Consider the following 288,358-nt stretch of genomic DNA (forward strand, 5'->3'; position numbering starts at 1 on the left):
TATGATAAGGTGTCATTAGTCATGCCAGTGTATAATTTGGGAGAGTGGTGCTTTTTCTGATATAAGAATTTAATGTAGTGTTTTCATACTGAACTATCAGTTCAGTATCATTCAGCAGTCATGGTGCATACACTCAGCCCATTCATGCCAACATTGATGAAAAGGTCTGGGGGCTTGTTTGGTTGGGTTTTGGCTTCGAGAATACTGTTTGCTGACTTCTTTCAATGGGCATTGTGGTGTGGGAGGGAATGCAAAGATTAGTCCTTCTACTTAAATTTGATTAATCTTAATTTTGGCTGTTTTTTCTACTAGAAACGGAAGCAAAGCAGCTGGCATTGTTCCCCAGATATCCAAGAGAACGAGTAAATGGAGCTAAGTATGAACTGGATTTGTTAGAACAATTCTGGGGGAATATGGGCCAGAAGGTAATGATTGTTGTCTTGTTGCCTTCAGTCTAAAAGTTACGATTATTCATATATTACACAAAATGATTGTATCTCTCAAATGCAATCACTTTTTTCTTCTTTTTTTTTTTTTTTTTAATAATTTGCTGACAGCCACAGTATTATACTGGCCTTCAGAAAGCAGGCTGGGCATCTAGAAACAGGTACCTTGATAATTTGAATGACAACCTTGCCACTACTTCAAGCAAAGAAAGAATAAAATCTACACAAATGCGTTGGTGTTTATAGCCATTTCAGGTAATGCATCCTATAGGAAAGCTTGTCTGAGAAGCCACATCTCATTTTCTTGGGTAATCTTCTAGGCAGCAGGAGAGCTACAAAACGGGACAGATTGATGCGACCTTGTCCACTGTGGTTCTTTAACTAGTTTTCTAGCACTTCCCTATAATGCAATGAGTCTTCCGATGTTATGCTTAAATGCCCTGAAGGTCAGTCAGTCTTCTCACCCAAGAAAATACTGCTGGAGCCTACATAATTTTTATCAAAATGTTTATGTTTCATTTGGTCTCAATTCTTGCTACATAAAAAAAAAAAACCAAAACGATTGAGGAAATTATCATTAGTCCAAGTTCCATTTGTTTCTCTTGTTTGTTTTATTTAACTTCTTACTGTTTCAATGTCAAAATACTGTGTTTGTATATTGGTGTCATTACATCATTTTTCTTTGTATATAGCATATATTCTCACATTGACTTCCTATAACATTAACCACAAAATAATGATGTAATTATGGCTAAGTGTGAACTCTTAAACAATGTTTCAGTAGATAAATTTTATATTGACCAGTGTTAATTAACACTCCTGGGTTCCATTGCAATGCTGCCTGTGGTTTTGCAAATAGACTTGGTGAAGTAACTTCATTGCTCTGCATGTGTTTTATCTCTTGCAAAATGCAGGTAATGGTGTTTGTCTCTTTTGCTGATGCAAAGTGCTATATTGGAGCAAGATAATGTACATACATACATACATACACAATGGTATAGGCTTGCCATTCTCACAACTGAGGTATTCAAGGTGAAAGTAGAAATTTAAATGCAAAAATTAATGTGGAAAAATAAATAGTAAATTATTCAAACACACTTATGAAAAATATAAAATGCAAAACTTCTGTCTGGGATTTATTATCTTGGAATTTTACCTGGGACCCTGGAGATTTGCAAGAGGAATTCCTGCTTCTGAGAACTTCATTCTAGAAGTAATCCCAATTTCCTTGTCTTGAATTGTGTGATTCTATAGAGGCATGAATGCACGTACAGCTATCAAAATTTATAAAAGTAACTGTCGGGAGCAGGGGGTACCAGTCACACCAACACACATTTTTGTTTTGTTTTTATATTTCTTTAGACAATCCTGGTTTATTTGCCCAATCCTATGCATTTGTAGGGCTCATGTACCACTTCTCACTGTAGCAGAACTGCAGTATCATGGCAGTAACAATTCCCATTAATTGTAACGGAACAGCTGTATTAGCATTTTTGAAAATGTGTTCCCTTCTGTGGAAACCTAGCTTAGCCTTCTTCTCATTTTCATTTATTTAGTCAAGATAAAGAGGTTGCTGTAACTCTTCTTTTTTAAATCTACCAAACTTTTTTCTCTAAGTCAAGATATCTTCATTTTAAATTTATCGGTTTCTAGATTCCTGTTGATTTGATAGATAACCAAATCAATGGTGTGTTTTCAGAAGTACGTCCAGGGTATTTAATTTGACATTGTACTTTGCCTAGATTCTACCTCTCCTCCCAAGTTATGTCACTGTTTTGAGTAGATGATTTTAAAAGTGTCTTGAGCTTTCAAGTGCAGCAATTGTTTTTTCGGATGATGCAGCATACCTCCAAAGGCTGTGAAACTGCCATTTGAACAGGCATCAGATACGTGTGTACCCACAGGCACCAAAGAGCTTTAAGAAAACCTTGGTTGTTGTATGTCAGATAATATATCCGGGAGGAAAACAACATGAAGAGATTGCTTAAATGATCAAAACAGAAACGATGAATAATGACACGACACTGAGAATTTCTGAGCGTTGAACCAGTAACAAAGCACACTTCTCAGTTCCCCTCAAACAGAGCCTGTCAGGAAAACAAAGAAAGTCAAAACCAAGTAGCACAGACAGGCCTTCTTTCTTTCAGTTTTGATCCTTTGCCTGCTACTTTGAAGAGTGAGTTGCATAACAGATTGAATGAACTGTTAGCATTTCAATTATTGAAAAGGTCATCAGTGTGTGGGAGAGCTACAGTAAAAGCTAGAGAAGATTTTTGAAATCAAACAGGAGCAAACTAAAGACAAACCTATAAAGGATGGCTGAAGTGGAGGAACACATAACGGAAAAGTCTACATGGAGACCACTGCCCTCATCCCATTCACTTGCCTGTGGCATTGAAGAACTACATTGGATCTAACCATCTTTACAGTCTCAGCATTTGTATCTCTTTATTTAATAGATTATAACTTGTTTTTATTTAATCTATCTGTGTGCTCAGTCATTGATTCAATATCCGGTTACCTTTGTTAATTTTAGAAGCTGTGTGTTAAAGTTTTTTCCAAAAAGGAATGATGACCCACCATTTTGACTTGTGGGATAGCAAGTGCCACTTTTAATTAGAAATCATGAGTTAGTTCAGAAACCAGAGTATTCTATGCTTCTAACAAAAATACAGGCAATAAAAAAATTTTCTGTCACTAAATGGGTTGGAACTAGTACTGTCACAAGAATGTTTAATAGCTGTAGAAGTGAATTTCCATATTGCTGAGGAGTACATGGCGTTCTTCCTCTGTAACTAGGCTGTCTGCAAGAATAAGATCATGTTTTATGTTAAAAGCAGTGAAGCCTGATACCCTGAAACACTTCAAGTCTATAGAGGGAAGTTTACGTAGTGCTTGAAAGGGCTTGCTTAAGACTGCACAAGCAAAGAAGTATTAGAAACTCCCTTAAAGTATCAAATAGAAGTACTTGTGGTATTGCAGACAGTGTCAGAACAGTGGTAGCTGAGTGTGTATATCTGTGGGGCTCCAGGATTTTCTTTTCTTAGCAATCCCTGGAAACTAAGTTGGAAAATTTATTTGGTTTCCCCTTAAGACCCAAACACCATTTTACTGCAAGAGATGCAAAACCTTATCTATATTTCCCTAAAGCTTTGGTATCCCTGTGTTTTGGACAGTTCCAATACAGAGATTCAAGCTGCCAGTGTCAGGCTAAACCCATTCCTGGAGCTCCTCCAGAAGCCTGGGTGGTCAGCACCATTGCTTCAGGTCTGGCCCATCTAACTGCCACAGCTATTCTGTTTTCTTTCAGGGATTTGTTCCTGAAAAGGGCAATGGCTGGTGGAGAAATATTTCCCATAAGAATTAATGTAATAGCAGGGTGAATGCATAGAGGGACTTGAAAATGCACATTATTTAAATATAGAGGGAAAGGATATATGACACAGAGGATGGGAAAGCAGAAGCAGAGTCATTAGCTGGAGGAAATGCTGGCTTCTGAGCAGCTGGCTTTTCTGAGCAGATCACTGCCCTGAAAGTTCTCAGCTGCTTCACCTGTAGGGCTGAACACACAGTATAAATCTTTCAGTATGAGCATTCTTGGTGTCTCTAACTGCATGGATGCATTTCCGTACTTGTCATCATCTTCTTCAGATGAACCATGGGTAATCACGGGCGAAGGACAGAAAAACAGGGTAATGATGATGGTTAATAGAGCACAGCATTAAAGAGTTAGCAACGAACCCTAAAACAAGAGTGAGGGGGGCAACTGGTAGTAGGATGCTGTTGCAATGCAATTGCTTCTCTGTGCTTCTCTCTCCAAACGTAGATGTATTTAAAGCATTATTTTGCTGTTGTACTTGTATTACAGAAAACAATACCTTGCCCAGGGAAGAAAATCAGTTTTTCATCCTTTTAAGTCAGAGAACCAAACACAAGTAATTTCTATCGTCTTACCATTAAATCCTCCAGAATGATGCACTACCATACCTTCCCTAGGGTTTGGTTTTGGAGAATTGCCTGGGTCCTCCCTTTGCAGATATGGGGGTCATTGAAGGACCTTTGCAATGGGCCTGGACACACAGATCTTAAGTCTTTTAGGGAGTGATTTGACTCCTCCAGCTGTTAGGTCAGGGAGAGTATCTCATGTGGATGTTTCGTGGGATGTAACCACAGTAGTTTCATAAGAATTGATGGACATAGGTTTGAAGAGCAGATTCATGCAAGGATTGTAGGGAAACAAAGTTTTATGTGGTAAATGTAGAGGGAGGAAAGGCTGCAAATGTCACTGGAATGGAAGTATGAGGGGTGAGGCACTGAAATTTGGGGGACAATTTACAGAGATATAAAAAGAAAATATATTTGTTTGTTATATACTTCTAATATTTCAAAAATTTGTTTTGCCATTTAATTAAAAAAATTGCATAGAAGACCAGAGAGGTTTTGCTCTTTAGTTCTTACTTGTTTCTCATTAAATGGTGTGTTGGAAGCTACAAGAGTACAGAGGTATTTATCTCCCCACAACTTATATATGTCTTGATCCTTCTATCATAGACTATTGTAGCTAGGGTCTTATGAATTTCTTGTTCAAGGTGAAGCTGCCTTTCTTACAATGAAATTTAAAAATAGCCATGAACTCCTTCCATTTCCTCTCTGCTAAGCAATCTTACACAGCTCAGCGGGGTCAGTGTGGTCACATTTTCCAGGCTGCAAAAGGAAGCTTGTTGTGCATAGATTCTCTGTTGTCAAAAATAAAAACCTTGCTCCTACGTCTAGATTGCAGAGCAGGTGCTTTACGCAGCTCACCCTGTCCCCCCCAGCCTCCCAGCAGTGCATAGCAGGGGAGCGTACCACAGCTTCTTTCCAGCTGCTATGTTCTCCCCCAAGGAAATCAAGGCAAGGAAAGCAGTGCACACCTGGGATTCTTCCTGACATAGGGACAGCATGTGGCCAGCACATATTGCACATCCCATGGGACAGGCATAACAGGGAGTGAGTGCATCCTGCGCTGTAGTTGTGCCCTTGTGGCTTTGGAAGATTTTAGACTTCTGCTGGTGCACCTTTGCTGTTTAAAGATGAAAGTGCACCTAGTGTCTGCACGCCTTACCTTCCTTCAGGCTCAGTCCCCTGGCAGACTTGTGTTGTCGAAACTTGATCTTGCTAGGTTGAAGCAACTGTTCCAACAATTAAACCAGAAATGTCCTCTTATGACCTGTGATCTGTGCCCTGAGCCTGCACAGAGCTGTGCATATACAGCCCTTGCCCACCAGTGCCTTCCCTTCCTGGAAGCTGTACCATATCTGCTCAGTCAGTCACACAGCTCCTCTGCCTCTTTACACTTCACTCTAACATTACATAGAGACTAGGATAGTCTGTTGCATCTCATAGCCCACCAGAACAAGAAAATACATAAAGTATAGGACATGCCTCCCAACTTCTACCCATAAAAAATTATCTAAGACAGAAATATGCACAAGCATAGGAAGACTTGCCCATTTTACAAAGTACCAGAGCAGAATGATGCCTGGATGGGCTATCTGACCCCTGCTGCCACTGCACAGTTTCACAATAAACATTTGTGTTGGAAAAATATTCTCTCCACTAGCTTTGTTTTTGAGACTTACAAAAGGAACAGGAACATTTGGGTCTGCAGTTGCTCCTGATTGTCTCCACAAGCCCATAACTGAATTTTCACAGAAAAGCGTCCAGGTCTGGAAAAAGGTTATTTGTTTCTTAAAGTTTCTGTCAACACTTGAATTCCTGCTGCAGCATACACAACTAGTATATCTCATGGAAAGAGAAGTTAACTATTGTCTAGAACAGTTCAGAAATGGAATATGCTGCACCAAAGGGGATGCTGAGAGATGGAATGGCATTGTGTCATTGCACATATGTTGTACTTGTGCAAAAAGCAATAAAAAGTAGGCATACTCACCAAGGAACGTGCCTTGCAGACCTTCTGTGTAATGGAGAAAATTAGGAAAAACTACAAAGCAAGAAAATTAACGACTGATCAATTAACCTACACATTGTTATAAAAATGATTTACTTAAACCAGAGGCCGACTCAGTGCAGCAGTTACTGGTAATAACTATTTTATACTCAGCTTTCTGAAGAGCTGGGAGGGCTGGGAGGCTCAGAGATTCTTCTGGAGCTCTGAGCACCTGAAGAAATGCAGCGGTGAGGCTGGGAGCGGTGGGCTGTGCAGCGGCAGCAGAGCTAACCACTGTCAGCAGCTCAGGGCATGGTGCTTGCTGCTGGGCCACCTGGCCTCCAAAACACAGCACGTCCCAGCCCAGTTCTCCTTTCTGCCTGTGAGCTAACTCTGCTGGTGCACTTCAGGAAAAACATGGTCCTGAGGCACAATTTTGGTTTTCAAGTGTCCTTGGGAGGCAAAATTAGGGACTTTTGGTTTTTATTTTTGTTTCTAAGCGACGGTTTTATCTGCAAGGAATCTCAGTACTTCACAGGCTGTGAAGGCCTGAGAGCTAAAAAGCTTTTTCTAGCCCCATTATACATAAAATAAGCCAAAAAAAAACCCCAGAGGTTTGCTTAAGATTCACACAGGAAATTTAGGGAAGAAATCCAAATTTTCAGGACTGCAACATGGCTGTCCTCGCCCAGAGCCCTTTCTTTTCCTGAGAAGTTACATCTGGCTGCATATCTTAACAATCCACATTTTTAGTTACTCTAAGAACTAAAGCAATCCGTACAAAATGTAGATGCTGTAAGCTTGGGGAGGATTTCTGATCATTGGGACATTAGGGCTCTGCTCCCAGCTTAGCTGTGGACTGGCTTTGAACAGGGCTGGGAGTCTCTGTTTTCCACCTTTATGAATAATCAGAACTTCAGTGTCATTTTGCCGTTTAATAATGCTTTGAGTCCTACCGACAAAATGTTATAAAGGGATGGTACATTTGTCCAAAACTATTTTAAATCTTACAGTTTTAGCAGTACAACATATTTAGGAAGGCAAATTTTTACATTGTACTTACATTACTTAGAAACTTCTGACATGCAAGGCTTGGGACTCTGGAGAGAAGAAATTAAGACCACAGCTATGTATGCAAGCGAGGGTCAAAAACCACCATCTCTAGTTGTCCGCTGAGGGTCAGCTCCTTGTTTGTCCTGGCACATGGATGTTTGTAAATTTGATAATAAAATATGGTATACAGAGGCCTATAATTCTGGTTTGGACTATTTTTCACCTTTCCCCTTGGTCAAAATAATTTTCTTTGACTAACACAGCAGGCAATGACTCATACAGTGCAAATGAATAATACACTGTGCTGTCAGCCTTTTGGTATGTCTGCCAGAGATAAAAGTCAGCTTTTCTTCACCTTCAGCAAGTAAAGGAGCCTAAAAGGTTTTACATCTGCACAAACACACATACACCATCTCCAGAGTAAGAGAGAAAGAAATATAGAGCAGTTTGCTGCTTTCCCCCAACCACCTTAATTTAATTTTCCTTATTTTTCAGCTACTCCAGGAGAATTTTCTCTCTCTTCTTATTCACAGGACTCCAGGGTGCTCTCACATATATATCTGTGAATGATTTGGGTCAGTAAGATAAATTAAATTTAAATGTGGAAAACTAATCTTCTGGTAATACCTTTCAAATGTAGTAGTGACTTTGTTTAGCTGACACCTCCTGCATAGCATGAAGGGGTGAGGAAGGATTCTTCCTTTACCCAGGCCATCACCAGTTGCAATGGGAGCCAACACTCTCCTTCTTATTTTGAATTTCATGTAATTATCAAGATTTTAAGAAACATCTTTATTTCAACTGTCCCAGTTTATCCCAAACTTTAACAAATTTAGCTGTGCAATCATAGTCAAAATTTAATAATTTCCACCAAGCATTTTTATTTTGCCAACTTCCAGGGATAGAAATTTGCCATCACAGTTTTCCCAGCCAGATCTATTCCCTGGTGATGTGTTTCTTCTTTTTCAAAAGCAATGTGACATGAGTCCTGAAGACTATTGCTCAGGATGGAACCATTGATAAACATGATTATTTGTGTGGAAGAGGTGATCTGAGGAGACTGTAAGCCTGAAAACCCAAACTACCTCATCCATTCTAGTGCTGCACTCATAGCACAGAACTAAATTACAGGTGCAGACTCCATAATTTCTAAATGCAGTAATCCTAATGGGTTGATGCCCCTGACGTTTCTGTCTGTAAGCACTGCTGACATGGCCAGTCTGCAACAATCTGTAACAGCAGAGGATTTTTGGCCTGTCTTCAGTTCATAAACCTTTTGTTATACACCAGTTGTCACTAATGGTCAATTAATTTAGTCTGCTGTTAGTAACATGTGATTTGTTTCTCCTTCTGTTTCACTGGTAGCTAGAGTGCCTAGTATGGAAGGGTTGCTTTTGTCTCTGTCCCATAACTTTATAGCTGCCCATTTTACAAAAAAGTGGGGATATGTTAAGCTAACCATGGTGCCACCTTCGAGAAAGCTGTAGGTTGTCTCAGATTATTTTTTGTAAGACAAGATCCATCACAAGACACCCTTAAAAGAAATATTTAAGCATGAAAATTTGCTGCAACACTCTCTAGCCTGTAGCCAGAAGAAGCTTACACTTTCACAGTCCTAATTTAATTTTACCCTAACATGCTTATCCTTGTCTGGTTTTCTCAATAAATTCATAGCTCCTTCAAGTATGTAAATTTTTGTTCAGTGATGGACACAGGTTACCCTGGCCAATGAAAATTGTTTCTAAAAAGAATACAGAACAGCACTGCTATTGAGATCACAGCATCACAGAATGGTCAGGGTTGGCAGGGACCTCTGGAGATCTAGTCCAGCCTCTTGCTAAAGCAGGTTCACCTACAGTGGATTGCACAGAATCACATCCAGGAGGGTTTTGAATGTCTCCAGAGAAGGAGACTCCACAGCCTCTCTGGGCAGCCTGTTCCAGTGCTCTGTCACCCCCAAGGTAAAGAAGTTCTTCCTCATATTCAGATGGAACTGCCTGTATTACAGTTTGTGCCCAATGCCCCTTGTCCTGTTGCTGAGCACCACCAAAAAGAGTCTGGCACCATTCTCTTGACATTTGCCCTTAAGATATTTGTAGGCATTGATAAGATCCCCTCTCAGTCTTCTCCAGATGAAACAGACCCAGATCTCCCAGCTTTTTGACATAAGAGATGCTCCAGCCCTCTAATCATCTTAGTAGCCCTCCACTGGGCTCTCACCAGTAGTTCCCTGTCTCTCTTGAACTGGGAGCCCAGAACTGGACACAGCAGTCCAGATGCAGCCTCACCAGGGCAGAATAGAGGAGGAGGAGAAGCTCCCTTGACCTGTTGACCACACTTTTCCCAATGCACCCCAGGATACCATTGGCTGCCTTGGCCAGAAGGGCACATTTGCTGTCCCCCAGAACTCCCTGGTCCTCCACAGAGCTGCCTCCCAGTAGGTCAGCCCTAGCCTGTACTGGTGTGTCGGGTTGTTCCTCCCCAGGTGTAGGGCCTTACACTTGCCCTTGTGGAACTCCATGAGGTTCCACTCCACCCAACTCTCCAGCTTGTCCAGGTATCACTGATGCTAGCACAGCCTTCTGGTGTATCAGCCACTCCTCTCAGGTTTGTATTATCAGCATGATGAGATGAATATTTATTATTGGTGGAAGTGGTTTGGTCAAAACAGGACTCTGCCTGCATTTTTGCCCAGGTATTTTTTGGCAAGTACTTAAGCCTGAACCTGCTTTCAGGCATTTAGGAAATGCTACTGCAGTCTGGCTTTTGTGAGACCTGATTTTCCCATTCAATATTGCAAAATAAGGAGAGTTTCTCTTATGTTGCTTTTTCATTTCCCCTTTATCTGAAAACTCTGCATCAATTTATGTTTCCTTATGTCTCTCTATTGCACCCATAACTCCATCCTTTAGCTTTCCATATAATTGATAGTCTTCCTGTTGATGTCAGATGTGTACCTCTTTTTGTTGTTGTTGTTGGGTAATTTAGGCTCTGAGAAAGATCTGAGCCTGCTGTCATCTAATTGAGTTACCTCAGATGAGCTATTATGCTGAAAGCCATGCTGAAGAAGTGTTTAACTGACCTTAACTTCAGCACATAAAAGAGCCTTAAAGGTTTTCTATTTACACACACACACCCTCATCTACAGAGTAAGAGAGAAATGCAGAGTAGTTTAACTGCTGTTTCATAGTTAGCTAAGTGAACAAACAAAAGCTTGAGCCTATTGAAAGGATTTCTACAGAGGTTTCCAAAGTCACATACTTTAAATAAACATCAGACTTGATGACAATCCAGGAAACCTCTGTTATGTCCTAGTCAGTTGCTGGATGATATGTGTAATATATAAACTATATAACCCAAGGCCTCTGCTTTGCCCAAAGAACCGGTGGACTATGTTCAGGGAATTAGGCAGGAACACCCATTTGTAAGATGCCTGATGATGTATGGCAGAACATGACATCTCTTGAGGGAGGACAGGACTGCAATAATATGCTCATGTAGCTTTCAGTGCTCCCTTGGGAGAGCTAGGATCTACCAGATGTTCCAGAGTCATAAGGAATAAATCACACCAGACTTCCAGAACTGTCCAAAATTTAGAGCCCAAATTCTCTGTGCAGTCACAGAGTGGAGAGAGGTGGTGACTGACAGCTCCAAAGCAAGATGTCTGAATGTATGAATAATTCTTGATATGTGTTTCTCACTTCCTGGGTGTACAAATTTAGCCTCTGAGACTATTCCTGGCCCCAACTAAAAACTTTTGAGAGTTGTTGTCTGAATACTTAATGTGTTGCATAAAGCTAAACCCTGTGAATACTCATTTACACACTTTAAATGTAACTCGAAATCAGCAGAGACAATTCCACATCATAACAATTCCTCATCCACCACCTTACCTCTCCTGGAGGCTACAGAGATTAAAGCATTGCTACTTCATGCGATAGAAGTGAGCTCCATAGAAAAGCTTAAGCTGAAATACCCACATCTCTAAACAGAGGAACTGAATGGCATGCAGCAGATGCATCATAGGACCACATACTGCACAATACATGCAGAAAGGAACATGTTTTATTTGTCATGAGAGAGGCCATGTGTCAGTCATGTGCAACAGCAACAGCATTCATCAGCTAAGCAAACCACAGGCAGAAGGCATTCTGGTAGGCTTGTGGTCTAGCAAGAAGGGATGCAGAGCAGAGGGAAACTCTTCCAGCAACAGCAAATGCCTCTGCCCAGCATCCATTTGATGTGAAGATTGTGCTGGCACCATTCACGGGACATTATGGTGTGAGTGGGTTCACAATTAGATGGATAAAAAACTGGTTGGATGATGGGTCACACAAGGTAGGCTCCAACAGACTTGGTCTACTGGCATGCCTGTAATTATTAGAGTACTGTAGGGATCTATGCTGGGAGCCACCCTGTTATCTTTACCGGTGTTCCAGAGGTGATGATGTGTGTCTAGAGATGATGGAGTGTGCTTTTGTAAAGTTCGCAGATCACAGCAGATTGGAAGAGACTGGTGGATACACTTGAGGGCAGGGGCTGCCATCCACAGGGACCTAAACATACTGACAGGAATGTTATGAAATTCAGCAAGGACAAATGCAAAGCTCTGCACCTGTGAAAGAAGAACCCTGTGCAATCACATAGCCTGGGGACCAACTGTCTGGGGAACATCTCTGCAGAAAAGGACCTGGGGGTCCTGGGGGACAGAAAGCTGAGCATGAGCCAGAACTGTGCACTGACAGCAAAGAAGGACAAAAGTATCATGAGCTGTATTGACCAGAGCACAGGCAGTAAATCCAGAGAAGTGATTATCCATCCCTACTCAATACTCACTACATTTAGAGTACTGTGTCCTTTTATGCCGCTCCGCCCAATACAGGAAAGACTTTGATAAAGTAGTTCAGCAGAGGTTACCAGGACAGTTGGGACTTGAGCACTTACCCTGTGAGAAGAAGCTGAGGGACCAGGGCTGGCTCAGCCTGTGGAAAAGGGAGCTTCAGGAGCACCCAGTAGCAGCCCCTTAGCGCCTATGTGGAGCTTATAAAAGAGCCAGTGCCTGTGTCTTCACAGCGAAATGGAATCAGGAGAGGTTGAGACCGGATTTAAGGAAAAATCCAAAGAGGTTAAATTTTCCAAAGAGGTTAAATAGGCAGTAGAACAGGTTGCCCAGAAAGGTTGTAAGCAACCACATCTTGTCTTACAGCTGACCCTGCTTTCAGTTGGATGGGAAGCTCCTGAGGTCCCTTCCAACCTGACTTATCCCATCAGATTATGATGTAAGAGATGCTGGAGTATGCTGGAATATGAAGTGGCATTGAATAGCATGTACATAAGTATGTGAGCAAACAAATAAAAACTCACTGAATAACAAGGGTAAACCAAAATACTGAATAGCTTCTCATTCACTGAACACCACCAGCTCTCTGCTTTGAGGAAGGCCTGGGTCCTGTGCAAAGATACGGCATGCAGCTATCTAATTACAGGGCAATAATGAATATTACCAAAAGAACAAAAATTGGGTTTCACAGACAGTCTGAATTCCATTATTTCTTGACTTTGAGAAGCTTGACTCTTCATCCTTAATGTCCTTTTAACACAGTTTTCATGTAATAGCCTATAAACAATACAAGATGTTTTACACTGAAAATGTGTTTAGATGTTTGTTTTATCATTGTGCGAAAGGTTCCTCTCCTTGACAGATTGTTGTACCGATACAGCTTGCTTTCTTTGCACTTAATCATGCATGAAGCATAAACAGGGTGAAGGGTGTTTCATTTCAAAGTCTATGAATGGTAATCTTGCTGCCTGCTGCACTGGCCAAGTATATTAGGGTGTTATGCAGTCTGTTGGTTCAAGTGGCAGGCTTGTAAGTCCCAGGAGATAAATGCCTGTGTTTTTGTATCCTCATGTTGGTCTTTGCCAGCTGGACCTGTGTCAGACTGGTTTTGGACAGATCAACAGATCAATGCTTGTGTATTCATACTCACATCAATCATCTTTTCTATTATGAGCTAAGTCCCAAAATCCCTGTCTGCACAAAACTCTCATTGACATCATAAGAAACTTTCAGGGCTGCAGGATCTGATAAAACAGTAACTGTTAAAACAGGGAACATTTCAATAAAACTGTAAAATACAGCTTTATATTTAAACATAGAAGGTCTCCCAGCACACTAGCAAGAAATTCACCTGGCCTTTTTCTCTTCTGTATTTCTGCAAAGTCTCTGCTGCTGGTAATCTCTGCTCATCTTGGCCCAACCCGTGCATCGAACCAGCATAACATTCCTGTGGCTAAGAAGGCAGATGCACATCATGGTTGTGAATATTACATTTCATATAACTACCTCTTGATACAGTAAATAAGGGGAGTTTGTGAGTGTGTGTATAAATATATGTATAATTGAGAAGGAAGAAAAATTTGACTTATAAAAGAGGAAGTAAAATGGTGAAGATGAAAATGCAACATTTTTTCTAGTGTGCCCTGCAGGATAGGTATACATCTACTAAACTGCCACTGCCTCTTTACTGCCATTACTGATTCTTCATCTGCTATCACAGTACAACAGCAATGACAGGAGCAAGGTCTGCAGAATTGATTACTATAAATTATCTTCCTCCTAAGTGGCAGAGTGGCTCACCAAAACCTGTGTACAGCAGAAAATATTATTTGTGTCATGTCCATTCATCTATCCTCTTACTTCACCATACCAGGAAGATCTACCTATCACAATAAAATCTTCTTGTTTTTTAAAAGATTTTTAATAAGGAAAGCATTAGACTTTTGTCACAGTCTGCTGCCACTGGTATTGGACAGAAATGTTGACAGGGAGCCAGTCTGTACTTGGGGGGGGCCTAAGCAGCAGAATATGTCTCATGCAACTGATGTCAGATGTCACAGAAGCGGTGTCTCTGGAATTGCTGATGTTCTTGTTAAAATGGCACCCAAAAATAATATGAAGAAGGCTTTTTCTATTTGCTTGTTTGTTTTCAACTGCTAGGATTTTCAAAATCATAGTATCACAAGAATTGTGTTAGGTCCTTCTTATCCAGTACTTGCTTTCTGACAAGGCCAGAAGAAGGAAGAAAGTTGGAATTTAAAAACTGAGTTGCATTTTTCTAATCTAACTGCTAATGACAGAAGATTTCCCTCATCAGTAGAGAAGGATGATGAGGTAGTTGTTCAGTAGCATTAATAACCATCCTCTCTCACTTTAGACTACATTTTAAAATACAACGTGTACTTTTAACAGCTGGGATCAGGGGTTGGGGAAGTGTAAGTGTTGCAGTGATATGACCATACACTTTACTGATTTAAGACATATGCATGCATAGCAACTACCATCTTAACTGCTAGGAGGAAGTGAAACTGCCATTTCCAGCCCTAAAAATATGAGTCTTTGTAAGCTGAACAGACGGACTGCATTTGGGAGCTGGAGAATGTAACAGCCATATAATCTAGGGATCAAGAAAAGAACATGAATTAAAAATCCAGTATATGATAGGTAACATATGGACACTTAGCAGTCCTACTTATAATACAGGAATTAAATTATGATTTAGAAACACCGTTTTTAAGGCACATGCAATTTATTATAAAAACATTGTAGCTAAAGACCAAATTATATTTCAGGAATTAAACATTTTCCTGACTTGCTCAGGACACAAGACATTATTTATTGGGTTTGCTCAGAAGTATAGATATTTTATTGCTTATCCCTATTGAATAGCATGTCTAATTTAGTACCTAAAGAGCCTACGTGCATGCAAAATTGGTAACTGCAATTGGGTTCACAAGCTGCTCAGAATGCAAAGATACCCATTTTTTACGTTCAAATGCCAACTTGAACCCAAAAAGGTGCATTTTATGTATGGCAGGTGCACGCACTCAGATTTGACAGGTGCACCTAAGGTCTCGTGCTTTCAATAATTTGGCATCTCTTCTGCAGTTGATACAAAACAGATCAAAGGATCAAAGGTATCAGACATTGCAGGGCACTGAAATACCATCGTGCAGTTTCCAGTGCTGTAAATACTCTCTCGAGGTACACGTATATCCTGTAAAAGAAGTTGTTTGCCTCAACATGAGTTCAGTTGACACAACCACTTTGATTCACAGGTAGGACTTAAATACAAACCTGTTTCTTCTGAAAATTCTTTTACTGATTTTTAAATGTCTTTGGACTGTTAGGTATTTTAAAAGCTACAATATGCATAGCAAAATCTTCTGTAATGAGCAAGAAATTACATTTTTCATTGTTAGACCTAGAATTATCTTCAGAACTCCACTGTAAGAATATTTATTCTATTATTAGTGTTTCTAGCAGTTTGTTTGTATGTCATTGGGGATTCATGTAAAAGGAATAAAGGAAAAACACTTCTGACTACAGGTGGTCTTTTTGGTTTTCTTCAGCAATAGGAAATCTCAGGCAAATCCCAGGCAGTGCAGTACTCCCAGCACCACTCTGGAGTCTTTAGGGTAGGGCAGGTTGCAGCAGGATCCCACCCCATTAAATAGTCCCCTCCCACCAGGTTCAGTCACTCCAAACTTTAAAATTTCATGGAAAAACAAGATCATTTCTGAGCTGAGCAGATGGGTGAATGAGCCTGTGAATAATGCTTCATTGGTTCATTTTGCTTCATAAAGCTTTACAGTTCCTTAATTTTCAAAAAAACAGAGCTGAATGAAAGCAAGGCAGACACACCTTGGCACAGAACATCTCCAGCTCCTCTGGCTACATTGCATAGCAAGGGAAGGGTGTAAGAGATCCCTTATATTATATTCCCCACCAGACAAAGTCATAGTAACATTTGTATCATCCTAATGGGGTGACTTATTTTGGTGAACTCCTCCTAGGTAAATGGACCAAGAAATCCTCAATATCCTCATACTGCACCACATAGCCAGAATTGCATGCAAGACATTTTATTCCTTAGAGCTATTGCTTCATGTTCTCTGTGCACTGAGGTGAGTGGCAGTGTTACAGTGCATTAGTCCCATTTTCTAGCTCTCTTTTGTTCTCTTTTTCAAACGGAAACATGGATTGTTGGATCAAGCCAGATCATAGTTATATCACTTCAGAGCCTTGGTGTGGACATTAAGTTCTGCATATTCCATCAGGCATTACTCACACATACTGCCCAAGAATAAACGAGTCTTAAGTGTGCTGTTTTCTTTTCACTCCAGTACTGCTGGAAGGGGAAGGATTTTTATGACTGACAGAATAAAGGTCAGAAATTATGTGAAAATATGGCAGAATCTAAATGTGGGTCTCAGTTAAATCTGAGCCAGAACTACTAAATTCACTCAATTCACTTTTATTTTACATTGTGAGTTGAACCTGCAGATTGAAATTCTCTCATTACTTCAGGGTTGGGGTTTTCCTAAGTCTTTTAAAAACAAAGTGAAAAAAGCTACTGGGTTTGTTGAGGAATTTGCTGTGCAAAATCTTCTGTTGTGTGAGAGGTCAAGCCAGATGAATGCAATGGCTCTTTTTGGCTCCAAAATCAATAACTCTTTGGAATTACTGCACAGACTTGGTGTACTACTGCCAAATCTTCAAAAGAAAAAAATCTTTTTTCTGTGTCCTTATACTCACCCTGTCCACTTTGAAATTATACTGCTCATTGACAGAATTAATACAAGTGCAGTTTCCAATTTCATTGATGCAACATTTTTTCAGCGTAGAAAATACAATTCCCTGTAGTAACTGATTTGTTACAAGTAAATAAAGGATAATTATGTAGCCTGCTGTTCATTACATTACACAATCCATTTAAGCTCCTGCTCTACAGATGTTTAAGTCTATACAGATGCTTGGCAGCAGGCTAAGGGCATATTTACGGCATATCTGCAGCAAGCAGGAACCAAAGTCACTAAATCTGCAAAATGCGGTAAGAGATCATACAGATTTTCTAGCGGCTGTCCAGCATTGCATAGGTACTTTGTCACAGAGTTGTGCACAAGTTACTTAGTCCTGCTTATGAAGGCATTCATTAAGTGAGGGAAAGTAGCCCACAGATGCAGCTAGTCTTGCTTTCAGATTCAAAGTGTGTCCCCGCAGCTTGTTTGTGTGCCTCAGCGCTACGGTCCCCTGCAGTTCCAATTTGGACACTGGTCGTTTTGTTAAGCAGGTGTCAACGGTTTGAAGTGCAGATTTAGAAAAGAAAGCATCCCATGTAAAAGAACATTCATATTTTTCAATGTTTAGCTTTGCCTGTGTTAAAAGTAAGACTATGTAATATGAACTGTGAAAATATGGCAAGCAATGACAATGTCTCAACTGATAATATCTACAGGAAATAAAACCCTGCAGAAATCTCAGCCTGTTGTCAAAAACAGCCTAAACATTAATACACACAGCTCATACAGGTAAGAAACTGGAACCAGAGTGGGCTGAAGTGCTGAACCGGCTTTTGGCAGCACTAGCCAGCCTCTTGCAGGACAGAGGGGATGATTTTTTCGTTTCACTGCATTTCCTTAGTTCCATTCAGTGACTATTTAATTCAAATCTGAGAAACCAGATGGGAGTTGAAAAGCCACAGAGGCTGATATCCCTCCTCAAACCTCTAAAAAAGGGGGAGTGGAAAAGCAGAATATCTACTACCAATTTCTGAAAGTAACCAGAAAGAGCTATTGCTGTTCAATTCACTAGCAGATATTGTTCCCCTTCTTTAAAATGACAGCTAGGTTTAAGTGTAAAGCTATTTCCCCCCATTTAAAATTGCTACATTTCAGGTACCTTTTTCTTTTTTCTGTGAATGCTAATTGAGCTCCAGTTGCTGTCCATATGCAGCTTGGTCCAAACCATAAGTTAGAGAGTGCCTAGCACCTGGTAAATAAGTAATGAGGCAGTTTCACAGTTTATAATAGGGTAGAAATACTGAAGACAGAGAATAAGAAATGCTATTTATTGATTCAATGGTTGAATCAGGAGGGTTTGACTCATGATCCACAGGCTTTGTGCAGCCTGCCGAGACAGCTCCTTTGGCTCGCAGCCCATTCCTCATTGCTGTCTTTCCTAGTGATTTCTCAGGAGCAACCTGCAAGGCAGATTAAATGTTCTGTTGGCAGAAGCCTTGTCCAAGCTCCTTTCTTTCCTAGGGCTGCCGCCACCAGGAACATGCACATCCAGGTGTGTGGCAGCATAGGGACTGAAGGGACTCCCAGAGATCCTCTGTTGCCCATGCAGTCACATACTAATGGGCCAGCCTCCCTCTGGCACTAGAAGAAGATCTGAGGCCCACTGTGTAACTCACTTAAACAAATGTGAGTAGATTACAATGTGCAGTAGCAAAATTTCCTTTAGAAAAAAAAAAAAAAGCTTATGCAAAACAAAATAAAAATCAGCTATTTAAACTGTGCTTTTCAGCTTGCTGATTTAAAACAATGGTATTTAAATCTCTCTGCTTTAACCAATGCACTAGCAAATGATTACGTCAGTATTCAGAAGTTATCTGTAGCCTCACGTTTAGGTCAGCAAACCAGTTCCTTCTCAAGCAGAGAACAAATTAATTCCAAATCGTTGATTTCCTTTAGGGGATTTTGTGTGTGTGTGTGTGCGTGTGCACACACACGTGCACGGCAAGAAGTTCATTAGGAGGTCATGTTACTTTTAGCATATCTGAACGAAAATTTAGATTCTTGCAGCCCAAGTGCCAGCCATGAAGTGGAACGAGACATATTGATTAAAAGGAATCAAGAAAAAGAAAAAGGAATATTGCTTTTTCAGAGGTGCAAATTGCAAGCCAGGCCATAGCGAAAAGCTACCTGTCTGCACTGTTTATTTCATTATCTTCAGCTATGAAAGTTCTTCAAGGAAAACTTGCAGATTACTAGAGTTCTGCTAATACTTTGAACTTCTCAGTTTTTATTCATTTCAAGATGTTTCTTCTCCTTATTAAAAAGATGACCTATATTTCAAAAGCATAGCAATAGTATGACTATATCGACAGCACTTCTTATGAAATAGACAATGCAGCTTCCATGGGAAAGACAATCTTCTGGATTTTAATGGACCCAAAATGGCCTTTATTCTGTATAAGGCTAACAAGAAAATTTTCAAAAATCCTCATTGTTGGGGCAGATTTTTTTTTTTTAAAGAGTTTTATATATATGAACAAAAATTAAGTACCGATTATATGTAGTTTCTCATTATGTTTGCCTAAAAGCTTCTGTTACAATATATGATGAGGGCCACACCTGTAAGTTGGGTAGGCTGGCTTGAGAATCATAGCTTTATAACTTCATGTCTCCTTAGCCATACAAAAATAGGCTTTTGTGCTGAGGGAAGGGGAAGGGCCTCTACCAGTTCGGTAGAAACCACAGCCAGTTGCTGGTGAGGTGGAACAGTGATCTGCAACTGAAGAAATGGTTCTGTTCCTTAGTATGAAGCCAGTGCCAAGTGAGGAAAATTGCCAGAAAAATAACATTAAGCATTTAATGAATATTGATGAGTTGGGGCTGGGTTTTACTAAACTGTTTATCATCTTTAGCAAACTTTATAGATTTTCATTATATTGTAGAGAAGGTAGTTTAGTTGTTTGCCGTTTTGTCACTAAAATTATCATCGTGTTATATAAAAGGTAGATAACTTCCGCCAACTTTGATTTCTGAAAGTTCAGGAGCCTCTCTTCCTCTTTCAAAAGATGTGCAAATGCTTCCTTACATTCCTCAGATGGAGGGTTGTTGTGAGAAGGTTAGTGAGGAAGACTTCAGAACATGTGCCTTTCTGCTTCTGGCTTCCTGGAGTTTTTAAGCTTGCAGTACTCATTTTCCTGTTCTAAACCTTCCATCCTGGAGACAGACAGCACAAGCATTCCCCTTGTGATTTGGAGACCTGACCTGACCTGGGGTTGTCTATGGCCATGTGTCTTGTAGCCTTTATGCCTACTCGTGTCTTGCGTGGTTCTCTTTCATTTAGTTGAAAGGCAGCTGAACATTCCTTGCCTCAGTACTCCTTCTGTGTCAGGGAGTCCTTTTGGCATTCTCCTGGACCAAAGGATAGCTGGTTTCATACTAACTTTCACAACCCAGCGTTTGGAGTGGGGTCTGAACCACAGCTGGGAGGAAGGCAGAAATGCCGATAGCTACAGTGGTGCCTGCTCCAGGCTGGTAGGTACTGAGTGCTGTGTTCCCCTGCAGCTGTTGGGTGGTTTCTGCTATTGTCAACTTATAGGTGAATCACCAAAAGGTTGTGTATACTAACTGTTTGCATTGCTCCTTTTTTCTTTCTAAAAGTTTTGCTGACATAGCTGAGTTTTTACATTCCAGTGAAAAAAAGTCTTGGTTCCCCCCTGTTGAAAAGAGGTACAGAGTTCCTCTGTGAGATGGGGAATGGTTATTTAAGAAGGTTGCAAAGACATATTAAGTCAAGAAACTATAAAGACACGATCAGAAATTTCAGCCGAGGGTTTAAGAAGATGTGACTCAAATAATTTGACAGAAGCAGTGCTGTTGTGAACAAATCCACAAGCACAAGACACATGGAAAAAGGACTTGAGATCCTGTCAACATATGGGCAGAGGAAAAGTAAAGGGACCTAATTTATCTAAGAAATGTATATGTATTTAGGCACAATTTTCTACTTCTGATTTCAGACAGACATGGGTTCTGATAGTTCCTGCCTTGTGTTTTTGCTCTGCCATTTTTGGGGTTATTTCTATTGGTCACTAATACTACAAGAATTATACCATTCAGCTACCATTATTCTGACCCCATATTATCTGCAGCATCCTGATTTCTTTTTATGCCCAATTAAACACTTATTTAATAGACACTTTTTAATACATAGTTTCAACTGCTCATTACAAACACAAAGTTATTGAGTGAGTCATGGATTGCATCAGTGGATGACATTATTGTGAAACTTCAGAAACATAAAGTTAGTATATTTTTTAAAAAATGGGGGAAAAATCAATATTCAGTATTTCAGAACTTAAGTATAATACCTGAACTAAGTGAAGGAATTTGCAATCAGGCAGCTACTAAGGAATATAAAGACTTTCTCTACAGAAACGTTTGCCCAGTTGTTGGAAACCAAATAATAGAATGGCAGGTACAATTACTGTCTAAAGTTTAGAGCAATGAGGTCATCTTTTTGGGGCATGACATCACTGGAATTAAACACAGTGCAGTGAATGGCAGGGTTGGCAGGTCCTGTCTCGTTGTCACAGCAGAGACTGTTATGAGAGTGAGAGTAAGGAACCTGGTTCTTCATTTTCTCCTAACCTAAACTAGCTGATCCAAGAACAACTCCTCAGATGAAATTGTAAGTACACGCGGTATTTAGCAGTTTGTGGCCATGCCAAGGGAGACAGTGGGTAAAAGCAAAGGCAGAATGCCTGTGGCATGTTGCTCTAATGCCCAGCCCTGCTGCAGAACCCAGAGATGTTCCTACGGAGACTGAGGTCTGGAGGACATGGGATAAGTTGCTGCCTTGGAAAGCAAAGTGAGCAACCTGTCATCTGCGGTGAGACAGGCAGCACCAGGACTGCCCATGGATACCTGACACAATCCACCTGTGCAGCAAATGGAGTTAAAACTGGAGCAAACCTCCCACATGTCCTGTGTGGGCACTTGTGCCATCTCCCAGTACTTGCTGGGGAAGGAAGAAAGGGAAAAGATGGGAGACCACCATCATGAATCTCATCATCCATCTGTGTTTGCAGGCTTTTTTGATCTATTAGAGGATAAAGTTTATGGTGGCTATAAAACCCCACCCAGAGGTAAAAGGAAGGCACTTATGGTAGGCTGGAAGCTGTTCATGGAACTGTGGTGTATGTGCACCACACATACAAATGGTTACTCAAAATTTAAATTCTTTTCCAGCTGTGTCTGCTTTTTGTGGCAAGAATGTGCAATTTTTATAGATGACTATGCTATGACCTTGTTAGAAAAAGGGACATTATGTAAGTAGGATGTGTCATAAACAGTCATTATTTCCAGCACTTGCTAAAAAAATACCAATATTGACAAGGATATGAACAACTTCAAAAATTAAACTTAGATGATGAAGGTCTTGGAATGCAATAACTAACAGCTCTTCCAAAAGCCATATGATGGAATAATTCTCTGAAATGTGTTACCCAGTCATCTGGACATGCTGCTAAGCATAAAATACAGCACAATTACAGAGCTTTATCTCTCAAATCAAGATGATTCCTTTTATGATTTCCCCCCAGCTATATAACAACATAATTATTTTGCTTATATTAACATTTCTTGCTGAATATTGTTTTCTCACACTGCAACTATTTCAGGTCAAATGGTGAGATTTAATCTTGTCTTTAAAACAATTGGGGGAGGGGTAAAAACTACTTTTAAATCAGTTTGAAAGTTTGTTTTCACTTGCTTCTAAGGCATAAACAAAAAATTGTTTAGCAAAAAAACATGATCTAAAAGTTGAATTTAGCTGGGAGAGGAAGATACTTTAAATAAAAAAGGAAATATCATTCCAAATTCAGCACATACCTGAAAACTCAAACTAAAGAAAACAAATTTCCTGAATTTTCTTGAATTTTTGTTCCCTTTCATTCAGAAATACTACTTCTTTCTAAAAATATGAAGGAAAAATAGAATCAATGGGGAAGACAGCAAACCCTAGCTAAGAAGTAATGAAAAAAGATTTTCACAAATAGTTAATTCTATCAGTTTTCAAATTTCCACAATGTTTGCAGATGGGAACATGCAACAGCTTCCCTGGATATTTTGTTTTCTGTAGTTATGTTATTTTGTGAGCAAGCAACCATTTCCATTGATCATTAAAGTCTTTGTGAATGATGCATCTTGAGATCCAAGGGACTGATCTGCCTCACTGCACTGCCAACTACCCGCCTTGCAATAGGGAATTCCAGTATATTGCAGCAGCCCATTGTCCTATAGAATTAAAAGTTAATGAAAATGGCTTTAACACTACCATCTGTGCTAAAGCTACATCCATACTGGTATAGTAAACATGACAAGGGCATACCCACAAGCCCTGGGCCATGATGCTCTTTATTTGTCCATGTACTCCTCATGCATATTTTTGAAATATGCTAACTAGCACTTTCCGAGCCAATGCCAATCTAGGGTGAGAGGACAGCAAGGGCCAGCAACCATCCCAGTGGATGTCAATGGGGTCCAGCCAGTGTAGTGGAAAAGAATTTAAGTATTGAGGCACAAACTGTGCAGTGACACTGCCTGCAAGGCTAGAGAACAGGTACCAGATCATTTTCTTTACTAACCCTTTCTTCTAGGTTACCATGACTTAGGTGTTCAACAGCACATTAACCAGGATGTGCTAGGATCTTTCTGTCACAGAAAGGTATGTGAGCCAATAAGTTTTGAAGAACAAGTTTAAACTTATGCTGCTGACGGAGTTGTACTTTTTAACATGATTTGGCTAGTTGAGGTGCCTGAGGCTAAAGTGTAACGAGCATGTATACACTGGAGTTTGACAACACAGTAATTATTTGTAAAATACAGTTAGTGTTTTGGGATGTGGTTGATCAGAATGTCAGTGTTGTTTATTACAGGAAAATTATGGCAGTTTTCTAACTTCCTTTGCTTTTCATTTTCCCCACCTGTTCTAACATGCAGTCTATATGTTGTCTGCTGGGTTAGAAAGCAATCTGTGCTCGGGGTTCTTAACACAAAAGTGGGACAGGATAAAACTTACTTCAAGACATCATTGCGCCTCAGCTTCTTTTTTCAGGCCTCTGTGTACCCTCCCATTCAAGACTTTTTGGTCAGAATTTCCAAACTCTAGTACCCCTTTTTACCCTCCCTATTTTAAAAGCCCTCCTGTAATAGTGGCTATTACACGTCTCAGTGATACATGGCCCAAGTGACTGCTCCTAGAGCATCCCAGAGTGATGTTTTTCTCCCCCCACAGGGAACCCTTCAGCATTTTAAACACAAAACCCATCTATGTGGTCAACAGGAGCCCAGCTTTCTCTGCAAAGCCACCCAGAGGAAAACAAGCAGGCAAGGAGAAAGAAAGGTGTTCATCAGCCCCTTCCTCAGCGTGGTGTGGGACAGCACCCTGCCAGGTAGACACAAAGCTGCCATCAGCTGCCTGTCCATCCCTTCTCATTGCTGTTGCATTTGTGCCAAATGCTCGCACGTTGAAAAACATTTTTTTTTTGCGCTATAAAAACCAGAGGCTAACAGCTGCACATGTTTTCTCCAGTGTTGTAAACCTGTCATCGGCACGGTATTGTTTACATATGACTACAAGGCCCTCGTAGCCGAGCATCCCTACATGGTGCAGTGACAGCCAATGCTTCCCTGACAGCTGTGTCAACTGGAAGCAGCACAGCCATCTTATTTGTTTCAACAGAAGCCTCAGTAACCCCCACCCCAAAGACACGAAACAGATTCTTTCATTTTTTTTAATGAGCTCAATGTTAATAATAGATCAACTGCAGTGCAGATGCTGAAGTGGAAATAGCTGGCATTTCCCTAACAAGGCACATAATTCTCCTAGAAATAATAGATCTCAACTGAAATAGTTACAGCCAGCCAGGCAGAGCTTATAATGCATGACCAAGCATCCAAAATGAAATCAGAATCTGGGAAACATGCAAAGGTGCTAATTTTCTACATCAGTGGGATTTATCAAGTTCCTACTGACTAATATGAAAAGTTGTTTCGCTGTTCAAGTGATAGGGCTTTGTTTTGCTTGCACAGACATTTGATAGACAGTGATTTAGATATTACAGGAACTTCTAGACTGGCAGAATGCTTTCAAACCAGTAAATCAATTCTCCCTGCATTATAAATGGCATTTATTAAATAGGTGATTTTTTTTTATCCCTATCTTAGGGACAAGGTTCCTATCTATTGAGAGAAAAAGTTACCATTTTTTTCATATACATATACCCAAGGTTTTCTTGAAAAATCAGAGTTTAATTCATTGTTTCTTCCACCATCTTCCATTGCTTAAAAAATATTGATTAGCCTTCCCTGTTCAAAAGGGGTCATTTACCCAGAATTCTTCACATGGTATTTGAAGCTGCTTGGCAGGAAGGGAAAGATAAAAAAGAAATACATAAATCAGCATTTGCTTCAGAGTACATGCCATCACACAGAACTCTGTTCCCAGATCATTAAAACTGAGGTTAACTTGCTTACCTTCACCGTAGTGATTATTCCATAGTTATTCCTTAGTTGTAAAAGGCAGAAGTGCAGGCACATATTCTCCAACTTGGCCAGTATACATTTGCCTCAAATTTTTTTAAGAAAAATTTAATTTAAAAAAAAAAAAATAAGATTTTTTTTAAAAAAGTCTCCAATTCTTTCATGATGGAGCAGATGGAGCCTTGTCACATAGCAGAACAATTTCAGATTGGGAGTAACTATCCTCACTGGTTTCTGGACTGAGTAATCTCTCTTTGCTTTCCACAGGATTTTATTCTGCACGCTTTCAGGACCTTTAGGCATGTTGACAACCTCTAATTAAAGGCTGCAGCATTCCCAAGTAATTGTCAACAAGAGTTGGCATCAGCACTCAGCACAGAACAGAACAGTGTGATGGGCGCATACCTGAGCTTTGAAATGGCTTTATTCTGCTAATGCTTTGCTGACAGGATTATTTTGGGTTGGTTTCTGGAACAGATTTGCCCAGCAGGCACAGGTTCACTCCATTGCATAACATGGAAATTCTCCCAGAGCATGGGTCTTTGGAAGAGGTAAGGCCTGATCCTGCCCTGTGTTAAGCACCTTTGAATGAAATGCAAAGTATTCCACACCTCTCAGGTTTGCAGCACCTTACGTTGGTCTCATATTTCAATTCCCCAAGCATTACTAATCTTGCCCTTAAGCATTACAATTATTAGGGGTGGGATACTTAACCATGACCATAATAGTCCTGTTTTGCTGGTCTCTGCCAATTTGGGCTGTGAAAGCTACAACTTTTCAAAGTTCTTAGTCACTCATCAGGCAAATGCAGACAGAAATGCTGTAACCGTGCCAGAGACCTTCACTGTTAGGAATGACTGGCAGTGTGGTCTGTACCCACAGTCACTGCGTGACATCGCTGTTTAAAAAGGGTGACCAGACCCAGTTGCCCTACTCTAAGAACACACCTTGGAGGAGGTCAAAGACCTGCTGAGCCACCTCTCCCTTCGAAGGGACACTCTGCTAGTGAACATCCATAACCTGTGGCTGGGGCTCATTCTCCTGGTGGCCAGTGCTCATGGTCATCCTGATGGTGTACTCCTCATATCTAACCACAGCCAATTTTGAGTCTGCTTTGATTAAAAGTCCCTGGACTGGTGGGTTGTCACCAAGATGCTAACTACTCGTTAGTCTTTGTTCTACCCAAAGGGCATTGATCCTAGTTTATCTAAAATATTTTCTTTAAAAGTTTTGTCTTTGAACAAAGATTGAAAGCACCAGCTTGAACTAGCTCTTAATCGTATGTATTATAGATTATGCTAAATTAGATAGAATTTGAAAAATTACCTCTAAATGTCTCATAATTATTAATCACCATCCAGAGTCTGCCAGCCCCCACAGGATGATCAAAGAACATTTTTTGCCTTTGTGGTGCTTTGCTACACACTGGTAAAGGTTATGACATTCTCATTCAATACTTCTTACTTCCATAACATTAATGACAAAAACAGGCAGCAAAAATGTAACACTTTTAGAATAGATTAATTTCAGCCCCCTATTTGTATTCATTGGTTTTATTATCAACATCACATGTTATCTGGCATTTTAACAGACCATCAAATGGTTTGGCATTTTAAAAGGGAGGATGACTTCATGCAGTAAGGGCAATAACTAATAAAATAGTAAAATAACATTATGTTCCAGCAGATAAATATATATTAGCATTTCTTAGAACTAGACTTACTGACCAGTCAATGAAAAGGGAATTAATCTTAATTTATTGATGTATCATTTTTATCTAGGAATATGTACATTAGTCTTTATGTGATTAATATACATTAGTGCCAGAGCACCCTTTTCATGACCTCAATAATTAGCTGTTGCTTGACGTGAGGCCATAACGCTGTCTACTTAAAAGCAATTATAATCTATCATGTATTGGCCTATTCAGACTTTTAAATTTAGGGATCTTTCTCAAGAAAGGCTACAGATTTTTGGTTTGTTCATACTGTGGCTGTTCCACATGGGAAGCCTAAAAATTTTCATGAACATCTTTGTTGAAAGAAGAGCATGAAAGCCATAGTAACAACAACAATAGCTGTGAAAAAGACATTCTGTTTGATTGAAGTTGTGTATACCCTTGAAATAACATCAATAACTCTTCTCCAGAAAGAACATATGGATTGCAATATATGTGACCTATTTCAGTTATTAAGTTTAACAAGTAGGGAACAGTGGTTTAGGATGCCTTCTAAACTTGTTTTTTTTATTATTCCTCTTCTTCTCTATTTCCTTCCTCCTCCAAAATGTTTTTCTTCAGAATCTGAAGGCACCCTCCAACAACATGCTACATTGCATGTTTAGTGGTTCAGTTACTCTAAACTTCCAAAATTTGAACTACTGTTCCAAATTTTGAAATGTTATTAAAATTATTAAGAACTAGGCAAGAAGAAATGGATCAGTTTTTGCAAAAATTATTGCATGCGCTTTTCAGGCATCTGTGTTTGAAGCATAAGGATACACTAAGCTAATTACATGAATTACCTTAACCAAATTCTGTTTCATGGAACTTGCAAGGGGAAGTTGAGCAATGGAAAATGGAAGATAAAACTGAAGGTGTCCTAGCAGGAATTTGAATAAACAGATAAAGCAGGAGTAGCTGAGGCTGACTTCTGAACAGCCTTGGCTATTCTTAGATAGCAGAGCTGCAAAATACAGATATCTTTTTTTTAAGGTTTTACAGAGTTTAATCATCTCAGCAAACTGCAACCCTTTAAAGCCACACTGCTACCATGGCTAAGCCAGTGAGCAGAAACATGTTGAAATGCCACAATGATTTAGTTGCCCCTGGTCCAGTGTTAAAGTAAAAAGTCCAAAGTTAAAGTGGCTAGCACCAAGTTACAGTTGCAGTCATTAAAAGAAATCATCATAGTCGTGTACCTTTTCTAGTGAAGGAAGAAGAGTGAGTTGCGCAGGTATGAAATACTACCCTACTGTTACCACTAGGGTTCAAATTAGAGTTGCATCTGTTGAACTATTTCTTTTATAATAATACATCTTTTAAAGGCAGTCGCACAAAGCTCTGTATAGTCAGGCTTTTTGCCCTCTGTGTGAATTGTTTGAGTTAAGCCCTGACTTGCTCTGTTGCTTTGGCTTGAGTGAGTGTTGCTCTGAAAAAGGACTGCTTGTGGTCATATGCTTGCTCACCTTAAAAGCACTAGCAAATTCTGTAGGGTTTTTTTGTTCTCCAATTGTTCTAGCCTCTAATGAGTCAGGGAAAGCAGAGCTTTTAATTTATCTTTGTCAGTAGATGAAGCCTTGTTCCTGAAAACAGCATCTTCTGTGGCCTGCTGTTCTTGTTTTATCTTTCTGGTCTGAATTGCACCGTTGCTTTTGTTGTAATTTAACTGACTTAAGAATCTGGTTTCATGGGCACCACCAAAATGACTGTTCTCAGTTTCAGTTCTCAGGACTGTTCTCCAGTTCTCAGGAAATGCAGCTGGGCCATACAAAGGTGCTATATCCATATTGGTTACTCTAACAACAGAATATTTTCCCAAGCCAATGATGTTAAAGATGACCAAAAAATTGGATATAGTCAAATCCATGATAGGTACAATCTATTGGATTGTTTGAATATGAGGATTTCTTGTTCACAGAAATCTGCCACTAATTTAAGTGTAACTGACGGCTTAATTTACAGGGACAGTGCTGGCATTTAGGAAGATCAAGTGGATTATATGCATGGTACCTCTGCTAGCCTTCCTGGCAGCATACATATATGAAAAGCATGGCACAGTAGTGTAAGAAACACTGATCTTGAAATGGTTCTCCATCTTGGAAAGTCTTGTTACTGGAGCTGTCTATTGCCTATACTAACAGACGTGCAAAACCTTGTTATGCTTAGCTGTGGTTACAAGCTCTGTGCTGTTTTTCCTGGCATACTGAAAATCTACCCTCTGGAATGTCACTGCTTGCCTGCATACAGTCCCCTGCTAAGCTCTTGTGGCTCCCCTGGTGACCTGGTGGCTTAAAACACAGCAGGGGAAAACATGGAGCAAGCACAGAAGCTTTAGGTAAAATTAACCCAAAATATTAAGACACTGAAATCAGCACAAGACCTGCGATTGTCCAGCACTGCCTGGTGTCTGAAACCTGCACTCATGGAGCTGGGCATCTCAGAAAGCTGGGAGCTGAAAATGCACAGGTGCCTTATTAGGACAATAAATTGTGTCTTTGATAGTAAGGAAATGTTAACTATCCCTGAAAAGATATGTTATGCTATATACATTTTATGTTATGTTATATGCATATAACATATGTTTCATAAGTTATATGAAAAGTTATGCTGGAGCAGGTTTCATGAGAAGGCTTGCAGTAAACTTCAGTTCCAGTTCCTCACTCAGCTGATCTTTCTGTCCATCATATATGAATACCTATATAGAAAGGTCTCTTAAACCATAACGAAAAATGATCTGCTTAATATGTCATCACAAGCACAAGTAAAGTGACAAGGAATGTATTCAGAGCAGAAATTAGAAGGTTTGTAAAGAGCAGAGCCCTGAAATTCAGACCTAGCCTTCTATGATGGGCAGTGCAGATGAAAAACTTGAACAAGTTTTGTGGTGAGGCTCATGAAAATTATTTAAAGTAAATGCTGTCCATGATAACAAGGACATAAAGACACAATGAGCCAGAATGTTCCTTCCTTGAAAGTTTCCAAACTACATGTTAAAATATGTACTCTCACCTTAAAGTAGTTCTGGAGCAGAGACTAGATTAATTTCTGCAGTTTGGCGGACACCCTCATTTAGGACTGGTAATATCCTATATGCCCATAGGCATAACTAAAAAAGTTACAAATCAGTATTTTCAGAAGGTTAGGTGAGAAGAATGGAAGCTGAAAAGAATGTGTTAAAGTCCTTTCCTCTTTGTGTAAGGCTAAGCAACACTGCTTGTGATCATTTATTTAGGTTGTGTCGTTATGGGATCCAAGTTAAATGCAGAACTTTTGACAAGGCTGAGCACTCATATGCTCCCAAGGATGTCAGCCGTTTCTAATCTAGCTGCTACCATCTGGGCACTGTGAACAAACAAATGCACAAGCTGAGCCAGGTGGGTCTGACGCCACTTCCAACAACTAAACACCTCCACAGTGAAACACGGCGAAGTATACAATTTCTCTTTCATTAAGTTTGAATGGATGCATACAGCTATGGGCCATGTCCTGAAGTCTTATAATAGCAAAATCCTCTTCGGAGTTGTCCAGCAGTAATTTTTACTGTCAGCAGTTTTTGTGGATTTTTAGTCATTGAATGAGAACTTGCCCAAGGAAAGATCTGAATGTGGTCTTGGCTGATTAAATGAGAGGCCATTATTACTGCGAGCCATGAAGTGAACAGTTCTCATTGGGTTGGCTTCTTTAGAACTCCGCCTCTCCGCATAATTTTTATATATATAAAAATAAGTATTTATCAGTCTTGCTCTATAACAAGGAGCAAATACAAAGCAAGACTCCATGATGTTTAGAGCACTGCTTGTTTTCATATCAGGATCTTCCTGGGTCTGAAGGAAAGCTTTCATGCAACCATCTTTTCTCACCCTTGAAAACTGCACCTTGTACTCTGGTCAGGATCAGCGACATGTTGATATAAGGGATACCAGGGTGGCCAGAATGATGTGATCGTTTTGCTTTTGCGTAACCTCATCACTGCATTGGATGTCTTTCTGTCCTGCTTTGTCTACACTTGGTTGATGGCATATAAGATTACTCAAGACTATAGCTTGACATAATTCCTGTGAGTAACTTACAGTAAAGTTATTCTATAGGATTTGTGTATCCTGTAAAAAAAGAGCAACAACAAAACGTTTTCAATGTATCATTAATTCAGTTTATTATAACCATAAAATATATTGACTAGAAGTAGTATTAAGGCTATGTTTTTCAACCCATTTTTCTTGCTACTGCAATAAAGCTTCAGCAAGACTACTTTTTTTTCTCCTTCATGCTGCATACTTCCCACACTCTCATTCTTCTGCTAATATGAGGGGGAAGTTATGATGCTGAAAGCAAAACTTTCACCCTCTGATTTTTCATACTGAAAAGGCTGTATGATTTAGTTGCTGTCTTCATTAGTGTAACTGAAAAAGGATTCAAAACATGCAAGTTGCTAGCAAAGGGAAAAAGCAAGAACTATCCATAAATCAGTAAAGGCTTGAGGAATTTTAAATTATTTATTTTTAATTATTATAGTTAATAATAATTTAATGTAGTCTAGAATAAATGAGTCTATTATTGTTGATTTTTTGATGACTTCAGAATAGAGAACTCTCACCCTGGATTAACAAACTGACTGATAAACTGAATACATTGTTAAACATTAGCCTGGAAGTAAAAGATAAAAAAGCAAATGCTTTGTCCTCTGATCAAGCAAGTTGTCAGTCAAAGCTGCAGAAATATAGCTAAGGAGTTTAAGAACAGAAGGAACATAAGTTCAAGACCCAGGAGGGGAAAAGTAAGACCACACAATATGCCAATTAATGGAATTAAACCAAAAAGATTTAAAAGGGGTTTCCCTCCGGAGACAGCATGAATGAAAAGACAACAGTTAATTCAATAAGGAAAAAAACACAAATGAGCTGACTATGAAAGGTTCAGAATATTTACAGATGATGGTGTTGGAAGAATTAAGGAATACTAGCTTGCAATTACTGTGAATTTATTATGCCCCAGTAGCATGTTCTAATTTGGTCTCATCTATCCTCTGAACAAATATGCTCATCCTTAAACTCCAGAGCAAAAGAAATAATCCCTTTCTAGTTGCAGTCAGACGATGAAACCAATTATGATCAGCAAAAATTCAAAGACTATAGCAAACAAAGGCAACTTCACTGAAGTTTTCTGTCCATCATCTCTATCAGCATTTGCAGGATTCACAGCAATTTAAGGTTTGTTTTAGCAATGTTGTGTTTACAAAGTCCATTGGCAACACAGGTCCTCACGCCCACTTCCCCATACAAAGCAAGGCAGAGAAGGGTAAGGTGCAGAGAACAGCACAGAAATTCCCCTTTCACTTGCTGGACTCTGACTGGCATGGACGTGAAGGTATGCGTAGAGACAGGACTTGCTCCTTGTGCTGGCTTTTTGATAAGGAATCCAGGACCTCTCTCAGGAATGAGGTCTCACCATCCAGCAAGAGATGCCTTTCACAGCAGTTTCACAAACTCTGCAAGGAGCACAGCTGGTTTTAATAAATATCTGAGCCTCAAAAATCATACGTTGCCCTAAATATTTTAAACTACAAAAGGGGAGTTAATAAAAGGAAAGTAGGAGAAAGTTTTAGTGTTTCTGTGACTGAGATTCAAAGGGCTTCAAGTATTTCGACTTTACAGAACTGTACGTTCAGAAATCTGCATTAACCAGCATCCTCCCCAAGGAGAAAACTGATGCTGAGGTGTTCAGAAGGTCCCACAAATACACTGCCCCAGGGAGCAGCCACATCCCTCAGTGAGCCACAGAGGTCTGAACTGAAAGGGTGATGGTCCCCAGTGGCCCCGCCAGGACACAGAGGCATGCTGTCAGAGAGCCTTGCTCCCTCCCGTTCCTTTTGAAAGGGGAAAATTTACCCCTTTTTGCTTCTGGCTTCCCACCCTATCCCATGTCAGGCTGGTCCAAAGTAAATCAGAACTCTCAATTACTCATCAGCATGCTGCTAATTGCTCATCTGCATGTCCTTGACAGTGTTGCTTGCTTCCTATAGGAGGTGAAGCGTAGTGAGCTGGACTGTCAGCTCCAGTGAAGCCTCAGTGTCTGATTTTGAAAGGCAGAACTGGGGAGTTTGGCAGAGGCAGCTTTCTGCTTTCCACTGTCACAGCCTCATCCCAGCTACCAGCAAGGACAAGGGGACCAGCATCAGGGGGTTTCCAGCCCTGTCTTTTCTTTGTTTTGTGAGCTCCTGCTGTCATTTTGTTTCCAATTTTGCAATACCAATCTTCCCCCTTTCTTCCTGGAATGTAGTTTGGTTTGTATCCAATGTTTGAAGAAAAGGCAGGAATATGTAAACTTCCTGAGATAATTCAGTTCCTCTGAAGTTAATAAATGCAAATACACTAGCACAGCAAATCCAGACAAGTTTGTAAATGCAAGGAGTTGGAAATTCCATGTTGTTGGGGTCAGTTTGCTACCATGACATATCCAGGACCAGGGAGAACTTCCTCAGTGGTAACTAAGCTGTGCCCCTCTGTACAGGGACAAGCAAAGAGGAAATCACACGGTCTTGAGAAACCTTGTACTGGCACAGGCAGGTACTCCGCCCTCATATCAGGTATTTCTCTGTTCTAACAACTACTACCACTTCCCCAAAAAGAATTGCAAAGCCATTACTCTGCGTTATGAACTAATCATTTGCCAAATTAATCCCAATAAATCAAATCCCTACTGAGTCACATGCAGAGTGATGTGGGTGGATGGTAGAAGAAAGGAACAGGAAATAGTGGCACTCACAAATTTTAAAAAGAACAAATTGATATTTTTTAATTTGTTTAAACAAATGTTGCTCCCTGGATGGAACACTGTGTGTTGTGTTTTGCCTGGAACAAATGTTTGTGGCTGAGTCATAAAACAGAAGTTTGTGGCATCTTGTAGCACTACACACGCACACACATAAGCCAGTTTCTGTCCAATTGCTTTATATCAGATTAAATCCCTGCTGTCTCGGCTATTAGTGAGTGTCTTGGGAGGCATCAGGTTTGAAAAGGTCCTTCATCTAACACCGTCTTGTGTCAGCTTGTTATGATGATGTGTGGTATGCTTTTGTTATGCCCTCCATGGCACCCGTCAGTACTACAGGTAACAGCACAGGGAAACAAAACCAGAGCATCATGTCCAGAGGAAATATTGTAATGGCAACACTAAAAGCAGAAACAGTGTTTTGTTTTGTTTTGTTTTGTTTTGTTTTGTTTTGTTTTGTTTTGTTTTGTCAGAAGAAGATTCAAACAGGTGCTGAACCTTATCTTAGCTATGTGTCTTTACAGGCAATGCTAAATGAAAGAACTCAGTAATCACCAGTGTCATTCTTCGGAAACATGAATGGTATAAACACCATCAAGAATTTACCTTGTTTATTTTTCCCTTTTATATCACCTATGCAGAAAGTGAAGACACTGCTTTTACAATTTTTTTCCTAATCTATACTGTATAGGAAACGATCATTACATGGAGCAGTGCCAGCTTGTGGTTCTGCAAATTGCAAAATGTTGCAGAAGAGTGGTTCATCAGTTGTCTTGGTCAGTGTTGCAAAACTAATTTTCTTTTTATATTGAAGGAAGTGCTTGCTGCTGTGACACAACATAAGCTGTTTTGCCTGCACTGTATAATAATGAGTTTAGTCACTAGGGTATAATCTTAATAAGCCAAACAAGCAGAATAATAATTCAGAGATTGTGCTGACTGTGGTCTCCATATAGATTTTAAACTGGCTCTGGGACTGTTGTGTATGTAACAATCTATGCTGTAAAGGTATATAAGGTGAAGATTGTGTCTTGCTCTAAAATTTTCTCCTGAAAGCCACAATGTTCAGCCTGTGCTCAAGGCTGCCCTCTTCTGCAGTGGATTCTGCTTCCACCCTGCCCAGAATACCACGCGGCAAATGGATGTCATAAAATAAGAGCCTTGCAGTGGAGAAAGGTTCCTCAAAGAGTTCTGAGGTTACAATGTAGGCTGAATACAAAGTGTTTCTGACTGACAGATCCATTACCACTGAGGACTCTGGAGGCCAACAGAAATTCCCAAGTTAGGGCACTGAAAGGTATTTATTTTCTTCTATCTTTCTCTCTCACACTCGATGCATACACATCCTGTTTTTAAGCAGTACCAGCAAGACACCCCTCTACAGGTGTGTCCTTGGGAGTGGGGGTTAAACTATCCTTTCAAAACATCTTCTTCCTTCCTGGGAAGTTCTTTCCTTTTTTCCTTTTTTTTTTTTTTAACACTATAATGACATCATTTACTATTGATAGTAAGGATAACACAGGAAGCACCAGACAAGACAAACGTAGGAAAATCCCTGGTGCAAATGCATGTCTTAAGAAAGACGAAAAGGCATTGCATGAGTGATGAAAGCACATATCCTTTGCATTAAACCAATGTCTAGGACAGAAGTTTCACTCCATGAGAATTTTGAAAATGTGATTTTTTTCTGAATTCAGAGAACTTCAAAATACTTTACAAAAGAAAGGGTCTTTTTTGAAGTTATGTGTATGAGTCACATGAGACAAATTTTTTGCTCCCATTTTGCTTCTATCTATTACTATTTCTTCGTGGGGAATCACAAAGCCACCCACACCCTTGAACAAGCTAAGTAGCACACAAAATTCCTTCATACTACTTTACAGAACTCTCCTCTGATTCATGCAGCTGTGGTCTTCCTCCTGCTCACCAAAGGCAGTGATAAAAGTTCTCCAAAATGCAATGGGTGTTGCCTGAGCATCCTAGCAAATCAATTCTAGCATGAGGGGTGCCCAAGAAAATGTGTGCCTTGGCAGCATTTCTCTTCAATGGCAACAACAAGGAATCTGAGGTAGGAGGGCAGTTCTTGTACCCATCCTCAGGTGACATTAGTCAAATGGTTTATTCATTTTACTGAGGTCAGGAGGTGATGGTCTTCTGCATACTGGACTATTTTTTTGGTTGTTCTAGAAATGTCTAGAATGACTTCCCTAGCTGACTGTTAAAGCCTTCAGATCATTACCTGTAACAAACCTCAGTTCTTTTCTGATTTATGTTAGAATAAGTTATGTTAGAATAAGTTATGTTAGAGTAAGTCACAATTAAGTCTAAAATCTCTGGTACGGTAAAAAGCAAAGCAAGTTCAACATATGAAGCATTCTGCAAGCATTGTCCCAACTGCAAATTAGTTCTGATTCATGAAAGGCTTTCTGGAATATCAGCTGAATTACAAATCTTTGTAAGTAGGATAGTGATCAGCACCTGCTCAGAGGCATAGCAGTTGCCAATGGAGTCTTTCTGTTCAACAAATAACAATGCATACTCATAAACGCATGTTCTCCCCTCCCTGTTGTCAAAGGCAATGAGAAAATGCAAAGCAGTAAATTTTCATCAGTCACTTGCATTTTCATATCTGTTGCCAAATGCCTGTCAATCAGTTCTGGGGCAAGGGCAGGAAAGAGAAGCCATCTGGCAGATGGGGGAGCAGATGGTGGAGAGTGGGAGAAGAGCCGCCCACCCCACTAAACTGCAGGCAGCAGCCACAGCTGCAGCGTGATTGCTGCCTTCTGGAGGCAGGGTGTTTTGCTGTGCTTTTTAGGTTTTGGTTTTTTAACAGATATGGGCCCCATCACCTCTAACACAACCTGTTCTGCATTTTTTCATGCTGGGTTTCCTTTCATGCATGGTAACTACAGTCATTGCTTTCAGGTTTCATTACAGGTGGCCAGAAAGAAAGAAGACTTGCTTGGAGTCAAGACATTGAGAAAGATCTCCTCGTTGCCCCCCTTCCCATGGACTCGCTTATCTAGCCACAATAAAACTGTCTCTCCTCTGTCAGGTTTACCCCCTCAAAACCCTTTAGCAATTTTTTCTAGCTAAAGTGAACATGAACAAGAGATAGCTGACAAACCAAAAAAACCAAAGTAATGAATAAATTTAACACATTAAGCACTTAAAAATCTATATACCATGTTCATTTCTGTGTGCACTCGAAGAGAAGATCATAGCTCCCTTCCACATTTGGTCCCAGAAGATCTTTATGAAGCTTCTTTATCCCTTGTGGTCAGAAGTAGCAGTCTCATCCCCAGGCTTTTTGTTCTCTGAATGGCTGAGTTTGTCATATGATTCAGTCTTCCAGCGTCAAAAGCATTTGTTGTGAATTTTTCTACTCACTTTCAAGGCGCATTTGTGCGTAACAGCTTTAAAGTGTTTTCTCAGCACTTGTGGCTAATAGAACTTGATCACAGCAATCTGTAAAAATCAAATCAAACACAGAAGAGAGCATCAACACAGCAATGTTTTAAAATGCGCAGGTATACTCAGCAAGGTTTGGGGAGGGAATTACTTTGTGGATGGTGGGGGATGTGGAGTGGGGGGCATTCATCTGCTTTTCCAGTGTCTCTTCAACTCTAGTGTATCCTGTAGCCAGACTTCTAAACCATAGAACACATTCCAGAATGGACCTCAGAAGTTCTTCACCTCCAGCTCTTCATTTCAAAAACTAAACTACTACAGACAAATGTTCATCCATCCTGCTCTTAAGCTACTCCAAGAGATTCTGCAACCTACAATCTATTTCAGTCTTCATATTCCTTTAAACCTTTAATTAGAATGTATTTCCTAATGTCTAGATCTCTTAAATTAAATGACTGCAGTTATATTGCTGCAAGTTACACGTATTATGTCTTATCCTACTCACAGTGGACTCAGAAGACAATTATTACCTTTCTCTTTCGTTATGCATCCTCCCTCTGTTTTTTCTTCCGTAGACTAATCAACCCCAATTTTTTTCCAAATACAACATGTTTCTTGGTCTTCTGTTCTCCCATGAACTGTCTTTACTGTGTATCTGTCCTTCATATTTGTGATACTTAAACTGGATATAGTGCTCCAGCTGAAGCCTTGCCCCAAAAAAAACGTTATAATTTGTTTAGGAGCAATTGCATCTCAAATCTTAATCATTCTTTTCTAACGGGATTTATTTCCATCATTAGTAGACAGCTACTGAAACATTATAAAACCAGTTGAAATCCTTAGGAAACCAAATATTCTAAGTTTCATCTCATATCTTCCACGTGAGGTAGTCATAATGTGTTAAAAACATGATTATGTTCATCATTGTGCTTGTATTATTAACACTATAGCAGCTGAGAAAGAGCATTTTACTAAGTTTTCTTTAAAAGCTTGCCCATCAAGAGTACAGTCTGGTCTGTCTGAAATCTAATGTACATGAATTTAATTCTAAGTAAAGAAGAGATCCCAAGTTACTTCACTCCGTCCTGTACAGTATATATATTTGCAAGTTTCTAGCTGTAGATTTTATCTGGCTGTATGTTGATGCCACTCCAGTAATAGGTGCTTTGAGCAGTTCTTAAGAGGCTGTGCACCAAAACCAAGCATTTCTTGAAGTTAGGCCAATTCTGACAATGTTGTATGGTTACATACATACATAAATATATATATAAGAGAAACAACTCACAACACAGACATAAGTTACAGCAAAGGCAAAATGTCATATTTTGTTGTATTTGGAACAAATTATTTCAATATTTTACTTTTAAAACAACTCTGTTTTTCTGTTACAAATAATGCTTAAACTATATGCAGTGTTTCACTCGTAAAAATAAAATAACATTCCATAACATCTCTTTACTGGTGAAGTGGAATTATTTTTTCTTCAATGCAAACACAAAATGAAGTTTATTTCTGAGCCATTTCATGGCATGAGAAAGTCCTCCCCATAACTCTACTATAGACTTCTCATGCAATGACAGCACCTCACATCAGCCTACCTTCATAATTAAATTTGTAGGCAGTAATGTAGTGTGGTATATTTTTGTTTATCAGCTGCATTCTTATAAATATGATGTATGTATACAGTGATGGCAGGAGTAAATGCCAGTGTTCTAGTATGTGTCCATTACTTCTATCTGTTTTGTACATAATCCAAATTACTAGAGAATTGGTTTACAGATTGAAACAGCAAGGCAGTTAAGTTTTCTTTTGCTTTTTCTTTTCTGTTTCTTTTCACCTGGACCATTTTAGATCATCAATTGCAACGACACAGCTGAGCAGCACAGACAGAACCAAAGCAGACAGGCAGGACCTTCTTAATCTGATGGTCAAAGGCCCCAGAGCAACTTCTTGAACTACCATGTTCACTGCTCCAGTTTGCAGTCTGGCATTTCAGCTTAAACCTACCTACTTAACTGTTTATTTTGGCTAAGATGTGTTTTTGGGAGCAATGGAGGTGTTGGCAGCCATTCTTTTCTTCCAGTCTCGAGTATCCTTCATCAGAAAGGTGACACAGATGACTAGGGAGGTACACACTGCAGCAAAAATTGTCAAGGGTTATCTGTCAAAGCCCATTAGAAACATGCTTTAGTACCTTACCAAACTACATTTAAAATTATAACTGAACACGAACTTCTGTATCACCTTTTCTTCTGTAGGCTTCTGTTGTTTCTTACTTTTGCTTGTCAAAAAAAGAGCTCAGGAACACCCCGACATTTCATACAGTATTTATATTTTCCTGCCCTCAGCCCAAGGCTGGAATGACCAACAGCAAGAAACAACTGTTCTTGAATGTTTGAAGATCCATGTTGAACATACGGCTTTCAACTTGTTTTCTTTTTCAGATACTGGTTCTTCTCTATCTCTTTATTCTGTATAACAAAAAAAATGCATGTGCATGCACATGTAGAAGTAATTGTATAAAATTATACATAATTGAAATGTTAGTATTTCCTGAAAATCAGAAGCGTGAAATGACCATCTTATTCTGCTCTCCCTGTTTTTCTTTCCCAAATGTTAAATGTTTGTTGAAATAAGGATAAAAATAACTTGATTTTTCTGCATTATTGCTGCTCCATTAATACTGATGTTGATGCTTTTCTATATTTATCACTTTCTTATCACATTTTCCATTTAATAGTTCACATCATAAGACTTCATACAAAGGCACAAGGACAAATAAATATTGTTAATTTAGTGCTCGCCTAAGTGAGCTTTATGATAACATTTTTGAATGACCTTTTCTGCTAAACAAAGATCATTCTAGCACCACATCTTATTTATTACAGCCATAAATTCAGATACCAAAACCTCTTTTTTTTTGCATAAAATCTGTCATGATTACAAATATATCTATTTGAATACAAAAAACCCCCATCCCTCTGTTTTTTGTTATAGCACAGTACTGTACTAGAATACACACACTAGAGTACACCGTGCCACATGGTTGGTGCTGTAGTTGCAGGCTGGTTATGAATACCTCAGGGTCTACACTGGGACCTCTCCTGTTCAACATCTTTATCAATGACCTGAAGGAGGAGATGGAATGCACTCTCACCAAGTTTTCAGATGACACCAAACTGGGGGTGCAGCCAACGTGCTTGAGGACAGAGTTGCCTTTCAGAGCGACCCAGACAGGCTGGAGGAATGGGCCAATAAGGAACTCATGAAGGACGAATGCGAGGTCGTGTACCCTGGACAGACTAACCCCTGCAACAGCATGGACGAGGGGCACACCAGCTGGGGAGCAGATCTGCTGAGCAGGACCTGGAGGTGCAGGTGGGCAGTGGCTAAACAGAAGCCAGCAGTGTGCCCTGATGGCCAGGCAGGCTAGAGGCATCCTGGGCTGTGGTAAGCAGAGTATAACAAGGGTATCCCTGAAAGCCATTATTTCCTTGGCACTTATTAGACCTCATCAGGAACACTACAACTGATTTTGTGCCTCCCATGAAAAGAAGGTCATTGACAGGTGAAACGAGTTCAATTGAGAGACACTGGGATGGTCAGGGACCGGAGTACTTGCCCTCTGAGGAGAAGCTAAAGGATCAGGTCTTGTTCAGGATGGCTTTAGGGGAACCTAGCAGTGTTCCCCCACTACCTGTGGGGAGGCTATAAAATTTTTTAAAAGAGTGCTGGTGTATTGTGGGAGGATGAGAGACAATGGGCATAAATTAAAATCAGAGAAAATTTCTTAATGAGCACAGTCAGGCAACAGAATTGGTTGCCCAGGCAGGCTGTGCAGTGTCCATCTTTGGAGGTTTTCAAGACCCACTAAGCTAAAGCCCTGGGCAACTTGGTCTGATCTCACAGCTGACACTGCTTTGAGCAGAAGGCTCGACTAGAGGCCTCTCAGGGCATTTCCAGTCTCCAGGGTTAAATATTTCTGAGACATTCCCATACTGAGCCCTGCATCATCTTCCAAGCAAGGTAGAAGATATGTCTTGTCATGTTTTGAGTGTTTGAAACAGGTCACGTGACAGTGTGACATGACACAAATTTTCAGAATGTTGAATGTATATCAGCACTTTTAGAATTGGTAGCAAACAGGAATGCAACTCAGGCTATTAGATAAGCTGTTCTTTATCAATAAGATGTCCTGAATTCCTCTTGTTGGGTTGTTTTTCATTCATTCCCACTTTTACCTGTCCCCATCTCTGCTGTGCTGGCTCAATTGTTTATTCTGGCAAACAGTAAGCCACAGCAAAGAACACATCCAGCTGGAAAGCAGCCTGCATGAGAGGGGTGAAAGGAGCTTTAGCCAAATCTGATCAGATACATAGAACTACAGACTGGGTTATTCTCCAGGATAAAATGGTGAGAAACATTTACTCTATCTCTACATCTATTTCTAGATCTTGTGTACAATGCATGTAAAAATAGCTGGTACTTATAAAAGGTTTAAGGTAGGACAGGTTTAAGGTACTCAGACAATTTGTCATCAGTGGCAAGGATTGACATGCTGTGAGAGAACAAAAAGACTAGACCAAGAGAGTTAATGTAAAGTTGTCAGACTGAGAGCTGAAACTATCTCTCTCAAATATGACTCATGGCCCAAAGAATTTTAATTCCAAGAGGGTTAGGAGATAAAGCTGACTCACCCATCAAAAGGGTCTGCTTTGCAGGAGAATCTATGTGTTATCTTGAGATAAATATGGGAGTATGGTCTCAAATTCAATGTATCTACAAATAACATTAAAAATACAGTGAGCAGTGAAGTATAAAGTTTGCTGATGCTAAGAAGTTATACAGTGTAATAGGGAGAGAAGGTATTGGGGGAATGTCCACATTAGCATTTTAGTTTTTACTGGGAATGTGCTTTCGAAGCAAATTTTATGATTCTCAGTTACTGCACTCTGTTTTGCTTTGTCAAAAAGTCTTTGAGTACACAGTCTAGATTGCAGATGAGAAGAAATTAAGCTGGAAAACATACTCTGACTACTAAATACGTTTCAATGTGTGTGCCCAGGTTAGTCCCAGGTAACATCCCACAACAGCACATCTGAAATACATATGCTATGAATGCTGGATCCTCAGCATCAACTGGTTCGTGCTGAAACTGGGTCACTTTAAAATCTGGTTTTACTTACTTACTTGTGTACCACTTACTAACGTACACAACAACAAAATGGAGCTGAAATTCAGTTTAGATAAACATAGAGCAATGCACCTGGGGGAGGTGGGGAGCCACTCCAGCGTTATGTGGAAGACAACTAGCTCTCAGCCAGATCTTGGGAACCTGTTAGATCCATGAAAAAAAAACAGCTAAATGGTTCTTGTACCTCAAAATGGATAATCAAAGGCAAAGAATTACTGAGTAGCCTAGGAAAACAGATAAAAGGAACCCACAACATCCTGACATGGATGGTGTTGATTCATCACTGCCGTTTCCAGTACTCTGGTACTGCCAGCCAATAAACGGCACTTGTTGGAGCAGGCTCGAAACAAAAGAAAGTGATTCTTTACCCATCAGCAGTGCACTGGTGGGTGTCATGTGGGTACATATTCTTTTTTCTTCTCTTAGTATCTGCTTGTGCTCGCTGCTATGACCAGACTGCTAACCTAGTTGGACCCACAAGCTGAAACAGAAAAGGTAAAAAATCCAAGTGAAACCGAAGGGAAGTGTGGATCTAAGAAAACTCAAAATCACTCCATTTTAACCTTCGCTTGCAAAATCTTCTGTTCCACAATCAAAACCTCTTTCTGCTTTCTCAGCAAGGTCAGTAACAAAGTAAGATTGCAGTAAGAATCTCAATGTCTTATTTTGTATTTGTCATCTTAAACATAGCATGTTTTATTTAATGTTTTTTGTAACTTTGTAGTCTTGGTTGATTGCTGTGAGTCAGCAAAACAAAAGGTAAATTTAAGGCAGTAAACCTTTTAGAGCAATGTTTCCCAACCTGTATTCCAAGTACAAGAAAGTCTACTGCAAGTAGAAACTTAAATCACTGTAGAGGAATGTCCTCACCTTCACTGGAACACTTTTAAGGTACCTTGGTTTGAGAATTACTCTCTCTGAGGTTGGAAGGGAAACCTGTTTCTTTTCTGTTTGGGTCCTTGAGTGCCACTGTTGAGTAATAGCCAGCGCCAAGAATAGCTGTCAGTCTATCAGACTGAACTCAGAGCTAGAGGTGATCAGCAAACAAGAGAAATCTGTGTAACTTGAAGGGAGACAGAATGACATTTAAAGACAGTTTCCCCTGAGCAAAGCAAAGTCCCACCCTGAGCACTGCTCCGGACACGCTGGCAGGATTAGACTTGGCGGGGAGGTGTCAGACAGGTGAGGTAAAGATAAAAGAATTAGTATAATTGGAAGATACAGTTTGCAGAAGGCAAAGAATTGAGCTCTTTCATCACCATTCAGTTTGTGCTGGCTGTGAACACCAGTTTTCTACTTGTTTCTGTACTACATTGCTCTTTCTGCTGCTTCCTGCATTTTTGAATATATACTTCCTGGCCTTGGAATTAATATAGCATCTGAGGCATGGCAGGTCTTAAAAGTGGAGCACCTCAAACCATTGCAGTGGCATACCTAATTCTCTTGGTTCGAACCATCCTGACGAGAGACAATCAAACTTAATAGTTACCCCAGGGAGGAATTTGGCCCATTAAGCCTAGCAAGACCTTATGGTCCATCAAACACAGCTTTATAAACCCCAAAGATAAAAATCTACCTGTATTTTGTCTTCCCTTTTAAAGTCTCATAATATAGGTAGCTGTCATTTTCCAGCTGCCTATTCAGTTGATTTATACTACTTATATTGATGCCTTTAGAACTTTGTTCCTTTTGTGTGAGGAATCGGTTGAAATGCTTATTGTATACTCACTGCTTTAAAAAGTTCAGTGCCATAGATAAAGTACTTGCAAGGGCTTTGCAAAGAGTCTGGCATTTTGTTTGCTTGCAGCCGAGAGCCATGACTTGTGCTGCGTTTTCTCAGCAGCTTGAACAGCTTGTGATTCTGTGATCCTGTGATGCTTATTACACGGCCACCATCAGAGGGATTTGAAGGGGTCATGAGTGGAGAAGCTGGGCCTCTGGTAGCTTGTGAACCAGAGCCATGGCAGAGTCAACTCCACTGCAGTGACCACAAGTGTATTGACAAAGTGACAGGCATGATTCTAGACTGACAACTTTATAACTGGAAACATACGCTTACATGCATCTGTTGAAACATAAGATAAGTAGAGCTGAGAATATTCTCAGCCTTTATCAGGTTCTAAGCAATATTTTTGAAAAGTCCACTACTGCCTTTTTTCTGAAGTGATTATGAACTCTGTGGTCATGGTTGTTGCTATAGACAACCCTTTTATTTATATTTTTCTTAAATGCTTCTGGCATACCAAATCCAGAAAAACTGTCATGCCATGAAATGGAGGATTGCCTGCACACATCAAAATGGAATTATCGAAGCCCCAGTATAAGGAGTACTCCTATGGGCGTTTGTGGTATTCAGAGAAGTACTGAGATGGCAACTGCTATATATTGGCCCATTTCAACAGCAAGTGACTATCCAGCCGCCACTGTCGAGAATTAGCTGGAGCTTGTCGTTTGACTCAGTCCTGCAACAACAGACTTCAATGAGAACCTGCACTTGAGTGAAAGCTAAAGGCTGAACTATGTGAAGGTAATTTGTAACAGCAGGTGACCCAGGCTCTGACTGATGGTTTCCTTTCCTCTACATCTGCTCTGTAAATTCTAATGGTCAATAAATCAGTTAACTGCAAGAGATGATTTGAAACTATACCATGTCCCCACACCAAGGGCACTGAGGTAGCCTGCTTTCTCGGTGCTCAGAGAGCTAGGTACAAAACAAAAGTTGCAAGGGGCCCTAAGCTCACTGCCATGGAACAGCAAGGGCCAGTAGCTCCCACAAGATGGGTCAGCCATGGCCAGGGTCTGCCCATACATAGGGCATCTGGGGATGCCACCCCACTGCCCTGCACAGGCTGAGAGCAGGATGCTCTCAAGGCCTTGATAATAGTAGTGTTCTCATAATAGCATAATTTATCTGAGGAGCTATTTTGCTCCTGCTGACTCAGACCTGGCTATTGCAGTAGCACAAAGAGATCAGCTACACAAAAAGCTCTTCCTCTGCAATGGGGTATAAAAACACGGAGACTGTCTGAGCCAATGGCTTAACAATAAAGCTCTTGTTGCTCATTTTTATGCTGGAAGCTGGCACACAAGAAAAACATCTTACTATGTAAAAACAGTCTTTTCGTTAAGGTTGATAATGAGTCCAGACTGATATCTGGGTATATAGTTGTATGAATTTATGGCAAGAATGTGTGGTTCCATTATGAGAAATGGATATTGATGTCTGTAGTATATAGAGACAAATTGAGCTCTAATGATTTCCTAATAAAGTAATTTGTTCATAGATCACAAGGGGATACAAGCAAGAAATTTTTAATGGTAAGACCAAGGTAATTATTTTTCAGCATCTAATTACACCTATACAACTGATCTGGACTACATTTGCTGAACTAAATGATGATATAGAATGTCCCACTGAAGTTCACATCCATCATTAAAAGCCAGTTCCCGGCCTTTGACAACAGGGCAGAGCAGCTCCTGAGAGGTAATTTAATATAATTAGGAGGATATTATGTTTACTATCTGCACACAGGGCTTGCTTTAGATTAAATCTGACAACTGGAGAAGTAGAGGGACATTTTTCCCAGAATTAACCTTGCCATCTCAGATCAAACTTTGCCTGCAGTTTATTCTGTTCCCATCTCTAAATTGCAGCTAATGAGAAGGAAGAAGCCTGTCTCAGGAGTCAAAATAACAGTATACACTTGCTGTTGCTGGAGATACAAAGAGAATAATAGAAGGTTTCTAGAGACACACAGGGAAGGGCCAGCCTTACTTCACTGGGCACTGTACATAGGACGTCGGTGTGTTTAAACAAGTGAGTTGGTATTTTTAGTCCACACTGCATGTTCCAAGGAAAACTTATTTGTGCGGTGTTTTCAGTTTACAGGATATTGACCAACAGACTTGTTTCTGGAAGTTTGTTTATGCAAATGGATCCAACCTGTGTTTCATGGTAAGAAGAGCTTTTTAAGGCTTGTTGTTGGTTGCTTTTGCTGCCTTGGCAGTCCACATGCCTGTTTTTTGGTTTTTTTTCCTGAAGGGGTTCCTAAACCTTCCAAAGAGATGAGGACTTGAGGGTAAGTGCAGTTTGAGCGATACTTTTTGCTCTTCAGCCTGGGACACCAAACGGACAAATTCAGCTACTCTTTACTGCTACTCTTGAGGGAAAAGGGCAGTGAAGGAGCCAGCAGGCATGAAGCAGAGTGGGGCAGAAGAGAACTTTTGTTTGGAGTGGAACTTTTCAAGGCAAGATGAACATCAGGAGACAGGGAATTCAAGATAGTTTAATGACACCCAGAAAAGGGGTTTTCAGTAAAAATTCATGTAGTTTTTCACAGCATCTTGAACACATTAAAGTCTCTGGAAGGCAAGGCAGGAAGACTCCCACAGGCCAAGTAAGAACACTAACAAAGAAGACAAGAAGACTGACGTCTGGTGTTGGTTTATTTAAATTAAAAGACTTTTTATTTCAGTAAATCATCCACTTCTTGTGTTCCCTCCTTTCGCTTTCTAGGGAACTATGTCCAACTAGGCTCCCTGGCCCTCTTCTCTGAGCAGACCTCCTCAGTGCAGGAAAGAGACCTGGATTCCTGCCATGAAAGGGAGTACTCAAGCTGGTCCTTTAGGGATGAGGTCCTGCTAGTGAATATCCACATGCTGCTCTTCTTCTGAGGAACCACATTGCAGTTGCTGGCCAGGAGAAGAAAGGGGTGCTTTTCTTTCAACCATCCACTTCAGCGAGTGGGTGAATAGTCTGGGCTTGTTTTGGCACATGTGCTCTCCTACCTTCCACAGACTCTGCTGAAAGTTGATCCCCACTCACACCTGGATACAGGCACGAGCAGATCTTCCTCCTAACATTGCATGCAAGTAGGTCTTCCTCCTAGGGCCTCACACCCATCTCTGTGTCTTCTCCTCTTCTTACACCCACCAGTTCATCTCTTCATTCCAGGTGGCAGAATATATTCCCAGATAGCTCCCGTGCTGTTGCTGCTTCACGATGGAATTCAGCTCCAGCCCCATGTCAGGTTGGTTTCCCCCAATTATCCCTATGAAGATTATCTGAAGAGATGTGTTCAGCACCCATTACAAGTTTGATTTATGATTTACCTAGATTTTTAAAACACTTCTTTCCATTACTCAGTTCATCATAATAAGTATGGTCTATGAACAATGAGAGACAATAAGAGCTAGATATTAAAAAGAAAGGTTTTTCTACTCTCTCTATAACAGATGCTGCAGTGCTGTATAGGACATTGTCAACCTGTGACACATCTTATCCCTGTAATGCTATTAAGAACAGTATCAAAATACCTTATTTATTTTGCCAGTAGCAGTCACATAAATTAAAGATGCCCAGAAGCAGCTTACGTTCATATCTAACAGCTTTGAAAAATGATCTAATTTTGATTGCAAGGAGTGTAACAATCTCCTTTGTGATATAACTCTTTATTTGATCTTTTTTTCGCTTCATTCTCCAGCCTCAACTTTTGTCAGCTACAAAGAGTAGGAACCAGTTTCTATTTACCACCTAGATTCTTACTAGAAAAGCATACTATGGAAAACTGGTAGAACTGCTAGGAGGTGGGGTGGGTGGTTTGTGTGTGTGTCTGTATTTTCAGTGAAATCCCGGATCTGTTCACTTAAAGAGGATAAGGAATTAACTTCCCTTAATGTTACTCTTTCTTTCCCCTCATGTCAGTTAGACTGTCTGGTCATGTCTTTTTAAATTATTTCTTGCATGCTGTTTTTTCATGAGTAGCAGGAAGAAACTTGCCTGTGTCTCCAAATCCTCTGGTTAAACAGGTGTAAATCTATGACATCTTACTGATATGAAATCTGTATAAATATATGAGGCATCTCAAAATTAAAATAAACAAACAAACCAAGAATCTACAAAGAGTAATATATTTTAGTCGTCATTGAAATGTTGTGTCAGAGGCTGAAATATATCTCTTTGTGGGAAGATCTGGATGATTTAGTGGTACATCTGTTATCAGACTTCTTAAAATTCTGATTTATTTGCTACATAAAATAAGCATTTTCTATTTTAACTGTGAAAATGCTTTTACTGGCACTTTTTTTTTTTTTTTTTCCCTCAGTACACCACAAACTCCCAATGCAAATGATGTTCAGTTTTTCATCCATGACACATCCAAGCAATTGCTCTTGCCTTGCCCTTCTCACGGGACGGATGGTACCTGGGATGGCTCTTTTGTTTCATCAGATGGATTCAGTAGTAGACTGGAAGATGACTGTTCTACGTGATAGCAACGTCCAAAGGGCTGAAATTAGTCTGTATCTCATTAGAACTGGGTAGTCTGTGCTGTGGGTAACTTAAATACAAGTCTGCTAGCAAAACACATGCCTGTAGCCAGTCAATTAGTTCAACAGACAAAAGTTCTGGGCCAAATCTCCTTTCACTCCCCATCTTTCCACACCCTCACTCCTCCTCTCTGTTCTCAGGGGCAGTGTTGGGCCAGTGGCCATCGCTTTCCTACCACAGCTGCAGGCTGGTAGGGCTCACACCATCATGGGCACAAATCCACTCTTCTCCTTCTCCAGAGCCCTTTTCCCTGGCACTGACAAGCCTCAGGAGCAAGCATACATTGGTGGTTCCCAGATGAATCTTTAAAGCAGACAAACCAAAAGGCTCAGACACACTGCTAAGAGAACAACCGAGGTAAATCGATGTGCCTGATTTATAGCAGCTGGGGATCTGGCTCAGGAAGGCAAGCAGTCTGATGGCATTGTAGAGGTGAAAATGCAGGCAGAGTGAGGCCCACCAGGTTTGTTATATACAATTCTGGGATGCAGGCACTGCTCTCTGAGGAGGGAAGCATCATGGTCAGCCAGGTGCAAGTGCTATCTGGAATTCATCAACATCTGAGTGCTTACAGCCCCCTACTTTAGTGTTGTAAATCAAAGGGATGCACTCTAATGCTGAAGAACATTGCGCGTGTCAATTCATTAGTCAACGGAGTGGGAAAGATCAACGTATCAGTCATGAAGATATATGAAGTCTGCCTCTTAATGATGTTAGCTCATAGGCAGATTGTGATGGAACCTTTGTGGCCTGATGACTGTGTTTAATATGTGTAATCCATACCTCAATAAATCTATGACTGGCAAGAGAGCACAGCCGCTTTGTTCACTTTATGGTGTGGAAGGAAGCGCACTGAGCATTGTGGGCGGCATTAACATTTAACAATGTTAGGCCAGAATATAGAGAAGCTCTTTATTGGTTCCAAATTAAAAAATAATAATTACCAAATGACAACAGTCAGTGTGGGCTACAATGCTTTTCAGGGCAGGATAGAGACCCAGCGGATCCCTTTACTGTTGCAGTCACATTAGTGTCCATAGGAATCAGATGTTCCACAGATTGCATGCAGCATTAATCAGTCTAGAATTTGTCACTGCTCAAGGTGCAGCAGCATCAAGTGCAGGCAGAAACTGATTTTCATCAAAAACGTCATATTCACACATTTCTGAACAGAAGAATGAACCAACAAGCAAAGAAAAAGTAACAGATAATAAGGATTTAAAATGTTCTTCGTTCTTGAAATGTATACTAGAAAAAAAAATCCTCATCAAAAGGAAAAAAGCTTGCAGCAAATCTACTTATTTATAAATAGCTATTCTTCAAAATCTCAAAGAGCCTGGCAAGGGCCAGATCCTCAGCTGAAGTGAATGGACTCTTCCAAAGTACATGAAGCACCACAAATGCATACCAAAGAAGGACCCGGCCCTACTTAGTGCTCTGATTTCTTTCTGCTGTGGTTTGCCATTGTAATAATGTGGGAAGGTCTGATTTAGCTCTGCTTCATTCTGCTCCCACATGAAAAAGCGGCAAGTTCGTTCCAGTTTTTAGAAGGCATCAGTTTTCAGGCACGGCTCTCTGATAAGACAGCAGTAGCAGGTGGCAGCAGTGCTCCCACCCACGTAAGCTCTCTTCAGCAACTGGAGAGCCAAACTAATTACACCACAGCTAGGACAATGAGGCATGTACAGGAGTAAGACTGGATGCAGCAATGAATTGCAAGTGTTCTTTTAATCACTGTATGATAAAGAGTGAACCCTGATTCTGCTTCGCAAACAGACAGCAGTGAGATAACCAGAAGAGCTGCACCTCAGAATGAACGGTCCATTAAGATTTATAGAGGAGATCCTGCGCTTTACAGAAGAGGTTGCAAATTGCTTATAGTCTTGGCATTTTGTTCATATTTATAAAAAAGTTTCACATTCTTGTACATGTGAGGGTTTGTTGTTTTTTTTTTTCTTTGTTTTTTTTAACAGAGTTTAAAGCAATCAGGCAACTAGAAAGGCTAATTTGGTGTACCACCAAACACTGGCTTAATCCTGCCCCAGGACACACATTGATCCTGTAAGAGTTTTTTGGTTTTGTTTTTTTTTTTTGACTGAACCGCAGAAAATGTTGAAATATTTCCGTGAATATGAGGTAAGCAGTCACTGAACTTTGTAGCATATGAAAACTCCAGATAAAGGTATGGGGGCTTAGCTGACAGCACTGAAACAAGCTTATCAGCTTCTGAAGGTGTTAGCAGTGATTTTAAATACTGCCATTTGAGCGACATGGAACATAGAGCTGTACTTTAAAATCTGGATTAGAAATTCAGTAGCAAACATGCTTACAGAACAGGGCTTTTAAAATTTGTTTTGTGTGTCCTGTGTGACTTTCAATTGTTGTAATTTTTCATATATATGTTTATACATATCCATGACAAAGAAAAATGAAACTGAAAAGCTCTCAAATGTTTAATGTTATGTATAGAAACCTAAATCCCATCTGGAAAAAATACCTGCTATTTATCAATATTTTTTCCTGGTAGTTGCAGTTTATGAAGCTTATCCTACATTTCCTGTTCTAAACTGCAGGACAGATAGCATACATCCAGCATTTGACACATTTCACCTTACAAGTACTTACCTTTATTAAGGTGTCATTATACCTTTAAAAAACCCACATGTGTATCAGTGTGAGGAATTAAGTGTACAGCTAACTTTATGTCTGCTTTATGTCAAAGCAGCCTTGTTGATCACCCATTCAGAGGGAAGTGTTGTCAGAAAAAAGGATGGCCACCACTGATTTTATGTGTGCCCTTCAGGGTGGTTAGAAGACAACTGACCAGTGGCTGGAGGACTTCATTCAACTGATGTTCATTTAGAGCTGAAGAGAGAGGTTTCATCCTGGGAAAAGAATGAGGTATATGCAAAGGAGACTCTTACCTACCATTTTGAGGAGAGAAAGAAGGGCAGAAAGCTTCTTTCTCTGCAACAGAGAAGACGTTTGGTTTCTGTGAAGAAAAAGAGACACTCATTTGCTTAGACATATTTATGATTTTCTCAATCTCTATGTTGCCAGTATTCTTTGAAGCAGAAAAGATGTTTTAGATACTTCTCTACAAAATCCCTGCTGTTTCATATCATAAGTACACAACTGTTTTGAGTCAGAGTGAAAGACAACCTAGCCCACCATCCTGCTTTGATGGAGGGCAATATTAGATAATCAGGAAAAAAAATTTAGAGCATACAATGGTGCTTATTATGCTCATCTCCGGTGATCTGCAACTCAGAGGCTTCACCAACTAGTGTTTTCTGCTTTTTTTAACACATTTTACGGGACTGTTTCTCACCTCCTGACTTGATCCAGTGGTAGGCATGGCAGTCTGTGTTTGGCATCCAGACTACCCTACAGCAACAAGTTTCACAGTCTGACTTATTTAGTTTCTTCTGAACCTGATGTGGGTTTGTTGCATTTGATGCCTCTGTTATGCTTCCACACTCACCTTTTCCCAGGTACCCCACAGAGACATGTTTTTGGCAGGGATGGTGACTGAACTCACAATGTCTCAGAGATGCAGAAGGCTTGAGCACAGTGAAGCTGAATCAAGGGGTCTCATGGGGCACGGTATTCCCACAAAATACGGCTTGAGGTTGAAGACCAAGGAGCCTGCACAGAATAAAGGAGAGCCAAAACCACATGAAATCAGTGTCTGCACCAAACATTCAAGTAGTGAGTGCTGGAGAGGGAAGAGTTTGGCCAGGGCTGTGACAAATGGTGACAGTACTTTGGAAGACTTCCAAAGGAAATGCAAGTCCAGGAGTAATATACTTATTTAAGATGTACTCCCAGTTCAGGTTTTGGGCAAACCCCTTTTTGCTGCAGGTGCATGGTTAGTGATCAGAAAGTTAATGCAGCAAAGCACCTCTTATTATCTTTGGCTTTCCTATTCTAAATGGCTGTCATTCAGAGAATAGGAAGCTCAACACTGCGTGGAGAATTGTCCTCTCCACCTGTCAGTGATTAATTTCACACATTCAGCCACCAGGGACTCTGTAGGAGATTCTGCTTATTTTTCTTTCCTGTCTTAAAGCAGAATTTACTGTCTGTACTTTGTATTCAGTTCTAAATGAATTTTCGTAGTTTGGGGGAAAAAAGTCTCATTATTTTTCAACTGCTTTGGAATTAAAAATATTTGCATTTGTTGCATATGAACCAAACAATTTATGGACTTAATTTTTCAAATGTATTATTAATCATATTAATACAAATAATCCTGGAGCAAGGTAAGGACTCTTTTCCCCCCCCTAAATTAAAAATGATTAATAGATTTCTTTTCTTCTCTCCTCAGTGCTCCAAATGTGGAGCATAATGATTTGTTATCTTGTTATTTTGACTGATCAAGCAAAGACACATCTAAGGTTCAAATTGATGATGTTCCTCCTTTTCTTCACAGTAAAAGGTGCTCAGAACACTTCCTCTGACAAGATGTCCCAGGCACCGAGGAGAGCAGCTGTTGACCTTGGTACAACTCCAATCCTCAGTAAACCTCAGTTCCGAGAAACCAAGAGGCCCCTAAATCACGGTGTGCTGCAGGTAAACAAATCCTTCTGTTACTTCCAGCCCTTCCTGAAGCTCCTTTTGTCGAGCAGAGGCTTTAGCTTGATTTGTTTTCCGAGAGTCTGTGGCTCTAACAGGATTTGTAAAAGAGCAGGGTAATGGGGAATAAGGGAACGTGATAACAAGACAAAGGTGGCTGGGATCCAGAGGGAAAGGACAATGTTATTGGTGAGACAGGAGCTGAACAGGCAGAGCTATAGGCAACTCATATGCTGATTGAGAGCTGAGCAAGAGGAGGGGAGAAGAGGTATTCACATGGGGAAATTGGTGGGGAAACGGGCATCTAAACAGTGTATGAGGGAGAAGAAATGGAGATGATAAGGTGTAAGGGACCCAATATATTGGAGGTGGATTTATTGGTAAAGTGGCAGGGACTTGAATGAATGGGACACACACTTACACACCACAAAGGGCAGAAAGAGGCAGAGGGGTGTGAAAAAGGGGGAAAGTCTGTCTTTGAAGGAACAGGGAAGAGAAGCAAGGAACCATAAACATCCATGAATGGGTGGTAGGAGATGTGGAAATTCAGAGACGTTGACAATTTGTGCAGAGGCTGAGTTTGATCAGGAGAGGGATGATGCTCAGAGCTTTGGCAACATAAAAGCCAAATTCCCATGAACATTTAAGGATCAGTGCCCTCCCAGAAAAATCTCAACTCAATGTCTACCACAGACATTGCTCTAGAGACCAGAGTAATTGATATCTTAAACATCTATTTATAAACTGTGGAAAAAGCAGGGCTTTATCACAGAGGACTTCCATCGAGTATCTTGTACTGCTAGTCTCATGCTGCCAATAATAAAATGTCCTTGGAATTTTTAAATGTTATAGATGACAGTTTCTTAAATCAAAAAGTGCTGTGTCCAGCTCAGGGGACTTCTGTATTAAACTTCATCTTGAAATATAAAAAGGAATTGATTGGTAGAGCAAGTTTGGTGGTAACTTCAGAGCAAAATGATCTCTAACTTGTTAACATCTGTTATGGGCAAACAGAATAAAGCTCATGCTGGTAAGCTTTAAAAAAAAAGATGCAAGTTAAATCAAAACTCACAAAATGTTCAGAAAAAAACACCATTATTATCTGGAAATATTCAAGTACATTCTACCACTTACAGAAAAAGCACAGTCCTGTAAATAAGGAAGGAGAGTATGCCACTTAGAGGGAAGAAAAAAACCCAAGCCAATACAACATTATCAAATTTCTCTTTTCTATTTATGTAGTATTAGGGACATAAGGTAATATAGAAAAATGGTAAGGACAGACAAATGACAAAACTGTAGCAATGGAATGAAGAAGAAAAAATTCCTGTACACAATTCTTCATGATCTTTGTGACAATGGCATGATCTCATTACTAGAAGAATTTGGTACAAATTGAACAGTGTGAAAAAAGACCTAAAGTAATTACATTTCTCTACATTTGGGGAAACATCCAGGTTATGCAGTCACATATGAGCAGGAAATACTTACCCGTCTAACAGCAAACAAGGTTCAACAGCAGGTAGAAATAATTGGCAGAACTAAGTAACTTGTATCCAAGAGTGTGAAAAGACATGGCCAAGAAATTCTCTGAGCCTATAGAGCTGAACTGTCAATATTTTTCCATGTGGAAAGTTCTGGAAATTTTGGTCTAAGTTTTAGGAAATACTATGTAAAAAAAAATTACCCATTTAATTTTGCACTTTGTAACTACTCTTCAAATGGTTAACTGTACGATTGTAACTTCTCTTCAAATAGTTAACTGTATAACACAGTACTGTTCAGATTTTCATCAGTTCCCTACCCCCAGTAAGAGTGTCTGAAAAGAAATAGAGGGAAAAAACTATCAGGAACCAACTGAAGACATCTGTGAATGTGATAGAAGTGTCTATACTAATGAAATACCTGAACAAGAAACTTGACTTTACCCATGATACTGTAGCAGTTTTGATGACCTGATGGTTTGTTGAGGCCACCCAGGAAAGGGGACCTCCATTGGTTCCAGTGTCTGTTTCCACTGATGCCAGAGTTGGGAAATTCTGTATGAGCCAGAAAACAAATCACACACAGGTCAAGGGAGACCCAATACACCAATGCTTTCAAAAGTATTCAGGTAAAAAGGAAATTAAGTGAGGGAATAATGTGAAGGTCTTTGTGGATTCTGCAATTCAAAGCAAAGTTTTGTATAAGTATTAGAAACCCCATTCAGAAACATGTTTCCTTGCTTCTAAGGAACAAGGCTCTCAGCATGTTTATCTTCCTGATATTGGAATGTCTGGAGATCCTAGTACTTAAATTGCAGTACAAGTGTCATGGATAGAGTGGGGAAATGTTTGTTATTTGGCACTGTGCAACCTACACTAGAAAACTATCTCTCCCATCGGTTGTGGTTTCCACAACTAAAGAAGGATTTTGAAAAAGTGGGAGAAGGTTCTGAAGATGATTAATCCTCAGAAAGCCCTGGAAAGCATGACTCATAGTTTAGGGTTCTTAGCTGATTTATTTTAAGGAAAGACCAATGTGGGAATTTTTCTACTTGGAGGACAGAAGGCTCTGCTTTCTAGCAAAAAGCACAAGGTCCAGTGTACGAAAGCTGGAAGTAAAAATGTTCTCTATGTTATGGTGAATCAATTTACCAATATTTACTTATGGATTATGTATCAATAGTAATATTAAAAACTAAACCTTCATCTTCTTCTAAAGGATTTACTCTGAAATACAAGCATATTTCATGGGCCTTTGATGTACCAGAAGTCACATTAGGTACAAGTGGTGGTCCCTTTTGTGTCACAATTGGTGAAAGCAAGTTCTTAGGAATGGGGATGCTGTGACTGAAGAAGCAGAAGAGGAAGACATCACCCCTCCTTTCCGGTGAACGGATTTTATTTAGCCAAAGGAGTTCGTTGGAAGAATGGAAAAGGATGGGGTTTGCAGATTAAGGAAGAAACATGATTTGAAGAAGGCAGAAAAGAGTGGGAGGTAAGTATAGAGAGAAGTAACACTAACTTTTTGGGCTCATGTGGTTGATAGAAGTGTGAAGCGCTTTGACTGGATAAAGAAAAGAAAATCTTGATAAATCCAATGTTTGTTACTGAACCCTAAAAAAACAAATAGGAAAGGTGGCATTCTGACAGCTCTGGACAAGACACTCAGCAGAGGGCTGCAAGCTGAAAGCTGAGGGAAAGAGGTTTGACAGTTTCCACATTCACAGGCCAGGGGTAGTATTTAAATGGGTGTAAGTAAAGCTGACTGACCACCTGAAAGTAACAGGAGAAGGAGACAGTGTCCTGTGAGCTCAAGCAGAGCCAGCAGATCTGAACACTTGCCTGAAGCACTGGGAACAAGACTAGATGCGGTCCCCATAGAATAGGGACTTGGGGCATGAAGACGACGTGACTGCACCAGATAAGAAGTTCTAAGAAAGATGTCAGAGATAACGGCAAGAAGAAAGATGGAGACGCAGTTTGAAGAGGTTCTATTTTTAGGGCAAGTAATGCAAAACCTTGTGAGGCTGATGGGAAACTGCTAGATCACGGAGAGGAGTCGAGAACAAGTGAAAGTGAGGAAATATGACAAGGAGCAGGGAAAATCAGCTCTCTGAGGGAACGAGGGTTGTGGATGTATTTCTTCTAGGTGAAGATTAATGAGGATTTTGGGTTAGAGTTTGAAAGTACTACAACAAGTGACTAAGAAACAGCAGAGGTAGGAGTTTGAGAGGAAGATTTGTATCTCAGGCAGGCAAGCTGCTAGCACATTTTACAAATGACACCTGCTCTGAGCAAGAATGTTTGGGGGGGGTTGCATTTCAGCCCAATATATATATTTTTAATACATAATTTATTCCTATAAAGAAGACATACTATTCTGATTTAATTAGGCTAATTAGAGGTCTGTGTCAAATACAGGAGTGAAGCATGTGGAGGTGGGTAGAAGGCGTAGGCGTGGAAAGATAGGGGGAAAAGTCCTTGTAGGGAGCATCAGTTTTCACTCAGAAGAAAGTGATGTACACTGCTGAAAATCTGGATGCTACAGAAATCTTGCATTGCTGAGTGCTAAGGTGCTCAGTATTGAAGTTGGAGGTGGACCAAACCGTGGAAAAATAATGGGTTTGCCTGAATAAAAAACCTACGGGTATACATGAGAGAGGATGGATTTTCAGACAGGCAAAATTTTTGTGTTATTCCAAGGAAGGGCGGTTAAAAAGAAAAGGGATTCAGGGGTACTGGCCATGGGAGAGGGAGGATAGAATTAAATTAAGGAAGTGTAAAAACGCAGACCAAGAGACTGAAAGCCATGAGCAGATGATAAAGCAGAAATTATTGGATTATCCGTGGAGTCTGAAGGATCAGACCGGTGCTAGGGGAACAAGAAGACTAAAGCAGAGCTGGCAGGAAGGCAACAAAGCAGGGTTTCTTATTCTCAGTGGCTCCAAGCGGGGGATCTGTCCTTCATTTGAGAAGGGAAAGGGAGACAGTGGAACAAGCTGAGTGTCTCAAGTACATGGCAGAAGTGATTTAAGTCAAGTTTCTATCACCACTGAAAATAACAATTGAACTAAATCCAAGATACTGACCTCTGCAAAAGTATTTACTGCATCCTGATGAAGACTGATAATGTAGCCATAAATATAACAAGTAACTGGAAATTCATAGTTGAGAAATACCAAGAGCCCTTGGGGCTTTTCCTCCCCTCACAGTGGGTAACGTATTTCAGTGAAATGTGAGAACAAAAAGATGATAGCTCAGAAAGATTTATCTTCTTACTAGGGCTCTGTGTTGCATATTGAGCCTGGATTCACTTCAGCCATCATCTTTGTGATCTAGTGTTGCTTTACCAAGGAGTTTCAAATAGAAGGGAGCTTTACCAAGGAGGTTCAAATAGAAAATGATGCAGTCGACTTATCTGACTTTAAAAAGCAATTAAATAATTAACTTGCTCATAAAAAAATGTTAATTTGTTGCTGTCCTGGAGCAGGAAGGGACAGGAAAATCTTTATCATTTACATTACATAATTCCCAAACTTAGCAACATTTTGTCACATTTAATAAACAGGGAAGCTCAGTTACCAGGAAGTCCTGAGAGAGACTGAAAAAGGGAGGAGGTTTTGGGGCACAAGACACTTCATGCAAGGGAAATACTGTTTGTGCCCAATACGAACAGTATATTTAACAGTATATGAGTTGGAATACAAGATAACTGTGAAATGCTGCCAGTCCCTCCCTTTTGTTTTTTGGAAGACTTGAATAAAGAGCCACAGAAATGCGCCCCAGATCCTATTGCACCACAACGGGGTTTTTAACAGCTTCCCAAGGGCGTTTAAGCACTCAGATTTTCCTCAAGAAAATGGTCATCTGAAACAGATTCTTAGCATTTAAAAAAAAAATTATCTGCGCAAAAGTAGATTTTTTTAATTATATTCTTGTGCTGAAAGGTGTTAATGGCCGTAGTCAAGTGGGACTTTGATCTGCAGATAATCAACAGATTTGAAGCAGGCGGGTGTGCTAATCACACAGCCTGGCGCACCACACAGATGGGTCTGCTAATAACCCAGGCTGTAAGGGAGGATGAAATAAGTTTTGCATTTTGATAACTGTAAATATTAGAAGGCTGTGTCTAATAGTTTGCATGGCAAAGAAGCTAAATCATCTAAGCTGTTTATAAATGTGAAGGCTAAAAGATTTATTGTGCAGAAGGTGATGGGAAGGACAAAGGAAGCTGCAACACCTTCCAGAGAACCAGCATAGCCCTAAGGTATGGGCAAAAATAGGGACAGGCTTGGAAGTTAAATACATACTCTCTTCTCTGAACAACAGTGCCTGGAATGGGGGGGAGCAGCAGGCACTGATAAAGTGGGTGCACATGGGGCATAGAAGGTGGGAATGCAGTGGGGAAGAGAAGCTGGTACCCCACCTTTTTCATCCCCATTGGTGCTGCAGCACTCTGGAAACAATGACAAGTGATTGTCACAAACACATTATTGATCCCTCTGCGAATTTCTCAGCACATCCCGAATTGCCAGTATTGCTATTAAAGGCAGAGTTAAAGCTGCCTAATGCCAAAACAGCAAGTGTTTATTCACCTGTTAGGTATGTAGATTAGTTATTTTGTGAATCATATATTTTGCATAGGTTTCTCTTCTGAAGAAATCAACAAAAAAATTTATTAAGAAATTTTATTAAAAGAGTAACATCATCCTTGGCCCACAGATACACAGAGGTAAAATGCTAGTTTCATTAAAATTAATTGTAGAGTTCCTAGTGATTTCAGTGGAATCGGGGTTTCATGGATAATGTTGAAATATTTCAAACAAAATAATGCTTAATTGTTTTTTGTAATTTGTGTTGTTAAGCTTTGTAAGCAGATAAAGTGTACATGCAACATAAACTTGGTGCAAAATGCACCACTGGTGAATCAGCATTTCAGCTTAGACTTAAAAGTTGCAATATCTGGGATAAAAATAAGTATGTTGCAGTTAATATAAATACAAAGCTAATAGTACTCTCACAATTTTGCAACTACTTAAACGGAGCATTTGAAAGTTGTTGAAATAAATTTAAGGCAATGTGCAGAGATGGGATTAGGAAAGATATTCACACTTTGAGACTTCTTTGCCATTGGGGTTTTAATGGAAATTTTCTCTCTGTCAATTTAGGCTAATATCTTTTTCTTGTGTAAGACAGAAGGACATCCATGTTGCTGAGTGTGTGTGGAACAGTGCCATGAGGACGAGATAAGCTCTTCAAGACAAGTAAACAAACGGTTTTCTGAAGTATGCACACATGAGCATTATCATCCTTGGAAGTTGCATTAGGTTTTCAAATGTATGACTTTGTTAGCTGTATCAGTGCTTGGAAGTCTGAAAAAGTTGTTAGTGAGAATCTCTACATTAGGAAGGGGGAACAAAGAGATTGGCAAAATGTTTAGTATCAGTGTATTCCCTTTGATCAGAAAGACCAGTTAGTTCTGGGAAAAAAAACAAGCTTAGTTTGCTTTCTATATAGAACACATTAAAATATATAAAATTGATGTAATTAGTAAAAAAAATATTCTATACTGATCCACTATACAAATTTGTAATATATTTTAAATATGTAATTTTACTTGGTTGGTTTCTGTGTAAATCAGCTCTGCTTTTTATATGGAATCTTTATTCACAATGAAAGGATAAAGGAAGAGTGAACAATTCAGAAATAAAGACTTTATTACAGATTTCATCCTTCAATAGCTTTATCTCTAACGGCATCATTTGTTTTCTACTCATTTTCATTTCATGCCTAGCCAGAATAAGACAGCTTGGGCTCTGCCTTTATGATTTTACTGACAGCCCCAAGCCTGCAACACAGAGAGGCTGCTGGTACCTGGATAACAAGTATTTAGGTTGGGGCCAGAGGTGGCGGGTCTTTAGAGCACAGTATGAACCCAGACCCTTACTCAGCATCTGAAGTGTGGGGAAGGAGGTGGAGATGGAGGAAATGGGATCTAGTTTTATTTTTGGGAGGGAGTAATTCCTGAGGTTTTAATGATTGCCATTCAGCTCAATGTGGCTGATTCTTAATGAGATATATATGTACTCCCTAAGGTAAGGGAGTGGATGATGCTTTATGAGATGAGATAGAAATTATTTCTTTCCTGCCCTGGTTCAGATGCTCAAAATTATCCTGAATGACTTGTGTATGGATGGAGAGGAACCTTGGGGCTTTCTGTCTGAGCAGATGTAACTTGTGGAGACAGACCCGGAACGTGTCTTGAGTAGAAGCTGAGTGTGATCAGTTCTATATAGGCATAGAGAGCACCTTAGTGCTAAACTTAGCATTTATAATTGCTCTCCAGACTTTCTAAGGCCATTAAATGAGTTCATCCTTAGCACAGTACATGATATCTAACCACACAGACCTCTGAGCACAGACATTTGTGTACTTTTTGTATACTTAGAAAATCTGGAGGCAACTCTCCATCTGCCCTATCACAAAAAAATAAACAGGCAGGGAAAGTCTTCTGCCAGTTCTTAGATAGACACCCACCCATGCCAGGCCACTTTCAGCTCTCCTTGACTTTTGGACCAAAGGACAACTGCTGTGCTGCCCAGTGACAGCCTGTACTTCACCCTGCACATTTGCCAGCGTCTGGCAGTAGTTCCTGGGAAGAGGATGCCTCAGCCCTTTCCAAAGGCTGTCATAAAAGCTGAAAGGTACCTTCTAGTGTGCCACCAGGCACTGCTTGTGTTTACCTCACCCATGCCAGCACTCCTGGCTGCTGCTACCAGTCACAGACTGGCTGAAGAGGGAAAAAGCCTGCGCAGAAGTTGATCTTGCATCGTGACACACAAGTACGTTGTATAATCCTTGGTGCAAAAAACTTGTTAAAATATGCCCAAAGGATAGAAGAATAGCCAAGATAATTTATTCAGACCTGATGCAATGATCAAGGTCATTTCTTTTTTAAACCTCTGGCAAGATTTGAATTTGATTACATTAGAGCTAAACCGTCATTCTTGTTTACGGCTCTTCCAAAGCAAAACTCTGCTTTGAGCTCTCCACAGCACCTATAAACGGGTGCGACATGATCACTGCGCTGGACAGCTGTTCTCCTTCAGAGAAGGGTCAGAAATATGTGGATTAGCCTTTTCCCTAATGGTGTGATAACTGGGTAATTAATTCTTTTTTCCCTGCGTAATATTTTTTCCCCGTAGCCACGTGTTTCTCCGAGACAAACGAGAATACACAAAAGCAGTGAAAATTGTGTTTGCGAAAATACTTGCTCTTGCTGCTTCCCATGCAAACACATATTTCAGGCAGGCACCCTGCACTGCGGGTGCTTTGCAAACACCTTCACACCTGGAGCGAGTAGGGTTTTTTTTGGGGGGGGGCTCTGCCAGCGAGGTGCAGGCGCTGGAAAATCCCCCCGCAGCACGCAGCCCGTGCCAGCAGGCTGTGTAGGAGTATGCTGGTGACACCTAGTGTTCCCTGGGAAAACGCTGCAGAACCCGCGGGGTGGCCTTTGCGGAGCCGCTTGTGGCAGCTAGTGAGGTGGGGGGTGTCGGGGTGCAAGGCAGCAAGACGATGGCACCCTTGGCAGGGCGCAGTGGTCTCCCAGACCATCTTTTCAAGCAGCGAGAAGTGGGTTTGAGAGTTAATCATCACTCCTGATAGCAAATACGCAACGTTGCAGGGATGTTCGCAAGATACCGGTAATGGCAGGGTCTGCCCTTTACAACATCCACATTTTTCTATGCAGCATACACCTTTCTATCTAATAAACTGTCAGAATATTTCAACTTTGTACTATTTTTCATATGCTGGACTGCATTCTATCCACTGATATGTTATCCATGTACATAAACATATAAAAAATGCAGTGGGAGCAGGATGAGAGGTAGTGTACTCTAGTCTAGTTTGAACAAGGTAGAAAAGACAGTATCTCAGAGCAGGACTGCAACAAATTTGGGAATAAAATTCCAACACAGTAGGGAGCTCAAAGCTTCCCACATTCAAGGCAAAGGAGGAGAATATTTCAAGGACAATTGATATCACATAGCAACACGGTTATAAGTTGATTAATTTAATGTTCCTGCAAGTGAAACTGGCAGTCAAGCAGTTCTTGCAGCTTTTTTAATGTTGGTTTGTTTAGATTCCTGTTTCTAAAAATAAGGACAAAATGGGTTGTGAGCTCATAAACTATATAAAAACAAATGTATGCTTAGTGTTGTACAACACAGTTAAAGAAGTTAGCATATGAATAGCACCATCACAAGTAACTCAAGACATGATTAATACCAAAGTACTATAATGTAGCTTGTAGAAATAGAATATGAGCTTGAACTATATACAGAGGTGTGACATTTTTATCCCTTTTGATATTGACTGTATCATGGAATCATTGAATGGTTTGGGTTGGAAGGGACCTTTAAAGGTCATCTGGTTCAACCCCCCTGCAAAGAGCAGGGACATCTTCAGCTAAATCAGGTTGCTCAGAGACCCATCCAACCTGACCTTGAATATTTCCAGGGATAGGGCATCTACTACCTCTCTGGACAACCTGTTCCAGTGTTTCACCACCCTCATTGTAAAAAAATCTCTTCCTAATACCTAGCCTAAATCTACCCCCTTTCAGCTTAAAACCATTACCCCTTGCCCTATTGCAATAGGCCCTACTAAAAAGTCTGTCCCCATCCTTCTTGTATGCCCCCTTTAAATATGAAAAAGCCACAATAAGATGTCTCCAGAGCCTTTTCTTCTCGAGGCTGAACAATCCCAACTCTCCCAGCCTGTCTTCATGGCAGAGCGGTTCCATGCCTTTGATCTTTTTTGTGTCCCTCCTCTGGACCCACTCCAACAGGTCCATGTCTTTCCTGTGCTGCAGGCTCCAGAGCTGGATGCAACACTCCAGGTGGGGCCTCACCAAACCTAAGTAGAGGTGCAGAATCACCTCCCTCGGCCTGCTGGCAACACTTTTTTTTTTTTTTTTAATGCAGCCCAGGATACGATTATCTTTCTGGGCTGTGAGTGCACATTGCCGACTCAAATCCAAGATAAAAAGTAATAACAAAATTACATCAAGTGAAAAAGTTACTGTAAAAGTAATGAAATGGACAAGCTCACAGGCTGATTCATCATGAAGAATCCAGACCAAAGTTTAAGACTGTTGTGGCTCCTGCAGACTTGCACACATCCATACATGATTAGATTACTTCAAGGTTTCAAAGATGCAAAGCACTTCTGAATCAGAGGCAAGCTGTGGGTCTGGTGCCTTACATTAGATGAGCGTAATATGTTTAGTGCTTTGAAAGTCATCTGAAGTCACTAGAGACTTGAATTACCTTATGGAATAAATTCAGCATCTGTGTTGTTTGATAAAAGAGTGACACAGGTGTCTGAAACTTCTGAAGGTGGGGAGCATCACTGGAGGTCGTTTGAAGATTGTGGGACACAACAGGAAAGGACTAAAGTGATCCTGAAAGACATGCTGGGACCAGAGGAGAACTTCGTTGCAGAGGCATAATTTGCACTATTCTGTTCCTGAGGAAAAGTGATGATGCTATATCCGTGTAACATTTTAGTCTAGACTGCTGCTGAAAAAACATTCATCACGGGTAAAGGCAAGTTTAATGCAAGAGTGTACATGAAATTGGAAGAGGGCATGAGTAAAACATATTCCAGCAATACTATTCATTCAGATGGAGAGGAAAACAAACCACTTCAGGAATTCACATATAGTATGGAGACACAATTAAGCCAACATCGTCTGTTCTGAATGGGTGAGGGCACCTGATGTGGCTGAGTGTTACACACTGAACTTCAGCCAACAGCATAAGCAAAACCAAAATATATCAATAAATACAGGTCATAAAACCAAGTGATATTTTTTTTTTTAATCTTATTTTTTAACACCTGTGTATTCTGTGGATAATGTTAGGTACTCTCAGGTGAGTGAAAGCATTAGAATAAGTAGAAAGTCTCACACAGACTGTACTGTGCTTGTTAGTTGTAGTGGATTCTTGCTCATTACTCTTTTGTTTGGAATCAACTGGAGCAGGATGGGAAAAGATGCTGACAGCTCTGTAGTCATTACACTTCTGTAGGGTTCATTCATTTTGATTACTGCTGTTACTCTGATGATTTTCTTGATATCTGAAACAAAACTGCAGTTCTCTACAGTTCAGCTCACTTTAAGACACGATCAAATTGGCATAACTCTCCCAAGCTTTTGTTAAAGTGGTAGTGACAGCTATTGAGTTCTAACTAGCACTGGTTTTATGCTTCCCATAAATAATTACTTTCATCAGCCATTTTCTCAACCATATATCACTGGAGAAAGATGCAGCACATTCCAGGTCTCCACACGTATTAGCACTGATTTATTGTTTCATCTTCTTCATCTGACTATAAGAATAGTACAGGAAGAATTATCCATCCTGGCTTTGATTTCCTCTTATTTTCTGTCTAGTTTTAGAGTTTGACTTTAGTGACTTTGGGGATGGCTTTCACGTTGTCTTCATGTGAGTGACATTTTAGTAAGAGTCTGTTGGGTAGATTCCCTTGTGCAGCATAGCTTTTCACACTGCTAAGGCAGCAACAAGAAGCTCTAACAGGCCCACAAAGTGCTAGCATAGAATCCCTTAGGGTGGGAAACTGCACGCCTTGGCTCTACCACTGCGTGTCTGCCTGCCTCCACATGAGTAGGGGAGAGAATATACTTCAATGGCAAAAGAGGACACGCTGTAAATGTGGCAGAGAAGACTGATGCTCTTAAGGAACTCCACTGAGGGTGACGGAGTAGAATAATTTTCCAGTAAAGGGAATAATACAATTTTTAAGAGTTAGGTGGCTGAGAGAGCTTAAACTGCTTCGGACTTCACCTTGGAGACCTTCTTGTCCTTGAATTTATGTTGTGGAGCTACATGCTAAGTTGAGGCTGCTGTTCCAGGTAGCATACTGTCCCCATTTGCTGTGGAGTGGGACCAGTGCTCATCTGACGAGGTTCAGGAAGAAAATGAACCCAGTCAGTGTCATTCCTTCACATCACAGGGAGATCAAATGCATACTATGCCAGTGCAAGGAACAAGCAGGGATGTGGCTGGAGAGGGGATGGGAAGAGAGAGGAAGACAAGGCCAGAGCACCTCCAATGATGCTATGAAACTGCATTCTTGGAGAAGCTACTAACAAATCTCCTGACTATTTGAGGCAGAATGTAGAGCCAGTATGGCATAATGTGCCAATGTGCATAATGGCACTACCGTGCCTCTTTGCCATATAAAAAAAGTTGTCATCCAGAGCTAGGTGGAGTCTCCTGCTTTTGTGTGCAGACTGGAAAATAATCAAAGCAAACTATAGTGAATTAATCCTATTAAATGCACTTCTAAAGTCCCTAGTGATCCATTGTATGCAAGTTGTGTGAAAGCACAGACTCCACAGAGCTTTTTCTTGGTTTGTGCGTTTGTGGAATAGCTACTGTCTTTGTTTTTTGTCTGGAAAGATGAATGCAAATAGGATTCTTAAGAATTAAAAATATTCTAGGGATTTTTTTTGTGAAACAGGTAAGAAATTAATTTCTAACATATGCTTATCTTGACAGCGTCACTTTAATTTGCTCTTAATTGGTTGGTTGAACGGCTGTTTCCATGACAGCACAGCAAATATATAGTAGGGGCACTGATAAACAGTGATGAATAACAGATCATTAGACTTCAGGGAGAATTCTTCAGTAGTCTGTGGCTGCTTTTTACATTTGTCAGGTGGAGACCACACATTTCACAACCATCCGTGACACCAAGATAAAAGTTGTCTGACTTCCAAAGGCCCTGTGTGCTAAAAGGCAACAGTTACTACCTTTGAAGGTAGGTCAAATACTGACTTTATGTTAAAGTACCTCTCCTAACAGTTAACTTGCTAACTACAATGATGTTCAATACTGAATTTCTTACCTGTCCTTGTCATACTAGTCATAAGCCCCTACCAAGCAACCATGCTTTCAAGATAGAAGTGGCTTCTCCTGACCCACTGTCTCAGATTTTCCAGCCATGCTCTCCAGCAAAAGGAAACTATTATAGAAAGCAAATTTACCCTCTAGTTCACAGCTCTGGGGTTCATTGTGCAATCTGTGTGGAAAGGTGTCGGGATAACTCATTCTACTGAAAGCCATCAAAGAGGACGCTCTCAGGGGGAGATGAAAGTGGAGGTGATTGCTGTCGCATGAGAGGTACCCCTGTTGCCACAAATGGTGTTTAACCAAGATTCACTTTAGTTCAGCCGTAAAACATACACAGGTGTCAGAAGCAAACCTGTAATTGCCTTTGCTCAAAGTAAATCTGAATCATTTCTGTTTCAAAGGAGGCTTGATAGTCCTAGATGTGTCCTAGTGCAAAATTTAAAAACTTCTTTTTGCAAGGATTTAGATAAGCACTACAGAAAATGATCAAATCTCTTTCCTCTTGAAATCAATGACAGTTTTGTCAAGAACTTGAGAGGAATCAGAGTTTTTTTTCCTTGTTCTCTTGCTTTTTATCATAATTCCCTCTTCTAATTGAAACCATGTGCTGGTTTTGGCAGGGCTAGAGTTAACTTTCTTCATAGTAGCTAGTATGAGGTTATGTTTTGGATTTGTGCTAAAAGCAGTGCTGATAACACAGGGATGTTTTTGTTACTGCTGAGCGGTGGTTACACAGCGCCAGGGCCTGTGCTGCCTCTCACCCCACCCCAGCGAGCAGCCTGGGGGGGCACCAGGGGCTGGGAGGGGACACAGCCGGGACAGCTGACCCCAACTGGCCGGAGGGATGTCCCAGACCATATAGCACCATGCTCAGCGTGTAAAGCTGAGGGAAGAAGGAAGCAGGGGACATTTGGAGTGATGGCATTTGTCTTCCCAAGTAACCATTAGGCATGATAGAGCCCTGCTTTCCTGGGGATGGCTGACCTAGAGATGGGAAGTGGCAAATTATTTTCTTGTTTTGCTTTGCTTGTGCACACAGAGCTTTTGCTTTCCCTACTAAACTGTCTTTATCTGAACCCACAAGTTTTCTCATTTTACTCTTCCGCTTCTCTCCCCCATCCCGATGTGGGGGGAGGGAGGAAGTGTCTGTGTGGTGCTTAGTTGCCAGCTGGGATTAAACCATGACAAACCAGAAGAGGCAGTAATGAATAAAATATTGAAATAAGAATAATTACATGCTTGTTTAGACAATCTGTAATGCAGGTTGAAATAGGAAGGTCATCTGCATGCTCCCAAGTTTTGTGGAAAGTTTTTCTGAACTTTCCCAGATTCTAACCATAAATGACACATTTAAAATTGTTTAAAAGCCAGTTCTCACTGCCAAGACAAATTAGTACCCAATCTGAGGCAGCTGAAACTTTGCTATCACTATTCTTGTAACAAAATAACTGATCTTAAATGAGTTCTGTGAGACTCTTATCCATAAGATTTTAAGGGTATAATTTAACCAAAATTGTTTTGGTGACAGTCCTAGCGCAAGCAGCTTTCACAGCTTTGCACCTGTGACCAGTCCCCATTCTTTCTTCTCCTACCTATTCCCAAAGCACAAGGTCTGCTGGTTTCTACAACTGCATAGTTAACCAAAACAGAGATTTGAATATAGCATTTTGGGGGCTTTTTTCTTTTTAAATACACATCAGTTCTCAACTCATCAATCGCTAGCAAGTGAAAATCTCAGAAATTTCAGAAAATGTCATTATTTGAAAAACTTGTTTCTTTTAAAGTGAACTTAAGTCAGACTAAAGGTAGCAAGGCACCCAAACGCTATTCACTTTTTAGGGTTAGACTACTGTCCAACCCAGTAGCTTCAGAGTTCATTGTTAATTTTCCCCCCTCCTTAGAAAGAAAGTTTTTTGGCAGTAATGCTCAGTAGAAACCTCTTCTTTGCTTCATATGAATTTAGGCAACATACGACTCCCAGAGATCAAAGATTGCTTCTGTAGTGTTCTAAACAACTCAGCAGTTGTTATAGATCAATGAGGCTTTTCCTCTGCAGTTGAAATGTGAGTGGTAACTTTCATGCTCTGGCACTAGCACATCTTGAGTGGTACACTGTGCTGGCACCCAGGATAATACTGTGTAATAGAGATGTGTGGCATTTCTCAACTGTTCCCATTACACCAGGCAGAGTGAAGCACCAACACGGTGAGCCATCTGTGCTAATGCTGATGATGTTATTAAATCATTCATTACACTTCACAATTTCATATTAGACCATTTAAATTCTTATTTTGGCATAGTGCATAGATTTCCTCCTCTTGTAATATGAACTCAAAATGCAAATGTGTTTGCCCCATTTTCTAATAAATTCATGTCTGGGTTGAACATCCTTAGAAATGCTGTGGCTGATATAATTATGTCCTCAGATCTTGATAGTAGTAATAGAGCCCTGGTTCATGCCAGATAAATTGATCAGATTTTAGCACAAGAAAATTTGATGCATCCATTTCTGCCATCTTGTTCTGTCGACAAAACACAGTGCCATCCAGAGCTTACACCACTCTCCCTTGCTGCTTTTCTTTCCCGTCAAGGAGAAGTATTTTTCTGTCACATGTGATATTACTTAATAGTAAGAATATTGCCCTAAAATCATATTAGAGCAGTAAATTAACACTGCGGTTTCACTGGTCACCATCCTGGTAGGCTTATAACATGCTAGCTGACCTATTTATTCTAGGTGACAGCTAAGGATATTGGTAAATAGACATCACACTAGACACCATGCACACACAGAGTCTGCCGTAGAGAATTCACAGCTCTGGTGAGAGTGCAGCCCTAAAGAGTAGGCTGGACAAAGAAATGGTTGAATAGGGAAAGAAAATTGCAAACTCACAGCAAAATTATTTCACCAGAAATGTTCATTGACTACCTGCTTACATATCTGAGAATTGCCATGGAGACACTGGTGACCTCTATGTAACTAAGACTGTATCAAGATTTTAATTTAAAACAGAACAAAAAAACATTTTCCATGCAATTTAGTGATGATGTCCTGACATAGTACAGTAAATCACCACAGGATAATCAAAATTTTCTTCTTCATTTTTAAAGATTGAATAACCTTGCAAATGAGACAGAAAAGCATATATGTGTCTGTAACTTCCTTATGGAAGTATAAGATACACAACATGAGGGCATGGAAGTATAAGATATTCAACATGAGGGCATGATGTTTAGCTAGCTAATGAAGAAAAATATCTCACTTCACTATCACAGACAATTTGCTAGAAGAAATACTAACTGCAGGTGTTTTACATGATTGCACCTTTCATGAAAGGACAGTATACGACCTGCAAGTGCATAAGCTCTTACTTTGTTTTGCTTTTGTGTAGTCCTCTTCAGTCTTTTGAAGTGTCTGTAAATAGCAAACATAACCATGAAGTGGGAGGGAATGGAGAATCTTCACTGTGTAGGTTTCATACCTGCTTTCCAAAACATACACGTGCTAAAAGACAAGGGACTGTAAGATGCCCTAAGTCCCTGGCATGTTTGACAAATGTTTGACCACACTCCAGGCCCAAGGAAGCAACCGCCTTCCCCAGCAGAGTAGCTTTAAGTCACTTTTTGTGTATCTCTAGCAGTATGAGGGGGTTCCTGCAGGGTCCAAGGTCTGTCTGTGGCTCCAGCTAGTTTGTGAAGTATATATAATACCACATGTACAGTTCACAGGCACTGGACGCTTGTACTTAAAAAGGCTGCAGCAGCACTCAATGAAACTTTAACAGAATAATGTCTTCTTCCTCAAGGAGGTTACTCTTCAAAACTCAGATATACAGTGTCTTCTCCCTCTGCAGAGGCTCCTTGGCATCGCAGGGAGTAGTTGTGTGAATGAAACTTTTCAGAACTGGCTGAGAACATAATGCAACACAAAAGGTATGAAGGTCATGGTAAAGAATAACTGTAGTTATTACAGAAACTCAAGGTAGCCATAAAAAAAAAAAAAAAACAGAGGAAAAAAACATATTCTTCTTTATTAAGGTGAGGTTCCGATACCTTCCTGGTGGATAGTAGGCCACAGACCCTATAGAAGAAACTGTTCAGACGTTCTTATCTTCAGCCAGAAGAGATTTTTCCAAGCACTCTATCTTTGCACTTTTTGCTCTTATTTTATAGATTATGTCCCTACTTGTCAGAACCGTAGCCATCTCACAGAGAGTCTGGTTACAGGCTGCGCTTTGTTTTCCAGGGGAAAAGGGAGGAAAGAGAGAAGGGATGTCAGGAAGGCAGGAGGACAGGAGGAGCTTCAGTGAGATCTGACACAGTTCATTTGTGTGTGATTGTTCTCCAGGCCATGAGCTGAACAATGCTGGCCCATGGGGTTTGCCCTGACATCACCTCCTCAGTGAGAAGAGTGGCGTAGCTCTGGATGTCTCTGCTTGCTGAGACAGATTCAGCTCTTACATGGAAGTATTTTCTTGTCTTCCAGCTAGGAAATTCTCATGCAGCTTCTGGGGTCCTTTCTGCTTTTAAACACCTTCATTCCGAGAGGCTCGTGTTATGCGTGCTTGGAGATACAGAAAAGCTAGAAAGGTTTTTTTTCTTCACCTTGCGTAAATTAAAATGTCTGGGAGCATAAAATGCACAGAAGAGAAGACAACGGTGTTTGAAAAGCATTGCTCTTTTGACCTGTTTTCATCCCCATTTTACTAAGCACAGAAAATTCTTCATTTTCACTTTGTCCACTATCATTAACAACGCCTCATGATGTTAATTAATACTGCAAGAAGCTAAACCTCAGGCTGACTCTCTCACATGTGGGAATTAGTTGTGTGGGTTTGCGGAGAAACATCTGCCCATGAATAGATTTTAAAAATAATAATTAAATTAAACAAAAGAGAAGCTCTAAGCTGGATCTGTGGCTAAATGATTAATATCACTTCATGTTTAAGACTTTTTTCCCAGCCTATTTTGTTTAATGATTTTCAGCTATGAATATTACATGTCCTTCTGCAGTTAATTATTTATGTTGATGAAACATGGCACTCTCTGTACCCTTTTTGGATTCTAAATGGAAAGGAACACATTTTCTAGACAGTTCTTCCTGAGTAGTGACGGCTCACGGAGGCTTCTTTCATTGGAGACAAGATCATTCTCAAACCAGTTTCAAGAGGCTTGGAGTTCACTGGGAGAAACTGTTGTGAGAGTGGAGTCTTCACCTCTGGCCACCAGCTGCATATGCCAGGCTGCCAGCTCTGGGTGGGCTTCAAAGAGCCTGGCCTCAGATAGCTTTTCCTTCCTGATGGGAAAACTTTTCATATGAAAGATTAATTAATCAGTAGGGCTTATATTTCACAATTTTTGTGAATTATTTTTTGTGAATTAATAACTGTGCTTCAGGAACAGTTTGCATCTGCCCAGGATTTTAAACTGAGCTTGGAGTCTGACTAAGCAGAACTTTGACATTTTGAGCTTTCATTTTAAATTGGCATGAAAGCAGTCATCGAATATTGAAATCCTCCCGGAGCTGGAATTACCTTTTTCCACCCAGCTCTGATAATTACTGTTTATGGGTCTCTTTCCATCCAGATATCCCTCATTCTGTGAGCCGATCTAGGCAAGAGCTTTGGTTGAAAAAACCCTGCAGATATTATCTCTGCTATTGTGTCATTTTAGTCACAGAAACGGATGGCTTTCCTGTGCCGCAAGTCCCTGTGAATTAACAAATCCCTAACACCACTTCTTGATGATTCAGGTCTTCAGAATTTGACCTTCATTATAAATTGATGGCATGTGAATAGCCTGAATGGTAGAGAATCCAATGAAATATATGCCCCAGAGAAATTAAGCGTGTTTTAACCAGCATGACTGCAAGGAATTGTAGTAAACCAATCCTACTTAGAAACTCAGTGTATCTTGGCATTCAGGGAAGCAGAGCAAGGTGTTCCAAGCTTTACAAACTCTGGTTACTAACTACACATGTACTGCTATTAAGTTAAGGAGGATTCTCCTCTGGGGACAACAAAGCACTATTACAAGGAACAAGAGAAACGTGTTTTTTACTGAACTCAGCAGTGGGATATAAAAATAACGTTTGGTGGGACTTCTCTAAATTAGTATAGCTGGTGCATCAGCAGTGATTTATACTTCTTTAATTAATCCATTCTGGTGGTGAATTTGGAGGTACTCTTGAGCAGCCGCAAAACCTAGGAGCTGTAAAACTTGTGCAGCTGCTGCTGTTAGGCACAGACAGCTGGAAGCAGACCTGGAATGGCACCGGGCTCTCAAACAACCCTTGCCCTCCAGACATGGAAACACTGGAAATGGTTCAGCCACGGCAGGGCTCCATCCCAATGGCACCCTGAGGCTTCTCCACTCCTGCCCTGGCAGGGGCCCCACTGCTGTGTCTGGCTTTCTGTGTCCTCGCTTTCCTCATCCCACCAATCGCCCATCAAGAAAACAATGAGATTGGTCTGACATCCATTTCTGGGAAGTACTGGGTCTCAGCACTACGCCCATCACTGCAATGCAGCGAAGAGTCTTGGCTGCCTGGAGAGGGTGTTTTTGTGGCAACTGTTTTTTCAGGTGCTTGTTCCCCAAACCACTTGTTCAGCACCATGTGATGTTAGTACAACCTATTGGCAAGAGCATCTTGGATATCCATTTAGAATATGGGCTAGGCAGAGAGAAACAAGAGAGAAAAAGATTTTCCCATCTCAGAGCCTGGCCCTATACCTGTAGCCCCTTGCATGCATTCAGGCTCGGACTCCTTGGGAGTCAGCCAAAATTGTGCCTGTAAAACAAACTCCAAAACCTATGCTATTCTACATTATTCAGCTATTCATAAGGAAGTTTGATGGTGTTCTTGACAAGGTTGTGTGATTTTTTTATCCCATAGAAAAAAATTGTCATTATTAAATAATTATAAAGGAATTAACTACAACAACCCGTGATGGTGGATCCTGCTCCGATGAAATTTCCAAAAGCACCTCAGAGTGTTTTCGAATAGTACTTTATAACACTCCTACATTTTAACAAGACTGCTCAGGCTGTGTGAAAGTCTGTGCTAACACAAGCTGTGCCATTGCCAGTACACCAAGCTAGGCCATCCTCCGCTAACTCCAGCAGCAGCTAGTGCCATGTAAACATATTGTCAGTTGCTTTTGTACATTTCCCCAAAGTCCCTTTTGCCTTGAAATCTTCTTCTCAGGATCATCTAGTTGGTTGTTTTTGTTTTTTTAAAAAAAAAAAACATTTTCTGACTCCTAACAACATCTTAAATAAAATAACTTCCTGTAATTTTGATAGCAGCTACCATCCTTATTTCCATAGCTTTCATCATTCACCTCTAATTCTCTTTCTTTCTTGCTTGTCATTATTTGTCTTTGCCTTTATTCTTTCTGATCACTATTGTTATCCAATTTCCTTTCTTCTTTCATCTTTCCCTAACTCCCACTGCATTTGTGTCCTGTCATTTTATGATTTTGTTTTTACTCTCCATGTAGCTTTCTATCAAATATAGAACTTTGTAACTGGCTTTACCTTCATCTTCCTACCTTTTTTCCCTTTTTCTTAGTCATGCCCTGGGGATCAGAGAAAGGCCAGCGATGCAGGCAGTTACGGACTCTTCTCACACAAAATCCACAGAGCACAACCACTCAGGCTGCTTCCCTGATGAATGGCAGCACATCTTTTGGCTTCATTTTTTATTCATATTAGGCTGAAGGCTCTGGGGGATAGCAAATATCTCTTATCGTGTAGCGTGCAGTGCCTGGAACACAGGGGCTCTGATACTAATTGGGGTAGATGTTAATGGAGTAATAATAATAATATCAGGGGTTGGGGTCTGGCCTCACCATCAGGCTTTGACTGACTTGAGTGATGCAGGAAGAGGTCAGAGAGCATCTCTGCTATATGGGCTAATTGAGCATTTATTTATTCATTTACTTAGACTGATAATGAAAAAAAAATGAGAAGACATCCATGGCTAAGAGTTTTTGCCATATACTTAATTAGTAGCAAAATAATGATCAGGAGTCAATATTTCAACCACCACCTCAGTATAAACAGAACAAAGGAAAAACAAAATCTCTTCAGAGATTGCTCCATCCCAATAACCAGTCAGTCTAACAAGAGGTCCATTGTGTGGTTTGAACCTCTATAAGAAAGAAGGGGACAGAGGTGAACAAGCAGATGTTTCATCGGTTCCTCCCACGAAATTTCCATACCTGGGCTGTATCTGTCTTGTTCAATCAAATCTAGTATTTTAGACCACTTGGCTACATATGACATGCCCCATTCTGAGGATTGCTCCCATGCCAGCAATCATACAAAACAGAATATATCTTCTGAATATATGATGGAATTCCCCTTTCTGCTTTTTCTCTTTCCCAAGAGGAATGGCCTTCAAAGTTCAGAGATACACATTCAAACAGATAGAAAATGAATATTTAATATGCCTTATTTAGGATTTAAAGGAATGGAAAATGGGTCATCAGCTTTAACTCCATGCCTAAAAATTTCTGCAATACTGAGTTAGTTATCTGAAGTTCTCAGATATAGCTGTATTTCTTTTAGTTGTCAAACATGGCCATACCGAATGATTTCTTATGCAGTTCCAAGAGAAAGAGATCATGTCCTTCTCTTGAGAAAAACTTGTCCTGACAGAGGTGTCAGGGACTATCTACTTCACTCAGTTCAGGATTCAGCTCTTTGTCCCTGAAGCCGTTCACTCAGTGGAGACAGACAACTCCAACATGTTTCTCGAGAATTTTGAGCTCACAGATTATGAGACTGGCAACAGGACCTGTCCTAGAGTGCTCACATTTGGAATGAAAACACACTTGCCTTTACATGAATTGTTCTTTGGGCTTAAATAGGTAATATGAGCAAGGCTTAGACCTAGAAAGTATTGCCCAACAAAGGGTCCATGCTGCATTGCTCTCACAGACCAAGTTTGCTACATAAACACATGGAAGCAGAGGCTTCTGTGAACTTGCAGTCACCAGTTGTGCTTCTCTGTCGTTCTCATTCTTCCTTGTGCTGCAACTCTGTCCCTCAGTGCCACTGTCTCAAAGGAAAAGAGGAATGTTTGATTTCAGCCAGCTTGGGTTTCAGAGGTTCAGGTTGCTGAAATGTTCTGGAGAAATTTCTCTCTTCCTGCCAGCACTCTACCATGCAACCCTCACTGATGTATTTTCATGAGTTAATAGAAGGAAAAAAAAAAAAAAAAAAAAAGACTGTATAGATAACTATATGTGCATATGGTTGTATGGGTGTATAAATCCATCACACACAAGCAAGTACTCATGTAATGCCAGGGCTGAGCAGGCAAGCCCTTATGGTTTGATTCTGACCCAAGAGTTGTCTTGAAACATTCATAAGAGTTTCAGGGTGCCAGCTTTAAGCACCTGAATTAACTGACTTAGGCAGTTTCCCTCTGTGGTTATGGAAAATGAGAAGCCACCCCCTCGAAAAGCCATCCCAACCCCTAACAGCGCGGTTTGCAATATCCCTGCAGTGAGAACTATCCTTAAGTTACCTCCTCTATATCGAAAAGGATTTCTGGAGATCAGCTGTATGGGCTTGTGTTGGAGTAACACAGATTGATTTACCCCCAGCAGTGAGGGGGAGCAGCCAATGCAACACAACCAAGGACTAAGCACAAGTGCGCCATGGCCCGCAGTGTCTCTGCGTCGGAGCTGGTGAGCTCTTGTCTTGGAAGAGGGCAAGTCACAGGTGCAGCAAGGATGGGGAGGGTGTGAGGTGTGATGCTCACCTGTCATAGAATCATAGAATCATTTACGTTGGAAAAGACCTTTAAGATCATCAGGTCCAACCGTTAAACTAATACTGCCAAGTCCACCACTAAACCATGTCCCCAAGTGCCACATCTACAAGTCTTTTAAATGCCTCCAGGGACAGTGACTTAATCCCTTCTCTGGGCAGCCTGTTCCAATGTTTGACAAGCCTTTTGGTGAAGACACTTTTCCTAACATCCAATCTAAACCTCCCCTGGTGCAACATGAGGCCATTTCCTCTAGTCCTATCCCTTGTTATCTGGGAGAAGAGATCAACCTCACGTTGTCATTTGACCTGGAGAACACACTTCACTTTACAGTGCTCATTAGGCGGAAATACAGTTTCCTCTGCCAGCTTGGTAAATGTGCATTCACTCAGACCGCACGCTTGATAAAGTCATGTGTCCTGTAATAAATACCAATTAAAACTTCTTATGCAAACTTTTGTACTGTAAACATGTCCTACTGCATGGCACTTTTTGTGTACAGATGTACAGAAAGCATCTCTTTGCATTTGTGTTTGTGCAGTACTAAGTGCCAAAGTGTTCTCAGGCTGGAAGTAGGGTTCTTGGCCCTGCAATAATGAAAACAAAATTGACATTATTTGTTTTGTGGTAGTGCCTCTAGGCCTCAATCAAAAATGACACAAGACAACAGATGGATGCAAGTACACGGGGGAAACACAAGACAAAACATTTATTCATTTAGTAAGCATCAGCCACAGTGCACCAGCTGCTTAGGTATTAAATATTTTGTAGGCAGCACTGTATAGATATAAAAATCATGATAATTGTTGTTGTAACCTAGCATATATGAGAAAAAGAAAGGTTTTTTTGTACTGTTTTATCATGGGACTGGAAAATCTGGCCATTAAAAGCAAACACCTCTGTAAGTATAAGCATTCAGTCATTCTTCAGCTGTAAACATTACATTATCTTGGACTGAGCTGAAGTTGATAGCTGTGTTCTCATTTAAAAGCTGATAAATATCATATTAGAATTCTCTGACAGGTTTGTCTGAAGTATACAACTGGTTATACTGTGCAGTGTTAGCTAATTTTACATCTGTTCAGATATTTAAACCATTCTGAAAAGAAAACTCACCCCTTCCAAAAACGCCCCAAAGCATATTAAAGTGGCACTGGTATATGAAATACATAAAAAGGAAAAGTGGATGACAAATTTCATTGTAGACATTAGACCAATATCTTAAAGATATGAAAATATAAAGATCGTGACTGCAGATTTTATGATTTCAATAAATACATTTATTGAGTGTTTTTGAAGCTTGGCTCAAATGATAAACTACTAGATCCCAATCTTATCTCTCATCTACCTTTTGAATGGCTTCAGTTCTTTGCTGAATCTATGGAACTACTGGGAAATTTCCAATGAAACAATGGGTTTTTTTCAGTTGGAAAAATCAGAACTGCAGTTTTTCAGGGCAATGGCCTAAGATTGATTAAACTTTGGTCCGGATGATTTTCTCAGACTTTTGATCTTATTTCTGCTACAACTGAGGGGAAAGAATCAGGCTTGCCTGATTTCCATATTTCTTTTGGTGTCTAAGTTCCATGCTACCCATCATGCATGGGCAGCCCATCAGGCATGACTATCATGTATTATTTCCATGTCCAAAAGTTAAGCTGAAAGATGCTTCTCAAGAGCACATTCCTTTATATGGAAAGACATGGAGATTTAGTTTGGGCCAGATTCATTTAGATCTAAAGCAAACACATTTTCCCAGGTGCTTTTGCTGGTGCATTTACAATTACAAATGAATATTAAAAGCTCCATTTACCCGTTCTCAAATTTTATAACTTACTTTTTTCATCTAAGGTAGTCTTTGCTGTCTTTTATTGTTTGCTTTTAAGAGACCAAAAATATTCATGGAAATTATCCCCCCTTACTTTTCACAGACCACCTAAGGCAATTTTACAGGAAGCACACAAAACAAGTAAAATCATACGGAGAAAGGAGTTTATGTATATAGTACACTGTATGTTTAGCCAACATGCATAATGCTTATTCCTAGTTCCAGCTATATTTTTTTTTTCCTAAGAAGGGGAAGAATGACAGCAATACTGATCAATGAGCAATGAGTCTACTGAATTGGTTCCATGTGTGTTAAAAAGGCTGGAACAGATACCCAACTAATATAATTAACCATCAGCTCTAGAGAAGGCATCAAATAAGGTAGCAGTCTTCCTCTAACTTTTGCAAGCACTAGAGAAACATGACATGAGATTTGGAACTGCGTATGCTTTATTTCTCTCATCAATAAACAATAACTATCTTTCAGGTATTCATTATGCATTTTGACAGCTGACAAAATCTTTACAGTACAATTCCTAGGCATATGGATCGTGTGAGATTCAGACGTACCTTCTTTATGAAAAAATCAAATTGTACCCTTTGCTACACACTCTTTAATATTCCCATTAGCTCTTTTTCCTCCTGCAAGAGGATCTATGGCTAGGACAAATGGAATTAGGGAGAACCTTGGCTTGTTCTCAACGGAAGGAATGTTTGTGTAGTAAGTATGCAATTTATAAAGCATTTATAAGTATTTGAGAGTAAGCACATATTATAATACATCTTTTTTTTCCAGTAGACCTGTTTTAAACTTCTTGTCTTACAGCCAGCTTTAATATGTGTTTTAGAAAAGCTAAAAGTTGGAATATCTGAAACAACCCTCTTATAGCTTGTCTTATCTCCCCTTCTGGCTGAAATCTAAACTAAATTTTACCCAACACACTGGCAATGCCCTTCTTTGAATAACTGTCCATTTTAGTGCTGAACTTAGTTTGGAAAGACATTTCTATGGACAATTGTATTCCCTACTAGTGCAGACTAGAACTTACATAAATTAGCCTCTAATTTCATCCTGGGGTTTTGGTGAATGGAGTTAATTACTTGAATTTCAGCCTTAGGGTTTAGGATGTCACCACATGTCTTGCAGAGCTGCAGCCTTGTTGCATACCAAGAAGGGTGTACTGTTGATTGTAGTCCAATGTCTTCCCCTCACGGACTAAGAGCAGCCTTGGAATTTTGACCATTTTCTGGGATCTCGACGGCCTCAGATGTCATGCTCTTGGGAGCTCATTGAGATCGTTGGAGTCAGCTCTTAAGACTTTTCCTGCCCTTGGTGGGCACCTCCTTCAACGAGGAAACCGGTCGCTTCAGCAGTGCTGTGCAGGTTGGCTTACCACAAGGGGTCAGCAGCAACCAGTGAGAGCTGCTCCCTCCTTCTCCACCCCGGGAACCGCGAACGCTCACAGCCACTATGCCGTTCCCTATTAATTTCAGGAATTCAGTGAGGGAAAAACAGACTTGATTGTTTTTTCTTTATAACCGGACAGCTTTTAGCACTAAAATATATGAGTGGTTTCCTAACGTTACATGGAAGCTTGCCCTCGATCAAAGCTAGTTTGGGTTCAAAAGCTTGTGTTCATTTGGGTTTTTTATATTTCTTCATTACATTTGTTAAAACAAGTGCCTCAAGTGTGGCATAGATTTATGATGAGGGAGCAGAAATCTTGTTTCTTCCAAACTAGACTGCATAGATCTTCTTTTAAAATTAATAGTATTAAATTAAAAAGAGCGTTAAAATAAAATTAAATCATGTGTCCTCTTAAGGTCTGTGCTACTAAGGAAGTAGTTGAGAGCAGCTGCATATATATTTTCTCTCCAAATGCTTATGTAACTCATTTCGATTTTATTCATGATTGTCCCATGAAGACCATTCATCACACTTGCGCTGTTCTCTCTGTATCACATTCCTTTCATTCCAAAGGATACTGGGGAAAAGTGAAAAAAAGATCACTGGCTTGAAATTTGATTCTCTGTCATTTTTGTGACAAAGCAGTATGCCTAGGGAGCCGTCCAGACACAAATTACAGCAAATTAAAGACCTGCATACACCACAGTGGGAACTGGCATCTCATAAACTTTACCAAATGCTATCTGACCATTTTCCTTTAGGCAGGTAGCAGGTCAAGCTGGTGTCAGTTAATCTTAAACTGCAGCAGTACATTAGGTACTGTTCACGGAGCTCTTGAAATCCTTCTTATTTTTTCTTGTCATAGCCATTCATCCTGAACCGTTCAGGTGTAATGAGAAGGAAATAATGCTGAGAAATAGATTGGGAAATATTCAGATTTTAATTTATTGAGACTGTTGCAGCAAAAGGGTCAAAGTACTGTTAAAAAAGAAGTTGCGTGGTTGAAACTGTCAGGGAATTATGGGTTTGTAGATTGAGTCATTTGCTAGAAGTATTACTGTACTTTGGTTCATTTTACGATACAGGCAGCTTAAGTGGTAGAAAATGAAACTAAATGGTGTTTTTTGCCTCCAACAAATCAGCGTTTGGCCAACCCTGTTGACGCTTGAGAGAAAAGTTCCATTAGTATCACTGTACAATGACTTTACTGTGCCTTGTTCAGAACTGGTAAATAATGAGTGTATGTTCAGTGTGGTATGCAGAAAGAGTATGCACAGTAAAAAAGGCTGATTTTTCAGGTATATTGCAAAACCAAAGCAACATTACCCTTTCAACACAGCCAGTGACATTCCCAAGCCTCTCACTGCTAATCTATACAACAGAGTCTCTGAAACACTGTCTTTCTTTTGCAACATTCACAATTCATTATGACTATAAAATGCATACTCATCAAAAATTGTTAAAAGAACCTGATTTCAGTTGCAGAGTTAAAAACCAATAGATTTAGAGTTGCATTCTCTTCTATGTGTTGCATGTCATGAGAAATCCTGCTGAAAATATAGCTGAAAATGGTCCCAGTCTATGCTGGAGATGGCACCCAGAAGACAGAATGCAAGGTCCTGCCACATGCACTGCAAGAGACATATCAGCTGATGGCAGATAAAATTGTGATTATGGCATTGGGATGTTGGTGACACATGCTGCATTCAGCTGAAAACTGTAAGAAATCACTTCCTTTCGTGTTCCCTAGGGAACCTGGAGAGTCACTGCTATGGATGGTGGGAAAGGAAAAACAAAAATGAAGCCAAGAGGCTTCATCATTTGTGATGAAGGAGACCGGTGCTGCTCCTGCTCCTTGTCACCCGAAGACGGGTACAGGCAACAGACACCATGTCTTGGATTCAGGAGATGAACCACTCAAGGTACAACTTCTTTTAAGTTTCCTGGCATTTCCTGCATAGTGGCAACTGCCACATCAGCAGTACTGTAAACCTGGAGTGTTCATGTATTTCGCTGCTCTTCTGACATGCAGCCACAACCTGAAGAATAAAAATAAAATGTTTAAAACTATAATTTTTTTTTTACATGATATCCTGGCAAACTCAAACCCAGAATTTTTAATGAAAAAGAACTCATTTCCTCCACAATGCAGAGTGTCACATTTACTTTGTCATGAAGGTCTGATTAAAGTTATAGGGTTCAAACTGCTTTTTGAGGAACTGTTGTGTCTGGAGGCCTAAGGTGAGATTGGATCCTAGGTGTGCTATATGCTGTAAACAAACATTGCAAGTGATAGTTCATCCACTATGGAGTGAATAAGCAAGGTGGAGATAAACTATTACTATCCCCATGCAGAACTGGAAAGCTGATAAAGGTAATAACTAAATGACTTGCCTCAAGTCACATCAGAGCGAAACTGAACTTCAGTGTCCTGAACCTCATTTCTGCCTCTTAAACATCCTTTCCTTTATCTGCTTACTCCTGCAGTGATGATCCAAACTGTCACATGGAGCCTGACAGATGTACCTTACTGAGGACAGACATTGTGTCGGTGCCCTCAGGAGGAAAGGTGGAAAGGAGCCTCTGAAATGGACCTGCAATGCGCCAGCTGCTCAGAAAAGAGCTCAGGCTGAAAGCTTCATAGGAGCTGTGAGGTGAGGAAAAAAGGAAAAGTTTATACTCAATGGCAGGGGGAAGGAAACTCACTTGATAAATACAAACTCAAGACATATTTAGAAGCTGGGTACGCAAGCTGAACTTTCCCTAGGGCTAATTGCTGTAATGGCATGTTAAATAAATTCTTTCTAAACTTGGCTGTACCACAGGAACACTGTTTAAATAATGAAGTGCTCATGGACATATTCTCAAAAGTATTAGCAGAAACAGGCTTTTATTTAACTTGAATTGTAATGTATGGGGGTTTATTTCCATCCAGTTATTGTGACCATCACAAATCAGATCATTTTTTTCTCTTAATTTTGGGGCTGCCTCTTTGTTCTGCTGTCCTTGGTAACCATTAACAGAACAGACGCTTCTCTTCTTTGCTTTTTTGCATTGTTCCACAACAGACACAGGAACGTTCTTTGTCCTTTATTGAGCAGTTGGTAACTTCTGGGCCTTTCCTTTTCCATTATACATATGCTCAAGACAAGGCAAAGCTGCTGGGAAATGGAATGTATTTATGAAACAGTAGTCTCTGTGGCCAAGCCTCTTGAAGAAGAGTACTTCAGCTGATGAGTTAGGACAGCATGCGCCTTAATTAAACCTGAATGATGGCAGCCCATTCTGAGGAAAAGACAGAAGAAAAAACAGAGGAGTAAAGGACATTTCTAAAATCTAAAATTCTTAAATTTGAAAAGTTTCTCTCAGTCTGTGTATATAGAAATGGCTAGATACGGTCACAGATTTTCTGATATGCTTATTGTAACAGAGAAATTACTCTTTTAGGAATGCAAGGGCTCAAGTGGCTGATCGCATTGGAAAAATGTTTCAGAATGTCATCTAGGGTTTTGACAGTTTCTCCGCCCAGTGAGGCTGGAAACATACCAGTATGATCCTTTTTCTGTAGTATTTGGGGCATTTCTGCTTCTTGTCCATTAACTGGGATGAATGACCTCGTAGATGACTAACAGACCACTAAGAAAATTCTGAAATCTTTGTAAAGGTTTCCCTTTTCAAGGAAATTAAAGGAATTATTAACCTAACGAGAACCATGTCAGTTGCAAAACCAATCCAGTAAGAAGAGGTACTTCCCTTCCTGATTCATCCCTATTCCTTCTCACTTCTGTGGTCATTTGTGTTGGCATAAAGAAGTAGAATCGCCATTTCAAATATGTAGCACATGAGTGTTCTTTGCAAGAGGTATGAAGCAGAACCGCTCCTGAAATCAGCCTCATGACCAAACATGATGTAACTGAAGTAACCTGGCAGACTTATGTCTTCTAGTGTTCAGAGATGCCTTTTATTCAAGTAATTAAAAGGTAAAATTAGGAATGTATATGTCCACTATTTGAAAAGCTGCATTATATTTGGTGGCTTTTTTTCAGGAAGCATACACATTTTATTTTATTCTGTAGATAAAATATTTCCTTCAAGCATTTTCAGAAGAGAACAGAAATAAAAGTATATGATTCTTCCAAGCCTTAGAATAATGTGTTTACATATGAAGGAATCTATTTCATAGAAATCAATATCTTTTCATTTCATCTGGGGAAGAATAATATTAGACACTTGCTGGTTCTTGGCATTCTTAACACTCTGTTTGCAAAGGGAAACAAAGAATTTTACAGCTGCTTCTAAGACAGCATATTATTAGATCTCAATACTTAACTGAATTTCCTCACAAACATTGATTTGCTGTTGTTATTGTTGTGACTGCATCCAGGTGGCCATATAGTTTGAAAGAAATATGCAATTAAATTAATACCACAAAATTATACTTGGTATATTTGTGTCTGCCTAGGTCTCGGTCTCAAAAGCAAGTAATTTGATTTTTCTTCAGAAATGGAAAACTCAATTTCCTCTTATGAACTCCTTGACTGTTAACAACCCCCAAGTGATAGATAGGGGGGCTGCTTCTAACTGAGAGGCTTGCCAGGGGGGTGGGAAGGGCTCTTCCAGATCTTCAGCAGCTGTGAACATCATGGGAGACATCCCTTTTTAGATTCCCCTGCACATTCCAGGAAAGCGCCACAATCACCAGCCATTGTTTGGGCTGGGTTGGGGGTGAGAAGGGAATGTAAGGCAGAGGAGCTGGAGGAAGGCACTGTCCCACTCGGAATGTCCTCCTCAAAGTGCTTCCCACTGCAGCCCAGGAGTCCAGGCACTCCTCTCTGAGTTGGAGGTTCAGGTCCCTTGATGACATAAGCTCTATTAAGGACTTGAGTCTTTCTGTTCCCCTTCTCCCATGGGGACTGCAGCCAGTGCATACCCTGACCAGAAATTCTTTCCACACTGAAACTGTATAGAAAGTATTGATGAAAGCTTTCTCTCATGGACTGATTTTTCTGACTGAAAAATGACTTCCTCTAAACTTGCCCCGCCATCTCCGTTGTGTATTTGCTACAGACATGAATACATATACATTTTTGCTTCATTATTATTGGGGATTTTTTTCTGTCAACATTTATTCTGTGTCTGTTCTGAGAGCAGAATTACAAAGACCATATGATGTGAATAATGAAGTTACCTACCTAGAACACATTGCAAGAACTTGATTTTCAGAACATTGGATGTGCGGTTTCCCAGCATCAGCTGTATTTAGAAGTTTTGTTGTCCAGTTGAGCTTTTAGGCAAGTAGTCACTCCATACATTTCTACACATGTTGCAGCAAGGACATGAATTTTTATTTTCTCTAAATATCCCTGTGGATTTTAATTGTACAGTAGCAGGAATGTGATATTTTTTTTTACGAAAGATTTGTTCTTACACATTAATATTGATCACAGCCAGCAGAAGACTTGTCCAAGAAAAGAGCATTTAAACCAGGCCTTCGCCCTATGGTCTCTGACAACAGTCTACCTGCGTGTATGGTTACTGCATCTCGTCTTTCACCTGCTAGGGCAGGAGCTCTCTGCTAACACTGAAGGGTGGTGGCAGCAGATCAGCTTTTGCAGAATGACACTCTGTGCAAACTCATTTACTTCGTTCTTAATGTGGGGTTATGCCCCTGCTTATAGACCACGCTCTGCAGTGCCACAGCTGGACACTTGGCAGTCTGTGAGCAGGGATGGGTTTCACCAAACAGCTGTGTTGGTACTACCCTCAGTCATCCACCATGGCGGCAGCCGCAGTTTGTCACCTGGGCTGTTGACAAAAACAGGCTCCATGAACACGGGCAGATCGTCTGAGCTGAGGTATCGATGGCTGGGCAGGCAGATGGGCAGGGAGGTTGATCCCTAGTGCTCATGAGTCTGGGCACACAACGACCATGCTTGCAGCTAGTTGGAGCACATCATGTTTCCTGGCAGGGCTTCAACTTGCAGAGTTAACTTTACTCGAGAGAAAACTATGCCAGATTCTGGCCTTTGAAGATTTCGGTAAGCTCCTTTTTCAGGGAAAAAGGGTTGCCAACTGGGATTTTTCATGAGTTGACTGCTTTTCAAAGATCTCTGTAAAAGGGGCTTGGTTAAGGGCATTGCTGGGGGAAACCAATTATAATTTTCAAATATGTTAGGCTTAAATAAACATTTCATTAAAATAAGACCAGCTCTTTCAGCCATTGCCTGTCTTCTCCTGTTTGTAGAGTTGGGGAGTTCTGGGGAATTCCTGATGCTACACATTTTTCGACAATGTCAGCAAACTTTTCAAACTAACCTTCAGTACTTCCTTTCCTTTCTCTTCCCTCCCTCCCAACTCCTCAGATGCTTTATCTTACTTTTTAGTCTCCCAGTTTTCTCTTTTCCCCTATTTCTTGCAACCTCTAATTTTTTTCTAACCTTTCCCTCCTTGGCCAATACTCCATGGTCCCTTTTCCATGTGTTTTTTCCCCAGCCCAAGTGAACCTCACCACAAACCAGGTTATGTCCGCAATAGCCTCTGTGTAACACTGTGAAGGCGTACCCTGAAACATCAGCTTTCAGCTCCTGGGAGTCAGGACATGTATATGTATATGTGACATGCCTTTTCATCCCCTCCTCAAATTTGCATCACTCTTCTTTAAATGTCTGCCTGGTGACGTAACTGGGCTAGCAAGAAACAATGAAAAAAAGAAGACAATTTTGTCGCTTGTTGAGCAGCTCCAAACCACAGCTAGGCAGCCCAGGAAGACCTGTGGGGAGAGGTGAGGTGACAGAGTCAGGGCTGTGGGAGGGGGGCATCGCCTAAGTGACATGCAGCATAGAAAAAACTGTTTTCACTACGGTATCATAATGCTGTATTTATGGCATTATCAGCATTATAACCACAACAGACCATGCAACATTAGATGCTGAGTGTGAATCTTTGCAGTTATTAAAACCTATAAATATAATCAATGAAAGGAAAGGGAAAATATTGGACATATGATGTTTTTCTATCAAAAGCATCCAACTGCTATGAGTTTGTTCCAGGTTTAAAGTTTCCCACCCTCTGACATAATTAGATTTCAAACTGTCAAATTTTTCTTTTCCTTTTTTCCCCCCTTTTTCTCAAGGACTACCAATCCTTAGGTTTGCTTTCTTGGTAGGACATGATTAAGGATCATGATACTTCATCGAGATAAAGTTAAACAGTATTATCATGCCTATTTTGCAGAGGGACAAAGAAGGTATTGCGCAGTAGCTGGTGACACTGCTATTAGATGTGCATTAATGCAATAAATAAATTGTAACTATTGTTTACATATCTTCTACAACACAAAAAACACAGCTTAGCAAACATGGCCAGCAAATACACATGCTTACCAACTAGAAACATAGCTTTAGCCATTCCTATAAATTTTTTAGAGTTATGGCATTATTTGAAAAATAAAAAATAATAATTAAAACTACCCAGTAGAAAGCTCCAATTCTATTTAAAAGAATGTGACTTAATTATCTTATACAACTTGTTTCATATGTACATTTCTGCTCAGACTTGTCTTTTTCCTGCTCCATGCAAAAAATAAAACATGACTTGTCTTTGCTGTTTTGAAGTATGCAAAAAGTACAACAAAATCCTGTAAACATTGCTTGTGAACCTTAACTTCTAGGCTTTTCAAACTTCTAAATGTTTGATCTCAAAAACTACTTTACCATTAATCTCAGTGTTCTCTGTCCTTTTACTGTAATTAAAGTTTGGGAGACATTTTGCTTTATATCTGCAGGTATTCTGTAAAGAACTATCACTTTGGCTGCAAGCACGTTTCTCTTCGTTTTCAGAGACACACACACGTTTTGTAAAAAACTCAATTTTATGGTAATCTTTTAGCAGATATATGTTTAGCTATAATAAAGAAAAACAAAACACAATACTTTTCATTAATCTTCTCCACACCATGAGACTATGTAACTCCTGTTCCTCTGATGAGGATTAAATTCTTCCATCTGTTAAAATTCAAAATGTAATGTAGTTTAAGACCTCATAAAGAACAAGACATGGAGCATAACTCCTGTTTTTCAGTTTCAAAGGTAAATTGATCTATAATCAATGTGGGGGCTTTAGTCACATTCACGGCTTTACAATTGAATGAAAGCAATCATTTCAATTTTCTCTGCTTTCCAGACACCATTAAAATACAGATTCAGTGTTCTGTAAATGGAATAAAATTATTTATTATACCTATTAATATACATATGCATTATCTTGAATTGCACATATCGGTTATTACATAGTACGGATGAATCACTAAATACTTAATATATGGAATTACTTTTTCACCTATGGAAAATAATCCAATGCCTGACATTTACCAAACTACAGAAATTTGACACACTAAGCATGTCTGAAAGCATCTGTTCTGTCTGATCAAATAACTACATTAATGATGCAATCATGTAAAACATCTCATTCTAGTTAAAATTTTCATCATATCTTAACAGACATTTCATATGTCATGTCCATCATTTAGAGGGAATAATTTCCATACAAGCCCTGAATAAAAAAATAATTCTCCTGTATTAGTAGCAAAAGTCTTCATCTCATATCATACACTTCCTACTACTAGGAATTCACGTATGTGAGTAAAGAATAGCAACCTTACAGTATTTTTAAAACTCAAAATGCCTTCCCCAATGTAAGGAATTAATAGCCAGTGGGAACTGCTGTATTTTAAAATGCGAATAAAGACGTGGAGCTGTATCTGAGGAATTAAGACCTTGTAAGCCATGTGTTTCTGTGATTTTTATAACTTTCAGTTTTGACATAAAAGTTCAGAGAATATTATACCCATCTCTGAGGGCGTGTTTTGTTTAGTTCTTAAGTGTCTGCATCCATATTTCACTTACAGCACTTTTGAAAAATACTGCCTTCAGCAATCTGAGAGCTGAAGCCGCCTTGCAGCCACAGCAGAGGGGCAGCCCCAGCAGCAGCAATGGGAGTTTACTCTGACTACCCCACAACTACATTTCAGTCCTCATCAGTCAGTAGATACCCCTCTCCCCACCCCACAATGTTTTTGATATGTCTTGCAAAGTTGTAAACTACTATAAGTAAGACAAGGCTTTTAGATGGTGAGTACTGTCTTAAGAACTACAAAACTGCCTTTATCTATTAATGGCTCCACTGGTTGCCAAACTGAGCTAAATTCACACTAAATTCTGACTGCTGGCAGCAAAGTATCTCAGCCGATGCTCATATGACTCTAGGATTTTGTCCTTAAAAGAAAAGTTGATGTTGGCTAAGATTTTTGTCTTAGGCATGTGCGGTAGTGGCAGATGTTCTTGGCAATTGTTAAATGAGCTCCAGATGGTAGCTTAGAAGTTTGACCTTAAACATTTTCTAACCTTCAGCTGTAATTTTTAAATGAAAGGATGTGTAGATGCATGACTTGTTCAGTTTTTCTCCTGGATTTAGACTGAAGATAAAATGATGAGGTTCATCAAGAAGATGAATGATGATATTATCTTGTCTTGAATTCATCACAAGTGAAGTTTGACGGAATCATCTGTTCACCATTATCTATAAAAAGATTTTAAGGGGAAAGAAATAGCCCGGTAATTTTGTTCTTTTTAGTCCTCATAGAAACTAAAGAAAACCAATTTTCTGTTTGAATTTTTTATTCATTGTCTGATAAAATTTCATCTATTTATGCAGATTGTTTTCTAGTAGGCTGCTCAGAGTAAACCCTAACTTGATGTGTTTATCCTAACAGAGAACAAACCACTCATCTCTCAGGTTTAAAGAACTCTTTTAATTTACTTTCCTCTTGAAAGGTGTTGTACATATTTTTAGATCATTTACTGCTCTTAGTAATCAGCAGATAGCTTACCAGAGATTGTAAGAATCCATGGGAAGCTTTATAATTTAGAAAATAACATCTAAAACATTGAACTCTCCTGCCTACTAGAATTATTCTCTATGTGCAGAGTTAAAGGAGGATAACTCATTGTTCATTTCCTCATTAGAAAAGAAAACAACCCGTCATTGCAGTAAAACTTCCGTATGCCTCTTCCAGAATGGGTATGTATAGTAAGTGGGTGATATTGACTGCATGATAGGTATGTGCTGTAAAATCATTCTCTGATTTCAAATTAATTGGATTTGTCCATTGATTTCTTTCCACCCTAACACACCCACAATTCTACCATTTACACTGAAAATTATACTCTGAGGTCGCATTCCTTCCAGCAGAGAGCAAGTAAAAATCCATCTCAGAAGGGCAGCAGGCACAGGGCAGGAGCTGTGGGAGTCTTTTGGGGGCACAGTGCCAGGGCAGAGCAGTGGGGGCATACTGCAGCTGGGGACAGCACACCCTGCTTCCCTCCCATGGAAATGAAGGTGGTGGGAAAGGATGGGACTGTGCACATGTCTAGCTCCAACATGGGCTTGAAATCACAGGGAAGATGCATCCATGAGCAAGACTGCAGGGTACTACTGCATCTAGTAGTTTAGATGTAGCTGTAACAATAAAAACATCAGATACAGCCTGGACCTGTAGACCTGCCTGACTAACCTGATCTCCTTATCTCCTTCTATGACAAGGTGACCTGCTTAGTGGATGAGGGAAAGGCTGTGGATATTGTCTACTTAGACTTCAGTAAAACCTTTGACACCATTTCCCACAGCATTCTCCTAGTGAAAATGCCTGCTCATGGCTTGGATGGGTGTCCTCTTCACTGGGTAAAAAATGGCTGGACGGCCGAGCCAAAGAGTGGTGGTAAATGGAGTCACATCCAGCTGGCGGCTGGTCACAAGTGGTGCTCCCCAGGGCTCAGTGCTGGGGCCAGTGCTGTTTAGTACCTTTATTAATGATCTGAATGAGGGGGTCGAGTGCACCTCAGTAAGTTTGCAGATGACACCAAGTTGCTGGGGGTAGTGTTGATCTGCTGGAGGTTGGGAAGGCTCTGCAGAGGGATCTGGACAGGCTGTATTGATGCACTGAGGCCAATTGTTTGAGGTGCAACAAGCAGCAGTGCTGGGTCCTGCACTTGGGTCACAACAGCCCCACACAGCGTTACAGGCTTGAGGAAGAGTGGTTGGGAAGCTGCCTGGTGGGAAAGGACCTGGGGATGCTGGTTGACAGCCAGCTGAACCTGAGGCAGCAGTGTGCGCAGGCATTCAAAAAGGCCAACAGCATCCTGGCTTGTATCCAAAACAGTGCAGCCAGCAAGACTAGGGCAGTGACTGTCCCCCTGTGCTCAGCACTGCTGAGGCTGTACCTCGAATGCTGTGTTCAGTTTGGGCCCCTCACTGCAGGAAAGACAATTTGGTGCTGGAGCGTGTCCAGAGATGGGCAATGAAGCTCGTGAAGGGTCTAGAGAACAAGTCTTATAGAAGCAGCTGAGGGAACTGGGGCTGTTTAATCTGGAGAAAAGAAGTCTGAGGGGAGAGACCTTATTGCTCTCTACAGCTACCTGAAAGGAGGGTGTAGCCAGGTGGGTGTCAGACTGCTTCCAAGTAAGAAGTGACAGAACAAGAGCAAATGGCCTCACGTTGCACCGGGAGAGGTTTAGATTGGACATTAGGAAAAATGTCTTCACTGAGAGGCTTGTCAAGCACTGGGGCAGGCTGCCCGGGGAAGTGATTAAGTCACTGTCTTTGGAGGTATTTAAAAGATGTGCAGATATGGCACTTGGGGACATGATTTAGTGGTGGACTTGGCAGTGCTAGGTTAATGGTTGTATCTGATGATCTTAAAAGTCTTTTTCAACCAAAATGATTCTGTGATTCTATATCCTACTGCTTCTACCACATTTAGCACCAGAACCGCTGCACCCAAAATAATGATTTTTAGAAGGGAGAAAATGAAGCCTAAAGAAAGCCTGTAAGTAGAATCTGGGCCTTTAGTTGTAAAACACTTCTAGGTCCTTTTGAATGAAAACTTCTCTGGAAATATTGACTTGGAAATATTTAAAGACTGCCATTGATCATATCTTTGCTCTATAGATAATTCAAGAAAATAAGATCTAACAACATATCTTATTAAAGCTGATAAATGTAATCAGCAGCTTTCAGCCTGACTGAATATTGAATGCTCCTTTATACAGCGATAACTCAAAAGAGTAGGGAGCCATGGCCCAAGGTAAATGAAAATAAAATAGTGAGGCCAAAAAGGATTCCCTGAAGTTAATTGTAAAACAGTCGGGCTGCATTATTGATTTATGCAAATGCCTGTTCCCATATGCACATCAGGCAAGCTGAAGGATCTGTCATTGAGGGGGTGACCCTGGGAATAGTCAGAGGGCTTTGGGGAGAGCGCCATATGGCTGAAACAGGCACCTCGATGCCCGTTATCCATGCCCCATGGCTTCAGGGCATAAAGGTGGACCCTCAATGCCCAAACAACACCTGGATACATAATCTCTCCACCACAGACACACACATGGGGGCTGCAGCCAAATATTTCCAAAGTGCACAGATCAAAAAGCTGTAATTAAACCTTTTGTTGTTAGTCTTTACTACACTTCACACATTGCCTGCTTGTTGGTGGGGGACTTTGCCCCATACACGATGTAAGAGGCCCCTTACACAAATACATAACCAGCACCAATATGATTTACCTGTCTTTAACATGTGTCACTCATATTTTGGAGACTGCAGATAGAAGATTTTCTTGACTTTGATGAAATATTCGGAAAGTGATTGAAATTTTGTTCAAAAATACTAACTTGTACAATGAATCTAATCACAGTTTGCTATAGACATATTCATAATTGGGCTCACAGAAACAAAACCAACTGTTCTTTTCTGCCTTTTCTCCCCAGAGACATCATGCAGTGCAGCCCAAGGCCAGCTGACCGCTCCCGGTGAGGGCAGTATGAGTTGAGGGCAAGTCTGGCCTGTGCAGAAGGGAGGAAAAGCAGGTTCTCTCTTTTTCAAGTTGCTATCTAATGGAAGTGTTTATATCAATAGTCATGACAAATTCATTAAGTATAATTTGAAACCAGCCTGGATTCAAAATTGTCCAGAAGTCTGATAAAATCAATGTAACTATGGAGTGAGTAATTAGAATTCAATCAACAGGGAAAGTTGCTGATTCTTAAGACAGAGAAATCAATATATAGTTTGGCAGAAATCATAAATTGCAATGGCTACATTCAGAAGGCAACCTGTTTTATACTTTTAATATTACTAATTAGTTACAACTTTCACTTGCACACACCCTGTGGGCCTCTACTCAGTGCACATCGGCCCCTCTCTAGCCATACATAGATTTTTTTTCCCTTAATCACAGAAACTTGGCTCATGATAAGCAATTTTAATGTTCTGATCAGCTTAGGAAAAATGTCGATTTAAAACAAAGAAGCAGACAGAGATAGAGACAGATTTCTTCATGCAAACGAAAAAATCACTCAGGCAGATCACTTTAACACTTATGTTAATCATTAAGGTAGATACAAAAGTTAGTCTGAAGATGTCATCTCACAAAAATTGTTCTGTTGGTATTTCAGGGATCTGAGGCTCTGAATAAAGAATAAAGCTGCATAAGGTTCTGTCTGACATGGGCCTAGAGGTGTGGAGACGGCAGCTAAAATGGTTACTGCCTCACGGTAGGAACTTCGGTGCTTTAAGAGAACTTGAGTACAAAGTGTGTAACTTCTGAAGCTGTTAAAATGACCTTCTGAGATTTCAGGGAGAATGTGTTGAGATGTTTGTGTCAAAGCTTCACTGTGAAGCTTTGACACAAACTTTGACACAAGCCTTTATGTTTTATTTTTGTTTTTTTAAAAATAAAAATCTCACTTACAATACAAGCACAGAAAAACTACATGAAATTACATGCAAATCTATTTTACTACCTGGCTTGAGCCACTTCATTAAAGATTAGCATTAACAATTATAATAAAAGCATAGAAAAAAAAGTGAAATCATATATATATATATAGTGCTACCTGTGTTAAGCCATCTCATCAAAGATGAGCATTAACAAATTTAGGAGGCTTTCTGAGCAAAGCCCACCAATTTCAGTTGCTGAAGTTCAGCTCTGGAAAATGAGAGAAAAGCAAGCAAATTACTTTCTGGAAAAAAATAAGTAGGAAAGAGATGAGAGGAGAGAGTGGCATGCAGTATGTTGACCTAAAAAAATGCTAAAGTAATAGATTTTATTTCTGTGATCTGTAGGCCATCCTCAGTTCATCTGCACACAGTCTTGCTTATAAAACAAAAAATCCATTTCTCAATCCTGCAAGCTAAGCTTAGCAGCTACTCCATCTGTTGAGCTACAGCAGCAGGCAGAGGCCGTACTCTCTCGCTGGGTGTTATTTGTATCCAGGGTACAGTGTAAGGTTGTAATTGCAAGCGGTGACCTCCTTTTCAGCTGCCTGTATGGGGATTTGTACCAGGACCTCCAGACTGAGACAACATTCTGTAGCTGGGCACTGCCACCATTCTTCTGTTCCCTGGGGACAGGGAGAAAAAGATCAGTGGGTTGCAAGTAGGTCCTGCATTTCTGTCCTGGGCTGGTCAAGTCTTTCTTTTCTTTAGGCCAGAGTTTAAAGCCTCACTTCTTTGAAACTCATCAGTCTCCTATTCAGGTCAACTGCGTGACTAGAGGCTGGTCTGTGCAATCATGGAAGTTATTGCTGATCCCAGGATGCCCTGGTCTGGCATTAAAAGTAAACCATTTTAATAATCTAGTGTAAATCTCAGGTTTGTGCGTGTCTTCAGCTCCATCCTGCAGAGAAGCTCTTAAACTCTTTATGAGTCTCTGCCATTGAATATTATACTAGATAGGCTCAGCTTGCAAAAAGGAAAGTACATTGGCACCAGCCTTTTTTTTTTTTTTTTTATCACTGCTAAATATCAGACTGACAAGACTGATAATCTTCCCTGATTACTTCCTTCACGTTTTATTAGAACATGTTCCTGCATTCATTCAGATATTTAATTTCACTATTGATAGCTGCTTCCCAAAACATAAACAATTCTGCCTTGGTTTGAAAAAAGGTTTATATGATATCCGATAATTGCCTTAAGTGACGGCTAGTGCTCAATGCACTCTCCAAGGTTACTGGACTCAAGAGCATTTTCAACTGCTAATTGTTTTTCTTCATGCTTCTTTGTTTTTCCCTTGGTGTGATAATTAATTTCTTCATTCCTTCCTCAGGTTTTCATGTTCACACACTAATTTTCTTCCTTAAGCTCCTGAAATGTTTTTGTGTACCTTAACCTTTGGATAGAGCCACCATCCTCCTGAGCATGCACCCGTTTCTTACACGGGGCTCTGTTAAATGAGGTACCTCTAGAGCTGCCCCACCAGCCTCAGAAGAGTCCCTGCAGATTTACACAGGTATGGCTAAATGTGGCATTAGTTATTCACCAATATAATGCCTTTTCCCTCGCAGTTCCTCCAAGCACATAGCATTTGATTGCTATGTGTAGTGGGAAGCTCTAGGTTTTTTGCACCAGCTTCCTGGCTGGCCACTGTCTTGTCAGAGAGCCTGAAGACCTGTTCCTTCACTGCTGGAGCAAGAGTTTGACAACAGCTAAAGAGAATTTCTAAATAATCATAGCATCAGCAGGACTTACACTCCCTCTGAGACACAGTCCTGGAAGAAACAGATAAAGATCTAGATGTGCTCCAAGGGGAAGAAGCAAGGAATTGCAGTGGCTGTCAGGCTGTGTGGAAATAATGACTCAGCCTCTGTGAATATGGAGAAGGGCACTGGCCTGGGAGATGAGTGAGCCACAGCCACCATTACCTTCAGGATGCTCAACCCAAGGCTTTTGGCAGCATTAACATGACGGTTACTCATGATCATGCAGGAGAGCACAGACATGCCAAAACAAGATGCGTTACCTGTGCCCATTGCAAGCTGTTGGCCCGCAACAGAAGCTCCACCTCCCAGCACTGTAAACTGCTACTTCTGCCCTGGCATGTGCTCCCCATAGGTTTTGCAATAGCTGTGTGTAAACACCTGCAAATATTTACACTGATTTACAATAACACTATATGCAGTGGAAATCAGAAATGTGAAATTTGTTGACCTGCTCTGATCAGCAATTAATATCATCTCAAATTAAAAAGTGTGTTCTCCTGGAATATAGGATATTTCATTATCTTATTTAGAGGAAAAATTTGTGTTATGATGTGTCAGACTTTGTGGGCCTGTCAACTAGAAGAAAGCCATTGTCTAAATATTCAGCCTACCCCTACACCCAAAGCTACTATACATTAAGAGGGTGGAGAACTCATTTTATCTGTTTACTTCAAGATACTAAAGTGCATGCAGTTGATATTGCAGCTTTTCCTGTCAAATTGGTCCATCTTCTGGTCGTGGTGGTAATAGAGGTAATGGTGGCAGTTCTGGCTTTCTAACACTAGAATAGGGGGAAAATAGGGACCTTACTGAAGCAGAAAGTGTGATCATAACAATGCAGAAATGAAAAAAGATGCTCAGGGGCAAGTGTTATACCTAAAAGGTGTTGTAACTCATTTATTGAAAATGGCCAGGTTTCATGCTACCATCATATTCTTAAAGGATTCCATTCAGTCCTCTTTGATGGCTTAGAAGTCTGTTTTTCTATATAATGTAATCTTTACAGGCAGCTGCTAGAGAATGCAGCATAATGAAGGCAGGTGCTGAATACAAGATACATTTATGTTGTAAGGTGAATTTCATACATTTTATTTGAAGTTGATCCCTCAATTGCAAACCATGATCTGATGCAGCTAAATGAGAGGCCACATTTTGCTAGTAGGGTGGCAGAATAGAAATCATATCTATAGCCTGCAGCCCCAGAACAGTATTACAGCGCTATGCATGCACTTGTTGGGGACAAGGATACCTGAGCAAACTGCTAACTCATTCACTCTGACCTTGTATAGAGGATACCTTGCCCTTATTTAAAAAAAAACATGCCCTAAAAGCATATTTGCAGACACTTGGAAAGAAAAGACGATCTGAAAACAAACTGCCCTGTATCTCATCTGCTAAATACCATTTACCTCCTTTACTAAAACATCTCTCCTCTCTTCCTCCCTTCTCTGTCCCCATCCTCAACATGTAAATTGGCAGTTGGTTATAGTAAGACTGGTGATTCGGTGGGACACTGAATTTTTCCATCTTGTTAGTCCCTGCTGATGGTTTTGGGCCAGTCCTCCATAAAATCTGTTGTTTCACAGCTAGCAGCTAGCAGCTGGCTAGTTACTCCGCCTGGAAGAGAGGATGTGGCAGTAATTTTCTGCAGGTCCTGTGGTGTGAGACAAGCAATTGCAGATGAAAACTCTGGAGTGGCCCTGGCTGCAGACACAATAGGAGCCAAGTTTCATGCTGTGGAGCACTGGACTTCTTGGTTAATAAATCCAAACTGCAGCGAGAGAGTGTATTTGGTTCTGTGTGGTCTATGGACCTCTGACAGTCAACGGGATTTACTAATAATGGTTTCCCCGTGAGTACCTAACATATGGAATATTTTTACAGCAGACAATCCTGAAAATCCTGATTATTTCAGTTTATTTGCTTTTGAAAACATAGCTTGGCAATCAGTGTAATTACACTGACACAAGCAGCAACTGTGTACCTAACACCAGTTTGATGTCTGTGAAAGAGATTAAGGAAAGTAAACAAAAATTTCTGCTACTTTAATTCACTGCTGGAAGTTTTAATTGGTTTCATAAGATCAGCTCTTTTTAGATGACCCGCAAATTTGAAACAAAGGAACATATGGATATATTTATAAATCAAAAGAGTATACAAGATCATGTATGTGTGTAGACTTAAACATGTATTGCGTTTAACATATGTGATCAAAAAATAGTTTAAAACAGCTGTGGTTGGAAAATGTGGTCAATGACAACCCACAAATGTTAGGTTAAGGATGCTAAGTGTGTACAGGGCCCACATTTCTTGCAGTTTCTTCTCCTGTCTAACATTCAAATAGAGAAAACTTCAGTCTCTACTGGCCAAGAATTTTGCAGTTTGTAAACAACACAATAAATAGTTTTTCTGTGCTTTAGTTCTATAAATACTGTCACATAGTTGCCGTGAAGACTGTAAAGCTTTCCTTAACAATACATTTTGTACATAAGCATTTAGCTTTAAAGGGGTAATTACGAAGTAGAGCATTTATTTGTGAAGCAAACAAATGAATAACAAGCTGCTTTGTTAATTTTTTAGCTGTTTTCCCATAGTAATTAAGATAACCCCAAAAATCACAAAACAACAAAAACATTTAAGCTTTCCCATTTCCAAAATTTGATTAAATTCCCCAGCACACATTTTTAAAAAAAACACTTAAAAATAAATATAAACAATCATTCCATTTGTGAAGTCCAGATCAGGTGTGTACTAGCAAAGGCACTTGAGAATATCCCACAGTTCCACTGGTTGCTAGCAAGTGCTTAATTGTGCACATAGATGTTTTCCTGCATAAAGATGAACCTTAAAATTGTTTTAGATTCTCTTATGGGGTGGGGTGATAGATCATATTCCCCTCTCCAGATGTGAAATAACAGTCTCTGTCGATGAAAGCACTGCACAAGTACATTTGCGGAAGTTTATAATCTGTCCCAAGTTACTTATCAAGTATTCTTAAATTTCATTCCAAAGACAGAGAGATGGAAAATTATTATACCATCTGGAAAAGGTGAGTTTAGTAGTCGCAAATCTAAAGAAAGCCCTGGCCAGGAGAATGGGTGTTTTAAAGCATCCTTGTGAAAACCACTTTTGTTCAGCAGCTTACAATGAGACAAAGACAGAAAGAAGGTGTCTTACACTGAATTCATGAGTAAGATAAATGCTTTGCAGAATTCAAACACAGGGTAAAGTATGATTGCTTCCTATTAAGGAAACTATCTGCTTTGGGTCGTGGTTTCCTTAGTAGGAAGCAATGATTTACCATGTGACAGGTTACCACAAAGAAAGTAGTGAGCTATTTTGTATCCTTTGGGAAAAGAATAAGAAGAAAAGGGCATGAAACCAATGAGGGAAAGCCAGATTGGTTATGAGGAAAATTTTCCTAAAAATAAAGAAAAATGTTCCTGCAAAACCTAATTACTAGAGAGAAAGTAAGCCAAATGCTGAAGAGCATGGTTTAAATACAGTTGAGCTGAGCTGAGCCAAGGGAAATCAGCAGGAAACCTGTGAGATGTGTTAGGATTTTATGATCCTGGGGCTCCGTCGTGGTATTCATTTGCACTTTCTTCTACAGCATTTTGCAGCAGTGGAGCCTGAAGGCAGGAAAAATGGCTGTGGGTATGTGACGGGAGGGAAATCCCATCGGCTAGAGAACTTTCTGCATCACCCCTGTTTCCAGAATAGCTCCAAGCCTAGTTCCCGGCGTGATCTGAAACAGTTCTTCCATCTCCTCCTCTTTGAACAGCCCAACATTAGAGGCATGTTTAGTTTTCCCAGTCTACTCTTCCTTTTAGTGTGTAGTTATGCACTTTTGTGTTTGGAAAGCTTGATTATGTTGTTATGAAGATACAGACTTTAATTGCCCTTTAATTGCCCATGCATCCTGCTGACTCCCAAATCCATCTTGTTTCCCAACCTTAACAAGAGCTTTTAGTATGTGAGGATGTTCCCAGAATGAGGAGCACACATAACTCCAAACAATGATCTGGTTAGGAGGAGGGGTAAAAGAATGAGATCTGCAGCTTTATCCACCCTCCTACATATCACGCAAAACAGCACCACATGATGGTCAACACCATCAGATCTAGCTACATTAGCATACTAATTAGACTAAAAGTTTCTAGCTAGAAGAAGATGGTTCACCAAAGCAATCACCATTGTCTCAGAGTAGTATCTTCATCTAAAAACCCAGCTGTGAGAATATTTTTGGCTGAAAACAGGCAATCGTAGGCACCTCTTGGTTATGCCCCCTCAAAAGCTATCATTTTTTTCATATGTATCTCAACTTCCAGCTACAGGGAAGTGTGTGATGAGCAATGAAATTGCTTCCAAATCTTAGGCTAGCCAGCACGTATTCAGCATCCAGTATGGGATATTTGACCTAATTTTCCATAGACTGCCCCTGTAATAACACCTTGCAGAGGTGCAAAGGCATAGGACAGTACTGACACTTGGCCATATATTACATGATGATCAAACACTTGGGACTAATGCCTTCACTAGATTTAAAAAAAAACAAACAAAAAAAAACCCACAAAAAAGCCAAAACCCATAACAAACTGTAGTTCACATTCTGTCCCTTTCCTACTATATAGTGTCTGGTTGTCAGTCTGCCTTGTCTTTATTCTACTTTCCACCCTCATTTGCCTTAGAATTTCTCAGTAACTTTTTTTTCCTGGCACATATCAATACCATAATGTCATCATTTGCTCAATGTTTGAATCCAGGCTGTCAGAATGGGTTCAAAATATGTCCATTGGTCCTAATAAGCAATGCAAACATTCAACATGTAGTACACTGATGACACTGACTAAGAAAATTCTATACCATTTTATTTCATACAATCCTCCTTTATCTGTGCTTCAGGGCAGCTGCCAGACTGTCATGTCACTGTATTTCTGCTTTTTATTCCAGGTATTTTAGAATAGAAGAGGAACTAGAACACTGGAATCACATATTTAATGGTATGGTGTCTTGTTTCAACAGATTGTGAATCGCTTTGGAGGCACACTCAGCTTCATGTATCAGTTCATTTCTCTGTCAATTCATATAGACAGCTTGTCAACAGATGTTGAATCAGTGCAGAACTTTCTACCACCAAAGGGGCTGTGGGGAGTAAGAAAATTTTGTTTGTCTCACATTCAGGGGTTGTGTAGAGACCAAAACACAATATCCAGATTTTACTTCTCTGACATTTAGTACTCGTGTAAAAGGTAGTAAAATTGCTCAGAGAGGTGTCAGTGGGGTTTTTTTCAGTCTGCATTATATCTAAGGATGGAAAAAATCTGCTAATGTCCCTTCAGTCAAAATTGAAAGACATGCATGACGATATCCTTCAAGATATGAATGCCTTTAAAGCATTTAAATCAAAAAGTTAAGAAATTCACGATTAAATCTGTGTGAACACCGTGATACTGGTAACTGAAACACCAAAGAAACCATCTCTCAACTAGGCACTCTAGCACTAATAGGCTACCCTTTTCCAGGAGGTACCATAATCAAGCATTATTTGGCAGAACAAAGACAAGTGTTTCCCCTTCTCTAGAACCAGGTGACGTAGAAATTACAGTGTTATGTAACTTTTACAAACACTGTTCAAAAGACCTGGAAAAACAGACTTCTTCTGGAATTTTCTCATGAAAGTGATGAAGGCTTTCAGAGGACCTTCCTCCTTGCTTTACAAACTCCTTTTCAAAGAAAGCCGTCTGATGCTAGTTAAGGACCTCATTGATTCCTTTGTTGTCTGCTATTCTGTGGCAGGGTAGCAGTCTTCAAATCTCATTTTTGGACTGAGATGTGACTTTTTGGTGGAAGTGTGACATCCTGATTTTTAGATGGGCTATCCAGGCACAGGACAACTCACATAAAATGAGATCATGAGAAGCCTGTAGTCCAACCTCCAGCACACAACCAGGTCAGCCATTGGGTCAGGCCAGGTTTCTCAGGGTTTTATCCAGTCTTGTCTTGAAAGCCTCCAATTAGAGTCTGCAAAACTGGATATACTTTGATCTAAAATGCAAATGTATCATATAATAGTATGAGAACATACATGCACTTTGCTCTCCCAGTGCTAGGGTGGAGGGAGTAAGAGAAGGAGAGCTAATCTTAACCCTCCCATTTACACCTGTGACTGGAAGCCCTCACCAGCCTTTCAAATATAGAATGAATTCACTGCTTCAGAAAATCAATTTTCAGGATATCCTGAGGCATTTTCTAGTCCTGTGTAGCACTTGACAGAGTAGTAGCTGCCATTTGAAGCACATTTTAGAATCGGAGTAAGATAATGCACTAACCTTCAGAAAAAATGCTTGCAGCTACTGGGGTTTTTGGCCCGTCTCTTGAGACAGCAGCCCATTAGAATAAAATAGCTTCACAGTTAACTCATTGAAGTATATAAGTCGACTTAAAGTTGGGTTTGGTTTTGGAGATTTCTTAAAAACAAAACTTTGTAATAGCTGAAGAACTACACTTTGAATTGCCTAATATTTTTGAACGAGCACACAACTTGCTTAGAAAGGCTTTGATAATTACCCCAGCATGCCAGTTACTAAGTAAATGAATTTTATACTAAGTTGCTAGCAATTTTTTTAAAGAAACAAGCAAATGCCCGGTAGCAATGCTTAGTAGAGGCAAATTTTAGCCTCCAAACTGAGAAAAAGCACATGTTGTAGGTGGTATATTTCTAGCTAATTAGCTGAAAATTAAAAAAGCTCAAGGAAATAAAATGAAACTACTTTCTGAATGGTTTACGCCTTGGAGCAAAAGACACCTTCATAATGATAGAATGCATTTAATCACCAAAGGTTTGTCTAATTGGCTCTATATTGATATATAACACACAGCACTGAAACTGTGCCAGGGTGGCCCGTCCCAAAATTCACTGCAGTAAATGATAATGGCACTTGGAATGAAATTGCCTAAGCTAAAAAACCCTCTGTAGGTCTAATCCTTCCCCTTTGGAAGAGGATCAGGCCAAACAGGCACAGTTTTGTCACAGCTGCTACTTGAATCATGGGGGTTTCATTTTTCTTTAAACATAAGAATCCCAACTTCTGACTCCTTGAAATGTGTGCATCTGTGTAGGTGGCTGAGCTAGCTTTGCTGTAAACTTTGAAAAATGTCAGATGGAAACCTGGGCTGCATGGAAAATTCAGCGAGAGCAAGGGGGTTTCCTAACAGCTCACTGTAGTGGTACACACTTTCTGTCTCATAGGGGAACAGGCTGAGCACCAACAGGGGTTTTAGGGTGCTGATGCAGTGCACGCTGGCAGTTCACAAAGGAGCAGTTGCGAGTGCGGGTAGCTGTGACCTATTCTCCACACCAAACTTTCCTCCATGGCTGTCACTGCTAAGCTGAGATGAAAATCTACATAGAAAATGTGCTTAAAAGAGCCTGAATTGGTTTTACTGTAGGGTAAAGGTGTTTTTATCCCAGCGAATTGACCTGCAGTTTTTGGCAGGTTTCAGTTTCAATTCATGTCCTGTTATCTTTCTTCTCTAACTGCACTGACTACTCCTGTTACTGTGAGGAGGCATCACCACATGGCTGAAGTCTCACATGACTTCAGAAGATGACTCTGCTACATTAACCATTGAGCTGCTTATCTAGCAGAAGTCATAGGAAACATGCAGAAACCTGCCAGGAATAGGGTTTCTGATGCAGGCGCTGGCTCCATACCAGCCTCGCTGACACAGACAGACTGCCGCCACCTTTTCGTAACTCATTTCTTTTTTGCTACATGTCAGGCCTCAGAAGGTGCTGATTACATTTACGTAGTTGTTTAGCTTTCTAATCCAGTGTCTAATTTCACCTGCATGTTGAATTTTTAAACTCGCAAAGATTCTTAAATCCATAGCTGGAACCTGTGGTGGAACAAGTATTATATAAGCTAAATGCATGGTCCGTTGTTGGGGTTTTTTTTATTATTATTAAGTTGAAAAATAAGACTTGGCTTTATCCCAAAGCAATTAATTTATTCCTTTAACTGAAAAAAAAAATCAAGACATCTGATCTTTTCAGTGTTATATATAACTTTAATCAGTTGATGAGTACAGTCTGAGTAGATCAATCTGAAGAAATATGTTTGCAGCATGTACTTATTGAGTAAAATTAAATCTGCAACACTCAGAAGGTTAATCTGTGTATCCTTATTAGAAGCTTCAGTGACCTTCATTACAATCTTCTGATTGTATTACCTCAGGAAACTAAAATTCAGTAGGCATCTTGTTTTTCTCTAAAATCTCACTGGCCAACAGGGACCAACAGATCTGTAATTTAAATACGAGGCTGCATTTTTTTGTTAGGGCATATGGTAATCATAGTATCACATGCCTCCCAGGTTGCCTAGATTGGGAAACATGCTTAAGTCTGTAGAACAGCAAACAACTGGCATATTCTGCTGTTAAACCTATTTCGCTTCTTCCTTCATTCCCCCTATCCCTTTCTTTTTCTACTAGGGAGCCAGACAAGCTACAGGTGTGAGGGATAGTCTTTGCACACCAGAAATTCAGAAGTGGATCCATGATTGGCTTTAAAGGAAAAGGAGGGAAAAGTCTGCTCCCTGGGTCTGTACTAAGCTGCTAGCCTCTATAACGAACTGTGACTAGGGAGATCCTTACATGAAATAAAAGAGAGAAAATTCATAGCACCACGGTGAGGCTGTATGTCCTCACGCAACCCAAACTAAGCAGGAGTGAGATGGCTTAGCGCTTGGATTGGAAATCCAGAGGGAGCACCACTGCACACAGGTCTTGGCTGCCTATGGCTGCTGCAGCTATGGATCCTGGAGTGCTTTCCAATGAACACATGTTATCTCCAAGGTCTAAGCTCTGGTCAGGGTAATTACACTCTGCTTAGTTAAACCCCCTTGGAAATCAGAGCAGTGCACAGCTCTCTGCTCTGAAACAGTCTTGAGCTGGTTGGCGATGCTCAGCTTTATGCCAAAGGTGTTTGTGCTTCGCTGTTTGCAGAAGCGATCCCTGTGTGATGGCTTAAGAGTGAGTGAGATGATTTGAGACCCGTTAGGGTGAAAGATGTCGTAAAAATGTTAATAGAAAGGCCTTATGCCATAAGTGAGCAGTGGGGCAGCGACTCAGGGAGCATTTCATAAGTGTGTGCTGGGGTAATCCTAGGAACACGGCACGGCAGCCAGACATCCGAAGGGGAGAGAGCCGGGCAGAAACGACCTGAGCACAGCTCTGGGAAGTCAGAACTCCTTTGTGCTTACCCCACCTCTGCCAGAGCTAGGGCCGTTTCTCCAAGGACTTCCTTGAAGAAAGGTACACGAAGCGATGCGGCCGTTAAGGAGGGGTAATGTCACTTATCTACATGGCCTGTCTACTGTGACAATAAGCCGATAGTGATTGCAAGCACATATGAAGTGCTAATAAGCACCAATTAAACATTCTTCTCTGTCATCCCGTTTCCCGTAGACGACAATAAAGTTCCGACGCTGCCTGTTTTAGTAGCTAATTACAGCTCTGAGTTGCCTCTGCCTGGCAGCTTAGATACACATTTATTTGCGAGCAGAGGGAGAGCCTACCTCTGGGTATGTAACAGCAAACTAAACCTGTTAGCAAAGCGCTTAATCCCAGGGGCGCCGGAGGCAGGGACGGAGCGCGGCTCCGCGCGCAGCCACACGGGCTCCGCCGGCAGCGCCGCCCCAGCGCGGGTCGGCCTCACCTGCGCCGCGGGGCCGCGCCGCCCGGCTCGGGGGTCCCGCGCTGCCGGTCAGGGCCGAGCCCTCCCCAGCCCGCCCCGCTCCAAAGTTTTGCGGTGAAAGTTTGCGTGCCGGCGCCGCGGCGGAGGCGGCTCCCGGGAGCGGCGGGCAGGTGAGGGGCTGCCGCGGGGACCCCCACCGGGGCCAGCGGGCGGGGGGGCTGCCGTGGGGTCGCCTCCCCGGCTCCGCGAGGAGCGGCTGCCCCGGCTGGCGCCCCGCCGGCCCCGCCCAGCCCCCGGGCGCCGGGGGTTTCACCGGCGGCGGCCGGAGGCGGCAGCGGAGGCGGCGCGGCCGCCCCGGTACGTTGATGGCGGATCGCCCCGAGGAGGCGGGGGTGGCCCGGGCCGAGCCGCTGCTTCGCCCGGCCCGGCTCTGCGGCGCGTCCGTGGCAGGGGGGCTCCCAGCCCCGGGGGCGGGCGCCGAGGGTCGGCTCCGCTGGCAGAGGGGCTGCGGCTCCCGAGCGTCCCAGAAGTTGAGTTGAGGGGGACGCGGAGCCCCCGGCTGCGGCGCCGTGCGAGGCTGCGCTCCGCGCGCCGACCAAGTTTTTTGCTGACTCCTCACCACCCACGCACCCACCCCCCCCGCACATATTCCCCCACCGTCACACAACGGGAATCAGGAATTCCGGGCATGTCTCCAAAATAAAAAAAATGGCTTGTGTTGCCTGTGCATTTTCCAGCAGCGGAGTGAGCGACTGGGGCGGACGGCGCGCCTGCTGGGCATGCTGGTAGCACCCCGGTTCACGGCAGGCAATGCACGAGATCGCGTCATTTCACCAACTTAAACGAGGGAAGATCTCGCTTTGACACGGTCCTTTTCAAGAGGGGGAAGAAAGTCCACCTCCAGTCCTGCTAGAAGCTTGGGAGCCATCGAGTTGCTGTCTGGTGAGCCCTGTTTCTGTTTAACTGCCCCAAATCCAGGTGACTTCCTTCCATGAGGCTGCCCGCAGACCTCCGGCAGTGCTTCAGGCAGGTAAGAGAGCAGCGTGCCAGACCTGGCTGGCTGCTGGGTGCAGTAGGGTCCCCACTCCTGGCTGGGAGCCCTTATGAAAAATAATAACCTTTTTTTTTCCTTTTTGAAGCGAGATGTCCTGCAGCTGCAGAACGAGACCTGTGGTCTTGAAAATTCCGGTAAACTGGTGAAGTTCCAAACCCATCACTTTCAGTACTGGAGTGTTTCCTCTGTCCTCTAAGTAAGCAGAACTTTTCATGATGCTCATGTATTAACTTACTCGTGGGTAGGACAACTCTGTGTTTATCTGTTGTTAACACAAGCATTGCTTTTGTTTGTTTCTTTATAAAGAATAACTGTTATAACTGCAGCTTTAAATTAACCTACAAGTGGCTGAGGGTTGCTCTGTGGATTAAAGTACCGTGGTCTGAAGTTTGATAGAATTTATGGTTGAGGAGCTGAACCTGGTAAGTCATTGTATTTGTTGCATGTTCTCAGAAGCAATGCAGGTGCTATGGACTGCTTTTAGTCGTCAGCTAATACAATTCCTATAGAAAGATTTAATGGCACCAGAAACCAATATATGCTTCTTCACTAAAATGAGTCTTGTTTACATCCATTGCTTCATTAAAAGGAGTTTTTCCTTTGGATGTATATTGACAGGATAATGAGGAACTAGTGACTTCAATTGATTAAAATGGCCAATCAAATGCAAACCATATTTTCTTAACCACGTTATTAATTTTGTAGCATACATGTTGTATGCTATAAAGTGCATTAATGACAAAACATAATTGCTATAACAACATTGTGGTCTGCTGTGTAACAAGGCAGAGTGAAGTAGAAAAACGTTAAATATGTGCAACTTGGCAGGGTGGGAAGTTACTTTGGTGATGTTGATGTTTGGAATTTCCTGACTGCTCTTGAAATTTTAAATTTTTGAGCTCTGTTTTTTTAGAGGGGCTTTGTTGTTTCAGGATTTTCAGTGGATGAGTGGAGGATGCTCATTTTGTTTAAAAACCTCCCTCCTTTGACAAGAAATCCATACGTATTTCCTACAAAATATCTCGTTAGTTTTGTCTTACGGAACTCTAACAAAATTCTCATAACTTGATTTGCAGAGTTGGTAGTTAGTAATCTTCTGTTATTGCCAGTGATAAAAGTTGGGCAGGCCAGATGGTGTCTTCAGTTACACTTTGACACAACCTTTTCATACGCAGCTCTTCAGGTGAGGAAGTTGCTGAGGTGTCAGCAGGAGCGATGTACCGGTGGACATGGATGCTGGGTATCTCCCTTTATGGCACCAGGCACTGAAATACTGTTTGTCAGGGGGTGAGACAGAAACTCATTGATACACTGCCCTGTCTGTACTCAGCTCCTGTAGTGAGGCCTGCCAGATTGTTAACCATTCCCCCTTCCCCCAGTCCCCCAGTTGATTCCTGTGGACAAGAAGGTCTATGGTATGGGAATTTGGGTTTGTTTGTTTTGTGTTTTAAAATTACTTTATTTTTTTTTATTTGCTCAGCAGCACTGAGTTTGGTTATCTTGATTTGGTTACACACTTAATTCAGAGTTCTGTAATATAAAGATTTTGACTTCACCATCCATAATACTCAGCATGACTTACTGGAGAGAGAAAATGGCAAATACTGTATGTTTATTCCTAGCAAACACTGGAATAAGCCAGAACAAAGAGTAGCACTGCCTGATATGAGGAACTGTGCAAGCTTTGTTAAGAGCTGGAGCTGTGCCTTGTGCTAGTTGTTGTGAAGCCAGAAAGTTGAGATGTGGACAGTGGAAAGGTGATCCTGGAGGATCACCTGCGCGTGAAGTAGGACACAAGCTAATGAGAAGTGAAGGGAGGAGGGGGAGCATTGAAGATATCCTTGCCTCCTTCCGCTGACTGAGCTGAAAGTAGCCTGGACCGGTGTTCAGCAGGACATTCCTCGGTGTGAAGGCATCATAAAATATAGTGCTTCTTGGGGAAAGAAAGGAAGGAGGGAAGAAAAAAATACGTGTGGGGTTGAAGTAGCTTTCTATGTCCTTTTTCCCATTTTGCTTTCATTAATTCAGTTGTGTCTAAGGAGATGCTGAGTGGGTGGTAATTTGTGGTAACCCACAGTAATATGAATGCTTTAACCGTTGTAAAGAGCATCTGTTTTTTTCATCAGTATTCTGCTGGCTAATCACTCATGTTGATCATCTGGGTTTTTTTCAGGTGAAAGAAAAAAAGGTGGAGGGGAATTTAAAAGGTTTGTAAATAGTTTGAGGCAATCTAATGTTTTCCTTTTATGTTTTTGATTTTGGAACTAGGTGGTGGTGAAGGTAATAGTGGCAAGGAAATCTTAGGTTAGCCAAACATACGGCAAGCAGATGCCACTGTTCTTGTGTGGTCTGGAATAGGAAGAAGCCAGGAATGGTACCTGAGTGCTGGAGATGCCTCTCCTCAGCTACAGGTGTATCTGCCTGCCAGGAAAAGAAAGGTGGATGATGTACTGAGATGAGGAAAAGCAGGAGATGCACTCTTCCCCATTTTTGGGTGGCTGTGCTATTTCAGTTGCTTGTGTTGGCCTTGTACAGGAATGTGCCTCTTTGAACTGGACTCAAAACGCAATGGCAAAAATGCAAAGATTTTACAGTAGTGGAATGTGGATGCCTGAAAGTCTTAAATTTGACAATGGTGTTAAACAATTTGGCCTCAGAACTGGATGATTGTAAACTTTTCATGTTCCTAAATTTTTGCTGTAAAAAGGTTTGTGGTGTCATCTAAGGCATGTAGTATTTTTGTCTGCCAGCTTAACTGTTTCTCCATGATGGATAAGAACAATACGTAGTAATCTCTTTCCAGTACTCTAAAAGACTGGAAATCTTGGGATGCGTGGGTCACTATGACATTTTCTGTGAAGGCATGAGTTGAAAAGGATGGGACATTGGGGTCCATACTTCTAAAAAGGTAGAGTGGGAGGCTGGGCTAAAGTGGGAATGAAGTTCAACATGGGTGAGAAGGACATGGCAGTTTCTTGGACTACATTAGTTTCCCTCTGGCAAGCATCCTATCCAGCAAGATGGTCAAGCTGGCACCCAGTGGAGCCATGTTGCCCAGGATTGGGAGCAAAAGAAGATTTACAGCTTAACTAGGGATGCTGAACCTCTGTCTGGATACAGCTGATCTCTTTTGAAAATACTTAGGTTGAAAGTAATTGCTTGTTGGCTCTTTGTTCACAGCCACAAGAGAGCATTCATCTTGATTGAAGAATATTTGTAGGTATTTCCTCTTTGCCAGGATGCTAGAGAGTGTTATCCATGACCGTTGCTTTTTACTACTAAAAAAGCAAATTTGTCAGTGTTTTGGGACCATTTTTCAAGTTCTACTAGAAGACTCATAGGCACAGACTTTTTTTTAATGTCGCTATCATTTTTTCATATGTGGGTTACAAATCACTATGTTAAATAAATTAAACTACTTATTCAAGCTGAAAGGCCTTTAAAAATCTTATAAGGTAGCAGAATAGCTTCAGATTTTTGGATGGGTTTGATACATTTAGAGTCTAACCTGTGCTAAAATAGGTAGTTGTGATTAAAACTGCTATTACTGTTGTTTAAAACTAATCTTAAAACTTAGCCAAATTATAAACAAAGAATAAAGTTTCATATAAGTTAAATTTAAATAAACTAATTGCAAGCAGCATGAAAACTCTTGATATGAAGATGATTGTAGTGACCGTGATGGTGGAGTAAATTTAGTGTGTTTGGTAGTTTTTTTAAAAAAAATGTACCTTGAACTACTGTTTCTTTTCAGGAACTTCTGTCCACTCAAAACTGAAGCTACCGTAGCAGAAAACCATCTGTTTTCTTATTCACAGATTAAATTGCTTGAAATTGTTCCTGATTGTACTGTGCATCTGAAAGGTGATGATGCAGGACTTGTAGGTGTGCTGCATGCAACCATGATGGTGCTTGGGCAAGGTCACCTGTATATCCTATGACATTGAGCATCAGGGATGCATGCAATGGCTTCTATTGCTAAAGGAAAAACCATCAGCACTGTTCCTTGGGTAAATCTCTTGTGGGATGTAGTTTGATGAAACCAGAGTTTCCTTACTTCCTCTGGCAGTAAGGTCCCTTTCCTTCTTTTTGGAGCAGTTTTTAGCTGGATGAGCTTTCTGAATGTTACTGTGCAGGTGTGTAAGCCCTCATGGTGGTGGCAAGAGCTGGGCAGTCAGGGATGATGAGAGCAAGTGGCTGAAGACAGCAGCAGTGTCAGCCCACACGTGTTGGAAATGTTTGCGGAGCTGTGCTGTGAGATACTTTGCTGTCAGCATCGTCCATATGGCCTGAGAAGGCTTTTCTTGCCCACTCAGGGACACTGGTTTTTGGAAAGGAGGGCTGAAAATGTGAGAGCTTTGTGTAGTCTGAGGCGGAAACAAGTGACAAAACCACAAAAATGGGCTTATTTGGAAGCATGCCACTATTCATGTGCGTGTCTGCATTGCACGCTTTTTTTATTGAGAAAGTTATGAAACCCAAACAACTTTTCCAAAAGAAACTGATTCCTGCTTTCTAGTACTTGCAATGTAATTAATTTCTTTCAAAGATACTCATTCAGACCTTCACGTCTTATTTATTTGTCTTCCCCCACTCCCCAATCAAGATGCTGTCAATGTCCTGTTACGTGAACTACACAGCTTTGGTCTGGTGGAAAACAGAAGAGGTTTGCATTTGTTGGTCCTTTGACTAATGTTCTTGAAACACTGCTTATGCTGGGAAGCTTCTCTCTCATCAGCAGAGTGCTTTCTGAAGTGCATTTGCTGCAGGACTGAAGTTAGGTGCAAAGGCCTAAGTAAACATTTTAGCATAGATAAGGAAGACTGCAAGTCTGAGAATGCTGAGGGCACTGTAGGAAAAGGTGCAAGTGATAGCAGCTAGTGAGGAGCTGGCTGAAAGGAGGCTCCACGACCCACACCCTCACAAAAGGTATTTCACAGAGAATTCCCCGAGCGTTTTCTTTGGTCTTGCCCAGTCTTTGCTGCTTCCTTCCGGTCCTATGCATCGTCACAATAGCAGCAAATGGGTACAGGTACATGTATATAACACGTAGGAAATTCCATCTCTGCAGAATCAAGGCAGAAAGAACTAGATGGAATAAAGCACCTCCTCACCATCCTTCTGTGTTCCAGGTTCAAGCCAGACACTTCATGACCCATACAGACATGTACTTCAGACAGAACATTTACATTCTGTTAATGTCTAGCTATCTATCTTGTACAAAACAATTACATAGAAAATGATTAATATTTAAACTCAGGTTTACATTTTTTGCGGGCATGTTTGTGCTTCAGCGAAATGTATAGTTTTAATGGCACAGAACTGGAAAAAAACCTTCAAAGTTCTGAGCACAGTTTTTTTGTTCTTGAAACCTTTTGTGTCTTTCTAAGATAGTTACTTTGTTCATTCAACAGCTGGTTTTAATGGGAGTTTCTGCTAAGCTTTGTGTGTATATGTCTTGAGAAACTCAGCAATTACAGGTGTAACAGTGCCAAGTTATTTAAAATACAAGCTTATGGAACAGGCAGTACTTGTACCTGTCAGAATAACTGTTAGATACCTGCATTTTATTTTTCGGTTTATTTGGACACTCATGTATGTCAGCTCCTTTCTTTTAACAGATTTCATTTCCAAATATTTTTCAGTAGGCTGCCTTTAAAAGCTTGAGTTTTTCTTTGTATTTTTTGTGGCAGTTACCAAACACTTCTATCAGATATGCCCTTACAAAGGTGTCCATTTATTGTTTTGTAACTCCAGCCAGCAACTAAGTACCATGCAGCTGCTCACATGCTTATTCTCCCCTTCTCTTCCTCCCGTCCCTGGTGGAATGGGGAGGAGAATAGGAAAAAGGTAAAACCCTTGGGTTGAGATAAGAACAGTTTGACAATTGAAATAAATTGTTGTTGTTATTATTATTTTACTTATTTATTATTATTATATATATATATATATATGAAAAGGAGAGGGGAGAGAGAGGAATAAAACCCAAGGGTAAAAAACCAAGAGATGCTCAATACAGTTGCTCACCACCTGCTGACCAATGCTCAGCCAGTCCCCGAGCAGCAATTGGTGCCTCCTGTCCAACTGCCCCCAGTTTATATACTGAGCAGGATGTTCCCATGGTATGGAATATCCCTTTGGCTAGTTCTGGTCAGCTGTCCTGGCTCTGCTTCCTCCTGGCTTCTTGTGCATCTGCTCACTGGCAGAGCATGGAAACTTGAAAAGTGCTTGACTTAGGGTAAGCACTACTTCACAACAACTGAAACATCAGTGTGTTATCAACATTGTTCTCATATTAAATCAAAAACACAGCACTGTACCATCTACTAAGAAGAAAGCTACCTCTATCCAGGTGAAAACAAAACACCATTCTGTTGAATTTTAGCATTTTTTCTTTTGCTGTGCAGGCCAGTTCAACAGCTGCTCTTTAGCTTCTGAGTGAAGTGCTTTCTAAGTGAACATGTTCTGATTCAGGCTAAGGAGCTGGCTTTTTTATGATCTGCAGTGTTTTCTATGTTCTGTTTTTATAAACTGAATTTTGTGGCACTTTGTGGCAGGTGCAGGGTATCAGGTAAATTACTTCATTTTTTCTGGGCCCTCTGCTGTGCAAGGAAGTAATCTTTTTGATAAAGTTTTACATTTGATCTCATTTACATTGAACTTAGTGTCAAGAACTGGGTTCTTGACAAATCCTTCCTGTTTTGCAAAATAGCTGAGTAAAACCACGGTCCATTAATTCCCTTTGTGCTGCATTACTGATATTGTCTTAACTGACGTTCCCTAACCCTGCAAAATTCAACTTTCACTCATGTTTGAGGGTAAACATCAGAGTATGACTGCCCAAAGCATAGCCTGAACCAATGCTGAGGGACTGCAAGCAGAGATGTTGTGTTGTGGGGGTGACTGGAGGTAACCTTCCTCAGGCTCGCAGGGTTGCACGGTTCAGAAGGAGAGGCGCTGGGCTGCCCATCACAGGGGACTGGTAGCACCAGGGTGCAACCCAACCACCTTGGGGGACCTCCAGTTGCTGCTGTAGCTTCTCAGCTGTGATGGTTGGTGGGCAGTGGTGTACTGGTGTGACACTTGGGCATCTCCTTTGGGGTCCCACCTCCCTCAATTACAGCAAAGGGCAATATTTGGCAGCGTGGAGGTTGAATGGTCTCTGCAGCCACTTCAAGAAACACTTCTGCTTGGAATTTGTCCAGGGGCAGAAGGATTGTCGGGTTGTCAAGATTGTGGACAGAAATCTAAGTGCTGAAAGTAATAGCTTGTAAAAGCTCCAGCTTGTATATAGCATGCTGTTTACACAGTCTCTGGTGAAGGATAAAAATGTAACATGAGAACTAGCTCCATCTCTTGTTATTCCAGGTCGGTGTCTCAGGGGAAGATTCTACAGAAGATTCAGGCATGCTGAAAACTTCAGAAAAGTGAGCCATGCATCATTCTGAAAGCTGAAAAGTAGCCCCCTGGTAGGGTCATGAACCTAATACAAGTCTTTGTGTCTGTACTGATGTTTGGGGTAGCTGGTCTACTCCTCTTCATGTATCTGCAAGCTTGGATTGAAGAACAACACACAGGTACAGTAGGTTTTCTTCTTCCTCTTTTTTTTTTTTTTTTTTTTTTTTTAAATCGCATCCATTATTTAAAAGATGAGTAAAGTCTGTTGGATACATGTGGATAGTTGGGGGGGAGGCCCCTGCCTGGCAGTAGAAGGACATTGAAAACAGATATGTTTTAATTGCTACACTTCATAAGTGTATTAAGAAATTTGAGCAGCATGAAAAGATGTCCCCAGCTACCTAATTGTATTGTATCAGCTTCACTTTCAAAGGCAAGTATTGCAGAATCATATTGTGTATGTGTGAAGCCATGCAAGTCCAGTTTAGAAATAATTCTGTATGATGATTTTCTGTGGGTTTTGTACATTATATTTTGTGTGGCAAAGCAATTTTTGGAGAATTACTGCTAGGCCTTGTAGACAAAAGTGGTCTTTTGAGCAACGATGCCCATGTGGAATCATCCTGTTCCTTTGTTGTTGTTTGTTGTTGAGATAGAGTTAGATACTGGACTTAAAAGACTTCTTTTATGTAGCATCAGGGTCGTGTTGCTAAGTTTGGGTACATCTGTGTTAGCACTGGCTCAGGATTACACTTGAGCACTTGAGTTGAATTTTTAGTGGTCCCCTTTTACAGTATTTTAGTTTGCACCACAGATTGATCTACATTCCTTTATGGATGAAACTAAACCAGGCTATTTACCTCAACCTCTAATGGATGCTCAGTTCACAGGACCAGTCTAGAGCTAGTCTGAAGTGATGCCCCCACCCTCCCCGAATGTGTATAGGGTGGATGTCAGTAAGGTCCTTAACACCCACCCACTGTTTTGCTCTGCAGATCTACTTCTGTTGTGCCATGTTACTTGATGGCATATCAGTGATTTTAGTTGAATACATGTTTTGTCGTGGGCTTTTGGTTTTCTTTGCTTGTTTGTTTTCTAGGGTGTTCCCCCCCCCCCCCCCCCTTAACGATACAGAATCCTTAACGATACAGAATGTTCCCAACTTGTTAAGAAGTCCTGACTTTTATGGCCTCTTGTCTCTATTGCTCAGCTTCCATTTCCTCTGTAAAACTCTTTATAGTATGTTGATACCATTGTGAAGAAATAGATCTGTAAAACCACATTAGTCTTCTGGCTTTATTGATCTGTGTGTTTATTCCATATGAGCTGCTAGGGTCTGCTATGTTTTAGAGAGCCCTGGTGAGGGGGCGAATCTGGTGCACCATTCCTGCAGTTCTTTCACAATGGCCTCAAGGATTTTTTTCAAGTGTAATGTTCACAGCATTAATTTCAGCTTGTTGATGTTTCTGGGCTGGTCCAAGGTGTTTACAAGGTTGTATTAACAAAACTGTTAGAAGAGGTAGTCCAGACTCCCTTCAGAAAGGTTCTCTTGTAATCTGCTGTTGACACAAGGGTGCTGGCAGAAACCAAGAGGTTGGAGGAGTCTTCCTTAATCTCTACTGTTGTCAGGAATGTTAAGGGCAGATATCTTTGCTTTCAAGGTAGTTCAGGAATGTAGATGGTGACTGTAGATTATTGATTTATTTACTTGCTGACATTCTTCACATTCCTTGCATCTTCTCTTGTGCTGTAATTAACCTTTCTTTCCTTGCAGTGCTCCTTGTTGCTATCTCTCACCATGTTTTTTCCACTCCTTTCTTTCGTCTGTATCTATCTACCATTAAAAAGAAACAGGAAAAATATAATAAAAGGGGAATTAGAATGTACTGTATTATTTTGGGTAACCAGATGCTTTCTTTGGGGTTCTTTGATGTATTGCCATAATCTTCAGGAGAGAGGCTTCTCCTTGTACACATAAGTCATTTCCATGTGAAAAATTTCCATAATAAAATGGAAGCTATCAGAGAATAATAGAGTGGTTAGTGAGCTTAAAGTGTGACTGCTGTTTTGAGTGCCCTGAATTTTGGCATTCTCTATAGTCATTAGGTCATGCACATCAGAAAGAGCATGGTGAAAAATCATTGTTTGGTGTCTGCTCTAGCCTCTGCTTTTTCCAATTTAAAATGTAGAGCACCATTCTTTTTTATTTCAAACACCTGTATATCCTCTAAACCTTCTGCAGCTCAGTTCTCTAATGTTCCCCCCTTTATGCTGCTTAGGAGTTGATACGAATTAACCCATATTTGCATATTTGCAATACCCATAACTAAACTGATGTATATTTTGTACTTTTTTTTTTTTCCCCTCCCCTTGTCTGCTGTGTTTTTCATTTTGCCATGCGTTGTACACTGTGGCTTTTTTGGGGATGAGCTGTGTCTCGAGAATCCCAAATTGACAAGTATCTTTACAGGATTTTATGTGCTTCTTTAATCCTATCACTAGTCACACAGCTGTAAGACAGCTAGTTTTAATCTGCAAGTGGCAGAGCATGTGATTTGATGTTCTATTAAGAAATGGAAAGTGCGCCTTGTGCTTCTCAACTGCGGTCCTGTGAGCCTGCAGAGACAAGTGTTTGTTGTAGGCAGAACTATTTTTATCTTCCATGGTGCCCTACTCAAGACCTACATCATTGGCATTTGCATTTGGTTGCTGAAGGATGCAAAGCTGGATGTGTTTGAGTTGAGGAAAGTAATTTTGCACCAGTGAGGTGCTGCTGCTTACCACCCCATTCCTCTGAATAACTGACTTGGAGCCTTTATAAATCACAATCACTGGAAGAGATAGTGTATTTTACTTGATTGTTGTTTGTAATGTTCATGCTTATTTCTCAGGCTCTCCTAGTTGTGCTGTGAATGATTCCCAATCAGCTGTAGATTTTGTGGGGAATCAGAAATTTGTATGGTAATTTACAATTTCCTTGTTAGTGTTTGTCCTGCTATATTAAAGTCAGACCATTTTTCTTCACATGCACCATCCTCAGTGCCACCTTTTCTCTTTATAGCTGTTCATAATTTTTCACACTAGACCTAATGCCACTTTTCTTTCCTAGTTTGACCCCTCTCCATCTTTTTGGCTTTCTTCTTTCTGCTTGCTCTTCGCATCTCAGAAATCTCAACTGTGATTTGATTCCTTCGTTTGTCTTATTTTCCACTAGACCTGGTCTTATGTGAGCATTTTTTTTTCTGATTTACTTTTGCAAACTTTCCTCATCATTCAAATTTATCCAGCCCAGGAACACCTTCCCTAATCCTTCATCCTGTCTCACTACTTCAGATGCTCCCGCAGGCTCAGCAGCTGGATGCACCTCTCAGCGCAGCCATGTCTTCTGCTCCCTCCCATTGTGCTTGGACTCTACAGATTATTTCTAGCCACGTTCATCATCCCTATACCTTAGAAAAGAGAAAATTTTTCATTCAGAGATGCCTAAAAAACAGCTGCTGGCTACATGGTGGGCCTCTCGAATGGCTTTTCAGAGATATTAGCAGGCTGAGAGAACAGGCGAGTTTCTTTGTTTGGCTCTGCATGGAGTGTATAAAGACAGAATGATATATCCTTACTTAGATGTAGCAAAGCCCTTCTGTTGGGTGTCTTCAGTTCACCTCAGTAGAGCAGCAGGGAATGGACTTGTCAAGAATAGTCCAACATGAGTGTCAGCACATACAGACTTCATCTGGCTGAAAACTTCACTGATATCAACATTGATCATGTCATATATATGGAGCACTTGAAGTTCTTCATATATAAATATATGCACTTATATATAAACTCTTATACATAAATGAAGCTTGATGTGAATTGAACTAAATCCTACAGCTTTACTTGACAGTTCTCCATACAGTCTTGCATTCTTCAGTGAAAGCATTAAATATTATGGCACTGATCAATAAGTGCTTACTATTTATTACATGCTTAGTAATTTCTAGCACTGTTAATCTTATATAGGGGAAGCAAACTGCTGGGTCTTCCGAGCTGAGTTTTGTATGAGGATGTTGAGTTTTATACCATGAATCACCTGAATTGGGGGAGTGTGAGGTGCAAAGGACACTTGCATTTTAATCCTGCTGTGTTATAGATGTGAATTGGAGTTTTAAGTTGCAAATTCTAATTCTGTACTTGAAAACTTCTTTTTGGGGGACTGATGTGATTTAGTGTGACTGATCCCTACAAAATAGTCTGAAAATGTCTTTGTCCATAGATGTGTATGCTGGCTTTGTGTGGGGTTTTGTTGTGTGGTGGTGTTTTGGCTTTTTTTCTCTTAAAGTTTATGTAATTCTTTTCTGTGAAGTATGCCTAGGAAATTCATGATTATGAAGGGCTACTTTGGTGTTCCATGGGGTGCAGTATGGCCGATAATTAATGTGAGCAAGGCTGTACTGCTCTGTCCTCCCATAGATCTCTGGTTCCTGAGGGTGTGAAAGTCTGCCTCTTCTCTTTCCCAGCAGCCTTGTGTCTCACCTTAAGGATACTGGTTTGTTCTGCATGCTTTCTCCTTGCTTTGCAGGGTGCCAGTTTTGTAGTAGCCTGTGGGTGCCCAGGCATCCTTCAGCAGTCTGTGTCATTTCTTGCAGTTCCGTGCATCCACCTCCTGAGTAGCTCCATCACACAGGCCTCCTCAGGCCACAGCTCTTGGTTTTGTAAAGAAAGTTTGAAATTCCATGAACAACTGGCATGAGCTTTCTCAGTTTAGTCTGCTATTGCTGTGGCTGTCTAGACTGTACCCACACTACTCAGCATAAGCAGCAGGTGGGCTTTTTTCCCCACTTTGCCAGATCTGGTAATCCAAGGGCATCTTTGGGGGTCCTTTAGTAATCTGGTGAGATATTCTGAGTGCATGGAGCGAGTTTCTTCCTTATCTTGACACTTTAAGTAGCTAATGAATGTGTGCATACACATGGTAATATTTAGTCTTTGCTGTGTGGGTTGATTTTTTTTTTTTTCAGACCTTGCCTAAGTGGAGCGATACTGATGTGGCTTAAAGGACAGCTCATACATAATAGATTGCAAAGGCAACTGTTTACATGGAAGTCGTAGTTTTCCTAGGCAGTCTTCAGTAAATACATTAAACTAAAGTAGAAACCAGGTTTTTAAATACAGGAGAAAAGGACACTGCTCAATATCTGTTATTAATCATGAATAATTTAGTTGTTCTAGTAACCTTGGAATATTTCTGTTGTAAAAGCCTTGGGGTAGTTTATGGGAGTCTGGCTAACTCTGATGGGAGAACACGGCTGGTATGCAAGCAAATCTTCCTGGTTTACAATGCCCAACTACTAATAAAGCTGTTCTAATAAGTTTGGGTGTGTTTAGATTTTACCCTTCTGGTCAGAATATGCAGTCTTCGCTGCGTAAAGTGTTTTTCTTTCTTTTTTTTAAAAAAAAAAAAAGGAAAAAAAAGTCTGCCTCATTATTGGAGTGAAGCACAAAAGAAAGCCGATTCAATAGGGTCAGTAAATGCTGCTTGGTGACCAGTTACAGACTTGAGGTCCCCAAAATTCTACACAATTTTATTAAGTGAATTTCACCACATAACATAGAATGGGTCACCCCCCCATTCCCCACCCCTGTCCCCCACCCACCCCCTTTAAGTGAGTGCAAGCTGTAGGGAGAGAACAATTGTCTTTGCACAAAATATTCTATTAAGAAACAGGTAGAGATTGATACTTTGTCAAACCATAATGACCTAAAAACACAAGTAAAAGTTAAGGATAAGGAACGGTGGTTTTCAGAACTAGTGATTGTAGTCTCACCCTATCTTCAGCAGCTGCAAACCCCAGAAGCTGTAAGAAAAATAAGTTAAAATTTAATATTGCAGCATATAACATTTAAGGCTGTATTTATCTGTTTGTGAGGATGTTCCTCCTAGGTGTGGCTGTTTAGCAGCCCTCAACCTTGCATCTCGTTCATTTCACTTTTATTGCTCCTATAGCTTAATTGCATCTGATTTTACAAATCCTTCTTTCTCAAAAGAAATTCCTGTTGTGCTTTTTTCTGGAGGGTGTAGTGGAAGAGCATTTCTGAGTTGGTGGTATGTTTTAATCCTTTGGAGTTGCAAAACCCAGAAGCTGTAAGAAAAAGAAGTTAATATTTCATGTTGCAGCATATAACATTTAATGCCGTGTTTGTCTGTTTGTGAGGATGTTCTTCCTAGGTGTGGCTGTTCAGCAGCCCTCAGTCTTGCATCTCAACTCATTTTACTTTTATCGTTCCTATAGCTAAATTGCATCTAATTTTAGAAACCCTTCTTTCTTAAAAGAAATTCCTGCTATGCTCTTTTCTGACGGGAAACACTGTGGAAGAGTGTTTCTGAGTTGTTGCTGTGTCTTAATCCTTTGGTATTTAGCTTCCATCTTCCAGTGGTTTAAAAGAAACTAAATAGGATGAGGCTTTGGAAGCTTCTTTCAGCTATGTATTCAATAAAACGTTTGAGCAGAAGCTGATGACATTTTGTTTATTATTGTGTGTAAGCTTTTGACAACCCACCCAACCTTGTTCATACCTAGACCACATGTCTACTTCTAGAAAGGTGTAGCTCATATCTTAATTGTGCTGAGGGCACCTGAACATACACTTTCTTGCCTATTTTCAAACAGGATTTTCAAAAGAGGCTGCTCTAACTTTCTTTTATCTATAGGTGTGTAACTGAACTAACTTGGGAGTTTGTATTGTAACTACTGCTGGAGGGGTTTTGGCTTACTATTGGAACACTTACGAAGTGGGGTGTCCTCTTTGCTGGGAAGGTTGTGTGTCAGTCGTGCTGGCTTCAAAATGTGCTTTTGAATTGGATACAAAACAGGTGTAGGTGGTCTTCACACTGGTTTTGAGTTATTCAGATCCTTGGAGCAGAACATCTAGGTGATGTCTGTAAATTTTACATGGAGCCCATAGCAATCAGTCTTTCTGTTAAATAGCTATGCTTTTTTTTTTTTTTTTTTAACATGATATATTAGTTATTCACCTTTTGTTTAAAGATATGCTGTCATTGACTGAAGTGTTCAATTTTCAGTTATTGCCCACCATTGTTGTTGCTTTTAGTAACTTCCAATTCATAGCACCTCCTCAGTTCCAGAAAGTCCTTTCCTCACAAGCTGAATATGCAGGCAGCGAAGCTCTGCAGTCTTGTCTCTTCAGTGCACTGATTGTGTGATTCAGTACTATTTAAGACATATGTATAGCCTTACAAAACAAGAAGGCTGGAGACGTAATTTTTACCTGGCAGGTCATCATTTAAAAGTAATAGGAGAAAAACTTGGGAGATAAAGGTTTCTCTGTTCCTGACTTGTTCCATTTTCCTTAAGTGTGCTGCACATTGTCAGAATAGCAAGTGGTTGCTGCTGGAGTACATTTAAGGGTGCTTACCTCTGTGTCTGATGTTGAACAGCTTTGATGTGTCGCTTGATTACAAACAGTTCTGTTAGAGCGTGTGATGCGTAGTCTCTGCAAAATTCCAGGGGAAACCTTTGGTTTCTTACTAGAATTAAATTAGAAATTCTAGTGTTTGTTTTTAGTGTGTGTATATACCTATATATGTATATGCACGTATCTTTACTCTTAGAGTCCTCTCTATTTTCCTTTTTTGTGTAGTAGGGACTGCTGGTAGGAGAAATGTTTTAGACAGAAACCTATCTTCTCACTGCAGTTAACTATTTGGATACAGGGGGATTAATTTATATGGAAGAATTGCTTTGGTATTCAGTCTCAAGAGCCTTTCTGTCTTTGCCTCCATTTTACTCATTTGGTGTTACTGTTAATAGGTTACTGCTATAAATTAGGGATAATTCTTGAGTATTTTGCGACATCTGTGAAATAAACATTTACAGATCAGAAGGCTGACAAGTTACAAGTAATGAGAGCCATTTCAGCGTACAAAGGATTAATGTCCTATAGAGGATGTGTATGATTTAGCTGGAAGAAAGTGATGTATGTCTCAGGGAAAAAAGGTTCAAGGAAGAAGAAAATTTCCTTCAACTTTATTTTTTTAAACATGGAAAACTTGTTTAATTTTTGGTTCTTTTTTATTTTTAAAAGTTACCATTATTGCATGGCAACATGGAAATTGGCTGGGCTTTCAAGTTTGGGTCCCAACTGCCTCAGACAACTGTCTCACTTTTTGTGTGTATTTTTTGTTGTTGTTGCATTTATGATAATGGCATATTCAAAGAAAAAGAATGTTGCTACATTTTTACAGTATTTCTGTGGCAGGCATTTCATAACTGTCAGTTTGAAACTGAGAAGATTTATGTCACATCAGTGTATAGTGTTTTCTTTCCCAGCTCCTCCAACCTTGAGCCTTGTGGCTGTATCTTTGGGATTGAATGTTACCGTCTTCAGCTACAATGGAGGGTTAGTTGGGTACTATCAAATGCTACATTTAAACAAACAAAAAAACCCCAAACCCAAAAAAACAAAACCAAACCCCTCCGAAGTTTGTTCATTTCTATCCAAAGTCAGGGTTGGTGACCAAATCAGCTTAAAGGTTCTTCTTTTTTTAACACTAAATATTCCTTACTCAAGAAAATTGCAAAATATGCTGTATTTTAAGCATTGCCCTGTATATAGATGAAACTGTTCCCAGGCATGTATGAGCCTCACTAGATGTAAAATGATGGGGTATAAAATATCACACACATCCATTTGCTTTGAATTTTGATTGGTCCAATCTTGATTTGCCAAAGATGTGCAGCAGCATCCTGTACTGCCTGGAAAGCCATAGTTGGCAGCAAGTGACAACAGTATTTTGCAACCTAGAAAATATTAGCCCCTGCAGTAGTTCATTAGGAATTCCCACTCCTTCCAGTCCCACTCATATCCACCAAAAATGGTTGTTTCCTTACCACATTGAGAGCCTCCCCCGGGTAACAACATCCAAGGCTATAATTGACCTCTATTAAACCTGTGTGATACCTGCTAGCAAACACAATTTGTCCCTCACAGCTTTGTTGTTTCAAATGATTTAGTTTATATTGACCATGCAGCTTTCTATCACACAGTCCTGGCAGAAATTCACACGGCATAGCTCTAGCAAATTCAGGCTGAATAGGCAGTTTTTATCTCTTAATCCTTTGGCTTCCTAGGAGCTACACTTAGTACCCTCTACAAGGGACAATGACATGAGTTATCAAAATATCTGAGGAATGATAGAAATATTTTTTTTGTAGGTGACTAAGGCTGCTAAGCAAAGAAGATTCAGGACTTCACATCATGTATTTAATAAACATTTTCTTGTTTACAGTTCTGTAATACTCCAAAAAGGGGGACATGGTAAAAGCTAGCCCTTTCTAAACTAATAATACTTTGGGATTTTGGCTCAGGGAAGCTGTAGCACAGAAGCTTCTGGAATGGCAGGGGTGGGATACAGGGTAACTGGTGTTGAGTCAGTGGTTGTAAATTCAGTTCACATGGGCAAAACCTGCTGTGAGCCAAGCAGGCAACAGGGGGCAGAAAGCTCAAAGAAAGTCGTTGACTTGGGAAAATTGACTTTCTTGAGAAACAGAGATAGCAAGGCAATACTTGTCTCCTGGAAAAGAATTTCATTGCCCTAGAACATAATGAATGGATGGCCTAACAGCCACAAAATTTGACATGCACTTCAGGGGATGACTTCTGCATGTCATGGACACTGGGTAACACCTGGGAAAGATCAGCAGCCAAAGGTTAAGAATAATCAGAATCAATATTAAATTTCACTGTGAGCAAATGCCAGGTGAAAGAAGAGGTGTTAACTGATTTTATATTTAATATGATTGGAGTGGGGCAGGTAATTTCAATACCAATTATAATCTAGTGATAGACGAACTTGCCCAGCTGTACATACGTGTAAGGGCATAGATGGAGGGCGAAGCTGTTAAAGGTTTGTAATACTTTCTTCTACAGACACATTATAAGCTAGGCTTAATACAAGCATGCACTTAGAAACAGCTCAAGTGAACTTGAGGTTGTTTAAGAGTCATGCAGTTGTGCCCTAGGTATGTGCATAGTGCCTCTTAGTAAATTATTTACAAGAGAAAAGAGGGTTTGAGGGTTTTTGGTTTTGATTATGATCAACTAGGGAGATGTGGTGCGTGAGTTCTGTTAGCTGCAGCTGGAAGCACTCAGTTGTATTAAATAGAAATGGGAAAATACCAGTGCCTGATGCTTCACTATTCATCCACAAAATAGCTCTGTTAAGGAAAGAAAAAATGTCTAACAGGAAATAATAAATGTAGTAAACATTGTGTAGAAAGGCAGTTTCTTTCTGACTTTTGATCATACCTGATATTCTTGCTTAAACTTTTAAAAATTGCAGACAAACCCCGGGAAGAGAAAGAAAGACAGTTGTTCCTGAATTGTTTCCAAAGCCTCGTAATTTTTCTACTGTTCAGATGTGTATGCCATGAGAGGTTAATTTGACTTTGATAACCATCCTGTTTTCAGAGAATAGTATAGATAGGAGATAATGTTACATTTAAAAAGAAAAGTATGTTCTTGCTCTCGTGCAGCGTGCAGCTGTTGATAGCTCCCAAACACATGTCTTTGCAAGCCTTAATGTGAACAAGGGTCTTGCTTTCTTGGGTTAGGATGGGTGCCATGGATCTCCAGTGGAGACACCCATTTGCTGTGATGTGCAAATGGTGTTTTCTCAGCGTAGCTGTGAGTTGTGGCACGATTCCCACCATTCTTGTTTGCTCAGGAAGCTGTCTGCTGTAGCTACTTTTGGCAGCATTTCAGTGGGAATGAAAATAGTAGGGTGTGCGTGCTATACAAACTTTATGGAACGGTCAGCTACTCCACTGGAGGGGGCCCAACATCAAGTCCATGCTCATGAAGGACACAAACAGTAGAGTGCTAAAAAGCTGGTACTGATGGGGATTGGCAGGGGAAAGGCCACCAGCTTTGTCCTTTGTCTCTAGAGGGCTTTGAAGACAACAGTGGAGTAAGGAAAATGGTAGCTCTTTCATTAAAGGATGGCTACTAGTCATGGAAGCTTTTGGCTTCTTCCACCAAATATCCTTGAGCTATGTTACTTTTCAAATTCATTCTTTCTGACTTTGGCCTCACAACAGTGGAAGTTGAATGAGAGGCTTTAGTTAGAAAAAGCGTAATAAAGCTGGGTCAATAGAATTTCACTTTTTGCTCTGCTGATCTATGCAAAATTATTTCTTTATTCCTGGCAAAAACATTTAGTGGCCAAATAATGCAATGGAATCTGTGTTGCAATAATGTTATTGTATTCAAAACAACATACTACAGTATATTAAAGTATTACAGTACACTCTTCAAGTGGAGCATGGCGAGATACATGAAGAAAACACATGTAGATGCATTAATTTTATTTTCATTTCTCTTTGTTTCTGGCTCCTTCTCGCTATCATTAAAGATTCATTAATGCACGGTATGCTTTGTCCACTACTGGGAACTAATGGGCTGCAATCTGTTGACAAAGGTCATGACACTTGAATTGTGTATAAAATGCAGCCTGATACTTTAATCATGTTATGTACGTAACTCATTGAATGTCATTGCTTTAAGATGATTCTGTGATTGTAGTCAAGAATTATGGTACACTCTCCAGAAAGTTCTGCAACACTGTTCTTGATGTAGGGCCAAAGAATCAAGACTTTTCATGAACTTCAACTTGATTTATAAGCTGTTTAGAAACACTCAAGCCGAGCAGCTCCACAGAACAGTTATTAATAAAGGTGACAGAAGTTTGTTTTCCTTAGAAACTGAAATTTCCATACAAATATAAGATCCTTAAGTTGTCTAACCTTTTGTAACTCATAGAGTCCTCTAAGAGGTCATTGAATTTGTAAAATACTGAGACTGGGGAAGAAACAAATCTGTCATGTTCTGTGATGGGAGGGAAAGAAACAGGGCAGGCAGGTTGGTAGAGGGACTGGAATTTACTTGGATGTGTTTTTCTCTTTTGTACTCTTTTGCTGTAGGAATTGCTGAATTATTAATGCAATAATAAAGTCCATTTGATATGAATAGACTCCTAATCACTAAAGAATTTACTTGTTAGGAGCAAAATCATTAGAGTGAGAGCTGGGTGACTGGCCCCTGATTAAATGATACCCAATGAAGCAACAAAATGTATAAGATATTTTTACAAGAATACGTCATAATCTTTCTTGCTCTGTGTGATCTTATGTCAAGTTTGTTGTTGCATTCTTGGGACTGGTGGCAGAGAGAAGGAGATGATAAGCCATTTCTCAAAAAAAACCAGTTTTACCCCTGACTTTCAAATCATTGACTTGGAGGGCCAACACAAAGTATATGTGAAATATAAGAATAATATGGACATAATTATTGTACTACTTGGATTTTTTTTTATTTATTTGCTTTATCCTCTTACAGATGGCAAAATTAATTTCATTGTACTTCTTTCCTGTTAGATTTTTTCACTTCAGTGTGTCTGTTTTGAAGATGAACAGGCAGATGGGGCTGGGTTTATGTAGGCTGAGGTAGCTGCAGTGAGGTATAAATACTTCATGATTTATTTAACCTTTGAGCAGAAATTCCTTTCTGGTAGAATTAATCTGCAAATAGCTGAGGTGTGCTACCATTTAAGTTATGATTGATCATGCAATATAATGAAACTCTACTGGGATTGGATTTAGGACTGATATACATATAACCCCGATAAAACTGCCAGATGCTATGACTGACAGCTGGGTTCAAGGTACTCTAGGCAAGTAGAGTCATTGTTGCCTCTCCAGCTACCAATATACGCATATTGTGCAGTTGGCATTAATATGCTGTAAATAAAACATAGTTGAATGACAGTTGGGAGTCAGTTTAAGCAGACTAGTCTGCGATGGCCAATGCCACACTACAAATAATCTACTTTCAACAAAGTTAGATGTTAATCTTGGTACTTTAAATGGGCTAATCCACATAGACTAGCATCCACTTAAGACAGTCATATTAATTACTTAGGGGAGGTCATTGTTTTGCAAATATTTGCTATCCTTTCAGCATTCATTTCTGCCTGAAAGCCTGGTATTTCCTCTGGGTCAGAGGACTGCCAGAATATCTAACTGCAGAGCTGGTGTCACAGCACCTTTTTGGTTTCACCTCCTCTACAAGGGCCAAAGAGCCAAGAAAGGACCAGAAGGGCTAGTTCATTTGGTTGAATAACATTTTCTGAAGTTGATGCGCTCACTAACAAATGTGCTTTGTTACTGTTTACCACCTGACATAAGCCATAGAAAAAAGAGATTCAAAAAATGGCAGAGAAAAGCAAATGGTTTCTTGATCCATGATGACAGGGAAGGGGGGTAAGCCAGATACTACAGTTGTTACAAGAGATGTGCTAAATTTACTTACTACTACATGTTTATTGTACATGCTAATGTTTTTCATGATTATGTTTTACTTTGGTCAAGCTATTTCTTGGCAGTTCTTATCACTAATTTTTTTTTTTTTTTTGTCCTTTGACTATGCTGTTTCTCACATGTCAATCATTGGTTAAATTCTCTGTCATTAAATCATGTTCCAGTGGCACCATTAAAAGAAGGCTGTCATTACACAGTCATTCTGACAGGTTAAGAATTATAGAATTCATATTGCAGGTGCCATATGACAAACCAGGCCAAAACTGTGGGTTTGCCTTGAAAAAAATTATGGTATTTCAGGTTTTTCCAGAACTCCAGTTCCTGCTGCATGTTTTCCCGCCCTCCAAATACATGGAAGAAGCTAATGTGGCTGCAGTTTGTAAAGGCTCACACTGGGTGAATGTGTAGGAGTATCATGTTTTTTTTATAGTGAGAAGTAAAAACATCTTCCTCATGTAAGATCACCCAGTGCCAAAAATGTCTGTGCTTCAGAGACCGATGGTGGTTCTGCTGATCATACAAGTGGTCAGTAGAATTAACAAAGAACTATTTTGTGTGAGAACACTGAAGATGGACCAATTTAAATTACTTAAGCGTTTGTTCCTCCTTTCTTTCTAAATATTATTTTTCTTTGTTTCTTGTTGTTTTGCTCTGATATGATAGTGCACTTGTGTAACAAGTGTTTGTGGCGTAGAGGTAATGTTTCACGTAGTTACATTGCTGCAGGCAGGCACATTTTATTCTTAAATAAATAGCAATAAAACTGAGCAAATAAATATGTTTGCATTTCATGTAATGTCAAATACTTTATCATCAAAATGTTCACTTGAAACTGCACCTATCTAGGAACATTTTCCAGCTACTAATAAAAAAAATATTTGTTGTGGGGGAGGGAGGCCTAATCTGATGCCTCAATATCTAATGGAAAGTAACAGTAAGCATTTGTATGTGGAGGCATTGCCTTGTAATGGTGCTGTGAGCTGGGGAACGAGGAATGGTGGAAGAAGGGAGGGAAGGCAGAGCCTGAAAGGGAGGTAAAGGGTTTGGTGGCATTCAGCCCTTGGGGGGGGGAGGGGGGGGCAGAAGCCTGGGACTGACAGACTGTGTGGGTCCAGAAAAGCAAAAAGTTGTTGTTTTTTTTTTCCTGTGAGTTTTCTTTTCGAGCAGGACAGTTTAATCAGGTGGATCATAAATAGTCTTCTAAATGAAGACTGTTTGTAGGACATCATGACGTAAGCTTAGACTGCCATGAATACCAGTGAGAGGAGGCATTCAGACCACTGCAAACCTGAAAGCGGTAAGTTTCAAAGAGAAATGCTACTTAAGCCAAGCAGAGGGTAGCATGGTAGCAAGGCGATCACCCTCTGCAGCGTAACATGTATCAGGTCACCTCTATCTTCATGTATCTCAAGCAGAGGCTTATGAAGCCAATAATCTCTGGTAGAGAAGAATTAAAACTAAACCAGGTCAGGTCCAAAGGTCTCTCAAGCTTAGCATATTGCCTCTGTGACAGGGCCTAGAGTAGACTACCTAAAAATAAGGCAAGTTTATAAGAATAATTTGGAGAATTTTCTTTGCCCTTTATGATTTATAATTTAGAGGCTTCCTGGATTGGAGATATGTTCAGTAGCCCTGGATTATTCCTTCTCCCATCAATTTGTAGTGTTGTCTTGACTGATGTCTTTCCTCTGGAATTCAGGAGTGTACTGGAGACTCGTAGTAGCATTTTTCCTATCATGCTGTTTAGTCCTATGGAAGTATTCACCAGGGCATGGTATCATTGCATCACTAAAACAGATTTTCCACCTTCTGTTCCAGTAAGAATGTCATTTACTGATCATAAAATAAAAAAGTGACTGATGGGTGACTGGCTCAGCAGAACATCCTGGCTACTTTTTTACATTCTTGTTACTTTTCTGTGCTTTTCTCTAGCAAAAACCATAAGCTGGGAATGACTGTATCACTTCAGTTTCATACCTATCAAAGAATTGACAGTAACTTGGAGAACATTGTTTTCCAATGATTTTTTTAGAAAGGGGGAAGATAGCTATTTAACTGTGCTCATGACTATTCTAGGATTGACTTCCCACATGTGTATATAAACTGTCTTTCAAGGAGAGAAATTTTTATAAGAGCAGGTCAGAGATCTGATAAATGTTTGAGGGGAGGAGGGGGTTGGCTATAAAGCACTTTCTTTGTAAGAGGAAGATCAGTATTTTTAAAAAATGAGTAACAAGTACAACTGCACTTCTCTGCCGGTGTGGTCAATAACATGACTGAAGTAATGATTAGTGTTTCATTACATGGATATTTTTTCCATGCTTTTAACAAAACATGCATCTCTTAGTGCCCAAGATTGAGAGGGAGAGAAATAAGTGAGGATTTCTGTGGTTTTTCTATAAAGCATCAAGTGTGCTGAATGCCACATTTGCTTAATGTTGCTTGAACCATGATTAGAAATGGAGCTGACAGCAAGTGGGGCAAAACATTTACTGGGTATGGATAGAAAATAGAATAGTAAGATAGCCTGGAATTCTTATCACCATCTAGAATGAAATTTTAGTGTATCAATCAGCTGCAACACCTTTGGGGAACAGAATAATGATTAAACAGTGTGTGTGAAGCTGTTGCCATCGCCCTTTTGACTGCTTGGAGGAACTGACCTGCTGCCATTTCATCTCAGAAGAGCTGTCTGTCATTAGTGGGTATAGGTATTCCAGTTCACTTCTTCAGCTTAGAGAAACTGAGCATCTGACAGCAACTGAGGGTGTTCTGGCTAGGGAGCTGCTGTCTAAACTTTAGCAGACAAAAATTCAGTTTTCTTGTCTTAGCTGACAATTAATGAGGAGGGTGTCGGTAGTGTCAAATGGTCACTGTTGAATTAAATTTTTCAGATATGAGTGATGCATGAATGGAAAAAAGTAACTTTACTAATTTGAAGCAATCTATCTAACCACTAATAACAAATTTTTTGAGGACCCCCCCACACACACACGTCTAGGTGGGTGAAATAAAGGCTCTAAGAGATGTTTAACAATAAATAGATGCAAGTAGCTACATTAACTTTCTTAACTGTTTTCACTTAATTTACTGGGAAGAGTTTACACTTGAAAAGATTTTTGGAATAAAAATATTGTTAGAATTTTGTAAGGATATGTTTTTCTTTACATCCCAGAAGAATAATGATTAAGTAACTTAGGGTTAAGATTATCTGTAAATCTTTCAGAATGAATTTTTCCAGAAAATATAATTTTATCAAAGTATAAACTAAATATAATAAAACAATAGAAATAAAAACTAGAGGCTCTATTTTGTAATAAAAATAGAAATTATTTAATCACTGGGCTTCCTTTTTAAGGAACTGTTTGATTCAAAGCAATATATGATGTGTAGCTTAAATTCAATGTCCTGTTAAAAATGGGAAAAAATTATAATGTCAGACTTTCCTTCAGAAGAGTAATTGAGGTTTTAACTAGCTGTAACAAAGGGTCCTTAAACTCATGCTGATATATTGGAGATTCATTATAGATTACTGTATTTGAATTTAAGAGTGAGAAGACAAGTGATAATGTATCACTTAATTTATTTGACAAATGTATTTTGTTTAATTAGGTATGGTACTTCATAGACTATTAGCAAATATTTTGCAGTCTGTCCTCTAAAACGTGATTTCTCCTTGCAATCGATTAAGTTTTGATTTGAGATGAAGAGACCTCAGAATTTTGTGAGCAAAGTTTCCCTGTGCAGTTTATTGAAGCATGAATTGGAGAGCTGATAGAGAAATTGGTTATGTCCATCCTTCATTGAATGGGGGAGGAGTATTCTACTTAGTTACATTTTCTGAAAGAAACTGTACTGTCTTTTGTTTGAACTGTTACAGAAAGGTTGCATTCCTTTTTAATTCAGTTCCTGAAAGTAAGAAAAAGGCAACATTCAGTCACAGATTAAACAATCTCCAAAGAAGATGTGATCAACCATTGTAAAGCTTTCACAAAATAGTATTAACCCTCTCACTCTATTATTCCTTTCTTTTATGCATTTTTTGTTTGGAGAAACCTTGTGTGTATAACAAAATGTATCCTTCTTCAAGAGTAACTTTTCTTGGGGAAGAAGTCCTCAAGAAGTCTGTTTTAAGTAAATGTCCAGTTAAGAGATGCAAGAATATGTATTTCAGATTGCTGAATCTCTGCTGAAGAAGTTCAAACACTTGGTTCGGTTAACAAAAAATCAATCAAACAAACAAAAATCTAGCTATTGCCTAAGCCCATGACAACTGTTTTGAAAATGGCTTCTAACTTGGTAGTTTCTATCAAACAGCCTGTCCTAGTGAGTACTACACTGAAACAGTAAAGGCTCACTGTTGAATATAAGACAGCATTTGAGAAGATAAGAGATCACCATGCCTTCCATATGTGTAATGCAAATGGATAGGAGAAAGTGACATCCGCACTTGCTTTTCGTTGATACAGTGACAAGCGGTAGATGGGACTGCAGGTTTATGCATGCTTCATACTTTTTTGCCTGACAGTAGAAATGCCAGTATAAATTTGACTCCTTTCTTGCTTAAATTGCAAAATGTCAGTCAGTAGTTGCAGTGGTTTATGGAAAGGAGGGTAATGTCAGCTTACTTCAGTGTTAAGCTTTTCATGCTTTAAGGAAATAAGACCACTTCCATAGCTCATTTTTAGTCTGAAAAGTTTGAGGTGTTTTAAATGTGAGCAGTGATGCATTGTACACATTTCCCACAGAGTACTGAACATGACATGACTAACCCTAACCCTATCCTAGATATCAGAATGCTTTCTGCCCTTGATTATAGAATCCCAAATTGAGCATCTTTAGATGCCCTTAGGTGGTAATAGTCCTGCAGTGGATGATGCTGCTCTCCCACCCCTACTCAGGTACATGCTGTTCCTCTTACAGTTCCTAAGTTAAAAAAAAATAAAAATGGAGATGTGCTGTATTGTTTTAGCCAGGGGCATTATAGTAGAGTATGGTTGTGGAGTCATTTGACCCCCAATTTAGTTTCAGATCAAGATTTTCCATGCTCTATTAATGTGACGCATGAATAAGGGAGAATTTTTTTTATTGGTTTAAGGGGATTTATGGAAGGCTTTGTAAATTGAGTATGGAGATTCATAAAGAGAGTTTTAAAGACATTTCAAACTATGATTTGCATCTTAAACCTAGACAGGAGTCATGAAATATAGGAGAAAGAAGGAGTCAAGATGTGTAGTAGGGAGTTTGGAAAAGATATGTTAGGGTCAGTAGGGTGATATTCCTGACCGCTGCAGTTCACGGAGAGGGGCATACTCCCTTTTGCCCTCCAAGATAACCTCAGGTCTCAGTCTCACCTGCGGTGTAGTGTCAGTGAGGTTGGCCTTGTGCAGTGGTTTGGACTAAGGTCAGGCCAGGGAGTTGGTAGTACTTGTTGTTTGGAGCATGGGCAGACTGGGGGGAACAAGAACGTTTGTCTGGATGAAGCTGACAATTATTTGAGAGCAGGCAGGTACAGATGCAGGTGAGTTACTGGTTTGAAGTTTCAAAATAACGAGGGGAGGGGGGGTTCTTGTTTTTTGCTGTTTTTTTAAATTAATAAATATTTATTAAAATATGTTTAATTAAGTCCAGTTTAATTATTATTTTCTGAACATTTCCTACGGACCCACTGTCTTCCCAGGGGCTTAAGAGGTTGTCTAGGAAGAGGCTGGTTTCCTCTGCCTAAAATTCACTTTATGAATACCCCTTAGGGGTACTACAGTTTGTATTCTCTCTATATAAACATTTTAAACAGAATGTGCAAAGGAAATCTAGCCAAGAATAGAAAGGGGTTTCATGTTGCTAGGTTATATAAAACTGTAAAGGTTTGCCAGGTTCTTCCATGGTTATTCTGCTTAGTTAACCCTTTGTATGCTGTGCAGTTCAAGTTAACATTTTTAAGATCCTTTTGAAAGACCTGTTTAGATGCTGATCAGTGAAGCACAGATGCTCCTCTGTGAATACAGGAGGGAGAAAATAATACAAAACAGACCTGCAACATAAAACACTGTGAGCAGAAGGGTTATACACACCCTCTTTCAGCCATTCAGCCATTCAGGAAGCTTCTCTCTGTTTTATGGAAGTAGGTGGCTTTCACCTGACATTGATGTGAATACCTGGTAAACAGCAAATTCAGAGATTTATGACATCAAACTCTTTTGCCTCCCTGTCATGTGGGAGGAAGGGTGATCTCTTAATTGATGTCCTAGATAAGGTGGAAGAGAATGTGTTCTGTCTGAGCGTGCCCTAGATTTCTTAGGAAACCTTGAACAATATAGAAAACTTATGCCCCAATTCTCTGTCTACAAAGTGGGGTTGATACCAGGTACTACTTTGCAGGTTTTCACTGGTATTTGTATCCCATACTAACAGGGACATATCATCTTAGGTTCAGTAGAGGGTTTTTTTTCATGTTTGGTGTGCTTTGAGACCCTTCCTTACAAAGGCAAGAGAACAAAAAGATTAAGTTCTCTTTATTCCATTTCTTCTTAGTAACTCTGAAAACCTGGGTCATTATGAATTAAATCCTGAGAACTTTGCCATTCCTCAAGATTTATGCTCTGCTTTCATTGCTTACAAAGTTCTTATAACAGGTTCATTTATCTTACCAAAACGTATTATCAAGTCAGATAAAATGATTCCTTGGAAATGGTAATGGCCACTGTATATAGGCTTAGAAACTGTGGTTGCAGAGTGGACAGGTGGTACATAAAATCTGAACTGTATAAATACTTCCTTATTTATCCTAGTTTAAGAACTGTCAGTAACTGGTATGTCAGTATGAATATGTAGTTCACTGTATTTGGAAGCCAGTTCTGTTCAATGTCTCAGATTTTCTGGTTTTGTATGTCTTTTCATATTTGGCCCGATAAAGCAAAATAAAAAACCCCAAACTCAACAAATATATTGTGTAGTGCTTGGTTTAAAATACTAAAATTTTTTTAATAATTGAAATAATAAAGAAAACATATTACATTTAAAAACATAAGTCTAATAAACTAAAAATTCATTAAATATTGTGTCAGTATCTGTGAGGCGGTTGTGTATAACTTGAGTATTCACATAGTTAAAAGCCAAAACATGAGGAAAAGTATGATTTATAGTTCACTAACCATTTAAACCAGAAACACATACAAAGGTTACAGTCTTATTTCAGCATCCACTCCCTCCAAAAAAATGGTGATAGATGTTTCACTGCTGTTCATATTAAAGTTATTAATGTTGTTCACAGTGGTCTAACCAAGAGTTGTTTCCTAAGCCTGATGTATTATTCTTTACATATCATAGATCTGTATTGTATGTTTATTTTGGAGTGTGTGTGTTAATATTTATTTTGCATCATGTAGATTAAGTCCTAATACAGTCTGCATATTTCTGCATATAATAAGTTTTTACCATGTTCTGTTTCCCTTTTTGTTGCCTCTCATTATCAAAAGCAAAGTGAATGTATTTTTGATGGTTTTTTTTTAGAGCCTAATACAGAAAATTTTATGGATTTGTTCATGTTTTCTACATGCTTGAGCTGTAAACTGTTCACTTGAATGAAGGATTGTTCTAAAGTGGCAAAGAGCAGAGCAAAGACAGTGGCAAATGCACCTTGCAGTGGTAGAGATGGTAATTTGTGTTGTTTAATACCCTAACTGGACATGGCTACAGGTGCTTCTGACTATCAAGGATATACCTTCTCAAGACAAAGTTAAATTTTCTGTGCAATATCCAAACTACCAGCCATAATTCTTTGAGTATTCTTTTTATCTGGGCTTGACAGATTCACTGTTTCTTTTTTTTTCTTCCATTTCTCTTGCAATCCCTCAGGCAGAATGTTCTTTTCTTACAGTTTTAATTCCAACAGCTATATATAATAAGGTATATTAAAGTAGGAAAAGAAAAATATTCAGAACCAATAGGCATGAATGAATAGAGAACAGCACATTAGCTAAGCGCATTAACTTCCTTTGCGTTTCTTACCTACACCCAACAGCCTCCTCCTTTTATACATATTGCTAGGATGTTGGTTTGTACAAAAAACTTTAAAAGAAAATGTTTACAATATAAGCTACAGTGAAAAATGGAGTCCAGTTATACCAATAATCAGAGTGGGGGAAACTATGTTCTTACTAGTGGTCAGAAGTATGAAGTGTGGCTATTTGTATGTATCCTCTTGTGCTGTCCAAACTACTGTCATCACAAAGACCTCATTTGTTGCCAGAGCAGTTTTGTTTTAACAAAACTCAGATGTCCTTAAATTAAAAATAAATGGTGTTTGACCTCTGAGGCTGATTGCCTTTTATTTATTGCTGTGCGTGCTAGTTCTGTATCTGGTTAGCTTGGTGATGTAATGTTGAAGATCTTCAAGGACTTGGATTCTTGCTAGTTGAAACTATGGATTTTAATGCCTGCTAGCCACTGGCACTGTAGGTCCAGAGAAAGCTGTACCTAGAAACCATTACCAGGATAAATTTACTGATTAAGTTACAGAGCATGAAATAATACTAAGGATTTACATACACAGACCTTAATTGTAAGTATAGTGGGGTTTTTCTTTGAGTATCTTTCAACCTTTTCCCTAATACCAGCCATTTGATGCCTGGCTCGAGGTATCTGTGAGACATACAGCTGTTTTATGATTTTGAAGGTCTCTATTATCCCCACAAATGAGCAACAGTACAGAAGGACACTAGGAGTCTAGCAAATGGCTCCATGTCATGCAGACAAAGTGAAGATGTAATTCCTACCACCCCAGATTTTTTGCTTGTTTGGGGAGACCTCAATAGCTCAGCATTTTCTGCAGGTAATCCCCACACTTCTCATTTTGGAAAGAAATGTGGTGATGGACAGACAGGGTCACTAAATGAAACATCGTCAAACATCTTGCACATGTTGAGTTCCCAATGGGAAATAGCAGGAAAACTAAGTGTCCTAATTCAGAAAATGGGCAAACAGTAAGAGCATTTAGTTCTTGGTAAGAGAAGAATTCTGTTAGCTGTTTTAAGCATAAGACAGTAAAGATCTCTGGGCTGGGTTGTTTTGTTTTTTTTTTTCCTCTTACAGTTGGTAGCAGGATTTTTTTAATATGTATACACTGTTACTTTATGCACTATTTCTTGTCCCTTTAATCTGTATATGCAGTAGGATCTTGGGGTACTGGGAAGAGAGTATATTTTTGTAAGTAGGTGAGATATGGATAACTTTTTTCCTTTTGCAGCTTTTTTTTGACCTTCCAGATCCTCATAGGTTTAGCACAAAACTTTTGTGGTTTGTTTTCTGTGCTCTGGTGCATCCATAACTTAAAGCTGTTCAAGGATTTACTTTATTTTTGTTATTTTTATATACAAGTGTGTATAGTTCATTATCTTGTCATGCTTTATGAAGGGAAGTGTTTATTTCTTATCAAGAGCTAGATAGCTTCAGCCATGCTTTTAATTTTTCTTTGAAAATAGAACTTATGCAGCATTGCAAGTGATGTAAGAGTTAGAGGTTGGCAGACAGAAGTCTGCTTTGTTCCTTTTGGCTAGCAATTGCAGGATTTGTTCTCCCACACCCTTGCTTTATGTATGGAGAGGAGGAACTGAATGTAGGAAGACACTTTGAATATAAAAAGATTAAACTTCTGGTAGTTTAGTGGGTGGTTGGCTGACACAAAAACACAGAGTACACTTTGCTCATAGGTACTATGAAAATAATGAAGTGTAAAAACAAAGAGCAAAGAATGAGGATGGAGCTATCCACAGATGCTTTGTTATATTATACTGCATTCTTCATGGGTTACTCAGCTTCTCTGCAACTTCATAGGAGCGTGAGTGTGAGTGTATATAGAACAAAGCAATTAAAATGCTATTCTTACTCTTTTTGTATCTCCAAACATAGTTTATGCATTGAGTGCTTTGGCATCCTAAAAATACATAATTTGGGTAAAATATCTTATTAGTGATTCAAGCTTTCTGTGACATTTGAGATCTAAATAGTCTCAAAAATCACCCCCATGTTTACAAGGAACCTAAGAGACAAAAACCAGCGAAGTTCATGTTTTCTTGTACTTGGAACATAAAGTTGTTATATTGCTAAATTCCTCACTGGATGTTGAAATCTCAGAATACAAATGGGGTTTTAAGTCTCCCCTTTTCTTTCCTTTAGAAGATGGTGGCACATCTCTTTCCTTTTCTGGGTATCAGCTAAGCCAGTGGCTTTCTTGATGTTCAGTTAGTTGTTTTTGTTGTTTTGTCATTGCTGTTCTACTACTTATTTATTGGCATGGCTTTGATAGTCTATAGGGGACTACGTGTATTGGAAAGCTTGCTTCTAATTTATTTATACCATTTTTATAGTTGTCTTTCTGCAGTACTTCATTTTTCAGAGGGATTTTTTTCCTCTAGATCTTTGGGGTTTTTCTGTAGCAGCAGTAAAACCTCTTGGCTTGGAAGAATCTTCAGGACACTGTAGAAGTTTGATGATAACATCTATCTACAACTGGCATATTTGATTTTCAGCAGAGTTTCAAACATTACCTTCAGGCAGGTATTAACAACATAGACACTGATTCTTGAAGTATGCTTAAAAAGGTACTTTTAATCATACTTGAGTCCTGTTTTGATGTTTTTCACTTAATAGATGTACTGATGGTTGGATGTTATTAGAGCCCAGTACTTCCTGCAAAAATTGAAACCCTTTGCTCTTTCTGCGTTGTCATTTCTCTTAATGAATTATAGAATTGCTATACAGAGGAATACCGAAAAAAATGTGCTGTGAATCTGAATGGAGAGAAGGAAAGTAGTGGGAGAAAACCAGCACTGCAGATACAACTAATTTAGTTAGTCATCAGTGCTACTTCAATAAACATTTTGAAGATGTATAGTCCATACCATAGTATGTTTTGCAATTAGGAATAATTGAATCTAAAGCATGTTGCAAAGCATGTCCTAAAACTTGTATGCTTGTAGAGTACTTCAGAGGTTAAAATCTTTTTGCATTTATTTTACTATGCAGGCAAGATTTGTTACAGTCCTCTGCCTCTTAATAACAAGTATTTGTGGCTTAAATTATAATCGTCATTTCAGGCTGCAGTTATTCTGGTATGAACAGTACTACATGGCCATCAGAGCTCAAATGCAGTATCTCGCAGCCAGATCTCAGGACCCAGTGGAACAGGGATTGTTTGGATGGAAAGTACAGAGGGATGCTGTCAGGTGGAACCAGAGTGGAATTCAAGTGGAATGAGTTTTCCAGATGAGGAGACATATTTCATGAGAGATGAAGATAACAAAGGTTGAGAAGGACAAACTGTATTTGAGAGAACGAATTTTCACTTAAGGTAGAAGAAAAGAACCACTTCTCAAATTTGGAGCATGCCAAGACGTCTGCACGTTGGTGTAAGATGGGCATAGACTCTGGAAAATGCACTTGTGGTATTAGCTGAAATCTTACTTTTATAGCAGGAACTTCCTGAGATGTTGAGCTGCACGCACAGAGCTAGAGCTAGCAAGACAGGAGACACTGAGGGTCTTTTGTGTATCTGAGGAAACAGTGAAGGGAACAGACCCGAAGTCTACTATAAGAGAAAGAAGAAACTTCTAGACAAAGCCTATACACAAAGAAAGGGCTTCACTGAGTGCATTGTTACAGGAAGAGCATTTTGTTTGCTTGGTTAAATGAGTATAAAGAGCAGTGAAGTCTGAAGGATGTCTTGGTGATGTCTGTAAAACAAAAACTGTTCTAAGCCCTTAGAAAAGGTCAAATGAGCATTTTTAGTTGAAAATGGCAAAAATTTGAATATAAATTGTAAGATGAGAAGTGTGTCATGAAAATAAGGCATCGTTACTCGTGTGGAGAGCCTCAGTGCAGTAGGTGTTACCACAAAATTGAATACTTGCAGGTAGGACTTGGGCACTAAACCTGCATGGCTAGCATGGTAGTATAAGGAGGTTCATACCGCATAGCTGAGTCTGTAAAAATTCAAGTCAAGTCTGGTTGTTCAATATACCAGCAGTAGAGGGGTTCCTCATTAATTACGCTCTAGTGAGTCATCTCATTAGGTGAAATAGTAGGTGTCGTGTTTGGGTTCTTGAAGAACTAGCTGCTCATTAGAAGATAAAGTTATTTTAGTTAGCTTACAATCACTCTCACAGATGCTTGTGATTGAGGGATACTTTTTTGAGGAGCCACTGGCCATAAATTGGGCAGTCTGGAGGTCTGTACAAGTTACTGGAATGTTCACAGGCTGCAGAGGATTCCATGAGACACTGCTGACAGCAGCACCTCACTGGTGCGGTCCCCATGTCGGGGACTACGGGATGAGAGGAAGTTACCTTCTGGCTAGGGAGGGAACTATCCACTGCTCGCCATCTATTGTATTTGTGGGTGCTGAGGCTGCAGCAAATGTGTCCTTTACTGAATTTGCCCTGAATGTTTTAGTTAGGGTTACTTACAACAGGATGCTACCATGTAAAATACTGCCACAGTTCCAAATACTGTCATATAAATAATAGAAGGGACAGAAAACGATTGATTGTGGGGTTTTTTCCAAGCACTTAAAGCAAAGCAGCTATTAAACAGAACAGGATCCAGGTCTGTGGTGTACTCCGATCCCTTGCCCCTGTGCCAGTTCTGCCTCCTGACAAGGTGATGCTTCTTGGGAATCACTGCACCTACTCTTCAAAGTGCTCATATCATCTCTATCTCTGTCATCCTAATGTCTTATTTCTGAGACAGCTACCAACAGTTATAGGAGAATATGGTAACAGGAAACCTAAATTTAGTGAATGAGATAAAAATCTGCATGTAAAGTCTTAGGGTTCCTTTCTCCAAACCAGTAAATCCTTTCCAATAAAAACCATGTTTATCTCTTCCCACCCATTAAGCACAGTGCTACTGACATGTGGGAAAGCAGCCGCTAAGCATTGTGAAACTTTACAAAGTTTTAGCCTGGGTTCAGGCTAGTTGTCCCACTGTAGTGGCAAGAAATGCAAATTGTTCTTTAGCTTTTTAAAACTCAGCTGACCTATCCAACACAATCTTATGGGAAAAATGGATGAGACAATTCAGGAAAGGACGGACAGGCCAAAAAAGAGGAGTAAGCTGTCAAGTAGTTTTCTCTTAAGACAAAGTGGGAGAGGAGGCCCAGGAAAAGAGTGTGAAATTAAACAGTATATTTGTTATCTATACTGTAAGGGTTTTCCTGTGCTGTACAGACGAATGCAATACTTGTTCCTGTTACATGCTACCAGACCAGATGTGGGATAATATCTTAGATCTCATATTTCTTAGTAGTAGCTTCCTTTTTTCTTTTTCCTGCATAATGTCAGACAATGTTAGTACATTACTCCATCATTAGTTTTTTTGCCCTGGAACCTTAATATTGCTTTTGCCATGCTGTAATGTAATCTTTATTTGTGCTCTTGACTGAGGCATCAGGACATGTGGAGAGGTATCACATGATGACTGTAGCAGCTTGGTTACCAGACTACTAGGCACAGGAAGATTTTAACTTTTTATATTTTTAAAACTTTCAGGGTTTTTTTTTCCTTCTGGGGAAATGTAGTTACTAAAATGTATTTGTTGCCGGCTACAAAACTAGAACTAGATTATACATACATAAATATCCTTTTTACCTCTTATAAGTGGGATGTTTTGGTATACTTTTCCTGTATTAAAACTGACTGTGATAAGTTAGAAATCAAGGCTTTTCTCTAACTGTATCTCATATCAAGAAAGGATGTTTTGTTGTGGTGTTTTTTTCTCCCTCACACACTTGGAATCTGAATTACAAGGGAAACATAACATGGGTAGCAATGTGGAGTTAGTACTGCTACAAAGCGTTATTAAAGCAGAACTACTAAACCAGAAAGCATAGTCTTGTAAACTAAAAGCAGTGCCACATCTGTTCTAAGTGGTTTTCTCTCTGAAGAAATGCTTGATCTTCTAAATAAAACTGAACTTCTTCTTTGAATTAGTTTTTTAAAAATACTGTAGTCTCAGAACAATTTATATGTAAGATTTTACATGGAATAGATCTTCAGGTACAGGTCCTCATCAATATGACTTTTAGTACAGTGTCAGCAAAGATGTATATAAAAGCATTTGATCAATAAAGCATTTTGAGGTTGGCATGTTTCACTTCTAAAATCAAATCTAACTTATTTTTAAAAATCTAACTAGTGATACCTTTCTATAATTGTATATAAAATAGTTTTTATATGGGACAAGTCACTTGCAGGATTTGTATACATTTGTGTTACTTCAGGCTGCAAGAATTATTTAAATACATATGAAGAGTGCAAAACAACCACTAGGTTGTTTGCAACTAGATACTTGGCAACTACTCTGTGCTCTAAATCGCATCCACAAATAGCAACTTCACTGTGTTGGAGACACCCTTGGGCTAGCCTTAAGCTAGGTAATTTGTGTGTAAGTGGCAGTCCTGCTGCAGCATGAAGTAATTCAGGGCTCATGACTTACCCTGCTTCCCTAGTTATGTGGTAGGCATGATTCAACTTCAGTGTGGTTTTTCAGTCTTTTGAAATTGCTGCTCTATCTCTGTGTGTATCAAGCAGAAAGATTTTTTGAGCTGCCAGAACTTTTTCCCCTGTTGAAGACAACCAACGTGTTGTAAGTTACCAAGCCTGTATTGCATTCTCTTCATCTTTTCCTAAAAAACTTAACAGGTTTAGTCTCTTTCCCTAAACTGACATGGCTTCTGTCCTTTGGGCAGCTTCTGCAGTGTGGGGGAGATCAGATCCTCACTATTTGTGTCAGGCAACCAGTCCTAGCTTTGTGCAAGCATATTGCATGTTTTCACTCAACATTTTTGAATGTCAGTATCCAAAGTAAAAAGTATTACTTCTTTCTGGTTGTCATGCTATTTGCAGTTGAGAATTTCACCATGGAATGATGGGGATACCTCTCTAACACTAGGCACTAAACATAGCCTTAAGAGACAATGAATGAGGTGCTGTGCACAAGACACCAGCCTAATGCTTGTGATTCTTACTCTGCATGTCTGTATACTAGCCGAGGTTTCTAAAGCTCTCTTCCTCTTAAACTAGAAAGCTTATGCTGTCATGTCCAGGACATTCTCTTCCTAGCAGAACCATAATGAATAAAACTTGTTCTGCAAGAGCAGCTGCAGTCATTTGGACCTCTCCAAACATGCGTGAGAGAAGGATGCTATTATAACAAGTTCTCAGATAACTTTTGTCCTCATATTTTCTGCTCTTAAAGGCATGAAATAATTTGTCCGTGATCAAACAACCAGAATTCTTATGATGACATCACCAGCACTAACTTAGTTCCCAGCGTTGCCTGTTTGGCTTCATCTCAGCCTTCTCAAAGGGAAGTTTGACTTGACAAAGGGAAGATTGGAATCTTAGACCAGAATTGGTATCGGAAACATGCCTGCAGGCTTTTACGTTCCTTTTGGACAACAACATTTTCTTGTCTTTTTTAACATGAAGAATAAATAGAAATGAATATTGATTGCAAAAAAACTCTTTTTAAACTAGCAAGTAGACACTTCAAAACCCAAATTGCATAAACCCAACTTAAAAAAAAAAAATAAATCTACTTAGGTATGTAAGAATCCAGCGCTTAGTATTCTGAAAACACTGAATGCAAACTTCTCTGTGCATATAATATTAGGGCAGAAATGAAAGTTAATTGGAAATAATTTCTTTAAATAAGGAAACTGAAAGATCTCTTACTCTTCCATACTACAGACATTTTTGTACTGGTTTTTAGCAAGACATGAATGCTCTATGGTAATGTCTTCCAGAAGTATTTTGCATTCGTTTTTCCCATGAAGAAGAGAACTGTTGTCAGTTGTTATTTGGAAGACACCAAAACATCAGGTAGCAGGAGTTAAAAAGACTCCAGTGTCACTGCTAGTCTCTGAAGGTAATTTTTGGTTTCTTAATTCTGTAAAGGGTGAAGGGTACTTCTGATGTCTGTCTCCTGTGATATCCAGTATCCAAGCCAGGAATCTGTATTAAAAACTCCGTAGCACTGCTTTCTGTTGCTTTGTCAAAGCACTAGGTTCATTTTCAGGGCAGAACTTCAGAAAAAGGCTTACTTTTCCCAGAAACAGAATAGTTGCCACTCTGTGCTGACATTCAGAATTTTTGCATTTCAGCAGAACAGATGAATTGGGATGTTATGAGTGCTCACTGTGTTGAGTGGGTACCAATGCTTAGGCGTACAACCCAAATTTCCAGATGAGCATATGTAGCAGATATTGATACTCCCAAAGCTGATTCTTTCTGTCATCGGTGATGGAAAGGCACCCTACAGAGATGGAATTTATTCTCATCCATTTCAACTACTATGGGTATCAATACTCCAAAGTTCTTGGAAAGTCATTCAGGTAGGTCCTTTTATTTTTTTAGCCAGTGCTCTGAGTAGGAGTGATGCATTTCAGCTATGTGCAGCAGCCTCATGGTGTGAGTTAATTTGCCTTTAATTCTGCATAAACAAGCAGGGGCAGAGTGGAAGGGAAACTGTGTGGACTGTCTTGCTTCAGTTCACTAACATGATTTAAGCTGTAACATAGACAAGGCCTTTGCAAATTTTTAAATGAGAGAGCAAGTTGTATTAAAGACCTTGAGAGAGTCAAAGAACTTCATCCTACTATCCTGGAGTAAAATTATTCATGGCCTTGTCTGTGCTCAGATTTTGCTTCGTGTTTTCCAGTTCAGCTGAAGGACTGCTACTTAGTAGGTAAAAAAAAGTCATTTAAGTCTTGTGCTCCTTAACCTCTTGTTACACAGAACTTTGTAACATGTAACTTAAACTCATGTCAAGCATTAGTAACTCTTCCTAGATGTGGCAGATACATGAGTAGGATATCTGCAGGAATGAGTAGCTACGCTAACATGGTGCCACTCAGTGGGTGAATGTGGAGTGGTGGATATGGCTGGTGGGATTTCATCAAGTTGTTTTACTTGATGAAATGTGTGAAATGAGTATGTTGTGTTACGATGTAGTAAAGGTATAGAATGAATATGAATTTATATGCAGAGGCGTAAGTCTTCACATACGCTTATACTAATTGATACTGGAAAAGTCAAGTAAAGAGTTAAGAGGGAAACAACAAATCAGCAGATGATTCATGAAATTATGTGTCTTGATAAACTTGTCCTTGCCTGAACAGACATAGCCAATAGGAATTAGTGCTGTAGTTAAGATAAGAAAGTATACTGGTTGGAACTGCTTTTTGGGTTGAACAAAGGCCTTGACACTGTGCATGCTTCAAGGAACAAGGTTAAAAGTTCAACGTAGAGGAAGACTTTGAGCCTTCATCTTTAAAACTCTCAATGAAGACCACCAGGAGACAGTGCGCAGGCCCAAGAAGGAGTGGCTGTGTTCCAAGAAATGTTCCACCCCTATAATTATGTATGTCCTTCCCATGAATATGTATGTTTATGCTATATAAACTCCTAGTAAAGTGCACAGTGGGTGTGCATGTTAGGCAGAGCAATCCCCCATGCACCCAGCACTGAATAAGCAAATACCTGCCTAATAGTCACTTCGGCTATTGAGTCATTTATTCGGATCTTTCCTGGCATCACAATAAACTTATAAGCAGTATGCTCATTTACCTAGGCCTATATGGTATTTTTCTTTAAATTATATGTAGTAAATATGTTTCTGTTCATTTCACTGGGTATTAGATAATCCTCTCATTGCTGAATTATTGCTATTAAAGACATTGTGATGTCTTTAAAGCTCTTCCCAACAGCTATAAGGCTGAACATTTAACCTCGGTTTTAATTCTTATTGTGCATCTCAGTTATCCAAAAGGTCCATGTTCCAAATGGATCTGTACTATGGAAACCGTAGACTATGCTGGGATGTTTTTATTTTTCTTGTTAATGCATATCCTGTTATGAGAGTCCTGAATTATATTATTTTTTTTAAGCAGCTTTTGCAAGGTAGTTTTCTTGTCTCAAATCCTCCTTGTGGCACTTTTTTAAAAAGAGAAACATTAAGCTTAAATGAACATCTCCAGGTAGCCTAGCAACAGGATATGATTAATAATACCTTTCACCTAACTGTATGCAGATAAATGTCTGAAAGTGAAAGCAAATTCAGAATTGGTTGGCCAGAGCCTGACAGTGCAGTGAGACAGAAAAGGTAATATGATAGTATCTTGCGACCTTTGTTAAAAAAAGGAGAGAAAAAAAAAGATATATTTAATGGGTTGGATCTGCCTTACGGAGTAAAATACAGAGCATAATGGATTTTTTTAATAACAATTAAACGGTGTACGAAGAGAAAGTATAAATGCCCTTGCTTCTCATTATTGGTTATCATCACTAATTTATCAGCCATGCTTTTTCATATGTGAGAGATCAGAAACAATCAGTAGTAATTACTGGGCCATCACAGCTAAAATAAAATGTAGTATAAATGAAATGTAGTATAATTTAATATACAGTTAATGCCTTGATAGTACATACCAGTGTTTTTTAGGCCTGAAATGGACTTTTGTACCGAGTGCTGTACTTAAAAAATACACAAAACATTGGATATAGCATTAAGTTTGTAATTAAAGTTTTCTAGCGGAGAAAAGAAGGGGAAGTTGCTATGGAAATTCTGTCTTAAATGACACTGCATTTTTTTGCTTTTCCTTAAAACTTTGTGTATATATATAGTTATATGTAAAAATAAAAGGAATCTGAATTTTAGTTAAATATATTTTTTAATTTTATGTATTTATAATGGATTGGAGGTAATCACTTTTCAAGTACTCAAAAGGTGTTAGAATATGAGTTGGCCATACAAGCTTAATTCTTTCCCATTTTGTATTCATTCCGTATGAAGAAGAGACACTGTGGGAGTAAGGTGAACACAGGATTCATTGTATGCTCATTTTGTAATAGTGGAAAATTGCTGTTTGTATAGGAATAAAATGGAGTAATGTCTTTGTGTGCTGATGTATTTGTGTACTGAATGCTGAAGATCTAGTTGTCTTCAGACAATCCAAGGGACTGGCATAAAATCATAAACATTTGCCTTTAGAAAAGAAATAACCTATTACAATGCAGAAGCACGGATTTCTGTCCTGTGCTTCAAAACCCACGGAACCTGCTTTTTTCTATTTTCAAATTACTTAATTATACCGATGATGCACTGTCTTCTGTGTGAAATCAGTAGAGATGGTTTTTTTCCAGTTCATCAGATGGTATATATTTGTATTTGCTGCTCAATGACAAAGTGAAACTTTAAGTGTATTATAGAAGTTGGAGGAGAAATGCTGTGAAAGGTTGGCTGTTGATTGTGCTCCTTGTAACTGTCTTGATGCATTTTCGTGGGCTAACATCCATCAGCAGTCGTTTCAGTCTTCACTTGTTTTTCCTTTGCACAGTTTAATTTTTAGTGTCTGGTGGGATTCCAGGTTTTGTTGTTGAAACGGAGAGGGAAGATTTCCTGCATTTAATAGGAAATTTCCTTTTTTTGTTGTTGATATTTGGTAGCCTACTGTCAAAGTGTGGTTGTTCTTCTGAGTTAGCGAGTAGGTCTATTTAAGTCCTGACTCTTTCAAAGGAAAGTTGCTGGTTTTTTCTGTAACAGCTACCACCCCCAGTTATTGTGTAAAGATGTTGGTGTAAGTGTGTTATGGTGTTTTAGGGGTGTAGCGGGGGATCTCTGTCTCATACTTCAGAGGGATGCCCGTCATTAGCTGAAATGCCTTTCTGCAGCACGCTGGGCCCCAGTATTTGGCTTCTGTTAGAGCTGAGAATTTTCTCTGTTGCAAAACTCTTTCTGTGAGATTTGCCCACCCCAAACCAGCTGTGGCTTTCTCTTGTCCTCCTTTCTTGGTTAACTGATATTCCCTCTTTCACCTTTTAGTTGTCACCTGAATCCATTTGGCACTTGGCTGAGACCAGCAGGGGTACCCTTACCCCCTGCTACATCTCCTCTTACCCCCTTGTGAACATGTCACTTAGTGGCTGTGCAGCTCCACAGCCATGATGGATGGGCACCAGCGGGTGTGACAGGACCCTCATGGAAGAATAGGTCTGTTTGCCTTTGGTTTGTCACCGTCAGGGTTGCAGCTGGTAAATACCAATTTACATCACAGGAGTAAATGATGGGGCAAAACGCTATTAAATGCTGCCTAGTGTTATTCCTTGTGCCTTCCTGAATATGGAACTGGAAACCACTAATCCTTTTATCAGTTGCCTACAGCTACCTGTTGCATGGCAGGCATTAATTTTGTTGCCTGTTATTCAGTGTATTGTACAAAAGGATGTGGGCTGACCTCATGGTGATGACATAGGCATAAAGGCATGTCTTTATTTTTTCTTTCTTTGTTTAAACAAATAACCAAACCCATCATTTTGGAGGGATTTCTCTGACATGTCTCTTCAGTATTAGTAGAAAGAAGAATTCCTTGTTAGGAAGCAAATACTGTCCTTACTTTTGAGGTCTGAGATGACTCTTTTTGAAATGACCGTAAGTTTTGCCACTAATTTACCTGAGAGAAGATGGTGCCCTTACTTCTCTAGTTCTGTTGAATGAAATCTCTTTAGATCTCTCCTTGTAACCTATCCTAACTAACTGGTTGTGCAAACAACTTTTGATGCTTTTACTTTTTTAAAACAGCATTCAGCAGTGACTGTTCACAGAACTAGTTTGACTTGTATCTCAGGTAATTACTTGTTTTCTGAAAATTACAGCATCTAGTCAGTGCAAGATACTTATTCAGCTGTTTCCCAGCTTTACTGACCTTCCAGTTTGTCAGCTGTGTTTGCTTGGTCTTCTGCCCTTAAATGCATTTGTAGGTTTGTGGTTGAAAACCACCAAACAAGAGAAGAATTAAAGTGAAATCCCCTTCTCTTTCTGGACGGCAGTTTCAGGGTAGTGTTTATTTTGCTGATGAATCCCATTTTCAGCTCAAAGAACAGAGATTTTCGTAGAGTTTTTTTTTTAACTTAAATGAGATCAGAAGTGATTGTTTTCAGACAAACTTCATTTTCCAACCAGTCAATTTTAAGATGGAGTGTAAGTAACAAAACAGCTGTGTGCTACAATTTTGTAAATGCGTAAGATTTTGTTGTATAATGCAGCTCTGAAATATAGTACATCTAAACAAGAAAAACAGTTCTGAAATTAAAAATTGCTAAAGTTTAAAAAGAAAAAAAAGATATATAGCTTCACACTGACTAAAGCCAGCTATGAAAACATTTCTGTGCAGTTCTCCTCCACAACCCATTCTATTTAAAGAGGTAGATGCAGTAATTGTCAATGAAATAATGTAATTAATTTCTATGGCCCCTGAGTAATTACTAATGAAAGAGTAATTACATGTTTATTACACATTACCTAGTCTAAGTTTTCAGAAGTCATGTGTAGCCAGGAATGTCTCTGTCTTTTTTGTAACTCAGCTGAGACACCTCATAGGAACCTCATTTTCAAAGTGTTATCTATGTTACCTGAATTTTGAGGCAAAGTGGTAATCGTGTGAAGCTGCATCTTTTCTGCCTTTTAGTGTGAACCATAGTTGTGGGTCTTTTTCCATACAGAACTGAAAAGGGTCAGGAGACATGTTTGGCTGCAAAACAGCCAGGAATTGTAAGTGGGATTTTTTGTTTTCTCAGTGTGTGTGCATGTGTGTGTGTTTTGCCTCTCTCTGCCCTCAACCTCAGCTGCCAAAACACATTAGCATGTGTGTCTCTGACTAGCGCTGAAGTGCTCTGTACTTCCATCAGTGAAACAGGTGTCCCTGTGTTTCGATTGGCAGCTGCTGTGCTGCAAAATGCCCTCAAGATCCTTGCGCTGTTGAGAAGGTATTGCACCAGCCAGGAGATCAGTTTCCTAAATTGCTTGTTACTAGTTGGCATGACCCCACGCTCCACGTGTCTCAAGTAGCAGGAGACAGAACTAGAGGTGCTCATGATTCGAGGATCCACTGGATCTATTTGGTGGCATAATACTTAAGATGCAATCATTAATATTTTCTTTCTTGTGGAGGTCAATGACATTCACAAAAGTCTGAGCAAATCTGTTTTGTTCATTGAATCCTGTCCAACCTATCCACAGCGTTCCTCGATGGCCTTGCAGAGTTTTCCATTTCATAGACGTCTGAAATGTTAAAAGTTTTTTCTTTTTCATTTTAGTAAGCAGAAGTGGTTAATTTATTTAATAAAAGAAAAAGAAAAGGAAAGAAACAAAAAAAGAAAGTAAATACAGTGGTTCAAATTGCTTCTGCACCCTAGTCAGGCTGAACACTGCTGCTCTTCTTTTATCACTGCTTGTTCATCAGCATTTGCTTTAATATTCCTTCATTTCAACGGTTTCTGCACTGTATTCCATTCTATTTGGGTGTATTTTCTTCTAGACCAGTCCCTGTCATGATTATTTTTAATATAATGATTCTTTTATTGTTTTGATATCGTCACATCTCTTCTGACTTCATCTCTTCAGTCTTTCTCCTTTTCCCTCCCCGACTGTGTTCACACATTTCTTTAGCTGAACTTCCAATCATTTGCTCTTGTTGCTGAAAACACAGCTTTTGGTCAGAGATTCTCTAACTGGCCTATAGCAACATCATCCTTCCACTGCCAAGAGAAGAACCCATTTTTTCATGTGAAACCAAATTGGCAGATGTTGTTACCCTTTCAGCTTATAACAACTGATTGATATTATTTGGGTTTCCTTGGCCATTAGAGAAGCAGCATGGTATTATTGTAGTGTAGCAGTGGTGGGTTGATGTTGTCTTGGACTGCTGGGCTGGGTTTGTGGTTTTTAGCAAGTTGGGGTTTTTTTGGAGGTGGCTTAGTATTTTGCTGGGAAGACTTTATTTTGGCTCAAGGAAAATATACTTAAGGAAAGATGTTAAGAGGTGTACTCAGTGAGTCTCAGTGTCTAATGGGACTTGCAAAGTGACACATAAAAAATGCAGTTCTTAACTGTCAGCTCCATTTGGTTGAGTAAAAGTTCTGTGGAAAAAGTTGATATGCCTATTTAAAACAGAGACCCCCAATTCCTTTACTTTTGATCTTGTTTTGATGACTGAAGAACCTCAACTTGGCCTGCAGTGTACAGGGTAACATCTCAAACCAGTTCTGCCATTTGCAGGTGCAGAGGGGGCTGTGTGTATACCAAGCTAGTAGCAAGGGGAGAGTCTAACAGGGAGGTCATACAACAGGTCCTCCCAGGGAATGGCAAAAACAAAGCTCAAGAACCCGACAACAAACAACAAAGAGAACAAGGAATATGAATGAACATTTGTCAAGAGGTGCAGCGGAAAAAGGCACGAGAAGAACTGGGTTGTGCAGAGCCAGGCGTAGACCTCGGAGCTCCTCAGTGGCACCAACATCGATGCTTTTTATTCTTTCTTCCTCCATCTTCAGGAGGTAGGCCCTCAGAGCTAATGAATGAGGCTTGTGATTTAATGTAGTTGATTTTTTCCTTCTGTGAATCTTGTACTTAGCTTGTGACACTTGAGTAGACCTTGAAGTCAAGAGAGACTTCTTGTGTGGTTAGAGTTGGAGGAGTGCTGAAGTGCTCTGCCTGGTTGATTTGTGCTCCTTGCTGTAGAAATGAATTTTAGCGCATACGGTTTATTAAGGGCAGAGGAGGCAGATTTAGGAACAAAATTTGCTATACCTGGGGTTCTGTTTCTGTGATTCTTTCAACAAACCTTATCCCCATTGTGCAGATGCTTCTTTTCACATTGCAGGGTCCATTTTGGAGAGTGTTTTGTGACTGTAACTGCAAGAGTTAGTGAAATTAGAACCATAAAAAGCAGGCAAATGATAAATGCATTGAGAGGTGGAGTAAAGAAGATTATTCTCCTCGTTTTAATAATGGAACCATAAGCAATAAGACAAATAGGCTTAGAAAGGATAAATCTAGCCAGATTGCTTTTTTACCTTTCTGATAAGATTACAAAATAAGCAGATGAAAAGCAAGTGATATAATACATGCATTTTAGTAAACCCTTTGATACCATCTCACCAAAGCACATATGAATAACTAATGCGTGTTGGCTTGGATAGAAACATGGTCATACAGACTGTAGATGAGTTGAAGGACTGTAAATAAAGAGCAGTTATGAATGGTAATAGATTGAGACAGGGTGAATTGTACTAATGAGACTCTGCATGAGTCAGGATTTAAGCTCAAGTTTTTATTCTTTGACATCTTCATTACAGCATCCTTTCAGCATGCTGTTGATTTCCACCCCTTGTCAAAAGTGCCGGTGAGGCAGGTAAGTAAAATATTGGCACCAGCTGGGATTAGCCCTGGACAGAAGACAAAATCAAGTATTTATTAGAAATGCTCAGACCTTAGAAGTAAGGAAGCTAAAGAACACCTTTTTTTGTTTGAGTATTTTTTAATTTTTATTTCAAGAGGAAGGACTGAGCTTCCTAGCAGTGCTGTGGTAGCCAGAGAAAGGTTTAGCGGACAGTGGGTTAAACAATTGGGTGACTGAGCTGTAGCAGCAGTGTTCAGCTAGGTTCCAGGAATCCTTAAATTAAGGGAGTTTCATTTTCTGTCAAGGATGTATCGCAAGTTACTGAACAGCTTCCTAAAGAAAGTTACTTAAAGCTTTGCTGCTTGAGACATCCCATTCTGCACTGGAAAAAAGCAATAAGATGTGCTGAGTGAAGGAAAATGGTATGAGTAACTTCTCTATATGTAGTCTTTGTCTACAGTTCTAATCCCCAGATAGCCAGCTAATAGTGTCCTATATAGTGAGTGCTACCCACACTCCAGCTCTCACCCCAACACGGTCCTGTCCTCCATACAGACTCTGATGCCACTGGGTGTGACGCTCAGTAGCGCAGCCAGATATCTGGTGCTCTTCCCTGGCTGTTTGCACCTTCTTTCTTGAAGACATGGAATGAAACTGAAAATGTCAGCGTCTAGTTAGCATTTCATACACGCTCTCTGCAGCGCAGCAGAAGTGTTCAGCTGTGTTATGAAGAATGACCAGGAAATAGCTTAGGCTGAATAACCAGTTTTGGAGCGCTGTTGCTCAAAGATGTTAACAGCAATAATACAGCAGAATGTCTACAAAATGATCCCATACTAATACCATCAAAGAAGACAGGAATGGATTATGCCTGCTCTGAATTCTTTTGTCAGGTTATTTTCAGTGAAAAGTGCTTTCCTTGTTCAAATCAGCACTGCTGGAAAAACAGGGTTTTTTTTGACAGATTGCCACTGAGTTTTGAAATAGTGATTTCAATTTTTCTGGAACTTGTATTTTTTTTCTGGAACTTTGTATCTTCAAAATATTATTAGGCGATAGCTAATAATTCCCTTATAAATCACATAATACATAACAAAGTGAGCACATAACGGTGTGTTACAAGTGGCTTAGATAAAAGCCTGTGTGAATATGTCAGTGAAACAATAATCAACACAGTACTGGGTTTTTTTCACATAAGTCTGTCACACCTGGACTGTAATGAAAGGTTATCACTTACACCTAAATAAATGTGTACAACTGCAATTGACATGTCATGAAATAGTTTAAAATTTAAATGAGCAATAAAAGTTTCTTTAAAATTGTCATGCGGGATACTATGGAAATATTTTTTCTATTATTATTTATTTCTCCTCAGTTTCTGTGCCCAGAAACCAGCTTGTCTCAAGTTTCCTCTGTGGATGAAATTGTGTATTTCAGCTAGTTCTGAAATTACTGGTTTACTGAAGTTGACAATAAAATGTCTTGTCTATGCATTGGGAATTAAACAAGGATATCAAAGGACAAAACAATAACAGTATTTTATCCTGAATTTTAAGAAGAAAAAAGGGCAAACCAGTTGATGCAGAAAGCTGAACTTGTAAATGCAGGCTTTCAATTCCCTGAGCATCGTGAGGAAATTCTGAATTTATTAGTACTAAATTCATCAAACTAATTTTGCTATCAATTTCTTATGGCAGTTGTGATATGTCTATCAAGCTGAATAGCAAATATGAACCCTGTATGCAGGCAGCAAGCAATTAATAGCACTTCTATATTAAAAGTTTGGGAAATCTGGTTGATAACTTTCCTCTAGTGATGAAATGTTGCAGGTTCTTTCTGCCACATCTTGTAATTAAGTCTGTATGAGATGTAATTAAGCCACATTATATGTGTCTCACGCCGCTGCTGCTTGTCTTCTTAAATCTAAATCGAAGGTAAAAGAAAAACAAAACTGTTTTCCTCCACATCTTTTAGGTTGAGTTGGAGCAGATTTAACACAAATGATTATGAAATTAATCAGATGTGAAAATATAACTTTAGTTGTGTGTATAGCTTGAATTTAGAAAAAGGAAGAAAATACAATTAGAATAGTACAATATGTGAATCGCATATAGATTATGCATCACTGTAATGCCAAAAGGAAACAAAATAATTACTTTGAAAGACTGGCAGACAGTGACAACTGTTTTGTATTCGAAGTATATCTGGTAGTGCCATAGACTTCTACAATCTCAGTTGTGAAACATATTATTTGTTTTGTGATACTTTATGTTGGCACGCTTAGAAGCAGTTGTTCGATGACTTTGTAATGCAAATGACTTGGTGCCTAATCCAATAAATCAGCATGAACATTTTGCTTTACTTTTTCATGGATATTAAGCCAGTTATCACCCACTGTCATACTAACAGCAGAGTGTAACTGATGAGGTCCTGTTGTATGTCTAACCCTTGCATCCTTTTGGGTTCAGGAGGAAATGGCTACCATCTCTTACAAATTTGGTACTGCAGTGTGTTGTCTATGATGCTGTTCAGCAAATAAAGTCCTGTATTTATAGTTTCTGAAGAAACTGAAGTATATATTAACACATAGGCTAGTTCTTTAAGGCTATCTCTTTATCTCTTTAAGGCTAGAGAGGCTTATGACTTGAGATGCTATTTGAGATCAGCTGGAGTGGTGGCATACCACAGCTAGTGGTCAATGTAGACTACCTCTTTTCTTGAAACAGCTTTGGAAAAAGTCCTCCCAATCCAGTGTTAAGTAGAAGGAACTGGCTGTGGTCGTTTTGGTCTTGGCTGTTAATTGAGATGTGAGAACATCCAAAAGAAGAACAATCCTGTTTCTTGAACTAAAACTGAAAGAAAATGGAGTAATTTTTTATGTTCATGCAGAGCCAAGCCCACAGTAGGACCACAGCCCTGATGAGCGTAGTGGCCCTGGTATGTGCACCTTTCACCTGATCTGCTTTTGGTCAGCTGGAAGGTGTCTGGTTCCCTGGACATGCTTGAAGTTATCTCCTTCCTTGCTTACCATGCTGTAGAGCACTGGCCCGAAACAGCATCTCCTACTCAGTCCCGCAAACTGTGCTCTCCAAGCTAAATCTAGATGTCTTGTGACTGGGATCGTGTGGTGAGATTCAACCCATTTGCCTGTCCTCCCCATCTTCCCTTATATCAAACCAAGTTTGGAAATACAGGTTTATGTGGTGACCACTAGGCTTTCCTAAAGCAAAAAAAGAGTTTATTCAGAAAAGAGAAAACGTGTTATAAATGAGCTACATGTATGCTTAGTCAAGAACAGGCCACCTGTCTTCTACACTGTGAGAATTAATTAATATATATTAAATAATGCATATTCTTGTTGGAGACTACTCTGGGTATGGTATAGAACCTGCCTTTTCTGGTATTAGTATCCCCAGCCTTCACTGATCACTTCTTCCTGCAGTAACTCATCTCCTAACCACTTAGGCAGTAATACAATCACTAACAAGCCCATGTGGATAAGTATAACACTTCTTATAAAATTAATGCAGTAATCTTCAAATGTTCGGTGATTCCATGGCATCTGTCACATACTGCCCCTAGCCACACTGTATTGTAAGTGCTTAAAAATAATATCAGAAAGTGTGTTTTATCAGGAAGCCATTAGAAATACAGATTTACCGTAATTCATTCTAAGCTATGAAATGAGGATATAGGATAATTAATGCAGTAAAATGGGAATAATCAGGTAAGATTAGACCCTTGATACATAGAAGCATGAAGCTAAAAAATCAAGTATGACACCAAAAGATTATTTGAGGGTAATACTAAATACTGGTTTATACATTCATATATAGTGAATATCTGCTTTAGCAACGGGAAATGAGTTAAAATTATACAGATGAATTAATACTTTAGATTATAATTGAGCTTTCACTACAGTCAGTTTAGTTATCTATTTTGTGTATTTTCTTTGTAATACTCATTAGTTCAGGAAATTAGAGAATAGAAGGAAGCAGTTAAGATGCTATATTTTTCTTCCACTCCCCTAAATAACTTTATACCTTTTCATGTCAGTGTTTTTTCCTATTGAATCCTGTAACAGCACCAATCCTCAGCTTGATAACTGTACCTCTGTCTGCAATTTTGCCATTCTTACCTTGCATGGCTTGAGCCCGCATGTTTTCTCGCATCCCTGCCTCACAGCTTAGCAGTTTTCTCAGGTAGGTGAACCCAGGGAGCACAGCTGTGCCGTACTGCCCTAGGGCCTGGGATCACAGGCAGATGGACCCCAAGGAGGAGGGCTACGTACTTACTGTAGAAAAACATTTTTTCAGGCCTTGATTCTCCTGTTGCTAAAATACAGGTAAGCGTGGAGCCCTAGAGCAAGTCAGGGATCTTTCTGACAGAATATTCTCCTTCGGAAAGAAATGCTGGTCCAGTGCAACAGTGAAACAGTGTGTGGGAAATAAAGTTTCAGATTAATTTTCTATTTAAATTAATTTCTTTGGAGAACTGTGTTGACATTATTGTTTTGACATCCTCTGAATAAAAGGATCCTTTCTTAGTTATTCTAAATTTGTCAGAGTCAGCAGCCTAAGAAAAAGGACAAAATGTTTTCAAATTGAAAATTTCAGCTAGTCAAAAGTGCTTTTTTTTGGTTATAAAATCATTGTAATCTTCTTCCTGATAAGGAACAGAAAAGTTTTTTGAAAAATTCCAAATATTTTCTCAGCATAGAAAACGTGTTTCTTAGCTCTCCAGGTAACTGATAATTAGGAACATTCTTGATAATACATACTTTTTTTAAAAAATGAAGGCATTGAATCTGGGGTTTTGTCTAGCAGATGAGAAAGAAATTAGAGATGAAATCTTCTGCTACCTTAAAGAGGAAGGAGGGAGATAAGGCACATATGCGCAAACTCCAGAGCTAGGAGGCTCAGGAGAGGGGTCTTTCTTTTTATGATGATGGAGAGATGAAAGGTTAGTCGTGGCTGTTCTCATTTTCATATTACAGCTTCATCCCGGAGCATTTCTGTCCAGCATCCTGTCTTTTTTATGAGTTTGTGTATCTGTTCTCTGTTTTAAAATACACCCATTTTACTACTCTTAGAAGATCCAGCTGCAATCTAGGCAAGTGTAGAAACTGGTATTTACAGCCATTCTCATGCTTTCCTAATCTATGTACATTGAAAGCTACCTATCAAGGATTCTGCCTCTTATAGTGTGTTTATGCTAATGCAATATACTTATTTAAAATAAATCTAAGGGAATTTTGATAATGATATAAGAAAAATTTCATGGAAAGGTATAAATTAGAAAGTTTCTTAGAATAGCTTCTGTGCTCTCTGCACCTTTTTTAATCTTGGTTACTTGGAAAAGACACTTATTCCTGATATTAAGACATCAATTTTATCGTATTCTTTCTACTTTTGGCCAAAAAATTATGCCCCAAGGAGGGATATCCTCAAGATAGCATCAGAGAACAACGATTAGACTGCTTGGACCCATGCATTAGGGTAACCTTTCCTCTGAGGAGGTTTCCCATCCTGCTGTGTCACACAAGCCCTGGGGTTGGATCCCAGCTCATTTTTCTCTGCCTTTCTGCCGGGTAAAGAGGTTAGATGTAATTGTTTTGGGTTGGTGCTAACAAAGGGAAGGGTACAAAAAGAGGGCAAAGTCTGCACTGGAGTGCTGAGGGAGGAGGCCCATGGCTCTTCTTTGTGGCTGGTGCGGTTAGTTCAGGGGGACACAGGCTGACCTGACAGGTGGGCAGACCTTCACACTCCTCCGCCCACACATCCCTTCCTCTGGTCTTGGCAACTCATATGCAGTCTTGCTTAGCTGAGCAGCCACTCGGCCAGAAGAGACACTGTGTCTGGGTAGCTGAAAACCTGGGAGGCTCTGGGTAGGTCATGCAGCCTCTCCCGGCTCAGCTGCAGTGTGCCAAGGGCAGATGCCACCCTGTGTCCCACGGCTTTTCCCTTAGAGAAAAAAAAAACAACAAGAAACTGTCCAAGCCAAGCCTGGAGTTGACCCCATCCACTTACGTCCACTTACACAAATTCAAAGTTCGGAAATTTGCTGAGACCATTGTTCAGAAGCATTAGCAAAACTTTAAAAATTGCTGAGCACATCTGGGGTGTTTTAACTTAGTATTTCCATTCTTATCAGAAGGAAGGAAGGCTTTATATCGCTTTATTGTTAACAGCTGTACTCTGAGATTATAACATACAGGTCTCTGCCTCTAATAGCTGAAACAGCAGTTTGTAAGTGTACTTTAAGGTAACAGAGATGGATTTCTTTTGTTAAAAACATGGCTCTGGAACACCAGTTCTTCTATTAGATGGCCCCTTGTCAATGGCTTATTCCCTTGGCATCACATTGGAGAAGAAACATCCTAAAATTCGTATGCTGGGTGAAGAATATCTCTAGTAGATGAGTAAAAATGACAGCATTTTCCCCTGCTCATCAAATTGACCTCTTTCTTCTGTATCCAAATATAACTCCTTTTGCTTTTTTGAGTTAAATTATGCACAATTACAGCAAAACACTATTCTGAGTTTTGTCATGCATAGTAATTTCATGATTAGTACTTAGGATGTCTTCACACTTGGGTATTTACAAGTTGATTAAATGCCTTGGTTACCTACTTGGATAGCAGTTGTTACAAAGTTGCAGCATTTTGAAGGGAGAGGCTTTCTTGTTTCTTTCTAAAAATCTCACAGTGCTGCAGAAAAGGTACGAATGTGGGAACCTTGGCTGCAGTGATGAACCAAGTGCAGGCAGCAGCTTTTCTTCTCAGTTTTGCTCCCCGGTGCAGCATTTCCCTGCTTGGGACCTGAGCTCCTCTGCTCCGCAGCGGCTGGGCTGTAGTTGTGTTGGGCAGTGCCACTGCTCAGAGGTATCTATAGCTTATGGTAGTAGTATAGGATTGAAAGGGAAGAGCAGGCATGATGCAGCGAAGAGGCAAGTGTCGGTGCTTCCTCTCCTTGTGCTGGAGCTCAGGGATGGCAGCAGTTCCTTTCCTACGCCCGTGGGCAGGGCTGTGTCAGGGCTGCTGGCACTAGCATTTAGAAGATCAGTCTGCCAGCAGTTAAAATGTACTCTCTTCTGTGAAAGTGCTGGTTCAGTTATCTGTCCCTAAGAAATCCAGAAGTGAAAGTCTGCTTTAAGAAATTTCACCTTCTGCTTTCCTTAGCAGGGGTTGCAGTTTAGGCTTGAGAATGCCTCAGTGGTGCCGCACATTCGTTTTCTTAGGAAGCTAGAAAGTACCTCTCTCCTTCCCAGAGAAAGATGTAGTCATTGCTGTTTAAAAGGAGAAAATACATTAAAATAACAGTCTCATAGTTGAGGGAGTTTTATCTAGCTGCCCTGGTTTTTATGTTTGGTGGCATTTTGGGGCTGATCTGAGATTATATGGGCTTCCACCTTCTTTCCAAAACCAAATAGTGTTGCAAAACTGTTTGTTGTGTTGTTTGTGGGTTTTGTTTTGTTTGTTTGTTTTTTAATTTCTTAGCCATTCAGTAGGATAAATGTCCCTTCCACTGTCTATATACAGCCCGGCATCAATATTGTATACATTATAACGTTTATGTATATTTACCGTGGCTGAAGACTGATGTTCTCGAAGTGTTACTACTCCCCCTGCTGGTGTATTGTAGTCATGGCACGTAGATATTCACCCGGCCTTCCAGTGGTAAACTGCTTACTATTTGAATTCATGAGGATGACTTTATGGAGAGACACAGCAAATTTTAAGAGTATAGGGTCTTGTCACCTTTCTTACATCGTCTGACTATTAAATGAATAGAATGACTTTCACTTCTCTTCTTGATTTACACAGGATTGGACCTCGGACGTGTAGACTTACCAGCATATTTTTATTTGTGGTGGGAGCTATTTAAACAATGGCATGATAACTATTTTAGCTGCTTTGTTTTTCAGAACGATTAATTCCCCCAAATGAAAAATCAAAAAGGCTTGGAGACATTTGGGTAAAGATTTACTGATATTGCTGTATTATGGGATAATAATGATAATTAATTATCTGAACCTTAAAATCTGGAATTGTTTAACATGTTAATCGTGGGGGGTTTCAGGCCCCATGTGACCGATGAGATCAAGTGTTACTATAACCCCACTTTCAGGTAAAATCAATTCCTCATCATGCAAATAGAAAAGTGTGTACAGCTCTTTTGCCTCATTGTACGAATCGTGAAAATATTAATTTACAGACAAGAGATGATAAAGAAGCTAGACCAGCTTTTTAGGGAAATTGGGACCTTTACAAGAAACTTGCTGGGTTTTTTCTTCTTTTTTTTCATACCTTGAGAAAAGGTAACAGAAACAACACAAAGCTACGTTTCAGGAATTCCATCAGCTGCAGCTCAAAATAATAGTCTCCTCCTGCATCTGGTGTTGCACTGGAACAGCTTTCACATGATTTTATATAAGTAGGACATAATTTTGTTACTTGCTTGCTGAATGGTAATGGGCTGCATGGGGCCAAACACAAAATCTGCTGGGTGCAGTTACCTGGTCTCCAGCAGGTAACCAAAAGCAGATAGCAAGGGAAGAACGCAGGGATAAAGCAAACATTGGTGGTCCCTCCTTTCCCCAGGGCTCTCCCAGTTCCACTTAGGTAATACTCTAACGAGATTTCAGAATAACTTTTTTAAAAACGAATTTTTTTTAATCCTTGTTCTTTGGAGCATGGCCCAGCATGGAGGAAAGTTGGTGTTGTTTCTGGGAATGGCACTGAAATATAGCAGGACTTTAGGAAAGGTGCAGGCAACTGCCCACGGAGTGCTGGTGCCCTGGGCAGTGGTAAAACTTATACAGTGAGATGAGACTTATGGGCGCTACAGAGTCTAGTCTTGTCAAGCCACATCAGAGCTTGTGACGTGCGCCCCTCTGGCTTCTGAACACTGAGCCGGAGATGTAAAATCTAAATCTCAGCTTTTAATTTTCATTGTAGTAAACCAAACCATTTCATACAGGGTGCTTTGTCTTCTTTTGTGTAGGCTGTCCAAGGTGTTCTCACCATGCAGGGGCTGTGGAGGTGCCTGACAGGGACTTTTTCTGGTTAAAGCAGGTGAACAAGTCGGGGGAGACTGTCACCCCCATCCTGTCATCTGTCACCTCAGGACTATGTCTGACAGGATACACTGCTCTTATTCTGCTTTCTGCTACAAGCAGTGGATTTTCCTTTCTCAGGACCTGACTTGAAGCTCATCTGTGGGGGAGTCTTTTCCTTATGCCTATTTAAGAGCATTCCTGTTTAAGGAATAACATTATCAAGTTAAGATAGTTAAAATATAAATTGAGACTTTTTTTATTGTTTTTCTGCCTGGCTTTCTATGGCAGATTGGGAAAAATATTTAAGAGATCTGTGTCTGCAAAGGTTTCTGTTTGAATGGGTTACCTTGCCTCTTTTTTAAAAAAAAAAAAAACAACAAAACCAAACACTTTAATTAAACCCCCTGAGGCTAAATGTGGCTAGTTGAAGGCACTATGGGATTGTAATCCAGAAACACAGAACTAATTTCCTTGTTTTACTTTTAAATTAGTTTTTTTTCCTGTTAACTAAAATTGAAATGTTTCAATTATGAATAATGCCAGGAAGAACTAGCACACTTGAGTGGGTTTAATGAATTGTGTGTGTTCTTGCTGCTTTGTGAACGTGTACGTGGCGGTGGAGTTTCTGAGACCTGTCACTTAATATATACTGACGTGCATGTTTTATTTATGATGTATTAATTTTAACTATCCTAGCTTTTTTGTTTTATGAGCAAGGTTTCTGTAAAGCCCTAAGATCATTTTAGTATGTTCAGAAGAAATTTCCATAGACACAACTGTAGAGCTTTGTGTCTCATGAAAGTGTAAGAGTAGCATGTTTCTTGTCTACATTTATTAGCCTTAAGAAGGCACTGGATTTTTCTGTCATGATTGAGAAAATGCTGAAGTGTGGTTTATTCCTTCCTCTGGGTAGACAGTCTGCATTTATGGTCCTTGATGTTGTATGTCGATTCTAACCAATATTGGATAGCCAATGTTGAATAGGAACAGAGAGACAGCAATGTAAGTACTCTGCTGCTCTGCTAGAAGTTGAGAACAGGTACCAACAATAAAACTGTACCTTTTTTGACAGTAATTTGAAAGGTCAAATTGTAATTTAGAGCATCTTAGTATTGGTGTTTGTCGTTTTTAAGGAAGCAAAATTTCCCTAGGAGATTTGAACTTACTTCAGTGCATTTTTATGTTGTCTGCATTTGAACAATTTGTTTCTTTTGCCGTGTCTTTTTTTTTGTTTTACGAGCTGTTCTTCTGTAAGAAATTGCTTACTAAAAAGCTATGTTTTAAGCCTTCAATTTAATGTTCCAGAGGAATATATGAGTACTTTTGACTAAAAGCTCAGTTTTACAGAAACCTGCGAGCACGTAGGTGAATTGGTTTTCTAGTGAACATCATTGATTGCAATAGTGCGAAGATGGTGAGTGTAGCAAAGAAAATTAATGTGGTAAGGTTATTATAACATTAGAAAAATTATAAAATATAATTCATGCTAATTAAATGCGGAGACAAAAAAATATGTTTTCACTGAAGTGAAATCCTCTTAAAAAAACCCAAAGCACCATAGCAGACAACAATATTACTTAAATTAGTCATTGTTGGTCTTTTAAAATATGACCCAGAGCTGTTTTACAAACTGACGGCAATTGTCAGTGTGAGATTCTCCACATTAAAAGCCAAAGAAAACATCTGAAAAAAATGGGAGAACTCCTATTTACAGAAGAGCAATTAATAGTTTTGAAGTGGCATCTGTGTGTGTGAGGAGGGTATGTGTGTATAAATACATGTATATACACACATAGTTTTCTTCTGTATTAAGAACAGTTTGTGAATCTTCAGCTTTCACCTTAATGAGTAGCAGTTGGTATCTTTTCTGTGTTTTCTCTAATTTCACAAATTTAAAATGTTTGAGGGACAAAAAAAAAAAAGGGGATTTTTTTTCTTTTGGAGGTGTTTTTGTTTTCTAAGAGCTCATTTGTAAGCAAAATTTTCTTAAGTACATGTTTTCTTCTGCTTACATCTTCGGAGAAAGTAACTGTGCAGATGAAGCTATGTGCGTGCCCTTCAGCCGTGTTTGCTCCAGCGAGTAGGTGGGCTGTCCTGGGGAAGGAATGACTGATTTCAGATGGGCTTCCGTGTGGGGTGAGGGATTTGTAGCAAGAGGCAAGAGTTGTAGGGCTGGCCCAGAGTTAATTCTCTCTTCTACTTTTGCAGCATCACCACTCAGTGGCAGGCAGCTCTTAGAAGCAGCAGAATGTATCAGTTCGTTGCATGTTGTGTAATTTAAACAACCCACCACGAAGCTGACTATGCACTTCTCTTGAGCTATAGGAATATTCATGTTGACTTTGATGCTACCTATGCAGGAAAAGACCGAAGAATTTGGAGTCATGTTTCAAATAATAAGGCGGATTTTATGGTAACACAGTGATTTATTTTTTTCTGTTTGGTTTTTGGTTTGGTTTTTTTTGTTTGTTTGTTTTCGGTTTTTTTTAGGTAGAGTTTGGTTGGCTGTTTTGCTTTGTTTTCTGTAAACAAAACCAAATTAACTAGCAAAACAAAAAAAAGATGTTTGAGATACTGAGAACCAAAACTGCGTAAGGGTTGGAAGTGGCTGTGAAAGTTATTTGGAATTGGACTTTGTCACTAGGGGGCACTTAGTCACACAAAATTTTCTGTGTGTGGGTTGGGCTTTTTTTTGTGTAAAAGCTTCTTTCTTTAAAATATCTTCTAAAAATAACTGTTGAGACATCTTTTTTATTATTGATTCAGGAGTATGCATGTATAGCTAAATGTCTGCAAACAGAGTGTCAGGGCAGAGATCTACAGTGAAGTATTTCCTCTGGGATAGGGGAAGCTATCTGTGCACAGGATTTAGTGCAAAAACTACTCAGGCTAAAAATATACCAAAAGGCTGCTCAATTAGTATTGACTTAATTAATAAAACCTGAACTGGAATGATTTACCATATTTAGCAGCGGGGGTATGTGTGTGTGTGTACAATCACAAATACAGATATGTTTCTTGAGTATCAAAATCTCTCTGCTATACTTTTGCAAATGCAAAAACTATTGTTAAAACCAAACAAAAACAGAGCCGTGATTTACACATATCGATTCCGAAGCACCTAAAATACCAAGTGGAGTGCACTTTTAATCAACGAATTTAAAATTCTTGACATTTCGTTGCAAACCATCTAGATTCATTATGCTCTGAGGGTGGTTTGTTTTGCCAGACCCCGCTGTACCCCAGTGCTCTTCTGATGCTTACGGTTCACTTGCAGCCTGGCCACACACGGTATTGGCAGCTCCCGATCCGCCTGTAAATCTGTCTTTGTGTTGAGAAATAATGCATTTTTCCTACTGGCTGCATGGCTGTGAGAATTTGCCACAGGGGGTCTTCTCTCCATACCCCTCTGATGGATACACAGCGTCAGTGGGCTGGAGAGGGAGCCAAGGGGTGCCCCAGGTAGGTGGAGTTTGCTGTAATTTTTCTGGTTGTTACTGCCAATCACAGAGAGTAAAGAAGTCACTCGGGGACCACGTCTGCCAGGCCAGCTTAACGCCAAGGCATGCAGAACGCAAGTATTAGTTTACACATACTTCCAGCAAACACGGCGTGTAGTTGTAGCGTGCCTGTTTGTCAGCGTTGTCCTCAGCTGCTGACCAAAGCCAGCCATGGAAGTCCTTGGTTCAGTGCTGCCTGGGTTTTTTTTAGCTGTCTGGGCAGTCTGACAAGTTAGTTACCAAATTATTCAGCTGTAGCGAGAGGATGGAGCCAGGGGTGAATATTCCAGGTGTGAACCTGAATGAGTCTGGGAATGGGAAGGGATGGTAACAGCCAGACCACTCATGACAGAGCTTGGGAAGAAGAACCAGCAATGACAAGGACCTAACATGCTGGAAGTATATGGGGTTTTGTTTTGTAAAGTGGTTGCCTCAGATCAAGTCTTTGTTGGAAGCATACTGAAGCTTGGACGTATAAACAGGTTCAAGTAGCTACATACCTAAGTGGGCATTTATATTTCCCTGTATCTCCTGCCTCACATGGAGGGAATGCTACTGTGGTGCATTTTGGAAGACCTGCAGGTGGGATAATAAAATCGTAACAACTTGCCGTGATTTCCTGTATCTTTTAGTTTTAGAACCATTGGTCACAATTAATGGATATGTATACCCAGATACAGCATTGCCTTTGCATTCATGGACTTGAGGCCACATCTGGCTCTCTGAGTGTCCTCTTCATGGCGTCTGTCCCTCCACAAATGGACATGGCAGTATTTTCTATTCTGTAGGTCAGAAGGAAGCAGCATTGAAGTCCAGAGGTTAGTGCATATGTGTAACCTCTAACAAAACCCAAGAGAATAGGTTTCCTGTCAATTCTCTATAGCTAAGGAATTTCAAACAGTTCTCTTGGGCAAAACTGAGAATTTAAAGTGCAAGTCAGACATGATAGCTGTGGATTATAGTAGCATTGCTTATGCTGAATGGCAGGTCAAAAATATCGAGACAAACTTTTTCTGGGTCCCCATTCATGATGCTGGCTATATTCTGTGGCTTATAGGAACTTTGTCCTTTGTGGTGCAGTCTTATCTGTGCAGGCAGCAAGGTCTGCCCTTCTGTAGTATGTGCCAGGTGCTCAGATGGCCTTTGTAAGTGTTTCCCTGCACAGATCATATTGCAGGACAAAGATTTACGAGCTGAAATTCTTTTTTTCTCTGTCAGTCACGGTGAACTTCACTGCAATGCGGCTCCCACCACATTTCCTGGGAAGATAAGGTGGACATCTGAGTTCAAAGTCTAACTGAATGTTGTGAAGGGAGATTTAAAATTAGGCTTTATGAAAACAGGATAGAATTAAGTAAGAAATAAGTATCTGCACATTTCACAATGACATTCCCTCATGTAGCTTGCAACCTAGAAGGGAATAACACTTCTTACTCTTGTAATCAAAAAGAAATAGATTAGAAATCAATTATAATCAGGGTGGGTTTGACCAGCTTAACTATAAGACTGAGAAATTAAAAACTGGAAAGTGAAGTTTTCTCTGTGTGCTTGCTGCTTAGGCATTTTAAGTGAAGCAGGTAGAGGGCAGTAGGTGCTAATATTCAGGATATCTTCTCCGTTGTACAGGTGCTGGGCAAATCGCTTGGCTGGTCTTCAGCCGGGATTGTAGGTAACCTGGTTTTACATCGAAATAGACTGGGAGCTCTCACACAGTCTGTTAACACAAGTCAGCAGTTGGAGCTGTAACATCTTCGACTGCTAAAAGTGGGCCTTTTGGTGGGACTTAAGAATGAGCAATGAAAATAGTGCAGGTGTTGATTTGGGGGGTTCTCTGTGCAGGTGAACCTTAAAGCTGACAGGTGATTTTTGGCTAGCATAACTGAGCTATTTAGTGTTTTGTGCAGATTTTGTTTTTCGCTTCTAAAATAAATGAAGTGATAAGCATTATTTGCCATGAAAATGAATCTCTGGAAAAAGAATTTCATTTCTTCCTCTAGAAGGAGAAAAAACATAGGAGGACTACTATATGAACAAGGCTTAATTAAAATGTAATTGTATTTAATCAATGCAGTATAATTAGAAATAGTGCTTAAGAGTTCAGTTTAATGGCTTTTGGGCTATTTGTATTCTTTAAATTAATATCTGCTTTGTGAACAAAAACCCAACACAGTGCAGTTCTCAAAAAGGCTCGTTTGTTTTTCTCTAGTGATTTTTGTGCAGTTCCAAGGGAGCAAAACCAAATCCAGCAAATTGACAGGTGGTAAAAAATTCCTGTAATACCTCCTAAACACTTGGCATTTCCAGCCTGTGGCATGGAAGAATAGTCTGGTGTTAGCATGTGGCTTAGGTTACTGTGGGTCAGTCGCTTGCTTTCGGTACACTTTCTAGGTAACTTTGGAAGTCACTGAGGCCGCTCTGTTTATTTATTTTTCTTTGCACACAGAGCCTAATACTTTCAATATTCAGTAAGTCTGTTCTTCCTTTTCCTTGGAAATTTATCTAAGTACTGGTCCATCTCCTGCGGTTGGAGGTCTGTATATCAGCTCAACAGGAAAGGTATGACACCCTGGTAGGTAGGGCATCCCCCCCAGAGCAGAAGGACATCACTGTGCCCCTTCGGGAAAGGAGGGAGACATGCTCTCCCATATTTAAGGTCTCCCACATGTGCTCTAACAACAAAACTGTAGGATCAAAAAGAGCATTGCTCTGAGACCACACTCTAGCACGGTCCCTGAAAGCACAACCAGTAGAGGGGAAACATTTAATTTGTGAATATTTTCAGGGGAAACCTGAAGAAGCTTAGGTATAAATGAGCTGCTTCACTGCTCAGCATTGCCAGGGTTTAGGGGTCCTTGGCATGACCAGAGGACCGCTTTTATATGTTCGTAGGATTTGAGGGGTGAAAAACAGCACAGTAAATACTTTGTGTGCCTGGGGGTCAAGAACTGAGACTGATTTCACCCCGCTGTTCAGAGCAGCGCAGGATAAAGAACACAGCTTTGCCATGTCAGTACGCTGTGGTGGATGCACTTATTGAGGGTGTCCAGGCTCTGAAGCATTGTAAACTGGGCCTGTTTTTTAGCATGTTGCGCTGTTGCGCGTGACAGCGGCAATACTGGATGAGGCCAGAGCTCTGTCTTGCTCAGTATCCTAGCAGCAAAGTGAAACCTCTTCATGTGACTTTCCCAAACTCCAGCAGTTTGTGTTTCAGGGACTTCCTGCGCCAGAGGTGGTTTCTGTTTGCTTAGCAACCCCCAAAGGACTTCCCACCTCTCAGCTTGTTTGGTTGTCCCCTGAATCCATGTAAAGTTTTAGCAGCCATTAACATCCCCTTGCTAAGAGTTCCCGAGTTTCCTCTCCCAGCTGTGTAGAGAGCTGCTTCCTCATGTTTGTTTTGAGCCTGCCATCTGCCTGCTTCATCTGATGCCCCCAGCCTTGTGTTAGAAGAGGCAGCAGTCGGTTCTGATTCACCACTTCCACGTCACTTAAGATCTTACAGATCTCTATCATACCTCCTTTGAATCATTGCTTTGCTTTGCCAGGTTTTGTAGCTGTTGCTCCTTGTAAGCCAGTCTGTACTTCCAGTCCACCACCTTACCCTCTTTTGTTCTTCTCCAGTTCTGTACGTGAGTGGAAGGATCAGAATCGCTTATAGTATTTGACATGCAGGCGTGTGTATATACAGAAACAATGGTTTCTTTTCATTTTTCCTTCAGTCTTCAGTTTGCTTTCTTTAACTTGTGAGCAACGGAGATGACGTTTACACAGAAGTTTTACCACCCCAAGATCTCAGTCCTGAGCAGCAATGTGCTCAGAACTCATTTCAGAGTCCAGCACTTACAAGTTCTGATTGAAAGTTTTCCCCTAAATGTTCCCTAGCATCACTTTGCATAAATTGCACTTCATATGTCATTTTATTACCAACTTACTCTTGTAAAAGGTTCTTTAGCTTCCATAATTTCTGACCCAAATAATATCATCAACAAACATTGTCATCTCGCGGTTTGGTCCCTTTTTTGGGTGATTGTAAGAACATGTTGAAGAGCATGGGTGTCCTCAACATGAGGCAGTGCGACTCCACTGGTGACTTTCTTCCGCAGCGAGAATTAACTGTTCTCTGTCATATTCCTGTGCTCTGTTTCCCATCTTTTAAACATTTGCTTTTCTAAATCTGTGCAAAGATGTTCCCTCCAGTTCTGTGCCTGTTAAGTTTCCGTAAGAAATCTTGTGAGAGAGACCTTAGCAAATACCTTTTTGAAAGCCAAATAGATAATGTATCTGAGTATAAAGAAATACGGAGTCCCATACAATGCAATCCCCGAAAGAAAATAGCAGGCAATCAAGAGACGTTACTGTTGCTGATCTGAACTATTCAGTCACTTGCGACAAATCGTAGTGTTCTGGTGCTGACGGTTCAGTAGCAGCTGGGCAGATGGGGGCTCTGAGGATATGGATTTACAGCAGGTTTATGCTGATCCATCTGTGAGCTTCCCCAGAAGAGGGCTTCTTGCCCCCACTTGTTCCCAGCCACACTTCTCCATCTGCACAGCTAATGTGGCTGATCTGAGCGGATATGGTTGAAAATCAGCCTATTAAGCAAGATGATAATTTTTAGCTGAATCAGGACTGTGATGCGACTTGGCCCCGCAATGCAGCTGCACTAGTGCTAGCTCAGGGGAGGAGGAAGAGCACGTCACTACAGCTGCAGCAAGAACCAGGCTCTCCGTTTCTGCCAGGCATTGAGCAGCTTAAGCCAATCATGAAACCAGACCCTAAGAAAAGTTGTCTGTCTGTAGCTTGTCTAAAGTGGTATTTTTAGCTAAGATTATTTGGGTGTTGAGTATGAGTAGGTGGTTGCGTAATGGCGTTTGTTTTCCAGCAAAGAAGTAAGAGTCCATGTTGCATTAATGTAATTGTTCTATTCTCTTCTCACAAATGAGAACTAATAATTGAGGGATTTCTTTATGACTTGCTTTCTTTGTGCCTGTGTGGCTTTCTCCTGTGATCAGTAAGCCTTGCTTCCATTATTCCAGTGGGTTTGTTAACTATGTTTAGCAAGTTTGGTGCTATACGGTGGCAATCAGCAGTGTTTCCATTTTTTGCTGTGATCCTGGGAGCTAGTTATCTGTAATCCAAAGAGCAAAAAGTATTGTTGAAAGTAAGGGTTTTACTGATATGTTTGTATGAACAGAAGCAATCTGAAAGTGTGAACTGTTTGCAGTTCAGCTATTCCAGAGTCTCTGGCTGTACATTTAATTATCCACCCATTTAAAAATGCTGACCACTCCCTTCACTCCCTGTAAGCAACATTAAGATGTAAAATTAATTTTTCTGAAGATTTGTATCTCATATACTTGCAATAATTGGGCCTAGCCTTTATATTGTAAACAAACCAAAGTACACAAATCACTTTAATTATGGTAATAGGTCAATATATTAGTGATGCCCAAAAGTTGTGTCAGGGGGTGGATGCTCAATTATCACATTTTCTGTTTTAGATTCCCTCAGAAGGCAGGAAATTCAGTCCTGTCAAATTGGGTTTTTTACTCTTCACTAATTATTTCAGTAATAGCAGTTGGTGTGGCTTTAGTCCAGAATACTTCCTAATCTGAAGAGAATTTTTCCACAGTTCCTTTGTGTTTCTTTTCACATTCTTTAATTAGATTTCATAAAAAGAACTGCGTCCATTATAAATAAATACTAAAATTAAGCTAAATAGAAATATGCCTTTTCCCCTTAATCTGTGGAAATATGTGAAGACCTTGTCCCTGCCATTAGCAAGAAGCCAATAACAAGTTTTGTTGATAATCAGATGCAGTATGGACTGTGTTCTCCTGTCAGAAGAAAAGACAAATGTCTCATCTGGAGAGCTCAATTCAGTAGAAATTAGTAATTTACATAGGAATAAAAGTACCATATTATGACTATGTCGCTTAGTATTTGCTGAAGCTACCTTGGTCAGTAATTTACATGCCGATTCATGTCAGGGACGCAGGATTATTTTTTAATGCCTTCACTGGGGAAGAATAAACAAGGTGGGTTTTTTCAGTCGGAAAAAAATATTTGAATCAGTTGATGCTAAGAACTGTATTGGAATTCCTTTTTCACCTTTGCAGAAGACACATTAATCTTACTCTCTCTTTGGGGTATTGTCGTTGCAACCAGTACACACCCATGGTTTGCAAACCAGGACTGGGTAGACTTGTCTCTTAAATCAGTCTGCCAGTCATGAAAACGGCTGCAATTTTAGCTGTAAATTCTGTGTCCCCTTGCTGTACCTGGCATGGCACATCCTACAGGAAAATTACTTAGCTTGTTTTCTGAAAGCTGCTATGCAAATAGTAGTTGTGTGCTGTACGGTCACGTTGTTCTCATAGGTCTCCATAAAACTGCACCTGCACATTTTATGGATGCAAATTGTACCTAGGTACCAGCTTTTGGTACATACATATGGTCCTTTGCAAGCAGCAACAGTATATTTTGTGGGCAGAAAATGCTTGTGTGTACAAAACCTGCAGGTGTGGTTTTAAAGTCTGTTTGACAGTTTGCCCTTTGTGCATGAAAAAGGTGTGCTCTGCCTGAGGATGTCTACTCAGACTCTGCCCAAGTGATCAAATTGATACAGTGCATCATTTATGCTTTTGGTGTTGGGGTACTTTGCAGTTGCTGGGTACTGGGTACCACCTTACTGCTGTTATATTCAGTCTCTGTTTAATTAAAAGGGAACATTTCACCATGTTTTCAGTGACATATGTGAGTTCAGTTGTCATAATGATTTCTCCAGCTGAACTTGCTTCACCGCCCCTGCCGCTTTCCACTTTCGAGCACTGCCAATATCCAAGTTGGCGTAGCAAGGATGGCACACAGAGGGAGGCACAATGGGCATTTCTAAAGTAAGCAAAAGGCTCCTGCCAAAGCAGATTCTAGTGCTGTTTGTTAGGCTTGGAGCATCAGGGTTTCTCACCTGCAGGAAAGGAGGCAGTTGCAATTAGCCACAGTATGTGCAATATACACTCAGTTGCTACTTGGCTAGCCAGAGTTAGTGGTGGGGCAGATTGCAAGCTTGAGCTGCAGGTTTGGCTTTAAAGACATTAAGCATACAAAATTATTTTATTTTATTTTATTTTATTTTGCAAAAGCATAAATGTGCTTTCATATAGTGGTGGTGAATCCTTTACAGACTGGCCTTCACAATTGGGTTTGGGTTTTTGGGGAGGTGGTCTCATAAGACCTTGATCAAACAACTACTAGCAGCTCTCTCTTACATGAATTTTCTTTTACTTCTACCCATAAATTATTGTATCTTTTTTTTCCTTGTCAATATTGCAGATACGGTTTGAATTTTCTGATGTTCAAATGACTAAAATGTTTTTAAATGTCTGTTTTCTTGTTGAGGATTGCTTGTGCATCGTTACAGCCCTTGCTTGTGAGGAGCTCCTTGAAATACCACCCATTTAGTACTGTTTTGAAAAAAAATAAACAGCACCCAAAACCGAACAACAAAAAACCCAAGCAGTACTAAAGTTGTGTAAGCAGAAAGTTTGGTATAGATGTTTTAATAGGAGTATAAGCTATCTTTACCTGAGAACCTTATTTCTTTATAACAATAAAAATTGAGTGTCCATAATCTTTCCTTAGAATGGAGAAACAGTGGGAAGAAGAGGTTTTACAGTGCTCTAAACATGAAAAATTGTCTCAAATAACAATAGGCAAATAAGTAGCCTTTGGTAATGTAACCTCCTTTGGTAACATTTCCATAAGGTAGTCATCAATGACAAACGTAAAAGCTGTGTGTTCTCTAATAATTGACATTGACATATGAAAAATTGACTCCTAAGATTAAATACTCCTGTCAAACTATCCAAATCTATTTGAGAACTGAGTCTGTAGCAGTGGTTTGAGCTTCCCACCCTCCCTTCTCTCTCCCCGATTTCTTCTGAGTAGCACAAACCTGAACCCTTGTGCATCTTGGATTCATATTACATTCTCAGCCATGGATGACCTTTTACAAATGACTTCTAATAACTACAGCTGGATTCAAGCACAAGAGTTGGGCGCAAAAGGTCGTACTCTAGTTATACAAAAGTAGATAAATTTGTACTCCCTGCAGCAACTGATTGCTGTAGGTGTTTGGTTTGTATTTTGACCGATCTTAATTCAGAGCCATGCACTAAGAAATGTTATGTTCTGGCTTTGTTTCTCTTTACCTTTCTCCTCCTAGTTTTCTTTCCCTATAAAATTATCCTGTTCAGAGAATTTTTTTAGTTTTCCAGGTGGTAAGGTCCTATTTCAAATCCCTCCTATTTCACTTTTTCCTTTTCCCCTCTGTTCTTTACTTGTGGATTAATTCCAGACTCTCCTGCATGTAACCTTCCTTGTAAACAGGAGTAGTGTCTTTCTGTAAGTGTCACATTCTCATTGGGGAATATTTTACTTCCAAATGGAATAATTTCAGGGAAGTTATTTGAGGCCAGTGTGCTAAGACCATGCCTTAAAGTGGCACATTTAGACCTTAAACAAAGAAACATGGCAGATTCAAATAAGTATAGTTTATTTATGTTGGCATAACTCAGGATGAGTAGTAAATTGAAAGAATATTTGCTCTCATCACCACTGGTCACTTCCTGGCCTTATGTTGTATAGACAATTCATCTTCTTTTTATTTTTGAAATACAGAAACTGTAGACTAAGGCTTCCCATGGAGACTTTGCTGTGGGATTCTCCTTTGTAATTAATGCCAAGAAGCTAGATTTTTCCACCCCTGTTAGGGCTTGCTGCATGCTCCTCTTGCACACACCACTGCTTCTGAGTCACACCAGAGAAGCTTTGTAGCTCAGCTGTTTGTGGTGCGGTTGTCCTAGCAGGTAAGTCAAAATAAGTGGACGTAACCCTGTAGGAGCTTGTGTGCTGCTTCCCATCGCTACTGGCACCTTCAACTGTCATTTCCAGGGTATTCTAATTAAGATTATATGGAGATAGTGTGTTTCAGAGATGGGTATCAACTCCTCTTCACTACAACTGAAAAACCAACAGCTGACCTTCTTTAGGATATGCCAGGTTGGATGGTCATGACTCCATGTGAATTTGCCTCAACATGGTTAATCTGACTGCCAATTTCAACTGCAGTCACATTCCTTGTCTGGGTGAGGGCGACCATATGTTCTTAATATGGACAGAAACCAAGCAGGAACCAAACCCAAAGCCAAACTACTGCAGTGTTCCAGCCCTACTGTGAGTGCAATGCAAAGCTCCAGCTACCTAAGACCATAACAGGGTATATTACAGAGAGAGCCGTATGTCCACAGCTTTATTTCTAGGGGGGGTCTGTGTATGTAGATTCAAGCTCTAGTTGCTCTCCATGGTCTTTTCCATTATGACAGCTCTTACTGTGCTGTTCTTAGAGTAAACACCAGATAGTTTTCCTTCAGCAGAAAAAAACAGGGTCAGCCATCTCTCATTTAACACACGCTAAGGACCTTGTATAGGAAACTGCAATGGACCAGCTGATGGGTGAAAACAGCTTCTTTCGTGTCAAAGCCCAGAAACCTATTTTGTGGAAGAAAACTGCATAAGCAATTGAGCTCAACACAGGAGTGTAGTGAAAAAGGCATTTTAACAGATTATGTGACCTGTCCTCTAGATGATCATAATGTAAGGCACCGTAAAGCACCATACCTAACTAGTAGCATGCAAGTGGAGGCTGGTGGTCCATGTGATTTCAAATGAAAAAGCAATGGCCCTTGCAGTGTGAGATACGAGACAGTTTCTACCTTAAGATTTGGATCACATTGTAATAGAGTTTGAGGAAATGCATCTGCTAAGCCAAAATTAACTGACCTTTGCATGTCCAGTTGCAGATGAGTAGGAATCCACAATTTGTTCCATGCAGTTCCTTAAGAGAACAGGAATCTGAAAAAGCCGTGAAGTAGTTGGGTAAAAGGAAAAAGCATTTCAAAGCGGTTGCATAGTGAGCAGTAAGACAAAATGGAAACAAACTATTTTTGTTGTTAGATACAGGATGAATGCCAAATAAGCATTGAAAATATACACGATGTTCAGCTGGAAACGATTCAAACCGTGATATCAATATTGTGTTGATATTAAAACCAAATATGCTGTCTGGCGTGTTTCCATTATCTCAAATCTTCCATCCTTAAATGAAAAAGGTGACAAATTTTTGCTTTCCCTTTTCCAGATATATAAAGCAAAACTTTCTAGAAGAAAACTGGCAAACAAGCCTGCGTACTAATGCTGTTAGTGGGCATCCTGGCAATTCTGTCTCATTTAAAAATATTTATCAATGCTGATGAAGCAGAGGGCATGTGAAACTTCACATTTTTAATTAACTTATATTCTAACATCTTTCCATAAGTACAGTTACACAATGTTAGTCAATGGAGGATTTGGTCCAGGAATGAATTTGAGTTACACCCCTACCTCCTTTTTGCACACAAATAAATGAATGAGGGCCCTCGTTCCTATTAAGACTAATGTTTCTTTGTCAGTCCAATTTTTTTTTTCCTTTGGGGTTTCTACTTGTTATGACTTTGTTAGGTGAAAACTGAATGGTGTATGTTAATCAGCACAAGACATTTGGCTACTTGAGCTTTCGTAAATGTTTAGTTTCCCAGGATCCTTTGAACCTCACAGGGAACAGTTCTGCATCCTTATTAGAGACTGACAATTAAAGCTCTGTTTTCATATCAAAAGTAATCACGAAAAATTAGCTAGGGAGACCTTGGAATTCTGTGAGAGTTTCACTGTTTTGAGATGGCCAACTTTCCTTCATTTGCTTCAATCAGTATCAACTTGGGTTTCTTTTTATGTTTCCTACTGCCAGGGCAACTTATGAGCTGGCGTTGTGACAACTTAAAAGGATTATGCAATACCATGAAGATGTGATTAATACATTTTAGGCCACTGTAATCATATTCAGTTGCATAATTATGGCAGAGGTGCAAAAGTAAGCTAAACTAGGTTTTGAAGGCAATGCTATAAAAAACAAAGCAGTTTCAGTTTTCTAAGTTCCTTGTGAGAGGGAGGAAATACTATGCACATCGGCGGGAGCTGTGTTGCTTACAGATGTCGGAGATTCTGTGGATAACTTATAGGAAATGGATGGTTCTGTCCTAAATATTTTAATCTTTTTGTGCCAAGTTATAGGCTTTCACAGAAGTTAATCTGTTAGTGTCACACCACCTCTGTTACAGGTCTGAAAAACAAATCTGAGTGTTTCTTCCTCAGGCTCTGGTGGCATGGGAAACTGCTGCCCAAGTCTGTCACGAACGAGTGCTTTGGTTTCCTTTCAGTTCTTAGAATCTGCTCTGGTAGATTAGGAAACCAGTAATGGAAGTGGGGTGGATCATAACTGAATAGGTTGCATACGTGTTTGTTTAGGTCTGTAAAAATAAAGTAAAATCCCAAGCTGTTAGTGTTTCTGTCACAAACTGAAAAAATGAAATTAAACTGATATTAGAATATCACATTCCCTCTTCAAAAACTGATTTTTTAGTAGTGCTATTCCCACTTGCAGTCACATGAATATGGCTGTTGTGGACTATGCATATGGCTGTTTCAGAGCAAGGCTGAGGGTCCCCTTTGCCCCCTGGTATTCTCCCCACTTTTCTTGGTCTGCTGGGAAACCCTCAGACCTTTGGGAACGGGGAGACAGACCCATAATTTCTGTCTGTCCCCTGCCTTGCTTCTATGCCACAAATACTAGCAGGATTATCAGAAGACTTAAGGAAACAAACTTTTTATTCCAAACCCTTTATTTTATTGATGTTGATGATGGTTGCTTAGAATTATAAATTGGTATTTGATTTTGGGGAGAAAAAAAGAAATTCTTTGTTGCTAGGACTTGTAGCAGTCACGTCACAGAAATTGGCAGATCTGTGTATTTAAGGGATTTTACACTCTTAATTAAATGCAGTAGTAGTGTTTTGCCTTTTGAAATGCGACTTTTTTTTTTTCTTCTCCTACATACTTAGGGAACAAACATGCTGTCAAAATCCTTTAATGTATCCAACTATTTGAACATAAGAAACAACATCAAGCTGTTATTTGTTCTGTTGGAGTGTACTCCTATTTCCAATCTGAATCTTTTGTACCTAGTGATCTTAATTATATTTGAGCTGGAAGTAGTTTAACATTAAAAGGAATTACAGCAGATTAATCTGTAAACCTGCACAAATATCGCATTCCTTTGTATGGAGGTAAGCAGGGCACAGTGTGCATAATTGCGTATTGTTCTCTGTGTAGGTTGTGTGCGTAAGGCTGAGCAGTTCTTCGTGACAGCATCAATTATGGCACTGTCTCGTGTCTTGCAGTGGTCAGTTTTACATTAGGAAACATATGTTATTGCTTTCAGTAAGGTAATCTTATAATAAGAACAAGAAAGCAAAAAAAAAAAAAATTGAAAAACCCAACTTGCCCTGGAAACAGGAATTAGTTTACTAATTAGTGTATGAAAATACAGAGAAATCTTTTAAAGAATGTTTGCTGTAATATTTTTTTTCTAAAGTGATATAGCTTCAGGTCAATGTAAGAAGACCATTTATCTCAACCATCCAACCATCCATGACACTTATTTGTAACTGGAAAGACAAAAGAAAATCACTAAAAATTAATTAGAAGAGGTCTGTGTCTCCAGTCCTGATGCAAAACCATCACTGGAATCCAGTTGCACCAGTTTAGCGTCTCTCAGGGTGGCAGGAGAGCAGAGCCTCAGCAAATAAGTATGGTAGTTTGTACTAGTAAATACATCTCTTGACTCAAAGTATTGTTGAAGCGTAGTTGTCTGTGATTAAGGCCTTTTGGTTTGCTTGTGTTTCCAAGGCTGGTCATATGGCACTATTGAGCCCATTTAGGAGTATTTTGCCAGATGACAGGTAGAAAAAAGAAGTTTTAGGAGAAGAGCAAGCCATTCACATGCAGTCTGAGCTGCAGAAGATGTGTCTCTTGAACTACACTGGCTACCTGCTGGGCAGCTTCCATATAGATTTCCAGATGGAAGTTGGCTTGATGTTCATGCATCCGTTCATCTTGCATAAGCTGCTACCTCATTGCAACGGGTCTGGAAAAACTGTCGTAAATTTTGAATTTAGCATGTGTAGGTCTATCAGTAATGAAGCTTCTGGCAAGTCTCAAGAATTACCTGCATTTTGTGAGACTAATGCAGGTGTTGCCTGTGGGACTGGCTGACATGTTCTGACAGTTCTGGTTTTATCAGTGTCCCGTTGCCTCATGCCCTGTGAATTTGGAGCACTCTCTCTAGTGGAGCTTCTTGAATCACTGTAGTGAATGCTAGTGGTCACCGCAAGTGATCACAAGGCACCTAAACAGAAACATCCGTCTCAGAATTGAGGATGCCATAAATTAAATACAGATCAGTGACTAGTCATTGTAAGACAATTCTGGGGATTTAAAATAAAAGAAAATAAAAAAAGGGACAAAATTCTGGCTAATTTCAATGACAAAGCCTCCTACTGCCCTACTGTTAGCCATCGTCTGGAAACTGAACCCCCTTTTGGCACTGTAGGTGGTGTTCATGCTTTTTCATGGTTTTTTGTACCTTTTCTCCTAAAATAAAAGTACAGTACACACCAGGACTTTGCAGGGTTCCCCATATAATGGTGCCAATATATTTCCACCCTAATTTGCAGCACCTCTCTTATTACAGACTTTGGTTTCTTCTGAGCACAACTGCTGACTATGCCAAATTCAGATAGTTATTCTGTGAGGAGGACAAGGATCATCTAGCAAATAAATGGAGAACACAGTATTCAATTTGCTGGTGACCTTGAATTTGATCTCACTTCTACCCTTAACAGCCTAGTCAATCTCTGTCCTGTTTAACCCATGTCATCGTGCCTGGTATTTCATAGTCACTTCTGCAACTGCCTTTTCCTTGATACTGTATTATTTAAACCACTAAAAGAACGAACTAAAGAGTGAACAAGGAAAGAACTACTGTAAATTCTTCCTCACCTTTTCCTTAGCAGTGTCAGGAATGGCCACAAAGGTCTTTCCCAGTCTTTCTGTTCATTTTTTGTATTTGTCTGGGTAGAAACTGCAAGTTTGATTGATAATGCAATTTGCATCTTGAGGCATCACTGGAAATACAATGGCATGAAAGGCTACTCTGGCAGAGCGCACTTTTCCCCCGGGGCTGACTTTAGAAACTCATTGATGTCACTTCCTTCCTCAGTCAGCAAGTGAATTTTCACTAATTCTCAAGACCAGCTGTCCATGCTGTCAACAGAAAGTTATTAAAATTCCTTTAAAGTGAATCAAAATAGCCTAAAAACAAATGTACTGGGAAACAGGAAAGCATCAGTATTCAAAGTCCACAAACCTTTGAGCAAAATAGTGTTGATCTAACCAGAGATTTCAAACACTCTGCTTTCCTAGCAACTTGTATACCATTACAGAATGCTAACAACACATACTCCTTTAATCTTCCATTACCAGCAATCTATTTGGTTAAAATATTAGTTACAAGAATAATTTCTTTTTCTCCCAAAGATGAACTCAGTGAACAAGAATACATTTTGAGACATTTGCCCTAAAAGATAGTTGGGAGGTTAGCCAAAAAACCATAATTTTTGTATGTAGCAAATAAAAACACAACACAAGCATGCAGGAAATAATTATCATAAGAGACAGTCTCATAATATAGCCTAAAGCGATTATCTTTATCTGAATTACCTATAATGCTTTCATTGAGAAGAAGAGCATTCTCGGGGACAAGTAGGGAAGATCATTTTCCTTTAAACAGAATCTTTAGTCTTTATTTTAACACTTAAAATATTTTAACGTCATTTTAAAAATTCTATCTTGTGCCACACATACAGGTACAAAAAATTCTATTGAAATGGAATATCATTTCCAGTGCTGGAGGTGGCAGCCACTCACGCTAGGCAAGCTCCCATGACAGTTAATAGCGACACTGACAGGTTGTAAGTAGTGTCCCGTCATTATTACTTAAAAAAACCTCTGGGTACGTGTAGCCTAACTCAATAGGTGAGTGTGAAATTCCCGACTTTCCCCAGTACATGTGGATAGTCTCCAGTAGCAAAGGGAAGGTAATCAATACCAGCTGCCCTTTTGACAACTAGTGCATGAGGTCAGTGAATGAGGCAAAATTACTGTCCCTTTTGATCTAAAAGGAAAGATTAGGTTTGAGGTGTCACTGCTGCTAGGGTCCCAGACAGCTATAGAAAAGCAATGTTCTGTCTAGGCTTTGATCATGTCTTCAGGAGCAGGCTGAAGGACACTGCAGAAGGCCAGAATAAGGAAGCAAGACCATAATTCAACTCGCCACTTTGTGGATATTACCAGGATAGAATTTCTCCCTTGAGCCAGCTGGTGCCTATCCTCAGTCTTGACACAGACACGTAATTTTATTTTAGGGTAGAGGCAGAAGCTGCTTTTCTCCTCCAATTGCCAAATCCTGAGATGGATGTTACCAGCCTCTCAGGCACGTATTCATGCAGCACTACGTCTCACAACGTAAGATGCTTCATAGTACGTATTTGAAATTTGTTGTCTTCACTTTGAATGTTGTAATTTCTTGTGGGGTTCTGGGTTAAGAAGATTGGCTACCTATCTCAATCTTATTTTTTAACACATGTTTATTGAGAGGGGCTTGTCCCTTTTTTACTTTAGGTGGATTTCCATTTTGAAGTTTCAAGTAATTTGTACTTGTTAAATTCTGTTTCTTAACTATAAAATTTGATTTTTTTGTTTGCTGAATTCAGTGGGGTTTGTTCTGTGTGTACACGATAGTATTCTTTAAAATATGTACAAACTAATTTTCTTTCTTTTTCAGTGTCTGGAGAAACATTGCAACAACAGGTATTTAATCAGGTATTTTGACACTTTCATACTTCTTGTTACTTAATTTTTCATGTAGAAGAATTGTAACAATTAAAGGGGAGAACTCCACAGGACAGGCTAATGTTAACTATATAGGTGTGGCTAAAGATCACGTATCAGACAACTGCCTGTCTCTGCAGATGTGTGGAATTCACAAGAGTAGCCATCATTTTGATTTAAACCTAAGATTTGCCATTTAAGCAGTTTAATTCATCTACTTCTCAATGTGTTGATGGTGAGAATAAAGCCTAGAGGTAATTTGTTCATTGGTATCAAATTTTATAGCACAGAATTGTACTTTTAAAAAAGTAATATTTCTCCTGTTTGCTAGTATTCCTTTTAAAAAACAGAAGGCTATTGATATGAAATACATGCACAGCACATGTTAAGCACATTATCTTTTAGTGTTGTTTAGGTTTTCATTTCTACTATGAATTTTCATGGAGGCTTCACTAAACTGTGACATTGCTTGTGGAAGCATTTTCTGTTTGTATTACTGTATCAGTTAGGAGTGATTCAGAAAAAAAACCCAACCCTTTCTATATTGAAAGTTAGCATTTCAGCATCAAGCATATAGGAACTATAATGAAAAAAAATTTTCCCTAACCAGAAAGAGAGGAGGAAACCTAGAATTTGATTTCCTAAATTACATGCTCTTCCAGATTGAAAGGACTTGCCCGACTTGTACAGAAGCATCGTGATGCTTCTCATTCTTGGCTTCTTGTCATCTTACTGAATGCTGTTATCCAGATGGTATATAAATAGGTATCTGGATTGTTTGTGAGATTTATTTTGATAAGTCACTTAAAAAGCAGTCATTAAAATATTTGTATTCCAGCAATTACACACCCCTAAGCAGTCTTCCTTCCAAGCTATAAATTGAGGCATTGACGTCATTACATCACTGTTATCTATGAATTCATCATCTAGGTGGAGGACTAACTCACCAAGTGACTGACCACCTAAGGCAGCCTGGTTTGGGTCTAACAGCATTTCCCCTGCCGTGGCAGAGCACAGCACAGATGTCACTGTGTCACTTTCAGTGGCCTGAGCTGGCACTGCTCCTGATTGAGTAAGTCCATAAAGCAGAGGACCAGCTTAAGGGAAGCCTGGTCCTCTGACACCAAATAATATCGAGGGTTGTTACAACCTTCCCATTATCCTGAGAAATTGATGGGTGTATACATTCAGCCCAGAATATGGCATTACATAAGCATAGGGAAATCTTCGCTTTTTCTAAATAAGTGTAGAAATGTTTTGAAACTTAATGGTAATTCTGTGCTTTGGCTGAGAGTTTGTATCCTAAACCAAGTCTAATTAAGTTTTATAAACCAAACTGCATTTTAAAATTAGCCTGAGATGTCTTGCAAAGCCACTTTTGGCAGCCTTTGCTGGCCAGAAGGGGGGGCGGTTGTATTTTTAAAACACAACTTGAGGCTATATTGACAGGGCTGTGAATGGATGACTGGAGATCTAATTCTGCACATTTTCTGTGTGACAAAATCAGCTCTGTGGATGACATCGCCCTTTTCTGAGGAAGAGTGTGTTGTGCTAAAAAGGACATTTGTCGCAGTTGCAAAAGGTGGATCAGGTGCCATAGTTTGTGTTTGCAGTCCTGGTCTTTTCCTGCATGCCACTGCCTTGCCCTCCTCGAATTGCTCACCTGTTCTGTCTCTCTGCAGTTAACTTCAGAACAGCTGATTTTGCAGGAAAATTGCATTGTTTTGATATGTGGAGGGTGTTTCTAAATAAAACTGTAAAAAGTTGATTTGGGGACAAATGGTAGTTGTTCACTTTTAAATGGATACTAGTGAAGCTGGTGATGTCTCATTCCATACGAACCTCCTGTGGACTTCCAAGAAATGGGAGAATGTTTCAAATTAGAAATTGGTTTCATTTTAAAGTCTATAATTTAGGGCACAATTGCAGAGGCACTGCATATTTGATCTGTAGTAATGCTACTACCATAAAAAGATTTGAACAGGGTTTGATCCTCATGGAATATCTCCCATAGAAGGATTCTGTTTATCTTCAATACTGAACTTGAAATTTTATATGCGGGATAGGATACTTATCTGGCTTAAGATCCTGTAGTCCTTTAAGTCAGTGCAACAACACTGTGTTACACTGACTGCCAGAAATTTAAGTGAGAGAGAAGTGGCTCTGCAGAAGATAAATGATGTTACAACTTGACAGGCAGGAAATGTCTTGTTGAGAGGTGAGTGAAACAGAGAGGGGATGGGGAAATGCTGGAGCTGCCATCCTAGCGATCACCTGCTAGGTAAACCCCTCACTATCTGTGGGTATCTGGGACCTCTAACATCTTGATGACCACTGTTGTTTCTGTGCAGTTCCTAGCACTTTCTAAAACCTAAGCAAAGTTTGGTCACGTATGATATAGATAAAACACTAAGGTAGTATCTGCTTCCAGAAACCTTTGTCTACAGTTATCATCTTCACTGGTTCCTGTTCCCTTTGATCGTAAGGCATTTGCTTGTTTTCCTTGAGCACCTTTTTTGTCATTCATGTATATAGGTATGCATGTTCACTTAACAGCAGTGGTCATCTACAACTCTGCCTGAGCAGGGACATCCAGAAATGGTATGCACTCTGCTTTTCAATACCTGTTTTAACTACCTTTGCAACTTCAGGGTAAATCCTGGCACGGATGTACAGCCTGATTAGCTGTAGCATGTTAACTACTGCTAAGGGAAATGCAAGGCAACCAGAACAAACCCTGTGCTTCTAACTGTATAACTGTCTTGGCTAAAAAACACGTTACAGACTTGCCAATCAAAATGTGTCTGAAGGCAATCCTTTATGTTTCATCCTTACTCACACTCATCACACTCAGATTTGTCTGTGTTGTGGTCTTAATGTATACTCCTACATTTAGTTTTGCTCAGAAGCTCTGAAGGACTAACAAGAATACACTTCCATGCATTTAGAAGCTGAAGTTGTTTGCACAGACTTTCAGGTTAAAATTACAGCTGTTTTTGAGCTCAGACTTGAGCCTGTCCCTTCTGCAGTGAAGCTGCAGGTTGCATCAGGAAGCTGGTGAGAGTGTTCCACGATATCTGTCCCACTGTTCTGTCCCTGAGGAGCTCTTCCCTCAAGGCAGACTCTCTTGCAGTCTCTTCGTCTTTTGACATCTCTGTCAGGGAGTATTTCCCTTTCTGCACATGGGGTTGGGGAAGCAGTGACACACAAAGGACAGTGATGAAGCAATGTACTTGCTAGAGCTAGGCTTGGGCCGGGGGTAACTACAGCTCTGATGTACTGTCAGTATGTATGCGCCTTCTGCCGGAGTAACAAGGCGAAAGAAAACTCAAACCTTTATTAAATGACAGTGTAAGTTTTTTGCACAGACCATGTTGAGGAATGACTTACCACCTGAAGGATGCTTCAGATACACCCATGGTGTAATAAACCTATGATAATATCAGCAAAACCTTCATGGTTCAGTTTTCCTTGTGCACTGCTATAGTTTACTTCAGTACTCTCCTCTGTCCCCTGCTTTCTCTCACATGACCTAGCTAGGAAAAGTTCAGTCCATGTATGCCAGCTTCCAAGTGCTGCAACGTCATGTTATCTAATGGCATGTCCCTTGCTCCTGTTTTCCCAGTCTGGGGCCATATTCCTCAATGTTACTTACTTTGTTCCCCCAAAATTAGGAGTTTGAAAGTCTTCAAGAGACACAGGCATACAAGGCATATAGCCCACTAAACAAACTTTCACTTTCATGTGCTTCATAGAATCGCATAATGGCTGAGGTTGGAAGGCACCTCTGGAGATCATCTAGTCTAACCCTCTTACTCAAAGCAGGGCCAGCTAGAAGCAGGTTGCCTAGGATTGCATCCAGCTGGATTTTGAATACCTTCAAGAATGGAGACTCCCAACCTCTGGGCAACCTGTGCCAGTGCTCAATACTCACACCATAGAAAAGCATTTTCTTGTATTTAGATGGAATTCCTTGTGTTTCAGGTAGTGCTCACTGCCTCTTGTCCTGTCACTGAACACCACTGTGAGAGGAGTCTGGCTCCATTTACTTCACTCCCCCCCCTCCCCCCCTCAGGTATTTATATACATTGATAAGATCCCCCTGAGTCTTCTCTTCTCCAGGTTGAACAGCCCCAGCTTTTTCAACCACCGTTTGTATGTCAGAGACTCCTGTCAAATATCTTTGTGGCCCTTCACTGGACACACTCCAGTATGTCTATATCCATGTCCATTTATACACTGGACTTATTCCAGTATGTTCATGTCTCCTGTACTGGGAAATCCAAGACTAGACACAGCACTCCAGGTGTGTCTCACCAGAGCTGAGCAAAAGGGAAGGATCACCTCTCCTGATCTGCTGGAAATGCTTTGCCTAATGCAGCCCAGGAAGCTGTTGGTCTTTTTTGCCATGAGGACACATGCTGGCTCACAGCCAGCTTGTTCTCCAGGACCTGCAAGTCCTTTCCTACAAAGCCTCTTTCCAGCTGTCCAGCCCCAAGCCTATACTGATGCCTAGGGCTGTTCTTCCCCAGGTGCAGCACTTTGCATTCCCCTTTGTCAAATGTCATGAAGTTCCAGTTTACCCATTTCTCAAATCTGTTGAGGTCCCTCTGAATGGCAACATATCCTTCTGGTGTGTCAGCCACTCCTCCCAGTTTTGTGTTGTCTGCAGACTTGGTAAGGGTAAACTGTTTCATCATCCAGGTCAGTAATGAAGATGTGAAACAGTTTTGGACCCACTGTCGACCCTGTGGCACTAGTGATTGGCCTCCAGCTGGACTTTTTGCACAACCATTTGAGCCTAAGCAGCTCAGCCAGTTTTCAGTCCAACTCACTGAACACTTATCTAGTCTGTACTTTGTGAGGACATTATGGGAGACAGTGCCAAAACCCTTACTAAATTTGAGATAAACAACAAGAAGTACTCTCCCCTCACCCACCAAGCCAGTCATCTCATGGTACAGGCTATCAGACTGGTCAGGCATGATTTCCCCTTCATAAATCTATGCAGCACGAAGTCCAGCTGGAGGCCAGTCACCACCAGTGGAGTACCCCAGGCGTCACAGCTGAATAAAATACTGTTTAACTTCTTCATTACATACCAGGATGATGGGACTGAGAGTTCCCTCAGCAAGTTGTCAGAGGATTCAAAACTCAGGGGAGTAGCTGAGACATCAGATGGGTGTGCTGCCATTCAGAAAGACCTCAACAGGGTGGAGAAATGGACAAACAGGAACCTCATGAAGTTCAGCAAAGTGAAATCTACCTGGGGAAGCATAATCCCCTGCTCCATCATGCTCCCAGGAACTGAGGTGAAGCTGACCAGCCTGTAGTTTCCTTGATACTCCTACTAGCCCTCTTTGAAGACAGGAGTGTTATTTGCTTTTTCTAGTCCTCAGGAACATTCCCCCATCACCACAACCTTTCAAAAATAATCAAGAATAGGCTCACAGTGACACCCTCTAGCTCCCTCAGCACTTTTGGGCGCATCCCATCAGGTCTATGGACTTGTTTATCTCCAGTTTATTTAAAATTCCCTAACTTGATACTCCTTCACCAGGGAAAACCTTCCTTGCTCCAGAATTTCCCGTAAGTCTCAGGGGCATGGGATTGTTGAAGGCCAGTCTTACTAGTAAAGACCAAGGCAATGAAGGTATCAACTATCTCAGCCTTTCCATGTCATCTATCACCAAGTCCCTAGACCGTTCAGCAGTGGGTCCACGTTTTCCCTAGTCGTCTTTTTGCTGTGGGTAGACCTGTGGAAGCCTGGTTTTGTTGCCCTTCACATCCCTCCCAGGTGAGTTTTGGCTTTCCTAACCCTGCATGATCAGGGTTATTCTATATTCACCTGTCCCAGCTTCTATCTCTGTTAAGCTTTCTTTTTATGTTTAATTTTTTTCAGAAGCTACTTGTTTGCACATGCAGACCCCTGCTACCTTTGCTTGATTTCCTTCTCATGGGGATAAACCATTCTTGAGTTTGGAGGAGGTGATCCTCTGACTTCACCCAAATGTCCTGGCCCTCTCTCCTCTCCAAGGCCATATGCCATGAGTTTCCTCTAAGCAGGTCTCTGAACACCCTAAAGTCTGCTCTCCTGATGCCCAGGGCTGTGATCCTGCTTTCTGCCTTGTTCCCTCTTTTCAGGATCTTGAACTCTGCCTTCTCATGGCAAATACCACCACCCTGACATTCAAATCTCCAGCCAGTCCTTCCATGTTTGTAAGTGTGAGGTCCTGCAGCCAACCTCTCATTGTTAGCTCTTTGATCACATCCATTAGGAATTTTCCAGTAGTGCACTCCCCAAACCTGGATTGCTTGTGCTTTGCTGCTCCTCCAGCAGATACTCGGGTGGTTAAATTCCCCTCTGAAGACCGGTCTGCAAACGTGAGGCTTCTTCCCATTGTTTGCAGAAGACTTCATCTTCTACTTCTTCCTGATTAGGGGCTCTGTCACAGACACCCACCACAGTGTTGTTGGTCAGCCCTCTAGTCGTGACCCACATGCTCTCCACTTGTCTGTCTTGTCTTTCCAGAGGCAGAGCTCCATGTGTCCCCACTGCCCTCTGACTGAAAGGGTGACTCACTGCCTTGCTGTCCCAGCCTGCCCTTCCTGATGAGCCTGTACCCACTCACGACAGCTCTCTAATCCCATCAGCTGTCCCACCACATCTCTCTGACCCCAGTGAGACTGCATACAGGCCTCTCATTCCTCCTGTTTTCTCCCTGTCCAGTGTGCAATAGCATATGCACAGGCACTGTGGGGAGGCACCCAGCCATGCTGGTTTTCCAGAGAAGATGTGAGAGCTTCCCCATCATGCTGCCCTGTAGGTACTCACCCGTTTCCATGCATATGCTTGAGGTGGGCACCTCTGAGCCCTGTCTGGTTGATGAGATCCCTCCTGCTCCTCCTGCACATTTTGTTTACCAGTAAGTAGAAGTTGCATTTTTAAACGATTAATTTTTCATTCATTATGCAATATCTGATCAAATAGGAAAATCAGACAGGAAGACTTTTTCAGATTTGTTCTGCTCATAACATTTTCTTCCTTCCAGGTTGATCAGGGCTGCTCCTGAGAACATATTCTATCCCCTTCAAGTTCAGATAACCTAACAGTCCTTCACTAATTAAATAATACATAGTACTAAAGGTGGTGAATCTCAGAAAAACACAGGAGAGAAAGTATTATTCAAATAAGAACAGCAGACACTTTTATTTGACAACCTTTTCAGTAACCTTTTCGAGGAAACCATTTCTCAGACTGTATAGACAGAAACATACATGCAATGTCTGAAGATAAAAATGTCTTCAACTTTATGAAGAATGATTCTTCTTGTGAAAAAAACCCAAGTATTAGAGTATGCAACAGACTTAAGAAGACTGGATGTTCAACAGAAATACTAAAAGAAATGGTGTAAGGTTTGAGCAATGAAAGGCAGTACAGGCTGGGAAGTTGGGTTGCAGTCCTGATTCTCAGATTTCTGAGTGTCCCTTCTCCCTCTGTAAAATGGCAAGAGTTTTCTACCAGTGTTAATCAGAAATTAGGAATCACAATATTCACATGGGGTAGGCAATTATTATCTTTCCTTGTTTTGCAGACATGCAAAAATGAAGTGTGAAGGTCAAGAGACCTGCTCAAAGTTACACAAAACCAAACACTGTGGTTCTGGCCAGTGCACCTACCCTTAACCACGACACGTTCTTTCTCATTATTCCTCTGCTTCACGGAGGGGTGGCGTTTGAACTAGATAGTGTTTGGATGGCACACTGATCGTCTGTGACACCGCTTGCAGATTAGTGCATGCCAAGTGGATAGTTACACAGAAAAGCTGCTACAGAATAAACTAGGGTATTTTCTTTTACCTATGGTAAACATGATTTACCCCCTTGAGTGAAAATAGGGTACGCTACATTTCAGTCAGTGTGAGGAGGGAGTGTGCAGTGAATAATCCCTTTTGTAAATTCACAACCTGTTTTGTCCCACGGTAATTTATGAATGCAATCGATTCTCAAGTATTAATATTTTTTTGTAAAATTGAACACAGGAATTTGTTTAAAAGTGTATGAATGTAAGCAAACACAGATTTGAGATATTTGCCAATCTAGAGTGCATTATACATTTTATTTTTTATTTACTAATAAAGTTATCTAATTTGAATTAAATGCTAATTGTGATGGAGGGAAAAATGCTTTGAGACCGCTAGAGATCTTACTGTCTCTTCCAAAGCAATTTAGGGGAAACTGAATTCTTCATGCCTGAATATATATTAATATTCTTCAGTTGAACCTAGCTTCATTTGAAACTTTTCTTACTATTTCTGAAAGAGCAAGATGTCTTGTTTATGCTGGAAGATAAGTGTGTTTACCTGCAGACAGGATAGAAATGCTGTTTACCAGCAAAAAATCCCTGTGGATCTTACCACGGCCACTAATGTGAGAAATACTGCCATGTATGCAGAAGCACAGCGTTACATTGCAGACCTCTCTTCTCAGAGGGGACGGTGGGTCTTGTGGGGAAAGAGTACAGTTGTTTATCATCTTCAGTTTTACATTTCACTAGGTGTAAATGCCCTGGGTGCCCCAGGGAGACCTGTCCAGTTATGCTGCCAGGCCATCTCCCTTGGAGCCGAGGACAATTCCAGCCAGCTTTGACGCAGCTGTAAGATAAGAGTCCAGCAATGTGAAGGGTGGTGGCTGGTCAGAGGGGAAATTCTGTGCTTGCTGTGGAAAAGGCAGTTGTTGGTATCCCAGCTCCGTATCCATTTCAGGAGAGGGCAGAGGGCTGGCTGGCAAGCACAAATACAGGTGGTGAGCCACTGCATTGCGCACTGCTGCCAGTTGGGTACAGGCAGGAACTGGAAGTACTGGCCAGGGAGTGGTGGGATGGGGAAACATGACTGAAACTCCTCCAAAACTAGGCTACTACTTAGGTCGCCACTTGTAAGAGCATCTTGTCAAGCAGCTTGTTTGTAGCTTGACATTTACAGCTGAAGCAATTCCTTTAAAGTAATTGAGGGAAGGATTTGGTACTCAACTCAAAACCTTTTGGGCTTAGAATCACATTGTTTCCCTGTTCCCAAAACATGTGCATTTTGCCTCATTTTTATTCCAAATATCTTAATGGGCACCCAAGCTCCACATTTGGCTACTAAGAACAAACATCTTTAAGCAGCTGCATCTTCATTGTAGTTGAGGGTGAACAGGTTTAGAAGGAAACCGAAGTGCCTAAATTCCGCTCAAGTCCAGATCTGCGACAGCCTCTGCATGTTCATCACCTCACAGAGGAGGAGCTGAGCCTCTTAGGCTTGTTCTTCTGCAGGTACAGGGTGCCCTAGTGTTGGCAGGACTGATCTAGTCCAGGGACTTCTTGTCTCAGTGTGGTGGAAACCCAGAAACAGCCACCTTTCTGGGAAAGCTCACACCTGCCAGGTTGGACTGCATGAGGTACAGGTATGCCCGGCAGTCATCTTAAAACGGTGTTGGGATATCTGTGAAAACTTAAGTCAGTGATTCTCTTAAGTAGGGAAGTCTAGGTTCATTTTCTTCCTCCACCTACTCAAGCCTACAACTTCTGCTACCTGTGAGACCTGTGTCATATCTCTCCTGTATATAAAAGTGAAAGAGAGAGACTGAGGCTCATCCATTGTCTGGTGGGGACAGCAGTCCCTGGAAAAGAGGGGCCAGAGTTTCAGTCCCAGCATGCAGCATTACTTAACCTCCGGGTTTAATGCCCAGGAGTTAGATCACCCTCCCAGGAAATACGTCTCCTCATGCAGGTGGGGCGGTGGGGACTGGGGCTCCCCTGTGCAGGGTGAGTGTTGATCAGCAGGTGCCAAGACATGGTCCCTAATACCTTAGGATAAAGAGATATTGGCATCTAGCCTCAGGTATCAGCCCTTGTCTTTAGAGAGGAAAATAGATGTTGTTTAAAATAGGAAATGTGCTCAAAAATGCCTGCCTGGCTTGCGTTGTGAACATGCGAGAGGCATTATTTATTTTCTTTTTCATAAAATGACTGTGTATATGAAATATCATGCACTTGGAAGTAACGATTTTGAGAACTGCATTTGTCAACAGAGGGAATGGTTTAGGTTATTTGACTTGCTTCTGTGCTTTAAGTTATAAGAAAGTAGGGATGTTAACTTTATTTAATGAACTCAAGTAAGAGACCAATATGTAATATGCAGAGATTACCTGAAAGTGTCATCTTCAGATTTAAGCTCCCTGTATACACATAATAAACCTGCTAGTCAGTGAAACCTGAGAGTTTTTTTCTAACTTTACTCTTCATAACACAAGTATTGTGTGCTTAGTTTGAGTCCATTTTGAATTTCAGGTTAAGCTGCTTTTTCATATGGCTCTGTTCAGTACAGAAATAAGATTGAGTGCTGATGAAGATCTCTGACCATTGACTGCAGTGGCTGACTTAGGTTTTATTAACAGATTACACAGAGAGGAGGAGGGCTGGGCTCAAAATTAAATGCTGTTTAAACATACTGGTTTACCTATACCCAAAATGAGTGCAACTGCATAGGAAGGAGGTTGGGCTAAATATGGCCCAGCGTTAAGTGGTCCGTGATCTGAAAGTTGCCTTTTATTAGCAGCGCAGCTTAGCTGCACATCTAGAGCCAAGCACCCTGTGCAGACTAGGTGCAGGCTCTGTCCAAACACAGGCTGTCTGGGCTGCAATGGCTCTGTGCTTATTCACAAGTCTGTGAGCTATACTGCAAAGAGCCAGCCCCATGAAGCTATTGTCAGGAAGCTGGAGAAGCAGTATCAGCATTGCACTATCCAGAAGCCAATTTGTCATTACCATCGATAGACATTGATGATGATTTCTTTATTAGTAGGAAGGGGTGGGGTGCTTGTTTTTATTTCCAATACTTCATTGTAGTAGTCTTGGTGGATCTTTAATCTGTCGTACAAACTTACATGTTGCTAAGCTTCTGCTAATAATAGCACTTTATTGGTATTTTTTCTATTAAGCACGCCCTGATCGTTCTTATCCTTCCCATTCTGAGCGTGTTTTGGAGAAACCCAATGTTTTGACTGTGAAGGCGGAAACAGGAGGGAGTTAATTCCGGATTTGAACAAGAATTGGCAAGTAAAATTAGAGATTAATTTCCTTCATCCAGGTTGCTGACCATATGAATCAGCTTGTGGAAGTGGCTTGTGCAGCCTGTCTTGCCTCATTAGCATGGGTGACTTCGTGCTTTCTGTAGATGAAGGCAGGGGGCAGGGAGAGGAGAGAAGCCTTGTGCAAAGCCAGGAGTCGTGTATCTGTGAGGGTCTTGGACAAAGACAAATGGGTTCCTCCTGTCCCCTTATTAAATGGGGACAGGACTCCTGCTATAACCCTGATAATGTTACTGTTTATCTTACCGCATTGGGCCTCCTTGCCACTTTCCTGGGTTGTTCTCCTCCAAAACCAGCTCTGGATTGGTGCTGTCCTTTCAAATTTTTCCACACCAGCTCATTCACTGACATTTGGCCACACCACATAAAAAGAAAAAAGTCTCTTTCCCTCTGTCCTTCTCTTCTTTACTTGCTTTGTCTGTACCCTTGCCATAACTTCAAGCCATCCTGCAAACTTTCTACTAACAGATTGAAGGGGAGTGGTCACTGATTCACAAAGTTGTGTTTTGAAAAGCAGTATTTAATGGTAACTGTTAATTAAAATTTAGCTGCAGTGGGGTTTTTCCTTACTATGATCAGTTATTCTGATTTGTGTCTGGCTCAGTGTTCGAAAGGACTTCCCTTGAACCTGATTGTATTTCAGCTACAAAGTTTACCTCTTAGTCTCTGCAGGAAGCTCTGAGCATCTCATATTCTAATTTCTTTTTTCTTTTTTCCCCTCCAACTAATTTAGTAATCTTAGAGATGCTTGGTACAAGTATATGTGTTTCAGGGTTATGTAGCTCACAGGAAAATGTAGTTTCTGTTATAGTAAGGTTTTGCCTGTCAGGATTGATGGCTCCACATACAAAATATTCCTAGATCTTAATCCAGAGAAAAGACAAGCTTGCTGCTGTTTTTTGGGTTTTTAAGAACTCTGAGGACAGAAAGAACTATGAAAGTTCAAAGCACAGTTGTTTCATTCTTCCTCTTCCATAATGGAATTGTGTTTGAGCCACAAGGTATCTCTGACAGAATTACCTCTGCTAAACTTGCAGTTTTCACAAGGAATACATATGTCAACTCTGGGTTGTGAGGAATGTAGCAGTGGTGATTTTCCCTGAATAAATTAAATAAGCAAAAAATAAATGACTCCACTGGGAGGCGAGAGGTTAGTGGTGCCTATCTCTGGAAGTAGCTGTTTTAAGCACAAAAGATAAATCAAGAGGTTTGTCTCCACTGCACAGAAGGTGAAGCACCTCATCAGCAGATATTTCCTGTCACTCGTGGCCAGCCTGGATAGTTTCTCCATTGGGAGCTCCCGCAGGGATTTGTTTAGCTGGCTGACATTACGCTACACAGCTGCTATGATACGAGAAAGTTGGGAGCATATTTACATGTCGGCTCAGGTAACATACTAGTGGAGGAGTCTGGCTGTTCTGAATTACGCTTTGCAAACAGTCCTCTGGCACAAAAAAGTTAAGGATAATCCCTGCTCTTGGCAGACTTAAGAAAACTTGTACATACATGTGTAAGTATAGTTTTACATGTTTTTACAGCTAAAGTGAGGTAGTAATAGCTCCAGGCTTCACTGGCTTGCTGAATCATAGAAATGTTTAAGTTGAAAAAGACCTTTAAGATCATCAAATCCAGCCTAATACTCCCAATTCCACCACTAAACCATGTCCCCAAGTGCCACTTCTACATGTCTTTTAAATACCTCCAGGGATGGTGACTCAACTACTTCCCTGGGCAGCCTGTTCCGATGCTCGACAACACTTTGGTGAAGAAATTTTTCCTAATACCCAATCTAAACCTGCCCTGGGGTAACTTGAGGCCTTTTTCTTTTGTCCTGTTGCTTCTTACTTGGGAGAAGAGACCAACACCCATCTGTCTGCATCCTCCTTTCAAGTAGCTGTAAAGAGTGAGAAGGTCTCCCCTCAGCCTCCTCTGCTCCAGATCAAACAACCCCAGTTCCCTCAGCCGCTCCTCATATAACTTGTGTTCTGGATCCTTCACCAGCTTTGTTGTCCTTCTCTGGAGACACTCAGCACCTCAATGTCCCTCTTGAAGTGAGGTGCCCCAAACTGAATACAGTATTTGAGGTGCAGCCTCACCAGTGCCGAGTACAGGCGGACAATGACTTCCCTATTCCTGCTGGCCACACTGTCTCTAATACAAGCCAGGATGCTGATGGCCACCTTGGCCCCCTGGGCACACTGCTGGCTCATGTCCAGCTGGCTGTTAACCAGCACCCCCAGGTCCTTTCCCACCAGGCAGCTTTCCAGCCACTCTTCCCCAGGCCTGTAGAGTTCATGGGGGTGCTGTGACCCATGTGCAGGACCCAGCACTGCTGCTTGTTGCACCTCATGCAGTTGGCCTCAGCCCATCAATCCAGCCTGTCCAGATCCCTCTGCAGAGCCTTCCTGCCCTCCGGCAGATCAACACTTCCATCCAAAAGTGATGAAGATAGCAGTAGTCATGCAAACTTTTCCTCGTATTTCAGCTGCCTCATATTTCAATTCTGCGCCATGTGCCACAGTTGTGGATCTCTACTGAAGAAATCCTTCTGTTTCAATTATGTGAAAAACTTGATGTTTTTAGCAAATGAGGTTTAGGCTGAAACTATATATAACCTTTTCCAAGACTCATACATACCTACAATCCAAGTAAGAGGATCTTTGTTTTATAGCCCTCCAGTATTCAAGCTACCTTCATCTAAATACCTAAATTAAGAAACTGATCTCCTGAGCTCCCTGATCAATGTAGAATCAGAAACTGAATCGGAAAATGAACCTTATGTTAGAAGACCCTTTATCTGTCTGCTTTTTACAGACAGGTCCTAGGTAAACAGGTAAGGTCTTGACATTTTATGATTATAATACAATCCTCACATAAGAAGCAATGCACAGTAAAATAAAGTGTCTAGTGCTCTCAGTTCATGCTGAACTTTGGCACTGCCAAACATGTCTAGTACCAAAGGACTGGGATGTAAGCAAAGTCACAGTATACTCCAAGCATATATTTCAAACTCCTGTCATTTCATCATTAGGCGCCTTTGCTGCTTCTCATGGGCAAGTTTCTGTAAGTACTGCAGAACCCCAGCCTGGCTTGATCAAAAACCACAAATGCTCTGTCCTTCTAAATAATTGTTTTTCATAAGTTTCATCAGCAAAAAATATTTCAACCCGTTCTTGTCTTAAGCAATTACATTTTTATCATCTTTGAATAGCCGTGTGTTTGCAGAGCACTCATATTAGCTATTTAGAATAATAGTGCTGAGAGGGTCCCCAGGGCCCTGAAACCTTCAGCAGTCAAGTGCCAGCCACAGTAAAAAGCAGAGCACTGTAGGCTCCCAGGTGATTCATTCAGTTGCTGCTAAGAAGCATCCTAGAGGACTATTTCAGGAAGCATGTTTTAGGACAGAAGACATGTTAGCTAGATGTTGAGAACCAAACCACACATTACTGATACTTACAATGTAGTTATTTGGCAGCCCAGCAAAGCATAATAAGACAGAGTATTTCTTTCCTTCACTATTATTTGTCCTACATTTCCTGTTGGCCTTATTTAATTTTATTATAATTGTTAGTAAAAATTAAGATCCTGCACTAAAGCATTTAGAAAACACAACACTGCAGGCCTGTAAATCTTTGTAAATCAGCCTGGAATTTCATTCTTTCCAATACATCATTATCTCTTCGCATGGCAAGTTGCTCTAATTGCAAACTATCTAGATGAGATCCCACCCATGCATAGTAAAACCACCACAAAGCATAACTGGATGAGTCTTAACCGTTCTTGGCAGTAGTCAATCTCTCCTACCCCAGTGGCTTGTGGAGGTATTAAAGGAAAGGAGAGATTCAGTGTGTTTAAAAGAAGGTATTGGCTACTTATTTTTACAGTGAGGAGGAATCCTTTTGTGGATGGGGAGGAGAAGGGAATCTCCAGTAATAAAAATGTCAAAACAAATCCACGAACCTCTTAATGACTCAGAAATGCCCTTTGTTTCAGCAGCTTCACTGAGTTGTCTGCCAGTAGCCAAACACCACACTAACAGTTACATTCCTTTTTCCCTTGTATTTAAACTAATTTTTAAATCTGTCTTCCGTTTCTGCCTAGCTGAAGGGAGACAGAGGGAATATGCCTACTCTTCTAAATTGGGCTCATGGCCATTTTTTTACTACCTTTCAAATGTTTTAATACGAATGGAGAGCAAAGCACTCTGCATAATTCTTGGCAAGAGTGCAACACTTGACTCTCTTTAGAAAACCATGAGTAGCCATCGCTGCACTTGGGACACTTGGATCAAGGAGTTTGATAAGGACTTTTTGCATGGGAGGATCTGGATCCAGAGTTAGTGATTGATGTGCGTGCTGCCTGTTGTTGGTGTATGTTCAGACATTTTCCAAAATAATCGGGCTCAGCAGATTGTGGGGTGGACTGTTAGGAACATAGCTATAAAAGACAAGGTTTTTTAAAAAATGTTTATTACTTTTTCAGGTTTCTTGTTTTCCTGTTCCCGCTGTGAAAAAAATCAACATAACATGGAGATGTTCAGATCTTTAAAGTGTTATAAAATGGGCATTGAAAAGTCACTGGCAACAAGAGGAAGCCAAAGGCGGCACCTCACTTTGTGTAAACCTAGTATCATAAAACATGAAAATCCTTTCAGAGTGTGTGGCTTTCAGGTGTGTCACATACACAAGAGTGGTAGCAGCTAAATATGCCAGATTGTCAGGTGATTTTCCTTAAGAAATATAGCAGCACTATCTATTCAACAATTTCTGTTAATTTCCCATGAAAACTTCCTAGTTAAACATTTCTTATAAAAAGTAAAACTTGATTCATCCCTTCATTCATCTCACCTTTACTACCTACTAACCCAGTTACTCAGGCAAACGTATAGGAAGATTTGATGTCTTTTTTTTTTTTTTTTTTTTTTTTTGAGTTGGAAAACTTCCATGGCAATGTAACAGCCATTTACACCTTTCAAAATTATCACTATCCATTCTTATCCTTACATGGTGGAAGTTACCGCCAGCATTGACTGCAAGCACACTGTCCCTTGTGGAGCTTATAGTAACATTTACTAGCCAATACTGTTGTATTCACAATGGGATATGTGTCTCAATGAGAAGGGGAAGAGGAGAGGGGAAGCAGCTAATAGTATTGTACATACCTAGGTCTTCTTTTTGTTGTCAGAACTTCCTGTGTAATTTTTTTTCCCCTAGGTCTTTTTTTTTTTTTCCTTCTTCTTCTTCTTCTGTATGGGACTTTTTTTTCCTGATACATTCTTTCTTCTTTTGACTCATCTCACTTGGAGAGAGCCCCTTTCAAGTGAGTCCCACTGTGCATATGCTGTTCCTTCAGGGTGTTACCTGAAATTTCTCTGAATAGTTCTGCCCATCCTTCTCAGAAATCTTTAATTCCATGAAAAATCCTTCAGTAGCAGTTCCTACAGCTGAATTAACAGTTTCTGAGACTGAAAGGCAATCCTTTTCTGGAATCTCCTTGGGTTGGTCCTAGATCCCAGGCAGACTGTTTGAAATGGAATAAAATCAAGGCCACACACCTTTCAGTCTGTCCTTTTCCCTCCTGGCCTGGTGGAACCAAGGCATCATCCACTAGTTCAGGATTGCAGGCTGAATCCAGAAGGCTGAACTTTCCTCTGAAGTGTAGGTCTCATTTTAGTGGCTTTAGTTTGAAATACAGGTGGTTTAAGTGTCTTTGCACTGAAATACCTCCTGAAATAGACGGCTAAATTCAGATTACATACCATAGGAAGTCATGAGATACTGCTGTGCTCTCGAATCTTCTCTGCATTGGGGAACACCAGTGCAGTCACATACCACTGAAAACTGTCTTCTAAATACAAAATTCTCCAGAGCTGCACCAATGAGTTTACAATCTTTGGTTACTTTAGCATTGTAGTATAACTTTATCCCTACTTCTGTTGAGCCTGGTATTCTGTGTATCCCATATTTTTCATTTTCACCTTTTTCAGTTCCAGGTGTTCCTTTTAAGATCAAAGCATTTAATTTTTATTTATAAGTCTGCAGTTCTGCAGTAGCACTTGTAAGTTGCCATTCACTGTGATGCTGAAATTCCCATTAGGCTGATAGTCATCCCCTGTTTTACTATTAGTACTGCTTTCTGTTATTACACACTAGCTATGCTCCTGAATTCTTCCCGTCCTAGAGCAGAAGCGATAAATCTCTAGGGACTTTTGGTTTGTTTGTTTTAAAGAATGAAATATTAGATAACAGAATTAAAGAAACAAATTATATTAGAAAAAAAGGACCACGTCAAATTGAAAGAGTTCAAGTATCCTTTTGCATCTTTAAAAACACCAACATGCCCTCTCTCACAGATGTACAAGTCCTTCATGGCTCTGTTCTTTTATTTGCTTTCACCAATACAAAAATAATTTTACTCAGTCCAGTGAAAACAAAGACCTGGTTGTCAGCAGTTTGCAGCAATACAGACAGAATAGCCTGATCCCCCAGCTTTGTTTTTGTCATTGGAAATTATTACACTGCAAGATAGGCTAACTTTTCTTGGAACTGCTTGTTTTTCTGTAGGCTTTATTTCAAATGGGAATTCAAATTGTGTTCCATGCGTTACCATTACTTACATTATTCCTCTGAATTTTAACAGCCTTGAGTCAGCCTATGAACTTTCCCATCCCCCCAAATCCACACTTATGGTCTGCCAGTCCACAAATCAACTTTCCAGTAAATGTTTAATCAGTTTATGGCAGAAGAGTCTTTTTGTGTAGGTTTCCAAAAAAGTTAGATTTAACGAAAGCAGTCAGACAGTCTGTGCATGTGTGTCCATCTAACCATTTGGCTAGCTGATATTTGCAACAGGATGTTTAAATACCTGTTGACCAGCATCCCCCCCTCTCCAGAAGTGTCGTGAAAATAGGCAGTTGTGTAGATGTCCCAATGCAGCAGGCTTGCCTACTGACAGAAAAAAAAATCTACAAGCCTTAGTAGACACACAAGGATCCACTTGGGAATGAGAGAGCAGAAATACCCAGACTGCAAGAAACCCTTCAGTCAGCTTGCATGGTACAAGACCCTGAAGAATTTGACAGCAAAACACAAATCTGCGCTTTGCTGTTTCTGCAGCCTGTGGATTGCACAGTAGCCGGGGACATTGAAAGAGATGTTTGGGAGGAAAGTCTCATCTTTTCACATTCTTTGCAGGGTCACTAGTTGATGTTTAGTGAGTTGATGTCATTAATGTTGATGTTTAAATAAGTCAGGTGGAAGAGGCTCTAGAGGCACCTGTTTTGCTGTATCAGCTGTGAAGACAGCTGGCTCAGGTGCAGGCCTGTGTTGCAAACACCTGTATGTACATGCGATCCAACACGTCCCACTTCCATGGTCTGTCTATAGAGGGGCAGGAATAGGACCTTTTTGGAGGGAGGCTTTCATCCGTCACTGTACCCCACTCAGACCTACTGATGTCAGTGGGAGCCCTAGGTTTGTCCCTTGCCACCACTGGGGGACAAGGCCTGCTCAAAGTCACAGCACTGGAAGCAGATCCAGGAGTGGTTGGCATGACTGCTGGCACGCTCCAGAGGGCTGTTAGTGGCCGTGCAACTCAGCCGGTGCTGTGGCGGGGGGAAATGTCTTTGGTAGAGAGAAGCACCTGCCCACCCCTACCAGGACTGTCAACCTCCTTGTGTGAACCTCTGCTGATTTCTTGAAAGCTAAGATGTAAGCTATTTATTTTTGTAAGAAGACTTACTGTGCGCTAACAGGTAAGCTTCAGAAGCATGTATTTCAGTAATTAGCCCAGCTTGTTGCTGAATCAGATGTATGCATCAAGTGGTTCAAAAAAGACTGTACTACTAACTGTGGCTTGGTCAAGAGCGTGCACTGCCATCCTTGCTGCTATTGCAGTGTGAATGGGCTGGGGTGGGCTGTGGCTGCGTTTTAAGCTCTTCTCCTCTCCATGTTTGCAGGATTTCACACTCCCACCTCTAGGGATGCCAAGGAGAGCAGCATGGAGAAGGAGCACTCCTCCTGGCCTCAGTAAGCACAAGATGGCCATCCCAGGTGGCACACACTGGCGGGTCAAGGCTAACCCTTTTGGTGTGGTGGCTGCCTCCTTAGTGAGCCAACTGTCTGGCCAGCAGAAGATAAGCGAGCCACCTCTCAGCCAGTTCAGAGGGGTGTATTTACCTCCTCCACCACACCCTTTAAACAAGACGTTAGTCAAAGGTGGCAAGTGGAAGGATGTGGACAGCACCCAGGAAAAGCGCAGGTCCTTCCTGCATGACTTCTGCAAGAAACACAACAGCAGAAAGAAGTTGCAATCCCACCTTGTGCACCTGGTGTCAAGAATTTATGTTGAGGACAGACACAAGGTCCTGTACTGTGAAGTGCCAAAAGCGGGTTGCTCCAATTGGAAAAGGGTCCTTATGGTGCTCAATGGACTCGCTGCTTCAGCACACAACATTTCCCATGATGATGTGCACTATGGAAAGCATCTAAGGAAACTGGACAGTTATGATCTAAAAGAGATATACACACGCTTGAACACATACACCAAGACTATATTTGTACGTGATCCTATGGAAAGACTGGTGTCTGCCTTCAGGGATAAGTTTGAACATCCAAACAGCTATTATCACCCAGTATTTGGAAAGGCAATAATTAAGAAGTATAGACATAACGCAAATGAAGAGGCATTGAAAACAGGATCAGGAGTCAAGTTCAAGGAGTTTATCCAGTATCTATTAGATTCCCATCGCCCAGTAGGAATGGATATTCATTGGGAGCAAGTCAGTAAGCTCTGCTATCCCTGCCTCATCAACTATGATTTTATAGGAAAGTTTGAAACCCTGGAAGAAGATGCCAACTACTTTTTGCAGCTGGTAGGTGCTCCAGACAAGCTGAAGTTTCCTAAATTCAAAGACAGACACTCCTCTGATGAGAGAACAAGTGCAGAAGTAGTGAGGCAATACCTAAAGGAATTGTCTGAGGAGGAGAGACAGCTGACCTACGATTTCTATTACTTAGATTACTTAATGTTCAATTATACATCACCAGCCGTATAGCAGAGAATAGCTTCAGGCTTCTATTAGATATTAATCATTTTGGGATTCAAAACAACTACTTTGATATTAGCCCTGAAAGGAAACAAAGTTACTGCTAAGTGGAGTTGTCTTGACTTAGTGGGGATTTTATAAGCTTGAGTGATATCACTTGACATTAAATTATAGGAAAATGCACAAAAAAAAGACCTGTAAACAGCATAAATTGCACTAAAATGCCTGAAAAAGCTGCTTTTACCATTATGGGTTATACTGTGGAAGTGGTAGCGCAGCCAGCTGTTGCATTAGCTTACCTAATGTTCTTTTAATGGTTTAAGAAAAAAGCATTCAGAGTAGCATGATTCTTTTCTGGTGTGTCTGCTTTAGAAATTGGTTTTGAACTATTTTTGAATGTATTTTTTACTTTCTGTCACTTATTAATAAAGAAGCATCGGCTAATTTTCTAAAATGTTTGCAGTGTTCTCTGTTGCAAGGCTTGGTTATTTGATTACCATTAGACTGTAGCTGGGTTTAGACGTGATTGGTTTTTATTGAAGGATGATCTTAAACATGAATGCATAAAACTACAAATAACATAGCAGGTAAACTGTTGAGCAGAATAAATTTGGGTAGCCTGTGATCTGAAGTCCCAATCTACCACCCCATTTTGATTGATGCACTAGAGTCAACAAACAACCCTCCTTTCAGAGAACTGCCACATACATTAAAAGGAGCATTTTAATTTACACTGGAGTCAACCACATGATGCATGCTGTGGTCCCAAAATTCAAGATAGTCTTGATCTTTGGTGATAGGGCAAAGCCTTAGGGTGGTAGCAGTGGGACATTTTAAGGTCTGTACTAAGAAGCAACACCATTGCAACCGCTCTTGTTCTGCCAGTGTCTGATCATCAGCCCAGCTCCCAGCAGTTTGTTATACAGGTGTGTTTGTTATACATTGCCTCCCAAACCCATGGACTGGTTTTGTCCCCAGAGCTTCCTGAAGTCACCTGTGTTTTGCTGTCCTTCCTGCCTTGTTAGAAGCCACCAAACCCCAGGGGTGGGGTGAATGTGCAGTGTTATGTGGTGGGATGAGTACTGACAATTTGTCCTAGAGGTAGTTGTCCCATAGTCCTGGTTATAAAAGGAAAAGGTACCTTCTCTCCTCCTCTTCCTTCTCCTCCCTCAAATCTTGTCTGACTAATCCACGCGGTCATTCCTGCAACCTGCAGTTGCACGTGGTATTGTAGGATAAGGTGGCCAGGATGTCCGAGGAGAAGGAGGAGAAATTTTTGCAAAATGGATTGGGAGAAATCCCAATGCCCTTCCAAGATAAAGATGACGGCTGTTCTTTGCTTCCCAGAGTGGGTTGGGGCATCTAGCTCCAGTGTCTTGATATAGCAAGTTGCAGAATAAAGAAACAGCCTGGTGGGAAACTGATGCAAGTAAAATGTGCTTTTCCTCTGTTCCCAACCACTGCTCATGGCTATGCTATTGCTGTCCTTTCCCTCATCTCGGACAAAGGTACAGCTTCAGTCCTTCTACAGAAGTAATTGTGGGTCCCTGCTGGAAGGAGAGACCACTTCCTATGTGCCCTTGCTGCTTGTTTCTCCCTGAGTTTTCTCCTCAGAAGAGGAAAAAAGATGCCCCCATGGTGCCAGTGTGTAACTGAGCAGACTCTGCACATCTCTCCTCGTGGCAGAATGAGCCGCTCCCAGGCAGAAAGGTAAAAGCACACTGAGCAGCCCAAGTGGGAGGGGGTGCTGTATGTGACTAGCAGTACCTGTAGCTGAAGCCAGCGTGTTCCCTGGGGCCGTCAAGCAAAGAGGAGGAGAAGGAAAGACCCCACAAGCCATCATCACCATGAGGTGTGGAGGGGTGCAGGGATGCCTTGGATAGATAAATGCACACACCGTTAACCTGTGTGAGCTGTTGCTGTGCCTAGACGGACCCATAGATGTTAACACCAGAAGTGTTCAGGGCAGGATATCCAACCACTGAACTGCCCCGATGCATGTCTTTCCTCCCATGAAAAATGTGTCCCTAAATCTGCCCTTTAGACTCAAGATGGTGTCTGACTCACACCTTCCCTGGCAGAAATTCCTCCTGATTTCCCTGTGGGATCCATCCCAGAGTAGAGAGCACTGGAGCTGCACTGCTCTTCCCGGGGCACCATGGGGAGCGCAGAGAGGTAGTTCCTTGCAGCCACCGTCACGCTGGACACCAGCATGCTACTGCTCCAGTGTTGTGCACCATGCTAGGTAACGGCTGTTACCCAGTTCCTATGTGTCTCTACCCATCATTTTTTTTTATTAATTTGGCCATGCATTTTCATGACTGTTGCTCACAAGTGGGATTATGCATTAGGACATTAAAGAGCAGATCCTGCCAGAGTTTTGATTCTGTGTCGTCAAACCTCCTAACTCGTGAAAACTGCCTTAGATTTCACTTGGATTTGATGCTGGTGTAAAAAGCATCTTTTCCATGGGTGCAGTGGAGCTGTCTAGATCCTCTGAGGCTCTTGTAAGTATTGATTCCCACCTCAAATCCTGAATGAGTCTCTCTTGCCTTGTAGGGAGGCCACTGAAGATGTTGAATAAAAAATAAATGGATGGTAACCTTTGGATGTCTATATATTTGCTTATTCTTGTCTGTTGTGGATATGTACTAATTATTATGTGTCAATTGTTAATTGAGAGAAATGAAAATGGCTCATGTACCAGTATTTTCTAAAAAACATATGAGGAAAAAAAGGTTAACATGCTAATAAAGAATGGAGGCCAGTTTGTATATGTTTTGTATGAATTCTTTAATTCAGGGAAATAAATAGTAATAAATGACAAAGTCTCTGAAAAACTTAAGTTTCACCTTGAGCTTGCTTTAGTGACAAACTTTCAGCCTATCTGATCAGGAAACAACAGAGATTCAGGGGTTGTGGGGTTGTAATTGTATTGAAAAAGCTGTACAGGCTCATAAGATTTAATCTACTAATGGGTCTTAGATAAAGCTATTGTTTGAGTCAAGGGGTGTGTGTGAGAGATGTTATTACAAATGTTGGCTTCTGCAAATGAGAGAGAAAATGACATTGATTTGCATGCATCCATGGACATAGACATCAGGTCCCTGGATTGTCATCTTGAAAAACTGGTATGGTTTGCATTTGTGATTTAAAAGGGGAGGACCCTACTTAAGGCCTTTAAAGCATGTATGTGCACAGAAGTGTAATTGTTTTAGCCGCACTGTTGTTCTATGGCTCTAGTGAAAGTAATTTAACTTCTTTGTATGCTCAACCTCAAATTTCATAGCCCCTAACTGCACTTAAAAATTCATTTTTTGAAAATCTAACCCAGACTTTTGTAAAGAAGAGCCTCTCCACAGTCATCTTCAGTGACTTAAGGGATTCAGATGATCTCAGTAGCAGAATCTAGATTGTATTTTGCCTCATTAACCACATTTTGAAAATCACCAGCCTGCTTTGCCAGGAATTAAGTTACATGATTTAAAATTAACATAAGAGTTTAGCATAATTGAAGTGGGACTGTGATATCTGACTTATGGGATTATAAGAGATAAAGGCATAATTTGCAGCATAAAAGATAACCTCTATTTTTAAAAGTAAATTTTAAAAGGTCAAAGTGTGAGTTTGGTCTGTAACTTGGCTTATATTTTGTTAGATTGGTAGGCGAAAACAAAAACTGAAGGTCATCCGCTGTAAACTAGTATAAAATCCCACCTCCACAACTGTGCACAGATGTTTGTTTGTTTGTTTTACTCAGAAAATTGTATTGAACATATGCAGAAGAGGAATGAAGATACACTCTGCAACATTCGGTGTAATTAGAATTATACCAGAGATCAGCTGCGGCATGCAGAGCCTCTTGTAAGGGGCTTCATTACAGTAAATGTGTTTTAGTTACGTGTGTTTCTTCATTTTAAGATCTCTGAGTACTTCTCTAATGCAGGTCGGTTGTCAGGGCAAGTCAAATGTGCTGTAAAGGCATTACAATGAGGCCGTGGGAGGGCTGGAGCGGGAGGAGAGTGCTCCCTTGGCTCGTTTGTCCCTTCCAAACACCAGACAGTCATGTTTCCCTCCTGAAACAAAACCTTGATTTTTGGACACTAACGTTCCATACTTCCCTTTCCTCTAAAATCAATCTGTATTAAATTATACTTTTTTATTTAATAGTAAAGTTAAAAGAAATTAAATGCAAATAAATTAAAATAAAAAGTAAATTAAACTTCATAAGTGTGCATTCTCAAATTCTGACACATTTGCCAATGTCAGGCAGCTTTGTTTTTCCAGGTAGGATTGGCTTGCAAAACTCAGACATCAGTTATGCCCGTCCCTTCTAAATCTGCTGCTAAACTGTTGCTTGCTGGAAGTCAGAGGTGTGCAGCCACAGTGCAGTCAAACATGGCACATCCTCCTGAAATGTCCTCTGGTGTAACTCCCCCAAAAGGCCAAATTTATTGGAGCTGCTCCTGCCTCGGGCTGTTCTGTCTTGGTGATGTGTCATTGGAGATCACCACTTTAATTTTAAACGTAGTTTAAATTTAAATGGAAATTACAGTATAACACTTTGCAGAAGTCTGAGAGGAAAATATTTTACTAGAGCTTTGTATTGTATATGTAGGTTATATGTAAAAGTCTTTGTTGTGTGTGCCTTCAGGCTAACAATACATCAGGTGAGTCTTTTTAACTGTAATGTTAATGCCAGTTTATTAGCTGTATAACCTGCTGTGATGCTTTCAAAACTAAATTACTTTGGCCTTGGAACCTAATGTCCAAAATCAGACTATAAATGATAACACTTTATAAAAAATATAGATGTGCCTGTCCTATATCAACTAATTCACCTACAGTTCAGAGGTCAGGGCAAGAACACAAAGTATGGGGTGTGTAACTGACTCGGCAAAAGGAATCTGTCCATAACCCCAGATGCCTGGGATGGATTTGCTTTCTGAAATGTGTGTATGTGGGTGGGTGGAGGAAACAGTCATATTATTTAGTTTAACGAGATTGTTTTAGATGAAATTTGGTGTTCATAAAAATAGCTGTTTTGGGGGAGAACTGATGAGTTCTTGGTGCTGTAGCTAATTGTGGTGAGTCCTACAGGTTTCTAGTTTGTTAGATGTAGCTCTCTTGTGGCTGGCGTAACAGACTTGGACTTTGGAGACCTGGATCTTCTTCCAAGTTCTGTAACTTCATGGACATGTTGAACAAACATGAACTGCTCTCTGTCTCAGTTTCCCCACTAGTAAAATGGTCCTGTACGTTGAAGGTAATTGTACCATTTTCCTCAAATCATTTAACTATGTGGATAAATAGCTGTGGTTAGAAATTAGATATTAGTATGGAATTTAACTCATAAGATGGCCATGGCCTTTCTTTATGTTTTATCTCCAGTGGGTTGGAGGAAGCCAGGGACTTCCCAGCTTTGTTCCAGCCAAGAAGAGCATCATTCAGCTCTGTTCTGGGCAGTTGGCAGCCTTAAGAATGCAAGCTCTGTTTCAAAACACTGTCCATCTGTCAAGCCTGCCCAGGCACTGCCTCAGCATAAAACCAGTGCCAGTTGTCTGAGCGGGGAAAAGTGCCCCTCCGGTTCCTTTTGTACAGGGAAGAGCAGACAGAGACAGGGTGAGAATCTTGCTGTCTCACTTTATTCTGAACCCAAAATATAGAGAAGCTATTTTATTTTGGTGCAGTAGCTCTAAATAAAGTGATGCTCAACTAGAGAGTTCTGCAGAAACGGTAGTTCTCATCCATGTGTGCAAACTCTTGCCTTCTCCCAGCCACCAGGACTGCATCACCCAGCACCCAGGGCCATGTCCCCCTAGTCCTTCCTGAGGTCCTGCCAACTCTTGTGACAGTCCACAGTTTACCTGGCTGCTACAGACTCTCAGGATTTACCTGCTACTAACATAGCCTCTTTTTCTGTGGCTCTGTGGAGGCTACTAACAACGTGGAGACTGTATTGATACAAAACTATGATGCTTTCTTCTATTTGTCTTCAGAAAGTGATGTGATTAAGAACCCTGAGAGAGGAGAAAAAATCCTTACGAAAGGAAAGGGAAAAAGGCCACCGCCCTAACTTTTTTTTTTTTTTAGTATATGTAATTGTTGCTTCCATTCTTCTGTCTTCTTGCATACATTTCCCACCCTCTTAACTATGTCAGCACAAGTGGGTGAGACCAATCGCTGGTTCGATCTCAGCTGTCAAGCATAAGCCAGCTCCAGTCCAACACATCTGTGTTATCACGGCACTGAGGCTGCACTAATAAGCCTGCCTCAGAGTATGGTACTGTCAGCCACCATCTGTGCACACGTATCTGTCTTGTCCTCATCATGTAGAAATTCCTCCTCTCTCAGAGTTTTTTTCTCAAATTCCTTCCAGAAACTGCAGTTTCCACAGAACTTCCCAATACTGCTCATTTCCCAAGACCTGCAAATTTAAAGTATCCCATATAACTTGCATTCAAGAAACAGCATTCCGAGACAAAAGGTGTAGGAGCAGAGCAGGTTTATCTGGGTATTTCAGCACACAGAGATGTAAATCAACACTCAGTGGATTGTAAATATATGTTAGGAGGATATTAAATGTTAAAGGTTTAATTTTTCCAAACTAGTTACTTGGGTGTAAAAACTGGATGCAGGCAGACTAGCACCTGCCTATTGAATTAGCTCATTCTTGATAAAAGCAGGCACATACAGAGACAGGTTCTTACATTTTAGGAATGATAATGAGTTACAGTTCATCTGAGCAACAATGTGTGTTCAGAGAGCTAAGTTCAACTACAATAGCAGTTCCCTCCCTACAAACTTGCACAAATGCATGTATGAATGCATGCATATGTTTTATAAATGCACATGCACACACAATATATATGTATGCGAGTCTCATATTCAGCCAGATGTTTCTCAACAATGGTAGTGGGAGCTAATTAGCTTAAGTCCTGCATTTGACTTTAAAGATGTTAAATGTGTGTTAAGATATATACTTTCTAAAGAAACAGAGTTCCCATTGCTTGGTACACACAGACAGAATTTAGATTAAATCCATTTTCATCTCTGGCTATAGCAGAGAATGAGTATGGTAGTATTGTGTATGCAAAGGTATCATATGCTGTATAGGCGTGTAAACATTTTATTAGCATGTTGAGAGCCATGATGTTATTCCAAATGAACCTAAGCTACTTTCAGGGACTGCAAGTTTACCTCTTGCACAGGTTTTGTTTTGGCTTCTTTAGCTTGTGTGGGACAGGCTGCTGCCAGGTCTGTGGGTCTGCAGTTCGGGCAGCTGCAGCTGCTTCTGATGATGAACAAGCTACAGGTTTTGGGGGGAGGTTCCCTGGTGGGAAACTTTGTGGGCAAGAGTTTGCAGCATCTTTCTGCTTTGAAGGAAGTTATGGTGTTACCATCTATAATGCACTCCAAGCTATAGACACCAGCTGTCACCTTTGCTGTGACTTCCGCTATTCCCTTAAAAAGAAAAAAAAAAAAAAAAAAAAAAAAAAAAAGAGAAGAAAAAAAAAAAGGAAAAAAAACCAAAAAAGTGCACAAAACAGAAAAAGGACAGCGGGAAAAAAACTCTAATGAGAAGGGGAAATGTTAATTGTGGCTGGAGGTGACAGTGCACAATAAGAAATTGCTGCTTTGCTGTTGTATCTCTGATGAAAGTACCCTAAGACTGCAGCACAGCAAAAGCTCAGCTCCAAGGGAGGATGATGTTTCTCAAAATCCTTGTGATCCCTGCAGGTCCTGCTGAATAGCAGGGAAAATACAAACACAGAACTGAAGTCAGATGAAATTGTTCTGTGTCTCAGCCATGCTGCCAACAAATTCCCCTCTCCCATTTCTCCCTGAATCTTTTCAGCTGTCTCCCGCCGAGTGGCTGCAGTGGGTCCAGGACGCTGTGCTGCCTCTGCGCACAGAAACTCCCCTAATGGAAGTGCTGTTACCAGGCAGAATCTGGCTCACAAATTATTTTCTGCCTTGCTTTATTTAAAAGTGATGCTGAGACTGAAATTTCCAGCTTAAGCCGATACACATTAGGCTACTCAATCTGCAGGCTGGCAGCTGGAGATAGGCAAAACTTTTCAGGTGGGCTGAGCGACTGCTGCTGCCGCCACGTGTCAACAGGAGCTGCAAGGGCACCTCTGAAAAGCAGGTTGGCCCTAAGGGAGACTCCTCACTGCGGCTGAAGAACCTGATTCTTAGGAAATGGTGCCTAATGGCTTTTCAGTATAAAAAGATATCCCTAACCATACTGCAACTGGAAGCAGCAGAAACTACCTTGCCAAACCCATACCTTTCTGAGCAAGCCATGGAGAAGGAAAGGGAGTATTTAGGGACATTTCAAGAGATACTCGTTAGCATTTTCAGTTTTGCTTTCCACCCCCTACCCCTCCTGCAAGCACCAAGGCATTTCCTTAATATATTGCAATTTACCAAAATAAAACAAGCTCTCCCACTGACATCTTTACAGCTGAAATCTGCTCTCTGTGCTGTTTTAGTTGCAGAATCAGGCACAGGCTGAATGAGAGAAGCTGGGAACTCGTTATGTAAAATCTACAGCAAGTGAGCTTTTCTAGTGCCATTATGCCCTGACCCCTTATTTTGGCGCAGTAACAAAACCACTGAGACTGGAGAGATGCAGGGTTTCCCAGGCTTTTTTTTTTTTTTTTTTTTTCTTTTTCTTTTTGGCCTCATCACAAAATCCAAGTGAATCAATGGTGTGCCCAATCTTCTGAAATGGTCTAGGACTTTCAGTATATTCTACACACAAAGAAATGATGGGGAAAGATGTGTATTTTGTTTATTCATTGTTTAATCAGGACAGATTCCTGTCTAAAAATTCCTTGCTCTGGATCATGATAGAAATCTCTGACACATTTTTCTAACTGTTTGATATCTGGGCTACACTGTGATCCCTATTGCTTTGCATTCACTTTGTTTTCTATATGTAGCTTCAATTCTCCATTTTTCCAATAAATTACACTTGCCTGTAACTCAGGTGACCATTTTCTGTCCAAGACTCAAACTTTGTTCTACTTCAACATCCTCACTTGAGTAAAAAATAAAAGTATAAATAAGTAAATAAATAAAATTAAAATAAGGTAAAATAAAGAAAGGGAAGGGAAGGGAAGGGAAAAAAAGAAAAAAGAAAAGAGAAAAGAAAAGAAAAGAAAAAAGAAAAGAGAAGAAAAAAGAAAAGAGAAAAAAGAAAAGAAAAGAAGAGAAGAAAAAAGAAAAAAGAAAAGAGAAAAAAAAAAAAAGAAAAGAAAAGAAAAGAGCTTTCTTGGCTACAGGCTACTAGGACTTCATATGCATTTTATACCTTTTCATCATTTTGGAAACTTGGAAATATCTGCAGTTTCTTAGGTACACTGTCAGCTTTTTGAGGCAATGCAGTTGGGGTCGGGGTGACCTTTAGGGATTAATTACAAGTTTCTGACATTGGACATAAAAAAATTGCATTGTGAAACTGCATGGTAGTGCCCTTCTGTGCTTTTCGTGCCAAGTAGGTTCAGTTCAGAAGTCAAAAATCATTTTTTAAGAGCCCATTCTGCAAATTCCACCCTGCAACCCTGAGGACCAGGCTGAGACCAAGCTGGGTGGTTTCCTGCCCCCTCTCGCACCCCAAGGACTGGCCATGCCACAGCGGGAGCCTCGCTGATAACGGTGCCGCTGAGGCGTGTAGCTGAAAAGAATCCCTTTCACTGGCGTGTTGGTTCTGCCGCGCTGCTGGTAAGAAAAATGTGCTCGTGTCAGTCAAGTATACAGGGTGAAACTGAAAATCAGATGAGTATTGTAGATGTTTGGCTTATACAAAAAAGGACATGTGAAACCATAAACCTCTCAGAAGTTTCCCTTTCTCTGCATGCATTCTTACAAAGGTAGATCTATTTTTAACAGGGATCAGATTTTTTGGCTTGTATCCTTGACGAGGTATGATTAGCCATGTCTGCCTCCATTTTAAAAACTAATTTAATACAATACCTGTTTTCAAAAAAGTAGTTCTTTCCACAAAACTCACAAAATCCAATGTGAACAGCAACTTATAGCAGGGCTACCTACAGTCTATCTGAAGTGTGGATGCAGGAGAAGATAAGACTGATGAGTCTAAAGAGGTAAGACATGGAGAATCATAACAAATTAGTTCATAGAATCATTTAGGTTGAGAAAGACCTTTAAGATCATAAAATGCAACCATTAACCTAGCCAAGTCCACCACTAAACCATGTCCCCAAGTGCCATATCTGCACATCTTTTAAATACCTCCAAAGACAGTGACTCAACCACTTCCCCGGGCAGCCTGCTCCAGTGCTTGACAAGCCTCTCAGTGAAGACATTTTTCCTAATGTCCAATCTAAACCTCACCTGGTGCAATGTGAGGCCATTTGCTCTTGTCCTGTCACTTCTTACTTGGAAGCAGTCTGACACCCACCTGGCTACACCCTCTTTTCAGGTAGCTGTAGAAAGCAATAAGGTCTCCCCCAGGCCTCCTCTTCTCCAGATCAGATAACCCCAATTCCCTCAGCTGCTTCTTATAAGACTTGTGCTCCAGACCTTCAACCAGCTTCATCGTTCTCTGGACACATTCCAGCACCTCAATGATTTTCTTGTAGTGAGAGGCCCAAAACTGAACACAATATTTGAGATGCAGCCTCACCAGTGCCGACTACAGGGGGACTTCTCCTTGAACCTCATACAATTGGCCTTGGCCCATTGATCCAGCCTGTCCAGATCCCTTTTCAGAGCCTTCCTGTCCTCAAGCAGATCAACACTCCCACCCAACTTTGTGTCATCTGCAAACCTACTGAGGGTGCACTGAATCCCCTTGTCCAGATCATTAATAAAGATATCAAATAGAACTGGCCCCAGTACTGTGCCCTGGGGAACACCACTTGTGACCAGCTACCAACTGGATGTAACTCCACTCACCACCATGCCTTGGGCCTGCCCATCCAGCCATTTTTTTACCCAGTGAAGAGCACACCTATCCAAGCCATTAAGCAAGCAGTTTCTCCAGGAGAATGCTGTGGGAAATGGTTGTTCTGTATTAATAAGTCTACAAAGAAGTAAAAAAAATTATTTATTATCCCCGAAGTCTTCTGCAATAAAAGTCTTTCAGTACTGTTTTTAATTATTCACAGCTCACAGCTTTTTTTCCCTACCTTTGGCTTTGCAAAAGAGCAGCTTGCCAATCTATAACTGCCCATAGAAGGCAGTCATGGAAGTTAGATCAGAAAATGTTGTTTAGAAAGAAACATGAGGTGTAAAGGTAGCATAAAGCCAGAGAGCTCTTGGGCCCTGTGCTTGATTTCATTCAGTCTTTGTAGACTGCATCTGCCACTCACCCTCCATACCTGTGGGGTGCCAATACCTGCGAATACTGGAGTAGAGCTATGGGCCTTGAAAGACTATTTTCTATGGCTGGCTGTGCTTCCAGAACATGCTTACTGGAGCTCAGCAGCTGAAGACAAAACTTCGTTGACTGATCAGTTATCCTGTGTTCACCAACCAACCGTCCATCCATCCATGCAGTGGCTATAAGCTGGTATCAGTAAAGATGAAGTTGACAGCAAAAAGTGTTTGTTTCTTTGCATCAATCTCGATTATCTTTGTTGACAATTAAGCCAACACAAGAATCTCCAAAGCAGTACAGCCTCTGTCGTAACAGAGACTGAAAAACTCTAATTGCCATTTCTGAGTTTAAAACATTCCTCCTAGTCCAGTAAAAATATGGCACCTGTATCACAAATTACTAGGCTTCATCTAATTCTTTTTCAAGCTGTAAACATGAAAAACTGTCAGAAATGAAACTAATGTTCTACAAAGGATTTCGAGAAAAACATGCTGTCAGATTTTCTTTAGAAACTTATGGACAAAAAAGCTTGAACTTGTAAATATTCACAGTTAGACCCTGCTTTTCAGTTAGTTCAATGAAAGATGAACCTTTGCATAGAAAAAAAGGTTCTTTTATAGCCTGAGGTTTTAGAAGGTATTAATGTTGGGAGGGAAGAAAACCCCTGTAAAATATATAGTGTTAAGAAGACAGTTGCTATTGTAATCTACAAAGACAACCGGGATGTTCTGAAGCAAAATTGTCTTTCTCAGAACATGCTACATAAGCCCATTCATGGCATACGTTTCCACTAGGTGCATAAATCCTATGAATATGAAGATATTTGTGTATTATGTATATCATCTTCATATTATGTACAGCGGATGGCTTGGACAAAGAACGAATTCCTAGCATTGGGCCACATGTCAAATATACTATACCACTGAGGCTCAGCCTTGCCAAAAAGAAAAAAAGGAAAAGTAAAAAAAAGAAAACCAACAGAGGACAGATTTAATTTTTAAAACTACCCACTGGCTGATGGAGGTAGCTGTACAGAGCAATGCATTTGAGTGTTTGTGGAGGCTTTACTACAATACTGAGTGACTTTGTTTAAAGCATTGTGACCATACATTGGCCATGGAGTGGTAAACGTATTCAGACCTCGTTGATAGATCTCTGAAAGTACTTAATGGACTAGTCATGGCAGCAATTGGTAGGGATCTGAAGGAATCACTATGAGGCTTCATGTGCTTCTGGGTTTTCCTCAGTGAGTAAATCTGGAAGTAAATGTAGAATCACTGCCAGTGTAGTTTGAACATGACTTAAATTAGTAGGCTGAGAAAGGGATGGCCTTCTCTAGCATGAGCCCTGTCAGACAGAACATCTGCAAAGTTTCATGTCTCAGAGCAATCCAAGACATGTACAGAACGAGGGCTATATCCCGAGAAAGTCTGAGAGTTATTGTGAAGAATCAAGAAAGAATGTTTCCTCAACGTGATGCTGCAGAGGATGGCTAATTCTGTTCCTGGGTGTGCTACAGGAAATGTTTTTACTTCAGAATATGCCTGCTGAGAGTCCGATATTAAAAATGCATTTTAAAAAGCATGTTGAAAAAGTGGTGAAGGCACAAACGAGCTGAAAAAAAGAGTAATTTCTTCAGAGCGAGGGACTGTGAAAGCTCAGTCTGCTTAGCTTATCAAAAGGATGATGAAGAGATGGCTTGCTCACGTTATGTAAGTATCCTCATGGGGAGACAGTAGAAGTACAAGAAGCTTTCTAATCTGGGAGAGAACAGCATAATAAAAACCAATATATGGCAGATGAATTGATACAAACTCAGTTTAGAGACAAAGACCATTTTTGGTGATGAAAACTATTAGTCTTGGGAATAAGCTACCAAGGGAATGGGTGGATTTTCTAGCCCATGAGTTTTCAAATCAAGGAAGGGTGATTTTTGTAAAATATATTGAACCAAAAGTTATTGAACTCATGAGATGTGTCATGAGGTAAAGTGTAATGGTCTATGATATATAAAGTTAACTAGAAAACTTTATGTTGCCATAAACTCCATGATTCTTTGACTGAGCTTCATTTCTGCAGCATACTGAAGCAGTGGTGAGGGAAGAGGCTGGGCATTCGGAGCGGAGGAGCTCAGAAACAGCAGCAGGACTGTAAGGGAGAGCAACTCAGGTCAGGAAAGCACAGCTTTCAGAAATCAGCAGCTGGATGTTGAGGAGCATACAACAGTGGTATATACAAAGTGGAGTACTACATTTTTTGTGGCTAATAAAATCTGTGAGCGCTTAACCAAATTTCAGTGTCTCACCTAGCAAAGTTAGGCAGATCTTTTTCGCCCACTGGCTAAGACTACACAACCCCCAGCACAAAGACCACCAGCATGCTGGGCTGTTAGTCCCTCCCAGCACATGCAAAGCCTCCTGCACCTTGCCCTGTGCTGCTGAATATTGTTGCCCGCCTCCACAAGAGAGCTACTATTCTCCCCCATTGCCAGTTGACCTGGGATTCTTCCCCCAACTTTCCTGTACTCAACATGAGTGCCAGGGCTGCTTTCCTGCTCCCCCCCTCCAGTTCATCTAAATCCTGGCTGTCTCTGCCACTGATGCAGCTTTGCAACCAGAATTGTGGCAGTTTGTGGCAGGAGGGGAGAAAAAGGACTTTCTTTTTCTGTGTTCCCAGCACAGGGCCAGTCCATGCCATGCTGAAATTAAACGGCCTCTAATGATGAAAAGCCTCCAGGTGGTTCCTATACTACCTAGATCTTAATTTTGCTTTTCCAACTGTAATTGCTGCCTATTGAGGTGGGGAGAGAGAGCAAAGAAAAACCAGTCAATCCAAATTGTCTCTTGAGGGAGGTAATAGAGCAGGGCTAAGGAAGCTCAGTAGTCATCTAAGTGCACAACTTCTTGTAAAATGTCTCTGAAAAGCCTGAATGAATCCCCCAAAATGAATGGCCATTTTTTCCCTTTCAGTTCTCCTTCTCTAGCATGGAACTCAATGTGAAACTTGTGGACAGCCAGATTCCACAATAAATAGAGAAGGAGAGTAAAACTAAACCCGCTGGAGCTTGGCCAGCAGCAATGTCAAATCTCTTGACTGATTTCCCAGGGAATTCTTGCTCTAAATGTCAGGAGAACATAGCCCTGCAGTCAAACCTGGACCAGACTGATACCAAGGCGTGACAAAATGAATGACCTAAGTAACAAGATTACACCACAGGAAAATTAAAACTTCAGAAATGTGCAAAGATCACATTTCAGTAAGCGGTGTTTTATGTAAGATCCTTTTAGTAGACACAGCTTAACCCGAACTTATAAAACATAAATTGATGAGGGGAGGGGGATTTATTAATGGCAACAGAATGAAACTTTGAATCAGTCAGAAAAGAAAGTCTGAGAGTTTCTGCAAGCCTCAATGGTTTCTGAAAGGCTTACAGCCTGCTCTCAAACACTCTTTGGAGCCAAGGAAGGTCAAAGGAATTCAGTCTCCTAGGAGTCTGCACCACTATGAAAACAGCAGCTAAGTCCCTCCATCACTCAGACACTTCTGAAAATACTCCTGGAGCCCCTCCTGCCAGCGGCAGCGAGCGTCCCTTTGGCTGTGGTTACCTGCAGCCACTCAGGTTCGTGAGGCTGGCAGGAGCCTAAACAGCTTTGGGGGTTCTGATCCTCCACCAACTGTAGCTGAAACTGTCTGGTGGGTTCAAAATCTGTTGGAAAGGGCAGGAAGACCCAGAGAAAGAGAGGGGGAGAGGGGGAGTACGTGCATGTAAGCCTCATTGCTTTTGGAAACTGAAACCCTGAAGTGGTGCTGAGAGAGGAGCCGAGCGAGCTGAGGAGCTTAACAACAGCAACGTAAGGGAGAACAGTCCAGCTCCGCTGGGTACAAAAGCAAGAGAACTAAGGCACTGAGAAAACACACAGTGCTTCTAAATCATGTCCTTTTTTTTGGATTTTGGTCTTTCTTTTCTTTGCTTCAGTGTTGTCTGACACACCCCACAGTCTGACAGAGTTGCCCGGGATGGATATCCATGAGACACGCCATAGGAGTGTAGTACGTAGGTACTTCTCCCACACTGCTATTCAGTGAGGTGACAGAATCTAGTGCTGGGAGTTTTTCTGCCTCTCTTTCTCATATTGTTTCAGCTGGAATTAGCTGTTTGCACATTCCTCTCCAACTTTGGCAGCGTGCCCTCCCCTCCATAACAGACCAACCTGAAAACCCAGATCCAGGGCGCTTCAACTGTCTGGGAAGTCCATGTTCAGAACAGGGATGTGTCTTACATGTTGCAGCATCTTCTCACCATGGCTTACATTCCCATGGAGATCTTTAATTCATGATGCCCTAAAAATGTAGAAACTCAGATTTAATGTTCAGTGAAGGAGAAGCAGAGGCACAGAAGGATTCCACTGCACATTTTCCCCTCCTCAGACACAGATTGGGCTTTAACAGCATTTTTAAATTTTTCATATATATGCTTTTAAAGTTATTTCCTTAACTGTGTTGAGCATAGCAGCAGGAGGAATATTTTGTCCTTGGCAGAAGCCCAAAATGAGTTAAGCCAGGTTTTATAAAGATGAAAATATATAAGCAAAAAAAGAGAGAAAAAAAAAGAACCTATGTGGTCCCAACTCTCAACACTGACATATCTGTCGCTGGACAAACTGAGGCAGTTCTCTGTTTTTCAGTGCCATCTCAAGGGATGTCTTCCTTGTCTTCTGTGCTTCCAAAAGAACATTGTCTGTTTGCTTGATCAGAGCTGGCACAGTGCAGTTTCCTCCAGGTTTGTGCCTGAAGCATTGCCTTTCTCTGTTTATGTGGCCACAACCTTTGTCTAATCCTCCAGAATATCTATCACAATAAGAATGGTAGCGGTGACAGAAGCCATTAATGTTTTGGCTTCCCCGTGTGGCACTGACCTGCTCTGCAGATCAAAAAGAGCAGATGTAAGCTACCTGCAAGAAAAGGAAAAGCAATTACTGGTTTTGTTCAGCGAATTTTGTTTGTGAACAAGCAAGTGGGCCTTAGGAGCAGAGCCTGCAAGGTGACAAAGAACACAAGTGTGTTGTCAGGGCAAAGCTATGAAAGCAAACTCAGCCCTGATTTGAAAGAGCCAGCTCCAAAACTGGAAAGAAATTTGAGGTTTGTATGAGTGCCTTTTGTAGCTTTTGGAACACCAGAGGAAAGGATTTGTATGACAGAAGTAGCCGTGGTATAGAAGGCTGAAATAATCAGATAATGACTTCGCCAAATGCAGGTGGGAAAAGATGTGGCACATTCAAGCCACATCAAGGGAAGCCACAGGTGTTTGAAGCAGAGCACTAAAAAGGAGCTTTTTTTACAGTAATTCCTGGCAGAGGGGAAAAGGGAACAGGGACAAAAAGTATGTAGAGGAATGTTCTAACTGAAATCCTTTCACTGTGAACAACTCCTCCTGCAGCCCCAACAGAAAATGTTGGTCTGTGAGTATACAAAGTATACTATCGGCTTATGTGTCAATAAGACAGTACTTGAAGTTTCTGGAATCACTGTAGCAGGTTGTGAAGGGCATAGATTGAAAAACCAAATGGGCCAAATGAAAGAGCGGAGCTGTGTAACGATGGCTGCACCCCCTCTACACTAAGCTCAAAACGTAAGCAAATGAAGCGAAGCCTGAAAATGAGAAAGACAAACATCCAGCCAGCTGTTTTTCTTTTGCTAGCAAATTGTGAAAGTCTCTTGGTATCCTTTACAACATGGCTATAGGGGAAGAGCAGGCAAACATGAGAGAAACACCTACATTTGTACCTTATGATCACCTGCATTTACCATAAACTGTGATGGATAGTATTTAACACGTGGTCATTACTTTTTTTATTATTGTGTGTAAAAATGTGTCGAGGTCATCCAGAACAAATAGTGTTATACATTATACTTGCTTTTCACTGGTGTAAATTATTACCTACAAACCTCTAGCAGAAGCTAAAAGAGGACTTTCTGTCCAGGGTTTCCATGCCCAAAGCAGTCCTTCACATTTTTCACTGTTTCCTAATGGTCAGAAGGATTAGCTGGTACAGTGTGTCCCATACAGGCTGGCTGATCATCATGCCAAACTTTGATTCTTTCTTTGTTGCTACATGGATGCACAGCAGTAGATGCAGTTTCTCTTGCATGCTGTTTTAACCTCGTTTGACACTTGGACACATCCCTTAAAATGTTTTCTACCTAACTTATGCGCAGGTTCTTGTATTGGATGCGAAGGTCTAAGTCAGTGGAGAAAAAGGATTCTCCAGACACTCTGTCCCATTTTCACCCATCTTCTCCAAGAGGCAGTTTCTACACATTCCCTAATGAAGTAATTGTGCCTGGAAACATAGGCAACTTTGGTTTTTTCTTATTACATGAAGGGCTGTTTTTTCCATCGGATTGTTTTCGTGCTGTAGAGTCATCTGGTTCTTTCCAAGGTGAGGACCACCTAAGTTTCCTTAACAGCGTCACAATCTAATTTCAACCGTTCTTTTCAGTGGCCTCCATTGGCTTCCCACACTAGGCAAAACTTTGCTGAATTTAGCACTTCCAAGAAATAAAACCTCTTTGCCTCTTTCATAACCAGTAGCATCCTAGTAAGGGACTAGTAGGAATTTTTGGTGGATAAAGCTCTCCGGCTGTGGAGTCGCTCAGACTTTTTTTCCTTCCACAGTGCTTGGCAGAGAAGAAACGGAGAAACCGTTGGGTCCTCCCCATCGCTGCTGCTGCAGCGCAGTGGGCTCGCTTCGACCCTGGCTTCTTCTTTTAATAAGCAGCCGCGAACCCCCTGAATTAATCTGCATATTCACATGATCGCAAATGACCCGCGGCCGGGGCTCCGGCGGCAGTTCCCCGAGTCCCCTGCGGCCGGCCGGAGCAGCAGGTAGGGGACGGCGGGCGGGCGGGCGCTGGCCAGCCGCCGGGCCGGGAGCCGCGCCACCCCCCCGCCCGCGCCCCCGGCCCACCCCGGGCTGCGCCGCTCACCCGCGCCCGCCGGGCAGGCATGAGCGACGGAGCGGCCGCTCCGCGCCGCGGGTGAGTGCGCGGCGCTCCGCGGGGCGCGCAGGGAGGGGGCGGAGGGCAGGGAGGCGGCGTGGCGGGCAGGCGGGAGGGGGCAGCCCACCCGAACCGAGGGTGACTTTACGGGAAAGCCGCGGGGAGAGCGGAGGGGGGTGCGCGGCTGCGGCAGGGGCGCCCCTTTCCGCGCCCGCGGGGAACCCCCGGCTGTCCGGCCCGGCGAGGAGTCGCGCAGCCGGGTCGCTCGGCGGGGGGCTCGGGGGTGCTGCCTTTCCCCCACGCTTTGCACCGAGGGATGGCTCCAAGGGCACCGGGCTCCCCCTCCCCGGAGGCGCTACCGCAGCCTTTCGGTCGTCCTTGCGTTCGAACACGCGAGGTGCAAAGCCGGGGGGGGAGGTGGGGTGCAGCGGGCTGCAAACCCCTCTCCTCGTCCGCACCCTAAAACGTCGTTTTATTCGCCACTTGCGGTCCTGCGACGAGAGACGTGCGTGCAGAAAGCCCAGCTCCCGCACAGCCCCCGGGCTGCGGCACCGCACTCCCAACCTCCGCTCCCCACCCCCTGCAGATCCACCCGTGTCAGTCCCTCATTCAACAGCGCCGTGGAAAATGAGGCGAAGCGGTGACAAGCAAGCCCTGCCGCCGTGCACTGGGCTCGCAATGACAGCCTGTCGCCCTGCTCCCCCCACGCTGGCAAGCGGGTGCCCGACGTCCATTTGAGCTCCAGCCCGCTGTGCCGGCGCAGGTCGGAGCTACGTGAGCTTGCTGCGGAGATGCCGCTGTAAATAGCCGCCGCACGCACGAAACTTGTGTGTGACAGTAGTGTCGTGTGGAGTGGCTGGCTGCAAGCCCTCATCCAGGCCGTTTGCTCTGCTCCTTGAAATGATAGTAGTTAGAAAAGGAAGGATTTTAAAAATACCGTTTGATTTTTGCACTGGAAGCCTTTGTTACTGTTTACTTTGTCACGGCTTTGAAGCCATAACCATGCCTGCAGCCCTGATGGCAACACGACCTGTAAAAACCCACCTTACATCCTAGCAGACACAGTCCACTCTATAATGTGTAGTCCAGACCAGCGAATTCCAAGCATGACCACAGTTCAGATTTATGTTGACCATAACATGAAAGTGTCTTTCTATTTTTCTGTTGTGTTTTGTATTTATCTGAAGCAACCACAATCAACAACCCCTCCAAAAATTGTTTTGCAACTTTGATGGCCAATCTTAGTTGCTGGGAAGTCCCAGTTTTGGTTGCAGACCTGGCACAGACATCACTGTCTCATCTCAAGCCTTTAAATTAAATGCATGCTGAAAAAATAATGGATGTTGGAGGTGGTGTTGATTTCTAAGTTGCAGATAGCCTTTGGATTTAAATGAAAACCTGTACTCAGGGCTCAAACACAGTATTGAGCTTGTGTTAGAGGATTTTACAGTGGAGAAGGTGGTGTGCAGTTTGAAAGAAAAATTTGGCCATGACAGCTAGGTATTTTGCTGGATGTTGAAATCATAGAAAAATAGGCTGCTTCAGAGAAACATGTCTGCATTAAAAATAGACGTGTAGATCATTAACTATCAAAGTATGGCTGACTATATGTATAGTTCTAATATTTTGATTTTTTTCCACGTAGTGTGCTGTTTTAGACCAACAGAAACTTTATGTTGATAAGCAAGCTTCTCTGTTTGAGTTATGCTTTTGGCTTGCATGCAGCATTTTTGCATTTTCAGGGCTGTAAATAATATTGACTGAACTGATGGGATGTGCTCTCAGCTGGAGAAGCAGTACGAGATCTGCCTTTCATAAGTGGTAGCAGCCTCCTTCTAGACAAGCCCAGCAGCAGTTCAGTAGAAGGTGTGATCTCCTGGATCCTCATCTCCCTCTTGTACTTACATTCACTCTTAATGTGTTCTTTCAAGATGTTCCACAGCTAGAGGGAAGCTAAGTGCACGATTTTGATACCAAATACAAACACCCTTTTCTGCTCACTTCTACAGGATGAAGGAATGTAATTAATTTGGAGATCTCACTGTTCTCTGCATACAGAAAGAGGTGGTCAGGGACACTCAGACATAGGAGTGACCATAGGTCTCTCCCATGCTCCAGAAACCTACATTCCCCCCATAGTGCCCTTGGTGGTTGGAAATTTTGCAGAAGTGTGGAATATAACACCAGGGCTTGCATTTTGCTTAGCAAGCAAAAAATCAGGGAAATCCAGGTTGCATCCCAACTGAGATGGGGGTGAAAGGGTGGATGAGTGCTGCTTCCCTTACCTGTGCACACAGGTTTCTTTTCCATGGGCTCCAGGATATGCTTCATTCCTGTATGAAATGTCACCTGGGACATGCCCTGTGAAAACGAGCTTTTCTCAGGCCACTAAAATGAATTATTAGTGAGGAAATAGTAAGGGCCAGAGGTAAGCCTTTAGGTTTCAGTGAGAATCTGGGCATAGGGTTCAAAGGTAAGGATGACCGAATACCTGTGAGCTTCAGTGTTGGGCGAGGCAATGATTTTGGAGCCATTTTGAACAAAAAGTCTCATCTAGATAGTCATTAACTGACTGTTAATATCAGATCTTACAAAAACATCTTTCTGTTTGTCTCGAGTCCGACCCAAAATCAGAAGATTTTGGAGATGAGTTTATTCTCTTTTGAGTTCTGGCTTCGGTTCTTCTCCAGCAGAGCAAGTCCCACTCATGCCTCTCGGATCACTTCACAAACACTTTTTAACAGCCATTTGCAGGAGATAATGTAATTCTTGCTCTCATTTGAGAGTCTAGAGAACTGACATAGAGTTCAAATGACCTATCCAAAATACACAGTAAATTAGCATAAGAAATGAGACAAGGAAACAAATTATTTGCTCTAGTCACAGGATTAAATTGCCTTTCCCTAACTCACTGCAACTGTTAAGAAATTCATGGACCATTCCTCTTGCAATAACTTGAAAAGGGCGGACATGCCTTTTATGCTTCTTTCTGATGTAAGTGACATTAAATATGCATTGTAGCTCAGTTACCTTAGATAACTGAGCATAAATTCATCCGTCTTCCACTTGAAATTCTGTTCCCAAATGTAGCAGCTGAATATTCTTTCTTTTGTTTTCTACTTTTTGGAGGGGTTGGAGGTTTTTTGCTTTTGTTTTTAGAGAAGAATCTTGTTAGCATTCCTTAGAAACTCATTAAAATGCTTCCCTTTTGGCTTATTCTCCTAATTTATTAATATCACAAATAACTTTTCTTTGGTGACCCACTTTCATAGGTATCTGAACATCTAGCAAAATTGTAACTCATCAGGAAGGCAGTGTAGACTAATAAATACACTCTCCAGACAGAGAAGAAAATCAAGACATTTCTTTCTGTGCCACACAGTTCTACACACCACACATACAGAAATATTGCTCTATTCCACAGCTTACTCGGCACCCTTAGCCCAAAAGAAAGTGCTTTATTGATTGAGTGATGGATTTAAAGTTCGGAATTTAGGATTGCATCTATTCTTCTGGCTGAATTCAATTTTTACTCTACATCCACAGTGAAGAAACTGCTCTTTGCATAAATATAAGTTGAAATATGGGTTTGTGTGAGCGTTCAAACAAACAGACCTTCTCTTACACCTCCCGGGACAACCTCCTAACACTACACTGTTATCAAAACCATTAGGGCTTGACTAAGATACTGCTTTTTATTGAATTATCAAATTTGTTTTGTTGAAAAGTACAGATTTGCTTAGAAAAAGAGGATACCCACAGATTTAATGAATGGTCAACAGGCCACTGTATGTTGAAGGGATGTACAGACTCTAAGTCAGGCAGATGTCAGCTGGTATAGAAGAATACGCTTATTTTCATACTCACTTCAGAAGATACAGAGTTGCTTTCTGTGACCTGAAGCTATACAGACAGACTTATCGCAAGGGGTCGTTAATTACCCCCTGTCCTACAGGCACTCAAAACACTGGTTATGTTTTAAGGACAGTCTGCTCTGAAAGTGCAGTCTGTGGTCGTCCCAGCCTGAGGATACTCAGCATTGCCGCCTTCTCTCTGTCTGGATAGTCTGCTGGATAGCAACCCCCAACAGGAGAGCGTAAGGCTTACTTGGTGACTTCTTATGAAGCTTTGTTTTTCTTTCCAGTAAGTGTGGACGTCTGTGTAAGTGTGAGAGCATCATGGTAGCGTTCAAAGGAGTCTGGACTCAGCCCTTCTGGAAAGCTGTTTCAGCAGAATTTTTGGCCATGCTCATTTTTGTACTCCTCAGCCTGGGCTCCACAATCAACTGGGGTGGAGCAGAGAAGCCCCTGCCTGTAGACATGGTGCTTATCTCCCTCTGCTTTGGACTCAGCATTGCAACCATGGTGCAGTGCTTTGGACACATCAGTGGAGGCCACATTAACCCTGCTGTGACCGTGGCAATGGTCTGCACAAGGAAGATCAGCCTCGCCAAGTCTGTCTTCTACATTCTTGCGCAGTGCCTGGGAGCCATCGTGGGCGCAGGCATCCTTTACCTCGTCACACCACCGAGCGTCGTAGGAGGCCTGGGAGTCACTGCGGTAATCGCTTCTCCTCCAGCTCTTCAACTAGACTTAGAGCCTAAGAACATACAATCAGTGTCACGCAGCATAAAGAGAGCTCAAGTAGAGATTTCAGGAGCTTGCTGGTTTATTTACAACATCTAGACAAGGCTTAAAGCTCTCTTTAGGATAGGTTTATGCAGTGTAATATCTAAAGCTGTTCTTTTTATAGAAGTTCTCTTTCCTAGAACTTCCCCAAATCTGATGACAGCAGGTAATGTTAATTTACATACAAAATTTAAATAATATATGCGTGAAATGCCATTTTTATATGGGCTGGGGAGGGGGAAATTAATTCTATGCCATTATGGTGGGGCCTGAGAAAACATCAACTTAAAATGACATACTTTTGAAATAGATTGTGGCTTAGATTTCAGCTTTGTTCTAAACTAATAAGGAACGCCATCAGTTAGCCCTGTTGCAGGACTTATTATAAATGCACTTGAGCCGCACACTGCTTAATTTTTAATTGAAATTTAAATTAATTAAGTCAGGGCTAATTAATGAATTTATAATTGAATAGTAAATTACAGTGCTCCCAAGAAAAAAAATGGTGAAGGGGAAGTGCAGCATTTGCAAATCCCTGTGTAAAAATAAACTATACTTCTGCAGTCTAACTTTGAAGTTCTTGTTGGATGTTACTGTTAAGCCTTCTGTTCTCAGTCCAGCAGTAATTTTCCATGGCTCTCAAAATAATAAAAAAAATTTAAAATTAAAAAAAAAAAAGGAGGAGAAAAGTGTGGGAGGGGAATCTGTACCTCTAAAAGTTCATTGTTGCTTTTCACTCTGTACCATTTAGAAATAACTGTCATTGAAATACAATTAATGTTTGTGGTGGCTTTCTGATTTACGAAATCACCTTTTCTTCATTTCCGGTGTTTCTTTCCCTTCTTCCAGGTACACGGAGATCTTTCCGCTGGCCATGGACTCCTGGTGGAGTTGATAATTACATTCCAGCTGGTTTTTACTATTTTTGCCAGCTGTGATTCAAAACGAAGTGATGTCACTGGTTCAGTAGCTTTAGCAATTGGATTTTCTGTTGCAATTGGGCATTTATTTGCTGTAAGTTAATGGCTTCTCCTTAAAAAATAGACCCCCTTTCCCTTTATGACTACTTCAGAAGTAAATGGAAACTTCTGTGGCCTTTATAGCTGCTATAGCTGTATAGCTGCTATATTCTGCACGGATCCACACCAAAAACCTTTGGAGTAGCAGGAGGGTCCCCTTGGGTAGGGTGTTGCATGAGAACTTTTCTGCCTGTTTACATGATGACTTTGTTAATTTTGTGGTAAGACTCAGGAGAGTGACAATACCTGCTGTCAAGATGAGAAGCCACACAAAACCAGGGTGTCCCATAGTACAAGGACTAACAGAAATTGATTAACTACCTTCAAGACTTTAATAACAGGTAACATTTTGTCTCTGCCTTAGATCAATTACACTGGTGCCAGTATGAACCCTGCTCGATCATTTGGACCTGCTGTCATCATGGGGAGATGGGAAAACCAATGGGTAACTCTGCCTTCATGAGTCCTTCACCATAGCGACAAACAGCTATCAGGATTTTTCATGCATCATTTGCTTTTAGTTATTTATCCCAGTATGTCCCGTAGAGACCATCACTGAGGAAGGCAGGCGCTGACCTGCCACAGGCTTAGGTATAGTTACACTCCTCGCCTAGGACTGTGGTGCAGTACGCAGCACATTGGAATAGCGTCTTGCTATTCGGGGGCTGTTTTGTGGAGGTAGTAGCTGGGGTAGAAAGAAAACCATACAAAAAGTTCAAAACCAAAAAAAAAAAAAAAAAAAAAAAGCAATCCAGTGAGACTGAAAGAATTGAACTGCTAGAAAGAAAAATCCTCCGAGGCAGATTGCAACCCCCCCGGTCATGCTGGTGAGAAGTTATGGAAGTAATTCTGTCAGCTTCACGTTTCACCTGGTTCTGCAGCAAACTGGGGCAGACATAGAAAATGAGAGCAGGGACCCTCTGTGATCTGGTTCCCCGGGGAGGTTTCCTGCCTCGGTGAATGCCCGGAGTGAGAGATGAAGGGGTTGCAGTCTGGTCTTTGTAGACCAGACCAGATGTTACCTGCTTCAATTTGAAAGCGTCAGCTTAACTAGGAGTATTTGCACAGGAAACAATTTGATAAACAGGTTGTGAATGATGCAGTGATTTTCTATAGCATCCCATTATTAAACTTATTAAAAAGCAATTCACATTTTATAAGGGAGAGATGGATTGCAGCGCAGCCTCACCTAATTATAGACAGGGAAAGCACTTCTAGGGACACTTTCAATGCTAACTGTAAGAGCTGCATATTACAGTGCATTTAAGGATTTTCTTGATTTTTAAAGTATGAAGCCCACATTGCTCCCACTGCAGCTAATAACAGAAATAGCATTGTCTTCAGGCCCTAAGGCTCCAATTCTGCAAACATGATACCATGTGTAACTTTGTTCCCAAGTGTTACCCTACTGAGGCAGATTTACCCAGTTGTCAGTGAATGGCTGTTCATACGAAAAACTGCTGTAGTTTTTCACAAGATTAATTATCCATACTCTGAAGGAGCCTAGAACTTATAACTGAAGCTGTAAACAATAAACAGATGTACCATGGAGAAACTTGTAGGAGAAGCTTAACTACTGTCCCAGTTGCTTGGAAAGATGGCCTTTTCTTTTCCTCCAGAGCAGTGACATTGGCATGCCATTGACAGAAGCCCGTGGGCTTCTGCACCTACTAATGTTACTGATCTGCTGCACGTCTTGCTGAAATAAATAGGTACCCTACAAAGTTGTGTGTGTCGGTTGTATGTACTTACTCAAATTAGATAATCAGGTAGGTGACTGCCTGTTAGATTCTGTGGGATCAGAACCCAAATTTGGATGATTTTGGAAATGTGAGTCTGAAATACTGCAGTAGTATTTGTCTATACACTAGGAAAGATTCTGTTTACTGAAAAGTTCAGTGTCACCCTGGGTGAAAATGCAGAAAGAAAATCAGTTTTCTACATTGGTGTTGATTTCGTGCACCATCTAGCAAACAGTCTATGTATGTTGTCTAAGGTTGGCAACAAGAGATGAAAATTTAGAGGAGGCCTCTTGGAAAGAGATAGATCAGTAAAACTTGACAAAACTATTTCCTTTGAAGATGTGTGCCTGCTTCTTAATCATCTTACCCCTGCTAGTTTAAAACGAAAGCTATGCCAGAGCAACTATATATTGTATTTGCCTACAGAGCTCTATTTGACAAGTCATACATGACTCTACCAGGATCTTTTATGTCTCAAGAAATGCTATAGCTATGGTTGATCCAAATAAGGATGATGAAGAACCTCTACTTTTGTCTTATAGACCAAGTTTTTTAAAAAAATAAGTTAAATCTTCAAATCTTCCATAAAGTGGGGGCAAAAGCTGCTTTCTAGTATCAGGAGGAGGTCGGGCAGCCAGAGAGGATGCCTGCATGTCTGTCGATGGAAGGTGTCCATAGCTTCGCTGCTGCTCTGCCAGTCTGCCCCAGAACATTGTAGACTGAAAACTTTTTCAGGCATCAGGGAAGTAGTAACTGTACCTCACTGACATGTCAACATAGATCCCTCTTCAACGCTGCTCCACGGGGTCCTGGTGATTCCCTAAATACTGGCATGAGAGGAGATTTTAGGGAGAAGACACACCTATGGATGCAAGGTGGTTTAGGTGACTGGATTCAGGGTGACTATTTTTGAAGGGGATGAAATATATGTAAGAGAGACTGAGAGGCAGCAGAAAGAAAAAAAAAGCAACCTAGGACTGATGCCATTAACTACCTAAGAGGCTGCCTTTTGACCTATTTCATATGTGATTTTTAGAGCAGTCACTTAACTGCTGAGCTCCAGGTCACCTTCTGTGAAACCTACGGCAGTTACACTTCTCTGCCTCCTAAACTGGTATGATGGCATATTTCATCCCCATTCATGAAAGCCATGTGGCCTTGCATTTCTGGAGAGTTGGTTCTAACAATTGGGCCAGGGCATTTTGCAGAAACTTTTCTGGGTAAGTCTGTAGTGGTATTCTTTTCTCTGAGACCCTGGCTTGTTTATTTGCGCCAGAGCTTAACACCTGTCTTTTTTTCACCTCTTTTTGCAGGTATATTGGGTGGGACCAATAATAGGAGCAGTCCTTGCTGGTGCTCTTTATGAGTATGTCTATTGCCCAGACGTTGAACTCAAACGCCGTTTTAAAGATGTCTTCAGTAAGGCTACGCAGCCGTCCAAAGGGAAGTACATTGAGGTGGACGATAACAGGAGCCACGTGGAGACAGATGACCTGATCCTGAAATCTGGCATAGTTCATGTGATTGATATCGACAGGGGTGAGGACAAGAAGGGAAGAGATCCATCCAGCGAGGTGTTGTCTTCTGTATGACTAGCAAGAAGCACTGAAAGCAGAGAGCAGCCTGCTAGCACATCCACAGATATCCTTCCACCTATTAAAGAAACAGATCTCCTCTAGACTGAGCATCTACCATTTCTTAAAAGGTATGGTGTGGGAAGCTGCATGGTAGTGGTGTCACCAAACCATACACCTGCTCAGTTGAAAGATTAGGACTTTGCTATAATTAGGATTCCCTGTCTATTATTCCAAATTAAGCGCTGGTCCTAGTATTTTCCTTTCCTTCTTTCTGGTGCAACCCCGAAGTCCAAAAGAGACGAAAGCGTTCTCCTTCAATAAATCAGTCAATAATGAGATAGAGATGTTTAACATTCAGATTGACAGTTAAGACATATCGGGAAATGCCTATAGACATGAAGACCTACTTATCAGATTGTTCTTCTGACACTTAATTGGCTGTTGTCAGCTCCAGTTAGAACATCTTATCCATTTAGTGTCCTCTGCGAGGTTCAGGAAGAGCACCAACAGTATTTAAGAGTTTTATCCACAGTCAAGCAAAGGAGTATGATTTTTAATCGTGTACATCACTATTGCCTTTCAAACTACCTCTGAAAACCTGATACTTTAGTAGGTTAAAAAAAGTAAGAACTCTACCAACCCATCAAATTTCACTTATGTGATTTGCAGTATAAATATACTACCTTCATCCCTTCCCAAGAGTAAACACCCTAAATTGAATGTTGAAGTCTACTGTAATAATGCTGCAAAGCATTTGACCGTACTTCATAGTCCCTTTTGTCATTGTCTATCTGGTGAAACATTCTCCTGGGGTTTGACTATTGACCATTTAGTGTTAGCAGACTCTCAAGTTGTGCAAAGGATATAAAGGCTCTCCTGTTACTCAATAACTCAAGAGATATCAGAAGACAAGAAGGCATATCTGTTTTCAGTGCACTTGTTCAAATACACATCTCTGTGCTAATTTATGTAAACTAAATCTTAAATTACTTACCTACTTTCTTACAAGATGGTTGGAGATATGGGGTTTTTAATTTATTAGTAATGTAGAAGGTTTTTAACATTTAGCTGTATTGAAACACTGGTTGGGAAATATTTTTTTATAATGGATGATAAAAAAATGACTGCTTCTGGCTTTTTGCTGTAACTGATGCCTATTTGAATGGGATCCATGATTGTTCCAGTGTTCATATAGTCTTAATTACACCTCTGGCAAAGGTTTCTTTATCTGTTGTTAGGAAAACATGCAAGCACTTGCAGGGTATTTAGGGAGAAGGGGACATGAGATATGTGCAGTAATGAGTCTTTCCCTCATAGAAGTATTTTGACAGACATAATCACCCTAGAAGAACATTTCTGAAAAGCTGTTACTGACTTACTGCTTTTGTTTCTGATCAGTGGCTTTGAGTTTTACAATATGCAGCTGCAGAGCAGTCAGGAGCATGGTATTATTACTGTAATTATGTAGTTTTTATTTTGAAATTGAAAAGCTACTCCTGCCTATTTAGCAATAAGTGGGGAAAAAAAGCATTACTCCTGACTGTGGACTGTAATAGCCTTGTCTGTTCTTTGACACTCTACATGCAATCTTTATTACAGGGAATTAGATGTTTCTAATGAGATAATAAACCACTGCTACCCTCAAATCTGTGCACTGTGATCCAAGGGCTATTCTACTATCCCGACTTGCAGCACTGTATAGTCCCAGCAAGCCCTGCCATACTCATTTTCCAAGTTTCACTTTTCCTCTCTTAAAGCCTGTTAGTGTGGCACAAGTTCCCTGTATTGAGCGTGAGATTCATGACTCCCTCATGCATTTGCAGCTGGGCCGTGATCTCTCCCTTATTCCACCCAGGCACAGAATGTAGCACACGCAGGTGCAGGACAGGGCTTCCTTGGGTGACCCAACGACAGCCCCACTCTGATGCGTGAGCCCTCCTGCCAGACACGCTCCCCATCACATACCTGTTGCAGCATCACAGCAGGGGCTGCCTGTTAGGTCTGATAGAATGGCTGATGTTTGTCCTTAGCTGTGCCTCCGTGCAGTGACGGCATCAAGGTTCAAGGGTGTCAGCATGGGTAGGGACCTGCAAGGGACAAGGTAAAATTGCCCATAAGAGCTCCTTCCTGCAGCAAGGACTAAATCTGCTGGGGAAGGGCAACACAGGTGTGGTGTTTAGACCCCTGACTATCTCTGCTCAGATGGGTAAATACCTTGCTAAATAGGTTCAATGAGAAGGATCAAAACTTGTGGGGGTATTTTTGGCCTAGGCATTTGTTCTGGCTTTTTTATTTCTTGTTCTTTCTTTTCGTTTTTTTTCTTTTTTTTTTTTTCTTCAGATTCTGCATTTGTTAAAGGGACACTTTCATTAAACCTTTTGCATGGCTTAAACAGATAAAGTAAAGAGTAATACATATAGCAGTGGTGGATTTTTAAGCAAAGGTTTGCATTTTTATATTTAAAGACAGTCCTTAGAAGCTCTTAATTTGTGAATTTTGCATGGTACTGTGTTATTTAAATAAGAAGCTGTGATTTGTTTTATGCTTAAGGGTCCTTTACACAAATGGCTTGATGTGTATTTTCCTCACTCAGCCTGATTCTGCTGCTGAGGTGAGCATAGCGTGAGCACAGCACCACTCACCTCACTTAGGAGGATCTTTTTCCTTGAAACACTCTGTATTAATGAAGTGTGGCAAACCTCAGAACCAGTCCCAGGAGAACTTGTTGCTCAGAGAGTATCGGAGATAAGATACTGAGGCATCTGAAACAATTAGGGAAAAGAAGGGAAGGTAAAATAGAGATCACTAGACATTAAAGGATGTTTCCATGACACTGGCCATTGGTCAGAAAAAGCAAGGTCTACTTCTGCTCCCACAGAACAAGACTCGTGGGGGAGTTTGTTATTGACTGCAATGGAAACGATCCCGAGCTTTTTTGGGGCCTGATGGCTTCTCTCATGGACTTCAACTGTGTTTTTTCAAAAATCAAGAGCCTTTCAGCAAGACACTTAATTCTGGAAGGAGACATGTTCAACTTGAAATTTATTGACCCACTCTAAAGTAAACCTTTAGGAGTAGCCATCGTCACACCCTGCCCCACCACGAGAGATCACCATTCATGTAAGGGAATGTTTTTCTTCAGTATTGCTTAGGATCTGATTTAGCTTTGACATGTAGCGGTATGTGCTTCTCTAAGTTGTTTTGCAGTGGTATCATCGCTGTACAATAGCCACGTTTGGTTAAATAATAGACTTTGTCATGGATTGGAAATATTTGTGCTTTAATATGATTTTAAAATATGTATTTTAATACTGTTTGAGTGGCATTTATGTCCTAAAGATCTTCAGATCTAAACAGTACCTCATAACATAACTTGGTGTCCTCGTAAAGTGTTTTTTGGTTGGGGTGGGAAATGGTAAATGTCCTTTGTTTATGACAGTGGATGGAGATCACAGGAAGTCTGCCAGGCATGTCGTCATTCCAGGGTCCTAAAAAAACACAGATGAGTCTTGCACTCCTCCATGAAGGCACAATTGTTTCCAGTTCTGTATCTGTACCTTAACAAACATATTCAAAGTAGTTAATTACTGGATTTCAGTAAAGAAAGGATGGAAGCTAAGGGTGGTTACACTGAGGCACACAAATACCTTTCAAGTTGCAGGAATGCTGAGGAGTTTGTCACCCAGATTCTGACTATTCTCAGGAGGGAAAAAAAAAAAGAAAAAAGAAAAAAGAAACCCTCCAGCATTTGAGTTGTCGTCAGAACCCTTCTCCTGTTGAATTATTTGGGAGCTGTATCTTTCATTCGTTCCGTGGAAGCAGGAGTGAGAGCCATCTTATTCAGTGTGTAGGCTTATCAGGTGTATATGCATATGAGCTTTTCAAAAATATGTTTTATTTCTGATTGTTACTAATTGCCACAGTATCTGCTTGGAAAGCTAGATGGCCTTCAAATTTCTACCTTTCTAGTGCTTGGTAGCAGAGCAGTTTCTGCTGTGCTCTACAATATTTTATCTGCAGTCTGTGTTACACATTTACACTATCCAATACTTTAATCTAAATACAATATCTGAGAATTTACATTGTGAACCTTTTTTTCCAAGGTGAGAGATGAAAACACCATGCACAAGTTTTTTGTATCTCAAATCAACCTGTGTATGTGAGTTTCTCAAGGACTTACTAAATAGACAAGATGCATATATAGACTGAACTACTTGTTACCCACTTACATGATCTAAATCACACTGTTGCAGTCTGTAATTTAGGACAAATGAGGTAAAGCAAACTACGTACACGGATTTTTCCACAAGACTGCTTATTGTTGAAATGTTAGTCACCATGATAACAGAAATAATGTTATAGGACTTAAAATTTGCATATGTAGCTTTTGGAATAATCTACTGAAAAATACACAATTATCTGGTTCCCACTTGTATTCTACTGTATCTCACACTACTGTTGCAAATAAATTATCTGTTGAAAAAAATGCATCATGTCGTTGCTGAATATGTTTAATGATCCTAAAGTTTAGGACTGAAATGCAGGGAAAAAATGCAATCCCAGCTAGCCTGTCTAAGAGGAGTCTGGAAAAGTTTGCAACTGAGAATGAATGATTTACTGTGGTAAAATACTCATCAACAGAGGTGATTGTGAAAGACATAATATTTTTATCAACACAAGTTAAAGCACTTAGAGCAAAAATTACGCTGGTATTTGTATATCACCCGATCTGCCAGATGGTTTTAAAACTTATAGGACTAGTGGAGAGCTACGGTTTTGGAAAGTGATAGAAATGGTACTGGCAGTTCATCCCCCTTTCACTGAAGCAAGGCTTGTGAGATCAAGCTCCCATGAGGAGCATCAGCAAAGGAAATGGGGTCCTGTTAGCAATTACATTTCTGGTTGTCTCGCTCCTTGCTTGGAATGCAAAGTTTAGCTCCTAAGACATGTATGACATTCATGAAGGTAAATTAGGATCCTGAAAATGATTAATGTGAAAACCCATCACCTGGGATAGCATCTAATCAGCAGGAAGGGCTGAGAGCAGACTTGTACCTGAAACTCACCCCTCACAGTGGTTCGGCTTTTGCCTTCGGCTTCTTCATATCCAAGCTCCAGAGACACCTCTTTCAAGAGGCTGGGGTGGGGGGTGGGGGGGCTGTCTGTGTGCGTGGCATATAATTTACAACACAGATGATCTGTACCTTACTGAAACAGGTTCCCAAGGGAATTTAGGCAGAACTAATAAAGTTATGTGGGGGGCACAATCACATAAGGCAGGAGCCACTTTGACATTTTGAGACGCTCACAAACAGGAATCTAGGTGCCTGGAGATTTATAAAGGCAAACAAGTAGTGATGTCGCTGTCTGCAGGGTTAAGATGAAGAAGGGTTCTGGGAAGAACAGGAAAGCAACAGTGCAGGCAAGGGAGATCTTTGTAATGTACCTCTTACGCAGTGGTTTCTGGACTGTGGTATCACTTGTGGCATTAAAATGTGGTCCCTGTTGTATGAAGACATGCATGTAGGCTTGTGGATCACATCTCAGCCATGGAATGGGAGACACTGAGCCGTATTGAGTGAGTGATGCCTTACTCTAAGCTTCAGTGGCAACACTGGCTTCAGCAGTGACGACTACAAACAGCAACTGTGGCCCAGTCATCTGCTTAAAAAGAGAACTTCAGAGTGTAGATATTCCCAATATCGGCTTCCTTTTAAATTCTCCTTTAGCTTTAGACTCCTTTATCTGTTGGAGATTGTGGGGTACTGCAAACATTATAAGCTGCTTTATTTATATCAGACTGATAACTGTTATCTTGGCTATTAATTTCTTTTGACCTTTGCTGCCTCATTAGAAAAGTAGTCCTTATAAGCACAATGACTGTGGCATAATCTAGCTAAAAAAAACTATCACGAGTTTCTTTCAAAAGGTGAAAGGAGCTTATATATTTTTTCTCTCACCTTGCCTTGTGTGGTGCAGAAAAGCAGAGGCTTTCTGCAGGTGTGCTTGGCAAACAGAGTTCCCAACCATTTCTCTCCGCTCACACACAGCAATGACCTTCCTATGATTTTTCACCCCCACTTTCCTTTTGATATGAATCTTCATTAAAAGCCCTGGAATTAAAAATATGTCTAAAATTTCATACTAATAGACTTGATGTGATGATGCACACACCGTATCTGAAAGACGCACAGAGACGCACAACTTTGCACAGCCATTGGATTTATTTCTTTCCAGCAGTGGACAAGATCAGTGGGTAAAACCACAGGAGATCAACTGCCATTTGAGACTGCTGCATGTCCCACTGGGATCCTAATGACTTGGTCATTTATTACCACTTATTTCTAAGCAATATGGCTTTCAGCTTGAAAAGGGGTCACGGCTATCTCCTACTGCCGTGGAGGGTTCTGCTGCTCTTCCTCCCAAGGTTCATTTGCCATAAGGCTTTTTTCTCCACACTCAAACCATTTGAAAATTTATTACCTTACACATTTTGGAACCTTCTAGCATGAGAAATATTTTACCATTATCCCACTCTACCTTAGGGTTTATTTTACCTTACCATTTATTCTGCGGGGATTGTTGCTTTACTTTGGAACAGCAAATCTCAGGGCATTGAAGATTCATTCATTTTTTCTCAAAATATTCCTTTGATCATTCCAGTGATATATCCAATATTCTGTTCCATCGCTTATTTCCATTTGCATGGTATGTCAGTGCCTAGCTGCCTAGTGGTCCTACCTTCAGACAGAAATGCTTGAGATAGGAATGCATAGGGTTTTTATTATTATTTTGTTGGGATTTTTTTTTCTTTATTCCCTTTCTTTCCAGCTGAATGAGCTCATCAGAGTGGGATGAGATGGTTTAGTCTCAAGCCTCCTTCTCTGAGCTTCTTCAAGCTGCTATTGCCACTTTGGACTTGGGGCCACTTTCTCTAGGCGGCAGCAGAGTTACCCCATAGTGGGGACATCTCATCTGCCTTGACTTGCCAGAGCTGTACAGTACACAGGCTAAACCCTGCCTTAGCTCCACAGAAGAGATATAGTTGGTTTGCACCAGCTGAACCCAGTCTTAGACAATTGCAGTAGAGTAAACAGTGTCCTAGCAAAGAAGTAATCAATTTTGAAAAGATGGAATCCGAGCTTGTGGCAAGTCCCTGGGCTCTGATTTGCAAGAAAAACATCAATAGGAAAACTGGAACAATGGTTGATTGGCCCTGTAAGTTCTGAACATATGCACATGAATATCCAGTAAGAAAAAGACTAATGCTTCATGATTAAAGATGACAGAGCAGGGACAAAATGAACTCTGGAGATCAGGAAGATGTACATAGATGTTGGACTCTGCTGCTGCTTGCCCACAGGTATTGCTCCAGAGAAACAGCTGCACAGCATCTTCTCAGAGCTGAGTCAGACCAGCTGTACAGGGTAGGATGCACACAAACACTAATGTTTCAGACACAAGGCTTTTTTGTTTTTCTCCCTCCTTCCACAGCTGCCCAGCATACTTCAGATTTACTGGAGGCAAACATTGCTAGGGCATAAATGCAGAAGCTTTTCTAGCCTCAAGACTAACATGTGAGAATAAAGCTTTGTGTCCTCCAACCTTTTTGTTTTGAAAAGCCCAGCAGATACCTTGGAGGGAGCTTTAACAAAGGAGGTCAAAAAGTCCATCTGGATGCTTTTGCATCCTAGTCATTCCTAGAGCTATCCTTAAAGAAGTTATCCATAGGTTAATTTATCACTGTGTAAATAAAATATCCCCTACTTCTTTTACCACTAGCCTTTCTGAGTTAAAATAAATATCCTTTGGTTGAGCACAGCTGAAGAGCATCTAAGGTTTATATATAGAAGCTATTGCTATTGTCTCTGAGTGGTGAGGAAAAGGTCAAAGCAAAATGTGGGGTTTTTTTCCCAGTTAGAAAAATTGCTTTGTGCGTTTGTTTGGGGTGGGGGGTGGGGTGGGATGGTGGTGGTGGTGGTCTTTTTGACTCTTACAGTGCTCTGTTTCTTTCAGGTTGTCCACACTTTATTTTATCTGTTCTACAGGTTGAATCCTCAAATGTTTTAGGGAATTAAGGAGAACAATTAATTTCCTCATGTTTTACAACCTTTTTTTTTTCCCCTTATCAAAGAATGCCACTTGAGGATGCTTTGAGTTTTCCCCATTTGATGTCTTTGCTCTGCAGGATCTGATGGTGCCCTCCACCACATGGCCTCCTTTTGTCTATATTTCCTGCGCAAACAGCTGTCCCTTCAATGAATTTGGGACCTTACAGGCACTGCTGAGGTTTCTACAATGAACCTCCAAGCATCTGAATTTCTGATTCTGATCTTCATTTTCATTTCAGATGGTATTTTTCATAATAACACACACACAGTTTCCATGAACTTTATTTCCTGATGGACCTAGATTCTTCTTCTGAGTCCATCCCTTTTTCATCCATTTCTTCAACATTTTGCTAATTATTTAGGATTTGTCATTAAGACCTCCATATTTGAGATAATTGTCTAAATAATTTTGTGTTTCTTATATTTCCTTCCATTTGTTTCTCATTTGCAGTGTCTGAGGGGCCAGCAGGTTTTGTGCCAATAACATATAAACATTGTGTAAAGAGAGAAAACTCACACTCTGGCAGTTATATATGACATAGACAGAGTCTCAGGTGCTGGAAGGTGCCTGAAAAGTTGCATCCCTGTAAATGCAAACTTTAATCAACAGTGCAACATCTCAGAGGTTTCAGGGTTAACTGGGAAATGTATAATCCTGACAACACAAGGTGAAAACCCAGATACTGATTTCCAGTTTTGCAGTCAGAGGGTGAGAAAACCACATATCCCTAAGCCCTGGAAATAGCTCCCAAGTGACTTGTCATGTACAAAATATTGCCTTGCACGATTTTGGGCAGAACCAGTCAGAGGATACATCTACCTAATTCTTCAAAATTTCCTTTGCCATCACCAAGACCAGTGGAAATACATATGTAGGGTCATGCATGGCCAGAGATGATGAGGAGGCATGCTGAGGGCAAGCAGAGAAGGTGATGATCACTTGAAAAACCAAGAAATGACCTGTGTTGCTCTGAGCTACTCCTGAGACATCTCCTGTAGTGCCATGCAAACAGAGTTCTTACCTCCACCTCCAAAAAAGGATGTGGTAGAAGGACCTAAATAATAAAAGTTTTCCAGTTTCCAGAAGGAAATCCTATGGCTAAAGCAGCTTTCAAATACTGAGTTTTAAAGTTCTAGGAAAATGTTTAAACTATTTTTGCCATTACATTTATATATGCCTATATATAATTTTAATATTTACATTCATATATATGTATATAGATAATATAGATAGCATATATTTATAGATGCTTTTTATATATATATATATACACACACACATATGTGTGTACATGTAAATAATATATACACATGTATTACAAATAGTTAAGTGTTCTTGAAGTGCTCTGGTAACCCCACAGATTTAATAGTAAACTTTAAAAGGAAAGAGAACACAGGCACCCTGACTCACATTCTTTTCTGAACATCAGTATTTTCTCTCTTACAAGTGTTAACATTTCTTCAGCTATCATGAAGTGTTTATTCTGAAGACAAATCTGAAAAGGGGAAGCCTTGCCTGCTTTCATGATTGTTACATAGACAGCATTTTCCTTGTGGTTTGATTTAACATGAAGCTATGAAAGCTCTCTGTAAGTGTCAAATCATTACACTTGCATTGAGTAAACATAATACAACTTGCTTTTGCTGAAACATGATGGGTTTCTCTCACCTGCTTGTACCTTCTTGAAGGTACAAAGGCAAACTAGGTCAGGAAGTCCTGAAGATCTGATGATCAGCCAGTTTATCCCCAACCATGGCTGTAGGTCTTCTCAGATCCTTCCCTTCAGAACATCAACTGAACTAATAACAGACATTTACAGACATTTCTGGTTGGGGGGGGGGGGGAGTTCGCGGGGGTTTTTTTTGGAGGGGGCGCGCGTGTGTGTGTATCCTTCTGTCTGCTTGGACCACCTCTGGTGGTGATAATCCATTGATATGAATAGTACAGGGATATTTTAAATTCCATTTTTTACAGACCAAACTTTACAAGTAAGGTTGATGCTTAAGAGACATCTGTATAACCCAGGCATAGTGATTTCTGTAGGTCAGCTATATTTTTTCTACAGACCTACACAGGAACCTAAAGGAAGGGTAGTGCCAAAAGTATAATCTTGATCATATACATTTACATTGTGGCTGTGCCTCTCCTGTTGTAGCAAGGCTGTAAATACCTGCTCAGACACAGGTGTGACTTTTTGGTTGATGAGACGGAACTCCCTTTCCTTGCTCACTCCTGCCACCTCTCCTAACTGGAAAGGCTGCAGCAGGTGGTCTGATATTTTTGAGCTGCCCCAGACCGACAAATCTGAGTCTGGGTTTGAAAGAGGTCATTAATGAGTACTTGAGGACATATAGTTGCTATTAAATATCGGGGAAGTTAGGTTTGTCTTGGTTTGGTTTGTGCTGTCTATTTGGTGAAAACAAGACAAGACCACATTTATAATAACATTGGGAAAGCTTTATGATAACTGGTGTGTCAAATCCAAATATTACTAGTTGTACAGTAGGACTCAGAATCACAATATTCTCTTTATAAAGTCAGATGAGATTTAAATTAAAAACTTCTTGTTTGTCTAGATTTTTAAACGTCATGTGATCATTTGTTACAACTATGAGAACTGGAAACGTCATGATTTGAGACTCTAGGGATTAAAGAATAATATTGGGCTGGTAATGAAACAATTTACGAGTAGCAATGATGTTATACACTTGCATTAGCTCTTTCTAATGATGCTGTGCTTCTGTAACAAATGAAGCACGCGAAGTATCTTCACTGGGAATGACTCGGGGATTAAATGCTGTTAGGGGATTAGGGTGGTTACATATCTCACAGGAAGCAGAGGAGCTTGAAAAACCTCTGGACCTGGATGGGGCTAGATCTCTTGATATCAGAAGTGTAATAGGAGGTGGCTTCAGGTGGCTTGGAAGCCGTCTCAAACAACAGTTAACATAAATTGCCAGAAATGCTGCAGTTGTGTGGTGGTGGCATGTTCTGTGCAGTGTGACCCTGCTAACATAAATTCAAAGAGACTATGGGAAAAATGTTTGTGTTAAGAATGAAATTTGTTAAAAATAGATGGTGAAATAAAGAGCATGAAAGTCGGCACTTCGAAAGACATTTCACAGCAAGCAATATCTTACATTAAGTGTTTCACATTAGGAATTGCACTGTATTTTAGTACTTCAATTCATCATCCCGAGTAGTCCCTCAGAATATTACTTACGTGACCGTCAGAGCTTCTTGTCAAAATCCAGTTGCAAACCAATCTCATAAGGGAAGCAGGAGTTTATGTTGCTAATTAGTACAGCTAACTCAAAGATGAGCTCACAGTCCCAGGGGCAGCAATAAGTTGTTCTAATCTCTGTTAAGAAATGAGATCTCCTTTTTCTGCTGCTCCTACTCAGTCAAACTAATGTATGGAAACAAAGTTGTAATGCTGTTCTGCAAGGATATGTCAGTATCCTGTCCAGTGACAGCAAAAATAAATTACTCAAATGACAAGATTATGTAATTTAGGTCCTTGTTACCAGAACTGCGGTTAGCCCGATCGAAGTGTGCTCCATAAAGCAGCTAAGCTCTCTGGAAGAAGCAAGCCTCTTGAATCTAAATGTCAGGGCTCTGGACCCAAAGTTCTGCAAGTCCTGTCCTCTATCATCAACACAGGCAAAGACTGTGGGATCTTGAGAAGAAATGGTCAACATGCGTGCCTCTAGTGACTGACCTCTTCACAAGCATAGGCACAGTCTATGCTCACCTGCACAGGTCTCAGGCAAGTAGATTTAAGCCATTTCTCTTTGTCTGTGCTGCTGTTGAGTGCACTTGCCGTGCCAAGGAATGTAGCAGTTCCAATGTTCATAGGAGTGGCAATTGACACTAAGGGACTTCAGCAGACAGTTGAACATGTTTGTAGAGGTCTAATAGGAGTAGATTTGGATATCTTCATAGAATCATACGGGTTGGACTGGGACATTAAAGATCATCTAGTTCAACCCCCTCTGTCATGGGCAGGGACACCTTCCCCTAGACGAGGTTGCTCAAAGTCCCATCCAGCCTGGCCCTGAACACTTCCAGGGATGGGGCATCCACAGATTCTCTGGGCAACATGTTCCAGTGTCTCACCACTCTCACAGTAAAGAATTTCTTCCTAACATCTAATCTAAATCTACCCTTTTTCACTGTGAGGCCATTACCCCTTGTCCTATCACTACGTGCCATTGTAAAGAGCCCCTCTCCAGCTTTCTCGCAGGCCCCCTTTAGGCGCTGGAAGGCTGCTGTAAGGTCCCCCCGGAGCCTTCTCTTCTCCAGCCTGAACAGCCCCAACTCTCTCAGCTTTTCTTCATAGGAGAGGTGCCCTAGCCCTCTGATCATCTTCATGGCCCTTCTCTGGACTCGCTCCAACGAGTCCATGTCCTTCTTATGTCGGGGTCCCCAGAGTTGAACACAGTACTATCCTGTTCCTTCACTTTGCTCTGGGTCACCTATCTCCTGCAGCACCTGGAAAAGCAAGTGAGTACTCCTCAGTGGAAAATGATCTTGGTTAAGCAGTCTATGACAATCACTTATACCAGCCTGACAGACTTTGCACTTATATGTTTGAAGACCATTCACGTGATCAGATCCACGGGCTTTGCTCTGATGGTAGCAAAGGGACAACATGCCAGTGATGTCCAATAACTCTTAGATTCTTCTTCAAGAGAATGTCTGACCATTCCCACAGTCAGCTGGTTAGAAAAGCAACACATAGTGTGTGCTAGTAGCATGTGATGCCTGCAAGCAGCAAGTGTTATCTAAGTATTTTCAGGGGACCCTTGGTATAGAACACTAGGCCATAATACTTGAAAGTAGATAGTTTCATCTTCTTGGCAGCAACCAGGCTGACAACAATATACAGGAGCTGTGGCATTTCTAGCAATCAGAGATGTGGTAATAGCTTTGTCAACTTATTTAGGAAGGCTGTGAGTTTTGCTACTTGACATAAATGTTTATCTTTTTATTACATGCAATTCTGTACCAGCATGTCAGATTACCATTATTAGGAGTCAAGCATAGTACGATAACCTGGAGGTCAGGGCTTCACTGTGCTAGGAAGTGTGGAGGTATAACAAAGGATGATCTCTGTCCCAGAAGCCCGGCACTCAAACTAGTGGGCTATTGGTTGGAAAGGTGATAAAACAAACAGCCCTGGGGAGCAGAGGAACATGAAACAGTGCAGAGGTAGCCAGGAAAACAAGGGTGACATCAAACCGAGTGTGAGCTGCAGGAGATTCTCTTCAAGTTCCTGAAATGCCTCCCTAATACAAGAAATCTTCCAATAGATTGAACTTTTACTGTAAGTTCAATGTGTACATTATGGACACACATGAGAATTTGGTATGTTTCCAGACTTTTTAAAAAAGGAAAGGGAATGACACCGAATATGTTTTGGCTTTCGGCTGCAAAAAAAAGTTATGCTTTATCATTATGCTGAGTACAATTTGAATACAAAGGTAATTAATCCTTAATCTCTTCCCTATGTACTTACCAAAGTCATTAAGTAGGGGAAAAAATGCTGAGTACATCCAAGGTACCCCTCTGTCAGGGACAGATTGTTTCCCGCAGTTCATGTATTAATACTTTTCCACCCTACCTGCAAAAGGACTTTACTGTTTTACTCTGAAACTTGGGAACAGATTTGTGGTAGCCTCTGCTTATTTCAGTTTTCCTATACTCTGTTTCTATTAAGCTACATAGTTTCTCTCTATCCATTAATTTTATGGCCTTCAAATATTGTGGGGTTTTGTTAATATGATTTTAACCAAAGAATACCTGCTGCTCTTGATTTACATGTTGATCCCTTCAGCTCATTAACAATTTTTCTTATTTTTGTCTGCACTCCTGGTAGTGCTGGTGTCAGTTTTATCTTTTTATCTTTATCTTTTTATCAATATAAGGCCTGGGACTCACTGCAAAGATGCTTCTGACATGGCTCCTGTGATCTCCTGAGAGATCTACTTCTCTTCACCCCAAGGTAAGATGTCTTTGCAGGTACTTGCTCTCTTCTGCACACATACTACAGTACACTCTCCAAAACAGTGTTGTGCACTCCCTGGAAGTAACACACAGAGCAAAAGAAATTACAGATTCATTAAAAACTGTGGCCAGCAATACTAACTTCTAAGTGCAACAGTTCTGCAAGCTTTGAAACTTTCACTTAAAAGCGATCCAAATAAAGACTGCAAAGGGTAAGAGGCAGGGTGAGGAGGGAGAAACCAGCAGACAAACAAAGATTTGGGAATCTTAATAGAAAGCCTCCTGCACTTTCTTCAGTACACCGACACTTCGGTCTCAGAGGGGAAGCAACTGGCACTTCTCATTCCTGGGAGAGATTTGCTGGGCTGTGTTGAAGCTGCGGCTGCAGTGTGCCCTCTTACGGCAACACCAGTTGCTTTCTCTGTGTCGCACAATGGTGTTGCAGGGGAGGCGGGAGTTGCTTCGATTTTATATTGGGTTTTTGTTCTTCACTTTTTCTTTTCCTTGAAAAAGGTACGCGGGAAGAAAGTATTAACCCTGTATGCTGTGGCAAGTTTAGAAACCAGGCTTGAAGCTTCATGTTCAGAGCATCAAGCAGTGCCCCATCTGCCAAAGATGAAATAGCGAACAAAAGTAAAAAGGAGGCTAAATGTCATCAGGTTTAGCATTTGCTGATGACACCTATGGCTTTCATGCCAAGGCATATGTAAAGTGAAAGAGGATTGTTGGTTAAAGACACTGCATTTAACAGATAACATCAAGTTAGCTGGCAATGTTTCTGTGCCGGCTCCATTGGAAACCAGGCTCTGCACACGTTCCTCTGTATTGTTACAGCATTTAGGGTAAGAGAAGGACTAAAGTATTGACATTATTTTGTAAATATTCTAACATTAGACCTGTTTTGAAGATTGTGTTCCCATGACTTTCTCTCCCTCTGCTTCTGGTACCTTGTTCTCCTCTGATGTTTTGCCCCTGTTACTTCTCAAACCTCCCCCTCCACCACCTTGGAGCCCTCTGTTCCAGTGCGGTCAGCTCCCCTGTGTTCCTGCTCACTGAAGATGCTCCCATTCTCCTGGTGTTTTCCAACCCACAAAATCGTAGCTGTAGTACTCTGAGACTCATACAGCTCATCGTTTCACATCTTACATATCAGAGCAGCCACATCAGTCTCGCTTATTTGATATTACTCTTCTGCTCATTGAATGTTTAAAAGCACACAGAAATCCCTGAGAGCTCAAGGCAAGAGTTATGACTGTGGCATTAATGTCTTTTACTGCAGTGACTTGGGACTGTCAAAAAAAGTCATGGAGCAAACGCTACCTTTTCCCAGTTTCCTGGTCAGCCTTGGAGATCCAGTATGTTTCAACCACTTCAAGTTTCCAGTTCCAAAGCTGACATAACCTCATGTGTGTGAGGAAAAGAAGTGTATTCCCCTACCAGGCTCCTGGCTTCTCCATCAGAATAGAACCTGGCACCACATGGCAGTACGCATGAGTCCTCCCCAGTGACACTGCATGCTCCGAGCACTGGCTATTCCTGGGATGACCTGTTGTCCTGGGGTGCAGGTTCATGATGGTGCCCAGGAGCCACACACACAAACCCTGGTATTTTTGACTGCAATGTACTTGGTTTTTTACTTTTCCTCCGGCTCATTGCCTTTTATATTTACTTCAACATGCCCATTCACCTTAACATAACCCCCCCCCCCCAAAAAAAACAAAAAAACCAGATAAGAAAACAGTCTAAATGCTTTATCTGTCAATCAGGCAGCTTTTGCCACAGCTCATTCTGCTGCAGTTAATATTCCTAAAATCTGTCCTTCATTATAATAGTGTAATAATCAGGCAGTTCCGATATGTCTGGTTATTGACACTAAGATCGATGACATTTACTACAAAAAAGGTAAACCAGTCTTTAGAAACTAGAAACCAACCTGCAGGCTCACTTTGGATTTCAACTGAAGCAAAACCCACTGGAATGATGCTAAAAGTATATCATAAAGCTATCCAAATTGTAGCAATTTTCTAGGCCCTGCTCACCTGAAAGGTGAGGAGTGTAAGGTGATGCTGTCTAGAGTTACACCACTTCTGCTCAGCCCTTGGGAACACAGTTCAGTGACCTTTGAATGTTCCTTTTGTACTTTCTGTTTGATGCTTTGACAGGAATTTTGTAATTAAGTCAGCTTCCATCACCAAGTTGCAGTTTCCTATGTTAGAAGAAATGCTTTTCCTGGTAGACAGGTAGCGAGGATATCAGACTGCAGCCCTTATTGTCCCGCACAGAAGCAGTTGAGAGTTTCAGTTTAACATCATTCCTCCTGGTGTGCGGTTGTTTGTTCTTCAAGCCTCACATTTACTTTACAGTAAGGTTTGCGCTGTGGAGAAGACTGCTGGTGGGGAAGTTCTGGGAGGAACAGAAAGGTTTCTGTACCTTTGAGATATTTGTTCACATAACCTCACCTTGATATGCAGCAAACAAATGCATTTATCAACACTGACCAGGAAAGGATCTTGTAGGCTACAGGGTCCAGTACTTACTGTCTCCAGCAACCATAAAACATAATGCTTTCTACCCAACACAGCCACCTTTCTTAACATTATGATAAGCAGTTTTTCTATAGCTGCTCTAACTGGAAGGTTCCTCCAAAGCTTGCAGGTCTCAAAGCTAGAAAACTTCTCTTGATTTCTAGCCTGAATTTATTCATGGCTGGCTTGCACCTACCTGTCATTTACCAACAGGCCTTGGTTTACAATACCTCTTCTTCATTCTGTTTCATCATACCTTCCCCATCCTTCTCAAAGAAACTACTTCTTCATCCTTGAGTTGCCTTCCCCTGCACCCTACCCATACACATGCTGCCTGTAGGGCTGTCCTTCATGTACAAAGCACAGCCCTTTGCCCCTCTGCTTCCCTGGGATCGGACCGATGTGACAGCCACTCGTGACCCCAGTGATGAAAGGAAGGGGCTGTGTTTCAGCCAGGAAGCTCATTACTCCCCTCTCACCTCTCACCTCTGCTGCCGATGCCTCCCGGTGAGCATTTACTAGTTTCCCTGACTGCGTTTGCCTGCCTTCATTCTTCCCTTCTTGTTTTAACACACATAGAAAATGAAGGTGTGAACATTTACTTGAGTCATTACCTTAAGGCTTCTGGTTTTCTTCCTTAGCTTCCCCTCCAGCAGTCCCCAAAATAAAAGAATGAATTCTAAAAGGATAAAAATAATATAGACCTGTGCAAGGAACAGGAAAAATTCTCACCCAAATGAGTGCCAATGGCTGCCAATTCTAGTCTCTTGATTTTTGCTTTCAAGGCTGGGAAACTCTCCATATATCTGCAGGGATATAAATGAGCTGATACTGGATAACACTCAAATGAATATGTTCTATGAGAGTTGAAGTACATTTTGCAGAATATGCATACATAGTCTACTAAAGTACTTCACCCAAAATTGAAACTGAGCACCTATCTCTTCTTAACAAAATCATGGAGAAAACCACCCTTTGTAATTCTCAACTTAAGCAGAAGAAAATGGAGAAAATCAAGGGCCAAATGGCGTTGAAAATGTACCAAGGTGGAGAGTACACAGTGAGGATGCTTGGACACTGCAGTTGAGCTGGAACACTGCATTGGCTCCAGTTCCTCAACCATTCACACCACTGACAGGTTCCCAGGGAGCTCCTTGTTTGTGTCAATATTCACAGAGCATCTTTTTCTCTAGAAAACATCAGTTACCAGAGTCGTGGCCTAGAGGGATGATGTCTCCCGTAGTCAAACCTGTGTGGTGGTACAGTGCCTCGTGAACTTGACCAAATTTTGCAAGTTAACTATTATCTAATTTTTTTTTTTTTTTCTAGAAGCAGTCTATGTGCTTTCACAACCAATGAAGGCTGGAGTGTGCCTCTCTGTGTGTGTTCTACTTGTGCACGCTCATTTCAAGCAATGATTTGCTCTCCCCCAAAGACAATTTGCTGTGAAAATTGTATTTTAATGGATCTGTGTTCCTGATCATGATGCTGACTATGATAATTTATCTGAGGTTACCTACGAATTTCCTTTCTCCTAGTAATGAAGTCTATAGATTTGAGTACACCTAGAAAGCAAAATGTCATCTGCAGTGACATGTCAATAAAAAATGAAAATCCAAAAGTTTATTTCAGTAGAGGAAAGTATTATCTCAATTTCGGAGAGGACAGGAGGAAGGAATTATACTGTCTTTAAGAAGTATTTTAAACTGTATTTGAAATTTTCTAGATTTCTAAAGTGGCTCAACATGAAGAAGATTTCTCAGATATGAGGAAAATACCCTGCTATAATGGACAGATAAATCTGATCATGCCCACAATACAAAGCTGTGGAATGTATAATAACTGATTTTATTAAAGTAGCAGGGGTTCAGGCAAGAGTGAATCATTACGTTTAAGTCCTGGAACTATCACTTTAGCAAGTACTCTGATTTCCACCACCAACTAGGAGTGATATCATAATATAAGAACCATCACAGCAGCTGTTTGTAAGATACTTACAGCACCCTGCTTGCACTAGTCCAGCAGTTAAAAGCAAGAATAGACCAAAATTTTAAGAAAGTATAGGACAGATTGTCTGTAAATAAGGGAGTGTGGAGGCTTCACGGCATCCCATTAGCATTGTTCGGTATAACTGTCTCCCTCGATGAGGGAGAGATGAGGCCCCACGCAGCCCCTCACCTCTCCTCCATCCCTGTCCTGGCTGCCCTGCAGGAGGGGCACAGCAGCAAGTTTTAAACGAGCTAACTCAGGTGAGGAGGACGGTCTAACAGCACTGTTGTGAATCTATTCCGCTGCAAACAGCTGATCCCAATGCCCAAAGTTATTTAAAGCTTGCTCATGTATCTTTACACAATGCTTTCAAGCGCAGTATAGATACACTCTTTGCTTTGGGTATGTGAAGAGGTAGATAAGTGATGACTGGCAGTGTACCCTGCAGCTAGCTGGCTGTCAGGGAGGGTGCATCATTCCATGCATTTGCCCTCCTTTCAGTGCAGTCCTGGGCAAAAAAAGTCATCCTCGCCCTGCTTTCAGATGTGACCTGCTGCCTGCCTGTCACCAAGCTCATCTTTCTCAGTAGCTTAAAGAAGCGAATGTCCACAGCTGGTGGGTGCTGCAGGTTTGCTCTCTGGAGGCACACACTTTGGAGCAGGCACTGCATCTGCATAACCTTTTGCAGAGCACAGATGCAGTAGAGTTAGTAGCATAGGTGCTCTCCAGTGGTAGAAGGGGACCAGAAAAGTATCTTCCAGTTGCAACAGTGGGAGTTATTCCACAGAGGACAGAATAGGGTGTGTGGGATTTCAGTGTTTCTGTGGCCATGCTTCTAATGGCTCTGAATCTCCATTTTAATTGCTAATGACACCATGAGGCAGATGTTGAAGATAAATTATATTAATTGAATAATGTTAGTTAAAAAGGGCTACAAAAAGGGAGACTGGAAGCTTAGGCTTGGAAGTACTCAGTGCATATGTCACTGCTCTTCCCATCACCTTTGAGATCAGAAGAAAGCTTGACCTGACTTCTGCCAGTCATGTAGCAAGGTTAACTAGAGGTGCAGAGCCAGGTGGAGTTTAATGGGATGTGAGCCCCATGAGGTGACCTGCATGGAGGGAGTCTGCACCCACCACGCTGCTGGCAGAGAGACCTCTCTCCTGGCCTCCCTATAGCCTGGCTAAGTGATGCTTGGCGTGTCTCTCTAGTCACTGTGTGGAAGATCCCAAGAGCTTATGTGGAGGTTTCGAGGGAACTGGGGTCCCTGGGTCCATGCCAGTCTACACAACTGGGAAGGATGGAAACCCATTTCTCCCCTCTCCTGCCATGCTGAATTATTGTCTGTGCCATCCTTTTGCTTTCTCACTGGGGATAAAGACCACCAGGAAACACATTTAAAAATCATCTGTGGCACACAGAAGGAGAAGAGAGAAAGTTGTTGGTACATTTCAGCAAGCCTCATTAAAAACATCTCTAGGCACTACAAAGTGCATGTTATCAATATGCATATGTGATGTCTCTGAGGCAGAGTTGCCTTTAAGGTACATATTCAGCAGGACAACATTTTCCCATGTGAGGCAAGGAACAACAGTGAATCATATGTGTGGGAGGGAAAGGCCTTCCGGCTATGTACAGTATTTATTCCCTTTTGTGTCTTGCTTTCCCCCCCCCCCCCCCCCCTCCCGTCTTTTATTAATGGCTTTTGCAATTACTGGTAACAGGGTATTTCTAGCTGGCAAGGAGTGGTGACTTCTGCAGTCAATTGTTTGTGGGAAGCTGGATGTATAGGGGAAGGAAACGATGCTCATGCTCTGCCTTTGCTCACCCCTCCGACCCCCGAGCGAGAGCCCGCTGACATGCTATTCGTGTTTGGCACTTGCCTCCCCAGCTGAATGTCACATACTTGACCTCACACAAATACACATACAGATGTAGAAATACAGAAGGTGAGGACTCCAGTGCACACATTAAAAATTCCTACTGAAGATGTCAGCAGGGGGCCCAGAGAACTGGTTTAGATTTAGAGGGAATCTGAAGGAAAAGAATGGCATCCTGCTCCGCCTGCAACCATGAAGGCTGGGCATAGGACTTGGGGTTTTATTTCTTACCCTACTGAAGAGGGGTTCCACCCCAGGAGCATTAGTGCTGGAAAGTATTGTAAAAAGCAGGCAGACGCACCAGCACAGGTGAAGAATGCTACAGTATTTCAGGATGTTAGGTGAGCTCCTGGTGAGCTGACAGGGACAGTGCTAGAGTTCAGCATCTCCCTAAATGCTGATCAATAACTGTCAATGGATGTGAACAGTGACACGCAGCCAGTAGACAGCAGGTTGACTATGGTTTTGGCAATAAATTACAGCCAGGTGAGACAGAGTACCCAGGAGGGTGTAGATGTGATGGAGGAACCCCAATGTCCCAGGGGTGAGCACATTCTGGCAGTGAGGAGGTTATCCAGGAACTGTACCTCTACCAGGTCTGAGTGCTGGCACTGTGCTTCCCAGGGAATGTGGCAGAGGTAAAGGGCAGGCCATTTCAGAAGAATGGCTGTTAGGTGTGTTTTAACAGAATTATGTAGTCTAGGAGCAGCAAGATCCAGCACCAATGTGCATTGATGGAGAGCTTGTGCAGCTGTGACTGTGTAAGCCCTGTGAAAACATATACTGCCGAGACAGAAAGAGAGGAGAGCTACAGCTTCTTTATGGCTCCCTCTTCTCCTTGCCTTCCCTCCCTGCTTTCCCTTTGTTCAATTATGTGTGGATTTAGAGAACCCTGCTGAAGCTGAACTATAAAAATGCAAGACACTGTGTAATTACGGGAGTATAAGTGACCTAACAAATTTTAGCTCTGAATAGAGCAAAAGGATTAAGAAAGAAACGTGAAAGCTGGCATCACTGAGCTGGCAGTGCTACCATTTGCAAATGCTAGTATCAAGATATCTCTGACTGGTAAGTTCTGCTGCTTGCTCCCTTCCTTCTCTTGCTGGAAAAGCAAAGGGGCACTGGCGAGAGGGGAAAGGGTGGCAAGGAACACGGACAGGCAAAGTGAGGAGGGTGGCACTCACAGGAGGGGCTGTGGGAGGGGTCGCAAGAGGGAATCAGAGCCAACAGCTCATGGAAGAGAAAAGCACATCTGGAAAAGAACTGAAAGGTTTTGAGGCCCCAGTGAGTGGAAATGGTTGGCAGTTTCCTGTCAGAGTGGAAAGAATGTCATTCTTTTTCTGTGTAAAATGCCCTTTTAATAACTGTCCATCAGATAATATTTCTTTGAAAATTTGCAATTTTACCTGACTCTTATTTTAAATTTGTGTTGGGGAGGAATTGTCATGCAACTGGAAGCTGACATTTCTGGCAGGCTCTTATCATTCACGTTTTCTTCCTAGAGGCAAGGAGTGTGAGATCCTTCCAATCTGGAAGCTACAGCTGGGCTGACAGGGATGCACTGAGCCTGGCGCTTGCTTCCAGCCATCTGCCTGGAAGCCTCACACTATGGCAATTCTTTCCCTTTAGGCAAAAGTCAGGCTGACAAGGGCCTTTAAAGACGGCAACCAGCAAATCAAATAAAGCCTTTGTTCCTTCAGATTGGAATGTTTCCCTTTTCTGTCCAAATGAGACATGGATGTACAAACAATTTTGTGAGAAATGTCTGACTCCACTGATGACCTTAGAGAGTACAAAGGTCCTTTGGTAGCTGCTTGCCTGTGCTTCCACTGGCAAAATTTCTTGACAGACCAGTTATTTTGTCCCTGAATTTCACATGGTTGTAAGCAGGACCAGTTGCCCTCAGGAAAAGGCTCCCCTGTACACATTTCTGTCCCTGGGAGTGCTCAGAAACAAGGAATATGCTTGACTTCCTCTCCTCTGCCTCCTCACCGTGCCCATCACGCGCATTTGCTCTGCCTTTACTGTGACGGCTCTCTAGCTACCGCAATTAAACAGGCTCTGTAAAATGACTGCAGCCTGGCATCGGTGCTAATATATGTAACAGACTGCAAATTCCACTGACTGTTAGGGACCATTAGCCAGCCTATCTGACTCCTGCAGGGTCTGTTAGTTTCTGCAGAGGGCCCCAAAGACCAAGCTCTAAGAGCGGGTTGACCCTGCAGATTGCTTCCCACCCGACTCCAGCTGGAGCATCCTCTAGGAAGAGATGATTCTGAACAACTGGGAGAAAGCTTCTTTGTGATACTCCTGAAAAATAAAACTTGATGGAGACTCATTTTTCCATTCTACGTAGAGTACTATAAGGTTTGGGCACTGAACTTCAAGAAGGACATAGCTGAGCTGGAGACAGTCCACAGGAAAGCAACAAGAACGGTCAGAGGTCTAGAAAACTGGATGCTAGAAAGATGAACCTGAATAATTCTTAGTCTCCAGAAGAGACACCTGCAAGAGGATACTGACAGATAGGTAAAACAGGATCCTCTGTGATGGAAAAGTTAGGAAATAAAAAATAGGAAATAATAGGCAAAAGTTCATATGAAATGTTATGAAAAGTTTGGAAATTATACAGATAAAGTATGCATTGATTGGAGAGTTGTCCAAGTAGATAGCTGTGGAGATCTTCAACAACAAGTCAGAGAAAAATCTGTCAGAAATGGCAGAAATGATCCTATCTTGGATAAGGGAAAGGACCAGATGACTTTTTTATGTTCTTTCCAGAGCAATGCTTTTGTGTTCAATGCTCTTTGACAGAAAACCATGGTTTGAGTTTGCATGCTTCTTCTAGATGCTTAAGCTGGTCAGGAAGCAGATATGTAGAGGGAATCCAAATGTGTAGTAAAAAAAAAAAAAAAAAAAAAAAAAAAAAAAAGATAGGTAGAGGAAATCTGGGCAGCTTCAGACAAACTAAACAGACTGAATCTTGAGCAGGGGAGACTCCAGGCAGCTACTCAGTGATTATGCTAAGGACCCGGGTGTATGCCTGAGAGTTGTATGAAAAATGTTCTGCGGATGGGATTGATGTATCTGCTATTTTGGCTTTGCCTGCACTACATTTACCTGTGTTAAATAAACAAAGAAAGTGCTCTAAGTATTGCTCTAAGATTGAATAATAAGTGGAACATTTCTTCTTTTGTTAGTAGCTTGTGTCCTTGCTTATTAAGTCTCAGGCTGAGCAGCCAAAGGCAGCGTTTGAGACATAAGTGCTGGAAGGGACTCCCACTGCTGAGAGCAACTGGCAAACAGCTTGAAATGTGCTACTTCTATTCCTGGAAGACCATGATGATCAGAAATACAAGTTCTGTGTCCTTTACTCCCTGCCCTCTCTTCTCTTCCCCCTGCTCCTCCTCCATCCCTTTCAATAGCATTCAGGAAGTTCAAAACTTATCCTAAATCACAAACCAGTTACCAATAAAGCAAAATTGTTCTTTCATCTTTTGCTAACTAAATTAGCAGAGATCAGTTTTGGACAAACTCCTCATTTTAGTTAGTGGTAAGATGAATACCAAGATTTGCCCTGCTTTTCTGTTTGTCTTTAGATTCAGTTTTTAAATCACCACACCAAAGCTTCCACTCCTTGGAAAAATCTACAGAATGAGTATATAAGAGAAGTATCAAGTCTATGAAGATTCATTTGCCTTTTCAAACCCAAATCTCTCTCTCCCATATCACACCATCGTTTGTCTTTCAAGTCATTTCCTCATGAAAGCTTCCTCTGCCTTACCGAAGTCAAATACCTCAGACAAAGCCAAGCTTTGTTAGTCGTAGCAAGAAACATGAGTTCCAGTGCTAAGTACAACACAGGAAAAATTTCCTACCCGCTTTTCATATGTCTGTTAAGGTTTTTAGCCCTAGCACAACTGCTAATCACAGCTGCTTGCTATCACCCAGAGAACAAGACACAGTCTTTCAATCTATACCTGACACTTCCCAATAAGCTAATTGGAGCCAGTGCAGATATTATAAAGTGCTCCTTGCGCAAAGCAACCGCATGATGGAAAGCTGTTCTAATGTGGAATGAGCAGTGCTGTGCTTTATAACAACTCACTCCTGCAATTATTGCCAGATGTTTGCAAATGTTCTGTAAGTCTCCCATCTAACATTAACTGCTCTTTCCAAATTTTTTACAGTGATCAAAGACTGAGGGTGCTGTTTAACTAGTGTTGGCAAAAAAGAAAAGGGGAATTAAATAGTCTTTTTTCTTTTGTTCTTTCCACTGATACTAACAGGGATGAAACCACTTGAGTGATAGGGAAGTCCACAGTGCTAGAGACACATTATAATAGTTTGATTTCTGAGTCTCTTATCTAAATGATATACCTCAGCCTCAGTAATGTGAGCTGCACTTCTATTTAGTCATGTAATTGAAAAGACTAATATTTCATTGCCAGTGTATGTCATAATTTTGCAAAGAAACAACACCTGCTGCCAATTCAGATAATATTTATTAATACACAAATTAAGTGGCTGTCTGTTGACACCGTTCCTAATACACTCCTATTTGCAGGCAGAAGAATGAAATGTATTGACCACTTCATCCTTCTTTGGAACAGCTGCTGGAGGATTTACCTGCAATTACCTACTGAAAATAAAATGAAAGATTAGTAGAAGTAAGATGTCACTTTGGACTTAGGGCTCCTGTTGCTAGGGAAACCTTAGAGTTAGCATCCTGATTAGGGCAAAAATTGCTGTAACCCAGCTGAACCTTTGTCAGCATCAGTGTTCAGCAGAGCTGCAGATAGCCTGTTTGTCTGACCAGGGACACTGATTGCCCATCATGGTCTCTTGGTTGAATGAATAGCCCTTTCTGATGGTGCCTCATCCAGATGCCACCTTACAAATATACATAGCAGGGACTGTGTAACTGAATTACACAAACACACCACCAGTGTGATTAGCTGGGTAAAAGGGAAAGGCTGATGGAGGAAGGGAGATTAATATTTGATACCCTCTACTATCAAAGAATTCAGAGCTACCCAGGCACGCAGTGCCTGCCAATCACCCCTACAAGAACACATTTCATATAGGTGAAGAACAATAATGGAGGGACATCAGTCAAGTTAGAGCTTGGCAATAAAACCTGCAAAAGGACTTGAAATAGTAGAGTAGGGCCAAAGAAAATGTAAAGTATTCTTATATGCTTGTGTCTGGGCCTCCAGAGAGGGAAAACAGGTAACTAAGTAGAAAGCAGTGGAGGTGGGAAGGGAAAAAAGAGTATTACAACCTCCTTACACTGTCCTGAGGAAGAGATTCCTTTGCATTTCTGGAGCATCAAAGGAATTAATTTTGGGAAATCCTGCCTCTCCCACCTTCACCCACATTGGGGAACCCGCACACTGGGGAACCTTCTTCGAAGATCCCAGTGCCTGCATCTTCACTTTGGGGACAAAGGTGGGCCCAGCACAGCACTCCTGGCACTGTAAGACATCAAAGAAGGCCCTCACGTGGATAATAGCAAGAGAACAGGTTTCAGACAAGTTCAGAGGCCTCAGAAGACAAGTTAATGCTTTTGATTTGTGAAGTTTGAAAGCTGTCAGGGATCAGTCTGTCAGCATAATTGAATTAACTGCAATCGGTATTGGCTGTATTCAATGAAATAGATGTTGCTGTGGTTTTGCACTTAGAGATAACTTCTGCTTCAATTCTGTTATGAGTATGACTTTAAAACACCCTAGTTCTCAAAAACACTGTAAGAGAGCTACTTTATCAGATGAGAAAGATGGTGGGCCGTTTTGGTTTTCAAAGTTTTTGCTAATATAGTGCACTACCCATCATTTCAGCCAACACAAACACTGAACTTTAGCTACATGTAAATTAGATGGTAAATCTATACAATTATATCATATTTAAATGATTGGATTACCTTGTCTCTGCCCTTTGTAAAAGATCCACCATCCTTAAGAGGAGTAACACAGATGTTTCATGATTACTTCATGACCAGAAACACCAAAACCACTTCATTAGTTCTTCTTTAATGTTACCTAAGTGCTGACTTCTTAAAATAATCTGGGATTAGTATCTTAAACATGCACAGACGTTCTTGCATTCTTCTATCCACAACTTCAATACCAAAAGAAACAGGAGCTCTGAAAGGAAAATTACAGAGCTGGTCTGTGTGCTTATGACACTTATCTCTTAGACATTTGCAAACTTTAGCACTGAAGTTTAACATGTGTTAATAGCTGATCTCAGATCTTTTTAGCTGCAGTGACTTAACTACTGCTTCCAGCAGCTCACCACATCTTTCTGTAGTAGATTATTCCATGTTGTGTGAGGTGTAGCAAAAAGGAGTATAAGCCTATTCCTTAACCATCATAGATCACAGCTAAATGAGTCATTATGCAGAAATTCTCCCACAATGTCCCAGGCTATAGTCCCAATTAAGTGCAGTTCAGTGTTTGCGGTTATGTGAATACTGTGTTTCTAAAGAAATTTCTAAATTCTTAAATATTCAGCTTTTTGATCAGGTGGAAAACTCTTTTCTGGTCTCAGTAATTCTAAGCAAACTGTCATCTAATTGTTAAATATGATGAAAGCAATTTCTTTTATTGTCTTACAACTCTGCTTAATGCATGAGAATTTTCTTCTCACATCTCTTCTTCCCCGCCCCCCCCCCCCCCCCCCCCCCGCTCTGCCATGTGTGTGCGCATATATATAATTATTTCAGTGGCCAGTAGTGATTTGGCCAGTTCATAGCTGTTTCACAGCAGAAACTTTGCTACTTTTGAGCACACCATAATATTTCATAAAAGTAAGGAAACAAAATATTCTGGTTTGTAATAAATTACAGTATATTCTATTCATAGCCGTGTATCTCTTCTGTCCTAAGAATTGAAGGTTCAGTAGTAACAAAATAAGTGAATCTTATTATGTATGGAAACACAGCTGAAGGGTTGCTGTTCCAGATATAATAAGAGGATTTCCTTTGTTCTTTTTCCCATGAGTTTTTGCAATTCGTTATAAGTTCAGAAGACAGTCCAAAGCATAAAAACTTCTTCCTAAACTCAAATGAGTGAAAACATGAAGTTCTTTTTATTACCTACGCACGAGACAATAGCACCGAGGTGCTAGTCACGCCGCCATTTTGGTGGGTTGACCCCAGCCAATAGCCAAACACCCACACAGCTGCTCGCTTGGTCCCCTCTTTAATGGGATCTCTCCCCTGATGTAATGCTCTGAGAAATTTGCAGTCACTTTTGCTCCAAGTGGCCTTCCTGCTGTATTCCCACCTATCAGTCTGGTGAGGACTGATGAACAGAGGGCCTCCCAGATCTGGAGACTGTCTACAGCAGCCAAGGTCTGCTGCATGCCTGCTGCCTCGTATTGGCATCCAACCAGAACCTGCTCGCTCTCCTCTTCCACAGGGCAGGGAGGAAATAGGAAGAAACCAAGACAACTTGTGAGAGAAGATCATCTGTTCCTCTGACGGTGCTGGACACGCTGCTCCAGAGGAGAAGAGGAAGGCAGTCCACTGCCTTTGAGGACACCATGGCTGAGACAGAGACCCAACTCCCATCTCCAGCCATCGCCCCAGCAGGCAGAAGAAGGAACACTGGAAGCAGAGGTCAACAGGTCCATGGCACCATTCCTAATTAAAAGAAAGGATTTATGGCTGCCAGTTCTCATTTCTGGAGCAGTCATGTGCTCTTTTCCTGGCAAATATTCACCACCAAAAAGCTGAGAAATAGTGCCAAACTTAGTAGATGTGTGATGTGTGGATGCAGAGTACAAAAATTTTCAGCAGCAGACAAACAAAAACCATTTCTAACTCCAGACATAGAGGAAGTTCAGCATTATGGGCCTATCCATCCACGGTGCCTCATGGCATTCAGAGCTGCAATCCAAGCTGGGTCAGGGCCGTAAATAAAAGAGCAGCAAGTTAAGCTGTGGTTTTCTTGATAATTTCTATAACAACAATAAGAAGCTCCGAAATTTCTGTTCCTGGGGTGATCTTAAACTCCAGGCTGCTCATATTAGCTGCTGATATTAGAGGAATTTGAACTATAAGAACAGTAAGGAAATTCTGAAGCAGTGACAGAAAAGGTACCTGCAAAATTAGGAAATGAGAGGAAGGAGACACAGCAAGACACAGAAGGGACTATATATGTCTAGCGAAGAAAATGCTTCAGTTTGTGCACCTTAGTAAGGAGTAATCAAAATGGGAGTGTGATTCCACTAGAGTATTTTAGTAACAGGACATTTTCTTTTCTAGATTAAGTTTATGGATTGCTAGAACTCTTTAAAAAATAATGATTAGAGACAGGTGCTGTCTGAATTAAATGAACAACCGTTGCACACAGAAGCAGCAACCTTGAGGAAAAACACATTTGAAAATTTTCCTTGCAAGCATTCATCAAGCTAGAATTTTGCAGTTTTTTTGATGTTCCTTCTGTCCAAAGGATAGCTCCTGGTAATGTCTGTCCTGGTGATGAAGGTAAAAGTAAAATTTATGCTGTGCAACAGGAAGGAAAAAGACATCTTCAGACTACTTTGAGATTTTGTAGCCTTGCACCAAAGGCAAAACAAAAACTAGAAGTGAAATCCTGATTCCACAGAAATCGATGGCAAAAATCCATTTAATTCAGTTATTTTAGGATTTTATACCAGAAGGGCATCAAGAGACTGAGGATAAAGAATATGGGTGCCAGTAGCCATCCCACCACAGCAATCCTAAGTTTAATATATGGCCTATAATACAGGTGCTCTAATCCTACCATGGCTGATAGAACTAGTTCAGGGCTAGTACACTGAGTACAAGTGTAAGAGTAACCTAAGACATGCAGATCAGCAATTAATATGAACTAAATAAACTTTTCCAGGTAATGACATTTTTCTGTGTCAGAGACTACTCCAAAAACAAAGCAAAGTAAGAGCTTCGGTGAAAAGTTCCACTTGTCCATGGGAAGACTCCTTAAAATCTGCTCTTTTTTAATAGAGTCTGTCTTCTAAACAGTGGAATTTGAAGCTGAACATCTGTGAAATGAATATTTTCAGTACATGCTAATTCAGAATGTGCTGCAGGCAAAAAAGGTGCAGCAGCTGTGAGCACCACACACTGGGTGCCAGTACAAGGCAGTAAGTATGCAGCAGACCTTGACTGCTGTATAGTCTCCAGATCTGAGGGACCTCTGCTGAACAATCCTTACTGGAGTGACAGGCAGGAACACAGCAGGAAGGCCACTCAGAACAAAAGTTACTGCAAGTTTTGCAGAATTTATCAGGGGAGAAATCCAATTAAAGAATCAGAACTAGAAAGTCTAAGGAAGTTTGTGTCAATTAATCCAATGACTGGAAAGAGATAACTAGAAAAGAACAGGTTTAGGAAACATCCACAGAAGCCAAGAATAAGCTTTGACTACCAGCAGGATCAATTTTCTACTCAGCAAAGAGGCTGCATCTAGAAATAAAGTTTGGCCCTGGGTTTCCTGTATATACATATGTGTGTATATAGATAAATACAAGGCATGCAGAAAAATGTTGATAAAATTATTCCGGTGTCAAAATTGCTCAATAATTATCAGATGCTTGCTTATATTAAACAGGCAGCAACAGGTCACATCTTATTTTGAGGATCCATTGTGTTAGATGTTCTATGTGGGCTAGAAGTAACGGTATGTGTTATGTATACTACTCTGTAGCCCTCTGAAAAGATTACATCAGTTGAAAGGTAGACAAATGACAAACAAAAGGAAATGCTGTCTTCATTTCTGTATGTATACAGCTGACTATACTTTGGAGCAGAATTGTAGAAGAGGAGAGGAGGGACTGGAGAAAGGGGAGGGCTGCGAACAGAAGAAAAGAAGGGAGCAGAAAGGAGGTACCTACTGAAGATGAAAAGGACCAGCTGGGGTCTGCAAGAAAGAGGGAGCAGCCAAGGACTGGCAGCAAGGAGGCAAGAACAAGTCTGACTTGATTAAATCTAAGTGAGGCAGGAGCTGCTCTTGCCACTGCAGCAGGAAGCAGGGTGGCACAGGTCACCGCTAGCCTGAAGAGCCTGGAAGACTGCTGATCATGTCCAGTGCAAGCATGGGCAGGGCACCCTGCAGAGCCCATGTCAGCACAGAATAAAATGGGGCAAATATACCCGAGCCCTGGCTATTAGTGCTGCCTTGGTCCTGGAATAAGCCCAGGTCAGGTAGGGAAGGAAAGAGTGAAACAAGGTGCCACAGATGCCAAATATCTAGTGAATTAAAATCTTCCTGAAAAGGTGAGAATGAAGAGTGGGAGCCAGGGCTCCTTTCTTGTCTCCAGTGGGACAACTCCAACTTTCACCTTCACCTGCTCGCAGTCCTGGTAGGAATCCTGAACACGTTAACTTGAGAAGTATACTCCAGTAGTTTTCAAGTTTTTTGCCCTTGTTCCTGATTCCTTGGGGATGTAGAGAGAGTCCTTTACCTTTCCAACCCCCTTTACTTCTTATGGTTTATCACCATAATTTTATGTGAGCATAAGATAGTTCTGGAGAGATGACAAAAATGGCCTGAGAGCCTACCACATTATCATCATGAGGCTTAGTCTCTTCTGTGCTTGCTCCTGAAGCTGTGGCCCCATCTCCCATCTCAGGGTTACCTGTGGTGACCACTTGCTCCTGCAGGGAGCAGGGAGTGTAGGAGCTGTCCTGTCTGCCATGCTCCTGGAAAGACCTGGCTGCAGACACTGCAGTTCTGCTGCCAACTGCCTCCTGTTCAGTGTCCCCACTGACAGCAGCCACCCATCTCCACTGTCTTTGAGAACTGAACTACAGGAATTAATGTGAGAATAAAGAGATGAGTACTCTTTCTGGGCTAAAAAGCACCGGGTGCAGAGGAGACGTGCTGGAGATCTGACCTTTCAAGATGTACGTACACACAGAAGGTACATATGTTCCCCCTCTCTTTCTCAACATCCTTTAGGCCACATCCACCAAGTAGTTTAGGGTGCTACTTTCTTACAGTAAGTAGTGTTAGGACTAAAGAGGGAAGAAGTGAAAACACCTTTCCTTGACTAAGTTAAAACTACTCCTACGCAAACCTGAGTAAAGCAGATGAATATGCTTATGCTAGTTTGAATATGTGGTTTGTCAGCTGTTTGCCTACACGTATTTAACACCCACAGAAGGCCTAAGGCAACAGCCATAGACTTTCTTCTACTTGCTTTTTGCAGAGATCTTACAGAAACCCCAAAGGAGTTAAATTACTGCCATCATGATGCTTTAAATGACTGATAGAAGTCTGTTACTCTCCAAAGTGTTGGTTGGCTTAGTGTAAGCAAAAGCATAGCTAGTGCATCCTGCAGGACCCCCAGCTGTGGCCTTTAGGAGCTTAGGAAAGTCAGCTTGTGTTTGCTATGCCGTCATTCTCTTTTATTCTCTGTTATGTCCCTCAAAGAGTGATATAAGGTGGGTCTTGGGGCTAACTATGGTATTTCAGTACCTATATGTACGTGCAGTTAACTGACAAATTATAATAATTCTTTGATTCCTCCACCTTCTTGTCTCACCAGTTTAAGGTACGTGGCAAGTGAGTCTAATCTGCATTTGGCTACTCAACAGTAGCAGTGTGCAAGTTTGTAAGCCAAAATATCCCCTGATTCTTCAGCTTCTTGACAGAAGAGAAAGTGTTTATTTCTAGGACATTGTGTTCTACTACTTTAAAATACAGTCAGCTTACACTGACTTTAGTGAAACCATTTAGTAAATGGCTTATTGTAAAGAACAATTTGGATAAAATCTTGATTCTATTGAAATTAAGGGTAATACCAACTTCCACATGAAATTGATTTTAAGAGAAAGAGAGTGTGAAATCCCATTTGTATACACCATTTCCATCAGGGCTGCAGTAAATTTGTAAAGTTCTGCAGCCATAATGGAGAGATGCCTGGGTAGCAAAACACATCTTATCAGAAATAAGAAACTTTGATAAAGGCATGCATCTCACAGAAATCTTTATCCCCTCTCCCAACCACTCACTTTAGGACACAGCATATACCTGCATGACTTTGTGAAAGGGATCTGTTCTCTTATAGCTCTGGGGATCATTTGGAGAGCTGATAATTATTGAGACTTCTGTTTCTATCTCACTAGCTTACCCCGTCTCCCTCTGAAGCATCTGAGTATAGATAGGTGCTGACTATATGGCTATCTTGATATGCATGGTTCCTAATAGACATCTGGTATCATGGTAATTTGATGTCCAACACCCACTATGGTGCCCTTTTCTTTGGAGTGCAAAGGGGATTCCTTTTACCAAGTAGCAAGCTGGTGAGCATGCTGAGAAAAGACAGGGAAATAGGGAGGTGAAACTGCTTATTTACAAGTTTCCTTCTGAGGCCCACAAAAAAAAGAAATGTAACACATGAAAAATTTGCAAATAGGTAAGAACAACAGATGAATGGCTTTCAGATAGATGAGTTAGGGGACAGGTTATTACTGAAGCAGGAGATGGAGGGAAATGGGGATGATGCAGCACCACAGACCATGGGGAGCTCTGAGCTCTGCTGGGTGCCATGGTGGGAAGAAGCAGCAATCTGTTTTGGCAGACCCTAAAGCCCAGCATTATATGCTCCTTTTGATTAAAAAGAAATACTGTCTTTGCATCAGTATTTTAAGGGAAATTTCAAAAGCATTCTAGAAACTCCCACGTCAATGAGGTGTTCCTATTCAGCAAATAACACAATTCCTCTGTCATTGAGGAAAATCTGATATTTCACTAGACTCTTAATGGCATGTTACAGACTGGAGCAAAGCCTCTTTGTTACCTGAATTCCTAGACATTACACATTTTTAATGGAAAAGTTGGTTTACAAACTACTATTATAAATTAAATCACTTAAAAAAAAAAGTTTTCAGTTCAAAAGTTTTGAATAATGCACTGTTACATTAGAATTCATCAGCTAAGATGACAATTTGAATGGTGACTTTTCTTCCTCCCATCCTCTCAATAAAATGCCAATGAGTCCTCATAATCCATTGCAGTATTTAGAGTAAATCACTTGGTATTATACACTTGAATGCACTTTTGGCCTGTTTTTATAATAAAACAAAAAATTAAACTGGGTTTGCATGTTGTTTAGGTTGGTTTGGTTTCTTTAATTGAAATAAAATCTTTTCGACCCCTGCCATTTCAATGTCCCAACTTTCAGCCCAGGAGGATGGTTGAAACATCTGCAGAAACCCAAATATTGGCCAGACCTATCCCCTCTGTAAAATGCAAATGAGTATTCAGCAAATACAAACCCTCCCTGTTTGTTGATTTCCAGCTTCAGACTTCTCTCTTCTTTGCACTGGAAATAACTTGAAGAGCATTTCACTTAGCTGTGCTCTATCACAAGCCTTGCCCTGGAGCCTGCAGAAACAGAACTGTAATGCACAAGAAAGTGCTATAGGCAAGGACAGATGATGAAATGGCTTTCAGATACAAAGGTTGGGGAGCAGTGTCTTCCAAGGTCCTTGTTGACATCCTGCAGTGTCCCTTTCCCTCTCCCATGGGTCTCTCGCAGAGCATCACAAGTGGAAATCATGCCCAGAAATCCTCTGTTATGCAGCTGCTTTTCATTCTGCTTTTTTCATCAAGGCCACTGGAGACCAGGGTATTCTTCGACTCATTCTTCCCTTTGTTAAACGTTCTAAATGCTTGTTTTATACTTTTAAATCCAGGTTCTTTTCTGTTCTCAGACACTTCTCAGATCATCTTTAAACTCTCTATAAATATTAAGTTGTACAACCCCAATTATGGCTACCCCTCCCTTTATATGTACAGAGAAGGCAGTTTCCACATCTATGTGAAAACAGATGCAAAGACTTAGATATAATTGCAGTATTGTCACCCTTATTTAATGAAACAAGTAAGAAGCAGTAACGTAACAGATTAGGAGCACACATTGGCTTTATAATGTTCAGCTATTACACTTGTATCGACTTAATTTTTGCTGAGTTTTCTATTTTGGGAGCATAACACAATTAAATATCAGGGCTTCTGTTTATAAAATCTTGGTGAGTGGGTGTTATCTATATTATCTGTATCTTCTATATCCTCTACATCTTCTGCATCATCTATATCTATAATATGGGTATTATTATAACCCAATGCGGTTATGAAACTTAACACATAGAGCTGTAGCACCATGCAGTAAACAAGCATTTCATTTACGCAGAGGTCTGTTTTTTTGGGGTTTTTTTCCTAAATAAAGGTCCTCTAGGGAGTAACTCTGGTGTTCATTTTGCAAGACACACTCCCCTGAGGTCCGTCAGTCAGCATGCAGAACCCAGGGAACTCTGCCCACAGCAAAATGCCACAGATTCAGAAACAGCTGCCGAGCTCTGCAACACATTTCCAGGCCCTCCTGCCCAGCAGCTCCCCAGTCTCTCCTGTTTTGGATAAGAAGTACCAAATGGAGCATGCAGAATAGAGAAGCTGTGTCTCTGCCGTGCATCTGATCTCCAGATGGGACCTTCCAGCCTGCTTCCTGGAAACACTTTCAGGAAGCAAGAGGTTGAAGGAAGCAGGGAAGCATCCATACCAAGACTTAGGGACAGAATAGAATAAAACAGAATAGGACTATTTTGGTTGGAAGGGACCCACAATGATCACCTAGTGTAACCACCTGACCACTTCAGGGCTGACTGAGAGTTAAAGCAAATGATTAAGGGTATTGTCCAAATGCCTCTTAAACACTGGCAGGTTTGGGGCTTCAACCACCTCTCCCAGAAGCCTGTTCCAGTGTTTGAAGAGGCTCTTGGTAAAGAAATTCTTCCTAATGACCAGTCTAAACTTCCCCTGGAGCAGCTTTGAACCATTCCCATGTGTCCTATCACTGGATACAAGGGAGAAGAGCTCAGAACCTCCCTCCCCAGTTCCCTTCCTCAGGAAGCTGTAGAGAGCAATGAGGCTGCTCCTCAGCATCATTAACTCCAAACTAGACAAAATCAAAGTCCTTAGCCATTTCTCATAGGACATTCCTTCCAGCCTTTTCACCAGTTTTGTTGCTCTCCTCTGGACACATGTGAACAAGGCAGAGACAAAGTTTATTTAGTGGCAGTGCGGTTTCTCCATCTTCTGACACTGTTCTTTGATCAGTGGTAGAAGAAAACAGCTCTTCATGTGCTTATTTGATGGTGGCTTCTTCCTGAAGCTTTGTGGCATACTTTGAAAAAATCTCATCTCAGCAACAAAGGCAGAGATGAGGATGCTGCTGCCTGTAGCAACCACTGCCTCATTTCCTGAGTCATTCTCTTTGGCTGCCATTAGATTTCCAGCTGAGGAGCTCTGAGGTCCAGTATCATTAGTGGTAACATTGGAAAAGGGTGGCTTTGGCTTGTTGAAGTACACATGGATATTATATCCTGAATGATAATGCAACATGAATCGTAGAATGGTTTGGGTTGAATGGGACCTTTGAAGGTCATCTAGTCCAACCCGTTGCAATGAGCAGGGACATCTTCAACTAGATCAGGTTGCTCAGAGCCCTATTCAACCTGGCCTAGAATGTTTCCAGGGATGGGGCACCTGCCATCTCTCTGGGAAACCTCTTACGGTGTTTCACCACCGTCATTGTAAAAAATGTCTTCCTTATATCCAGTCTGAATGAGGCAATGACTGGTACACTGAGCACTATATGTTAACTGCAAGCAAGACACTACTATCATCTTCAGTCTCCATTTAAATGTTTTTGTTCTGAGATATTCACACAAAGTCTTACCTATGCCTCTGTCCTACTGCACTGCCCCATGCAGAAGAAAGGAAGCTGGGATAAAGATATAATTTACCTCACCAAAAAAGTGTGCTTTCTGAGCTACTCCAGATAATGTGGACATTATTAGCTAGGAGTAAGCAGCTGGAAAGCTTAGAGATCTGTTAATGGAATGTCAATACTGCAAAGCTTCCAGGTTGATAACTCAGGATATCCACTCAAAGTATCCTGTGGGATTATTCTACTTTCTTTTGAAACCTCATTATATTTTGGTCATCAGGATTGCTAATATTTTTTAACTCCTGCATTATCCTTTCCTGAGGGGGAAAATTTTCAGTAAAATCCACCAGAAACACTGAAGAGACTCTCTGATTCCTGGTGGAGGGCAGGAGTGTTTTCCTTGTTTGGAGACCGCCCCTTAACATTGTTGGGATCAAGCTGTTTCATGTTACCTCTGCCTCCACTCTTACCAAACATCATCTTCTCTTCTACCTTTGCACTAGCAGGACAGGCTGTGATAAGGCATGGGGCAAATCTTCCTTTTTGTTGTTACCACAGCTGGGCTACGGGAGCTGAAGAGGAATGGGTAGGGTCTTCCACTTTGACATCACATCTAGCATCCTCCTGCCCTCCACAATACTAAGAAAGTTGGTGGCAGTTTGAGCAGCACTCTCCCGACTGGTGGTGACCAACAGCAGTATCTAGTGGCTCAAGCATTGTTTGAAAGATTTTGGTCTGAAATCTTCAGACAAGAGGAATTTTTTTGCACACTGCAATGAAGTATAATTTCTCCAAAGTCATGACACTTGTGAAAGTATGCCATTTGGCAACCTTTGTGCACAGACAGGTTTTACAAATGGGTAAGCAGTTTGAATGCATCACCTCTTGTGTGCAGACCTGATGGCCTCCATGGAATGACTCAAGATCAAATTGATAATGAGCATCTGAGTACTGAGATGTGAAGAACAAAAGAAGAAAGAAGCTGAGCAATATGGCAGTGAAGCAGAATGTGGGGTAGCTATGCTTGTAGAACCAGACGAATGAGTAGCTTCCTCCAGAGCTGCCTGCCCATCAGCTGCAGACTCAGCCGGGAACAGAGCAGTTACACAGAGGTCATTGGTTGTGTATGCAGCTGATGAGCATCACTGGTGTGCAAACCCAGCAGATAATCCCACAAACCAGCTACTTGCATGGGCAGAAAAATAAATGCCAAAACTAAATGCTGTTTTCCACACAGGTAACAGCAAATTTTGTCAAGTATTTTGGGAAGCGTTCTGGATATTGGACATTGGACTCTACTACCTCCTATCAAAGTGGAGTTTCCACTCCTGTCTTTCAAGGGTTGATAAATTAAACAGTTGCAGATACTTATGGAGGCTTTCCCATTTCCCTGGACCTGAGAAATTATATGAAGGGACGTGTGTTAGTTCTCTGCCTAAGTTTCTTTTAGGGAAAATTGCAGATAGGGAGGGCCAGATTTTTCCTTATATTCTTCTAGTAACAATATATATGGCCTATATATTGTTACATGTTCTGCAGCCATTTCTTGAGAACATTACTATTTTGGAAAGAGGGCAGTGTCTGCCTGCTGTTTATTTTTATCTCTGTTCAAGAGGTGGCAAAACTGAGAATTTAAAGAAAACAGCCATCAGCTTGGGAGGTTCTGGTGCCTGACACCACTAGGCTGAAAGGAGGTCTCTTGCAAATTGAAGGACTTTAATACTAAGCACTGGCTGTTTACTGTAAACAAGGATCAGCAAGGTTTGGCAGATAATTAATCTCCTGATAAGCCTGTTTACCTGCAGTCTGTCCTGTCCCCTGCTATCTAATTTCTGGCTCTAACCTATTAAGTCCAGGCATATTTAATGCATTTATGTTTGCTTTCTATGCATAGCTGTTTCCAGCCAGCAATGGGTTGTAATCCCTGCTTTTTACTTACTCAGATTAGGCTTGTGTGAGTGAATATCTGGCTTCCTTGGGTTTAATCTGCATTTTTCCCTGGTACAGAGCAGTTTGGCCCTCTCAGCCAGAAGGATGAAGCACTTGTTACTGCTACCTTGCCTTACGTAAGTATGTGGGCTTAAGTGTAATTATTTTACATGGGACTTCTCACCTGGCTGTGAGTTACTGTGATAACAGTGTCTATGTAATTACCAGTGTGATAGAGGACTTCATCTAAATACACCTCTTCAAGCAGATTCAAGTCTTCTTTTATCCTGTTGGTAAGCTGCCTGATGTTTGGGTTGTTGGTTTTTTTAATTTGAACAAAATATTTGCCATGCCAAAATACTCTGGGTGTGCCTGACTCCGAATGGGTGCTGCTCCCCTTCGAAACCCCCTTTTCCCAGCTGCCAGCTTGCCCCAGGACAGGGAGCAAAGCTCCTTTCAGCTGCTTCCCAGAATAGAGTGGCTCAAAATGACCAGAAACTGCAAAGGAGAGATTAGACCAATTTAAACTAATTCTACATTTGAGACAGCCACAGAAGAATACCAGAGTTTGAACTAGTCACAGAAATCGTCTGCATGTGGAGGGAATAGTCTGAATGTAGCTTTTGCAACATTTTCCAGTGCAAAGAAACAAGGAAGTGCAGCAGATGGGTTTTGCAGAGAAGTCGTCCCTGACAAAGTGCAGCAGTTCCTGAATGCTGGATTAACACATACAAACCTGTATTGCATCAAGTTATCAGATTTGTCAATCAGTGCTCGGCTCCTTGCCTCTGTTGCAGCTTCTGTAAATTACCTGGGAGCTTTTGAAAGCATTAGTGCCTTTCTCTGTTGTATCTGTAACAACATTAAGGCTGAAATTACTTTCTTATGGGTTGAAAAATAATATTGTAGAGCCTGTTTCAAATCTGACTGAAGTTAATAGGAGCTGGCTTATATGGGTTTCTGTCAGGGTCTGGGGATTTCAAAAAGTTGTTCAGAATTACCTGCATTTATTACTTTATTGCATGGTTTTCTGAGCTGTGTCAGGTGGGGGGCCCCTAGCCAAGACAGCTTTCTGGAACAGGAGCTGCTACCACCACTGGCAGGGCAGTGGTGCACAGCAACCACTGCTGCAGTAACAGTTGACTTTCTAGCACCACCAGCCAGCTCTGCTCCTGCAGCACAAGGTGTGAACTCTGCAATCACAGCACATCACAGGGCAGCAGCAAAGACCTCGGCACCATCCCCCTTTTTCCCTTCAGTCATCAGAAAGGGTCGGTGAGCTGCCAGGGTAGCATTAGTCTGTCCCGAGCTCTGGGCTGCCCCAGGCAGCTTCTTGCTCTGCTCCAGCTGGCAGTTGCATCCATGCACATCCACAGTCTCATTGCTGGTGTGGCAACAGGTGTCTCAAACAGTATCCCCTGCATCCTCAGCCTCCTCCTCAGCCAACGGGATTGAGACAAACACTTTCTAGGAGCAGGAGTGTTGTGGTCTGGTGCCTTCCAAGAAGTTATCACTTTGCTAGAGGATCCCAGCAGAGAATCAGCTCTCTCCTGGGCTGGTCGCCAGACATAGCATTGATAGTGTCTCTGCCCTCAGGAAGCTCACTGTCAAGAGTTTATACCAGGGCTACTTAATACATTGTTACTGTCTTCTGCTGGGTAATTTTACCATTATGATTTTATGATTAGGCAGGGAGCATGGCATTTTCTGCTTTGCCAGGATAGTCTTTCACATCATACCACCTTCAGAAGGGGAAACTATAGCCTCTGCCTGGTACAAAAGGAGAATTTATTAAGAAAGCAAATCATTTGGGGGAATATGGAGAGACCTGGAAGGTACCTATACTCTGAGAAGAGTATATTAGCCAAAAAAGTAGCCATTACCAGAGCCAAAGCTCATAAGATTTTACGGTAGTTCTCTGACAAAACTCCATGCCTTCTGGAGCTTGTCCAATTTGCAAGAGATGAAGGAGCATGTAAGAACTGTGACAACTGCTTTTGCATAGCTTAGTGTTCATGTTGGTCACTGTTCACCTTTACCTGCTGCCAGTCTGAGAAGTAGCTTAATATGTAAGGTCCTGCCTGCAAATTTCTAGCTTAGAAACTCCACAAATAAGCTTCCTAGCATTGCACCTGTAATGTTTTTCAGCCAGCCCTTCCTGCAGGCCTGGATGTTACTGACAACACGTTTACTTCAAAACTTCCTAATACCTACTCCCCTCCAGTTCTTGAGTTTCTGATGTGCTGAAGCAATTTTGGTGCTGTTATTTTTGGAAATGCGGGGTAAAGGAAAAATACCTTCCACGTTAAAGCTACTGTTGACCCTTTGAGACCGAATCCTTGCCACATTCTACTTCAGAGAGGTGGTCTTCTAAACTAAGCATGCTCAGGAGGAGGGAGGGAGCAGCAGATCCAACCATGAAGCCTGTTCAGTAGGAGAGAATTGTTCTTGCCAGAATGTGAAACAATTCCTGTATCCCTGCCAAAACAACTGCTTGATGTGTGCTCCCTAATAGCTCATAATGAACCACAAACAAGCTTTTAAAGTAAGGATAAGGACACACATGCTTATAATGTTCATAGGCTGAACATCCAGAGAATTGAACAAAGAGCCAAAGAATAGCTCAGCTGAAGGGAGATACAGTGTGCTCTTCAGTGTTTTGCTAATTAAAACAATGAGTCTCTGAATTACAGTATTTCCGCTTTTTGGGATATTTAAACACTCAGATTCTTCCAAAGAGGCATTCCTCTAATCAATGTGTTGGAAGGAAAATAAAGCCCTGATCCTGAAAAGAGATGCACATAGGTGGTTCCCTCCCTCCATGAATCCAGCGAAGATTTGTGCAGGAAAAGAAAGGACTCAGCCAAGCCGTTTGTTTGGGATTGCATAAGTCCTACATTAATGTGGGCTGTGGATATTGTGATATGGGATGTTTGACTTACAGCAGTACCTCTTTAACACACTTGGCACTGATGGCTTTCTTCAAACCTGCTGAAATCTGGGTGCACCTCCCCATTGATTTGGGTGGCCTTCAGTTTCTGTCCTCCTCTTTTTTTTTTTTCTTTACTCTCTTCTTAACTTTTTTTTTTAATAAGATTGTTTATTCCTGTAATAAACCAGATTTTAAACGGAAATTCATGGATACCCAAAGCACTTGCCTGCTGCATTCTATCCATATATCTCAACCATACAAAGAGTTAAATATGTGTGGGGTTTATATCCACTTTTGACCACTAGGGTAATAGAATCACACAATGTCCAGATGACTCACCCAAGGTCAGAGCATGGCTTCAAAAGAAATTTAAGTCTCCTTAATCTCCCAGGTTTTACCCACAAAACAATGTTGTTTTTTACACAAAAGGAGCAAAAAAAAAGGTTTTATTATTTACAAGAAGGAAAAATACGAATATCCCTGAGGATGACAAATTATTAGTCCAAACTTCAGAGAAGGTTTTTATGCTGTATGATTTGCAGCATCCAACAAAATTCAACAGTTACAGCATTAAATAATAGAGAAAAATTAAAAACTACAAGCAAAGGGGGAAAACAAAGCATTTTTTGAATACAATGTGGGAAGGAAGCAGGAATCAGTGGGGCAGGAAGCTGCAGCAAAAGTACTGCAAGGGACTGGAAGCACGAAGTCTCTTGCACCAGGATGCTGAGTTTATATTAATCTATTTATAGCAACAGCAGTTACTCAAGTTGACAGGTATACAGTGCATACACACACATAAAGAGGGAGCAATATGTTAAAATACAGCTTTAGGTTGAGCTTGAGATAGCTCCCTATTGCCTTAATTCATGCAAATAATTCCAGCACAGTTGTTGGTACTATCTGTGTGACTAAAAAGAGAAAGGTCTCTGGGGCCCAGGCCAGCTTTTAACTTTGCCAAATGCTAGACAGCTAGAATGTATTTTTAAATGTAATTTTTTTCAGACTACTACTTCCAAGGGCATTCTCAATGAAAGTCTATTTTGTCTCTTTTCTTATTTTACAAAGTTCAAGCCTCAACAAAAGCAACAAAATGATAGAGAAAAATAGGAACTGCTGGAAGAAGGAAACCTGCAGTGGCTGATGCACAACCTGAGACCCAAAGTGATTTACCCTTCCTGAGGCCAGGAGCCCTGTTTGTCCTACTCTTTTTTTTCTTCATACATTGCACACCAATGAGAGACCAGGTCCATGCCCTTGTTCTCTGTATGTTCCCATAGCATAAAATGCAGCATAATTGCAAGTGCTAATTACCCATACAGCCACTGATGATGTATGCACAGATGGGCGCAGCTGTTTAGAGTACATCTCAGTATACATCAGCTGTAAATGCGTGTGAATGGAGGACTAAGTTATATGAGCCACAGGACCCTAGCAAAAAACCTGTATGGAAAGAAATTGTTATGTGGAGTCAAACCCAGAGGACACAAAGTTCTCACTGAAGCAATGAAAACCAGCCTTTTAGGTAGGGCATTGAACTCAAGGGAGTTAAGTTCAATTTTCCAGCAGTTCAGCCCCAGATTTGTTTGATTCTGAGCCGGTTAGATAGATACATGACAACACAGGTGCAGAAAAGTAAAAGCCCATGAAAATTATCTCCCTTCTTCCTATACAAGATCTCTTCAGCACCAGCGTTTCTCAGAAACCAGTAGCTGCTTCAGGCAGCTACTGAAACTCCAGATGAGCTCCTCTCTCCAGTCAGTTGCCTGGTGATGAGAGGGCTATCAGCCAGTGTAAGGGCACTGGGAATTTTCCCCAAGAGCTACATGTTTCTTTATTACTAATACCAGGTAGTATTTAATTCACTTTGATATTAGGAATTACTCTGACGCCTGAGCTGCTTGCCCTCACGTTAGTAGAAGGTTTCCCATTGCTTTCACTGGATGTACAGCTGGTCCCTGTGTGCAAATAGCCAAGGCATGTTTTTTGCTACTGAGACTATTATTCATCCTCCATGCTTATGTTGCTTTCATGACAAAAATCAGAAGGTGGTTGTGTAGAATATCATTTGGGCATATGTCTCTGGAGGCGCATGGGATAAAAAAACCACTAATGGAGTCATATCCTGGCATCACTGACTTTCCCCCTTAAAAAAAGAAACTAATAGCATTTTCAGTACGTTTCCAACCACTTTTGACCCCGCTGATCCCAGAGGGAAAAGAGCTATGGAAAAATATGCCATTTCAAGGAAGGGCTGTTTCTGAGCAGTACCGATACATTTGGAGGAAAGGTTACAGGCCAGAACATGCAGTTGCATTTTATCTAGAGGGGAGGTTTCCTTGCTAATGCATGCAGGCAATTATAATCAAAATGATTTGGGAATTCCAGCCTAATCTAAGATCACTGTTGAACATTTTTGTGAAGACATGTGGCATGTTGTTGCACTCAGATTGTGCTGTAGATGTTTACTTGTTCCAGCCCTTCATCTAAGACCTCACTTAAAACACTACACATGTTAGAAAAGCACAGTGAGAATAGTTCCACCATATAAAGATGTTTTATATATAAAAAGGTTGGCAGCTTAAAAGGTCAAGTTAAGTGAAAAATAACCATTGTTTTTTTCTATCCAGAAGTCCCATATTTGGGTTTATACACCCTAGAAGGCTGGCCAAATGTCCTTTATTGTCCTGTCTCACTTAAACATTTAAACATGTTTATACTTATTAATCCTTACATGGATGACAAGCTAAGGCAGGGTGAGAGACTGTGTCTCGGGTGGCCTTTTTAATGTGTTAGATTTCGGATTAAATACTTCATTGCTTCAAAAAAGGGACAATAACAAATCAGTCGAACTGATAGGGAATATCTAATGGGTATTAAAATAAGAGATTAATCCTACCCAGATTTTAAACTTGCTGTTTCTGCAGAATGATGCAGATTGGCAAAGAGGTCCAAAGCAGCTAGAATGTGTAATTCACATTGCCTTGCAATTGCTTTCCACACATGCAATGATTTATCTTCCTTCTAAACTTTGTTGACTTTTGTACATTTGAGTCTCATATGGATGGTACAAAGAACTCGGAAAAGACTGAGCTGGGCTGTTAAATCCTCATAGAAGAAAAAAAATGTGGCATTTCCACAAGGGAAATATGTTGATAGCATAGCTGCAGCAGTTTTCATATTCTCTAAAATAAAGAGTCAAAGTCACATGTTTACTTGTAACTGAATAAAGCATAAAGCATAAAGAATTATTTTTTGCCCCTCAATCTTACAGACATTTCTACTGGGTTCTTGTATACTGGACAAAAGGTTTCAGGAGCTCAGTGAATACTCGTTAGCCATGAATTAAGACTTTGAATTACTTATACTTGTTTTAAGAGCAGCACTCTCCAATATACCAGCCATATCCAAACCAAAATTAAAATCTTTGCTGGTGCCTTACTCCAAAAGCCATTAAGTTCTTTACAGCATGGATGACTGCTTGTGGTTGGAAAGATAACAGGATCTAATCCCTGTGGGCCTCTTGATCTCTTTACAGCATTGTATGGTGGCACTGTGACCTTGCAACATCACCACAATGCTGAGACTCCAGAGAGTCCCTTGACAGCTCATGATCTTCAATGGTTACATATCTCTAGAGGTCAAGGAGTCCCAGGCACTTGGCTTACATGTCACAGCATACAGGATGACTAGATTTAGCTCAAGGACAGCTGGAAAGATATAATGGAGGTGTCTTTGGGGAAAGTCCCTCACCAAGCATTTAAATAAACTGAGCTAACGAAAAAAGTTCAGTTGTCCTAGTATGGATAAATAGCTGGCTGAAAAATAGAAAAAAAAAAAAAAAGGACAAGGATAAAATATGATGTTTCGTGATGGATGGAGGTTACCAGAGTGGTCCCATAGGATAATTACTGGGATCTGTGCATTTCAAAATTGTCAAAGGTGATCTGGACAAGAAAGTTAAAAGTGAAGCAAGGAAGTCTGCAGAAGACGCTGAATTATTTGGGATAGTGAAACATGCTATTGAATGTGAACAACTAAGGAAGGATCTTACAATACTGAGTGATGAGACAATAAAATCACAGATGAAATTCAATGAAGATCACAAATGAAATGTCAATAAATGCAAGTATGTCATATGAAGGAGAAAAAACAACTATCTACATGGCTATATACACAGTGATTAAATCTAAATTAGCTATTAGCTAGGGGAATTAGCTATTACCAATCTAGTAATAGATCTGGGAGTGATTATGGATAGTGCTTTGAAAAGTCAGCTCCATGGCAGTGAAGTGGCAAATACTCCTTCGGGAATTATTAGGGAAGGAACTGAAAACAAAACAGATAGCATCCCTTTTGTGTAACTGCATGGTACATCTGCATCTTGAGTACTACTAGTAATTTTAGTTACCTCTTTGGAAAAGGATACGCTAACATTAAGAAAGATACTAAGAAGTATCACAGGGAAATGAGGGAGACTGAGTAAGTCAGGACATTTCTACATGGAAAAAGAGATGATGGAGCAGGTATATGACAAAGCAAACAGTAGGGATGGACCTCTCTAATGGGAGCAGGAAAGAGAAGTAATAAATATTTCCTGAGGCTGACAGAAACTCTACCAAAACTCCATACAACTTTTGTCTCTCTCCACCTCCCTTGTTCACAGTAATATTTTTTTTCTTTGTAGTAGCTGTTTGAGACATAACATTTGCCTTGTAGCACTGTGGATATGAGAAGCAAGCAGAACCAAAGGATCCAGCTCAAGCTGGGTTCAACTGGATGAGCACAGAGCTGAACACCTACCTCTCACCAGAGCCCCAGGCTAGGAAAGGCAGCTGCAACACTGGGCTGCCAGGAGCCAGGATGCTGAGTGGTATAGGATTGAAGTTATCCTCCCTGCAGTGCAATGAGCAAGTTGGAAGGGGAAATCCTGGTCTCAAGAGGAGTTCAGATGTTTTTGCAGAGATTCCTTAGAAGTCCCCAGGGCAAGCTGGGCAATGAGGAGTTATTTCTGGAGCTGGTAAAAGCCTGGGACCAGCTTTGTTGGGCACTGGCATGAAAGGACTTGGTGAGGGGACAGAAAGTTACACTTGAAAAAAGGGCAAGAGGAGATGATGGATGGGCTTTATTTGGGAAAGGTCAAAGAACTAAGCTACATAGGCATATATGGTGGGAAAAGATAAGGGCAAAGAAGAAAAGGGGAATAAGTGGTCAAATCTGAATAGTCAGACAATCAGTTTAATTATGATGTAGAAAATCATAGATGGTACAGAGAAGACAAACTGGGAATGATTATTCAGGATTTTCTATAAAACACCCTGAGTAATGATGAGATGGCAGACTTAAAGCAAACCTATAGAAATACTTTTTAACCCACAAGACATAATGATACTGTGGAAATCACTATGAGATGTTGTGGAGGCCAGTGGGGTTTAAAAAGAGGCAAACAAGCAGTCAACCACTGACCTGGAAAAAATTATATTGTTAATTCATCATTTTAATTAGTACCACCTGTACTTTCCTCTGCTTTCAAAACAGAAGTCATCAAGGACCACCTTGGAGGCTAGTATGTCCATCACTGTGCATTAACTTCCCCATGTGGAAAACCACTGAGTGTGAGTGGGTATGATTTGTCCATCACAAAGCAGAAAAAAAGCAGTCTCTACACTACAAGTTAGCCCTTTCTGGTTTCTTTACACAAAGCTGTAGGAGCACCTAATGTAGCTCTTAAAGTATGTTTAATGGAAAAAGTCCTGCTTTAAGTGGAACCTCTCCATTTCAGCCTTTGAACTGGATTTCCTAAAGTGCATGCTAATTTTGATGCTGACACCAAGGACAGAAAAATTAGGCTGCTACATGGCAGCCCAGGAAGTATTTAATTTGAATGGAAGCATAGTTTGATTGAAAGTCAAAGGCAAAACTCTTTTTAGGCTGAATGGGACTCTCACTGGGCTATTTTTTTTAAAGGAGGATTAGGACAGGTTTGGTCACCAAAGTGCTACCACACTTCCCATTGAAAAATAGAACAGGATTTAAAAAAACCCAAAACAACTGAAGCCTCCTACATTCAGATTGTTCTATCTGGCTAACTGTCTATCTGACCATCTACCTACCTACCCACCCACCTACCTATCTATCTCTCTGTCTTCCAGTTAAAGAAAACCACACTGAATTCCTTGTTTTATAATTTGAAAAAATTTGTCCTTATTTTCTCCTCATTATGTCTATGGTGTTTATCCATAGACAGCATGGGATGTATAGATATATAGACAGATTCATAGATAGATTCATAGATTGATAGATTCATAGACAGATGTATGCATAGGTAGATATGTATCAGTTCCTCTGTCTTGCAAGGAACTTCACAAATAAACTAAAAGCTATAAAGTCTGCCTGGGCATCACCATGTAAATTAATTCAGGACATGTTCTTACAAAAGCCTGACAATTGTGTCAATTTCATGACAAGGTGATGCTAAACTAACAAAGCTAAAGCTAGTTCAGCTTCTCTACCTGGACAAATCCAGGCTTGGTCAGGTGTGTTGTGTACTTGGGTTCATGGAGTCTTCCCTTTCCTCTTGCTTTTTAATCTGTCAAACAATTAGCAAGCACAGGCTAAGAAAATACATTAGGCAAAAGCTCTTTTAAATATATGCCTGTATATGTTTATCTGAGTGACAATGGCAGTCAGAATCACCTCCTTGGAAATACATCCCAAATTCTGGAAAAAAATTGCTTTTGCGTAGAGAATAATGACATATTGTACTTCTTTTCTAGTAACTGAAATTGCTGTTGTGACTCAATTAGCCCATTCAGATAAGGAGAGGGAGAGAATCTTCTTCCTTGGTGGTGCAGAACTCATGTATTTACGAGGGAAGTCTTCCTGAAAGAGCAGGTGGTATTTATACATTTGCCACTGCAATTTGCAGGGGACACAAGCTTAATTTATTTCGGCAGTGTAGCTGTGACTTGTCTACCCTTAAAATTCTTAAAAATAGACTGGTAAGCTTTTGCTGTGTAAGAGAGAAATAGAATATATAGTTAATGTCAAGATATATTCTTGCTGCATCAACATAACTTTCATGTTAATCCACAGTTAATCTGCCTATGTATTCACCATTTCTTGGATGGAATTTGCTTGAGTTCCACAAAGCCTTTCCTTTTCTCTCTCTGTCTCTCCTTCCCTTTTCTCATAACAGTGTGGTTATAAAGTAGGAAGTATGTTACAATAAAAGAGCCTCAGACTAAGGTTCTGCTCCAAAGATCAATTGCAGCAACAGTCCAGCAGAGCAAGCTGTCAATAACTAGTAAGAGGACTTGGTCATAAGCCACATTAGTCAAAATGTGACACAAGAAAGGAAGGACCAAAGTATAGATCCTCTGCTGTTGGAGGGTGCAGCTCAGCAACCAACCAGTGAATGGAAAGCTGCTCTGCTTGCCCTCTGCCAGGCAGCAGTAGGAAAGCTGCTGGAAATACTAACGCTGTGTTGTTTTTTTCCCTAGCAGGAAGGTTTTCCAAAAAAAGGAAATGTTTGCACCTGCTTTAACATGGGTTGTTAGAAACATGAATGATTCAAATGAATTCTTTTGTGGTAGATAATTTGGAGACCATGGGGGAAAATCCACATTTTTCAGCTGCAATACCTTTTTGTGAAGTGGTAGAAAAGTACATATTCATTGGCTCCACCAATACTTTGAATTTCATTTAAATAAATATTTCTCCCACCTGCAAAAAAGACACAGATAAATCTAGTGAATACATGCTATTTATGAAGCTCTTTCTTCCCATAAAAAGCAGATGGATCATATAAAGTTACTGCAATTTTGTTCCTAAAAGCAGTGTGACCCATTAAGGTTGTTAGGATAGTTAGGAGAGAGTACCTGGCTCTGGAATGTGCCCAGGAGACAGGGATTTAATTGCTCTCCGTCCTAGATTTCTTGAATGTTTCCTTGCTATCACTACTCCTCTGTTCTTCCCCCATGAAGTAAAGATAACACTCTCCTGCCTTCTGGGATGTTGGCAAGGATAATATATTAAACACTTTTAGGTGCTATGGCACAGCAAGGAAATTTATAAAAGTGTCTAAGATGGATAGCCTATTCTTCATTGCAACATACACAACCCTTGGCTCCCATAAGCGCTTCCACTGAGCAGCAGTGATTCATATTTGGCAGATGAGAGCGGAGTGATCAGGCCAAACACCCTCTGGAACAAGATCTATATATGTTGCACAGTATTAATCAATGCAATGCTCTTCTTCCCACCTTAGACTTCATGTGTAATCTTAACAGAAGTATAGTGCCGGTGGATTTATCTCAAAGATGACGGTGCGATGCATGAGATACTGCACTAGAATAAACCATTATAGCCTTAATGAAAGTATACTGAATTATAACACTTAAAGATCTGCTCTAAAATTTAATTGAATTAATATATACTTTATGTCTAAACAGTTAAGAGAAAGGTAGTCTCTGGCTGTATAAACTTATAGGAAAGTGAAATATTTCTCCCCATGCAGAATCCAAGAATGAACTCTGGATAGTCTGAAATCCTTGAAATAATGTATATTTCCCTAGTTTTGGTACAGTTAAGTTAATTAACTTTACCATATTTTAGCCAGAACATTAAAAGAGAGAAAGAAGGAAAAACAGAGAACAATTATACAATTTGATTTGCTAAACTGATTTTTTTCTGAGGTTGATATTCTGGTTTAGATCAGCAAGTTTTGCAGTGTAATCCAGTCTGAAGCAGGTGCCGGGCTTATTTGTATACATATCTGTCTTTCTAAAGCACATTCTCTGATTGATTCGTATTTTCTCTTTCTTGGCTGAACAGTGACAAAATACCCCAAAAATGTCTATCAATTTCTAACAATTTCTATTTACTAAAATTATTTGGGGGGGGTGGTGACCACATGAAGAATCTTCCCCTCAAAACCAACCCATCCCCCAGTGGCTCTGATGTCCAGGTCCCCTTGGGCAGGATTTGCTGCTCTAGTTGGAGAGAAATGATACTGCGTTCCACTGATTGTGTTTCTCAGTTTCATTAGAAAACTCCTGCTAGAACAAGAAGTCTTCCTGACGTGTGTTGCTATGCTATGACAGTTTTCTCTAGCTGTGTGAGGTATTTATTATAGTACTGTGTGCCCTAGAGTTCAGATGCAAAGGCATAGATCAAACCTGTGGCTGGTTCCACTTCTCTCTTGCAACCTCTGACAAGGTGACAGAGATGGAAGGGCTAAGGATGTCACAATGGTCTATACAACCCAATATCTGCCAAAATAAACCCTCCGTGCAAGTGGACAAGAGGAAAGCAAGTGAAGAACAGTGTCATGGACCACAGCTTTGCCTTGGAGGGATAATACTTGCTCAGCTATTTACACATCATTCTGCAGACCCACACACATCAAATGTATGGGTCTAAAATTTCTAAAGCAAGCACATGGTTTACTCACTTCTCCATAGAAGCAAAGTTTTTCTCTTCTGTTGGCCCAGAGAAAGGGAACTGCTATTTTTTCTAAGGAAATGTCCTTCCAGAGCTAACTAGAGCATCATCAAAAACCTGTCCAGTAATTTCATACTCTGAAAGGAGTATATTTCCTCTCAAGAGCAAAACTGGGATCCTTATCCATCCAAACAAGTAGGTCCCATAGAAGTATCTGGTTCTAGTGAGGCTGAACACGAGCAGAATTTACAGTTGCAGGTCCTTCTGATATACTGTGTCTTCTGAAAAGCTAAAACAGATGAATAGCTCTTGTCCCCTAGATGAAACACTGAGCATTACAGTTGTTCTGTCAAGGCAGGCTGGACTTCTGAAGTGAATGGTTTGTTCAGAGTTATGAGCTGCCCTCCACAAAACAGGTGTGAAAGCATCCCTTTCCACAGCCAGCTCGAGCTTCCCACCCCTGTACTGCAATGATTTATTTATTAAGTACTTACGGCACCCTAAAAGGCTGTCAGCACATCTTGTGCTGTGCCAGGGACACCCTCATGAGATGCTACCTAGCTGCTAAAGCCTTTGTGTAGTCAATTCTTCAAAAAAGTAATCCCAGGATTTTGTTGACCTGGTTAATTTAACAGCTTACAGAAGCCCAGAAATTCCCCATGAACAGCTGAAGTCATGGCCAGAGGCATCGCCTGAATCCCAAATAAACCCAAGCTTTTCAAGGAACTATGTCCTATTATATATTTTGTTGACTATTAAAAATCAACTGTAAATAGAAGGAAGAGGGGGCAATCAGACAGCTCACTCAGTTTATTAAACACAAAAGATCCCTACTAGTTAGAAAAACAAAGTTATCATGTCTTGGTTTCAATGTAAGTGCCACACCAACAGAGAAAGGGACAAGTTCACTCAACAGAAGGATTATCTACCAAAATCTCTTTCTGGTGTCCAATCATTGTCTACAAATATCCCATTTATTGACTACAAAAATTCTGAACTGCTTCTTGATTTCCATTTCCCTATTTTATAAGCAGAAGGGGAAGAAAAACAAAATAGCACCCATGACAATAAATAGAAGAGGAATCTTCCTTGATTTTCCTTAAAGTAACAAATAAATATATAAACTGTAAAAATATGTACCAAGAATGGTTATTCATGCTATAGAACAAGAAAGCTTTTTCTCGGTGACACAGGAAATATGAAAAGGAGTTAACTAGGCTACAGGTCATGGAGAGTTCAGCTGACAGAAATAGCAGAAGTTTGCCTCAGAGTTTAGAGCAGCGATAATAAACTTTCATAATAGTAAAGTGTTTAATACAAATACCACCTTAACTAGATCTACAGTTACAGGCATGAACTATTGATCTCATAGTATTATATTGATGCATTATAGCTGTGGGGGACAGGACACCTCATTCCAGGGCACAGACAGCATGCTGCCATGTTCATTTAGCCTTTTCCTAACTGCTATGGTTTCAATATGCGTGGCTCAAAATGCAGGGAGTACATATACTCTCCACCAGTTTCTTCTATAAACATACTATAGCTGAGTGAGTTTGCAGTGTCAGCAACTGCACACAGTTATATACCCTTTGAAAATAATTTTTGGACTGTGTGTCTCCTATTCTGTTTTTCAACCATTTTTTGCCAGCTCCACTTCTAGTGAAAAAAGTGTCATCATCCAGATTCATTAGGAGCTTGAAAAGAAATAAATTATGTTGTAGCAATAGGGACAGAAAAGTGAAAGCACTGAGATAATTTCTGTCTCACAGCTTCACTAGTTCCCTCAGCTTTGAGTTAGTATGAAATGTTATGAGACCTGACTATTCCATTCTTATATTTCCCCTCCTTTTTCCAAACGTGTTCTGAAGGACTTTAAATATATTCACAACTGCACACCCTGCTCCTCTGGGTTACCGCAGCATACTGCATATGTTGTGTGGATGTGGAAATGCTGCAAACAGAGTGTTTAAGGCAAAGATGCTCAAATAACCTGGCTTTCTGCAGCACCCCCCACACCTGGGGCTCTGAGATCAGAGGCGTTATTCTCCCCAGGCACCCTGCCTGGCTGTTCAGCTGCTCTCCCACCCTTGTGTGAGCCGCCTCTGGAATGCACAGGCAAATTCCTCGGACATGTCATCTCTTGAGTCCCCTTTCATCCAGTCAAGGATGGAGACAGGTGTTCAATTAGGGTTAGCACCCACCATACCACAGATGCTGGTGGGGAAAAATGAGAAGAAAAAGACAATGTCCTTTTTGTCCAGATTATAATTTCTGTGTTAAGACAGAACCTGTGTTGCTTCTTCACATTCAGTCAAGTTCTTTGTCACAAACCCCTTGAGCTCTTTCCCCTGTTTTGGATGCCTCCAGAGACTAGGACGAATGTTTCACGCCAAAGTGACCAGGAATAGGTTTTTTGCTAGCTGTACAGTGTAGAAAAAAGAAAACATATAATTTTTTATTGGTATGGTTGAGAGGGATTTTACTCCCTCTACCAGAAGAGACAGGTCCTTCTCCCATTATCCCAAAACCTTAAGAAACAGAGGGCATTCCTGAGCACCCTGCACAGACATAGTTTTAACCTTGAAAGTTTTTGCTTATCTGTATTGTATAGCTTAAAACAAAAATAATTATGTTGAAATCTTTAATATAATGATGATAGAATTTTCAATTGTCTAGTTATTTGTTTCTTATACGTTCTACTGCTCACAACATTTAGTATTATTTAGTTAAAACACCTTTGAAAACATCTCTATAATTATGTTTCCACATCCTAAGCAGTTCAATTAAAACACCAGCTTTTAGTGCAGTAAAATCCATGACAAAGTAAAAAAAAAGTGATTCCTAACTGAACAGTAATACATGTAGTGTTGAGCTCACATATAAAGAGCATGTATAACAGATTTAGGATTAAAGCCAAAAACAAAGGAATTTGCATCGTTAGTTGTATCATAGCAGCATAAACCCTTCCCCACCTGTGCAGTCTGGGCAGTGATGGCACTTCATGGAAGCCTTCTTTCTAGTTGCTCAACACCTCCTCCAGCCTCCCTTCTTGGACACACAGAAAGTCTCATTCCTAGGCTTACCAAAGCTCTGCAGAGCAAATTGAGCCATTGCGATGAGATGCTTCTACTTCTTGCCATCCATCAGCTTTAATATCAGGATCCTCAATGCATCCTTCAGTCCTTCGGATATCAGTGGGCATGCCAAAATCTCCCTGCTTCTGTCCAAACACTCTGCGAGAGGTCTTTACGCAGACAGTAAGCTAGTCTTCTCTGAAAGCCTGAAGTAACAGCTATACTATGGGTGGTACGACAAATCTCTAGGCAAGCTTGGCCATGTAATTTAGCACATGGAGTGAAGCCCGTGGTGACTGCTCCATCATTGTGGGCTTTAGGGTCAGCAACAGCATCCTGCTTCATGAAAGCACTATTTTGGCTTGGCTCTGGAGCTGAAACTTCCCAGAAAAAAAAATCCCAGAGGAACATCTGCTTGATTTCAGGCATTGCCAGAGGTGTCCTGAGCCGTGAGGTTACTGCCTGAGGACAGTTATACTAACCCATGCCTGTCTGTATTCATCATCACAAGGGCGCAACACTCAACAGTGTCTCCACCATGCTGCTGCTTGGAAAATGGCGTTGGCTGTCTCATGAGAAGCAGATGTATGGTGGGATAAAAATAAGGGAACGCTGGCAGATATATAGCTCAGCCCCCAGCTCATGTTGCTTCCCTGAAGGCCATGTGAAGTAGCAGAACAATGCACAGTGGGGTGCTTTTTCTGCCCACTAGATTCACTTGGAGCATATGTTGAAACGGTACGGCAGTAGCTTAGTCAGCAGTTGCTAATACTTGTGTGGACACAACTCCTGCGACAGAGGCTGCAGATCAGTTAATGCAGGATATGCAGCAACCACAGTAAGTGCCAGGTGTGAACGTGCCTCAGGTTGCATTGGTCAAGCCCTTTGCCTGCCCCAGGCCCTTGGGTTAATGTAGGATGAGGACTCTGTACGTTTCCTCCCCCACAGCTTCTCCTGAGCCAAGCTCTGGCACAAAATCTTTTGTACAAAGCCAGAGTCTGAGACCTGAAGTTGCAGGGAATTAGCAACCTGAATGTAAACCTGAATCCAAACTTCCAGAGTGTGGGCTGAACCAAGAAATAGTGGATTGAACTTGAACCTGCTCTAAATGGTCCCAAATAGGGTTCAAATTCTGAGCTGCTCCAATGTTATTGGTAAGCTAATCCGGCAGGTTGTGTTGACAGGGATCCATCTTGCCTGACTTTCTAAGTGATATTTCTCAGTTACCCTTTTGCCTTGCTCTGTTTTCTGTCTTTTAAAAACTATTTTTCATTCCCTCCCCTTTCTCTCCTCCTTGTCCTTTTAACTTACTACTAGCCTGTTTTATACCTTTTAAATCTTTATACATAAAAATTTTCAAAAAAAAAATATTTCTAGGCTGACAGTCTCCCATTGTATCTGTCATCTCCTATTACTCTCTGTGACATGACAGACCCTCATATGAACATGATGCATTATGACACGACACATGACACCAGTTACCAAACATTGTACCTCATTAGAGGAAACTGTAAAGGTATAAACCAAGGGTGAGCCCTTTCTATTAATCTCTTGTTCCTTTTACTACTGTTATTAGGAGTTCATGTGGTTGTTTCAGGTTTTTTCCCCCATGGTCAGTCTTTTAATTTTTTTTGAGTATAATTAATAAACAAAAAAAGGGGGAAAAACCACACTCCTGGAAGGTTAAAACCCATCACACTTTTTTCTCTGTAGGCACAGAAAGACAATCTTTTGAGATAGGCCTAATTGATCGCTTCTTAATATCTGAAAGGAAAATAAGAATTTGTATATCATTGATAGCACATCCTGGATTTAATTATTTTCTGACCACAGAAGGGGTTGATCAGATTTACTGTTGTCCAGGCCGGAAAAAATCATCATGAAAGATGCTGGGTTCACTTCTAGCCACAGTTTGGCAAAAAAAAATCTGACAATTCTCAGATCACAGTAACATGTTTTCTGTCAAAATTTGCTGGAGAGAAAAAATGCAAATGCTGATGTAGGAAAGAAAGATTATTGTTGCTGTTGCTTCAAGTTTCTCCATTATGCTTGATAAATGGCATCTCTGATTTCTTCTTTTAATTTTTACCTACCAAATATCAGCCTCTAACACAGCAGAATGAACCTGCATCATTGTCGTGCAAAACTGCATGTGGAAAGAAAATGAGGCCAGTTTCTCATCTGTTTCTGTGGAGCTCCTAAGTTCCAAGAACAGGAAGAAGGTGTTACAAAGGTGGATATTTATTAGCCACAGTAGGTAAGCCTCAGTCTCATTTTCAGTTATTCCAGCTGACACTGTGTCTTTGTGTTCAGCGTGGGCACTCTCTGGGTTGCACTAACATCTCAGACCTGGCTAACAAACTCCTGCTTGGTGTGTGGTGGCTTCAGCTTATGAAACACCAAGGCTGTCTTCCCATGTTTTATAAAATTTTAGCAGAGAGAGTGAATGAGAAATGGATGTTTATAGAACTGTAGGAAGCAGCAAGAGGCAAATCAATCAATACCAATAGCAGATCAGACATCTGGAGACAAGTTGCTAGCTCCAGCAATTACGTCAAAGTCGGGGGATAGAGCTCCAAACTATCACATGGCTGCTATTTCCCACTGGATAGAAGAGTGTATGCATATAGCTCAAGTGACTGAAGATATTTCAGGAGGATTCATTTGGATTCCTTGACAACATTTGGTGTCATGAAGAGATCTTGTGTGCTAAGAAGAATAAAGCATTACCCTGGAGTTTGCAGAATTGAACAAGTTATGACTGACAGTCACCACCCACCTGATGAAAACAGATATTTGCATCTCCAAAACACACATTTGGCTCAGTTGGCACCTTTAACGTCCATCTCAGTCGATGAGCTAAAGGTTGAGTAATTGTGGGAAAAGTGATACTAAGCTGGTTCATTCAGGCTGGAGGGATTCTTTACTGGCTATGTAGATGTGGGATGATGCTGTTTTGCTCTTGCACCTGAAGGTGAATAAGTGTTCTTGCTCTTTGACATTGGCGTTCCCTAATCTTTCACAAGATTTAAATTCACTTTAAGAGAAGGGGAGAATTTTTTTAGGATTGGATTTACAATTGGGCTTCATGGTCCTGTTTCCTGAGCTTGCTGTTTCTAGATGAATATACTCTACTAAGCAGAAAGTTAATTTGCTGTTTGTTAGTCAATGCCAGATATTATACTGCAGATCAGTGGAAGAAATATGAGGCACTCACCTTGACTAATTGGTACAATCAGTTTTGGGATATGTTAATGTGGAAAAGATTAGCGATAACCTCAAAATCCTCAATCAACATTATTTCTGAACATTTGGTTGCATGTTTCTGACTTCTGCTGGGGTAGAAAACAAAAGCCCTGTAGAAAAGCTGCTCACCTTTTACAATCTGCTGAGCTTTTCCTCTTTATTGGCTGTTTGCCACAGAGCTTCTGACAATGTTGACAGTCCATTATAAGGAAAGAACTCTCTGTAACTGGATTTTTTTCATCTTTAAGTGCCCCAAATAAGTAATGAGTTAGCTATATAAAAAACTTTTTCACTGCAGAATGCATATTCTCCATTTATAATGGTTTTCTTTTGACATTGCAGGTGTTAAGAGCTGTCTAATACAGCAGACACTTCCCTAGTGAGGTGCTAGTAAAATCTAGGTTATAGGTGGCGTCATTCTGCAAAAAAAAAAAGTGTGTGCAGGGGCAGCCACCAGCTGCCAAATAATGCATCTGTAGGATCCATTTCCAGCGCCACAGCCTTCCTTCATGCCAGCTATCCATTTTGACTGACTGGATAGCTTCTCTATCTAACAGAGCCATAATCTCTTGTGACACACAACTTGATACATTTTCAGATTTGTGGTTTTGAACTATTTGAAAAAGTAGGTGGTTTTGCCTCTTTAAGTACCTAAAGGCACTGTGTACTTTCTTAAAATCTGCTCTGTTGCTACCTAACCTCACTAAGGACTTAAGTGTCTGGAAGACAAAATTCACCAGGAGGGTTTACACTTAGATTTGTTCTCCATTATTCTCAGGTGCCTCATCAGACCTTTAATCCTTAAACAGGTGTCCAGGCTCCCCACTAAAGGAGCTGTTCCTGGTAAGCAGGACAAACTCAGCTGAGTAGCAAGCACCAAAGAGACAAAAGCAGGGCTTAAAGAATCAGAGATGAACCTGGCTAATTCTAGGTTAGAAACAGCCATTTCTATTCATCAGGATTTATGGCTTCAAACCTCTTCTGAAAAGCGGCTAGCTCAGAAGAGGTTCTGGGGAGGGAAATAGTGGCAATGCCAAGGGACACAGTGTTAGACAGTACGTAAACACCTGAGCACCTGGATACCTAGGTATCAGCAGACTGCTTTAGTGGAGTCACGAGAAAATTACTAGAATGGCAAATATTTTGCAACAAGTTTCCGTTCACTTTGGAGCCAATGAAAAATCTGTAGGGTTTTTAAGTCCAGAAAGGATGAAAACACACAACTAAAGTCCAGTGTTATTTTTCAAAACTGGAAAGACTAGGCATGGGTTTCTTAAGTAACTAATCCCAACCCAGCTCCAAGACCGAGCTCATTTTTTTGATTATTTTTATGATCAAAGCAAAAAAAAAATTTTATACTGCCCAGAAGAGGAACCAATTTCTAGCAAATCCAGTCCTTGACTACTTTCTCTGCATTTGCTTCCACCTAATATAGGCTGGTTTAGAATGGTAAACATGCTGCTAGGCTGGTTTCTGCTGAATTGTACCCCCAATTACCAGCTATCCCTCCACACGACACTTAGGTTGTCTAGCCCAGCAATAGGATAATAATTCCATTTGCTAGAAGACCATGTAAGGATTAGTTGTTGTAGCGGTGCCTGAAGCACAAGGCGCTTGATCAGACAAGTATTGTAAGAAGACCCTAATCCATGGCTTACTGAAGGCACTGGAAATATTTCCACTAATAAAAGTTGATTGAATTAGAAATTGCAAATCTTTGAATCTTTGAGGCAGATATTGCTCTTCAGGTATAGTTCCTTTGTTAATGGTAATGATATATATCTCTTTAAAAAAAAAATAATTACCTTTGAAAAATAAGTCATAGAATCATAGAATCATTTAGGTTGGAAAAGACTTTTAAGATCATCTACGTACTGAAGGTGCCTCAATCCCCTCGTGCAAACCATTGATAAAGATATTAAACAGAACTGGCCCCAATATTGAGCCCTGGGGAACACCACTTGTGACTATCCTCATGTTTTAAATTGGTTGACACCATAAGTTCTTCCCCATAGGCTGATGTACAAGTAGAACATGGGATATAAAAGGCCAAATTATTTTTTTGTTTGTTTGTTTAGGTCTATATATTTGTCTCAAATTAATATTAGGTAGTTTTATGCTATTACTTTATGGGTTATTTCTCCATCCTTTCCGAGCCTTCAGAATCCTGATTCCCTGACTGCTAATCCATGGCTTACATTTCACTTTCAGATCTCTTATTTTAAAAATTCATGTGCTGATTTCAGGCACTCTCATACAAAATGAGTAGCTCCCTCTGAAAAACATTATTGTTAATGATACTTTTTCAGAAAGGTGCTGTTTAGAAACACCTGAACCACATAAAAAATGAGGAACACTGAAGCACAACTACCTTTAACAGCAGATTTCAGTATTTTTACTCAAAAATTGTGGTGTGCCTTATGCTGTGAGTAGTCATAGGGGTGGATTTATAAGAAAGAAGGTGAGGGGAGAAGACGACTACTGTGGGTATTGATCAGGATGGCTGATCATGGTGTACTCTTGACCATGTGAGGACAGGCTGCACAGCCCCAGTCTAGCTCATGGTAAACCTAGCCTTGAGTAATATTCGCGTAAGGGGACTCACTGTGGGGAAGAAGGGATGTTGCAGCAGCATCCAGCCATTCAGTGGGTCTGGAGAACCTAAAGTATAACTGTGTTTCTGTCAAAGAGAAATTTAAAATTGTTACCTCTGTTCCAGTGTTGGCTACCCACCTAGATGCTCCCCAAAGCCTTTTCCTCACTTCTTTCTTGATCACAACCCCTCTGCCTCCATCTGCTTGATGGTGGGAGGGAGGAAAGTGAGAAGCATGAGGTATGAGGTATGAGGGGAGCGGGTCTGCAAGATCTGCCTCCTGCCAGCTGCAACCACTCATTTTGCTTTAAAACCTTTAAAGGAAAGATGATCTTTCTCTCTTTGCTCTCAGTAAAATCTGGGTCACGACACAGGTGCCATGCAGCTCTGGCACCAGCTAAGCGCAAGAGCCCTAAAAGAAGGTCCAGAGGGAGGGAGCCCTAGGAAGACAGCTGAAATCCTAGAGGCAGGAGGAGTGTGCCCCAAGCCCTAAGTTCCCTTCAATTTCAAAGTGGTCTTTTCCACTGCAAAGTACTAGTGCAAGGTCTTCACCACCAAAGTCCTTACCTGAGCATCTACAACATGTGGATGAGGCTGCACAGGGTCAGCTGGGTTACTAGAGAGATGAAAAATTCATTGCTTATTGAGGTGGTCTCTCTGCCAGCTTTATTTATCTGCAAGGGTATCAAGGATGCTGAGAACAGCCTGAAGGGAGAAAATGAAACTGAGTTTTAAAGGCATGTGACAATGTCTGTATAATCGCAACAGATTACCCACTATTCCTACATACAATAGCAATTTCTGTTCCTGTAATTCCCTGTATGTCAGCCAGGTACCATACTGTGGGCAAGGGAAGACTGGGGAAGAATTAGGGTGTGGTACAAAAGACAAGAACAAGCACAAGCCAAGACTGATGTATCAGATTGTATGCAAGGATGTGCAGCACAAAGCTGCTTTGAGCGAGGGGCCTGATATCATCTCCCAGGGACACTTGCCTGGAGGTAACCCTCCTTGTGTGCACAGGCATGTTGCTAGAAAACCGCAGTATGCTTGGGCCGGGATCCAGCTGCGCTGTGACCTCAGGGTGGGAGGACGGGAAGCTGCACAGTCGGATGGCTACTGCCACCTCTTTTGTGCCTGCTAGGTGCTGACAGTGGGGAGGACTGTCCCATTAGCCCCATTCTCTGTAAACCTATGCTGGCAGGTGCTGATCAGTAGTACACCAAGACTTCGGTACCTCCATGCAAAGCACAATCGATGTTGCTAGAAGACTCACTGCCATCATTGCTAGAAAATGCTTGCCTTGTTTTTTCCAGGAGCCGTGATGCACTCCCTGATGCACACCGGCCAAGTCTCCAGGCCAGGTGACTGGAAGAGCAGCACTGCAGGGGACTGCAGCTAAACAGAAACAGACTGGAACCAGAAACACCCTCCTGCCTCCCTGTTCTGACTTCAGCTCTAGTCTGGAACAGAAAAGCCTTTGCTATAGGATGCTGCCTACCTAAAATGGACCAAAGCCTAGATAAGGGTTATCTTGCTGACCTTGCCTTGGGTGCCACCCATAATGGTTTCCTGAAACTACTTTGAACACACAGTTTAATTGTTTCCT

The 288,358-nt window shown here is 40.8% G+C and overlaps 2 protein-coding genes and 1 long non-coding RNA gene across 12 annotated transcripts; all 3 read left to right on the top strand.

The window, feature by feature from the left end:
• Positions 1-34,385: 34,385 nt before the first annotated feature.
• LOC308061698 lies at positions 34,386-72,331 on the top strand. Its single transcript, XR_013927326.1, has 3 exons — positions 34,386-34,477; positions 34,513-56,783; positions 56,815-72,331. It is a non-coding gene; the product is annotated as an uncharacterized lncRNA (long non-coding RNA).
• A 12,597-nt stretch (positions 72,332-84,928) lies between these two features.
• CHST9 (carbohydrate sulfotransferase 9) lies at positions 84,929-199,978 on the top strand (the record flags this gene model as incomplete). 7 transcript variants are annotated; one of them, XM_080382032.1, is made up of 5 exons in its annotated part: positions 84,929-106,321; positions 106,431-106,767; positions 113,714-113,922; positions 179,744-179,781; positions 198,881-199,978. In XM_080382032.1, exons 3-5 carry the CDS (start codon positions 113,823-113,825, stop codon positions 199,976-199,978), a joined length of 1,236 nt encoding a protein of 411 aa, XP_080238158.1. In that variant the 5' UTR covers positions 84,929-106,321; positions 106,431-106,767; positions 113,714-113,822. The 7 variants fall into 7 exon arrangements, with proteins under 7 accessions (XP_080238158.1, XP_080238160.1, XP_080238159.1 ...); XM_080382034.1 differs by having other exon boundaries at positions 84,929-106,233; XM_080382033.1 differs by having other exon boundaries at positions 84,929-105,648; positions 106,029-106,767.
• Positions 199,979-217,984: 18,006 nt separating this feature from the next.
• AQP4 (aquaporin 4) lies at positions 217,985-231,024 on the top strand. Of its 4 annotated transcripts, none has more exons than XM_080382040.1 (5): positions 217,985-218,208; positions 222,466-222,880; positions 223,799-223,963; positions 224,333-224,413; positions 227,024-231,024. In XM_080382040.1, exons 1-5 carry the CDS (start codon positions 218,135-218,137, stop codon positions 227,300-227,302), a joined length of 1,014 nt encoding a protein of 337 aa, XP_080238166.1. In that variant the 5' UTR covers positions 217,985-218,134; the 3' UTR covers positions 227,303-231,024. The 4 variants fall into 4 exon arrangements, with proteins under 4 accessions (XP_080238166.1, XP_080238163.1, XP_080238164.1 ...); XM_080382037.1 differs by lacking the exon at positions 217,985-218,208 and adding an exon at positions 218,213-218,360; XM_080382038.1 differs by lacking the exons at positions 217,985-218,208; positions 224,333-224,413 and adding an exon at positions 218,213-218,360.
• Positions 231,025-288,358: the final 57,334 nt, after the last annotated feature.

This window comes from Falco punctatus, assembly GCF_963210335.1.
Source record: "Falco punctatus genome assembly, chromosome: 3".
Classification (NCBI taxonomy): Eukaryota; Metazoa; Chordata; class Aves; order Falconiformes; family Falconidae; genus Falco; species Falco punctatus.

Excerpts from the sequence above, each read along its gene's own strand:
- AQP4 (XM_080382040.1), top strand. The coding sequence starts at position 218,135 with ATGATCGCAAATGACCCGCGGCCGGGGCTCCGGCGGCAGTTCCCCGAG. Across the intron at positions 222,881-223,798 it reads GAGGCCTGGGAGTCACTGCG|GTACACGGAGATCTTTCCGC; the intron begins GTAATCGCTTCT and ends CCCTTCTTCCAG. Across the intron at positions 224,414-227,023 it reads GGAGATGGGAAAACCAATGG|GTATATTGGGTGGGACCAAT; the intron begins GTAACTCTGCCT and ends CTCTTTTTGCAG.